Source organism: Meleagris gallopavo, chromosome 8 (assembly GCF_905368555.1).
Source record: "Meleagris gallopavo chromosome 8, MGAL_WU_HG_1.1, whole genome shotgun sequence".
Taxonomy (NCBI): domain Eukaryota; kingdom Metazoa; phylum Chordata; class Aves; order Galliformes; family Phasianidae; genus Meleagris; species Meleagris gallopavo.
In genome coordinates, this window is record NC_139411.1 from 19740607 (window position 1) to 20028964 (window position 288358).

The 288358-nt window shown below is 38.2% G+C and overlaps 7 protein-coding genes and 1 long non-coding RNA gene across 27 annotated transcripts; 2 read left to right on the forward strand and 6 right to left on the reverse strand.

Moving 5' to 3' along the window:
* The first annotated feature begins 230 nt into the window (after nucleotides 1-230).
* RBP4 (retinol binding protein 4) lies at nucleotides 231-7751 on the forward strand. 3 transcript variants are annotated; one of them, XM_085229470.1, is made up of 6 exons: nucleotides 231-364; nucleotides 2681-2807; nucleotides 3418-3554; nucleotides 3710-3816; nucleotides 5214-5426; nucleotides 7376-7751. In XM_085229470.1, the coding sequence occupies exons 1-6, from the start codon at nucleotides 360-362 to the stop codon at nucleotides 7387-7389; spliced, it is 603 nt and encodes a 200-aa protein (XP_085085596.1). In that variant the 5' UTR covers nucleotides 231-359; the 3' UTR covers nucleotides 7390-7751. The 3 variants fall into 3 exon arrangements, with proteins under 3 accessions (XP_085085596.1, XP_003208093.1, XP_010712852.1); XM_003208045.4 differs by lacking the exon at nucleotides 231-364 and adding an exon at nucleotides 2374-2512; XM_010714550.4 differs by lacking the exon at nucleotides 231-364 and adding an exon at nucleotides 2453-2563.
* Nucleotides 7752-7799: 48 nt separating this feature from the next.
* FFAR4 (free fatty acid receptor 4) lies at nucleotides 7800-16974 on the reverse strand. The gene is made up of 3 exons (XM_010714551.4): nucleotides 13248-16974; nucleotides 12699-12827; nucleotides 7800-8989 (listed from the first exon to the last, which is right to left on the reverse strand). The coding sequence occupies exons 1-3, from the start codon at nucleotides 13776-13778 to the stop codon at nucleotides 8585-8587; spliced, it is 1065 nt and encodes a 354-aa protein (XP_010712853.1). The 5' UTR covers nucleotides 13779-16974; the 3' UTR covers nucleotides 7800-8584.
* Nucleotides 16975-18793: 1819 nt separating this feature from the next.
* On the reverse strand, nucleotides 18794-34851 carry CEP55 (centrosomal protein 55). Its single transcript, XM_010714552.4, has 8 exons — nucleotides 34411-34851; nucleotides 32608-32892; nucleotides 29871-29936; nucleotides 29233-29374; nucleotides 26986-27299; nucleotides 25180-25251; nucleotides 24298-24423; nucleotides 18794-22240 (listed from the first exon to the last, which is right to left on the reverse strand). The coding sequence occupies exons 1-8, from the start codon at nucleotides 34591-34593 to the stop codon at nucleotides 22037-22039; spliced, it is 1392 nt and encodes a 463-aa protein (XP_010712854.1). The 5' UTR covers nucleotides 34594-34851; the 3' UTR covers nucleotides 18794-22036.
* Nucleotides 34852-36590: 1739 nt separating this feature from the next.
* MYOF (myoferlin) lies at nucleotides 36591-104019 on the forward strand. 8 transcript variants are annotated; one of them, XM_085228935.1, is made up of 55 exons: nucleotides 36597-37045; nucleotides 42578-42633; nucleotides 43379-43470; nucleotides 54611-54719; nucleotides 55905-55989; nucleotides 58076-58233; nucleotides 58752-58880; nucleotides 59953-60015; nucleotides 60101-60151; nucleotides 61630-61660; nucleotides 62097-62212; nucleotides 63491-63617; nucleotides 64371-64474; nucleotides 65377-65445; nucleotides 65566-65609; nucleotides 66470-66552; nucleotides 68844-68882; nucleotides 70051-70175; nucleotides 70627-70743; nucleotides 72197-72374; nucleotides 73172-73296; nucleotides 73770-73876; nucleotides 75893-76085; nucleotides 77113-77268; nucleotides 77657-77788; nucleotides 79138-79301; nucleotides 80736-80850; nucleotides 80979-81084; nucleotides 83338-83480; nucleotides 83618-83791; nucleotides 84816-84927; nucleotides 86416-86493; nucleotides 88258-88439; nucleotides 88545-88703; nucleotides 88865-88963; nucleotides 89280-89441; nucleotides 89957-90122; nucleotides 90716-90792; nucleotides 92215-92271; nucleotides 94483-94494; nucleotides 95730-95828; nucleotides 96420-96545; nucleotides 96985-97140; nucleotides 97252-97343; nucleotides 98013-98183; nucleotides 98715-98863; nucleotides 99035-99174; nucleotides 99705-99793; nucleotides 99874-99969; nucleotides 100558-100699; nucleotides 100926-101025; nucleotides 101471-101664; nucleotides 102324-102433; nucleotides 102774-102921; nucleotides 103350-104019. In XM_085228935.1, the coding sequence occupies exons 1-55, from the start codon at nucleotides 36958-36960 to the stop codon at nucleotides 103383-103385; spliced, it is 6231 nt and encodes a 2076-aa protein (XP_085085061.1). In that variant the 5' UTR covers nucleotides 36597-36957; the 3' UTR covers nucleotides 103386-104019. The 8 variants fall into 8 exon arrangements, 7 of the variants coding, with proteins under 7 accessions (XP_019473214.1, XP_085085061.1, XP_019473211.1 ...); XM_019617666.3 differs by lacking the exon at nucleotides 92215-92271; XM_010714553.4 differs by lacking the exon at nucleotides 92215-92271 and having other exon boundaries at nucleotides 36598-37045; nucleotides 58073-58233.
* LOC109368827 (uncharacterized) lies at nucleotides 89880-141708 on the reverse strand. The gene is made up of 3 exons (XR_014884586.1): nucleotides 141279-141708; nucleotides 92908-98235; nucleotides 89880-90248 (listed from the first exon to the last, which is right to left on the reverse strand). It is a non-coding gene; the product is annotated as an uncharacterized LOC109368827 (long non-coding RNA).
* A 27043-nt stretch (nucleotides 141709-168751) lies between these two features.
* Nucleotides 168752-172544, reverse strand: CYP26A1 (cytochrome P450 family 26 subfamily A member 1). Of its 5 annotated transcripts, XM_010714556.4 has the most exons (8): nucleotides 171607-172509; nucleotides 171185-171409; nucleotides 171015-171077; nucleotides 170793-170903; nucleotides 170512-170661; nucleotides 170054-170188; nucleotides 169720-169872; nucleotides 168752-169542 (listed from the first exon to the last, which is right to left on the reverse strand). In XM_010714556.4, the coding sequence occupies exons 1-8, from the start codon at nucleotides 171793-171795 to the stop codon at nucleotides 169201-169203; spliced, it is 1368 nt and encodes a 455-aa protein (XP_010712858.1). In that variant the 5' UTR covers nucleotides 171796-172509; the 3' UTR covers nucleotides 168752-169200. The 5 variants fall into 5 exon arrangements, with proteins under 5 accessions (XP_010712858.1, XP_019473217.1, XP_010712857.1 ...); XM_019617672.3 differs by lacking the exon at nucleotides 170793-170903 and having other exon boundaries at nucleotides 171607-172512; XM_010714555.4 differs by having other exon boundaries at nucleotides 170793-171077; nucleotides 171607-172508.
* Nucleotides 172545-173214: 670 nt separating this feature from the next.
* CYP26C1 (cytochrome P450 family 26 subfamily C member 1) lies at nucleotides 173215-180411 on the reverse strand. Its single transcript, XM_085229016.1, has 6 exons — nucleotides 180025-180411; nucleotides 179725-179949; nucleotides 179336-179611; nucleotides 177874-178029; nucleotides 175252-175734; nucleotides 173215-175164 (listed from the first exon to the last, which is right to left on the reverse strand). The coding sequence occupies exons 1-6, from the start codon at nucleotides 180214-180216 to the stop codon at nucleotides 174805-174807; spliced, it is 1692 nt and encodes a 563-aa protein (XP_085085142.1). The 5' UTR covers nucleotides 180217-180411; the 3' UTR covers nucleotides 173215-174804.
* Nucleotides 180412-180833: 422 nt separating this feature from the next.
* On the reverse strand, nucleotides 180834-268773 carry EXOC6 (exocyst complex component 6). Of its 7 annotated transcripts, none has more exons than XM_085229009.1 (25): nucleotides 268544-268773; nucleotides 247616-247787; nucleotides 246267-246314; nucleotides 246075-246165; nucleotides 245127-245172; nucleotides 237597-237801; nucleotides 236628-236783; nucleotides 235646-235714; nucleotides 234822-234905; nucleotides 234682-234728; nucleotides 234206-234326; nucleotides 232815-232886; nucleotides 232066-232163; nucleotides 230851-230956; nucleotides 229754-229863; nucleotides 228622-228733; nucleotides 226829-226963; nucleotides 222642-222821; nucleotides 219590-219619; nucleotides 212520-212661; nucleotides 204346-204419; nucleotides 182723-182835; nucleotides 182410-182421; nucleotides 181786-181956; nucleotides 180834-181108 (listed from the first exon to the last, which is right to left on the reverse strand). In XM_085229009.1, the coding sequence occupies exons 1-24, from the start codon at nucleotides 268663-268665 to the stop codon at nucleotides 181824-181826; spliced, it is 2478 nt and encodes an 825-aa protein (XP_085085135.1). In that variant the 5' UTR covers nucleotides 268666-268773; the 3' UTR covers nucleotides 180834-181108; nucleotides 181786-181823. The 7 variants fall into 7 exon arrangements, with proteins under 7 accessions (XP_085085135.1, XP_085085141.1, XP_085085134.1 ...); XM_085229015.1 differs by adding an exon at nucleotides 253550-253636 and having other exon boundaries at nucleotides 180834-181956; nucleotides 268544-268648; XM_085229008.1 differs by having other exon boundaries at nucleotides 180834-181956; nucleotides 268544-268772.
* Between the last annotated feature and the right edge of the window lie 19585 nt (nucleotides 268774-288358).

Here is a 288358-nt window from a genome sequence, read left to right on the forward strand (position 1 = left end):
TTGCCTAAAACTCTTGTCTAGTTGAACCTACTAAGTGCTTTAGTTGTAGCTGCTTCGTTAATGTAAACAGTGTCTCAACTGGGCAGAGATGGAAGTATAGCTAAGTTATAATTACAATTACAAGATGAACTGCCAAATACTACAGAGGTCATTGAAGGTACACAGATAAAAAAAAAATGCTGTGCGATGCCTAACACAAAACACTACTCTTCTGATTTACTTTTGTTGAAGACCTCAGACTAATTTAAGAGACTGTGATGTCTCTCACACACATTAACTGATCTTACTAAAAATTACTGGCAGAAGTTAATTTTTATTTTGGTGAAATTTGGGTTGGTGTCCTGTCTGTTGCCAACAACATGCAGTAAGTATCATAAGACTAGTGATCTAGATTTTTCAGAGGCAGCCAAATTTCTTCCAATTTTAATTCTTTTGGATATGGGACAATAGAGTCCTTTGAAAACATTTACCATAAATTTTTCATGACTAATTGTGTTACTGAAAAAGCTTTTTGGGTATAGATATGATCCTGAAGGAACCTTTTTGGGAATATAAAGCTGTATACAGATTTTTGAAGAGAACAAAATTAAGAGAAATAAGAACATTTCCCAAATTGGCAGAGAATTAAGAAAAATTTTTTTCTTTGGTTTGAAAGAAAATTTAAATGTGATCCATTTTTTTTTTTACTATCAGTTATGTGACACTGAAAGAAGAAAATCTATATTGATTTTGATCTTGTAAATAGGATTGATGCATGTATAAAACTACTGTATGTTTTGTGAAAGCTTTGTTAAAATCTCTCTATATAAATGACATTGCCATTGCTAGATGCTGGGGTGAGGTTTTGGAAGCTGCATTCAAGCTGTAGGTTTCTGTTGCTCCTCAGTCTGTGTGGAAAGTAGCAAACTTGAAATCTCAGTTTAAAAATGGAAATGTTGGCTTTTTGAAAGACTACTCTTGAAAGTTTTAAGACAATATCAATTGACTTTTCCATGTTTCCTGTGTTAAATCCAAAAAGAAGTTTAATATTGTATACAGTAAAGAGTCTGTTGATATTTAGGGAATCAAAGGCTTCAAAGTACTTCTGGAGCAGCCGAAGACATTTGATATTTGAGGAAGTGAACAGAAATACATTGCTATCTGTGCAACAAGATTCCAATACAAAGCAGAAAAGAAAGAATAACAGATAAACCAAGCAGTCTGTGTCACTGTTTTCATTACATATGAAAAAAATTGTAAAGGGCAGTTACAGTAAAAAGTTTGATATTTTTTGAATGTGCAAGACAAATAGAAGCTTAAGGAGCATTTTTGGGAAATATCATGCTGAATAAACTGCTTTATTTCTATGTAGATGCTACTATTGAAATATTTGTATGCTTAATTGATGTCTCCATATTTGAATTATATTTTTGCTTAATTCTTAAAATAATGAACACAGACCCTCACCTAGTAGAATTCTGCCTTTATTCTTTCAAAATTGGAGGTGAAATAAGTAGGTAATGAGTTCTCTTGGTAACGATAATTCCTCTCCTGCTCTGGTTACATATCTAGAAAATAATTAACAGGTTTTCTCTAATGCTTCCTAAAGATGTTGAAACTATAGTACAAATATTGACTGAAAGGCAGCAAAATTTGCTTGGACTGGAGAAAAAAAATAATGGTTTATATAACCAAGTTTGCCAAAAACAAAATAGAAATTCTGGAAGCTCTGATTTACAGTTGTTGTCAAGGGGGCCAAATGTGGTGTGTAAATGCATTCAAATATTTGCAGAACACATAAATCCCATCACCTTCAAGGCTCCACATAAAAGTGTTCTGGTTTCCAGACATTTTGCAGGGCCCCAGTTCCTGTCCCGAAGAGCTGAGCATGAGGTGGCTCTGGGTTGTCCTTTGAGTTACATGAGGGAACCCATCGTGGGGATCTCAAGTGATTCAGGAATGAGCAGGATTTCAAAGATGTTAGCAGAAACTTGCAAGTATGATGTTTTCCTATGTTTATCAGTGAAAGAGAGGAAAGGAATTTGGGGAGGAGGTAGAGGAAACAAGCCTGCACCTTGTGACTGGGTTGAGCATATTGGGTAAGAAGGACTTTGGACAGCAGTGTGTACAATAGCAGAGAAGGTGGAGGCAACTGGCTCTCCCACTGTGAGAAGATGGGTTGGTTCTCCTTCCCTTTGTCCTCGCCACATATGTGCACACCCCTACCCCCACAATGAGAGCTCTGCCTTTTGAGTTAGGTCAAACCAGAGCCGCTTTTGATCCTAGAGGTGCTTGGCTAAAGATAAGGGTCAAAGACCACTGGAGCCCATGGATGTTATGCAAGGGGCTATTGTGAATGGGGCCCAGACTGCAGCCTTCATCAACCTGCCTCCCTGCTCCCCCTCCAATGCTGGCTTTGTCCCTCAGGCAGTTGCGAAAGCCTCAGGACTACATAAAGCATTCCCTGTCTGAACGTCCCGGCCGCTGCCACCAAGACAGAGCTCTCCTGAAGCTGCAGGGAGGGGTGCTGTCTGTAAGGGATCTGCTGGAGTGGGCTGGGGGCAATTGGGCACCTTTCCTGCAGGTGCATCAGGAAAACTGCACAATGCCCTGGGGACTTGTTGGGGCAGCTCTCGTCCTTTCCCTGAGGGTCTGACGGAAGCCATTTCTGATGTTGTTTGTCTCTTTGCTGTTGCTGCAGGGACAGAATGGCCTACACAAGGAGATCTCTGCTGCTTCTGGCACTGGCCTTTCTGGGCAGCAGCATGGCAGAGAGGGACTGCCGTGTGAGCAACTTCAAAGTCAAGGAGAACTTCGACAAGAACAGGGTAAATCTTTCTCTTCAGAATCTTTGATATCTTGCCTAGTAGTCCTTCCTGGGCTACAGAATCTGGCATCATGTGTTTATGTTTTCACTCTGACTGCAATCTTTAAAAGAGTGGAAGTGCATATTGATGCCTGTACCTCACAGTACTGGATCCTGATACAACTGATACAGGAATACTGCAAAAACTGAGGTTAGCAGACTGCTCTCAACTTTTATGGTTTAAATAGAAAAGGAGTGTAGTGACTCAGTTTTTTTCCTGCAAAAAATGCATGATGTTTTCAGAATAACTATAAAGGAAGACATATTTATACGTAGATGTGTCAAGATCTGCCAGTAGCTATCCTCCTTCCACCAATTTTTTTCTCAGTACAAGAAAACTGCAAACAGAAAAAAGATGCCAGAAAAGCAGTCCGTTCTTCTGTTTGCCCTAGGACATACTGGTGGTCTTACACTGTTGGTACAACCAGATTTATTTTATAGATAAACTTCAAGGCACGGTGTCAAAGATCTATGTTTCACTCCTTCTGATATCCTACCCCAGTTTGCAGTGTCTGTTTCTAGTATTTTCCATACTTCTAGGTCTAACTGTAGGCTTTTTCTTTTCCTTGCAGTACAGTGGCACCTGGTACGCCATGGCAAAAAAAGATCCTGAGGGGCTGTTTCTGCAGGACAATGTGGTTGCCCAGTTCACTGTAGATGAGAATGGACAGATGAGTGCCACTGCAAAGGGCAGAGTCAGACTTTTCAAGTAAGCTGTTTGCAATCATCCTCTTGTTCTATTTCACTACCCTTCTGCTTTGCTTGATCTTAATCAAATCCAGCCTGCTATCCTTGTGCTAGTCACAGTCTCACCAAGTCTGCTGTCAGGTTTGAACATGATATTTTATTTCTCCCTGGCTGCAGTAACTGGGATGTCTGTGCTGATATGATTGGCTCTTTCACTGACACAGAGGATCCTGCCAAGTTCAAGATGAAGTACTGGGGTGTTGCCTCTTTTCTGCAGAAAGGAAGTGAGTAATTAACTCTAGAAGATATAGAGCTAATTGGGAGCCTGATTATGCTGAATGTTGATGCTGGGGAAGAGTGCAGCGTTGGATTTCTTGACCACTTAAACTGTGCAAAAACTATAATATAGCAAAGTCTTAATGTGAACAAGGTGATCACTATTTTTTGATGAGACATCTGGCTAGTTCTCTTTAAGCAAGAGAAGACCAGGCCTTTGTATATCTTCATATTTATTTTGATTGCTACCCTATCATATAATCTAACGTGACTATTCAGAAGAAATAAAAGGTAAATGTAGTATTTTTGTAGTATTTTATGCCTTATTTTATTTCAGAATTCATTTGCTGCTCTCTATGAAAAGCCTAATGTCAGACTTGGTCTAGTAGAGAAGAGGATTTTATTACTATTCTTTTGCATAATCTAATATCTGCAAATGCAGAGATTTATCTCTTTTTACAAATATCATACAGTAAATATATATTCATATTTTCCTTTCATCTTTCACACTCTATGCAAAATTAGTTTCTTGATGAAGTAGACGTTCAGTTACTTGTAGCTCAGGACATTTCTATGGATTGTTTCCAAGAGCAGCAGATGGAATTTGGAAGTGATTGAAGCTCCATTCTCTCCAAAAATTCAGTTAAAAAGAATGCTTTTGTTGCCAATTGCTCTTGAATTGTTGCTGAATTACCTCAAAGCATGCTGATGAATCATGTTTTCATGGATACTTCAGATTGCTGACTGACCTCGGGCTCTATCTTCTTAAAAACTGTGGTCACCACCCACAGGAGAAATGGGGAAAAGAACTGCATTCAAATGGCAAATTGTATTAATCTTTCACCTTAAATATATAACTTAAGTTATATTCCTGGGAGGGAATATTTATGACTATTTTGAAGCACAACTAGCATAACAAAGAGTACTTTTTTCTTTTTTTTAATTAACTATTTTTATCATGCCTTTTTTTTGGGGGGGGGGAGAGGGAGTTAAAATAACTTTAATATTCATGGTAGTTTATATATGGTTCTGTTTTTGTGTTTTGTGCCTCATTTTATAATAATTTTCAGACATAGATTCACAGGATGTTTACTACCTTTTTGTCATGCCGCTCTTATTCTGTGCCAATGTTAGAGGAGAAGCAGTAGTGCCAATCCTTCCTTCTTCTCTTCATCATAGCCCCTAACACGTATGCTTATTTTTAAGATAAACAAACAAACTTTCCCTCAGAACATAGAACCAAATAATGGACGTAGATATAAACTAACAGCTAATTTGCTATCATTCATACCAATATTCATTGTAATTTCTTTTGTTATTGTATTAAAGTTATGGAATTATGACGGTGATCTACATTTTATTTGTGTCTCTGTAACTCCCATGCTTTGCTATGATTTTTTTCCAGATGATGACCACTGGGTAGTGGACACAGATTACGATACATATGCTCTTCATTATTCCTGCCGTGAGCTAAATGAAGATGGCACTTGTGCTGATAGCTATTCCTTTGTGTTCTCCCGGGACCCCAAGGGATTGCCTCCAGAGGCACAGAAAATTGTTAGACAAAGGCAGATAGATCTCTGCTTGGACAGAAAATACAGAGTTATCGTTCATAATGGTAAGAATTATTTTTTTTTTAATTAATTTTAGTTCAGGACTTAGTATTGGGAGTCTCTTTAAATAGCAAATGCATTAAGTTTTATACTTAGTGGCTTTAATATTGTCATTTGAAAACTGGAGCTGGTAATAAGTGCATTTCTGCTTTTACTTCCCTTATCTGAAGGAGAGCCAAGGTGTATAGCTTTTTATGTGGCATGTCATATCAGCTGAAGCAATAATTAAAGGAAGCTGTAAAACAATTAAATCAGTGTGGTATGATTAAACATAGTAACTTCTTAGTTGCTGTAAAGACAAATTTTCTCTCTTTAATCAGAATTCCTACCTTCCTTTAAAGTAGTTGATGAAGGAAATACAATAGTGAAGAATGAAGAAAATAGATCAGAGTATTTAGGTCAAAGAAAATAGCATTGTTCCTCTATTCCTACCTTAGCATTTCTGGAAGACAGGGTATCTGCAGAAGATTTACTGTTGAGTCAGCTGGATTCCCAACATAGTGCTATGGACAAAAGAGTTAATGGGATTCTTGAATGCATAAGTCATGGATGTTTACAGAGTCATATGAGGCATAGGTGCTTGGCATAGGTCTGCTTGATATGCCATGTTTAATGATATTGATAACTAGGAAGGGTATGAGAATGAATGAGAAATTTCAAAGAAGAGCAAAGAAAGTGATTGGAAGTTTGTTAAATGTGTCCAGCAGTGAGTGTTTGAAAGAGTTTCATCTTTTTCTCAGAAAGAGTTTAAAGACTGACCTAAGCAGCTGTGCTTACCCACACAAGCAATGAGAACTGATTAATAAAGGACTTGCAAGCACAGGAATAATAAAATAAAATGGATGGAACTTTAAACTGGATACATTCAGAGCAGAAATAAATAGCCATTTGTTTAACTCCAAAGTTCATTAACCTTTGGAACTGTTTACCAAGAGCCATTGTATGGTCATCATCACTGAAATCTAAAAATCAAGATAAAAGGCTTGTCTAAATAATGTGTTAGAATAAACTGAGATTGACTGAAGGAACTTTCGTGTGTTAGAAAGAAAGTCAGAACAGGTGAACACAGTCAGGTCTTGTATCTATTACCTGCTCATCTGATCTACAAACAGTAATATATTGCCATGTAGTAAAGTGTCCTGATGATAAGATGCATGAAAGATCTACTGAGCTTGGTGGTGTTCGGTATCCTCATTAGTGATCCAGAAAAATCATAGAACAGTTTGGGTTGGAAGGGACCTAAAAAATTATGTAGTTCCAATCCCTCTGCTATAGCAGGGACAAGGACACCTCCCACCAGAAAAGTGCCTGACAACAATAAAAATGAAATTTTTGTCTTGATGAGAATTTAAACTATTTAAGACTGCCAAATTTAAGAGAAATCAAAGAGGCAGATTAAACAAGATTTTGATACCTACTTGATAATGAAGCTTCACAGGAAAAATATAACCACTCAGATGCTCTTGAATGAACCTGTATGTTCAGGGAAGACATCTGTATGATGCATCAGACAACATAATAAAAATGCTGCTGCATTTGCTGCAGCAGTCAGAAAGTTAATGATGTGTTTTATTGCATAAAGTGTAGGATACTTTCTTGTTTTTTCTCTGCCCTTCAAATGACACGTGTCAAGAGTTAAAATTTCTGAAGATTAAAAAAAAAACAAACACAAAATAATGAGATTCCTAGGGGTGTTAAGGAGGTTTTTGTATTAAATCAAAGATAAAGTATAGCTATTCAGCTGCTATGCTGTGACTTTGAGAGATGTGTGTTACAGAGGCTCCTTGCATTTTTGTCAAACTCAAAAGAGTACTACTCCACTGTAAAGTCAGTATGTTAGGCTAGTCTGAGTACTGGTCTGGTTCAGGATTGTTTGGTGGAAATTTGTGTTTTGCCTAATATGGATGAAAAACAATTCATTTTATTTTATTTATTTTTTTTGTGTGTGTTTCAGGATTTTGCTCTTAAGGATATCCATAAGTATGGAAGGAAACCATGTAATAGCACCATGGATGTAGAGTTAATACATTGATCAGGTGCTCTTTTAAAAAGATTTTTGATGGCTTCATTTAGATTTAAAATATATTTATCTTAACTGCATAGCTCATTTTGTTAATAAACCAATAAAACATTTTAATAAACTTGGATTACAGGGGATGAAAATTGTCTGTATGCATATCTGTACATATGTAGGCATTGGTTTTAATAATAAATTGTTGCTATAATGCACTATTTTAAATTGCTGACAGTTGACAACAATTAAGAACTTATTCTTTTTTGTTACTGGGTTCAATTTCTGACTGTTTTAATTAAAAATCAAAATATTTGTATCTGCTTCTAAAACTTCTATTTTCTTTTCAAGTACAATGTCTTTTTTTTTTTTTTTCCCCCAGGAAATACTGAAAATCTTTTCCAATTGCATTTTAGAAATGCAAAAAGAATTCCAATAACAGTATATAGCACTGCTTGCTTTTATGACTACAGAAGTCATAAGAAATGCATCTTTTAAAAATAACTGTTTTTCACATGACAAGTAAACATTTATTTATTCTTTATTTATAAATTAGTAGGCATTATATCCATTTATTTAATTTAAGGTGGAACTAAAACAACAATTCACATGTTGATAATAAAGCTTTATAATCTCACTTGCGAAAACCCTTGTGTACGTAGACAGTTATCTAACTGTAAAAACAGGTGCTTTTTTTTTCTGGTAGTCTACAAGAGCAGAAAACTTCTGAAGATGTACATTTTCACTGTAAAGTTGATCTCAGTAAAAATAAAGAGTAAAGACAGAACAGATCTGCTCTTGATATAGATTCAGTATGACTTCATTAAAATTAATAGCATTTCTGCCAACTGGAAATATACTCCCATAGTATTTAATTCTACTAAGTACTTACTTTGACTATTTTACATTCACCAAGTTCACTGCCATATTTCATTTTCTTCCAGTACAAGCGGAGAGTTCAATCCATTGGATTAAATTGTGCAGATCTTACTGAGGCAAAGCAGTGAAGTCAAGAGGATTTTACTTTCTGGAATGCTTTTTTTTTTTCTTTTTGCCTCCTCTAGCATATAATACTATAGCATGATAACCTAGTCAAACTGGGATAGTATAGACACTGACATCCAAAATAGTCACTGTTCAGACTTGAAATAATTATCTGGTAATGACAGATAAATGAGGTTTTTCACGTTTACTTCTTGTAGAGGTTTCCGAACCAGCCCCAGTCCTTACAGGGTTCCCTGTACAACAGAGGAAAATTTCCTGACATTTACGTCTAAAATGGGCAACATTATATAAAACTGGGTTGACAGCAGAGTTGGAAAATGTGAATAGCACTATCCAGAAGAAAACTGATGGCAAAATATTTAAATCTTGTTTGTAGTTCTGGACTAAAATTAAAAAAATAATTATGATAATTGGGCTCCACATGATGAAGAAGGAGATCATCAACACAATGAGGGCTCGAAATAGTTTGTAGTCTTGCTGAGAAACACGAATCTGATGGTTTTCTGAGTAGGCCAATCCAGCATTTAAACTTCTTCTTGATGCTTTTGTAATCTGCAGTAAAAGAGAAGAAAGTAACTTTCACTGAAACCTATAGAAAAATTCTTAATACATTTTTACAGGTGCCAAAATAGATCTTAGTACATGATGTTTCTATTTTTAAAAGTGACTACAAAAAAGACATTTCAGAATTCCATGTTCACTTTTTGTTAATGGTTCCATTTCAACATTTTTACTTTACTAGCAAGGTTTTTTTTTCCTCCTCTCAGCTGTGAATTCACATCAGCATTATTGAAGCCGGGAGTTCTCTGCATGGCTCTTCACAAGCCATAAAATTTCAGCATAAAATAGAGCCTTAATTACTCATGAAATCCCATTAACTTCAATTTATGACTTCATTTGCTCTATCTAAATAAACCCATTGATCTTTCCATAAATGCAAACTGGAACATAGCTAGCAATCCTGTTGATGCACAAGAACGAACAAAATCTAATTGTATGATTGCTATGCTGGTATTATAAGGTAGGTATTAGAAGGAGGATGAATCATAAATCATAGTATATTTTAAATTTGAATGGGATTTTAAGTTTTGTCAAAACTCTTAGTTTTTCAGTCATGAATCAGAATTGCATTCTATGAATCACTTTGAATTCCTGCAGCTGCTTTCATCACTATGAAAGTCTCTCTGTGTCTTGTAAACTTACTGGCTGATGTAATAGACCAGAGTATGGCTAGTTTGAGGAATATACTATTCATGGCTGCATCTCATCTGTCATTAGATAGAATGTTGAATCTTGAGGGCTTGCAGAAAACTTTAAATCTAAAATTCTGATCTCAGTGTCTTCACTGATGTTTGCACGGCAGATTTAAAGTCTGGTATATTTGTGTATCTGTTGCAAACTAAATAAAATTGAAATATTTAGAAAAATATGCTAAATAACTGAGGTGCCCTTCTATACTCCGCATGGGTAAAGAAGGGGTGTTTTCAAAAAGTTGGATTAATTTGGTGTTTAGGTAGGAATTCAAGAGCATGGGAACCTTCTTTCTGCTTGTACATGTGATGTATCCCTTTACCAATAACTTAAATGCTAACACTAACACTTAATAGTTTCCTTGTTTAGTTAAAGATGATAATGGTTATAGACTTTGAGAAAATTGTTAGTCTTTCTGCAGTTTTCTGACATTCTCACAGAGATTGATGGCCTAGAATAAGTATTCTTTAAGAGTCTAGACTTCTGGCAAAGTTATCAACAGAATGTAGGTGTGTAGATCAAAACCTGTGATAGAACAATGGGCTTCTCAGTACTTGTTAAGCCTGAGAAGGAGACAGTCTCATGAGCTGCTTCTGTAGGCAGAGGATTCTGATGTTTCAAATATGTAAAACTATTGCAGCTTGATCATATCCTATAGTATTGAAATCCAGAAATCAGGCTAACTCTGAAGGATTCAGTACAAGAGTTATTCCCTGAGCAAACACTATCTGCCTTAGTAAGGACATGCTTTGTGTAAAATGCAAACAACTGATACTTTGACTATAAGAGTGCAGACTTTTAAACATTTATCCAGAAAGTGGACAGAAACAAGTAGAATGCCCTCCTTGGCTAACAGTTTTCAAAACAACTAAAGAATGTCTTCAACCAACAAGCCTTGTATCTTTCCTATGAAAGTATCCCTCATATTTCCTGATGGAGCTGCACAGGCTAGAACTAAGAATGCAAGAATCACTAGGACTGCATTTTAATGAAATGTTCAGTTGAAATGGGGTAATAATGAGAAGTTGTGGATCCCTTTCTGGTGTGCCCAGCATAATGAATCTTGATAACTACAGTGGACACCTGGACCATATCTGAAGACCAGAAACTTAAAGGTCATGTATATACAAATAATATCCTCCCAACATTAATTTCTTTACTGGTTCTTGCCTATTGTCTAAATCCATATGGGTTGAATCTTGCCTGAGAGAGGGAACACTGCAAAAACAATTCAGTTAACAAATCGCCTTCTAATCTGTCATTTCTGGAAGTATTGCAAAAAATTAATACTCAGATTCTGATTAAATTTAGGTACCTTTGGAGAGTACATTTCTCATCAAATTAGAGGTCTTATCTTTGTAGTGAATCATCATCATTGGTGCTGTCTTATCTGATTACAATAATGCTTTGAAGTGCTTCCAGTAACTCAGCTTCGTACTGGCTGTAGTTATCATAGAGTGTTCTCACAAAGTTAGAGTGAATCTGTTCTTGGGAATGACTCAGGGATTAAAATATTCTCCAGCTGAGTTCTGGTTGCTTCCTGAATAGCTATGTGAGAGAGAAGATCCAATTATAACATATGGGAACCTGCTATAGGCCTCATTCCTTTTTCAGCGCAGGAGTAATGATAACACAATTTAGCATCTGTGTTATCAAGTTGGAAAAGAAATGCAAGCATAGCAGCATGGGACTGATTTGTAATCCAGTATCCTGAATACATTTTTGGGCTTCTAGGTCCCTATATACCACTGTGTTTTCTAAATCTACCAGCTGTAATCTGAATTCTGTAAGAACAAGCAGAACACCGTTCTTGTCCTGGTCTCTGACCTGGGACTGTGGCATTTCTTGGTTTGCAGGTTTTTTTTGCAATTCTTTCAACAGGCTCAGAATCCCACTGAGTTACTGTATGCTCTTCACCTACAGCTAGTACGAGGTTGCACAAGGCAAGTACTTTTCTTCATTAGAATATGTTTATCTGATGCATTTACCTCAAGATTGTTATGAGGTTAGAGCATAGGGAAACAAAGATATTATGATTTTGACTATGAGCCTGATCAATAGCAATACATGCAGAGCCTGGAGCGTAGGTCATAGGTTCATGGTAACATCTACATCTAGCTCTGCCTCATTTACTCACAGCCCCTGGTGCTCACCATTTCACCAATTAATTCCTTGCTCAATAATCTGTGTATTTTACAGTTTCTTTCAAAAGCCTAAAATGTTCCTTATAAATAATACGAGTTTAGTTGCATAATGGAGGAACCAATAATGTTGTTGTTACTAAAAAAAAAAAAAAAAAAAAAAACAGGCATTCCAGCACTTAGTTTCAAGTTTTCTAATTCCTTTCCTACCTAGCTTTTTGAAGAGTAAGGGATATGAAAAAAGGTTTTTTTAGAATATACACTGTGATGCCTGGTGTCTTGGTCTTATATTTCAACATCTACTCAGAAAGAGCATGGATGCCGAGTACTTAGTTTACAGTCTTTGTCTGCAAAGTCAGAAGCTGTAGAGAAGTAAGAGTACTCTAGTAAAACCTGTGAGCTACAAACATATGCAGAAAGCAGAAAATCAGTAGATCTAAAATGGGAAGAATTTTTGTTTCTAGTCCTGCCTTTCTTTGCTTTCCAACTCTCTTGTGAGTCCCTATGGTTTAAGCTTAAGGAATGCAAGATCCAGTTTTATATTATTTCTGATACTAAAGTCTTTAAGCATTTAAAAGTTTGACAGTCTTTAAATATGAATAACACATAAATGGATACAAGTATTAAATACTATATATAAATGAAGGACAAATTTTATATTGGTCTTCTGGTAATGTGATGTTCAAGTATGTCCCCAGTTGAAAAGTACAGACTGTTATTTACAGGTTGAAATGCTTTATTTTTATCACATGCTCTTCTACCTGAGCAAATAATGCACATACTCTTTAGGTGTACTTATATACAAAGATGATACATTGATGCCTAATGAATTACTGTTTATTTGTTCTATAGCAAAATTTTAAAAATACCTGTAAGATTTTGGAATAACTGATGACAATGATTAATCCTGGTATTAAAAAGACAACAATAGCATAGGTCACATCCCAGACTATTTCTCCTGCATGGCTGGGCCAATCCAAGGTACAAATATGAATCTCCTGTTTACAAAGGAAAAAGAAGAAAATGAACATTCTACAGTTATTTTTCCTATTATGTTCTATTTATCTCTCTGTGTGCCGAAGGAAAAACTGACTGCAGCCTAAACTGAATCTGTGAAAACTTCCCATTCAAGCAAAGCCGTCGATTACTGTATTACTTTATATTTTTAAAAGCCCACATATCTACAAATAGATAAGTTAGATGAATTGTTCACAATCTACCTACCGCCGTAAATTCCATATCATACGCTAACAGCAACTTTGAGATAGGAACATATACAGACTTAATAGTGTATTTGAGTGTCATGTTGGATATACTTTTGCATGCATTTCAAAATACCAGAATGAAAAACCTATGCATGGCCACTTTGTACACAGGCAAGTACACGTGCTGGGTGGCAGTCCAGCTTTTACCCTTACCTCACCAGTAACACTGGGCAGCTGCACCACAGTGAAGAAGCAGCAGAGCGGCAAGGTGACAATAGCGGCAAAGCCCCAGATGAAGAGGACAGCAGCCAGCAGCTTGCGGCGCCGAAAGGCAGTGTGATGCAGCCGAGCGATGCTGATGACCCTCTCCAGGCTGACGGCTGAGAGAGAGACAATGACAACAGTGCCACTGAGGGTCATCACATAGAAGAGCATGTGGCAGATGACGTCGCCCAACACCCAGGTCTCAGTCCAGCGCACGATGCCAATGAACGGGATGGCGGTGATGAAGAGCAGGTCGGCACAGAAGAGGTTGAGGACGAGGTAGTTGGCAGCACACAGCCGTTGCTGCCGCCACACCAGCAGGCAGATGCCCCAGATGTTGCCCACTAAGGCCAGCAGGAAGACGGAGCCCAGCGCAGTCAACTCACCAACACGCAGGGCCGTCACGTTGCCATCCCTGAAGTCTGAGAAGAATGGGAAGTAAGTCTTGTTCTCCCCTGGTGTGCACTCAGCCCCGACCATGAGGGTGGCTGGTGAGCATCAGAGTGCTGCTGCAGGCAGCGGCACCATCCCTAGGGGAAGGGCTGCACTCCCAACCACCACGGTGGCACCTGGGGTGCTCTGACACAGGGCGGGGAGCTGGCTGCCATCCCCCTCCTCTTCTTCCTTCCGTCTGTGCCGCTGAAGGCTCAGCTGTGCCAGCCATACAGTTTATGGCCCTCATACTGCAGTGCAACAAGGAAGTGGGAGGGTAAACACAGCACAGCTCACACAAAGGTGAGGCCGCGTGCATGGGGAGGCAGCGACGGGCTGGGTGTGAGTGGGGCCTCCTGACACCTCCCCAGTGAGGGCGTGGGGCTGAGCGGTGGAACCTCCATGCCAAGGGGACCTGTGCCTGGCCACTTCCCTCATGACAGCCCTGCTTTCAGACAGGCTCTTTAGGTTCTGAGTGAGCTGGGGAGGCCTTGCAGGCTGCTCCAAGATGCTCCCTTCTGCTGAAAGCACAAACACAGGGTGAAACAGAAGCCCCAGAGGGGCTTTCAAGCAGGAATGGCTGTGCAAGCTTGTCTTGGGAGGCAGGAAAACAAGCTCTGTTATAAGGTAAAAGAAGAGGGATGTAATGATTTCCTCGTGTCTTGGCAGGGACCTTTGAAATGTGGTCGTGTACTGCTTGTATTAACTGTAGTCCTGTATGGAGGGGAGATGTCACAATACTGGTTTTTGGAATTCTTACACTAGGTTGAGCTAGAGTCCTACCTGTTCTGGCAAAGAAGCCTTGTTAATCTAGACATAAGTAGAAAATACCATCTTTTCTCAGGATGTTAACTTCTGAGAGCAGTTGCTCAAATGCTAGAGGTGGCCTTCCTGCTTACACTCCGGGCTGGGAGTGAAGCATATAAATGGTCAAAATCAAGCAGATAATGCCTCGTAAAAGAAGATAAAATGTTTTCAGGAACTGTGTAAACAGTTGTATAACTTCAGACAGCTCTAGGTGAGTGTTTTATTCAGTGCCAATGCAAGTGCTTAATGTTTCTGTTACAGGCTTTGGCATATGGAGCTACACCTCTAAGTGAATGTTGTTCCAAGCTGATGTATCAGCACAGCTTCTTAAGGAGACATTGCTTTTGCAGTGTTGTGGATGTGATCTCTGCAGTGAACCTGTTACTTAATGGCATTAGTGGGGATGCCAGAACCCTGGCCACAGTTTATATTGGTTCTGCCATGGGCTGATCCTGTAAAATACATAGTAAATCTTTAAAAACAGCAGATACCTTCCCCAACCTCATAGGCCTGGGACTTTATACAAGCTGACAAGCTAGTCCCAAAGTTGTGGGCAAATGGCAGTAGCAGTGATGTGACCAGTTCTGAATAAGGACTGGGATGTGGGAAAGAGCCATTGTTTAGAAGCTTGTGCCTGTGCAAAAACTTGTAAGGCATTAAAGGAATATGTAGTGAGCAGCAGACAAACAGTAGCACAGATTAATGAAAATCATGAGTAGAATCTTCAGCCCCTTTGGTATCAATGAAAAATTAAATCAGAACCTGATCCTATCAACTGAGGGTAAAGTGAACACACTTGAAACAGAATGGGGGAAATAAAATAGGGAGCAAAATATCCAAAGCAGCATTATTCAAGAAGTTAAGATGTGCTCCATCAGAAAGGAAAAGAATGCCATAAATGAACCAAATGTTTGAAAATGGATGATGCTGAGAATTATCAGGACATATTGTTGATATTTAGAAAGGGTTATCTTTAGCTTTTGTCCTTAGATGTGAACAAGAGCTCTCTTTGGTATAAACCAGTTGTTACTCAGGAGTAGCAAAGTAAAATGCTACTTTCAGAATGCCATCAGTGAATGAGTTGCACACTGCTATCTGCACAAAATACTGTCCAAGGTACAAGGGGACTACAGAGGTGTATAAAAAAATTAAGCATATTACAGTGGGGTGTTATCAAATGAATTGGAGTTCCTTGTACAAAAAAAAACAAAAAACAAAAAAACAAAAGAAAGACTGATTATTCATGGGTCTAATGGATCCATTTACCTAAAATAATACTTTTCCATCCATGAATTATAAAAGCTATATTTGCCATGGATAGCTACAATCATAGCAACCATCACAACGTGAAATCTGAGGAAGGGAGGAATCGTAACCTCAATATAGCTACTCTTGCATTACTGTAATAGGTGGGTGCTGTGTGCAGTATATAGTCCATGTATGCTTATGAACAGGAAGTGATTAGCAAAATGCTTGGAAACCTGTTACAATGTATCATTTTTTCAACCTACTTTACATTCAGAAGCAATGAAACACAGAGACAACTCCAATCTCACAGTTCTAGACTGAATGAAAGTAGTAGGGATCTCTGAGGAGCTAGTTAGCTAGCTTCAGGGGTTAAATGTCTTGTTTCTTTTTTTAAATTTATTTTTCTGGTCCTGATTAAGAGCTCTAGTCTTTCCTTCTCTGTGGCAAGTAAGTGCTATGTTACCTGATATCATAAACCAAGCTCGGTTTTTCAGATTGTTCCCCTGACAACGATGAACTGTCATGACAGATGGGGGTAGTTCAGCTTATTTCTTGTGCATAAGAAATACTCCCATAGAGAGGGACCTTCCGAGTTAGGTGATGCTGGAGATGGTCTTTTTTTTTTCCGTTTGGATGTAACTGTGGAACGCTTTTCGCCTTAATAATTTCTTAATAATCTCTTGCATGTAAATTGTTGTTTAGGTCTTTGGGCAGATTTCCATGCACCCATGTCACAAGTAAATAACATTCACTTTTGTAACGGGTGTGTTGTATATTTACTGTTTGCTGAGTGATATAAGTTCGTTGCGTTAGAATTATTGACTCTGTCTTCACAACAGAAGTTTCAAGCTGACAGGTGACTCAAGATATGTCTATATAATAAGAGTTTCAACGTTAAGTTTCAACACAGATTAGCTTTCTATTTTCATTTTTTTCTTTCAGGTCCTATACTTGCAGCTGTTCTGCTTCTAGACTTGCATTGTTCTGTTTCTGTGCTTGGAAGAAGCTATGCCACTCTAATATTTGTTTCAAATACAAACCTGCTTTTAGCTATTTTGCTTTTTAGGGAGTTTTCTAACTGCTCACCCCCAGTATGTTTTCACATCAGTAAGCTGAAGCATTTACATCAATGTCCAAGTGACTATTTTAAATTTGTAGTGCAAATATGAACACCTGTGTTTGTATTCATGTAGTAGAAAGCTCACCCACTCGAGTTCATGGGAAATAGCAGATGCTTTACGGATCTGTGTAATTGTGTCAAGTACTCACTCTTTAGTTTCTTCTGGGAAGCCTTATTTTCCTGTGGTCAGTCTCCCTCAGAAAAAGGGTGGGAGCTGGATCAGGTTTTTTGTCAACAGGACCACCAGAAATTTTTGTCAAGTTTTCTTATGGCATGTAGTAAAGGAGGCATTTCTCTGTAAGCTAAGTGCATATGTAAGTACAGAATCCACATAAGGGTGAGCTCTTCACACAGTTGTGATCTCTATTATGCTACACTCTAAGCAGAGCTTCACGAGGGTGACTCAGCTCCAGTTGGACTCTTCTGACTAAATGTAGTTTCCTGTAAGTTTAAGATACTGTATTACATTTACACATCTTGAATCTGGATTTCAGGAGTTTATCACTGAATATAGGGTATCGGAATGATTCGTTCTAATGTTGCAGGACACAGAAGAATGCCCTTACCAAGGAACTGAGACCTGAGCTAGATGTATATAGAGTATTGTAGTCTGATATTGAAGCACCACTGAACTTATAAGCACTGCTCCTCTCCTGCCAGCCCTGCCCCAGCTCTCTGATATTAATTTTCAGCTGTGCGTAGTTACATTCCTGCTGATGAGCTCTAATGCAGATCCACCAAAGAATAGACTATATTGTTCCTCTGAAGGATTTATAAACAAAAATTGTCATCAACCTGTCTTCTTCATGAGGTGTATTCGGACTTTCTCTGAATACATCTGTACACTGGGTTGCACACATTCAGAAATCATAAATATCATCATTTTCTCTCATATTCCACAGACAGTAGTTAGAGAATGCCCTTATTTACAGACTGGCTTGCTTTCTTTCCATTATATCTTAGAAGTGACTTGTTGAGATCAGCAGAGATTCTTCAGGTCAGAATTAGGATAAAAGCTTTGATTTTGAAAGTCAGGCATTTCTGAAGTAATTGGCTACAGAGTAACTCCCTGCAACCAAAAAGTGCTGTCCTTCTTGAAGAGGTTTGTGCTCAGCTAGCACAGAAGATGAGAAAAACAGAAAAGCCATTCTTGCAACACCAGTGAAAGTACAGATAACTCCTTTAAATTATGATGTAAAACCCTCTGACTTCCCGAGTGTAATGCTAAATCATATTAATTATTTCCCCCACTGCTCATGTTTTTTGTTATCTATGGCTGGTTAGGATCTGGTTACATGATAATTTGAAACAAGATAATTAAAGAGAAGCAACGTAGAGCTTCTCATAAGCCATGTCCAGACACATGTACACCTAAATTAGGCTGTATAGTTTTCCATCTAATTGAATGAGATAATACTGACCAGATCATACTTGTTACGTTAATAAAACTTGAGCTTTTGCTAATGCACTGTGCTTGCTCACTGCTTTGGAGAAGATCAGAGAAATTAAACCTGGCTGCACTTTTGTCAGGAGGCAAGCTGGTATTGACTTGATAAAGCCCAAGACTTCTTTATTTGAAGGATGTTCTGAGGCACGTTGTCTCGCTCTCTCATTTTGAGACTTCTCACTCAGCTTGAAGCACTTAGGCTGCCAGTTGGCTAGAATGGCAACAGAAATGAACTCGGGTCCTTGGAATGGATTAGAAAGTTTTATGTCACTGTCCCTGTGGAGATTTTACAGCCTCAGTGAGCAGTGTTTCACTGCTCATCTACCCCAACCAGCAGAATGATTTTCCTTATGTCAGAGTTTCTTGAAGCAGAGTACTTGAAATTAGATGTGGTATTGCAGCTAAAACACTCATCATTATCATGTAGAAATGCAAAAAATGTGCAAAACATAAAAGTATGTTTATTCATTATGTAAAACTGCTGTACAATCTTGCAAGTATGATAATGTGTCACACTCAGTTTCTGAAACTTTCCTGAGAATTTGATAAACTGTCATACTACCGATTTTGCTTTTAGGTAGTTGATTATTACAAGTATGAATAGTTACTCTATTCATCCTGTTTCAGCTCATTAGCCTTGAGAAACTGAAAATGATATCCTCTGAAGAGCTCCTAGTTCCTACCTTGGATTATCTCAGACTTCATGTATACAGTGTTGCAGCATCACGTGCCTCACCTTTGAAAATCTAAAGTAGTTTTGGAATCAAATAGATTAACCTGGGATTGCCTAATACATCCCTGACTTAACCATTTCATATTTTAACAGGAGTTAAAACGTCACTGTCCTTGTCTGGTAGATTCGTAACTGCTCAACCTTGGGTTGCATCTTGAAAATAGCCCAAACAGACCTCCCCCGTGACAATGGTTCTTTTTAATACCTGGAGACTTTCAACAAGATCATTCCTTACTGCAGGGAACAGATCCACTGGGCTAAAAAATTCTGTCGTGTTTTTCAAATTAGAGGAAAGAAAAGATTTAGAACTGCTACAAGTGTTGTACGCACTGTAGCTTGTATTTTAAGATAGTGTATCTTTCTTGTATGATATAATTTTTACCATCTTTACAATGAAACCAACTGCTACTGTAATCTTAACTGTTCAAGGACATACAAGATGTGGAAATTAATGGAAATTAATAGGTTGATTGGCAGTTTAAAATAGAACTGCCACATTTTCGTTACTTGTAATCTCTCACCTACATCTGCTTTGATACAGAGATATCACGAGGATGGCAATATTCCCCATAATCTTGTCTTGAGGACACCATACCATTCACGGTAACATTAGCTGCCAGAGGCATCCAGTTCTCTAAATATTTGTGTGGTTCAGCATGATTCTTTTATAGCGTAACATGCACTATGCCTTCCTGCCATAATAAATTTGCGTGGTTAAAGTGGTTTATAATATAGCTTGCCTAAACATCTGTAAAACAGCTGTTGGCACAGAGCAAATAACTGCACAAAAGATTACCAAAATCAGGAGCAAGAAATAAAGTTGTGCAAGCAAATAAGTGATGAACAGTTGATTGAATGGTTGATTGGGTACAACCTTACATTAAGTTGATGCGTAAGAGTTATCTTTCAGTTGCTGTTACTTCATTAGAAGTTGTCCTTCTTTTGTAAACAAAAAAACAAAAAAACAAACAAAAAAAAATTTGTTAGGCCCAGTATAGCTTTCATTCCAATCACACTCATCGCATCAAAAGCACTTGATTCATTTTCTATTTACAAAGAACCACATATGTGAAAGCCAGGACTTATGAATATCTGTATTAATCCATAAACTTTCCTAGACTGATATCTTTGTACGATGCAGACTTCAGAGTTTTTTCAATGTTGAAATACAGTTGTGTTAAAATTCAGTTACTTAAAATAGACATAAGAATACTGCTGAAACTGACAATGTAAAAAGCTCTTGAGATACCAGCATTTTTTTTTTTTTTAAATTCTTGCCTTAATTATTAAACTTACAGCTAAGTCCTAGCAGTAAGACAAGCATTAGGTATAAACCCACCTTCTGAAGACAAAAAGAGAGAAAAGCAGCAGAGCTTTTACAGGACCTGTTTACATTCAGGAAAAAAAAACTTCAGTCTAGAATCTTTCTTCACCTCTAGTGACCACAAAAGAGAGACAGTGATATGACCTGCATGCCTTATGAAAGAGCAAGAGTGCCCCTCTATAGTTGGTAGTAATAACAAATTTGTGATCATGCATTCAAAGTAGGACTTTTCACACTCAAGAATTTCATTTTGCTACTTTTCAAACATCAATGCTGTACAAATGTATCATTACATTCACATATGGTGCACTAACAAAAGTGCAACATAAGATAGGTTATTATATATAGGTCTAAGCATGTTAAATCCAGAGTAGGTGTTGGAATAAACAAAACACTTTAAAAGATATCAGTTTATCAACTTTATCTGAATCCCCACCATTTAATACTAAATAACTGAGCAGCTAATGAGCTGTAGTCTTTCAGTCCTCTTTGGTAGTACCAGCTTTAATAAGAAAGCATTTTAGGCTAATTTAAGAAAGTCTCAATTATTGCAGAGACGACCTGCAGCAGGCAAACTTATTTCATCTATAATACATAAAAGATCAGAATTTATTGCAGAAACCACACTGAATATACAGCTGGGAATAGAGAACTAGCTGATTAATATGTTGTTAAAAGACACTTAAACTTCTAAAAAAAGAAGTTCAGTAAGTGATTAAAGGTCATTAGGTTGAAATGAAAAGCATGGTTATCCTGAATTTAAAAGATGTGAAATGAAGGGAATTTCCATCATGACAAAAACTTTAGGATTCTGAAGCACAGTTTGCTTGCCAAATTGTCAGAGACAAAGATTAGCCTGACAATCAGTAAAATTGAGAAGTGGTGATATAATTGTTGTCTTTAAGTATTAGCTTTTAACAACAATATGATGCAATATTACAATAATAATTGGAAACAACTTGAAAATACCCCTATATTTAAAAATAATGTTTAACCATTCAAGAGTAGGGAGAACTTTATGGGTCAGATGCACAAAGTGACAGTGGCAAGCAATTCCAAATGGTACACCAGGGATAGTGTGTGTGCAGGTAGTTCGCTGGTCTCAGCAAACAATAGAATTGTAAGAGAAGTTAATTTTTTCTTAATGCTTGCCTTCCAAGTAGTCCTCAATTTAATCATTCTTACAATAACGACTTGTACTTCCTTACAGGTAAAATGAGGAAAATGCTCACAACAAACCCAGGTTTACAGCAGATTTTGAGAGAATTGTGCTGTGATCACAAAACAATAACACTCCATTTTGTCAGTTTCAGAACTGGATAGATCAAGTATGAGTCTGACACAATAGATGCATTTTTACTTTTCTCATTTTTAATAGTGCAAAAAAATCAGTAGTTTACTTTATGAAAATAACCTTAATTCTATAGATATTTGCATTTGCAAGCAAAAATGCAATGACCATTTCCACAAGAGCCAAGTGGAAAATTTGATGCCAAATAAATTACTGTTTTAATTGAACAGAAATAGAAAGTCCTTCATATAGCTTTAAAAGAAAACATTTACAAAAATATTTTGCCTTTTTAAACAGTATACTGGCAGTGCATAAAGAGCAAATATAAGTCTGAGCTTAAGCTGTACAGAAATCAATATGCGCTAGTAATTCTCTGTGCTGGCTTGTTGGATACTGCACTTTACATCTGGGACACTCAAGGAAACTTTCATCAAGGAGATTTGAATGTTTCTGGGAAGGACTACTATCATATGCTGCAATCTTCTCTTCAAATGCAGCTTGCAAATCTTCTTGTGGTTCCATATGTCCAGACTCCTGGAGCTTTTGGAAAAGGAGCAGCTTTAGTGAAGAACTGAGGCATGCTTGAATGAGGTTCTGATTATATAGATGTAGGAAGAAAAGATTTGATGGCACACAAACCATGTGTTACATACAGTGCTAAGGACAGAATTTTAAAGATGGCTAAATGCAGTTATGCTACTTGCATTAATAACAAGGGGCAATATGGGCCTGTTGAATAGTTTTCATACAGTATATGAATTAGATTGCAGGTAGCTTTTCTGCAGGCTACTTAACACAGGCTTACCAAAACATCTCAAGTATATGGTTAAGAGAGCACATCAATTACATTATAGCAGTATTTAATATATACTCTTCGTTTGAAGTAGCTTCTCTACTTCATGAGCCACTGAATGAGAACATAAGTCTTGTCACTTTAAACACTGTGCAGCAGCTATCAGAGTATTTCATAAGATATAAAAAAAACATGGAAGCTATGATAGCAAGCTTCAGACTCACACATTATCATTGCTAATCTGCAGCTACTTTGCCATCTTACAACTTTCATACACATTCTAATTAAAAGGCTATTAAAATTTCTGCACCCTAAACACTGAACAATGGAACATGACTTGCAGAAATGTTAGTACTGAATACAGATCTTAATGCATTTTTGTCTACATACATAGGGTTGTAAGGTTGTGTATTTTTGAGGGGGAAGAAGGAAAGAAGAAGGGAAGAATGAAGGAAATGAACACTGACTGAAGCTTTCTCACAGCAGGACCACAAGCCTCATGAGAATCAAACGTTGAATACTATATTTATTTTAGAAATTCCTTTGAAAGTTCTAAAAACATGCCGTATATGTACCAGGGAATTCAACATTATTTACAATTACACCTACACTTAGGAAATTTCTCCTTTTTGCAAGGAATCCTTATCCAACTATCTTTCTAGGCATTCATAAAGTACCCCCCCAATCAAATGCACCAATCCTCACTACAGAGGATGCTGCCTCTGCCTAATTTCCTTCCTAAACTCTGCCTTAATTTTCCCTTCTCCACCTGACACTGTGAACTACAGTCTCTACGCATGAAGGTTTCCCTTAATGGGCAACAGCACCCAATAGCTATCCATCCAACTTCTCCGCACAGGGAAACTGAACACTGCAGCCCTGCAGAAGTTTCAGCAGCTCCTGCAGCTGGATTTTCTAGAGGCATCTGCTGGCAGTAGCAGCAACTATGAGACAAGAATTCCCCTGCTCTGCAACTTGTTAGTGGCTTTAGGATTCATCTTTTCTGTAAGAAGCAAAGCAGCCTCAAACCTGATCTAATGAAGGATACAGGCACCTAATTTTTTTTTCTTCTGAACCTCATTTAAATAAGTCCAGAACTGCAGACTCAACAATTCTATTCAGCCATCACAGTTCCTTAATATAGGAACACCAACAGTCAAAATATATTTTTGCTGAAGACTGAAACACTCCTGGATACAACAGAGCAAACAGATTAGTGGATTGCTTGATGTTTAATCTTTCCTTTTGAATTTCTGTTGAAACCAGTGGTCAAATCTAGGTTGCTTTCTTTGGGATTATATAAGTAGCAAACAGACCATGTCCCTCACAAAATACTAACATCCCTTTTTAATCATAGGAGTTAAACAGATCTTTCTGAAAATGGATGAATATTAGTAATCCATCCATTCCATGTAACAGAGATATAGGATAGGGTCTGAGGAGAGGGATTCAGCTGTAAGGGTTGTGCCTTGTTGACCAACAGCAAGTTTAAGTAGAAGCATACTACACTACTGGTTCTGTACAACAGACAAAACTAGAAATACACTGTGACAAAACAATTATCTTTGCTATCAAGGAATCTGACTATTCTGCATCTCCTTCTGCAGTATCATTTCTCCAAAACAGAATTTGTATTTAACTAGCTAATGTAGGGTTCTGCATCATTGGACTGCATAGCTAACAGATGTGAGCAACTACAGTGAATACCTGATGACATGAAGAGAAGGCTCACTACACTCCTGGGTGAGAAGTTGTTCATTTATGCAAAATTCCTGAGTTAACCTGCAAGTTATTCAGTACGTACCAGAGGTTCAAGACGAGTTATTTGCTCCCTAGCCTTGAACAATTCCTTAAAGATTTTGTTTAATTGATGCTTCAAGTTCTGGCGGTCAAGCTTTTCATTCTCCAAGTCTGCAGTGCATATTTGGATCTTGCAACCCACAAAGGGAAAAGATGTAGAATTATCAAGAACATGGTGGAAGAAGGGTGATTTTTCTTCTTTACATATTTAAAGCAAGCTTTACTTATAATCATATCCTAAAATACATTAAAATCATTTGTTCCTTTCATTTCAGTAGAATTTGTATGCTCAATTAATAATTAGAGGTAGAGTTATAAGTTTTTTTGGTTGAAGGATATTTCATCTGTCTCATGCTCCTAAACTGAAGGTTTTCTGGAAAAGCATATAGTGGAAGTTTCCCCCCAGAAATGCCAGTTCCTACACCATTATCTTTGTTGGAGCAATTTGAAAGGAAACTATGGACAACGTTATACCACAGCTTAGCAAACATACAACATTTTCTCCCAAGGATTTAAATGAGATCTCTAAAAACTTCCTTGAAAAAACAGAGCAGATGGCAATGCAGTTATTTGCATGTTCCAAGTTTCAATGAGCTGATTAGTTTTAGGATGTTTCCCAGACCTACTTTGAGGCTGTACAGTATTTATTTGAACAAATGATTCTGCAGAAAGTAGCATTAGTTGCAGCCTCTTACAGATTTCCTCCAGAAAACAAGAATTTTTAGAAGCACAGAAGGATCACCCAGAATTGCCTATTAGTATCTATTATTACTTTAATACACCACTTACTCTTAAATTTGAAGTATAATATGCAAAGACTTTCTAGAACAATTTAAGTATCAAATTCTTGATAAATGAAGTCACATCTGAACATGTAACTGCATACCTGTTGTTCCAACAAAGCTATCCTAGCATGTTCCTCCTGCTGCTTGAGCAATGATTTACGAAGAATCTGTACCTACAAGACAGAAAAACCAAGCAATTTCAATGTATAGTAAGTTTAAGAAAAAATTCAAGGAGGAATGGAACTAAACCTCTGTATGCCTGTGCCAGCAGAAAACATGCTTATTTTACAGCAGCCAAACAGGATTCAAATACCTCTCCTTCCCTGGGGAAAACCCCAGGAAAATGTTATTACAATACAGAGTAAGGAAGAATGTAGATTAATGTTTTACTGAGTAAAAAAAAAAAAAAAAAAGGAATAAAACTGAACTTTCCCAGGTGATTGGCTGAACAGAAAAATACATGTATAAAAAAAGCCTACGTTTAACTAATATGACATGATGCTATTGTTTTTAATATGTAGTTTAGCTTACTTTAAATAGAACTGAAAAGTTAGAAAATACTCAACTATAAGGCATTAACTAAATGCATTTAAGATATCCATTTACAGGACATATCAAACTTTTAAAGTGAATGCTTTTGTTCTGTTGAAAAAATACAAAATAAGTTTATTATTAACCTGTGATAACACTAGCCTGTATCTAGAGAGCTAGTCTGATATTCTAGTTTTAGCCTAAATCAGTGTCTATTGAATTGTATCTTACTTGAAATTTCAGCTCTATTGACCACCAAGTACAAAGGGTATCTATCTTATTTGGATGACTTGAGTACAGTCCATAAAGAAGAACTTGCCAGGTTCTCTTCATCTAAGAGATGGCCATGATCTCACGTCCAGAAGAAGTTTTATTAGCACAATGCTGACAGGAATACTTTGTTTTAATTTACCACTGTAGTTGTCCACATATGACAATTCCAAACAAGCTGTAAGCACTAAATTATTTTTAACATTACAATACAGCATAAGCATGTTTTCCCAACTCTGCTCAGCCAGATAGGTAGTGAAAAGTAATTGGGCTCAAGAAAAAGGAAGAATCAAGAACTTCACATCATGACTTAGTTAAATAACATTGTTTGCAAGTTACTCTCTGGGAAACAGGCAAGCCCTGCAAACAGTTAGAAAGTGATAGAAAAGCAACAGGTGAGGCAACAGTGAAAGCCATGCATAACAAACAGCTTGCCTCACAGGCAACTTCCTGGGCTCTGTAATGAGTTACAGAACTCTTGTCATTGGCTTCTACTATAGTTGTCTCCAAGACAGTGATAGTTGAAGTTCCGTTGCATCCCTTATATACACATTGCTTTTCAGGAGTGAGATGCACTTGATAGTGTTTTATTCATGGCATAATAAAGAAATCCAAGAATGGGATCTGAGTGGGGGGGAAAAAAAAGGGAAAAAAAAATGGCATAGGGTGCAACATTCAGTTGGAGACACTATCCAGGGAGATGTGTCTGTTTATCCAGTAAATGTTAGACCACAGCTGATAGTAAACACCAGTGATATTCCACTTCGGATCACACAATAACATACATTAAACTTGACTTTTTACCTTTTCTGTTCTCATTCACCGATAATCTTGAGGATGAAGCCAGATTAAAATCTATGACGCATTCTCCTGCTCCATTTTATGCCCCACAGTACTACTGAAATAAGCAAGCTCATGTTTAAATGAGTAAGTTTCACAAAACCAGATCGCTAAACCAGCATTAAAGGATTCAGTTTTAACCACAAGGAGGATGTGAGTATAGGTGAACGCAAATAGTTATCAGACCAAGTGACTGTTCCGATGAAGTATGGCTTTCCAGCTCTCTTGATTCTTTGCTAATGATCTTCAGTTTTTCATCTGCTTACCTGAGATAATAGATCTTCAGACTTTTTCTTTTCCTCTCGTAGCTGTAGTTTAATACTTTCGTTTTCTTGTTTTAGTATCTGTATTTTCTCTCCTTTAATTCTGTTTTCATTTTCTTGATCCTTCATTTCAACAAAATGTTGCGACTGCAGTAAGGCATTTAAGCTCACTATTTCTTGTCGTCTTTGTTCATACTTCTTTTTGAACTCATTAAGTTCACATTTCAACTGGATTACAGTGCATCTTTCAGCTTCAAGATCACTCTTTGCATTTTCTAAAAGCTGATCATAATGTTTTTGCTTTTCTTGTAGATGACCTTAATGAGACAGATAAGGAGAGAACTACATAGAAAAACACTTCAGAAGCAGAGCACCAAACTTTTGATAGCATTTTGAAGCATACTGATGTAAATTGACATTTTAGTATGTTACACAGGCTAGATCATCACCAAACTAAATTAAAACAGCTTTATAAACGTCTAAAGCAGAAAAACCTTCTCCAAGGATAGTTACTGGAAAACAGCAACTTGACTTCCATGTAGTGTTACAGCCACTTCCTTCACTAACTGTTAAAGCAGTGTTACAGCATTTGTCCTGAGTACACGAGCTGCACGGTCCCACTAATAGTTCTCCTGCAGCCTCATGCATTATACTGCAACATTAAAACAGATCAAAAGACATTAGAATCTCATGTTTCAATCTAGGCTCCTTAGTCAAGGTTCCATCATTACTCTCTCCCTAGAGACACCCTGGGGGGCCTCGTAAGTTCTGCTTTATCACCACAGAAATGGAATATCTGTTGTCTTCAAATTGTACATGATCACTTCTACACAGCATTTAAAGGAAACTGAAGTAGGTCTTTTGATCAAGAATGCCTTTTTCTTGGCTAATGACCTTTGCTTAAATCGCTGTTCAAATAGTTTATGCTTGTTGACCCAAGAAAAGCTTAAAAACTAGGAAAGAGTGCTCCACAGAAATTTAGAATATAAAGTATACCCAGAATAAGGAATGCTATCATTCACAGTCCCTTGTGATTTCTGGTACTCAAGTTTTTGTCTTGTGTACTTCTCCTGTTGAAGGCTTCCCTCATGTTCTTCAAAGTGTAACTTACTAGGGAAAGTTTCTTCCTTGAATGTTCAACACTCCCCAGCTAAGGCTAAGCCTTAAATTCATTAGCAATACTCCTTTACAGGGCAATGAGCTCTTCAGAGAGATGTCAACATTTTCCTTGGAAAAAAATTCTCAATTTGTATAGCTAGCTTTTTTTTTTTAAAAGCTTTGATTTCTACTGCTGTCTATTTGCTTGAAGAGGAACACTCATCCCCTTTCTGTGTTTTTTGGCTGCTTTGATGACAAAGCTTTGACCATAGTAACTGATTACTTCATCTGGTGAGCTACTACAGGCTGCCCTCCCTCCAATACACTGTCTTAAAGAAAGATTTAAAAAAAAAAATAACATTTCACAGTTTTCTGTAAGGTTACCAGCAGCAACATAGAAACAAAGCCACTGCTCATTAATTACAAAGTGTAATTAACCATAGAACTATCCTCACCTGGAGTAATAACATGCCTGTTTCATAAGTTTACCTTGCAGATCTGCTGCAGTATGAAACTGATAATTTGACATGAAAAGGAAGCCAACTCCTTCTGGCTCTTCTGTTCAAGATTATTTTAATTTTATCCTACAAGCTGGTCAAGCATGACTCAAGTCAATCTGAATATGTGCTACAGAGAAGGTGCTTACTGAGGAACTGCACAACATGGAAGTAAGCTAGAGGTAACCAGATCCATTATTGCAAAACATTCTGGACAAGCGTCAAAATCTATCACAGATGCCAAATGATCTGTTTGGATGAATAAAGAACATGCCGGGCTTGAGTCATTTTTATAATATTTATTTTGAAAGAAACAGACTGATACACACCTAGCCAGTAAATTCTTAATGCTTCCTTTATGGAGGCTAACAGTGTACTTTGAAGGATGGGAGATATGCATGTATTTGCCTCTACACTTTCTGCAAACAGAAAGGTGGCCAATAAACTGTCAAAGCTTTTAAAAATTGTTTAGCAAAGTAGATAGGAACAAGAGGAATTGATCAAGTAATACAACTGAAAAAACAGGAAACAAAGAAATTCAAAAGTTTTACAAATAGAGCAAAGTATTATGAAGTCAGTCATGATTACTTCTATTATTTATAGGAAATTTTTACAGATAATTATGGTTTCAGTCATTCATGGAAAAAAAAAATACCTTCTGCATTAAATTCTTTGGGTTGTTGCTGACTAACAATTTCTGACCTCTGCTCAAGTTCCAAGATCCTTCCCAGCAGTCCCCTGACATATGCTTCACGTTGCTGGTCATACAGTAACCATTGTTGGTTTTTCTCAAGAGCCTTTGTGAAGAGAAAAAAAGAATAAAAAAAGCCTCTAGTACTTCACCAGATTTGAAACTATTATTCACCTTGTTTCTTAGTGAATGAGAAAAACTACGTATTTTATTTGTTTAAAGAAAAGCTACTTAGTTTCCCAGCAAACTGCATTAATCTTTTCTGCATAATCAATAAAACCCTTCTTGGTGTTATTGAGCATAAGTTAAAAAGCAGCAATATTAAATTCTGATTGGCTTATTTACTGGAAAAGGGAAATCACTGAAAAATTTGATGATTCATGCCTCAGATAATGAATTAACCTTTCATTTTGTCAAATACAGTGGACAAAGCTAACATTACAACTTACAGTCAAATGTCAGATATCTTCTTAGCAGCTTTATCTGATAATATCTTCTATCATACCCTCTGAGGTCCCATTCTAACCAAAAACATATATGGTGATAGTTTACATTCTTATACAATACATGATTTTACATGGACTGTTTCCAGGAGAACTTACATCTTTTAGCTGCTTTTCAACTTCACTAAGATTGGTTGAAGATCCAGGGCTGTTTATTACAGTTTCCTACAGACAAAGAGCAATCAGTTACATTCTTTAAAATAGAAGAGTATATCTAGTTCTGTTTAACTATTAATCTCAGGGTCAGCATAAGAGTAGTTTAAAATTTAAGATGCATTTATCTGACAGTTGAATTAAAAAAGAAAATCTATGTTCTATTTTTAGAACAAACTAAATTACATGGGAAAACATTACATAGATTTTTAAAAATCTTCTGGAAAATATAGGACATCTTAATTTAGTTCACTGAATAACTGTTACAATAAAACATCTCATAAGAACAACACTTTTGGTTGAACTTCTGTCTTGACAGACCTGAAGGGTAACAGGAAAGCTTCTGAAGAATTCAAGCATCTACAGTTTTTATTTAAAAGAAAATATAAATTAATTTTTTCTATTTTCATATCATTATACCAGTTTGACAATAAAACAGACCTATAGTAGTTGTTGGGGGAAGCCAGAGAACTTAAACTTCAAGATAACCATAGGATTATATTTTATATATATAATATATATTATAAACACTTGGAAAAGGATGCCTGTTCAGAACCGTAAGGACATACGAGTTTTCCAATGCCCAATCAACAGCAGAGCACTTAAAGTATGAGTTTCACAGTTCTTTAGCCCCACTTAGAACTGAAAATCTGTTAAACATTTAAACTTCGTTCATAATATGTTGTTTATTCACTGTACAACAGAAAGCTTTTCAAAGTTGTGTAGATAAGCCAGAAGGAACTTGTAAGGACACAAATGGAGGTTAGAAAAATGTAGTTGGATTTAGCTAAAGTATTCCTGTTTTTGCAGAATGATTTAGAACAAGTTTCATGACTGAAAAATACAAGAGATTTTAAAGTTGGACACAATTATTAAAGCTCAGTTCTAATAGGATTTCAATTCACCACAACTATTCAGATTCTCTTTAAAATTTCTGTAAATATTAGAACTTGTGCATCAGTGAAAACTGTACCACTTCAAGTTGTCATACAGCTGTTCTTTCCACTTCAGAGTATAGCTGCTGCTTGTGCATCACCTAGCAGTTTTAAGAAACACTGCTCAGTGTTCTCAAGTTTCCCAAAACATCCAGTAAGAAAGTCTAAAAATATTGTTGTCCTCTACTAATATATCAGTAAGAATTTAAACTAAAAAAAAATCTAGAAATCAGAATCCAATTTATTACAGTCCAGAATGCCTTCCCTCAGGCTTCTTTTATCACCAGTTGCAAACAAGTTTTTCTAAAATACGAGTGTAATTTCTAGCATTACCAAAAAAAAAAAACCTGAACACTTACTTCACTGTTGAGGTAAGTAGTAATTACTCTTTAATCCTTCTGTTCTGTACCTGAGATTGAAAGATACACTTCCTGCTTAAAACTCCTTAACTAAGAACTGAAGACTCAGTACAGAAAGGAAGTGGTGGTCATCATCCTTCAAAAACCGAGGATTCTGCAAGCTACAGGATTCTTTACTCTTTTTTTTTTTTTAAATGACCATTATCTTGGTATGCCACTAAACCTTTCTGCAGAGTCAGAATATTATGTATATTAGAATATTATGTGTTCTGCCACTGAACTGTAGCTTTGTGCTGCCTGTAGCATACTATGCTAGATGCAGTAAGGAAAGTCCACACAAAGCAACTTACTGTTCAGAACTGCAGTTCTGCTATTGCTGTGCTACAAATTCCTGTATAGTGATTACTAGACAAATAAATCCATTGACAGGGACAGCATAAAAACCACGCTGAATGAATGTAAGTTTAAAGTTTTCTCTAACACTCTTCAGTGCTTTGAAATTAGACAGAATACCACTAGATGTAATGTGTTTATTTCCCAAGATACATATTTGTATCCTACTGAATAGTGTAGTATTATAATTGAAAATGAACAGATTAAATAAACCACCAACCTAACATAGTTGATAAAAGCTGAGTTTCTAGAAATTGCTCAACTTCATTATATAGCTTGGAGAACCAGCACCACCTACGGGTTGTAAACTGAGACTTGAAAGGAGCTGCTTTCAAGTACTGAACCCCGTGTGCCCCCTACTGAGACAATACTGAATTTTCCATAGAGCATTATAACAGGTGAAAAAGCAACAGGAGCAAACAAAATGCATCTGTAAAAGTAACAGAGTGCCTGACACCACAGCTATAAAGTTTAAATGAAAAATTACTCTATCTTCTGTTACACTGAAGTATTTATAATGCATTATGCCATGTTAACCAAGGAATAAATGAAGACTTGCAAGAGTAGAGAGGAGAAAGGTATTCTCACCATTTACCCTTAGCTAAACAGGTGGGGAGTTCAGCATTCCTTTAAGGCCGCACTTCTATTACTGCTGCCTTCCCACTCTGCTTACTCACTGAGCATACAAATCCATGAAGGCTACACTGTCTGCTAAAGCAATAGCAGGTCAATCCATACCATACCACCAGTCACACCTGCCTGGGCAAGAGCAGGGAGAGAGGTCCTGGCAGTACATAATTCTTCCCAGTTGTGCTACTAGAAGTTGTACTTCCTGACTGTTTTAGTTTTCAGTCTGGATGCCACCTGCTGTGTTATATGCTGAAACCTTACGTGAAGACTTGTGAGATTAAAGATTGCATTTTATAACAGATAGAGGTGCTCAGTGGGTGAAAATCCCTAACCTGTAAATAATTACTATATTTCTTTAGTGCTTACCTGGGATGCCTGAGAACTACCAGTTCTGTTTTCAATCTCAGAACATTTTGCAGTAATAGTGGATAAGTCACATTTTAATTGGTTCATTTCTTCTGACAGAGAACTAAGTAATTGTTCTCTCCTTTCTGCTTCCTTCGTTTTTTCTTCTAGTTGACTGTGTAATAAGGAGACTTCACTGTTCTTGTTTTTGGACTTAAGCCTGTCTCTTAGGTTTTGGATTTCTTTGTCCTTCTCTCCAAGAAGATGGTTGTATTTTTCTTTTTCTTTTTCAAGACAAAGAATTTTCTGAATGAAACAAAGAATTGGCACAAACAAGTATATTAGTGAGTAAATTATGAGTAAATTATTATATTATAGTATATCTGTATATACAGCAATAACATTAGCAAATGCACAGTTTAAGATATTCACTTTGAAATGTTCTCTTTGCCTTTAGTTACCTGAGAATATTACTTTTTTAGTAAAACAGACAACACTACAGCAATCACCTGAAATATTTCAAATGATTGTAAGAACAGTCTACATCAGATGAAACAAGAAAATAATGCAGAGAACTACATTTCACAGACTTGGTAAGCAGCTTCTCTTATGAATACAAATCACTATGGTGTATGAGCCTTAGAGTATAAGTATTATAACTACTCTAGAGCATTTCCAGTTCAAAAAGAGAAGCTAATACTTCTCTTAGCATCAGTAAGATATTTAGCAGTTTTTGAGGAGCAACTGAACTTTTTGTGCAAGTTAAATGATAATTACTCAAGCTGCAAAAGAGTCTAATAGAGCTTTCAGGAGAAAAATCTTATTTTCTTCATAAATTATCTAGCATTTTAGTTTAAAGATCTAGCAAAGGACATTTAGCTTTTTCCCCCCCCTACATTGTCTTTTAGGTAGGCTTCCACAACAGTAAATTCTTGAATAGCATTAGAATTTTGAGATACCTCAGAGCTAAACTTCACAGAATCACAGAACTTGTTACAATAGCAAGTAATTCCCCACAAGAAATATCAAGTCTGAAATCCTACAAGTGGCTATCAAGTCATTAGAAGGTGGCAGAGAAACTTAAAGCATTCACATTTTATAAGACCTCAGTTAGGGAGTGGTTTATGACCACAATGACCACTCCCAACACTCACTGAAGCTAGAACATTGATGCCTAATGGTATATCTAAGCATGCCTGTAATTGTCCACGTGTAAACTAGTAGCCAGCTATTAAGTAACCAACATTCAGCAAACAGCATACTCCACCACACACAAGAAATACACAGTAGGAATTTACCATAGCAATAAGGCATAACTGGTACTTAGACTCGCATCAGAACTGACACTACAGCACAGACACAGCAAAACCATTATGAAGAAGTAGCCCAGAAATACTGTGCCTGGTCTGTTAAGTATATCCCTTGAGAGAGTCCACTTAGAGTTTCCTAGTGTTTTTGGAAAGCCTAACACATCACACATCAAGCATAATTTCTTTTTCTGCAGCCACAGGTTTACCTTTAATGGACTACAAGGCATAGAAGTTGCAATGTTTTAGTTTTTGCTCTGAAATGAGCATAGAATAATAACATGAGGAATTAGTTACAGTTTTATTTACATATGGATGAGAAGGTGCTCGGCAGCCTCGTTCATACAAAGGACCCAATGCATTCAGGTCAGCTGGACACACCAGGACAGGACCAAACAGACCCAGTAGTGCTCCGGCCTCGAGCCTTTGTATATAACAGTCTTACCAAGCGACTTTATCTGCTCAGTTATCACGGGGAAATAATTGAGGACAGAAGCGTCACAGCGCATCCCCTCACCTCCAGCAGCCGGCTCCGCTCCGGGTCCTCTGCTCGGCCCTTCCCTTTGGTGATTTCCTCCAGGGATTTCTTTAGGGCTGCGTTCTCCTGCTTGTACTTCTCGAGATCGCTCTCTAGCCTGGAACTACCAGACTTTAAGCCCCATTTGCCAATAATGACGCCCTTGGCCGTCTTAGAATTCATTTTCCAGCGCCTACGCAGGCAAACGCGCAGAAAAGCCTTTTCCCCTAGCAGGACGGGGCCTCTCCCACAGCTCTGAGGGAGCTCAGACGACGCAGGGCTCTCAGTTCCCGCAGCGCCCCGCACCCGGCAGCGTGCACCGTTCCCCTACGGCGGAACCAGGCGGCCCACAGACCCGGGCGGTACAGGGCAGCAGCCGCCCCACTCAGTCCCTGCTTCGCTTCCGGGAGTTTGAATGCCGCGGCTGCACCATCGTCACTTCCGCCCGCGCCGCCTCACAAGTGAAGCGAGAGCTATGGCGTCCCCCGAGGGTTAAAATAGAGCGGGGGCGGGGATTGACGAGCGCTTCTGCGGGGGCGGGGCGAGAGGGTGGGGCTGAGGCGCACGTGCTGCCCTGGGACAGGTGGCCGTTAACGGCCGGTGATGCTCTGCTGGGGGCTTGAGAGGAGGCTCCCCATTGGCTGCCGCGGCGGTGGCAGAGCTCCCTGGCCAATACGGCGGGGCCTTCCTTCTGTTCTCCTCTTTGTGTTGCCCCAGCCCTTGCGCTCACACCTGGCCACAATGAGGTGAGGCTTCGTTTGGCTGTACCAGCACACCTGGAGCTGAGCTGGGTAGGGTACGCTGCTGGTTGTTTCTCTTGTACACAGTCATAATTAATTTTTGCTTAAGGGGATTTTTTAGTTTGTAATTAGAAGGTGGCTTTACCATGTAGGCTGGTGATAGGTATGCACTCCGTGTGTTAAGCGTGGCTGTCCTGCCCTGTGTGAGGCATTCAGACAGGAAGGTAAGTGGTAGCCAGGAGGGCTAAAAGGCTTAGAGTAGTGCTTATCTGAGTTGTTTGAGTCCAGTCAGGGCTATAGCTGTTCTGTTCTCATCACCTTTCCTGAACATCCATGTTGGATGGCTTCTTTTCCCTTGGGTTCCTCTCTGCTACCTAAAATCCATCCGTTTTCTCTCTGTAACTGCCTGAAAAGAAGCTGTGGTGGACGCAGGGTGGGTTGGTGTCTTCTTCCAGGTAGTAGTGATAGGAGAGGAAGTAATGGCTTTAAATTGCACCAAGGGAGGTTCAGGTTGGATGTTAAATGTTTTTCCTCAGAAATGGTGGTGATGTACTGGAACATGCTGCTTAGGGAGGTGGTGGGTCACCGTCCATGGAGGTGTTCAAGAAACATAGGTGTGGCACTGATGGACGCAGTCAGTGGGGGGAGGGGGAAGGCTGATGGTTGGGCTTTGTTATCTTAGAGGTCTTTTCCAACCTTAGTGATGCTCTGATTCATCTGAAAAAGGAAGCAAGTTTCATATCAGCTTCAAAAACAGTAAGTTATGGGTAGTTCCTGTGGGTCCCCATGTAAAAACTTGGTTGACCTTTGTGGAGGACTTATTCTGTGCTGTTTTGTTGGCTGCTCTCATCTCCGCTTAAAACACAGATTTTGCAGAAGTAGTGTGAACCACTTCTTTTTTACCTTTGGTTCATAACTGAGGAGAACCGTGATAAAGCTGAGGATGGGGTAGCTTGGAGCAAAGAGTTCTTGCTCTTGCCATGCAATTTTTAGTAAGATTTTTTTAGTGAAGTTTACTGCATGCATTTGTGTTTAAAATATAGGTCTCCAATACACAGGGTCTCATTGTCTTGGTTGTTTATTGCACATATTTGCTTAATTCCTGTACAGTTTTACTTATGGCTTCTGGTCATGTCTTTTTGAGACATCTACTAAATACATCGCATTAAATGTAGCGAAGGCAGTAGTTCGGCACAGCCTTCTTGGCAAAGTTTAGGAATCGTCTGCACAACGCACGGTGTGATTTTGGGTGGCCATGTGTGGAGGCAGCAGGTGCGCTGCGCGCTGCTGGTGGGTCCCGTCCAAGCGCAGCTGTTGTGTGACCGACTCTCGTTCGGCGCGCGGAGGTCTCGCAGCTGGCAGCAGGGGGCGCGCGCCTGCGGGGCCGTGCGGTCGGACTGAGACGTTCTAGAATGGAACGGAGAAAAAGCTACCGTGAAATGCAGTGCCTTGGTGTTTAGAGAGACAGATGCGATGCATCCTGACTGCTGGAGTTGCCTTGAATATGTTGCTCATGCTTGCCTTGGTTACTGATGCGCACCGACAAATCTGCCTTTTCTGTCGCTGGATCTCGCCAGTTAGAGCTCCTTTCGTGCAAAAACGCGGCGCTTGGTGTCAATTTACAGCCACTGAATTTGTCATAGCCTTTGGGAGCAGTTCGTCATAGACCCACCCCGAGCTCCGGCCGTGCCGTGCCATTCCCTGCCGCCTCTTCCTGCTCGCGCTGCCGCCCCGAACTGCGCCTGGGAGCCCGTGGCTTCCTTACGTGGCTCTGCGGGCAGGCGGCGTTCAGTGGCGGCTCGGAGCGATGCTCCGGGTGATCGTAGAGTCTGCGTCCAATATCCCCAAAACCAAGTTTGGGAAGCCAGATCCGATCGTTTCTGTTGTTTTTAAAGGTAAGGAAAGCTATCATACGGAAACCTCGCTTCTGAACGTTTAAGGATAGTGTCCTGTATAAGAGTTAGAAAAATCTGTAAAAACACGTTTGCGTGAAATTACCTCTGATGTACTGTTAGGAAGAACTTTAATTAGAGAGCCTGAAGTTACCTGCATGGGGTTGGACTTGGATGGAGTTCGCTGCTTTTTCCTGCACTTCTGTCATGGGATGCAGATTACGGGCTTTCGCAGAAGATCATCCCAATGCTTTAAAACCCAGCCATATTGCAGAGATTGATTTTTAATTTTTGATATCTAAAAGTACCATCTAATCAATCACTCCTTTGTCTTGAGTATTTTGCACAGCTGTTGCCCTCTAACAATGCCACTGTTGCAGCACTGTATCTTTAGTTGTTGACTTATTTGTTGCCGTATTACCAGTATGTAAAAAAGCAGTACAATTACTGAAGATGCTAGGGTAATTTTTTTAACAAGATGATTTGCACTTAAAATGTTTCAATTTTGAGACTATTTAATTTAAAGATGAAGGATGGGTAACACATTTTGCATTTTTAATGACTAGATGCATCTGGGATAGGGAGAAAACTGGTATAATTAGTATTTACATGTAATATATAAAAACTATATGCTTTAGCTATTGCCATCACTTGTAATATGTAAACTTTACTGTGTTTTATTATATGTTTTGCCATGTGTTTTACCTATTGCTATTATTTCCTCTCTTATATAGACTAAAGGAACTTGATTGCAAATATTGATTTATCTTAAAGGTGTAGAAACCCGCAAACTATTTTGGATCTTTAGATGAAACTGTGGCAAAGTTATCTGGTTTTCTAACTGCCCTGAAATGAGAATGGTATTTCTTAAAGCATGAAGTCATTAATCATTGGAAGGGCTTACTGCCTTCAGAAACCAAGTATGAAATCATGACATTTTGCTGGAGGCTGGAAGAGGAAGAGACAGTGGGTACTCAGTATCTTAACTTCCAGAATAAAAAGTTTGCAGATTCTTTAAAAAGACATGATATCATTCCATTTCCTTTTTTTTGCTCCTCATTCTCAAGTTTGTCTTGGATTTTCTGTGTTAGGGCAAGTGGCTGAGTCCGTCAAAGGAGCTATTCATATTTTCAGCTTCTTTTTCTTTGCTTTGCTTTCTTGTCTCAATTTTGCCTTTCTGTGTTATTTCTGTTCCTCTGTAGTTCCATACTACAGAGCTACCTTGAGCCTTCTCTTCTTTTGTACCTCAAGTGTCTGCTTAAATCTTGCCAGCGATCTACTGTTCTTACTATGTTGTCCAATATAATTCAGTTGTACTTAGTAAATATAATTTTCAGAATTCACTTATTTATTTTGGTATTGATGTTAGTACCCTAACACAAGAATTTTATAATAAACACTAAAGGAATGAGTTTACACTTATACTTTATGTTCTGTAATTGGCGTTATTGATATTCAATAATGTGGTCAGTTATTGTCTTCAATTTAACCTCACAATTTTGGCATTTAATTTATCCTTATGGCTGTCACTTCTCTTTTATGTCATAGAGTTACCTAGCAGAGGTCAGCATTTTGGCTGAGTGGAGTTGTGTAAGGTGAGCAGTGTCAGGCTTGTGCGGGCTGTTGAGGATCTCTGCTTTAGTTTGCAGTTGAAGTAGCTGGTTGCTGAATGCGAAGAAGTAGGGATCGCATCTGAAATACCTTGAACCTCTGGCTCTTTATTGAGCTGTTTTATGCACAGCCAGTTCCCCCACACCAGTTTCAAGTTCATGTCATTGAAATGTTTTTTTCCTTAGCTTTTTCAGACTTAAGCTTTCCATAGCCACCATGCTGGTGTCAAGGTTCAATGATTTTAAGATGACTTCTCAGTATCTCTCAGGGTTAGATCTTTACAGCCATTATTGTGAAGAAAAGGCCATGGCCCTACAGCTACCACTATGGAAGTAACTGAGAACGCTCTGTGTTAACCTGCATACATTACTGTAGTTTTTATCTGTTATTCAATAGAGTTCATCAGTACTTGTGTATCTAAGCTAGTTATAGACTATCTAGTGCCAGCACAATTAATAAAGTGATGCCAAGTACATATACAGAGGAAATAAGCATCTGTTTTCATTGGACATTTTATTTACAACAGAGGCTTTTTGTGTAGGCATTTGACTTTTTTTTGCACATTTCTATTCAGTCCAGTGGGTTGGAACGTTTCATTTATTTACCTTAAGATCAGCTCATTGTTCAAAGAGAGCTACACCCTGAGAGTAAACCAGTACGGCCATCTGGAACTGGCTGCTGTTGCTGTGGAATTCTGAGTTTGTTGTCACTTTATGCAAGATAAATGATTTGCCAAATTAATGAGAAGTGTTGTTGTTTGCTGAAGTGGCAGGAAGTGATAATGATTATGCCAGTATCTTTTTTTTTTTTCTTGTTAAATATGCTGAATTGGAAAAAAATGTGTAAGATTTGTCTTTGGAAGCAAAAATTGATGTAATTGCTCATATGTGCAGTCAGGTCTAGGACATTTAATGCATCATTCCCTCCTTTTGACTGTCATTCAGCTTTATTAATTAAAAACCGACATGAAACAGTATTCAGTTTAACTGGGCCTGTCTGAATATATCATTTTCCACTTATGCTTAATCTAAGAGCTTTCCAGCAAACGTGCAGCCATTTATTGGTTTGTATTTCAGTGTGTGAAGAAAGTGTATTAGAATGTAGTATTCACAAAATATATACCTTCTGTTTTGCAGAGATTAAATAACTTTCATTTTGTGGCTTTTGGAGGTCTGTCTGCTTGACTGACTGTTTCTACTACTGTGCAATCTTAATTCTTCATTAACAACAGTTCTGTGGAAAATGCAGTGTAGTGGATTGTGATGCTCTTTTGAACCTCAGGATTAGGACTGTTTTAGCAGATAATGTTTGCTTCTGCTATTCCCCACGCGCTGAAATTGGTAAAAACACCAGTCGTTATAGGAGAGTAAATGCAAGATTTAAGCATTGGTTGTTTTGTAGTATTGTAATTGTCTTTCTAATGATGGAACAGTTGTTGATTAAACAGCTCATCTTTGAATGAATCTTTTGAATGCTGTCATTTCATTGACTATCACAAAGTTCTTTTTGCACTGAAATATTTTCAGTGAAGAATGAACAATCTGCAGTAGTATAATGCCTCTCATCAGATGAAGCAAAGAAAGATTTTTTTTTTCCTGTGGTATCAAGAATGGCATAGTTACTTTTTAAGAAAACAAACATGTGGAGTGTTACATTCATATCCATTATAATTTCTGACTCATTTCTTGATAGGACCAAACTAAAAATGATGACAGGCCCCATCTTAGAATGTCCTGTGCAAGAATGGCTGCTGCAAGTGGGTTTATTACCAGTAGAAGAGGACAGACTGAGAACTTAAAACTGGGCTGTCCATCCTGCTTGGCAATAACATGTTTAGCAAGGTAACTTTGGTGGGAAGAAGGTGTTTTTCTTACATTTTAAAGAGAGAGAGAGAGAGAGAGAAAAACAAACAAACAAAAAAAGCAGTACATTATAAGAATGGTAATAAATAGAAAGTTTGCAAAAAAAGAAGAAAGTGGAGAAAATATGTGACTGAGAAATATAAATTCTACACTCATACACTCAGACTGACTAAAATTACAGCAGAGCACCAATGTATGCACTGCTTCCCAGCGTTTTTCATCCAACTTTCATATAAATGCACAACACAAGATGTTTCTTCTTAGAACAGTCTAGGATATGCGTACAGCTAGTGGAGAATTGTAAATCTCACTTCCTTGTTTTTATGAAAAATGATAGTCCAGAGTGGGAATACTTTACTCCCTGTCAATAATTGTCTTGCCTGATGTTCGAGCCAAGGCATTCCTCACATTATAGAGTTGCATTTGAGCTTAGACAGGGATCATAGGACTATTATTTGTTAGTTCTCTAAGGATCTGTGATTCAGCATCTCCTTTGCAAACAGCTGCAACTGTTCTTTTTCCACTGGCACTCAGAATATCTTTTCCCTGACTCCTGGCTCCAATTTGTAGGAGGACTTTGAGTATCAATTCCAAGCCACAGGCATTTTAGGATATCCAGCTTTCAAAATGTTTTGTCTTCTATTAGATAACTTTTTTATATTAAGTGGATTTCCCTTATTAGCATGATATTTAGTTCCTTGTTCTGCAGAATGTCAGTCTAAAGCACAGTAGGTTATGAATGCACTTTCCTTTGTGGTGTGGTATGAGTCAATATCCTGTATAAATTGTGGATGATTCCTGTTGCATAAATGCAAGTCAGTTCTCGCAATGTACATTATGGGATGACTTTTTTTTTTTTTTTTTTTTTGGTACACTCATCCAACAGAAGCAGTCACTGCAGGTTTCTGCTTGAATAGTGTGTATACGAATCTGCCCATGTGGCATGTCTTTGCTCTTGCTTCCCAGACCTTTGCAGAATTTTCCTGGGAAAGTACAGACATAAGTTGCAAGTAGTAAGTGTTACCACCTTTACTGTACTCCTTTAACTCAAAAAGTCTGAAACGTAGGCTTCTTGAGATGGCTGAGCATCTGACAGATCAGCAGCTAGGATACTGACTTTGTTGAGATGCACACATTTGTTAACACTATTACATGGCATTTTTCTTTAGAGATCTGCTTGATTGCTGGTATCCTTCTGCACTCCCAAGTGCTATGTCAAGACATCTCTTCCATTATAGCTGTATGCCTGTTAAAACTTATTACTATTACTTGCTTTGAACCTTTTGTAACAGCAGAATTGTATTTCCTTTCTTAAGGGTGAGGGGGCCTGCAGAGGGGCTCTGCAGCGGTTAGTTGTAGTATTCCTTGCCAGAGAAGGAACTTGAAACACCACAGTCTAAGAAACTGACAATTCCTCTGTCATTTGTAGGTTAAACAACTGCAAATTTTACTATGAAGTATTTGTTAATAAAGTCATACGTGTAACCTCTGAAAACGCTTGATCTCTGGAAACCTTTTTTTTTTTTTCCTGGAAGGACTATTTCCTTTTAAATGCAAGTTTACTTCTGCTAATATTTGCTCATTTAAAGCAGAAAACACTTTAATACTTTAAGATTTTTTTTTTTTTCAAGTGATGCTATTTCAGAATTAGACTACTGTGTAATACAGATTTGGTATATATGCAATCTGTTGCCTTTACTAGTATAGTTCCCTCCCTTTGAGGTCATATCTCCAGGCTTTTTAGTCTGTATTATTCCATCAGTTCTGAACTTGTAGTCAAAGGTCACAAAAGATTGAAGTACCTAAACAATAATTTTGCTTTATGGGAATAGGTCTAGCCATGCTTAAACAAAACAAAATAAAAAGCCTCAGCAACCTCTAAAATTGCCTAGGAAAGCTTGTTTGTTTGTTTTTTAACTGAAAAATCTGCATACTGGGAGGGGGCAAAAAGAATTGGAAAGTTTGGTTTAATGCTCAAGTTTTTTGAGAAATGAAAGGAAAAATTTTGGTACCGATAATACTTTAGTGAAATCAAATGATCATTCTTTATTTGTCTTTGCAGATGAAAAAAAGAAAACAAAGAAAATTGACAATGAACTCAATCCTGTTTGGAATGAGGTAATTTTTATTTGAATTAATTCTTGATCTTTTATGATACAAAATGCTTATAAAATTTGAAAGTCAGTTTCTACAGTTGTGAATATTAGAGGCTGGATCTATTGAATGTATGTTCTTAAAAGGTGTTAATAAATACAAGTGAATGTGTTCATCCTGTGCCACATACTATAATCCAGTAAATAATGATTTTAGGTAAATGTCAATGAGTATCTGGTGAGTTTGTGGTATGTGGTTGGTATTCTTTTCCTTTTTATTTAGGACCAAATGATATTCCGCCCTTCAGTACTGTATATGAGTGTGTAATTGGATCCTTTATGATATATTAAGGAAAAAAAACACAGAATGAATTGTAAACTGAAGTTCCTTGTGGTTTACGCTATGGCTGCTATTTTGCAGCCATACTGACTTCCTCCAGATTTGGAGGGGAATTGTACCTGATCTTATGAGTAATAATAAACTACTCAGTATGGCAAAGTGGAACTGCAAAAGATAGTATCTAAATATTATACAATTGAGTTCTTTCTCTGTATTGTTAATAGAAAGCAGCAACTCAGTGTTCATGAGCATGTTCCAAGATTTCAAATTTTGCTTTTGCAAATGCCAGTTCATACTTGTATATCTCTAACTAAATGCAGAATTTATTTCTGACTAATTTTACTGTGTATACTGCTTTGCTGTTAATTACCTTGTATGTAAGTTGTAATATGATTTAGTTTTGTTACTACTTTTTTTTTTTCCCCCTCAGATTCTTGAATTTGACTTGAAAGGAATCCCTCTGGATAATTCATCTTCCCTGGCTGCTATTGTAAAGGATTTTGAAACAATTGGACAAAACAAGTATGTACTTTTTTGCAGCATTAAACACAACTTTTAACATAGAAGTCTAGGAAAAAAATTAAAACTGATAGTTGCTGCAGAGAAATGATTTGTGCAATTCAGTGTTTTCTGATGTAACAACTACCCTTAGCCTGTAAGGCAGCATGTTTCCCATCCCTCACCCATTGGATTGTTACTGTGAAGAAAGCCCCAGCTTAATTTTAGAAATTCTGAAGTCCAAGGTGTTTAAGGCAGAACTTTGTTAAAATTCAGACTCCTGTGGCTATTACTGCCACTTGAAAAGCACAGATACCATGATTCAGTCAGTACTTTCTTGTAGTTAAGGTTCTTGTGTAAGTAGACTTCTGTCACTTCAGATACCTGGAGCAGGTCGTTATCTTGCAGAAGTGTGCAGTGCAGTACCCAAAACTACTATACTTAATAAATTTCCAAAAATTAGCCCTGAAGAAATTGTAATGCTGTTAAAAGCTCTTATATTTAAAATCTCCATAAGATGCTGTATTTTACATCACTTATCAAAGTATTGTCTAGGAAAGGAAGCAGAAGTTGTTCAATTTCCTACCTTGTCTGAAGGGATTCATCTCCTGGGAGAGTAACTTAATCATCAGGATAAATATGTTGAATAAAATTGTCTTGGGAATGAAATCCAGGTTCCTTTTCCTTTGAGTATCCTAGTAAATGGAATCTATGAAAAGTCAGGTTCCTTACTCTTCCTGACTCAATGAATTTTAAACTCTCTGTGCAGTTAATAAAAGGCTTGAAAAGAAGAGTAACTTCCCCAAGGTCAACTTGTAAATTTCTTTTTAGTGGGAGGGTATATTCCCTTACACTGAGCAGAGGAACTAAATCTCAGCTTAGCCTGTTGGCTGAATGTTATAAACCTAAGGCTTGTGACATATATTGAAGATTGACAACACTGTTGCTACCTTCTCTTCTGGTTTTATTATAAAAATATTTTAAAAGCAGTGAGGATTTTTGTTTTGTTGGTGGCTTTGTTGTGTTTTGCGTTTTTTTTTTTTATTATTTTTAAGAAAATATTTAGTTTGATATTAAGAGAGTCTTCTGGGAAAAGTAAATCAAATAAATGGAAGGATATGCATATCTGACTTTCCATTTGTTAGGGGAACTAGGGTTATAAAAATGGGAAATGAGAATTACCTTTTCTGTTCTTCATTTATCTGAAAGGAAAGCAGAGATTCCTGCTATCAGTAAAGGATTTAGTGTGTAGGTCTTCCACACGCAGACATACCCATTTTCTTTATGTCGATCATGTGCAGGAATTTAAGGCTTTTTCTTTCCTGCTCCATTTCTCTTCTGGTTTGTACTGTTAGTATATGCAGGGAGGCCTGTGAATCCTGCTCTAAAAATCTGAACTTTCCTAATATAATATGTAGAGCGTCTATATAATTAACATCAGCCTAAGTATTTTTCAGGCATCTAAAAATCAAATATCATGGGATCTGAGGCTGCAGATTTTTTTTATTTTTTTTTTCCATTGTGAGAGGCTGAACGAGAGTTTCATTCATGCAGTTTTGTCAGGCTTTTGAGGAAGTCCTCACTGCTCAGACAAAAATTCTTCATGCAGTACTAAGTACTTAGTTTAAGTTTTGACTAAATCAGGCTTCATTATCAACTTTACAGAACTAAAGATAGACAAATAGATAAACAAACCATATCTACCCATGTCTGGAAGGATATAACATAAAATGTGAATGGATTTCCTTCAACTAAACAAAGAAAAATTTGTCCAGGCTTTCTAGACATGCTGTGATTACAGCAGAAAAGTGTTTTCTGTGATAAACAAGAACTTGCAAGCCACACTTATAAAAACCTCCATCAGCAGAGATGACCCACTGTAGCTGTTGCCACTGCTGAAATATACCACCCACTGCCTCACTGTGCTTACATTCTCTGTTTGGTCTCCAAAAACATTCAGCAAGCATTGATGAATGTGAGTGGTGCCATTTTTTCCACATGTAGAAATTCAGTTCCACATCTTTGGCTCGTACACATCCATGTCAGACACTATTTTGTCAGACTTCCTCTCAGCTGCCATCTGTGGCAACAACATGTAATGGAATACTGGTGGGAAGGTTGAACCTCCTCTGCCATACCACCAACATCTGCCTCTGCTGTGGGAAAACAGATTAATATGGGAGGCATTACTTTTGGAGCTGCCCTCATAAAATATTATATATAGATAATGTATAAGAGTAACAAAACATTTTAATTTTTAATGTTTTTTATTAAAACATAAAAAAGAGCAACAAAACCATAAAACTAGTGGAGTATGCGGCCTTGTTTTTGTGAATGTAATGCATCAGTGTTGTTTAGTGGCAGTGGTTGCCATTCCTAGTGAGCTCTCAAGGTATTTGTCAGAGATTTATGATGAAATTTTTCCCAGTTTTCATCCTTGAAAATAGTTGTTTGCAAATGTAAGTACTGCCAAAAAGTGAAGGCATGAATAAGGTGTGACTGTGAAGCGAGGGATATTTGTCTGTGTGACAGATTATAAAAGCCAACTAGAGAGAGACAATTGCATTTTTTTACTTGAATATCTGGTTGCAATGCTGTACAATTCATTTGAAAATTTGCAGGTCATGTATTTATGTTGACTGAAAATGGAGTCGCAAATATAGCAAAGAAAGTGATAATTTTTTTTGCAATCCTGAGACCTGTATAAAAATGATACAATGATCTAATGAGACAAAGTATCAAAATGCATTACATTATTTGCAATAACTTGAGTTACCACTCTGTGATGTTCATTTGGCACTGAGTGATGGGAATGCCTGGGGCTGGGCTGGGCCACTCAGTGGGGCAGAGCCACTGCCATGATGGTGCGGGGCAGGGGGCATTGCAAGCTATGCTGGGCCACATGTGGCCAGCGAGTTGGATGTGCCTGTTTTAGGCAATCCACAGCAGGGATAGAACGTATTATTTTGTGTCCAAACATGATTGCACTAAAAGCTCTGGCAAAGCCAGGGAGTTCTTTCTTAACACTCCTATCAAGATAAAGCTTTTAGTCTGTTTAAGCTCCTATAGTGGTTAGGATCTTCAGCTAATCTGCTTTTTGCTGAAAAAGTAAATAGGTATATTTCGCCAAGTATCCACTCTTGAAGTCAGAGAGGAATTTTTAAAATGCAAGCAGGAAAAAAAACAGCACAACCCTTGTCCAAAATGAGATGTCAGTTCCCTACTACTTTGTATGAAGTTCCAAGATTTTTAAAAGGATCAGTTCCTTTCCTGGTCAGCCCCTTTCTCTCCGTGAATGCCAAGTAGGGCTAATGCTGTTTTGAAAGGCAATGATGATGAATTTGCATATTTTATGGCACTATTTGCACCTATTGATAGCAGTCTACTTCCATTGTAGATTTTCTTTATGCTTTTCTACCTCCTCCCAACTGTTAAACTGCATTTCGTATTTTTATAGTGCTTCGTCAGGTCTGCCTTTAAAACTCGCTATGTGACCAGATGCCCTCAGATCCCTGAGATTTCTTTAAGTCAGTAAAGCAGTAAAGCATGCCTCTGACTTTAGGAAAATCCCAGAAACCACTTAATGGAGGAAAGCTTGCCAGGAATCCTAATGTTGTAATGGAATTTGTAGATTATTACCAAAAAAAGGAAGGTACTTAACTTGAGTCCTTAAAATACTTCATTCTGTACAGGGGTTCAAACTGTAGCAAGCATGTTTTTCAAACCCTTTTTGTAACTATCATCTGGGCTTGTGACTTGGGCTTGTAGAGCCTAACCACAGTTAATACAAATGCCATGGTTATGTAGTGTGTCCACTTATTCTGTGTACAAATTAAAAAAAAAAAAAAAATTGGAAAAAAAAAAGAAGTAAAATTCTTTGGGAAAGTGATTTTTCATGCCCAGAGCTGTGCAAGAATACATATAGTCCATACTGAAGATGGAGCAGTGCCTGCAAAGTTGTTATCTTTGAAAATAAATCCTGAAAACCCCCCACATATTTGCAGTATGTGATGTATTTGGCAAGGAAACAGGATAAGCAGAGTTAGAAATAGGAATAGATGAGTAGGCATCCTGACTCCAATGTGATAATAGGAAATGTCATCTCAAAATTTCTTTTAAAAACAGAAAGCACTGTAACAGCAGAAGAGGCTTTATGTTAATGAATTTCTAGTGACAGGAGTACATAAAAGAGGGAGAGAAAGTTCTGGAATGAGTTTCCCACATAATACTTGCATGCATGCTGAACCTTTATTTCTGTAGTTACTGATCCTATTTAGTATCATTGAGTTGGGGAAGGTTTTAGATCTTCCATGTTATTGTTTTGATATTGCTTACGCTCTTCAGAATAGTCTGATAGTTGTTTTTATCAAGGTGGTCTCAATAACAATTTGAGTCTCTAAAAGCTGCTGAGACTAAAACTTACTTAAATTAAGAATACTTTAAAATTTTTCTTCTTTTTAATACAAAAATCATGTCTTTAAAGACAAGACCTTCTAGTTAGCCAAACACAGTGGTATATTTATTGAATCGGTGCATAAATGTAATAGAAATTAAGCTTATTTCCAGGTTATCCTTGTTTATCTGTAATCATAGAATAGTTTGAGTTGGAAGGGACTTTTAGGGGTCATAGTCCAGCTCCCCTGCAGCTAGATAAAGAATGTAGGTTTTTAGTTCCTACAATAATTCAAATTTTGGTTCCCAAATGAAACCTTTTTCATGACATGTAGCTCAACTTCCGGTGAAATGAGCACTTTACATTTATAATTAGGGAACTATTGCAGTCCCTAAAAGGTTTGTGAAAGTCTTGTACTGCAAGGAGGTCAATTACACAATTCTGTTTTCTTTGTATATATATCTGAGAAGATTTTTGTTGAAAACCCCTTCAGTTAATTTTTCTATGAATTTGTTTCTCTGTGAGGTGGATAGCACACAGCTGCAGCAATGCACCGTTCTGAAAAGATGCTCAGAACAGTGTGCAAATAACACCGCTTTGCATTGTCTGCATTCTAGTTCAGGATCGGAAAGGTCAAGTTCAATATCTGCCTATGGTCCTTATTAATTTCATTATAAATGACAGTAATGTTAAACAAAGCAACAAACAAACATAAAGCGGGGCAGGAAAGTGAGTGCTGTAGTATATTGTATTAATTTTTAGATATAATATTGATGTTGCTAACTGAACTCAACCTTTTCAGACAAAGACTCATTATTTCAGAAAAAACAGTTTTTGTCATGGACTTTTGACACTATTTGTGAGCTTTGGAATTATGTCTTGTGCTTGATGTAATGGGATTTGACTCTAAATCATATAAATTGTTCATTGCTGTAATCTTTTCTGTAGTTTTTTTTTTTTAATGTTACTTTCCCTTGAATTCTAGATTGAACTGGGATTTAGCTTTTGATTGTAAAAGGTTTGTGTAGGGGACTGTTTGCTGAGAGAGCAATGAGAAGAAACTACACCATGTGTTCCGCCTTATTTTCTTTGTTCTAGAGGAATGTTCTTACAGTGGAGCAGGATGAGGAGCACTGTGGGTGACTCATTGCTTTGGCATGTTTCTGTAAAAACAAGCTTGAAAGAACACTTGAGTGTTTTCCCTTTCTCTTTTCCTGGAGATAGAATTTACTGTTCTATTTACAAGATCACTAAACTTTTGCAGATAGATTAAATGAGTACTGTTCATGGTAAAAAGACACAGTCGTTCAAAAAGATAAATGAAGCAAACCACACTTACATGTATGTGGACAGATCATCATAGGAATAAACCAGAAAGTACTCATGATCTGTGTTGAGCTAGATTTTCCAATGTAAAGTTGTCTGAAAAAAGAACACATCTGCTTTCTATTATGTCTAGAAATGTTAGTTGAAAGATTTCAAACTCTCCAAACAAATCCTTATGCAGTTAAAAAAAAAAACAAAAACCTTAAAATTGCATCAGTCATCCCTGAGAAGTTTAAAAGAAATACCATTAAGTTATAATCTTGTTTGAATGAAGTGATTTTAATTTGATTTGACAGGAAGAGCTGGGATTACATGTTTCTCTGAGTTCTTTGTGTAGTTAACAACATAGCAACGCAGAGGAGAAACAGATTGGGCACACCCTTACAGTGCAGCAAGTCATTTAATCATATTTAAGTATTTTCCATAGGTAAACAATTACTGGATTGTTTGAATCTTCCTGCAGTTGGATCCTGTAGTGTGAATTCTTTTCTTTTCACAGTCAGAGTGGCTGTGCATGAGTTGGCTTTTCTTTGCACACATTGCATGCAAGATCTAGGCTGGTTAAGATTCAGTTTGGGTGTTTTCTGCTTTGCACAAAATAATGTGTATTGTTTCTTAAAGTTTCTTTGTGAAACAACTATTATCTAATAACTAAAGGTGATAAAAGTAGTTGGTTTGCTCTTAATAAACATTTTCAAACACAAGATAATTAACAGAGGATGGGTATTGGGTCTTGTAACACAAAAGCTATAATGTAACATATATGCTGAAAGAGTGAGTGTAGAAATTATAACTCTTATGTTCAAGTTTGCTGATGAGAACAATCCGTATAAGCTCTGCCAAAGTAAACCCACAAAAATAAGGCAGAATTTAAAGGCTTGAATGTCAGCTGATATAAGGTCACTTGGAACTCAGTAGAAGTAGTATTTAAGCAGATGGAGTACTTGATATGCCAAAGAATTCAGTACAAGTTGTGACCTTCAAACAGGGATAGAGTAATAAAATGGTACTGTGAGTTAGCATTTCCTGATCCAGGAATGGGTGTGAAGTTTCACTTCTCTTGGGTATTTATTTGGGCAGCTAACGGGAAGTGCTAACCACAGCACTAACAGATTAATTAGTGTTAGCACAAATACAACACTATTTCTAATAGTTGGGCATCAGTAGCTTAGTGATTTCATGCTGATAAACTAAAGTATTTCCATTGATTATAGACAGGAAAGTATCACAGGCCGAGTATGGTAAATTATATTTCAGGTGGTTAAAAAATCTGCTTCTGAATGTGGAAGTTACATTTCTCTTTTGAGGTCTTATTCTGTGATATACCAAACTGCTTGTGGCAGGCCAGGTTCTTTTGTTTTTCTTCTGCAAAGCCAGAAAAGTTTGAGACCTGCCTGACAGGGCAGATTACGTTTACCAGTCTTGGGGATGACTGAATAGGTATGTATGCAGAGTTAAGAAGCAACGCTCAGTTGCTAAAAGATTCCCTGTCATCTTTGAAGTCATAAAGGTGAGACTTAGTGATGACCCTGAAGCAGCCCTCGTTACTTTTGAAAACAAGACTTCAGCCATTGAGTAGCCACATGACCAAAACCAGACTGGACTGGCAACCTGTTGTAGAGACTCTTATCCGGGGTTTGAACAGCTTTAAAGCAGTTTTGTCATCCTTATAGGGGAGCAATGAAACAACTGACATCCAATAAAACAACTGACATCCAATGAAAAGGAGCAGTTTGAGGAAGGCTTCCTGACTTCCTAAAGTTTCTCTAAAGCTTAGAATGAGTCTAAGATACTGTATCAGCTATTTATTAGATTTCTCAGTCTTGCTGGAGTGGAAAAAATAGGAGACTGTTGTCCAACCTGTTAGAGGAGTGTGAAATAAAGGACTTCAGAGGCCACTAGAAGCGGACAGGTGGTCTGTCTAACTGACTTAGTCTGCCTGAGGTGATCAGTATGTTAGAAAATATTACAACGTATTTAAATGTGTGCACTGTTTTTACTTGCTTAGGACAGAAGAGGATACAGAAGTGCAAACTTAGGCTGCAAAATTTCAGAAGCACTACCACTGATGAGCTATTCCTTCAGTTAATGTCACCAAATAAGAGGGTGTGGTTGCTGAACCAACCAGCCAGATGAAGCTCTTTTCAAAGTTAATATAAGTCACTCCAGCTCATATCAAAACAGAATAGCAAGCATGCAGATTTTTTTCTGCTTATGTACATGGGAAAAGATTTTATTTGCCTTTCTCTAGAAACAGGTAGGACTAGTTGGTTTTGAGTAGTCTTGGTTTTGTTTCTGTTTTTTTCCCTTTTGTGATATTTCAAGATATGTATATTTATGTCTGTTATTCTCAAATAAAAAAGCGTAGTCATAGCTGAAGGATTTTAGGAAAATTTGAAATAAAATTTTTTTATTAATTTTGCATTGAAGGAAGAATAGTGAAGAGAAATTGATTTCTTTCAGTATCTAGCTGCATAAAGCATTCAAGCATTTGTACCACTCATTTATAGGAGTTGTTTCCCATTTGTTCATATACTTGCTTTCAATGGTATTTACATTTTGGAAGCCTATGAGATAAAGGCATTAAGCTACACAGGATTTTCCTGGCTTAACCACTTTGAGCTTTGCAATCACATGGAATGAAGTTCTTTGACTTCTCTTTGACAGCTGAATAGTATAACTGCCTGCAGGTTGTTTGCCCTCAGTGTGGTAAAATTTCGTCAAATGCAGAGGAAGATGTCTCTGGTGTATAATGTCAGACTTATGTGACTTCTATGGAGCACCAATTTGGGGAATATTAAGACATGGGGGGGGAAAGCCTTTATCTGTTTGAGAAAGGCCATCTACTATTGTTTCTTGTGCTCAGTATATATTACTGCCTGGTAAGATATGCTGAATGAAATCATTGCTGAAGGCAATGTCAAATAATACTGCAGTTGGAGTTACAAATAGGAGAACTGTGGTAATGCATATCTGATGTTTGCAATTTAAGTTTTTCTTGTGAAGCGAATGCAATTATTACATAACAGGGGAAAATAATTCTTATGCTCCCTGAAGTTGAGAAATGCATGGAGTCAGAGCATCAGCTTGTACAGTCAACAAATATACAGTGTGATGTGGTTAGGCTGATATCTACAGATCATATAGCTAGAAAGATTATCACAGTAGAAAGGGATAATCGCAAATAAATGGGAATGCTCACCTGTGTCCTAGTATCACAGGAAAACTCCAAAGGGAGCAATCTCCAGGAAGAGATCCTGAGATCCTTCCTCAGTGGCAGCCAGCCCTTAAATGAGGTCTAAGAGAGGTGCAGCCAGGCTCCACCCCTTCTGGTCACACAGCTGAATTGCCTTCACCTGTGCTCCCAGGGCTGACTCGGTGCTTGTCTCAGGTGATCAATCAGAGGTTCAGCCCATGATTCAATAATTCCCATACACAACTAATGTTCAGCTCTGTACAACAGTTTGTAAAAATCAAAAATGTACTTAGGATTGATTAAATGCCCACTGAAAATAACCTGTATTTCTATGGCTTTTAAAGAATGCTGGATCGAGACTACACTACTGAATTGAGGTGTCTGTTTAATAAAGGGAAGAAAAGCAGGTATCAGAAATGGAATCAGAGTTTCAATTGTGATAAGTTTAAAGGTTAGAACAGCTTTACCTGTGCTGCATAGCCTGCGATTTAGCTGAGAAGACACTGTCTGAAACCTTTTAGTGAAGGAGAGGAGGCTGGACTGGAGAGGTTCTGAGATCTGAAGTAGAGTATCCCCCATCAAAAGTAACTGAAGTGTTCAGTGAAGTGGAGGATAAAACAAAATGGCAATAGTATGAATGCAGACAGAGCAGAATGTTTTGTGTTTTTTTTTTTTTTTTTTTTAAGGTGGGATAGAGAAGGAGAAAGACAGATTAAGACAAGAGAAGGAAAGGTAGATTGGGAAGCAGAGTGTCTAGAGGATTTCAATGAGAAATGTCAGCAGGGAACTGGAAACAAGTTCTGCATCTGGCATGCAGAGTTGTATAAATGGGAAGATGGAGAGACTGAACTGCACAGACCCAGCATAATCCTGAAAAATTATCAGAATTATTAATCCTGATATTAATCACGATTAATTTATCTCAATATATTTATCAGGAACAAAAATGGAGACAGGAGTGAAAGGTTAGAAGAATGAGTCAAACAAAAAGATAACTGGGATTGGAGGTGTGAAGTGAACTGGGAAAGCAGAGTTGCTTTACAAGGTGATTCAAATGGGTTATTTTAGCAGGAAGTGTAGGGTTTTGTGGACAGCTAAACAAAAGCTGTAGTATGTAATATCTGAAATCAGTATTTGCAGGAAAGTAGTGTTTTATACCTATCCTAATGTACTTAGTAACTTAGGCTCTTGTGACATAGCACCTGAGAATGGCTACGATAATGCTGTTGCTTCATGTCACAAATGCCTTTGGATCTTTACCCTCTGCGTGTAAAAGCACCATAATCTAAAAAGCAATGTAATCTACTCAAAGGGACTGCACTTAAATTTTTTTTTTCCCATGTCAGCAGCAAAATTGGTATCTTGTTTGAAAAAGTCCTCTTACAGTATTTACAGGATGAAATTATCGTAGGGGTTTCTCACTGGCAAAAATCTCACTTATTCCAATAATCCACTTTATAGGTGTTAACTGTTACTATATACTTTGATAACTAAATGCAGTGCCAGACACTGTGAGACTGATTCCGCACAGATAGAAACTCAGCTTAAAAGAAATTTTTCAGTTTAAAAATGAATGCAATTTTCACTTTTTAATGAAGATGAGGGTTAGAAAGGCAGTTTCAAGAAGGCAGAAGCAGCTCAAGAGAGTCTGACTTGTAACTCCTGGGCATCTTCTTTTGGTAGAGGCATATATAACCATTTAGAGAATCAAGAGGCAAGCATGATAAACCTATTTGAAAATGTAGAGTATGGTAAAAAAGATCATTCATGAACAATGTAGAAAGAACATTGCATTTGTTCTGTTTCATTGTTTTTATTACAGAGGTGTGTGTGTGTCTTTTGGTGTATGTTTTTGGGTGTTAAAGCTGTAACATCTGTATGCAGTACTTTTCATCTGAGAGTTTGCAAAATTATATAGGAAAAGATTAGATTGCCAGTGAGAACTGTGAGTGAAACAATTAACATGACTAATGATGGTTATACAGAATATAATAATCAGAAATGTATATATTATTTTAATTTACTTGTTTAAAAGTGTCTCTTCTGTGAAGAAAATCAGTACCTATACGCTCAATGAAAAAGAAAATATGAATTAGCACTACTCAGTCATTAGATGACATCTGCAATGATCTTTTAGGTTTTCAAGTTACAGCTGGAATTGTTTGGCTGACAGACACAAGCTATGGATGAAAAGGAACTTGTGCTAAACAAATACTTGTATTGTAATAATGATATTTACTTCATTTCAGGTTAATTGGCAGTGCATCCATAGCACTTAAGGATCTTGTTGGTAACCAAAGCAGATCATGCCCTTTCAAACTCATACCTCTGCTAAATGAAAGGGGACAAGAAACTGGAGTGAGTGGCTTACATTTCCTGCTTTTATTGTAGTCTTGATAAAAAATGTTCCAGCAGCAAGAAGCAAATATATTTTAAAGTTATTTTTACTGTATTGATTAAGTGCTTTGCAGTTTCGTAGTAAAAGCTTTAGACAAATATAATTTATAGCAAGATGTAATTATTCCTGTATAGTCAGCCTGATTGATATCAGAGAGATTCCTTTAAGTTAGTTAAACTATTTTCTGTGCATGTATTACGTATTTGTATATGTTCTGTAGATACAATGAGACACAGGATGTACTTAATACTAGGCTGATTTTCACATACATGTATTTTTTTCCTAAGAAACAAGTTGACTTCACTTTTGCTGTATTCTTTCTAATGTCCACCTGTGTCATAGCAGTGATTCTAGGAAGCACATAATCATGTGAATGTTTACTTCCAGCTGGTTCTGAAAATTACACAAGAACTTGCTTAACTTAGTTTAGCATGAGTTTAAATTTAACAGAGTGATTAACCAGTCTGATAAAAGTAATGTCTGGAACGAAACTTAATGTTTGTGCAGACTGGCTGCTAAGGCACTTTATATTACATTCCAGCTCACGTAATAAGAGGCCTTAAAGGGTAATTTCTGTATTTCATCAGCTACAGTTTAATATCATGGTTAGTTGGTTATGGAGTCTGTTTCTTTTTTTCCTGACTCCTCATGTTACTGTGGCAACTCGGAATAATAATGTTTTATTCAATCATCTAAAACCACAGTGAAGCACAAAAATGCAATTCTGCAATTAGAATGGAAAATGAGATGTGTTTTTACTTCCAGGATGGAAGCATGAACTGGCTTTAAAGGGCCAGATAGGAAATGCTGCTTTTTTTTCAGACTTACGTTGCTAGTCAGATAGTGCTATTTCTATTTTTGTTTTTTCACTTTTCAATGTAGGATGTCACCTAATCTTCATCAGTATCGTGAAACTAAATAAATTAAAATTTGTTGAATGTGTTATGTACTTGTATTGGAATTGATTTTTCTAAATATAAAAAATATACATCATTTTGTAAAATAAAATTTTAGAGCAATAGTCTGAAATTTTATTATAAACTTACCTGTGAACATATGTAGTTGTTCTAATACTGTACATGAATAATAACTCACTGCTTTAAATGAGTTGTTGTGAACATAGAAAACCATGTATTTTTCTGTAGGCAACAATAGATTTGGTAGTAGGATATGAGCCACCAGCCGGACCTGCAAATCCAAATGACCCAGGAGGGACCAATATACAAGAAGGTATTTCAATCTTTTTTTCAGAAAATTATTGTTTGCTCTCTTATGTGTCATTTTAACCAGACTTTTGCTGAGAATGTTTTTGAGATCCTCCATTTTTTCCAACTCATCAGAGAACTGTGAAGGAACAACTGTTTTCAGTTGACAGGTAAATAATTACACTAACAGTCAGACCATGCTTGTGCAGAAATAATTAAATGTAATAAATGTTTTATGCTTGAGAAGAAATAAATCAGTTTGACTATTATCTACTGATATTAAGTAACATAAGATAGGAAAGAAGATGAAGAGTCTCCCGAGGTGAAATTTTGATTCCACTGAGACATGTGCTTGGGAAGTGGAAGAATAGGTAATGCAGACACAAAAGTTGTGTGTTAAATTACTAAAACTCAGAATAATTATGTGGAAATGTGGACTTGAAGGCTAAAAATGTTAATTGACTTGTAGGAGATTAGTTTGATAGTTTTTAAAAGATATTCTATAATGGAATACAGATAAAAAGAGGTTTTTAGATAGTATCCAGCAACTGAAAATTTCAGTGCTAGCTAGCAAACAACTCTTAGTACATTATTGTAAATGCCTATTTCCTATTAAATGAAATGATTTATGATTGCTGCAGTTCTGAATCAGAAGTTAGAAATGAAGTGTTAAGTCAGGGTGTTTAATCAAGTTGCGTGTTTCAACCAGGGCAGATGGATTCTTAAAGTTGTTAGGGAGATGGAGACTTCCAGACACAAAATATATGTCAATCATGATTTTAGGCATCTATCTCTTACAAGGATCACTGAGGAATTCTTTATGCAAAGTGATCAACGTCTTGTGTTTGTAAACTAACTCATGAATTTAACAAGCATTCTGTTAATGCTAACTACCATACACAGCATGTTCTTGTACATTTTACCATATTCGTTGTCCTTCATTTAATAAAGGAAGCTAAAAACACAAGGGAATGACACTTCTGTGGTCTATATATTTATAGATCCTGTTTCATAATACTGGAATTTCACTGTATGATTCAGTACTGTAGTGTCATGGGGTCGTAGAATTGTGTTCCGCAAAGATACTGTGATTTCAGAACCCTCTTTAAAGAGGATTTTTAACAAACTTCCCCTTATTCTACAGATGTATGCTGTATAGGTGGATTCAACGTTTTATTTTAAATGGCAGTATTTCCCTTCACACACTCATAAATGGTTTCATATTTTCAAGATACTGAAGTAAAAACCAATGCTATGCAACAGTCTAGTCTTGCTGCTAGGAGAAATGCCATCCACCAGTTGAAGCTAAGCTCAACATGAGCCAGCATTCTGCATCTGTGGCCCAGAAAGCCAACTGTATCCTAGGCTGCATGAAAAGAAGTACAGTCAGCAGGGTGGGGGAGGTGATCCTGCCCCTCTGCTCTGTACTGGTGAGACCTCACAAGGAGTTACGCACATACATGTGGAGTCATCAGTACAGGAGCACATGGACCTGCTGGAGTGCATCCAGAGGAGGGCCACAAAAATGATTCAAATGATGGAACACCTCCTCTACAAGGACAGGCTGAAAGAATTGGTGCTGTTCAGCCTGGAGAAGAGAAGGCTTTGGGGAGACCTAAGAGTGGCCTTTCAGTGTCTAAAGGGAGACTAAAGACAGACTGTTTAGCGGGGTTTGTTGTGATAAGCAAGGGGAAATAGTTTCAAACTAATAGATTTAGATTGGATGTAAGGAAGTTGTTTTTTTTACACTAAAGGTGGTGAGACACTGGTGCAGGTTGCCTACGGAGGTGATAGATGCCTTGTCCCTGGAGACATTCAAGGTCAGGCTGAACAGGGCTCTGGGCAACCTGATCTAGTTGTCCCTGTTCATTGCAGGGGAGTTGGACTAGATGACTTTTAAGGGTCCTTTTCAACTCAAACGATTTTATAATTCTAATTGTCTTAAATAATCTGCACCTCAGATAAGGACAGATCTATGGTTAATTTGGCTAGGATATAAATGAGATAATACAATTTCAATACTATTCATGTGTGTCAGATTCTTATTACTGAAACTTCAACAAGAGTACATCAAGCTGTTTATCACCTGCACTGTTTTTTAACTGTAGCAGATGGAGAAGATGACGGAGATTGTGAAGATGCTGTGGATGGTGCTGCTGGCATCACACCAATAGTTCCAAGTGGCACAAGGGAATCGCAGCTAGCTAGGCGCATCACCAAAGGAAAGAAAACACGGAGAATCCTTTCTAACAAACCACAAGATTTTCAGGTAACCAATTTATTAAATACTGCTTGCTGCCTTTTTCTGACATCACTCCTTTCACATCATATTGAGTATTTTTAATGTCAGATCGTTCAAAGCTAATGCATGTGAAGAAAACTAACCTCTAAATTTAAAAACCTTTAAAAGCCTAAATTTAAATTCCAAAGAATTTTTCATATTGTTACGGAGTTGTCCAGCTTTGGAAGAGCTGACTGAAATATATGTGAATCTTATTTGCTATATAATTGGAAGATACCAAGTTACAGTATCAGCTTTAAAAATAAGTAGTGAAAGCAAGTAAAAAAAAAACCGTATTGAAAAGCTTATCTCCAATTTGTCCTGTAAAATTCAAGTAAAGTTATATTTGCTGTCATAATTTTGAAAAGTCTGTCCATATCTACCAGCTACTTGAGGTTTGATTAACTTTTTTTGATGGTGTATTCAGAAATTGCTGGACAATAGAAACCTTAGGGAATGAGCTAATACAAATGTTTGATTATTTATGTCTTTTCTTATTTATTCAGATTCGTATTAGAGTCATCGAAGGTCGTCAGTTACCTGGAAATAACATAAAACCAGTCGTCAAAGTTCATGTTTGTGGTCAGACACACCGAACAAGAATCAAAAGAGGAAACAACCCTTATTTTGATGAAGTAGGTGTTGTAAGAGTCATGTGGAACATTGCCCATGTGATATAACAAGGGCTTTGAATAGTTATGTGCAGGCTATAAAATCACCGAAAAAAAAACAGAAATTACTGTAGACCTCTATGGTGTCTGCAGCTGAGTTTTCAGTGCAGTGCTTTAGTTTACTAAGACTGCTGCACAGAATCTGGAAATGCCACTGCCTCACTATATATAATCTGTAAATGCACAGCTAGATTTCTCTCCAGATAGAGACTTGTACCTGAAGCATACGGAAATGGCAGAATAGAATTCATAGCAGCTTAAAGGGCACAAAAGTGATTGTGTATCTGGAACAGTAAATCTACAGATGTTTCACTCATACTGGCCAAAAAAAAAAAAAGAAGAAGAAAAAAGAGAAAAAAGAGAGTGAGAAAACAACTTGCACCTTAATTTAATCAATTTGACGTCAGTATGTAGAGGAGAGACCATATTTATGTACCCTTATTTTGTGTTGAATAGAGTATTAACTGAAGTATGACTGGATTCAAACACCAAACCTGGTAAAGCACATATTATAAATAGAGCAAGTAAGCTAGTAAGTAATATATTTATCTTCACATTGTGCAACTCTCAGATTTTTTACTGTAGCGTTGAAATTCAAAGATGCAAATCATTAAAATCTCTATCACCATAAAAACTACACAAAACCTTCTTGACAGCTATTGCAGAGGTGACTAAATCAGGATTGAATGTCCTGGAGAACAAAACTTTTACAATTGTGGAATATGTTTCCCTGAGGAGAACATGAAGTGCAGAGCAAAGGCAGTGCTCAAAGTTTCCAACACAACTATACCTACTACATTCTTTTCAGTGGAAGTCTTGACTGTCTTCTGTTTTGTACTAAGTTTATTTACCATGTTCAGTTTTTAATTCTGCAGTAAATAATTATATAATGTTTTCAATACAGAGGCAGACTGAAAATATGATGACAGGTTAGGCTTCATAAGCCTCCTAAGGTCATGTTTTCAGATTTTCTTCTCAAAGGATTATATGTTTGCCATTTTGAGACAGGTTTTTTTGTTTGTTTTTACCTTAACAGATATTCTTCTACAATGTCCACATGACTCCTTTAGAGTTGCTTGATGAAACAATTAGCATTCGGGTAAGAAAGGCAGTTACATATGGGATTCTCGGGCCGTTTCACTGTCATAATTAGGAGCATTCCTGATTCATGTCTGTCTTTATAGGTATATGATTCTTACTCCCTTCGAGCAGACTGTCTAATGGGTGAATTTAAGGTGGGTGTGAAACACCTTCAGTATCTTGACCAAATTAAAAAAAACAGGAGAAATTACTGAAGTCTCTGTTTTAAGCATTTAAATTTATAGTGCTTTAGCATGGGGCCAGAGAATTACCTAGTGATGCATTGGTTGTTATGCTAGAGACTATTTGCTCTAACCACTAGCAATTGATTTTCTTATTTGAGTAGATTATTGTTAAAAGAAAACTGTATCTGCTTTATATACCAAGTTCTCTCGCTTATAATCCAAGCAAAAAAATCTATTTTCCAAAAGGTAGTTGTTCTACTCAAAAACTAACAGGCTGATTATTTAGCATGACAGCATAAAGATGCAGGTTCTGAAATGGTGTGGAAAGGTGTTCATTTGATCAGAAGTTTAAGTAAAAGAGATTACAGAAAAGTCTCTTAAAGTAACTTCTCATGATAATAGTGTGATTGGTGTTATTGGTACAGTCAATATTGGGAAGTAAATATCTCCCCTATTGAAGGTATTCCTAAAGCAGTACAAACAAAGCGTTCACATGCTAATTACAATGTTTGCTCAAATTCTCTATTATAACATTTCCAATATCAGTGTTGATTGTCTTACATTTGCTTATTTTGTACTGAAAAGATTCAGTACATCTCTAGACCAGATACGTGTGGATGAACGCTCTTTATATAAAGCAGGTTATGCCACAAATCTGGTAGCTTTTGCTTCTTGCTGCTTAGTTTCTCTATAATTTCCGACAGTGAGTGAGAGACAGTGTTGCTCTGATTGTTCATTCACTAAGAAAAATAAGCAGATGACAGCTTGTACTTCAGATGCTTTCTGTTCCTGCACAAATTTCAGGAGGAACCCCTGCAGGAGAAATTCTCTCTAGAAAATGACTGTTTTCAGACCTGTGAGGAATACTGGCCCCAGTTGTCATGAGCAGACATACTTAACCTTCTTGAACATGTTTGAAATCTGATACAATTAATACAGTAGTGGTGTATGTGCAATCTTGTCCAGGTTTTGCCTAGTGGGAGAAATATTGCTTATCTCTTACAAAAGAAAAATGAAATGATTCATTAGAAAAATGAATTTAATTTCTGCAACTGAAGGATGAGATTTTCAGCAGGAGATAGGCTTTTCAGAACTGTTTTGTTGCATTATGAATGTAAAATTAAGGGAAAATAAGGAAATTCAAGAAAGCAGTAAGCTAGCTCCATCTTCTGTCTCTGATAAATGGAAAAACCAGAGATCCAAAGAAAGAGGGAAGTAACTACCTCTGTTAGACTGTATACATCACTTATGGTGTTATTTTCTTGGATGCTATATCAAAATTCCTCATTTATCAATGTAAGGCATTTTCTCTTTTTCTTCCCAAGAATATACTGTGTAAACTTTTATCCTGTTTGTCACAAACTTGTGGAAAAACTTCAGAGGAGTTTTCCCCGCTATTTTGCTTCTATCTGTTTCTTCAGATGTGAAGTTTTTGTTCTTTATTGCAGATTGACATTGGCTATATCTATGATGAACCTGGTAAGTAACAGCTACTTCATAACTTCTTTCCTAGTTTGAAACTTGGAATTGAAACATTTTCATTACAATTTCTTAAGTAAATTGAGACTTCTGCTTAAAGTATTTAAAAAAAAAAAAAAAAAAAAAAGAAAGAAAGAAAAGAAAAGAAAAACCAGTATGTAATTCCTTTCAGTGCTTTCAAGATGAAGAACAAGGACTAAAATTTGTATATTAGTTTTGGTATCAGACATTTTTTAAAAGTGCTTAAAGCACTGCAAAACTATTTGTTCATTGTGTCACTGTACTAGTATGCCATTTAATTTTTTAGCAGTACTAGATGTCTCATCTCAGTGTAGATATTGAGATCTAAGACAGGAGAATTTTTTAGCTTTGACATCATGAATTTTGCCTTTATGAAATTGTTATTATTAGGTGGGTTTTGCCTGTTTAATTTTAGGCCATGCAGTCATGAGAAAATGGCTTTTGCTGAGTGATCCTGAGGATACAAGTTCAGGAGCTAAAGGCTATATGAAAGTCAGCATGTTTGTCCTGGGAACTGGAGATGAGCCACCAGTAAGTTTGACTAACATGCTTTTTTGCTTTTCTTCTGCTCTCTCCACCTCATTCATGGATATCTATTCATGTTCCTCCTCACACTTCAGGGATTCTGCATAAGTCCTTCTGTGAGCAGTATGAAAAAGTAAGGAAATACTTAGGAATTGTTTCAAGGGCATCCAGTACTAAGTGACTCTCAAAGTGTTATCCTCTCTAATTAAGCCTTTGGGCAAACTTTGTCTATGCTGATCAACCATTTGTAGATATTTCTTTATGTCCTGGAAGAAGCAGAAATGTGCTATCCTGGTGTTGCATGTGAGCTAATATGTAATTCTACTTAACATTGGTAATCAGGCTGAGCAGGATATTGGTGTCAGTTGAAAGATTAACTCAGGAATGTCTCAGCTATTGCATAATGTAGATGAGCCTGCAGAGAAACCTGAGTACCAGAAAGCTCCAAATACTTAACTGGTAAAAATCAGGCCCATCAATAGTTTTAGGTTAGTTAATTTGATGTATAGGAAAGAATATGATTGTTTAAAGTAACTACTACTACTACTAAAAATTCAGTCCTTAACAGTCTGCTGTCTTGTCAGGGTAAAAATAGACCTGCTTCCCTGTGTCACTTTTTTTTTTTTTTTCCCCACCCTCGAATGTTTTCTATAGTTTCAATTCTGCTATTACCCCTGCCTGAGATTTTTACATGTTGCTCCTCCTCAATTAAAGGTAATGTGGTCCCTACAATCATGGAGTATCTCCTTGTTCCATGTTATAGAACCATGGAATAATTTGGGTTGAAAAGGACCTTTAAAGTTCATGCTGTCTTAATGATTCTTGATATAACAGTGATATTTGTAGTTTTTTATGGCGAAGTTTTTGATCTCTTTATTTTTAAAACAGTAATTTCTGGTAAATTATATCAGAATTGTACACGTTAGCTAGTTGTTATATGATGCCTTACCACAATATTAATCTCAAGATGAGTATGAAAATTGCATGAAGTTGGCATTTTGTGCGAGTATACTAATGATCATCAGATGATAATGGTTTTAAAAGTGTGATTGTGATAGGTTGGATAGAGGTGAAAATTAAATGAAATGGTTTAAGTGATTTTTTTAATTATTTTTTTTTTAAATTGATAATACCACAAAATTTCATTCTTTATAGTGGAACTGACAACAGTTTTCTTCCTGAAGTGGACTGCAGGCACCAGTTTAAATAATTGCCTTAAACCTGTATGTTAAACTCCATCTTTCTTAGATAATATCTGCTGTGTACCAACGTATCTCCCAACAGGTTGAAAAAAGGGAAAGAGATAATGAAAGCGATGATGTGGAGAGCAATCTGTTACTTCCAGCTGGAATTGCACTTCGATGGGTCACTTTCCTTCTCAAAATCTACAGAGCTGAGGACATTCCACAAAGTATGTAGATTCTAACTATGTGCCTATTGGTGTACTTGATTGCACATTAGAAAAATTAATACAATAGAAGTACCTACGCTAGCTGCTCAGACACAGCTAACTATGTTAACTGTACATGAACGTATAACATTGCTGCTTGAGCCAGTAATTCTGTGATGGCTTAAGTAGCCTATTTCAGCCCTTTGGTAGTACTCAGTATATCTTCTTAATTCTTACAATGGATAATTTAATGTTATCCACTAGATTAGTGATGTTCATATGTTGATGACTGCACTTCAAGAGGTGGTTCATTAGCCTTCATCCAATCACAGAAGTTATATGCACATAATTAACATTCAAGCACAGTTGGTCTGCAGGTATACTGAATGTTCTATGATTGGTTTTGAGTATGCTGTGCATGTGCCAATTTTATCCCTTTATAGCACAATTTCTCCCCTCTATCTGTGACAGATGGCCATGTATACAGGTACTTGAGCAAAACATTTCAAATATACAACTATGACTGTCAATTCAGGAGCACACAAGCACTCTTTATGGTGTTTCAGGAATTTATATTCTTGAAATTACATCAGAGCCTAAGTTCTCCCCTTTCACCAATAAATATCTGCTCTTCCTAACTTTGTTCATCGGATTAGACTTCACTCTACCTTGATCTATTAATTGGTTGATTTTAGTGTGAATGTTATGGCGAGTTTAAAATTGGAGAAAAACAAATATACAGACTTTAATTTCTGTTTTGAATATTCTCTTCAGTGGATGATGCTTTTGCACAGACTGTCAAGGAAATATTTGGAGGAGAAGCAGACAAGAAAAATCTGGTAGATCCCTTTGTGGAAGTTTCTTTTGCTGGAAAAAAGGTAATTAAACAAATATCTGAGTCATTGCATTTTAATCACGGTCGTGAGGGAGAATTTATATGCCAATATATGTTTTAAGCTTACCAAAATTATGGAAATGTAAGAGCATTGGTGCTAAACTTCACCTAATAAAACGAGGACAGTCTACAAGGTACAGAAGAATGGGTGTAAAGCTGATGACTAATAAAAAGAATGTATGACTAAAGGCTAAGAACTGATGCATGCCAGATTGCTTATCTATTAGTTCCTGATTGCTTTTTTGTAACTGGTTGTGCGGATTTTTCTCGACAGTTAACAGCATTTGTACGTTTTGTGAGTAATATGTTCCTCAGAATACCAAATTTGAGCTGAAATTCAATTGCACAGCCTACACTCATAGCTATCCAGTCTTAAAGAGAAAAAATGTCAGTCCTTGATTATGCTGTATAATGAAGTTACCACCCTCAGTAAGCCAGATCTCACAGGAGATTTTCAGTAGACATTATTAACAAATAATACAGGCTCCCCCATAAAGTATATTCTTCATCAAAATCTGCATAAACTAAGTTGAAATTAGGTCCTTCGTCTTGTTTCTTTGCAGTGGTTAGGGATCATTATTAGTTTGCAGGCACCTTCATTATAGCTAGTGGAAACAAGAAGCTTTTTTTTCCCCTTAGGGTAATTCCAGTCTCGGGTTTAAACACTATTTCAGAATTTACCCTCCAATAGTCATTAAGGTTGCCTATGCAGGTCAGTTTAGCAATGTTTATGAATTGAAAACAACTGGTTTATTGCAGCGTAAGAACCTCAGTATTCATCACTACCCCTTATCTCTCTGAGTAGAATACGACTGATCCAAAATCATAGCTAGAATATGCTTTTTTGGTCCATTTTATCTTTGTCCTTTTTTATGTTTTTTTCAGGTTTGCACAAACATAATTGAGAGAAATGCTAATCCAGAATGGAACCAAATTATTTATCTTCAAGTCAAGGTCAGGTTTTTTTTTTTCTTTTTTATTTGGAAAACAGACATTCTTTTGGTACCCAAAGTATTAAGATTAGAGAGTTGAAACAATTAATGGGTTATTTTATTATCATTGCTTTTTTTTCAGTTTCCCTCAATGTGTGAGAAAATAAAGCTTGCAGTTGTTGACTGGTGAGTTATGACTTAAAGCACTGGACAACATAAATTATATTATGTGAAGTCTGATTCTTTAGCTGTCAGATATTCTTAGTCTCAATCTATAAGCGTATTTAAGAAGATGTGTAGGTATCCTTAATAATACGGTTTCTTTACAAGAAGCCTAATTTGCATAGTGTTAGTTTTGTGCAGTGAGCAATAAACACTACTGTTACTTAGGTGATAGTGAAGAATAGTATTTGTAATATTTGTGTTTGTCTTTTTTCTTTCCTAGTTTTGTGCCCATTAACTAGTACATTCATATTTTTAAAAATGTTTGAATTCCATTGCATTTTCAGATAAAACTTGAATGACTTTACAATATCTGTAAATATTTGTCTTGCACATATTAATACTGTCTTCGCTATTAATCCATGGATTGTTGAATATTAAGCACACTTTGCATTTAGGTTTAGGTGGTTCAAATCTTTGTATGCTGGAGTTGCTGTTCTATCTGTATGCCTGTTTACTCTTACTAAGCATAGTTCTGGAGAGAAGGCAGAAAATCTCACAGGGATCTGGTTTGCAAATTTCTGACTACTACAAATTTCTGACTGTATCCTGAGCTATATAACTGATTATTTTCAGCAGGGCTTCTAAGTTGGTTACTAAATTCTACTATTTTTAAGGAGTTTTTCAGTTTTTCATGATTTCCTCATGATAAAAACCATTTTTGTAACTAGTCATTACCTTCTGCTAATGATAAAAAAAAAAAAAAAAAAAAAATTCCAGACGATACAAATGTGAGCACACTGTCTTGGAGTGCACATGTACTTGCTTCTGTGTAGGATGGCCAATATAAAGTTTAATTAAAAGCTTTCCATTTTCTTTTTTAGGGATCGTCTTACCAAAAATGATGTAGTAGGAACAACATATTTAAGTCTCTCAAAAATTGCTTCTTCTGGAGGGGAAGTTGAAGGTAAATAATTCAGCAGTATGTAACATACTTTCTTCTCTTTGGAGGAACAGTAAGCATCAGTGCTCTTACGAGCATACATTCATATAGCTCGTCAGTTCTGTGGCAGCTGGATTATCTGTTTCCAGAGATTTCAAAACACCACTCACAGAAAACATACAGTGGAACTTTTCAGGGTATTAATGTTTAAACCACATCACATCAAAATAGCAGTAACTCAAAATTCAGTGTTGTGTTTTAATAAATAATATTTAATAAATATAATGATAATGTGCATACAGTTAATGAGTCAATTAAATTTGTAATTTCTTTCCCAAATTCAGAAAACCACGTAATCTCACAGTGTACCATTAGTGAGATAAGTAAATTTGCTAAGATATTTAAGAACAATTCAGAATCAGTGTTTCATAATCATTACTTGATTGGGTACTAGCAGACAAGATTTCTTTTGCCACCTTATAAGTCAATCTCTTCACTTGTTGGGAAAAGAATGTAAAAACTGGAATATTCCTGAGTAGTTAGCCTGCAGGAATGATTTAGAACCACCATACAGCTTTCAGATGCTGAGAGGAATTTTGATCAGTCACTGCTTTAATCAGCAGCTTTATAGAAATCTGCAGTGTAACTCGTGGCTTAAGAGCTCCATGTGATTATTTAGCAACCTTCATATTAATAGTTTCACTAGGTACTATGATTGCGCATCATTAACTTGTGTGCCAGTCAGTTTACATTACTGGATTTATAACTTCATAAAAATTGAAAGGTAAAACTGACTGACTAACTGAAATCAAATTTTGTTAGGCAGGATATGAAGCTTGTAACATATTGTGGAACTGCCTGTGTTCCGGCTTGCACCCACTGCCTCTTGTCCTATTACCGGAATCACAGAATGTCAGGAATTGGAAGGGACCATAAAAGACCATCGAGTCCAATCCCCCTGCAAGAGCAAGAACACCTAGGTTAGGTCACGTAGGAACGCGTCCAGAAGGATTTTGAATGTCTCCAGTGGAGACCCCATGACCTCTCTGGGCAGGCTGTTCCAGTCTTCTGTTACCTTACAAGAAGTTTTTTCTCATATTTATGTGGAACCTCCTGTGTTCCAACTTATTGTCTCCATTAAACAATATATTTGCAATGGTATGATAAGTAGTTTTGTGCAGAGATTTTGGAGAATACTAAGTAATGCAGTTTCTGTTATCTTTCTGTTCCAATATAATACTGTGAATCTTTTACAAATAATATCTTTGTCATCTATATCTATAATCTCATCTTTTCCTAAGAGGTTTTCATACAATTGAGCCAGCTCCATGACAATAGTTCTGTATTATTTTGCCTGAAAAAATGTTTTGTCTTTTTCATGAACACAGTGTGGCATATTGGGTGTCCATATGTAATTTTAAAGCTCATGGTTAAACACGCTTGACATTTATTAATACGTTGTTCATTAACTTGTAGGATGCTGACTCAAAACCATTTCCACAATAAGAATGAATCTAAATTACTGATTTTTATTTCTTTTTCTCTTGTTCACAAAGCCTATGAGATGTGTACTTATTGTCAGAAAGCAGTCCAGTTTGTCTTTGAGCAAGTAACTATATCAGGAGTTTATAGACAAAATGCTTGGCTCCTACCCTGCAGCAGATACTGGAATATGAGATGGGATTGTATTGCCAGTCACATAACAAGCTTTAGGATGTGTTCCCCTTAAAAGTACTGCTTTTGAAAGTATAGCTTTACTTTCATATATCCCACATGCAACCAGAGCCAAAAGCAAAGGTTAGGAAGGCAATGAGAAACCCAAGTCAACCCGAAAAGCCCAAGGGCTGGGCTGTTCGGGGAATTTCAGCTCTGAAACAATCACTTGTACTACCAGCACAAGCATGTAACTTGAACTGCTGCTGAGTCAGAGCTCACTTATGAGCCAGGAGTGCGTCATTTAGGTGCTGGGTAACATGTTACTTGGATTCTCTTCTACTGAAGTACTGACACTGGAATAAACCATTTCTGTGTAAAATCTCAGATTATATTCCCAGGAGCTCAGTGCTGGGATTGAAGCCTGTTCCAGTTTCTAAATGACTGAGAAGCTCCTTTTCCTTTGGAATTCATATAAGAAAAGTAACACCTTTGTATTATAAGTGAAATTCTAGCCCGTATGAACTTTTGTTTTTTTTCCTCAGGCCTTCAACTATATTTTTAAAGCAGCTTGCCTTTTTTTTTTTTTTTTTTTTTTAATGCTATTGTCTCCTGTCTTGTAACATCTTCAACATCTTCTATCTTCTCTTTTTATAATATAGAACTTTCATCTTCGGGAACTGGGTCTTCATCATATGAAGGTTTATATCTTGGTCTGTTACTGATTTTACTCCATTGCCCAAACTGCCTAAGAAAACCCATCATCCTTAACGTATATACACATTTTAAAAGTTCTCTCAAAGACTTCACCATTGTAACTACAAATTATCAAACATAGCTTACTGTATAAAACAGTTTGGGCACTGGAACTGGTTGCTTCTGGTTGGCTGATGCTTCAAGCTGTGTTTTAAAGTTCAGCATGCACTCACTTCAATTATGAAGTGCTCTAACAATGGATCGCAATTTTTAACTTACTAATGAGGTCAAAACAAAAAGCAGTTTGCAGCTGCTTAGCCCTGCAGTAGTAAATAATTGCAAAAAACAATTAGCGCATGCTTTGCTTATAGTTAGCCACATGTATGAAGTTTGAAAAATGAAATCCGATTCTGTGACAACCTGGAGAGATGGCTCTTTCTTACCATTTTGAAAGATTTCATATAAATATTTATGTAATGAAAAATAAATATAGTTGGAGCGCAGTCGAAAGGTAACAAACACATTCCTGCACCCAAATACTTTTTACTATTTTTCTTAAAGTAATACTAAGTTAAAGGCCAAAATAGCTTTTTGGAATCATTTTCTGTAGTATGTGATCATCAGCCTTCTAAATGTTAGTCTTTGCTTTACCATGAAGTACAATCAGAGAGTTACACCACAGTTAAAACAGTGATATTAATTCTGCTAAATTCTAGATTTCTGTGGTATGGTGTGCATGTTTATTGTGGCTGTTCAGCTAGAGCAGTGATGACATCTGCATTTAAATGAATGCAGATGTTGTGTTTCATTTCTTTGTGGAAAAGATGTTTTTCTATTAACATGTGAGTGTATTCACATTAATGAAAATCTAGTATTTGGAGTGGGGCAAAAGTTCTGTTTATTCTGTGGTGTTTTTTTTTTACTGCACAAAGCAATATACAGTAAATATGTACAATGAAAGAGGAGGTTAGGAACAAATAGTCAACAGATAACAAATATAGTTACTTTAAATTCATATTATATACCCAGATAATAAAGTGTTCTTAATTTACTAATAACTAATACCTAACTAATATCTAACATTTGTTCTGTTGAGTTTGAAAGTAATGATGATTTTTTTTCTGTCTCTGAATGATAACTAACAAAGATATAATGGTTATGTTTTCTTGTTAGTCAACACTGGGGAAACAGAAGTTGGCTTTTTACCAACATTTGGGCCTTGTTACTTAAATTTCTACGGAAGTCCTAGAGAATACACAGGATTCCCAGATCCATATGATGAATTAAACTTTGGAAAGGTCAGTTTCTTTATTGATTTTTTTTTTTTTTTTAATAAAAGGATTAAACTTAATTAGATGAAATCAGTTTATTAACTCACTTTAAATTTTATTTTTTTCATATTATACTCCCTTTGTTTTTTCTTTCTGATGGTAGCTTCTTATATTTGTTTAAAAATCATATTTTTGAAGGAGCAACAGAGGTTGTTAGTGATTTTTCACTACCTGTATCTCTTCGTGCACTTGTATTTCTTACCTCTTTGTTTTCCTAAGTATGCATTTATTTTTCATTCCTATATTTACAATTAATTTCAACTGTTTTTTTTTTTTCATTTGTTCAAATATGTATATGCGTGCCTCTGCAGAATTTTTAAGAACACTTCAGTGATGCCATAAGCATGTACAGGCAAAGAAAGATTGTTACTTCAAGAGAAAAATGTAAAACTGGATTAAATCTGTCATTCTGTTCTAGGGAGAAGGAGTTGCTTATAGAGGAAGAATTCTGGTTGAACTATCTACAGTGCTCGAAAGCAAACCTGTTAATAAAAAGTTAGATATGATTCCTAATGATGACATACTGGTTGTTGAGGTAAGTTCTTGTTTTATTGTCACTGCTGGTAATGGAGGTCTACCTTGTATGCTTATTTCTGGAGTGTGATCTAACATACTAAAATTGAAACTGTTGAGTTGAATCTTAGAATCAAGAGATGCTTATTTATAACACAGCTTCAGAAATATGAGACCCAGGTGTATGCCCACCCTGCTATTGATGCTGAGTTGGGACCATTCATGAGGGGTCTGGAGCAGAGTCTCATCAGGGTTGGGGCCTTTGGCTGGAGCAGGGGATACTACACCCTGCCCTGCACTCCCAGCTGGAGGCTGACGCATCCAGCCCATGCCCTGCAGGCTTCTGGGCTGTCCTTACCAGGCACTTGGAGATCATTCTGTGTCCTGCTAGCCTGATGTCTGAGCTTCTCCCACCCCAGGAGCCTTGCAGATTGGTCAAGGGCTTCCTAAGCAGCCTGCGGGGCAACAAAAACTGGGAGCCTCACCATGGCAGGAGACACTGTCTGCCTCCTCAAGACAATCCTGGGAGCCATTCCAAACCCATTAAGGGAAGAGGCATCCAAGGCTTGCATCTTTCCTAGGCTGAAAGCAGAGGTGGGTGTGGGACAGAGAAGGAGGGCAGCTCTGCACTATCTTTAGTGGACAAGTGCATGGAGGAGATAAGAGCCCTTTGGATTCACGTCAGCAGTCCTTGCTCCTGCACCCAAGGGATGTCCCTGTCTGCCCCCAAATCACTAGGCCACTTTGAAGTCTGGATTTGTGCAAGGCCTTTAATGTGGTCCTGCACCACATCCTTACTCTAAATTGGAGAAATACGGATTTGAAGGCTGGACTATTCAATGGATAAAGAATTGGTTGGATGGCCGCAGCCCAGGGGTTGGGGCCAATAGCTCCATGCCCAGGTGGAGAACAGACACAAGTGGTATCTCCCACGTCTGCATCTTGGGACTAGTGCTCTTTAACACCTTACTGGTGACATAAATTATGGGATCAAGTGCACCGTCAGCAAGTTTGCTGATGACACCAAGCTAAGTGATACAATACAGTTGATACAATAGAAGGAAGGGTTGCCAATCTAATAGTGATAGAACAAGGGGGAGATGTTAGCTGGAAATTCTTTACTTAAAGAGTGGTGAGGCGCTGGAACATGTTGCTGAGAAAATCCATGGATGTGTCCCATCCCGGGAGGTGTTCATGGCCAGGTTGGATGGGGCGCTGGGTGGCAACCCTGTCCAGGGGCGTGGAGCGCAATAATCTTTATGGTCCCTTCCAACATTAGCCTTTCTATGATATTATATCATTTTTATACTCTCAAACACAGTAACTTATGACACACATATGTTGTTTTGGTACATCCCAGAAATAAGCAAAAAATATTAAAATTACTGTTTCCATTGAGCAAATAGTACTATTTTTTAAATTGTGGTTCATATCTTACAAGTATTTAAACAGAACTAAAAATGTTCTTGTTGTAGAAATACCAGCGCAGACGAAAGTTTTGCTTGGCTGCTGTGTTTCATTCTGCTACCATGCTGCAAGACACTGGTGAGCCTATCCAGTTTGAAGTTAGCATCGGTAACTATGGCAATAAGTTTGATTCCACCTGTAAACCTTTGGCATCAACAACTCAGTACAGTCGTGCTGTTTTTGATGGTAAGAGTACTGCTGGTATTGGGATAAAATCATGTGAAATTGTGAGTTGAGGGTGCAGGGTATTTATAGCTTTGGAATCACAGCTCTTACTCCCCTAAAAATCACTGGAAAATGAACAGAAAATAACGCATGGTTCTTCATGGTCTTTGAAGAGTAGACTGACAAGCCTGCAGAGGCTTTTAAAGAAATTTTTGTAGAATTCAGTTTCTCTGACTATATACTAGGAAAACTAGTAGGAAAAAAGTCACAGTGTTTTACAGGTATCTAAAAGCTAGGGATTGAGAAGAGAAAACACCATCAGAACATTCTGCTTTCAAAGGTAGCAGAAACTTTTTTTAACTGAGGGTCTGGCAGCCCGAAAGAAAACAAGGAACCAATTCCATAGAAAAATATGTTTTGGCTATAAACTTAGTTTATTAAATGCAAACAGTAGGAGTTATTTTCTCTGTGTATTAAAAGATCAGAGAAAGTGATTCTTTGAATATTTTATTTCAGAAAAATGCATTAATTCTCACAATGTTTTACATTATTAAATAATTGGTTAGAACAGTGAATGTTAATGGATTATTTATTGAAAAAAAAATCAATTTGATTATGATACAGTTTGAAGTCAAGTTTTACCATCCAACAGATGCTATAGACACTGAAAAATATAAATCCTTTCCTAAGTTGGGCTAGCTTTCACGTTCTTCCTAAATGATAAGTTTATAAGTGAAGTGAATAGAACAACTTGTACAGTGTACAGCATGCATCCCTGCCATGAGTTCTACATCTAACATACAGATCTCTCACACCAGGTAATTATTATTACTATCTGCCATGGGCAAACACAAAGCCAGTGGTAACACTGACTTCTTTTTGGGAGGACATAAGTCATAGATTAGACCCTGTGAATGTAATCCTGAATGTGGTTGAAAGACTGGTGAGTTACTTATGAACTTTCTTTCTTGCTGCTCTGTCTGTTTTCTTGGATGTGTAATGAAAATGACATTTTGAGCAAATGATAGAACATAATTTTTCTCCTTTCCTGTTCAAAGTTAAATGTAGAACAGTGTGAGAAATGGCATTGATAATCATACATATGTATTCTGGCAAGGCCTAATGCTGCTTGAATCTGCAGGGAATTCACACAGAATGGACGAGTCCTCTTCATTTGGGAGTGTGTTGAGTTTGTAGAACTGTATTTGCCTTAAAGTTAGGTGCAATGTGACGTAATAGATACAGTGTGAAAGAACATATAAAAAGTCAGGTTACATTGGAGTCAAGTTTGAATATCTTAGTCTTTTTTTGATTTGGGCTTTAAAATAAGATCAAAATAAAGTCTTGACAGTTATATTGACTATAATGCTGCAATTTAAGTTTCTAAGTGCAATCCTTTTCTTTTAAATTCCTCAGCAATCCAACTTATCCAACTTAAAATCAGGAATGCAGGCTAAAATTTCTGAAAATAGATTAGCTGAGATGTGGTTGAAGCTGATTGACGAACTTACAGACGATATAAGGTAAAATAACCTGTTTTTATCTCTTGCCTTATCTTTCTAGGTCTGCTTTTAATCTTCTTTGTTGCCTTTACTGAGTCAGAGAACAAATTCTAAAGACTATAAAACTCATTGCCTGTATGAACTGACTTGAAAAATGGAATTCCAGAAGTTTCTGAAAGTAGTAAAACATCACTGATATTGCTAGTGAAGTCAGCCATCTAGGTGTGTTATTCTCTGTTATCTTAGTCAATGGTAATGAAGAGCATCTCTGTGGGGGAGCGGAGGGAATCTAAGGCAGAGCTGCCTTGCAGATGTGAACATTGTGAATCTCTGATGTCTTTCTACCACTTTATCTTAAAGCTTTTTAAGCTGTTTAGAGCTTAGGGGCTGTAAAGATAAGATTTTTGAGTGATCCTTTAGCCAACATATCTGTAATGTGGTCAGAAAGCGCAATGGGAGTCATCACTTAAGGTTTAGAAGGAAAACAAATTCTAAATAGCAAGGAAAGAATCATATGAAGAAGAGGCATTAACAGAAGGGGATGAGGAAGGGGATGAAAAATGAGAGAATTATTCGTTAGAGTAAATAACAGAAAATATGCAATTATAGAAGGATTAATTCATCAAGCTCTAGAACTAAAGTAGAAGTGAACAGAGGAAAAAGCGAACACGGTGGAGATCATTTTACATTAGCAAATAATTGTATGGTAAACAACTTATCTCAAAAGATAAACCTACTATTGGTCAGAAGGAAGCAGAGAAAGAACTGATGTGCTTTAGGAAAGCGAAACATTAAGGGCAAGCTATTATCACATGGAGCCATCTGGAGAGTATAGAAACTTTAAGCTTTGTATTGGTGATCAACAATCCATCATCTGACACATCTGCACTGCTATTCGAACTTGTTTTATTAAATAACAGTAGCACCTAGACATACCAACCACATTAGCTTTCTGTTGTTTATAGGATACAGTGCTCTCTGAAGTTTATTTTCAGGAAACTCATAAAAACTTTGTCAAAGGCAAATAAATACCCTGGGTTGAATTCATAGAACAGTTTTATTTGCCATGGTAAAGTTTTAACGAATAGGAGTTTTCAGTGCACTATTTAAACCTAAAATGTGATGACTTTCTGGAAGTTTGGATATGGTACGTTTGGACCAAGTGTAAGTACTTGTACCCTAGACAGGCAGCATTTGCATTCAGATTAGTAGAACTAACTATAGTAATAGGTGCAATAGAGAGTGGTAAGGTTTTGCAGAGTCAAAGTCCTTAGAAATGCATGGCTTATTATTAAAACTAGGTCAGAGAAGGGCCAGTCTTTCCAAACTTTCCAAACTCTGGAATTTTCTTCAAGTCTAACATTAAAAAACTTCTAATGAAGGAATTTAATTGTGGATCTTTGAAAAGCTACCTTTTTTTTTTTTTTTTCCCAAACCCACTCCTCAGAAAAGCTATTTCTTTCCTGGGCTTTATTGCAGTGCTGAAGTATTGCTTACTTCCATTAAATAGTTACTCTGCCCTCTGGTGTCACAAAAGTTCTGTGTTACAAATTTCTTTTAGAGATTTTTCCATGTATTGTTGCCGGAGAGTTAGATAGCTCTCATAGTCATAGACACAAGCTGTATTTATATATTGAATTTCTGAGAATTTATGGCTTCAGTGAAGGAAGGGAACCTAAACTTGGTCTGAAGGTGCCAGTTTCATCTTTGAGGTATACATTCTGACACAATAATTTTCTGCATATTTTAGGGAATAGATTTTGCTTGATTTGGTAAGCAGCAATTACATGATAGCACGTGCCTCAGACTATTCTATATTGGTGCTTCTTACATAAGCACAGCATTTCTTCAACTTACTGTAAACACTTGGTCAGCTGGAAATGTCTGCAGAAATGGATGCTGTAGTACTACTCTGGTGGTTTTCAGTTACAGAAAGCAGCACTCAGTCTTTTGCCGCTGTATGCATGTACTCATTTAGTGTATGGCTAAATAAAATTCACTTAGGTTATTAACCATGATAAAAATTCTATTTTTCAGTAAACCATTTCCCCTCATAGAAGGCAAATCTAATATTACAGTCCTTGACACTCAGATAGAAAAGCTACGCTTAAGGTCTCTCAAACAGATTGGAGAAGCAGCAACAAGGATGAGGAATGAAGCTACTGATGTGAAAACCACTTTGACAGAAATTGAAGATTGGTTGGATAAATTAATGCAACTGAGTGAAGAGGTTAGTACCACACAATATCAACTATTCTGTAAATTTAAAAGTAGCCGTCTCACCCAAACTGGTATAATGGTCACTGTTCATCAAGCAATATCTGCTCTATTTAGAAGGGCAGTTTTAGATGCCATGAATGTAAAAATGCCTCTCTGTAATTAGGATTTACTTAAATATATTATTCTAGCTTGTTATCCAGTTATTCTGAAAATGTATATTGGGCCATAACTGTAGAATTACAACAGGCTCTTTACCTCATCAAAGTGGCTCTGTTTTTTTCTTTATTTTGTTCCAGATTTGCAAGTCACTCTGCAGGTTCAAGGACTACAGGGTGTATGTAGTACTTCTGCAGGTCATAAGCCATAGTAATTAAGTTCTCATGGAAATTTTTGACTTTTCAACAATGTCTTGAGTTTTCATCTGGATTATGCTCTTTCATAATTGGTTTTCATGACATTGTAGAAGTGTCTATTTTCTCTTTGTCACTTCTACTTTGAAATTTTTTAAAAAACATCACTTAATTTGGAAGACTTGCGGATAGTATACAGAAGTATGGACAAAGCTGCAAAAAAAAAAAAAAGTGGGAGGCTGTTTTTATCTTCTGCTAAGTCTTATGAGGATTTACTCTTAACATGCAAGCATCGCAAGCATTTCAGTGTGTACTTGTCAATCCAAAGCTATAGCAACTGGGATCTGTCACAGTACTGTAAACAAATTGGGATACAGCGCATTTCTAGATAAAATTGCAAAAGATATAGGAACAAAATCTTTTTAACAAAACATTGTTTTCCAGCAATCTTTATGGTATTTTTAATGATTATTCCACTACTATGTACTGCATTACTTTTAAGGTGAATCAATTTCTTCTCTTTAACATAAATTCAAGCTTATTATTGAGTCTTAGAACATAAACTAGATTTATGTTGCTGTTGCCTAAGTATTGGGTCAATTTGTTTCTTTTATCTAAGCATTAGACTCATTTAACCTTCTATTAATTACCAACTTTAACTTTCTTTGCCCTGCAAATAATCCACAGCCACAAAACAGTATGCCTGATGTAATCATATGGATGATCCGAGGGGAGAAAAGACTGGCTTATGCTCGTGTTCCTGCACACCAAGTGCTGTATTCCACCACAAGCCCTGAATCATCTGGTAAATACTGTGGAAAAACACAAACAATCTTCTTAAAGGTATTTTTTTCCTCAAAATCCTTAAACTTTAAATCCCTAAACTTTCTTATATGTGCATGATTCTCCTGACAAGAAATACTAACGTCCACATGAACTTTAAATTACTGTCATAATTAAGAACATATTACTGGATTAAACTTGAGAGAGGATATACAGGAGCAGGGATTATACAAATGTTTTCGGTGTTTGGTTTTTACATGCCTAGGGCAGGCACCATTTAAAGAATGTCTCCTTCCTGAACTATTTTATTAGCTCTTTTTGAGGAAATGCCATGCAGAAAGAGATAAATTATGTATTATTACTCATTTAACTATGTTATTGTTTAGTACTGAAAGCTAAAACACCTATATAACGTAACAAAGAATAACCTTATTTATGTGTGTGTCAGTACCCACAGGACAAGACGAAAGATGTCAAAATGCCTGTGGAGTTGCGAGTTAACATTTGGCTTGGACTCAGTGCAGTTGAAAAGAAGTTCAATAGCTTTGCAGAGGGAACGTTCAGTGTTTTTGCAGAAATGGTAAGTCCATCATAGTTTTCTTACATTAAACTTGGATATGAATCTTATGAATTCTATGCAATTTGAGCTCTTCTGTAATTGTTTTGCGCACCTGGCAGAAAGGGAGAGTATTATTTATTATACTGAAAAAAGGGTTGAAACAAGTAGACCACATTAAAGGCAATTAATAATCAAGTCCATTGTGCCTACCAGATGAACTTCAGCAAAACAGAATCTGAACTGGCTAATCAGATGAAAATCTGGATTATTCCAGTGATTTCAAGACACTTGTTTTAGATTTTTATCATTGTAATTAAGATTGAGTTCTAGAACATAATGTTTTGGTATACTAATATATATTTTAATTGACTTCTTTACAAATGATGCATGGATGCAAGCAGTTTTGCTTAATAATGGTTCTTTTGTAGGAGCAGAAAAATTGCCAAAAATTAACTGCTACAGGAAAAACTGGCCAAAACCAGTAGATTTCACTGACAAAGGACTATATTGTAACATGTGAATGGTAAATGCAAAAAAAATTTGAAAGAAAAATACTTCTGGTAGTCCCACAGCATATAATAGAGATTCTGTATGATAATGATAAGCTGTAAGCATCTTCTCTCTGCCTAATTTACATGCCTAAAGCTGCGTGTGATCCACTATATCAGTTGAGGAAATGGCATTTTTACAGAGGCTAGTGTCATCATTGCACCTATGCCTAAAATACTAAATGTAGTGCTATATTAAGTAGCTTAAAATAGGCAGTGGATTTTTCAGAGCTAATATTTGTTTAGTGTAGAGGTTTATGAGGATATGGAATATCTGTTGCTCTTCGTACAGCAATCCAACAATTTTATAGCAGTAAGAACAGAACATTATAAACTAGGATAATCCCATTAACAGAAAGGGAAATACAGTATATAAACTGAGCTGACATCAGAATTGTTTCCTGATCAGCTTCCGTAAGACTAATCATTTTCAGTTTTATGTGTTACAAAATAAGAGTATAAATAGGAGATGGAAAATGGAAAAGAATGACAGCATTGTGCATTTAGGGAATGGAAAAAACTCTTGTTCAAATGATATAAAGGTATTTTATTTAACAAACCTTTAACTTGGTTGGAGCTTGACTGTAGAATAAAGTGTCAATTAGCAGCAGAATCATTGCTTACATTTTATAAGACAGCACAGGAAAAAGAGATTAATAGTGGTAGTGGAAGGCAACATGGGAAGGAGGCATTTAATTTCAAATAAAGTAAGTAGTAGAATGCTTCAATTACAACTATTAAATAAACTTTTTTTTTTTTTTTTTCCTCCTGAAATCTTTTCCTTGTTCCTGAAGTACTGTTTTATTCTTTCTTCTCAAACAGTATGAAAATCAGGCTCTTCTTTTTGGAAAGTGGGGTACCTCAGGACTTGTTGGTCGCCACAAGTTTTCTGATGTCACAGGAAAAATCAAACTGAAGAGAGAGTATTTTCTACCCCCAAAAGGCTGGGAGTGGGAAGGAGAATGGATGGTTGATCCTGAAAGAAGGTAAGATACTTCTAATTTTATTCAAGCAGGAATAAAGTAATTAACTTCCAAGTGTGGAGGAAGATATCCCCTCTCTGTTTTCTTTGCTGAGAATAGTCAGAGCTTTTTAATAACTCTAAAAATACTATTACCTTTTGTTGTTCACATACACTGGATTATTATTTTTTGTTTATTTTGCTGTATGTTGAGAAGGTCCATGACCCTCATTAAACAACTGTCACAGGTTATTTGTCAGAGTGATTCAAGGCATTATTATTTTCAGAGGCTAGGACTGTGCTATCATATGATTCTTCCTCCCTTGACAGCTCCAGTTCATGAGGTCTCCATCCTTCCCCAGCTCCATGAGGTTCAGTCTTGTCTGTCAGAAGCTGTCAATTCCTAAGTTGTCACAGCTCAGCCATTTACACTGTCACACTTAAAGTGGGACTGGGTAAATGAGCTGTTCAAAAAACAAAAACCAGCATAGAAATAAAAAGGTGCGGGGTGTGTGTGTGTGCGTGTGCGCACGTTTTATGGTGTGTTGTTTTTATTGTGTATTTTTTGTTGTTGTTATTTGTTTGTTTGTTTTATGAAAGGTTCACTCAATTTTTAATTATTTTGTTCTTGTGGTGAGAAATGCACAGGACTGTTCCTATAGAAGCACTGTGCAGGATACTATGTGCTATTTAATCCATTTTGAAGTCATGCATATTTGTAGGTATAAATGGATGGATTTATTTCCATATTACTTCAATGAATAGTTTGAGATGAAGAAAAGCAATAACACGGAGATGCTTTCTCAGATAACAGGGGAGAAATTTCCCGTTAAAATGCACATTTGTTCATGTCTCATACCTGATCTTACTGGAAAATGGTCTTTGTGGCTCTATTTGACCAGCAGATGGCACTTAAGAACATATTTCAGTGCTTTCTGACTCACAATAACAGATGGAAATTGAAGCTATTTTCTCTAATTTAATGTTCTTTTATTTATTTTGCTTTCAAGTTAGAAACTTATCAAATGGTTATTCAGTTTGTAAATAACAGAACAGGGATAAAATTAACAACATTCTCAAATTGTAATGCCTAGCTAGTTATATAAAAGTTAGAAATGCATACAGCTACCATTTGGTCTGTTTTTCTCTGTTTAAATGTATGATGTGGCTTTTTTTCCAAGAGAAGTTCTCAAAGCAGCTGAATAATAATGGCAGTTGAAACAACTCCTGCTAGTCACTCATGAGTAATTTAGCACTTAGTTCTACTTCTAGAGGAGGTGCTGCAATGTTAGGAAGATGTTCTAGGAAAATAAAGTTCTTGTACTTGAGAGCTGTGTTATAAATTGAACTTCACAAAGACGGACAGTCCAGAACTACAACATGTATATTGTTTCTATGTATTCTCTGGGGCCTACTTAAGTAATTTTGGCTTAATACTGTGTTTGCTTTGGATTTGCAGTTTGTTGACTGAAGCTGATGCTGGTCATACCGAGTTTACTGATGAAGTGTATGAGAATGAGAGCCGCTATCCTGGGGGAGAATGGAAAGCTGCTGAAGAGAGTTTCACAGATGTGGTGAGATGTATTAATCAGTACTTTTCGCTGTAAAAAGAAGAGAGTTTAAGAGAAAAAGTTCCAAGATTTGCTACACTGTGTATTTTATCTACTAATACACGAACTGCTGTGTTTTCCCTATATAAAAGAATGGAGAAAAAGCTCCACCACCACGTGAGTTCACGTGCCCTGTTGGATGGATGTGGGAAGATGATGCTTGGAAGTCAGACTTAAATCGAGCAGTGGATGAGCATGGTAAGATTTACTGTTTGCATGCTATCTAATAAATGTATCTGTAATTGTCTACCAGAGAACAAATCATAGAATCCAAGAAGCTGTATGTTGGTCTTGAGCGCAGTTGCAGCAGGTATTTTTGAGCCAAAAGCTTTAAAAAATTAAGAAAATAGAGTCATGTGAACAATAATCTGCTAACATGAGAAGTTCCACATTATAAAGCTGGGTTTTATGAACAGCGTGTTTAAAAATAGAACCTGTACTTATTTGAAATACATCTCCAAAACTTTTTTTCGTACATCCAGTGTTAGTGAAGTCCAATGATTAGGATTTGGCCTGTAAGATGTAGATCAGTACTGTCAATTGTTTTAAAGAAGATGGAAGCTTAGGTTGAGACATCAAGCACCTATAATTCTACCTTAGAGTATGTGGCAAAGCCAGGGTTGAGTCTATCTGGTATTTTAGGTGGAAGCCTTCAGCCAGGGAAAGAGTCAACAAGCAAAACTCAAAAAACTCAACATGAACCGACAATGTACACTTGCAGTCAAGAAGGCCAACTATATCCTCGGCTGCATCAAGAAAAGCTTCACCAGCAGATTGAGGCAGAATCTCTGCTCTTATGAGACCTTACCTGAAGTACTGTGTCCAGTTCTGGAGCCCCCCCATACAAGAAAGACATCGAGCTGTCAGACTGGGTCTAGAGAAGGGGCACAAAGATTATCAGAGGGCTGGGGCACCTCCTCTGCAAGGACAGGCTGAGAGAGTTGGGGCTCTTCAGCACAGAGGAGAGAAGGCTCTGGGGTACCTTATAGCAGCCTTCCAGTACCTGAAGGGGGCCTATAGGAACTCTGGGGAGGGACTTTTTGGAAGGGCAGTGACAGGACAAGGGGAAATGGCTTTAAATTGAAAGAGAGTAGATTTAGACTAGCTATACGGAAGAAATTATTTACTGTGAAGGTGATGAGGCACTGGAACAGGTTGCCCAGAGAGGTTATGGATGCCCTCACTGGTGTTCAAGGCCAGGCTGGATGGGGCTTTGAGCAACCTTGTTTAGGGAGAGGTGTCCCTTCCTATAGCAGGGGATTGGAACTAGATGATCTTAAAGGTCCCTTCCAACTGCTCTGTGATCTCTCTGAAGGCTAAGAGATGAATCAGGAGGTCTAGGAATCAAGCAAAGGAAAGAGCCTGTTTGTCCTAGTCAGAGATGACACAAGGGTGTGAAGAATTCCTATACTGTTGAAAACAAAATGATTGCTTTCATATTCATATGAATATGTGCAGGAGGTGTGCCATGCAAAACTGATCAGAATGTAAACACTATGAAACAAATTAGTTATTAGCCAGTTCTGAAATGAAGATGACTTCAGGGTCTTTCTGTGACGAGTGTAACACTGCTAGACAGAATGTTTTCAAGTTAAATGTACTACAAATCAGGAAAATCCTAACTAAGCAGAGCCATTGTTTAGAGTTGCTACAACTCTAATATGCTTGTTACTTTTACAAAATAAAAACTACTACCATCTTGGAACTTGTGATGAAAACAAGTGCATAATCCATTAAATTGGATTCTACAGCAATAGAAAAACCAATCAGTCCTTCATAGCAAAATATTTAAGGGGTATTTAATAATATGGAAACCAAATAGATAATAAAAGCAAAAGGGAAGCCTGTAGAAGACTGTGAAGTCAAGAAGATTTGCTAAGTGGTCATGAATTTTAATTCATTTTAAAACAGTTACTTTAAACATAAGTTAAATAAATAGCTATTTCAACAGGAAAAAGGAGATTTTATTTACTGTAGAATATCCATAAGTGTCTTAACTGGAACCTCTGCTAGGATTCTTCCGTAACATCTTATTACGAGTTCAATTTAGGTAAAAGACAGAGTCCTAAATACCTGACAACTGAATTCTAACATGTAGATCCAAAATGCAGGAACTTCTTCCTCAGCACCTTGTAGTAATGAATTTCTTCCTAATGTCTAATATAAGCCTACCTCCTTTTAGTTGAAAATCATTACCCCTTATCCTACCACTGCATTCCCTGATAGCTGCCCTTCAAGTAATGGAAGGCCACTTTAAAGTCTCTCTGCAGCCTCCTCTAGGCTGAACAACTTCAGCTCTCTCATCCTATCTTCATAGGACATATCAAATAGTTTCATGTGACTAAATCTTCATTCTTTGTAGTCACAATAAAAAAATAAATTCTCATGTTGTTCTTATTTGTGTCTTGCACGTGTTTCTAGAAATATACCAACTATTCAATTCTGTTTTAGGATGGGAATATGGAATTACTATTCCTCCAGATACTAAACCAAAGTCATGGGTTGCTGCAGAGAAAATGTATCATACACATCGACGAAGAAGACTGGTGCGAAAGCGTAGGAGGGATTCAGCTCAGGCAGTAACACCAGGAAGGGTAAGCAGAACAGAGATGTAATTAGACACTGTATTTCTTGCACATTGCAACAGTGCCTTCCAAAGCAATTGCGGATGTTTTTTTTTTTCCATGACATTTATACAATATTGTGGGTAACAGAGATTTATATCTCCTAGGGAATATCATCGTATGAAGATCAAGAAGGATGGGAATATGCTTCCTTGATTGGTTGGAAATTTCACTGGAAACAACGCAGTTCTGACACTTTCCGTCGAAGACGATGGAGACGAAAAATGGCTCCCTCAGAGACGCATGGTGCTGCAGCTATCTTTAAACTTGAAGGTGCTTTGGTAAGGAACACGGTATCAAAAAAAAGTCCTTAGGAAGTGAATATTAATTTTTAGTCTCTGAATCATTAAACTGATGTGTAACTGAGGAACTAGTACAGTTTATACTGTTAAGTCTGAAGGAGACCGTTGAAGTAAGTACTTAAGTTCTTAAATAACACACTTGTTGATTTTTCAAATTATTAATGTATAATGAGATCTAGATCAAAAGGCAAAATTACTAGATAAGCCTTCTGTAAGTAAAGTGAAAAGATGACTTACAAAAGATTTTCATGCACATAATTTAGATGTGTCAACATCAGTACAAGAAGCAAAAGAAATTAAATAGCTACCCTTGATGTATGTTTGCAAGTATAAATAACCAAGCACAAAAAAAAAAAAAAAGCTAAGTATCTGGAAGGTCAGAATATTGTAGGTCACAGTTTATAAAAATTTAATTATTTGTCAAGTTTTCCGGTTAACACAGCTTCATAGGTAAGCTCTGTTTATCAAGATACAAATTTGAGCCCATAATAGTAAAGCACAATCTTGAAAGGAAGCTATTTTGTTTTTCTAAGCTGATTATTCAGAGTATAGCATTAATGTTTCCTTTTTTTTTTTTCCCCACCAAATATCAATCCATGATTCACTACTTAGTTTGGTGCCACAGAGTTGAAAACTTTATTTCTCATTTGACTGTACTTCCTGCACTATTGCTAAAATAAATCCTTAGAGCATTTCTCTGCAACAGGGGAGTGCAAAAGAATCTGCTGCACTAAGAGCTGAGGTAGCTAATGAATCAGTAGCAGTAAGACATTGTGGCGATGAAATGAAATGACTGGATTGATTTCTTCACAGCTTCAATGGCAAGATGACATGAGCTTTGTATGACTAAACATCTTTTACTGTACGTTTACTTAGGAAATAAAGTTATACTTTGTCCTGGAAATGAGGCTGAAACCTTACATTCCTGTATATGATATACTTTTATCAGATTGTTTCTGCATTTGTAAGCATGCAGTGATGTTTTTTCTTCATAAAATTTTAGGGAGCAGACACTAGTACCGATGATGGAGAAGGGAAGGGTTCAGACAAAACCAAGGAGTCAGCCACAAAGGTGTTTGGTGCCAATACACCACTTGTTTCCTGCTACTTTGACAGTAGGTTCCTAGCAATTCCTTTCTTACAAATTGTCTGTTTCTCTTTGGTAGCAAACAGAATTGTAATTCTTTGTGTTTTACATCTAGACTTACAAACCTCCTGCGATAATTATCCATCTGATTCTTGATTGAAGCCTATTTATCCTACTAAGTAAAAAAATAAGTTGGTCATTTCAATAGCATAGTCTACAGTTCATATTAGTTTATATTCTAATATTTAAAAAATAATGAAGTAATTTAATATGGATAAAGTAATCTCATTTTGTTTGATATCAGACATTTGTAAAACGAACAAAATTCCCAAGCTACTTATTACAAAAGCAGAACTTTAGGCTTTATTGAAAGACATCTTTAGCATTAAGGTCCATTCATGAGAATGCAGGAAACTAAACCAGCAGAGATTATGTATGTACAGTTAATTTTCGGCTGGTTTGGTTCACTTAACCAACTTGCTGCTAGGTCAGATAGATGCCTGACCCAGTATAAACAGTAAGACCATGCAGGTGAGTTGGCAGGGTGAACAGAACTGTAACTTTGCCAGCCTGGACTGAATTAAAATGCCTTGGAGTTGTTATAGTGGGATTCACAAAGGTGGGAACACTGAGGTGGGAGCCACCAGTGTTAAACAGAATACAGCCCAATTCAGTGCCACTCCTAAGACTCAGCATCCTTTTTGAAGATCTGTGACTGGAAAATTTGCCTTTATTTGGAACCTACAGAACTCTATCTCCCTTCTGGGAATAAGTGCCCAAATCTTTCAAAAGCTGAGGAAGTAATCTTGCTGTTTCTTTCAAGTAATGACCACAATAGGATGAAAATAGCTCCTTTTCCTGCCAGAGTTCAGAGGTTTCAACTCATTGTGGTTATGAGTAGCTCTTTTTTTTTTAAAAAAAAAAAAAAAAAAACAAGGTCTGGAAGTGATAGAGCTGACATCTTCAAAGAAAATGTGTAGTAACTTAGCCATATGTTGCCCTGGGTCAGGGTCTCCATCACATCCTACTTTTCAGCTACTCCATCATGTTTGCACAGATTCATTTTGTTGGTTTTTTTTAAATATTTTAGCCACAGAAATGAGGATGCAATTGGAATTATTATGTAGAGGTACTTGAAAGGTCTCTCCTAGGTCTTTACAAGTTCTATAGTGAATAATTTAAGTTTGAGAATACCCAGTTTTTGATTCTGTTTGGAAGAGCTAGATTATCACAGTTTTTAAAAAAGAATTATTGAATAGGATTTTTAGATGATGCACTGAAAAAGTCCAAATAGAATTAGCATTCTTTTTTATTTTTGTTTCTGCTTTAAGTTAAGTTGTCCTTGTGTTGGAACAAATTTTTGCAGGTTCTACTGCAAGCATGCAGAAAAGTTAATATAGTGCTTGTGCTTTTTCAAGAAAATGTTTTAAGCATCTGTATAGATTGAAAATAACTTCATTGTAGGAAAGATGTTTGTGCAATGCATTTGAACTTTTTTTTTCCCCTTTTGATACAGGGGTATATACTTACCACCTTCGCTGTTACATATACCAGGCAAGAAATCTCATGGCTTTAGACAAAGACAGCTTTTCAGGTATGGAAAAATCCTACTTGTGGTGTAGAAAAGTAGACTGACTTACAATGAACTAGGAATTTGAATTACCTATAGAGGATCTTAAATCTGAAAGTTCTGTGTATAGGTCCCAGTTACTGAAACTATGCCAGGAAGGAAGTTTTGGCTTCATTATATATGATCCAAATTTTGTTAGTATAGCCGAAAAGTAAGTGCTCTGAACAAGCAGCACTTTCTCCTGTCACTGGAATTCTCAGTGAGGAATGGGAATTGGTCTGGTGAGGTCACTTTCCTATGACCAGTCATTTCCCTATGCCTTAGCTTCTCTTAACCATACATGCATACTAATAATAATAACAATACATGCAGTTCCTAAGCTGTCTTACAGAAAGCTTGCATAAAAGTGGGGATGAGGAAAGCTGGATGGTTGTTATGTCAGCAACTTCCTGTCAGTGTTCAATATTTTATATTAATTAATTTCTGGGATATGAACTTGTAGAAAGCTACACTGAATTTTACTAAGAGGCAGAGATTTTGTTTACTTTTACAAGAATAGCTTCTGCACTGTTATTTCCAGCTCTTATGACATATTCCACCTGTGCTGTATCTAGTTAGCATTTGTAGTCAGATTAATTCAATGTTCAGGTTATTAAGTATTTAGTTGTTCACTACAATGAAAATTCCACTGACAAGTCAGAGAGTAAACTGAAATTGGATTCTATAAGAATGACTTTACGCTTTATGTAAATTCAAAGAAAGATGAAATGGGCAGCTTAGAATACGTTTTTATCAGAACTATCATTCATTGGTATTCTTTTCTCTCCTTTTTAGTTGAGTCAGTTGCACCTCTTACGTTGTTAGATAAGATATACAGCTATAGATATTTTACTGCAGTTTCTTGAGAGGAGGTTGTTGGGCTTTTTTTGTACAGCTCCCTATTTAGTGTTTCATCTTAAATCAATATGTAGCATTTAAAAACAATATTAAGAGACAATAATAAATACTTCTGATTTACGTATGTAGAATTCAAGGGGGTACCTCAGATGCAGTCACACATAAACCAAAACACCTATGTTTTATTTTCCTCTGAAACTAGTTTGTAGTTATCCAAATGTTGTACAGTTTTGATCAGGTACTAAAAGCTGTTGAAACTGACCTAAAGATAACCTTTAAAACAGCCTCAAGTCTTTAGCAACTGTAATTTGTGCAGGAAATGTTAATGACCATCATCAGATACCTTCTGTAGAGCTCTTGATTTAAAGACCTGCCAAACAGAGGGCTGCTTTAATCATACAGTTGTTTCACAAGAAGAGGTTGTTATAAATAAGATGTCTGAAATCGAAGCTTCAACTGAATAATATAGCCTGTGAAAACTTATTTGGCACAAGCTAGTTAGAATGAACTCCTTTCTATTATTTATGGATCCATATAGTTATGTATCGAGGGAGATGGTGAAAAAAGCTTCTACAGATCATATTTAAGAGGAGTGTAGTATAGCCAATGTTTTATTTTAGTTTTCAAGTTTAGTTTGTGATTTTCAAGATACTGTAATCATTTTCATTTATTACTGTGTTATTAAAGAGTGGTATAAAGAAAGCTATTTAGTAATCAAGAGGAATTTGCTCTATTAAATGTTAATGATATGTATGGTGGGTTTTTTTTCATGTAAAACAGCTTGTAGAAATGGTAATGACAGAAAAGAAGAATAATGTACTGTTTGATAAAAATTGTGCTTGCGTGCCTTACTGTTTCAGAAGGTTTTTCAATCTTTGCATAATATTTCAGATCCGTACGCTCATGTTTCTTTCCTCCATCAAAGCAAAACAACTGAGATCATTCATTCAACTCTAAATCCTACATGGGACCAAACTCTAATATTTAATGAAATTGAGATCTATGGGGATCCACAGACTGTAGCCCAAAATCCACCTAATGTTGTTATTGAACTGTTTGACAGTGACCAAGTGGTATGTGAAAGCTTTTTACCTTGATTCTTGTTTTATCATTATTTTTTTCTATTATTGTTATTTGACGATAACATTAATGACTATGATTTTCATTTTTTATTACAGGGGAAAGATGAATTCCTTGGAAGAAGTGTTTGTTCCCCCATGGTCAAGTTAATCCCAGAAGACGACATCACACCAAAACTGCTCTGGTATCCTGTAACAAATAATGGCAAAGCTAGTGGAGACATTCTTTTTGCTGCAGAACTTATTTTAAGGGACAAGGCATGTATTTATTATATTGTGTCTGCGTGTTTGTGTGTGTGTGTCATATCATGTATATTCTTTCATAGAAAGTCACAATGTAAAGGATTATTTTAATACTTGCAAAGTATTTCATTTAAGGAAGAGGAGATAAACCAGTACTTGTGTGTGTGTCTTAACAGAGTGGCTCCAACCTTCCAATTCTTCCATCACAAAGAGCGCCAAAGCTTTACATGGTACCTCAAGGAATCAGACCAGTAGTTCAACTCACTGCTGTTGAGGTACTGTTTATTTTTAAGCTAACTGAAAACAAATGCAGCAATCTCATCTTCCAGCTAGCAAGATTGTTTATTTGCTTTGAGGAAAAAAAAAATAGTGAGACACAGCTGGGACTTTTAGTAAGCATTTTTGGATTTATTTTTTCCCTCATCATTCAAATAACCTTAATGTTTTGCCAGTCATGTTGCAGATTTTTTTTTTTTTTTTTTCCAACTGAAAAGACTTTGTTTCTTCTTTCTTTCTTTTTGAGTATCATGCTAAGCATATTGATCCTCTACCTTTCTCTGTCTCTTGCTTCTGTTGGATTTTATTTTACAGATTCTGGCTTGGGGGTTGCGGAACATGAAAAACTACCAACTGGCACCTGTTACATCACCGAGTCTCATAGTGGAATGTGGGGGTGAAATGGTGGAATCTGTGGTGATCAAAAACCTCAAAAAAACGCCAAATTTTCCATCTTCTGTTCTCTTCATGAAAGTTGTACGTTGCTAAAAACTATATACTATATAAGCTATCAGTAGCAAACATACTTTTTTATCAGTTGCCACATACTTTTTAAGATTTGTTATGTAAGAATGGAAAGAAAGCATACGCATCCTTTTTTGACTTAACATAAGCAAGTTACTGAGTGTGAAAATTCTACTGAAGAGCATGTAATCGTGTCTGTATATACATTGAAAAATTGTAGTCTGATATGCTCCAGTACAGTGTATAGATGTATGTATTTGAAAAAACATCAACTTACATATAGAAGTGTAATTACTTTACTATTGCTAGGATGGGGACTGCGTAAGATTCAAAAATAGTGAAGATTTGGGGCAATTAATGACTGCTGTTGAATCATTCATGTGGTCAGAAATTTCATTCACCAGATACTCATAAAATGCAGTAAATTAATACTAAATCAAGTAACAGCTCTAATTTAGGGGAGAAATCTTTATTATTCATTTTCCTTTTGCCTGCATTATAATCAAACTCAAACATTTTGCTTTTAGCTTTTGCCAAAAGAGGAGCTGTACGCTCCATCTCTTGTTATTAAAGTAGTAGACCACAGACCATTTGGACGGAAGCCCATTGTGGGACAGTGTACTGTTGATTTACTGGAAAGTTTTCGCTGTGACCCCTACGCTACTAAAGAAGACATTGCTCCACAACTGAAAGGTAAAAAGCTGGAAAAAGACAAGTAATGCTTTCCTGTGAGATGCTAGAATAACCAACCTTTGTTTACTGTGCATGCGGTACTGATGAACAGCCTTCTTGTGTTGCATACTTAATTGGAGATATGATCTGAAAGAAAAAAAATTAAACAGTGCAGTATTTTGTGGGGTATTAAAAGTGCAAAGGGAAGGCTACTGTTAGAGTGGGCATGCTGCTTCCCTGAAGTTCTTTTTTAGTATTAGCTTGCATTTTAACTACCTACATGTTACCACTGTTCTCATTAACAAAGATACAATACAGTATTGTAGCAAAAAAAATGGTCTGACTGTAAAGCTGATACTTTCACCTGTATTTTTTTCATTTTTTTTCTTTTTGATCCTGTTTTTTTTGAGAAATATTTGTGTATACTGAACAGAAACATGATGTATTTCTATTCTTAGCAAAGCATGGCGAATTGCTTTCTTTGGAGGATCAAGCTTACAGTCAATTAATTAATTTACATCTTCTGTAACTGTTTGGATTTCAAATCCCATGGAAAGGTTTAGTACGGTATTTTTCCAATATAGTATTGTCTTATTAAAATCTTTGGCTTACAGTTAGTCTACTCTCTGCTGCGCCCCACCGGGATACGGTAATAGAAATGGAGGACACGCAACCACTGCTAGCAGCTCAGGTAGTGTTTGAAATTTGATGCTTGACTTTCTTCTTCTTCAGAGCTGTGATTTCTGATTATCTAAGCAGCAAAATTGTTAGTAATGTAGCCGTCTGGAAAGTCAGATGGAGCAAACTTCCTTTGATACAGGAAAGCAAAGGATATATGGTAAATATTTTATCCTCTGTTTTCATATAGTAAACATCAAACTGTATCTTTTTATGCAGGGTAAAGTTTACTCAGTAGCTTAGGAATTCATTCATTCATTCAATGGAAAGAATATGATAGTATGATAGAACGTTACCCAGTCATCTACTGGTAATTTTAGAGCGTCCTGATGTCACACAGCAGTTTTAAATAAAGCAATCAGATGGTATATGCTTTGGTGATGACAGAATCAAAACTGTTGCAATACAGACCTACAGCTTTTTTTTTTTTTTTTTTCTCCATAGATATGGCTTTGCCTTTCTTACTATATAGTCATTCAAAACTGATAAAATTGAAACATTTTCTATGCTAACACCTCTTTTCTTTCCTGTTCTCTTGTGCCTTCTGACTCTCCCTACACTACTGCTCTGATTCTTTCAGGACTCCTACAGTGCAGTCTTACTTTACAGGTAAAAATAATTTAGTTTGCAGAATTTTATTCCTGGCTTGGAACCTGAGAGAAGGCAAATTCCAAACAATATCTTTTCAGGGAAAAACTGTCAGTAATTTTAGAACTTAACCTAGAAGATATTTTCACAATAGAACTTTCTTGACAAGAATAGGCTAAGTATGCTTTTAATTTTGTAGGCTTTTAACCTGTAACTTTGATTTTTCAAAAATACATAGTTTTTTCATTGTTACAGAGGTCCCAAAGAAAATACTATTTGCTATTTTAATGTCACTGACTGTATTATTCTTCCTTTATTTCTTCTTGAAACTCTGTCATGAAACTTTACAACTGAGTTGTTTCATAGAACATTTTCTTATACTTATTTCCTTCGTACAAGTAAAGTGTCCTAAATATTTAATTTATAACAGTAAAAAATGTCTATTTTTTATCTGAATTAAGCCTTGTTGTGTTCTAATGTTTTCTAGGTGGCATAGATAAATTTCTTAAAGGAAGTAAAAATTTAGAAAAAAGACTTTTTTTTTTTTAAAGATCTGAACCCACTGGCAAAACTAATGTGAATAGTTTTAACTGATTTTGTTTATGATAGGAAGTATTTTAAATGCTAGATAAGGTGAAACAATTTCTTTTGAAGTTTGACATCACCCAAACAAAACATAGTACAAACCTGTATACGGTTATAGCATTCAAATGAGAGAAGGAATTATATTCAAAGCAATTCTGGCTGAAACAATGAAGTACAACTGTGGAAGGCATAAGGGATATGCAGGCAATATTGTAAAGGACACAGAAGGCAGAAATTTCATCAATTACATTCCAATTTCCAGTGTTTAAGCAGTATGTCAACAGCACTCAGCAAAATGGCTTCTCCAACCACAGTGCATGTATGTATGTATGGAAATACTGCATGGAGATGACCAGAATGGTAGCAGAATATTAATGGGATGTGGTTTTATGGCTGAGCTTATGTTAGCAATAGTTTCATACAGAGATCTTGGAGGAAATGATTCTTATAAGTAAGTCTAATAAGATTAATTACAAATATTAAGGCAACTTTCTTTGGAGACTTATAAATATATCCCACTATGTCTGTATTAATTACTGTTATAATATTTAAATATTACTACATCATTACTTATTATTTAAAATCTTTGTACTAAAAGCAGCAAAATTAACAAGAATGATTCAACCGCACTATTGGTGTATAAAATTTGTTCAAAAGTCTGTTTTCCAGACACTAAAATAAATGTGCAGTAAATAAAATTCTAACCCTAACTTTTGGTAGGGATCCATTCTCTTTTTTCCCATAATTTTTAAGATATTCAAAAGTAAATAGCTAAGTGCAAATATACTTTATGTATAACAATCCATAGTGAAATCAATGGATAGATTTAAAAACAAAAAAAGGCAGTAACTGCTAAATAGTCTTTACCAAGAGAATATTTCGCTCCAAAATCTCAAATTTATCATATGGCATTTTACCCTGTTTTCTTGGCATTCTATGAGCACATCCTGCTTACCACTTTTAGCAATAGTTGTGGATTTGGATTTACTCTTTTTCCATAACCATTTCTTCACAAAGCAAAGAAGTACATTACTTGAAGGGACACCTGAATGTATATTAAAAAAAAAAAAAAAAAAAAATCAGTATTATGCTTTAAGTTTTGTGAATAGTCTCCAAATTTGGAGTTTCAGCAATTGCTACACAGTTGTAAGCTACCATTCATGTTGTAAACCAGTGTTTAAACAAAGTCAACTTCAAATATTAGCAATTTATTCAATTTTGACTATAAATTTTGTGAATTAGTAATATGGTTTCTAAGAAAAAATAACTTGAATTACCTTTAAAGCGGAAATAGACAATATTTTGCACATTTATGGGGCACTTTTATACAGTTAGACAAGACTACTAAAACATAGCAGGCCTGCAAATCCCTGAAAGATAATTATTTTCAAAATACAAATAGAGTCAAAAGAATATGATATATCAGAATGACACCCTGACCTATTGATGCATTTGACTTGTACTCATAAAATGCTTTGCACATTTCTTTTGCTTTGCACCAAAATGTATGGATTATGCCTTTAAATTAAGCCACAATAGACACAACATGAACAAATTGCGCTAGATAATCCTGGCTTCCAAATGGAATGCATGATGCTTGCTCTTAATGGAACATCTGATCTTGTTTGCAGTATCTCTTATTCAACAGGTGAAGCATTTTGGATTGTGCAGATTGTTATTGGGCAGATAAATCTGTAGGCACATATCCTGATTGTTACTGCATTTTATAATCCACGGGGTTTTTTTAGGTTTCTGAAATTCTATAGCCTGTAAACAAATGAAAAAATGGTAGTAGAAAGGGAAAACGCTGCTGAGTTTTAGTAAATTGTTTTATAAAGAAGTCAATATCCAAAATGTGCAAAAAAAAAAAAAAAAAACCTTCAATTTTATACCTGGTGTAGGGAACCTGCTTTGGCAGGGGGGTTGGTCTCGATGATCTCTAGAGGATCTCTCTTCCAACCCCTACAATTCTGTGATTCTGTGATATATGCAAAATTTGTTTGGGAAAGAATCTCTTGAATAAATTCACTTGTGCAAGTGCTCTTATTTCAGATAAAATGTATTTAAATCAGATCCAGTGTACTCTCCAAGTGCAAGTGGAAAGGCAGTGAATGCTCCAACTACTGTGGAAATGAATAAATAGAAGCCAGGGTTGAATGCTGCAATGATAAAAGTTTTGCTTTTTTACATGAAGAAGGACAGGAAGCACAGGACTGTAGTGTCTCACAGCCCTTTAAACGTGCAGCTTGGGAATTTTTTTGACAGTTTGTTTTTCATTTACATATATTTTCAATCAAGTTTAACATCAAGATCATACTGACAGCAGCAAAAGTTATATGCATGCAGTCTGAATACTGAATTACAAGTTTTAAGGTATTGGTATTAGTTACTTTATATGGAAAACTATACAAAAAATACAAGAAAACAAAGCTCTAAAAGCTTACTTAAGTCTATTAAATTCTACAAAGTGTATCCTCATAATTGTTTCTATTTTGTTTTGTTTTTTTAATGAATTGATCCTCCTGAGCAGCTTACAGAGAAGGTAAGGTATATTATTCTTCAAAATCTATACGTTGCTTTCTCACAAATGAAATCTCCCATTGAAAGTCAGTATATCAGTACTGCTCTCTAAGTTTTCAGAGTACAGATGAGAAGAGTAACCTCTAACAGTGCGTGTTATAAAACATACCATCAACTTGTACAATGGTAAATTCAGGAAAAATATTCAATACAGATGTAATAACCACAGGATATTCAAAACACCTCAATTTAATGATCTGTATAATACTTAAGGAATCTCTTTACATCCAAATACAGAAAATATACAGTGGAAAAGTGCATTTTCTGATAGAGTATGTTTTCAGGAGAAAGTAGTTATATTATGTTAATCCCTGGGGGAAAATATGGAAAAATAGTACTCTGCTGGGGGGGAGGGACAAGGGGGAAGTCTGTTATCAGTTCTAACAAAATTACAGTTAATTGAATGTACAGACTGTTAGCATGTAGCAGTTGCATGAGAGTTGCTGAAGTATTATGTTTAAGAGTTCATTGATTTTTTTTTTTTTTTTTTAACTGCATTTGAAACCTACAGGATTCTGACACAGTGGTACAGATGATTTCCACTGCTTTTAATGGAGTGATGTGTGTTTAGATTTGCAGATCTGTCTTGATGTAATTATGCAGCAACAATTTGAAAAGAAACAGGAATGCCAAAAGCAAATTAGCACATTTTCCCCTCAGGATAAATACATTAAAGAATTACATAACAGGTTTGCTATAGTTTTTAGAGGAATGCAATTCCTGCAATGGACCCCACGTATGATAGTGTTTTTTCTTCAGTCTAAGTAACTGACTGCTCCATCTAAGCGTACATTCACTTCCTCTGACTTAAGCAGTCTAGGACATAGGAAGCTAGCTAGGTTGTGCTGCACTGCTGGAAGATGGAGGAGAGAAATCCAGAAATCAGACCTTTAAAATGGTTATCTAGACACAGCTAATTAATAATTGTTTTTTTGGACATGGCTCTCTGACTACTAATATAGTTGCATTATAGGCAAGATGTCTAACCCTGGGTAAGAGAAATTCCATCTTTTTCAGCCTTAATTATATTCTAATTCTGTCTCTCATATGAACTTTTCTTATCTTTTTTTTAACTGCTAACAAGTTTTGGAGAATGCGTTCTGTTAATATGCTTAACTGTTTTTCTGCTGCACAGCATGGAATGAGAGGCTCTACCTCTCTGTAAATAAGTCTTGTCTTTTTTTTTTTTTTTTAAAGGAGGAAGAAATTGTTGATTGGTGGAGCAAATTTTATGCTTCAGTAGGAGAACATGAGAAATGTGGACAGTATATTACAAAAGGATATGATACATTAAAGGTATTGCTCTAGAAAAAAAAAAAGAATATTTGCCAACTTTAAAGGCCCCAAACCTGGTCAAAACTGTACCCTTTGTTTTTCAAAACGTCAAAATTTAGCTGTACATGATTTCATGTAAAGGTCTGTTATTAATTCTAGTGGTGAAAATTTAAGAAGTCTGCTTCTTCTTTATTATATAACTCCGCTTACTAAGAGACGTAATACGAGTTTAGTCTAACACTAAAACAGAATTTTATTCCTAAACATCCAGACTGAGAAAGTATGGACAGAGGGCAGTATCATTTAGTATTTCTTCATTAGAAGTTGAAACCATACCACTTTCACACTTTATCTAAATACATTTAATGAAGAAGGTAAAGATAAGGTGGTGAAATGCTATTTACTGTTTTTAACAAGGCTTAAATGAAGCCCGATAGCACCTTCCTCAAAATTCCATTGCTTCCACTTAGATGTAAAAATTAAAAATAGCTCTAAATTCTTTAGTTCTGTAAGATATTCTAACCAACGTACAATATGCTTGGCAGTGCCAACTGTTGTAGCTGGTATATACAATTTCTGAACTGTGCTTTTATCCTTTCTTCTTTCTTTAAGGTGTATGACTGTGAATTGGAAAAGGTACCTGAATTTAATAATCTAACAGATTTCTGTGATACGTTTAAGCTGTACAGAGGCAAAGCTGAGGACAATGATGATCCATCAGTTGTTGGGGAATTTAAGGTAAATTTCAGGTAATGGGCAAAAAACAAAGTGCAAGAGACTGCATCCAACATTTAAATGTTTATCACTTATGTAAATCTAAATGCAAACATTTCAGCAGTTAAATACAGAGGCATGTCTTAGTAGGGGCAACAGATGCTCTTAATTGCTTAGGTATGATCCTTTTTATTTTTCACAGAAGGAACAGCTGCACATGGCTTACACTGTATGTGATAATTGTTAATTCGAAAGAACTAATTAATATTCATGCATTCTTCCCTGTGGAACAGAACCTTCCCAGAATTTTACCTTTATGGTCTTACCCGAGTCAAATGACTTCTGAGTTACAATTTTTAAGTTGTGATTTTCCTGTTTCTACGTAAAATTGTCTATATGCATAGGATAAATAGGACTGACTTTTCTACATTTATCTTGACTGATTCTTTGTGTTACTTTTTAGGGATCCTTTAAAATCTACGCATTACCTGATGATCCCACTACTCCAGCTCCTCCCCGCCAGTTCCGTGAGCTACCAGACAGTGGGCCTCAGGAGTGTATCGTGCGAATTTATATCGTTAGAGCTTTGCAGCTTCAACCCCAGGATAATAATGGACTGGTGAGACTTGCTGGCTTTGGAATGTCTGTGATGTAACCCTGCTGTACTAGAGATTAAATACAGTTAAGCTTATAATAATTTCTTAACGGTATTTCTTCTTATTTTGAATAGTGTGATCCTTATATAAAAATATCCCTAAGCAAAAAAGTAATTGAAGACAGAGATAATTATGTGCCTAATACTCTCAACCCCATTTTTGGCAGGTAACAAACTTCTTTGTATTTTTAATCTTCTGTATTTTAGAATGTTTTCATACTTTCTGATCATGTCATACAATTAACTGTTATTATAAAGATCCAGTGTAGTATTCACAGTTATAGATGGATAATTGCAATTTAAGCTCCAAAAGGCATTTCGCTTTGAAATCAAAGGGCAGCGAAGGTGTTTGGCTAGTCTATAAATGTTCTGAATTACATGGGTAAACAGCACAAACACAATGTGCATCTTAAAATTGCCCCGTCTAATGCCAGAATAAAGAAATGCAAAAAAAAAAAAAAAAAGGGAAAATTAAATTTGAGAAATTTGAAAACATTTGAAACATTTATAGAACTCTAGCTGTATTTGTATTGTGATTTAAAAAAAAAAATTAAGCTCTAATCATACAAAAGCTATGAAATAAACAAGCATTTTTTTATACTGTGGCTAATAAAGTCACACTATCATTATAAATCACATTGTGCAAATAGGAATGTTGCAATATCCGTAAGACTACAAAACAATTATTAATGAGTACAAATACCAAAGAGTGTATCAGTGGTAACTGCTGCTAGAATTATCAACACCAAAAGCATCTGTTTAATAATCTTATAAAGGTTATTTCTCAAAAATAAACTTTTTGAGCACTAGTGTTAACTGGACATTTTTATATTTAGAATGTATGAACTCAGCTGCTTCTTACCTCAAGAAAAAGACTTGAAAATTTCTGTTTATGACTATGACACATTGACTCGTGATGAAAAAGTAGGTGAAACCATAATTGATCTTGAGAACAGATTTCTGTCCCGTTACGGATCTCACTGTGGCATCCCACAGCAGTACTGCACGTAAGTCATACTGTCTATTCAAAAGTTGTATCTGGTCGGTCTAGTCCTCACACTGTAACAAATAAAACAAACTGGTACTTTAAAAATATATAATTAAGATGAAGAAAAAGAAGAGTATGGCTTCTGTTGCTTGGTTTTTAAGCTCACTGTATCATCTGTTAAGTAAAGCTGCAAAGTCTTCAGAAGAGCCTTAACTGGAAAAAAAAAAAAAAAAAAAGTCAAACAGTTAAGTATTCTTTTCCTGTGGCAAAATGTATGTTTTCTATGCAAAGAACACACAACACAGTTTTCTGACTTATTCATGGGAATTAATATGAAAGTACTGTTGAAACGTTGTTTTGAATGCATTTTTCTTTGCATATCTTTCTCAAAAAGTAATTATGTCATTATCAAAATCAGTCAGCTGGTCCAGGCAGCTGCAATTCTGCCCTTTCTGGATGGGTTTAAAGCTTGTAAATACATTTTACGTAATTTGCAAATACCTTGGAATGGTGAATAATTTTAGGACACATTTTGTTGCTTTCTTAAAAGTTCAGGTGTGAATACCTGGCGTGATCAGCTGAAACCAACCCAGTTATTGCAAAACATAGCCAGATTTAAAGGCTATGCTCCTCCTATCTTCTCTGAAAATGGTAGCAGGATTACCTACGGGGGACGAGATTATACTCTGGAGGAAATTGGTAAGCTTGTTTATCTATTCTATATTTCTCTCAAATTCACATTGATACAAATATAAAACTTCTCCACTATTTATGGAAGATTTGTGCTAAATTCTACTTTTTTTTTTTTTTAAGTTTCAAATGCAAATTCTGGATCATAAGCCCTTATTCTATTTCTTTATTGTATTTCAGAAGCCAATGCAGTACTACATCAGCACCTAGGTCCAGGTGAAGAGCGGCTTGCCCTTCATATTCTCAGAACCCAGGGTTTGGTACCTGAGCACGTGGAGACGAGGACCTTATATAGCACCTTTCAGCCCAACATCCCTCAGGTATTGTGAAATGGTTTTATTTCAGTTTCTTGAATGCAGAAATGTTGCATTCCTGTAGCAATCAGAGAAGTTGAAGTTAAATAAATAAGTGAGCCTATATTTCAAATAGAGTACAAGATCTGCAGTGGTTGCCTTACTTAAGTCTAGTAGAGGACAGCTCCTATACAGCAGGAAGGCCACCAGCCACAAATAATCAGACACAAATGACGCTGCACTTAATAACATCTGGGAGAACAGAAAATTGTAACTACAGAATGAGAACTACTTAGGCACCCAACTGCACTGAATTCCCTAGGAGTTCATGTCCCTACCACCTTCTGAATTTTTGGCATTGGTTATTTGAGGAAGCATAACATGAGGAATTGTGCTTACCCCTACCTGAAACCTGTAGAAGTTCTGACAATCTTAACATCAACGAGTCTGCTCTGTGGCTAGAAGATACTACTAAGCAAGTCAGTAGGCATTTCCAGGGAATTACCATGACCAACGTGTACATAGCTCTCCCTCATTCATCTTCTCTACCGCTGCAGGGAAAGCTACAGATGTGGGTTGATGTTTTTCCCAAAAGCTTAGGACCTCCAGGCCCTCCATTCAACATCACTCCCCGAAAAGCCAAGAAGTAAGTATCTGTATTTGCACACCATCTGTCAGCCCTGACAAAGCTAACTCAATTATCTTTTTCTGAACATCTTCTCTTAGGTATGTCTTACGAGTGATTGTCTGGAACACCAAAGATGTCCTTCTGGATGAAAAAAGCATCACAGGGGAAGAAATGAGCGACATTTATGTGAAGGGGTAGGAGCATCCTATTCTGTAACAATTGCAGATGAATGATGTTCAGGATATCCTGGCCTAGAAAATGAATTCCAAAAGTGATCTGGTTCAGCCAAATCAGTGTACCCTGTACTCTCTGAAACAGTGCTCAGCTCAGAAGTACTATAAGATACAGCATGACCAGTTACTACGTTATAAAATATCCCGGAAGTGCAGCCTTACAAAAAATAAAACCTAGAGAAGAGAAGTAGCAGACAAGTAGGGAGTTAGCTTTGGTGCTACATATCCTGAAATTGTTACATTTCCTAGTCTTAATGTAAAAAATTCAACAGAAATCGAAAGACTATAGAGTATTTATCTAACAACAACTCCTAAAAAAAAAAAAAGTAACAAACCAATTCAAAACAGAGAGCAATAGTCTTAGCATATCAAAAGCTTGTTTCAAGTGTTCACATTTGCAGTACCAAATTGAAAGAGTCCGAAAGTGCCTCTGTGAGCAGCTTCTCTGGTTTGTTTGCAGCCACTGAGTAACATGGCTGTAGTACAAGCTACTGGTGTTTGTACTGGTGTTCCACTGCAGACACCAAAGATGTCCATCTGTACTTCCAGATGGATGCCTGGTAATGAGGAAAATAAGCAGAAAACAGATGTTCATTACCGATCACTGGATGGAGAAGGAAACTTCAACTGGAGATTTGTTTTTCCTTTTGACTATCTCCCAGCAGAGCAACTCTGCATAGTTTCCAAAAAGGTAGGTATTTTTGAAGATTTCTGTACTTAAAACCTTTAAATATAGGTTTCAACTAGCTCTGATAATTTTGTTTGCTGTATACACAGAGGCAGCTTGGTGCAATTTAAATTTAAACAGTAAATTAAATTCTTCCTTTTAGCCAGGAACAACATGTTGGCCACAAATGGCAGGCTCCTTTTTTTCTCTTCCCTTTTTTTTTTTTTTTTCTTTGTTTCTTAAATATTAGGAACATTTTTGGAGTCTTGACAAGACAGAATTCAGAATCCCACCCAAACTGATCATCCAGATATGGGATAATGACAAGTTCTCCCTGGATGACTATCTTGGTAAGAAAGCAAAACAATTTCAAATTATTATATAAGGGCTGTCTGTTGAAAGTCAGCTACTGTTTGCTAAATAATACATTTAACTATCACAAATTACTTGAGCATTATATTTCTGTACTTTGTTATATTCTTTTTAAGTACCTAGGGGGAAAAGATCAAGTTATCTTTCATTAAAAAAAAAAAAAAGAAAGGGTTGATACTGCAGCTTGCTAAATACATTTTATCAATACTAATGCATTCAGCACCAAAAAGATAAATGTAAACACAGCCTACTGTGTCAAACTTGCCTGCCTCACAACATCCTTAAACAAACAAGTAACATGTATGTTGATCACTTTTTTTTTTTCCTAGAACATGTTTGGATATGGGAAAGGTTTATGTTCAACCACTTTGCTTTTTCTTGGTTGCATTATGCAGTGTCTGTTTTACTCTGTTTGTCTGCTAGGTTTTGTGGAACTTGATTTACATAAAACAATAATTCCAGCAAAAGTCCCAGAGAAGTGCAATATAGACATGATTCCAGAATACAAAGCAGACAGTTCTCAGAAGGCTCCCATGACTGCCTCTCTCTTTGAACAGAAATCCATGAAGGGGTGGTGGCCATGTTGTGTTGAAAAGGATGGCTCTCGTATTTTAGCGGTATGATTATTACTTCACTTGTCTTCAAAATTACTTACTTTTAATTGCAAAGGATCTAACTGGGAAAAAATTCAAATTAAGCACTGCTATATTTGAACTCTCACAATTAAAGATATTCAAGCATATGTTTAGACCTTGGACTCAAAATGTATAAAGAATTAAACAAAATGCATATTTATCATTCGCTAGAGTGTTAAGCCTTTTCAGTATATGCGCTATTTCCTTCCAGTGCTTTTGCTTTTAAAACTTGATAGTGCAACTCAATAAACAAAGGGGAAAAAAAATCCAAAACATCTGTCAGCAACAGCAATAAAAAAAACAAGATGCTTAATCATTAGGGAAAGATGCAGTCATTGAATTTTTCTTGAAAGAAAAGCAGAATTGTCTTTGTTTTAATAAATTGGAAAAAGCGATACAGAGCTTAAAATGCAACTACTAATTAATCAGCAAAAACATGTGCTGTTTTTGTTGATCTCTTTTCCTATTTATCATTCTCAGACACCATCATAGTACAGAAACTTTCAGATGGAAATGGAACACCACCACTTCCCCAGACACACACAAAATGAGCTTGTCCATGACTACTGTGTTTAGGTACCAAACAAGTACTCTTCTTGCTCTTTCAGTAAGATACTATGTTTGTCATATGTTTTCTGAAGGGTAAAGTTGAAATGACATTGGAAGTTGTCAATGAAAAAGAAGCTGAGGAGAGGCCAGCTGGTAAAGGAAGAGATGAACCCAACATGAACCCGAAACTAGATCTACCAAAGTAAGATACCTTTCTCTTACTAGCTTGAGGAACATATTTCTAGCTACTATGATGTTCTTGACAAAATCTGCATTAAAAATGAGCTATTATAGATGAACTATATCTGTCCTTTGACGAACTGCTTCTAAAAGCCATCTGTGTTTCTTTCCACAAGTATAAGGATAAAATGCAAGGTTGTTTCAGTGTAATGGCACAATATTTGAGTCATGCTGATTTAAAAAAAAAAAAACCTCCTTTCTTCAGCTCTAAACTCAGACTTTTTAAATAATTTATACTATCACACTTAAGTATTTTCTGCTTTTAAACTATGATTAATATTTGTTTGTTTTTCAAAATACAGCCGACCTGATACTTCCTTCCTTTGGTTTACAAACCCCTGCAAGACAATGAAATTTATTGTGTGGCGCAGGTTTAAATGGCTCTTCATAGGCCTTATCATCCTGTTGATCATACTCTTGTTTGTAGCAGTACTCCTCTATTCATTGCCGGTAAGAACTTAAGTGTTACTGTTGTTCAGTCGTAGGTGAGGCTAGCGTTTATATGAGTCCTGAACAGTGTACTCTCTTTACTTCAGATAAGAGTTTCTATCATCTCAATTCTAGCAGGGACACAAGGATTATGAAAGTAAACAGCTATAAATAGTTTACAAATGACTTTTAATGAGAAATAATTAAGTATATTAAAACTAGAGCTGAAGCAAATGACTGCTTTAGAAGTGTTAATAACCCACGCAATTAAAACTTTGCATCTGGATTTCATTCTACTTTACTCTGAAATATTTTATGTTCTTTAACTGAAATTAGCATGTCCTGAATGCATTCTGACACAGCTAGAATCTTAACATCTCTTTGAAAACTACACTTAAGTATTTCATATACATCATTTCATCTCGTTTCTTCCTTTCTCACTTCCACAGAACTACTTGTCAATGAAGATGGTGAAACCAATTTAAAGAAGAGTTTTCTTCCACCTTATCTTTTTAAATAGCAGTGAGGTTTTGCCTCAGACCGCGGACCAAATTGAGCAAGGTTTTCCGTGCATTTTGTTGGCTACTATTTTGAACTGGAAAATAGGTGACAAAAATTTAACCAAGATTATCCAAGACTCAAGGGGTCATGACCGGTATTTCAGAAAGCAAGCAAACAAAAGACCCACGTGTATATTTCTTGAATACAGTAATATCAACCCCGATAAGGTTCTGACTTCCCTCGCTTTTATAGCAACTAGATTTTTCATGAAAATAATTCAGGAAACTGCCAGTTCTTGCTATTTCTATTTTTCAACAGATACATCTTTTGATAATTCCTCTCTATTGCTACACTTTGAAACTCTGCATTCTAAATTAATGAAAAACTACACCACTATTAGCACATGTACCAAAGAAATTTTACAGTGTAATTAAAGATAGGTCAGATGATTTTATAAAATTAAGCAGAATGATGCTGAATCAAATACAATGTTATCAAATCCACATTGCAATAACTATGTATGTATCAGAACTGCATATATGTAGAAACAACTATATTAATATACTGTTTACTTATTGTAACTTAAAAATGGTTAAATAAACTTATCCACAAGTAAAATGCAAGTTTCCAGATTCATCCATTGCAAAACTCCAATTGCACTAAAATCAAGTTTGTAGTCTGAGATTCACTTTCATTTTATGGAGGGTCAAAGCAGTAGTCTCTCTATGAACATTTTCTAGTTCTTAAAACACAGGGAGTCTGCAGTAGGATCTGCACTTTGTGTGATAGTGACGTATGTAACTGCATTGAGACTCCTTACGCCTTAAAGAAGGATGGCAGTAATAACTGCAAGAATTAAAAAGTCTGTGTAGTTAGCAGCACACAGATTTATTTTTTTTTAAACAGTACTGTGAAAACCGTGCACATTTCAGGCAAAATAAATGCTACTGCTTTAATTCTGTTGAGCAAGCTAGAGTAAAGGCATCACATAACTGTGATGCCCTGTTGGTTAAAGTGGAGGCACAAGCAACAGTCATCCTGTCAAAAAGATACATCCTTATTTTTTGGTGAAAAAACTCAAGCATCTTGATCTGTGAATGAGAGCTCAGAGCTGGAACTAATTGCTACCCAGATGGATTGTCCCTACAGTAATAATGAAATACATTTCAGACATAACTGATGGTAGCATCAGCTAGTGTTTGCTCATCCACCAATAAAACCTATTTCAGTCAATGCCATAGGTATGACAGAGAAAAAAAAAAGAAAAAAAATCACAGCAGCTTGCTTTTCAGTATAGTTCAAAAAAGCCTGGTGCTTGAATGGCTGTCATAAGACAAACATTTAGCTTTAAGGAGGTATTTAGGAACAGCATTCCTCAGAACACAGGTATAAAATGGAGCAGAGATCCAAACAAGACTCCTCCCGTAGCATCGCAAGAACTTGGTACTCTCTTCCAGCAGCCTCTGTGCAAATAAGCCTAGGTTTATGGTTTTGCTATATTTACGCAAATGTTACATTTTTAAGTAACTAAAGAGTTGGAAAATCCATCCTGGCTCCCAGCTGACTCCGGAAACAAAGAAAGCACGTGTTTACAAGCAAGTAAATGTGAGCATTATAATTTACATACAATACTAGTCTCACCTGTAATCCTTGACAGAACTGTTAGGCTTGACTCCAAAATACAGTACCTTAAAAAAGGCTGTAGCAAAGATTTAGCTCTGTCTGGGTAACAACATTATGCTGTTTCTTGCCATGCCAGCCAAGACAGCTCTGTATTGCTTTGCTTGACAGCAACTGAGGGTAACAGCCTTTACATCCACAGAGAGGAAAAAAAAAAAGAAAAAAAAAAAAAAGCAGTCCTTGTGATAGGAAACAGGAAATGAATTAACCCCGGAAATTCCTCATGGGAGGAGGAATTTCTGCAAGTTTGCTTTGCCTCAAGTAGTAACTTATCAAATACACACAGACATGACTTTAACTACTCTATAAACAAGATTTTTATGTCTGTCTTCTGTACTGCAACTAGGCATACTTCTATAGTTGATCTATGTTTTGGCACATGAGAGTCACAGGTTGCACACTTTCCTAATGAAGTTTTCCTTCAAGGCCTGGAACAGATCTGTGTCACATTTTCCACAAGCTGCACACTTCAAGTTTGCAATTTGTTAATCCAGCTTGGGAAGTACGTCCACCCAATCAAAAAATAAATCCAGCCTTCAACAAGGAAGTAAAGATCAGATCACTGCAGATGCACAGTACATTGTTCTTCTGCATATTACTGAAGAATTAAATAGAAATAAACTCGCTCTTTCACTTCAGCAATTACACATCCAAAATACTGTAGTGACATATTCAGTTCAGGGGCACTCCTGTCACAAGTCCTTAGTACACACACAGACTCTTTGTTCCAAAGAAATGATTACCTGGGTCCAAAATAACTTCTCTGTTTTGGAAAAATGAATTCTATTTGATGAGGCTACCTTCACTGCACCTGAGTGTCCTTAAGACATGAGATAAAAGCTAGCTGAAAGCCTGGGAAAGGCTAAAGCTGGACAGAGAGCACTTCTAACAAAAAAGGCTACATAAGAAAAAAAAAACAACACGGTAGATCATGCCTTGCCATCAGTACACCAAAATCCTAGCTCTGAAGCCACATATATTCTAAAAGCAGCAGCTGCAGTGATGCACTCAGCCTTCCAAGAAGTGTACAATTTCCTATCGGATCCCCTTCAAATGGTGGTAAATGCACTCTATAGTTTCCCAAGACCAGACTACTGGCTGTGAGAAAATTAACAGCTCCTGTGATTTACTTTACAACTCGATGGATAATATGAGGAGAAAAAAAAAAAAAAAAAAAAATTATGATGTAGCTCAAGAAGAAATGTTTGCTCCCAAACCAGCTCAGGGTAAAATAAAGGAGTGAACTCAGCAACAGCCACATGCTGTTCATGCATTTCTTCAGACAACCACAAGATGACATCCCAAGTCTCATTTGTTTGCAAAGTCCAGTGCTTGTGCTTCATCCCTACCCTAAACACAGTTCACATATTTACAATAACACATTATTTAATAGTTCGGGGAAAATGCAGTCCCACCGAAGCCCATTCCTTCACAAAGTGTATTTGGTAAGCACAACTGTCAACACCTTTGGAACATACCTAGTCTACAAATACATACAGAGATTCAGTGACAGCCTGCTTCATACTGACTCTAATACTGCAGTTGTGTTTCCATTCCATGCCAAAGTGATGCTTAAGTGTCTACTGACAACTTGAAAGCAGTACCAGATAGCAAAAACACAGCATTCAGTGCTCAATCTAACTTAGTTATCTTAGCTAGTAAATAACAGGTGTTTTACACAACTGCTCTCTGTTAGGTATGAAGAAACTGTCATACACTGTATTAGAAAGTAATTCTCTAAAAAAGGAAAATTGAAAAATTCTGTAAAAATACACATGACCAAAAAAAAAAAAAAAAAAAGACTGCTGAGTCCAGAAGTGCTCTAACCACAAAGCTACTCCTCAGAAAAGTTTTTGTTACATTTACTGTGACTGACAGATGGATTCCATTGACAAATATAGGATGAAGAATTCCGCAGGGAAAATGCTTTTTTCCTTGAAGCCACCAAAAAGCTCTGAATACACTATAATTGCTTATGAAAGACTCCAAGGCAGTTCTGTTCCTCTCCAAGCCCTAACAGTTGCCAAGACTAGCAGCAAAAAGCACCAAAGCACCAGGGCATTCAGAACACCGCAGGAGGTGAACAGACCTGAACAGCAGTGGGACATCAGCCACCTCAAAGGGATGCACAAGTGGCAGCACAGAGGAGCGAGGCATTCACTGACTTCCTTTAGGGAAGCTACTTGTCACCAGGATGGGACAAGGATCCTCTAGCATCATACACTTTACAGCTGAGGGCTGCAGCAAGTTGCCAGCAACTATTTGGGATCAACAGGCCAAACCTTTTTTCTCCATCCTTTTCCTGCAGTAGTGCCGCTACCACAGTAGCAGTGCTGGAGGAAGTTCCCACCAACACCACATCTGTAAGGGCACACACAGTGAGGTAGCAAATTTGGGTTGAATCTTTTCAAACAGAGAAATGAACGGAAGATGCACAGACCTCCTCTCAGACCTTCAGAAACACTGAATTTTTGGCCACAACAAAGCTGAGGTGCCAAGCTGTAAGAAGACACAGACACCCCTATAAATGAAGAGATGCAGAAGTAGCAGAGAGTTGGGAATTCATATAAACCTTAAGTGCAACTGGTGCTAGGCAGTAATTGAACTGTTAATTTGCACCCTAGCATCTGAACTCCCACTGAACAGCTATGTCCTCTATGGGACAGCTCTGTGTGAAACAGCAATTAAGAAAAAAAAAAAATTGCAGCCATCATCCAATGGGGCACAGTGAATAAACCAATGTCACAATGTTCTATCAATCATAATCAGCTTATGTTCAAACCTGTTTGATTTTGACATAGGTCTCAAAAGAGGCTTATAATAAATGAATAAAGATTCAAATGTGAACAATGAAAGCAATCAGTAAGGCTTCCTGTAGAAGAAAACATGAAGAGATCAGCACTAGCTTGAGAAGAGACAGAGTAACAATATTACATGTAATGGAAGCCACAGGGAAGTAGAGATCATATAAATTAGATGCTTCTCTTCAGGGAGAATATTAAAACCACCCATATGCACACATGAAGACTTACTCTACCCCTCAGAATCTTGAGCATAAAAAAAAAAAAGCAAAAAACATACTAAATGTTAACAGAGACATTTTTGTTCGTATTTTAGCTTACTTTTGAAACACCAGAGAATATAACTCCATAGGAACAAAGCATTCACACATTAGGAAAACACTGCAAAACAAACAAGCTCCCATATTTCACTGCATCCCATGCCCGGAACCCCTAACTAATACTCACAGCTGAGACACACTCTTTGTTGCACAGTTGCCAAGCTTTCTTGACCTGCATCCTTACTACTCAGGTTATCAGATCAAATACCATGAAGAAGAAATTAAACTCTCCTAAGACCATGAATCAGCCCCTGCTCCACTGAGGCCACAGCCCCACAATACAGTGGCAATGATGCTATTAATAGCTTTAGATATTTATTCCTGTCCACTGCCCCATCCTCAGCCAACAAAATCAGACTTAGAACAAAAAGAAGCAACACCAATTTCTTACTACACAGTTTTTTTTTTTGTTTTTTTTTTTTTTTTCCCCTCCAGTGTGAAACTATTATTTGCTTTAAACCATAGTACTACAGTGTGCTTACATAAATCACAAAGGATATATCCTACAGGGTAATCTCTTAAGACACCAAAGAAAATATTCTGAAGTCAAGCCCTCTGTTAGGAAGCCCCGGTGCCCCAAAGCCCATTTTCAGGACAGTTGCCAGACTCAAAGGATGAGATCATATCAACTGCATAAGAAGGATCTTCAGAACATTCTCCTCTCCCCCTCCTCCCCAGGAATAAATACCGTAAGAGGGAAAAAAAAAAGAAAAAAAAAAAAAAGAAAAAAAAAAACAACCACATAACCACTAAGGTAAAAGCGATCGACTCTGAGAAAAGATTTAATTGATTTACTTCAACTGCAGAAGTATACGTGCTGCGTGTGTATTTAATTAGAAATCAGATGCCTCCACTCATCCAGCTCCGATCCATGCTGTGCCAACTTAAACCCTGCCAATGAATCTGAATAGTCAAACAAACCTCTGTCCCTCCTCAAACATCCACCATTCACATTAAATAAAGCACATAACAATAGAAGGAAAATAGACCTGAAAAGAGCTTATTTCCAAATGTAAAGGTCTAACCTGAAGTTAGCTATTTTCATGTAAATCTGAATTCTTCTTGTCCATATACATAGACCAATAATTATCTGTTCACTTAACACTCTAAGCTTCTCTTATGCGATTAAAAGGGAGGAGCAAATTAAAGGAAAATGGAATGGAAATCCCCCAAAGCAATAAAAAGAGAAATGTACCTCCCCTGCTCACAAACTAGCAAAAGGGCCCGAAAGCAAACTTCTGCATTCAGGGCAACGAGAAGAAATAAATGCGTTGAAACCCCAAATTCATTTTGCGCAACAAAAGCCAGGACAGCCTGGCAAAGCCTGCGAGGGTTCTGTACTTAGCATCAGTTTTGACTACTTATCTGCTCTTGTCTGTTTTGGAACAGATGGGGAAACGTCTCCAATTCAGCCAGCCTTAACTTTGCAAAGATCACATGGTAGAGATGCTGACTCAGAGTCTATGTGAGAAAGTCATGTCTAAAATACCTTCCCAAAGCAATTGTTCAGCACCTGGATGTGTGCTCCATAAAATCTCAGCTATCTTGTATACATCCACTGCTGCACGTCACTACTCCTCAAAAACTGAAACATCCAAACTTCACCTCTGACATATTTTGATGTGAATATAAAGAAAATACATTAACTGCTGAGAAAATTTGGTGTGAAAACTGAAAAAGAAGAAAGAAAAGAAATTGATTGCTGATCTGTGAAAATAACATACACATCAGTTTTATCATGAATACAAGTTTCAATTTCAATTAAAACCTGCAAAAAGTTACCAATATTGCTTCCAGTATGTAGCGTTGGAACTACACAAGCTCTTAGGATCACAGGCCAGGCTGTAGTAGTAACTTGCCCACTATCTGCAAAAGATCAGCACACTCACACTATCTCAACTGAAAGTTAAAGTTTGGTGAACATGTTTTATTAGTCATAATCCTTCTAAAATGAAGTAACTACTTTGACTCTGCCTAGATTCAGAAGTGGTCTCTCTACTGTTGGCTTCAACCAAGTAAGCTACTTCCAGTTTTGGACAAAGTAGAAACTCCTATTAATCCATATAGGCAAGGCCTGATCATGACAACCTATCAACGTAAGTGCTAGTCCTATTATTATTATTTTTTTTTTTAACCAGTTCATGATCATGTCCAGGATAATGGCAGTACAAATTTTCAAGAGTATGGATATAAAAAAAAAATCCAAACCACGCTATCACATACCACATATAATCTAGAAGGATTTAAATAGCTACTGTAATTTTTAGCAGGGAAAAATAATAATAATAATCACCAGAACCTTAGGAGAATGAGTTGAAATACTGGCCAGAGTACTCTGAACTTGTCGACCCCAACACTTGCCGTCCTACTCCAGCCGTAAGAGAAAACTGAAAGAACTTATGGATTAGCTGGCAGAAACAACAGAATGAACTCTGATGTGGAAGCCAAATGCTAACATGAAGACATCAGCTCCAGAGATCCTGGTGAACTGTAGTCTGAAAAATGCAACCCCAGTAAGATGACCCATTTGTAAATTTCTTTGTCTCCATTAAACAAGGAAGAGAATGAGTACTACGGACAAAATCAAAAGAAGACACAAATCAGCAATGAACTGAATTATGCCATAAAAGCTATTGCCTTGTAAAAATGTGGATGGATGCTTTACAGAATTTTCATAATTTATGATGCTACTAAGAAAGTATATGAGGAAAAAGGCCAATGAGTTACATTCCTCGGAGGAAAAAAAAAAAACACTAGAAAATAGTGATCTGGTAAGAACAACATTTATCAGGAAACAAGACTACTTCTGTGAGTTGCTATCTCCTTTTCCAAAACTCTGCACCACTCACCTATGACTGTAAAACAAGACAGATCACAACATGCCAAGTTTCTCATGAAACTACCACCACTCCAGCAGGGTTGCAACCAAGAAGTAACCTGTCTGCTCTTTGCATGCAGCGCATTTCTCATTGCAAAGCAGGCTTGCCTGCACAGATGTCAATGCATCTTCTCGGTTATTGCTTTTGTAGTGGATAATCAGCTATTAACAATTCTCAACAGTCAGAAATCAATCCCCAAACCTGAAGTTTCACTTATGTTACTTAGTTCTTTAAGGTAAGTACATCTCTCTGGAAGATTTGCGTGACTTAAGTATTTTTGACAAATTTCAGAGCAAAATGGTATGTCTCAAAGGAAACTTAATTCTGAGCTCATTTTTACTCACATCTACAGAGTGACTGTCCCAGTGTCAAGCATTCAAGTATCTCCTATCCAAACATTTTAACTCTTTGTTCCAAGGGCTCCACTCAGGAACACACAGTAAATCTCCACTGAGCTCAGCTTGCATATAGTAAAGAAAGTCTGAACTCTAGCCCAGAAAGCAGCGTGATACTTACTACTATTTATTATGGCACTTAAGCAAGTATTTCTCTCAGGATATAGATCACTCAGGCTGCAAATTCATAAGTTCCTACCTCCACTCAAGTAACTTGGCTGCACTCTCAGCCCTTGAACATGTCACCTAGATTGCATACCTTGCTAAGCTTGGAGGAACATGGGAAACCCCTATGAACATTTGTCTACAGCAAGCAATGGCTGATCTGCTAATTTTGTTCTTTCAACACAAATGTTATCTATGATTTCTGTTATACACACAGTATCCTTCCTGCACTACTCCAGATATTAGACAGCTAAAGCAAAAGCTAAAGCATTTTGCCATGAGCAGAAGGAAGCATCATTATTAGACTGTGTGCTCTGTTGTAAGATAGCAGTAGGCTTGATCTAGCTGTCAGTGGAAATGGCTAAGATGCTCCTAGACAGCACTGATGAATGCTTCAATGTGTGTTTTTAAATAGTATATCCAGTCTATAAAAATAGATTATCAAATGAAACAAATCCTGCTTAAAACTTCCATTATATGCATTTCAAGAGCAAGAAACTTCAATACAGTAAATATACTCCTATTTCTGAGGTACAAACATTTTGTTCCTGGTTCTTTCAGCAACTGCAAACAAATAATTAGCCCTTCTGAACTCAGGAGTCTTGTAGCCTGTAGTTAATGTGATGTTACTAATGCATTTATAAACACCAGGCTCCAAAGCCAACACTGAGATATTCCATCACTATTTAGATCTCTCATTAACTTCACCACCCCGACCAACATGCTGTCACTGGCAGAGTGTTTGACAGTTTACATTACCTGCAGACATGCGTTCGTGTCAATTCAATTAAGAAAGATTAATTCCAGAACTGACAATGCATAAATATTTTTAAATTACACCTGGCCTCTTTGGCAGTGCTTATTCCAAAGACTGACTTCAGAAGAGAGAACATGTCCTTAGCCTCCTGGGTAGAAAGACGAACTAGGAAGAAGGTAAAAGAAAGAATTTATTATGAGTTTAGTACTCCATTATTGAGTCCAAGTCTAGCCTTGTTTTAATCCTTTCCCTCACCACCAAAATAATTAAACAAGCTTATCTCGGTCTGTTACAGAAATAAGGGAAACAGCATAGATTCAATCCACACAGACACTGCCAGAAAATTGTCAGAGGCATCTTTACGACCATCTTTTGCTAACTGGTTTAGCTATAAATTTGTGAGCATTATCACTTTGGACGCACTCAGGTACTGTGACGATAAACAATATATGAGAATTTGGATTGATAACATTTGACATTTATCTTCATGAACAAAGACCTGGGTAACTCCCCACCAATCACACATGTGATGAGTAAAGATAAATGTCGCATCAGACTAAAACAGCTCATATTGTAGAGAAGCACTCTTGCTCCTGGCTCTGGCATGTAATAGTGATATCTCGCTTCAGTGCATATGAACATGCTTTATTAGCTAAGTATTGAGCTTTGCCCACTGTCATCAACAGGTCAGGAACCAGAGGAGTCAGTTTTCTAAAATTCTGGTCCAAGGTTTAATCCACCAGAACAAACCTCCATGGTTTCAGTGTAACAATTATAGAGTCATTGCCTAAAAAGAGCATTAAAAATAGTAATATCAATAATAATACCTCTCATCTGCTATAGCCAAAATCAGTGCCATACCCAAATAATCAAATTCTCCAAGGAAAAAGTGCAGCCCCACAGTAGTATCAGTAATATCCTGCTTTTGGGACCTGAGCCATATCTTTGTGCCAAATTATGCTGAACTATGTGGATGCATCAACTTCAATGATCCTAACCTTGGCTGATGCTAAATGAGGCTGACATATCCTCCACGCAATAGGAGTGGGAATCTCTACTAAGACATAACTGGGAATACAAGAGGGAGCAAGCATTCAGGCAGCAGTGGCAAAGGCAGGGGAGACAACACATTCCCAACATTTTTAAGATGGTGGCTGGTCCCATGAACTATTTCCTCCATCCTTCTGAGTGAGTGAGTTTGGTATTATGGTTAGATTTGAAAAAAGGAATTGTGGAATCCATAATCTCCTGCTAGAAACATTCAAGATTATGATGTTCAGACAAAGCTTTTCTTATTTTCATGCACTCATTAGTAGAAAAGATTGATTGATATCTTAATGATTACCTTAATGATACCTTAAAGTCATTGAAGGTGAGTACTTCTGTTACTTAAGCTAGTCAATACAAGGCAGCATGAAAGAAAGAAAGAAAAAAAAAAAAAAAAAAAACACAACATGCTCTGTAAGGGTTAGCTTTCTCTCCACATGCCTGAATCCTCCCCTGTGTGGACATGGCCCTGAAAGACCGTTACTCATTTTATCTAATTATTATCTTTTGTAAAGATGGCAGTCTCTGAATTTGTCTGTTTTTAACTATTATTTTATTTTTAAATCCTGGATTATACTTGCAAAAGTCTTAACTGTTCATCACTACCATTATCATAAGGTATCTGAAAAATATTTCCAGATTCTCTTAACAGCTTTCAGTTCTGGTTGGAAGTATTTTTTTTAAAGGCTGATTATTTGTAAGGCATGCTAGGAAAAACAAAATGTTTCAAAGACTGAAGATATTTCAAAGTCACACTGGGATTTAAGTCCAAAAGGATGCACCAAAAACAAACAAACAAAACAAAAACCCACCACGTGTAAACCTTTCCACATATTCAGGAACTCCCTCATTTCATTCCCCAAAACAACAAACGCTGGAGAGGGAAAAAAAACCAACATATATATAAAAATAAATAAAACACTGGTCCACATGGGACTGGAACCACAGAAGTTGGCCTTTGACTAAGCCCAAGATGCTTAGCATGTCTTTGAAAACTATTTACTGGCATATCACAGCTCTCTCAATCCCTGAACCAGCCTTTACCATAACATATCACATCTGATCTAATCACCCCAAATGTCAATGCTATTTTCACCAAACTCTGTTATCCTGCCTGAAAATGGCACCCACTTGTGGGCTTACTGCTCACGATGAACACAAACTTGACCTCGTGAAAACCAAACTTCATTAATCTAAATTCAGCAAAGTGGACAGAACTTCTGCCAAAAAAAAAAAAAATTATTTTGAGGTTCTTCATTTGAACATCTATAGTCTTAATCCCATAAATGTACTAAAAAAAAAAAAAAAACAAAAAACTGGATTTCCTGAAATTTTATGAAGCACTTACACCAATAAATAATGCTAAGTCATTAGAAATATGAGGATATATTAGAGAAGGAAATCCAAATTAGAAATACCCATGGAAAAGACATTTATATGTACAGTGGGAAAAGATAGCACCAAACTGCACTGAAGCCATACAGGGTAACACTCCAGCTGCACAAATGTTACTAATCCAGGGATGCACAGGACAAGAAAGCAGGAGACCTTTCTCTGAAAAATGTTTCAGTTCAATCACTTGTTACAGAAGTTTGCATTCTTTCATTTAATCTTCTGGTTGAAAAGAATGATTACATTAAAATTAAATATCACTTAGTGCTGGATGTAAATGTCTCTAACCAATTTGCAAACTAGCCAACACTGTTCTCTCCTGTCTCAGATCTGAAGAGGCATTTCAGATGAAATCAATTTTAAAGACATCCACTGATTAAATCTTTTTGCTTAATTTTTAGTTTTCTTTAATATAGGACTTTTTGTTACGCCAAGTTTTCCTCAAGCCAATTTCTTCTGGTGGGGACATAGTAAGCTTGAGGTACAATGGGAAACAAATGGCAATTATTAGAGAGAAGTCAGAATAAATCAATGTAAAAACCTGTACCAAAGTAACTCTTATTTTTATATGAAAAAAACATTCTCTATTTTCACTCTTTCTTCCTTGCTAGTTCAACTACTTTCAGACAGTTAACCGGCTTAGCTATACTACCTTCCTCTGGAACAGTGCCTTTGCTGGAAGAAAGCCAGCATTCTTTAAGTCTCAGGAGGGTGAGGGAAACTTGGACTACAATTTCTGTCAAGGATCAACAACAAAGTCAAAACTTGCAACTTCAGGTAGCTTTGGGACACAAGTCCTCACTCACACCAAATTTGTCCTACTGCTGTGAAGTAGAATAACTGACAAATTTCTTCTTTGATTTAAAAGCTTAACAACTACTTTTTAAGGACTTCGAAGACCCAAACCTTTTCCCACACAATTTCCATTCGCTCCCCACACTACACAGCCTACTTTTCACACAGAAAGTAAGTGGTTATAGGGAGGGGGGGAAAAAAAAAAAAAAAAAAAAGCAGTGTAACTGCAGCATAAAACCACGGCAAAGTTTGGATTTAAGATTTCAACTGATCTCAAATTTAGACCTGAAATATGGCTTTGCGAACCAAGCTCTTTCGTTCATTTACTAATTGTTCTGGAGCATTAATGTTCATTTCATTAACAGTTTGACAGTTTACAGAGTAGTGTGATTTTCTTGCAGTGAGGACAGCAAAGAGAAAATGAAAGACAAATCAATACAGTTATGAGACAAGCCAGGAGTAACACTAAAGAAACACTACAGAGGTTGTAAGTTTGGGGTCTAGCTATCAGCATCTCTTGATAGATTGTCTTGTTTTGAAAAATCAGATTAGAGACAAACAGTAACAGAAACAAAATGATAATATCCATCTAATCTGCAAATAATCTGCCTCATAAGATATCTGAACTGCAAAATTAAGTGCCTGCATTCTTCTCTAGCTTTTCTATAACCACAGAGAATATCAAAGGCCATTGTTCTTTTATGCGTATGGACACAAACACCCCCAAAATGGGATGAATCGCCTGTTTGGCAATTGTATGCAGATCACAGTTAACATTCTTGCAAGCAAGTAAAAGATGTTCCAGGCTGCAACATCTGGGGACTAGCAAGCACAGAGTAGATCATAAGCGGTAAGCACAGTGCAGATTTCGTTTCTGCAGTAGGTATATCTTTTATGGCCACGATGGAGATACGCAGTGGCTCTGGCATAGTAAGATGATTGGCAGGCTAATAAGAACTTTTAACAAAAACCAACATGTTAGGAGCAATTCCCAAAAAGGTTTGGGACATCCAACCAGTTTGAAGCAGAACATTACATTTTTACAGCTGAAATAAATGCTTTATACAAGTTTGAAAATTGAAGAAATCTAAGATGAAACAGAAAAACTCATAAGAGTTGTACAATAGATGAAGAAAGGGTTACAGAAGACAAGGCACATATGTGCAATTAAATACCCAGTAACAGAAAGCTCCGAGCAAACAGAGTAGCTATGTAAAGCAGCAGATGGGGAAAACAAAACAATAGCAAAGGCAAGTAGACATAAATAGAAGTGTCCATTCTCCCTTTACATCCCATTTACTTAGCTTGTAAGTCTTTAGTCATGCTGTTACCTTCTTAAATGTTTCCAACACGTATGAAAGCAAAAACTTTCAGACATGCAAAATAAATACTTCAAGAGAATTGCAGGTGGTGCAGTATCAGAACAAAGAAGGCACTGGAAAGTTAATACATTTCAGGTACCGAATATTTTGGTTCTAGTCATGGAGGGATTGTCTTGTTCTGACTCTTCTTGAAAATGAGTACAACCTACATCACTACAAGAGCAGCCTCTGCACCAGGCACCAGAAGTCCTCTCTGAGATGTTTAGACCCCTCTACATTTTCCTGACTGAATCCAAGATGAAAACAGGGAAAACTAGCTTCCCTAAAACAGGGACCATGAATGACATCAAACAGTACAGCCTGTGTAGGTTTTATCCTAATATCAGTTTTGATACAGGCATTAATCTGTTTTGTTCTTACAAAGAATGAATAGCAGTAGATATCTTTTCTCTGTTTACCAGTTTTTAAAGCCTCAAATAATTAAGAAGTCTCTTAAATGAAAACCATCCCTCACATTTTAAACCATTTTCTCATCTGCATGGGCTGCACCTATGCAACATCTTACAAGCACGTATGGCCTTCGTCATTTTTTATGTCTGCTCTAGGTTGCTTTAGGATAACCAGTTTTTGTTTCTCTCTAGCTATATGCAGAAAAATAAGTCTACTACTTTGCTCTTTATGCTCTTCAATTTTGCAATGCATCATTTGCTTTTTGAATTGCAGATATTTTGCATGTTTCTAAAACATGCCTAAGCAAGAGTCACTTGTCAACAGCTGCATTAAAATATCACACTGATTAAAACAAGCAAAAAGACCTGGGTTAAAATGAAATAGACAGGAAATTAAAAATTACATCTGACACTTCACTTTTTACTCAAACCACTGCAAAGGAGAAGAAAGGTTAAAACTACAAATATTCTTATCTATAAAATTCATCAGAGATTGAAGAGGGAGGCAGAAAGTGGTAGCGTCTGCAATTCGTACCCATCACACTGCCATCTAAATAGTTTACCATCAGCCTGGTAAAGCCTGGGCAGACAAGAAGAGACACAAGACAATTCAGAATGCTCTCAGCAGCAGAAACAGCGGTTCAGTAGGTGACACTATTGCTACCAGGCACGGAGAACATGCTCCTTTGGCTTTAGTACAGAACCAGGCCCTTAGAGTAACTGCTACAATAGGTGCAAAAATATTCCTGATCACTTAGATCTTTAATTTTTTCAGGCCATCTTTAGGGGTGAGCATATTGATTTATCTGGACAGTCCTGTTCATTCTTCTAGAGCACACATCCTCTGTTCCCTTTCTTGGAAGTGACATGGTTACATTTTAGGAGTGGGTGAAACAACTTGGATTAGGACAGAGCTTCTCAAATTACTCAATCTCTTCAGTAATCTCTCAGTCTGATATATTTGATGTACCTGTTGAAAAGTACCTTCAAAATCTGTTGCAGAGTTTCAACTGTTCTTAGAAAATACAAGAGTAGCTGACCTAAGATTTGCTCAAAATGTCCTGATCTTAGCTGAAGCTCACTAAAACACCACAAAGTTGTTTTAGAGATAAAGCAGGTCACTATGACCAATAGCCTGCACCCTTCAAATATCAAAAAGGTCAGTACCAAGGCGGATGCTCGCTTATCAAAAGAATGTAGTTGGAGTCCCAGACTTAACAGTAATACTGCTTTAATTCCTCTAGCACGACAAATGCCTATAGAGGAAACTATAGGACATGGAAAACAGGATACATGCAGCCTGTGAAAGGGATTCATTCCTGGAATCTGGATGGAGAGAAAGGCAGCTAGCCTCCCTTCCCCCTTTCCTTTATCTTCTCCACTTAGACTATGGCAGAGTTTGCACCAACAGGGCAAAAACTTAAGAGGAAAAAGCCCAGACATATCTAGTTTATTCTCTCCCACTTGTGGCTTCAAGCAAAACTCCTCAATACTCTAACAAGAAGACATGAGTAACCCAATGGAGTCTGAAGGTGCTGGGATCAAACCAAACAGTGCTTTAGTAAGACTGTTGTGACAGTTAGCTGGTATCCTTCTGGCTTATTTACAGAAATGGGAGGACAGACATGGGCAAAGATGATGTGGAATTCTACAGAGTAAGGAAAATGGCACTGCATGCAGAGCAAAGAAAATCCAACAAACTTAAGAAAACATTTCAGAGAAATCTAAAATTTGATCTCTTCAGTGATCTTCTCCTTTACTGAGGTGTCGTTTTGAGCGATGACAGTTTTGTTTTCCCAAGATTAAAAGTCTAGACAATTTAAATCCCATCTATGGGGAAGGGAAAAAAAAAAAAAAAAAAAAAAAAAAAAGCAGCACCATCTTTAATAATCTGTGGGTAAAGGAAATCAACAATTCTTTGCATTATTAATAACGAGAGCCCCAAACCACATGAACTTCAGGGGGAGAATAAGGCTTAATGAAAACTATCTACCAATGGGAGATAGTATCAGCTTTTTTGTACAGATTTTCTCAGAATCTGAATCATTACGAATCCCCAACAATTCCCAGCCAGCAGAACAGTTTCCCCTCTAGGTTTTTACTTCTGACATTTCTTAAGATATTTCCACAACACATTTTTAAAATCCAGAGACGTATTCCCATTGCAGAGTTTTTAAAATCCCCACACTTACAATTAGGCCAGATCCCAAAAGGGTGATCTGAACAGTTATACTACAAGGAAGAATTCCAAAGTACCGAACAAGTATCATTAATATTGCTATTACTTGATGCATCCTGTACTTTACTGACTCAAACTTATTACCCCAAATCTATGTAATTAAATGTATCATGGCAAACACATATTCAGAAAGAAATCCTATGGAACTCTAGTTAATACTAAAGGATCATATCTCCAAGTCTCGTTATATGGGTCATGAATAATATTAGAAAGGATTGCTGTGTCTCAAAACAAACAACAAACAAGGGAGCTACAGAAAAGGGATAACAAACACAATAGACCAAAAGAGAGAAACATACATCCAAGGCACTATGTCACTGCCCTACTTCATTTATAAAAGAGAGCTGGCTAGTAATGAGCATTAATTTAGTTTACTTTTTGTAATGGTATGACATTATTCTAGATGTACATCTTCGGTCAAAATAGTAGTGTCACAGGAGCTTACTTTCATAGTTTTACACCCGATGTAACTACAAAACTATCTAAAAGTAAAATCATTCATTTAGGAAAGAAATTCAAATAGGACATAATTCACCCAAAAAATAAGTGCAAAATGAATATAAACAGGCCCATTTACATATTGACTCTCTCTAAATGTTTAAAGTGAAAAAATGTGATAATTAACGTTTCTATACTCTTATGCTTAAGGAGTCATCACAATCAGCCTTTGTTTGCTACAGAGTTGGCAGCATGGACCTGCTGCATTTGAGAAGGGAATGTTTTAGGGTCATTTAACATTATATCACTCTCCCTGATCCAAGAGCTGCTATAATTCTGCCAAAGAGTATAGAGGGTTTCCCAGTCAAGTTTCATCCTGATTTTGATTATTGTTTATCTCTAGTGCATGTCTGAATAGTTGTAGTAAAATGGAGGAAGTTTTACTCCTGAATTTGAGGTCAGCTTGTAATGAACCATGGTTTCAACCGCATGAACAGCTGCTTCTTTTATAAGCAAAAAGGGTTCACTTACAGTTCAGGGTAACACAGTAATAATTTAAGGAACAAGGAAGCTTCTATTCATTTCTTTATTTTTTATATGTTTTTGAAACATTTTGACATCTGAGTGCCTATAGTGGACTTGCTGAATAGAATGCAATATCGACACTATTCTTCTTTGCAAAAAAATTTTGGAAAAAAATGAACAAAGTTAATTTTAAAACCAGAAATAGAGTAGACCTATCAATCGCCATATAAAAGCCTTTTTCACTGAGAACTTCATTTTTCATAGCAAGAAAAACAATTATTGAACTTCTAAAACTTTGTAACTAAAGCTAAAAGGGATATAGTAAGTCAGGTATGCTGCTTGAAAATAGGACCAAAGAATATCTGGACATGACAACAAACCCGAAGGGGAAAATATGGGGTGGGGGGGGGGAAAAAAATCAACACCCCCCCCCTCCCCGCCCCCACACACACACACAAAAAAAAAGAAAAAAAAACAAACACAACAGAACATTTCTAACAATTAACTAAGACCTCAACAGAAGAAAAGTCTGAGTTATTTTTATCTTGCTATTCTGGATAAGTGAGAGTCCTTTTATATGAATTACAGGATTAACTAAATAAAATAAGATTAACTAGAAATATTATATTTCCTGACTTTTGCTCATTTGTCTAACCAAGATTTATTAGTGTACTTCTAATTCAAATGCATGTAAGAGATGGACTAAGCAGCTTTTTGGCATTTGCCATCTCAAACATATTATGGCTTCCTATTTCTTGCCAGAATTGATGTTGATGCTTTTTCATTAATCACTGTTTGCTTTTGGCAGTGGATAAGTCACTGGATCAGAAGCCAAGAGATCCAGGCTCTATTCCTGGCACAGCCATTAACTTGTTATATGATCCTAGGTAAACCTCTGTGGACAAAATTTGCTTGTAGGAATTCTTAATCACCAAAGAAGTTCCCATGGCAGCTCACAGAAGCTCACTCTTAATTTCATATTTTAGCCTCTGCTCTCTTGTATTAAGGGCTCCTCAGTAAGTCTGAGAACTTTGCTAAGCTCAGTTTCACTCTTTGGGAACAAAGAGAATCCTCTTTTCACAAATTTATTTAAGATAAGACTGTCATCTTTTTCCTTCATGTTATAATAAAAACCTTACACACTTTGGTGGATGTACCATGGTTTCTCCTTTCAGCAGGAGACAAACTGATTGGTTTTTCATGATCATGGGCTAAGCATGAACCTGCAGGTATTTACCTTTCTTCCCCAGGAATAAATGGATATCCCCAGTTCCCACTGCATTTTCCTTAGAGGTGGCAGGAAAGTATTCCAGATATTCAGTAACTGGACTATAGTGGTAACTCGCTCTTAAGTCTAAAATATAAACTGATTTCTGAACTCTTTCTTTAATGTCTTTTCCTTCAAATACCAAACTGCTTCCCCAAAAAAAACAAACAGAAAAACCCACCTTTGATTATGTACGTAATACAACTTAGGAACATTTAGCTAATGTTTGGAGTGCAGGGGCAAGTGACTTCTCTATCTCACTGGACACACTTGACTGTTCACAGGATGAGTTGATAGAGACAGACTCCCAGAAGGAAAAGAATGAGAACACTAAGTGTATGAAAGGGCACCTACCAGGTTGTGCCTTTAGTCTGCTCCTCTGGTGAACTGCTAGTTGTCTGATAAACAGGCTCTTGGCTCTTTTCTGAAGTGGCTAAGGTAGGGATGAGCTAATTCAGCACTGTATGTGATCTAATTCAGAAAATATGCAGCTATTCCACTAAACTATACACTGTTCTCAAAAGTTATTCTACTAATGCCTATACATTTCTACCACTTTTGGAACACTAGGAAATTTGTATTTCTAAGACCTGTTGCTCTCTGAAAGTCCTTCTTTCCCTCTAACATTTGCCGTAATTAATATTCTTGCCAGATGAAAACATAACTCACTGGTTACAGTACACTAAACTCTTTCTTGTTGATTGGCCATATTTAAAGTGTCAGAGAAGACTGGCAGGACACCCATCCTGCCATACATTCAATGATGCAACGCACTAGAAAGAATAGACAGCATGATGGAAGTGATCTCTCCTGTCTCCTCTCCTACCCTAATAGTAATTATTGCAATTCAAAGAGCATACACTTGGGGCACTGAATTACTGCAAGTTCCTTATTTGAAACATTCTTTCACTTTCAATGAAGAAAAAAATTCTATGGAATCTTAATGTTTTTAACACACATCCGTGCTTATTTTTGTGCTCAGTTAGTTTCTAATCTCACTTTTTCTATTATTTGATGCTTCCTAAAGTAAGGATGACTTCCTGAAGCAGGGATATGATCCAGCAAAGCAATGCTGCTCACAATGACCCTTCATTTTTGCACTATGCATTACAGTCTTTCCTTTTCGCTATACTAAACCAAGATACTTCGGTGAGGCAGACACTCCATCCCATAGTATATGTGTTTTTACTTAAAATTTAGCTTTGGGATTCTTATTTTGAGCACAAGAAATGGTAGTTATGCCTATATTAATAACCTTCTGTGTCAATCCAGAGATTGTAACACTCCTGCTACAACAGTCAGATGAAAACCTTCCAAGGAAATGCACTTTGCACTTCTGGAGCTGTAAGGTTCCAGCAGGAAGGTTGCTCGAGCCCTTCTGAAACGAGAAGCTAGCTGTAATTTCATTTTCCAAAAAGAGGGCTTTCTGATGTTCTGGGCAGACATCACTAGGGTATCAAGGAATGAACTTCTGGAAAGTAACATCTATTTTTGCTGTTTTCTGGAAGAACTACAGAGCCAGTGGTTACAGGTCTGCATGATGAGAAACAGTTCTCTGCCAAGCACAGGCTTTTGGAAGTACCATGAAAGAGTTCCTAATGAAATTGCATCATAAACACATGCATTTGAATTTAAAGATAGGCTAGTCTTTCACAATGCTTGTGTGGCTTTTAGTGCAACCCCTCTTTGACTGCTATAATGTCATTGTGCTTCTGTAATACTTGCCATTACAGAATTCTTTCATCTTCCCTCACTATATCTCATGACTGTTGGAGTCTGGGTTTTCTTACGAGTTATCTATCTGCTAGATTCAGAAAGCACAGGCCAAAAACTGAAGTTTTTACACTACAATCTCAGTGTCAAGATGAAAGAAGGGAGAAGAACAGCCTTTGCATCACTAAGCTGCTTTCCCCAGTGAACTCAGACAGACCTGTGAAAGGCTGACAGTACACCCCCTCCACAGAGACTGGCAGATTAACAAGGCCTTTCATCCCCCTCTCCTTGCTTCAATTGCCCATTGCAGGAGCAAGAAGATGGTGAAAAAACCAAATCTTTGCAGGATAACATTCAGAAAAGCTACGCTCATTTAAATCAGGTATTTAACATAGAACTCAGCCTAAAGAAAACTAATATTGTGCTATTCTAGGACCACACAACTAAATAAAAATCTTAGATGTGGCTTCATGTTTGAGCTTCAGCCAGTTCAAACATGGTTATCCCAGATGCTGATTTATTACTTAGAAACCAAGTAAGGAAATGGCTCACAAAAATGACATCTTCATGAAAGTTCACTAATGACTATAGAGAATTGTAGAATCATTTGAGTAGAAGGGACCCTTAAAGGTTGAGTTCAACTCCCCTGCAATGAACAGAGACATCTACAGCTAGAATAGATATATAAATGGTAGCTGTCTGTGCACAAAAGCTGTAGTGTTTCACTGCTAAATTTTAGTGGTATATATACAGTAGGTTTTCAAAAATGGTAGCAGATCAGCTCCTCTTGATATGGCTTAGGAATTTGCAGAGAGAGATGCCTCCATAGATCTCCATGCAAGTTCAGCAGTCTACAGAGATGAACTAATTCCCCTTTCACATGTTACTGACAATCCTACTCTTGCTTTGAACTGCTGCTGAGTTATAGGAGAAACACTCCTAAACCACATGGAAATGGAAAAAAAGAAACAATGTATGAACTAAAAGGGTGAATATTTCCTCAGATTTAACGGTAAGATCACTGCTGAGATACCAAAGAATTGGAAGAAACATAGTAATAATAATAATAAGAATGTGTGGATCACAATAAATAAATAAATAAAAATTCTCATAGGGCGCACAAGAATAAAACTCTTAGTTCTTCATTGCTAGGGTATGTGAAAACAGAAGATGACAAAAGAGTTGCTAAAACAGCAGCAGAGGCTGATCAAAGTTCATCATTGATAATGATAATCAAATTCATGAATCAACTCGAACAGCTACTTAATTTCATTTGTTTTACAAGACTCATCTATATGACAAGTGAAAAAAACATGGTAGGGTAAGCTCTTCAAGTGCTAAAAATATATCTTCTTGAAACAGAAGAGCTGATATTTTGCTGCTCTAATTCATTTTCAAGAAGTGACACTCCTAAAACTGTATAGTTTATCTGTAATTTTCTGCTAGAATTTTTATGCCTGTTAACTGGATTAAGCAAGTTGAGAAAGCTAAGAAGCGTTCTCAAGTTCACATGTAGTTTGTGAATTCAACAGAGGAGTAAAGAGCATGCACCAGTAACATCACTGCAAGACTGTAACCTTTATTTAATAGCCACCCATCCTGTGTTGCCTGTGTGTTGGCTAATTTAGACATACAAAACGACTGGCAAATAAGTACAACTAAATCTAAGTCAACAAAGGACACACTGCTTCTTGTTGTAAGGGTAGCAAAAGGGTATGAGACAGTCACAGGTGTTCTTAAATAGAGGAGCAACTGTCAGATATGGGAACAACACACTGCAAAGGGAACCATACAGCTTAAGAGAGAGTTAAGGTTTAGCTAGGAAATAAGGATACAGAACACAAATCTGTAAGAAAACAAATTACTCCTATCACTGACAAATTAATTTGTTCACTGTGGTCAAGGATATCTCAAATCACAGAAATAAGAATGTTTCTTGTACCTGTTATTCATTAACCTCCAGCAGAAAAGGGGAGTAACAATTTACCTTACTCCCGAAAAGCAATGCAACTCCAGCAGTAAAACTTAAACTCATAAAACCAGTGCCACAGTCAAACAGTCTGAATTTGGATAACACAGCAGCACTGTGGATTTTCATAATGAATGGTAAACAAGACGAAATAACTTGCTAGCATACTATTGCCATGCTCAGACTACGGGACATACAAATAATCTTTAAGTGCAAGCAGTGATTTATGTAACAGAGGTTTTCAGTCTATTGCTTTATCTGCAAAAGAATTTACAAATTAGCGAAGGCTGTACTTTAGCAGCCTTAAACCACACAAATTGTTAGTATCTCAAACTTAAAGCAGAGAGTAAAATAAAGTAACTACTGCTGAGAGTTTACTTCCTTCTGCTTCATAATGCTACAAGTTCCTATTCCAGTGACTTACAAGCAAATGAAACAACTTTTTGCATTAAACCACTGAAACAGCAGCTCACCAGATTTCCAAGTTGAAATCCACATCAGATTTAACAGCATTTATTCCAATCTAGATTCTAGTCTCAGAGATTAGTACCACTAAAAACAAACTTTAAAAAGCACAACAAAACAATAATGACGCGTAATGCCAGCAACACAAGACACAGCCAGTAAAATTTCCCAAGTGTTACAGCAATTAGCTTTCTTACTGGATTAGAGAGGAGTATAAACATCCACTCCCGGTCCAGTATAGAAATCCAGCAGCCAGATGATGCTTCATTTATATGCATCTACTCAAGAGCAGTTTCCTTTACACACCTAACACCACAGCATGTGCATGTATATATGAGCACACATGCACAATAGAATGTATCTCCAGACCATGGAGATCCCATCAGGATTATGAATGAAATCTAGAAGCCACACAGAAGGCCATCCATGATAAGCATTTTAAGCCTTGTTGGGTTTTTTTTTCCAGTCTATAAGAAGGTGGAATCTGTAGCTAAAGACACACTAAAGTTAAACAGACATCTTGAACTACATGCTTGATAGAACAATTTTGAAATCTGCTCGATAGAACTATTCTCTACAAACTGCACAAAGATCTGATTTGAAAAATCAAATCAGTTCTAGCTACAGCAGCAATTGCCATCAATCCATTATGCCCCTTTTTCCATTATGCATCTATTACAGTTAAATTAAAAGTATACCAGAAGCACAGGTATTCCTATACTTTGCTTTCCCATTCTGCCTAATCTTATAAAACTGTAGACTATAAGCAAAAGATGACATTCTTGACTTCTGTGGATACACACACTCAGGTTATCCAGGTTTCTGCCAACATATTTCAGAAACTATTGTGTAAATTCAAGTATTGTCCCATCTCACTCTGATCTGTTTTAGAAATACAAAATTACTAAACCAGGACTCAGCTATGACTTTCTTTAGGGTAGTCAAGTTACATAAGGAAGAATTGAGACACTTGATGTAACTAAATAGTAGCTGGCATAAATGGCAAACTTTTGTTTAAGTGGGACAAATCTCATGGTCAACATTCAGAAAAATTTAAGAGTGAGCTTAATGGGACTCCTCCGTGAACAACTGTAACTAATTGCTCTCAAACTGCCCTCCATGATAATGAAAATAAATTAATTCTGTAATTTCAGAGATTTGAAGCAGATCAGAAGCACCACAATATTTTTATCTTTTTATCTTATGCATTGCAATGTGTTTAGAGGATGGCTGTTTCTTCAAGGCTGTCTCTCAAAGTTATGGCAAAACATGACAACATTCATCACTGCTACAATCACTAGTCACGCTACTTTACTCTGCATTATTTATTGGATCACAATGATCATATCCTTCTTTTGACCCCAAACCTTGAAAAATACTGCAGACTGTTAAAATACTTACAGTAAAAGCATCCATCTAATCTTTCTACTCGAGCAAAACAGAATGCTCTATCAGGAATGAAAAACTGGTTTCAGTGAGGCTACTTGACATAGGAATGAACCCACTGAGTATGGAAAGTAAAGACAAAGGGTGTTAAAATAGGAGTGAAATGTTGCAAGGAGCGTTTCCCTTAATGAATTACTGGGAGATTTGTAGCAGGCCAGCCAGGGTAAGTCTTTCAGCATGTGTATCCAGAAGTGTCATGGACTTGCTGCACTATATCGTTGCTGCCCTTTCCATGAACTGGGCAGTTTCCTTTCACCAGTTTATTTTCACTTCTATTCTGGCAGCTGTCTACAGCAGTAGACATTTATCTTAAATAATTTGCTACTTGTTGAAGAATTCATTGGGGGAGGAAGGAGAGAAATAGCCATTCTTGGTGCACCATGTCATAACTGATTCAAAAGAAAATTCAATAAAGATAAAACAAATTTCCCACAGATTTTTTTCCCATTTCAGATATCTCATACAAATAGTCACCTTCCTCCCTCCCCTCAAACAACAGAATATCAAAACTTGCTTCATTTAACTTCCCATTTACTGTAGGTAGCGAAATTTATGAAGTCATTTGTTTTTACTTAAACCTTCTCCAAAGGATATACTTTGCAGGTGAAAAAAAAAAAAAAAGCAAAGCAAAAAAAAAAGCAAAAAAAAAAAAGCAAAAGCAAAAAAAAGCAAAAAAAAAAAAAAGCAAAAGCAAAAAAAAGCAAAAAAAAAAGCAAAAGCAAAAAAAAGCAAAAAAAAAAGCAAAAGCAAAAAAAAGCAAAAAAAAAGCAAAAGCAAAAAAAAAGCAAAAAAAAAGCAAAAGCAAAAAAAAAAGCAAAAGCAAAAAAAAAAGCAAAAGCAAAAAAAGCAAAAAAAAAGCAAAAAAAAAAAAAGCAAAAAAAAAAAGCAAAAAAAAAAAAAGCAAAAAAAAAAAAAGCAAAAAAAAAAAAGCAAAAAAAAAAAAGCAAAAAAAAAAAAAGCAAAAAAAAAAAGCAAAAAAAAAAAAAAGCAAAAAAAAAAAGCAAAAAAAAAAAAGCAAAAAAAAAAGCAAAAAAAAAAGCAAAAAAAAAGCAAAAAAAAAGCAAAAAAAAAAGCAAAAAAAAAAGCAAAAAAAAAAAGCAAAAAAAAAAAGCAAAAAAAAAAGCAAAAAAAAAAAGCAAAAAAAAAAAGCAAAAAAAAAAAGCAAAAAAAAAAAAGCAAAAAAAAAAAGCAAAAAAAAAAAACCATCAACCCAAAACCAAAATTCAGTGATGACCATAATAAAAGTTATACCTACTAATTAAAGGAACTGTAATATGGGTCAGAGCTTTTCCTTCCTTTCTAACACCACTAACTTATTGCAACTATAAGGCAAGCCCCGATGCAAACTACCTGTTCCTGTGTTCAGCATCTAACATCAGTAGCGAGGTTTTTTGAACAAATAGATGGGACTGTGGAGATTCAAAGAGCTAAGAGCAGCATCTAATGCATAGCTTTATTTTCTGTTCATATAAAAAATTATTTGCTCAGTTTGTAAGGTACTGTGGAGGAAGGAAAAAATGTCAATGTTAAGTGTTAATGACAATAAAGGGGCTGTAAAATGCAGAAAGAAGGAGAAAGGAGAAGAGAAACAGAAAGAAAACACAACAAAATAAAAATAAAAGCAGTGAAACATTTTTACTCTCCTTACCAGCTACAATTGTAGGAGGCTGGCAATGTATGTTGAACAGCAGATCTTACAAAGCGTTCAGTAAATTTTTATTAAATAGAAGAAAAAGCAATACATGAAACAGCAAAAGTAAAACTTTGCTTTTGTGTTGCACATAAAAAACTCAAGGGAGCAACTAGTATTCTATGCACTACTTGTTACAAATGATTTGATGAAGGACCAGTAGCTGTTAAACTTTAATGCTTTTCCAGGCTTTATACAAATTCTGTGAAGTCAGAAGTTCATAGCAGCAGGTGAAAAACCAGGCAAGCCTCCCTCCTTCTCATTTTCTCTCATTTGAATGCAACAGTTTATGCTGCAAGTTCGCATACTGTGGTCCCACAGTAAAGTAAGCGGAACCGTATGTTGCTACTTAGCTCAGCTTTCCAGACAGATCGAGCACTAAAACTATTCATTTCACAGTTACAGAGCTAAAAAAAAAATCCAGTGCTTACATAACACATTCACTATATTTACAAAGTATGTACTGTTCCTGTTCCACTACTTCAGAAAAGTTTCAAATGCAGGAAAAACAATAGACAGCATCGGAAGATAAAATATTTTCTTTTCACCATAAAGACTGAGCAATAACAAACTGGTATTTTCTAAATTGAGATTAAGCATTGAACCAGACATTCCCCATTTCGTAAGTACTTATGCCTAAAAAAAAAAAAAAAAGAAAGAAATCCAAGAGAGATACACTTTGGAAACTTTTTACCTCCTGAGCTCAAATTTAAGTTTAAGCAGAATAAGTCCAAACAGAACCAACACCCCAACACTCTCCCTTCCCAAATCCCCACAACATACAATGCTTCCTCACCCTATGTTTATATTCCACAACAGGTGTCAGCTGGTAAACAAAATTAGTTTAAGAAAGAAAAAAGTTATGTGTACACATGATTATGGAAAGCTTGTTAGACAGGAGCTATAGTCAGAACCTCAACTACGTATTTCTGCCTCAGCCTAATACTTCAGCAGACTAAAGGATTTCAGATATGAAACCCAGTATTCTTGAAGTTGCCCAATACTGAACCAATTGCTCTGACTACAGTTAGAAATCAACACTAGACAGATCTGCTCTAGTTCTAGTCTGCTAGTTGGTTGAAAAATTCATGAGAATATGAATTTCCATGAGTTTCAAAGAGCAGACATCTTACAAGAATTGCTAAACTTGAATTATTTCCCTTGGAATCTTACAGTATGTAAATGCCATCTCTTACGTGCCCATTTTTTTTCAAGTCAAAATTAAATGACACTAGACCTCTTTAATGATTGCTTCTAGAGATGTACTAGTTGGAGTACTAACTGTACTCCCCTCTGTCAGAGACTTACAAAATAAATTTAAATTTAAAATTTAAAGTTAAAATATAGTGGATAATTTGTGTATATGGTGAAAGGGTCTTAGATCTTCTACTGAGCAGAGCTCCTAAAGAAAGATAAACACCAGTTCAGAATCAATTCTGAGCATCAAAAACATTTTACATAAGAACTAGATAACAGAAGTGATCTTAGTTGACCAAAAGCAGTATGACGATCACATGTAGGTATTTTCAAAACCAGATGAGCTCCTGTAGTTTAAAGATCTTACAAAAGACTATATAATGCATTATCAGGAGTGCTGTTATCAATGGCTTATAGTAATACAGAAATGAAAATCAAAGTGTTGATGAGAGATTTATTTTAGACTAAAAGCAAATTTAGCCCTAATCATATGAGGTAATAAAGCAGAGGGAAGTAGCCAGGGGTCTGCATGTTATTCAAAAGAAAACAAGATATACAGTGGCAAAGCCAGGTACCTGCAAAATCTAACTGTCTGTTAGCCAAGTTCTGATGTTTTCCTTTAGAGCTCAGCCCCATAGCCATACTAACAACATAACGGTGGGTCTTGCAGAGCCAACTCACCATTGGCAGCTTCACTCTATTCATGGCTGATTCCAAATAAGCTAAGGATATACAATATTTCACATCACATTATCAACTGCCTCTAATTTTGCAGATCCTCAGCTGATTAATCTGAATGCTCCCATTCCTCTTAACTGCCCCAGGACAAACTCTCGGACAGTTTCAGTGCAATTGTACCATTGCTGCCTGAAATAAGATTAGGAAAAGAGGAATAACTTTGCCCCATCAAGACATGCAGATGACAATGCCTGGCACTATCACACTCAAGAACAAAGACTTAAGACTTGATGGGAAACCGTTATTTTGCACATCTACAAGCTCAGACTGGAAACCACGATGAAGAGCCAGAGGATGCGGAGAGGAAAATAAAGAAACACAACAATAAAGCAGAAAAAGACTTCATGGGACATCAGCAAAAGGATTTATGTCTGCAAATTACTTTTTTACTGAGTGGCACTTATAGTGCTGTCAGCATAAAAACTCTGCCACAAGTCTCCATGGGATGAATTCTTTGAAATTCTATCTTGTGGAATTACAATGATGTTGTGAACAAGTCATTCTTGTATTCAGTTTCCTTTAAAACAAAAACAAAAAACAAACAACCAGGCAACAATAACTAAAAGTCCTTTAAAGCATAAGCAACATAATTTTATCCTTCCTCATAACTCAAGTCTAAAATCTTTAGATAGGAGACCCAATTTAGCAGATACTCTTGCACCAACCTCTCTTCACCTTTATCGTACTTCATTTAAATTGAGGAGCACTCTGTCACCTTGTGGAGCTGCCCAGAAAGCAAAGTGTTTTAACCATGGTCTCTGAAGCCTAAGCATTCCAGAAGGCACCTCTGAAAAAACACGGTGTATATCACAGATAAAGAAGAGGGTTTGACCTTCAGACTTTCAACAGTAGTATGCTCAAATTAAGTTACCCAATTACAATTGCATGCAGCTACAGGAGTCAGACTGCCCAAAATACATTAAATCATGATGACAGGCCAAATACTTATAGATTTCTGTCCCTTCATGCTTATTCTGCTGTATTAGTTGGTGATAAAAAACATTTTATCAGTACTGTGGACTTAAGTCAGCACAAAAGAGACAAATTCAAAACCTAAAAAAGCCGTAACATGGTTTATTTACTTACAAAAACATGTTTTCATTGTAATTTGAGTAAGGCTCAATGGCTACATTCTGGGAATTAATGATTCAAACTCTGTGTTCCTAATTTCTTTTCTTCTATAAAACCAAGCCTTTCAGAGATGCTGCATGGTCTAGCGATGGTCAGAGGAGAAGACAGAGCTATTAGGATACTGGGTTTAGTCCAAAATCACAGCACTGACTCAGTCTGGGACGAGTCACTTGACCTCCTATGCCTCAAACAGTCCAGCTGGAAAATACAGAAAGAAAAGCAGCAACCCTGAATGAGAAACAGTTATGACTAAGATCAGCTCCTGGATAAAACAAGCATCAAATAAAATGTGTTTTCCATATGGAAGTTGCTTTCCTAAAGTGGAATAAAATGTAAATGCCAGTCAATTATAATTATCTGAGACGCAAGTAGTGAGAAAAGCAGCTCTGTAACAGACCAACAGGAAAGGCTCGGCTAGCAGTGAAGGACAGTTTTTGAGGTGTAAAGAAATGGAAGATGGAAGGTAGTCAAGCATCTGGCAGCAACAAAGGTGAAACCACGATTTGAAGAGGTCAGAGACAACAATGTATCTGAGTCAGAAAAGGTCACTTATTCAATATTCCAGCTGTAAGATGAAAGAATGCAAGAGATTTTTCAGAACAGAGATCACAGATGCAAGAACATCTAAAAGGTAGATTGTTATTTGAAAGTGCCATTAACACGTGATGAATACATCCTCCCATGCCAAATAATTTCTCATCAACTCTTGATTTTACCTTTTCCTTCTGCCCTCTTCTCTAAGCAGTCAGGCCTGATTTCCAAGGTTTTCATATTGCTCAGGAATCCAGTCTTTTCACTGCATTACAATCCTAACTTTAATAACACAGCATGGTTCTAAATAATAAACCATCTGAAAAATCCTGGTCTTCTATGGTTCTTCTAAAACCCACACATCACAGACACATCAGTACAAGGAGATCAAATATTCCCAAGGAAACAGTGAGTACATTGCAGGTCCTGTACTTGTACACTCTTTGACAGGTAAAAGTGCTTTTCTTCCAAAAATGATTATTGCTACTCTGCTGCCATAACAACATCCTTACAGAAATCTGAGATTGAAAAGAAAAAAAAAAAAAACCCACAGAATTTTCTATATAGAAGATGAGTCTCAAGGCTATCATATACTGCATTTATCCTAGACCACACACTAACCCACCAGCAGTAATACAAGATTGCTCAGAGCACACTTGTGTCAGAAGCTAACCAGATCCCAATGTGAGGTAGCATAAAAATGAGATTTCCTCTGTTCTGTCTCTCCTCAGCTGTGCTTTCTGTGTGTTTTTATAACAGAAAGCCATTCCACTAAAATAGTATTTTTAAAAGAATTATATTTCCTATATTCATGGAACAGCTGAAGTAGCAGTGGTATTTAGGAGGCTAATATGAAAGTGAATAGATAAGACTGCAGGTAAAAGAGATTCTTTTTAAAGAAAAATTAGTGCTTTCTAGATGCACACAGAATACAAACAAGGGAAATAAGTACAGCATCACTTGAACTTAGAACAGATCCTGATTCTCTAGCATGACCACAAAGTTTCAGATTTACCAGCCACAACTTTATACTTTTAGAGAACACAAGAACGTCAAAAAGGTCAGATGTCTGCACAGTTATATATAGGCTGAGGAGATCATCAGTGTCAGCCATGAATTGTGAACTACGTGAAACAGCCATCTACATATTGTGCAGTGAATCATTTAAATAAAATTATTTCCTTGGACTGGATTTGGGATTTAAAACAAACTGTGAAAGTACTGCATGAAAAACACTGTCTTAAGTTGGAAACATATTAGCGGTCTTCCTGATGTTATAACTAACCAAAGCAGCAACTCCTATGAAGATTGATAAGTTTATTCAGAACATTAAAAAGCAAACACTTGCAGAACCCGAGTTTACAGAATTTACAGCACAGGGATTTTAGCAAATGACACACAGGTGTTCCTTTGTTTCGGAAACGAATACTATCTTTCACAATACATTTGACCTATATAATAAACAATATTTAAAGTCAAAAGATACTCACTCCACATAGATTAATAAGGTGTCACTGCATAATCTTTCATTTCTGGTTGGAAGATGAAAGTGGGCATTTAACACTGCTCACTATCAATCCAAGAAAAAGCTTCAGAAGACAAGCATAAAGACAGGTAAGGACAGGATTTGTATACAAAAGTTGACAGTGGAAGAAAAGCTATTCATTAAAATATTTGTTCCCAAACATATATATGTATATATATGAAGTTGTTTCAACAATATTTGTATATAAGATGTAAAACCTTAGTATGTTAGTAGAATCAAAGTTCTTTTCTGAATATAATGGATTTATCCAAAGAGAGGTTGTATATATGATGAATTTATTTTGAAACTAAGTAGCTGCTTCTCTTCTTCCTATTCCCACCACACTTCTCTGCAAGAAGTTCTTAGCAATGTCACATATCACTGACTACACTGGAAAAATGCAACTATTTAAAGGGCTCTCACAGTTATTTTATCCCCTTCTGAAATTTCAAGGCCCATTCACATAACAGAACACTCAGTTCTAAAACAGCATCTCAGCTAAACCTCGGGGATGGCTGAGCCTACTCTAAACACACCAGTAAGCAAGTACCTGCAGGCAGCTTAGCATACTTACCAGACATGACTGCAAGTAGGGACAATTCTCACAAAATCCTGAGAATCTCAAGCCTCTGACTTGGAGAAGGATTCAAGGGATCTGATTATCACAAACGATTTCAGAGCAGGACCTCTGCCAGAGACAAAGGTCTACCCAAATGAACACTGCTTTGAGTCTCTTAAGCTATCCTTTAGAGACCTTAATAAATGAACTGCCTATATAAAGTGGCAGTGAAATGCACAAAGACACCTGAGGCAGTGGATCTATATTAAGTTTTTTCCACAGCTGCAATAAAGCCTGGAAATAAACTTTCTTTTTAGGCAAACAAAATGTGTCAGTCTGCACACGTAGGATTGCTGCCACTTGTACAGATATACCTATTGATTCAGTGATCAAGGCTGGCCATATCAGAAACCTGCAGCGGTGGATGACCTGACAAGGCTCTAGCATTCTCAATACAGCAAAACAGGTAAGCCTCCGCAGTTTGTGCTGGAGTGGGATAGCCTCCCAGGGCACACGACAGGCCAGCAGCATTCATGGCCTACCAAGATGGAAACATACAGCAATGAGTGTCACTTTACTGCGTGAGCTCAGACAGCTGCACAGGAGCAGCCTCCTACAACAGTACAACTTCCCCCCAAAAAACGTGGTGAAAACTAGCAATAGCACAGATTCGTTTACGGGCTGTGAAGCCAGTACTGACAGTTCCTCATTTTCATCTAGCCATGAGAAAATGGAGATAAAAATAATGTTTTTAGCAGTGGAATTATGTTTCAAAAAGAACAGGGAAACAGAGGGTATAAGTTGAGTAAGTGGCTGAAGGACAGGAGTGCTGAAGGCCAAGGCAATGGAGCTTTGCAGCCAGCAAACAATCCAAAGAAGTAGACTCGCTAACCACAATTTGGTGAGTTATCTGATCTGAGAAGGAGGAGGAGATGAAAGATGGAACTATGTAAATTCATGGCTAACCTGCTGGGAGGGGCTCTCATTTAGCAGGAAAATGGCAACTGTTTTGTAAGGTCAAAGCAAAGACCTCTCCTGACAGTATCCCTAACAGGATGTCAGAGAGCACACTGGAGAATACAGAAGACAGACAAAAACAAGACAAACTCCTTGCTGCAACTATTACAATGTATATTATCATTCTGCTCTTTCCACTGTTTCGATTATGTTGTTCCTTGCCATTCACAGGGAAACTGCTGTGTATGTAAACACTTCCATTAAAGGCAAACACTTCCACAAGTCACTAGAAGAAACATTTCCACGCACCTGCACACCAACAGCAGCTGTCTTTGCCCATACAAGGTTTGACTACAAACATATACATTGGAACTGCAATTTGCCACTTGCCTGTTCCCTCTTGGGAGGGCACCAATACTACTGCATTATTCTCAGACTTCTAAGTGCATCTTTTGGTGAGCTTTCTATTAACACAGTAACCAAGTGCACCACTGCCTTCTCTGTGGTCTCACTGCCAACCTCAGCTTCTCTACTGTTCAGCACTTACTTTAAGTCAAACCCTAAAAGACTAGTTGATCTAGTGACACTTAAAGGACACTGTTTCAAAAAGAAGCTTAAAACTTCTACTGTATTATATAGGTAATACTGCACTGAGTTAGTGATGGTTCAACCACTTTGGAAAAAAAAAAATGTACAATTTTTCCACCACGGTCATCCAAAAATATTTTAAATGCTTTTACACAAAGTCCAAACAGAATGTTTCTGAAATAACCCTAATGATTTTTCAATCTTACTTACTTTGCAAGCAGAGCCAAAAGGCCAAAACACCACTGAAAACTCTTTTCACCAAATATGCCTAAACAGACAGTAAGAGGTTAATTTCAGAAACTTCCAAGCTTTTGAAAGTTTCAAGCTTTCTGTCCAACAATTCAAGTCCAAAGAAGCTTGAGAAGACGGGACAGTATTTTAGGTGCCTAAACTGACAAACCAGAACTTCAGTATTTCTTGAAACAGGAATCATGCTTTCTTTTTATGTTGATACACTGCCTGTACATCAAAATTTAAAAAAGATTCATAAAATTACAATTAACATATCACATCTGTTGCATTTGTTAAATAATAAATGTAGTAAATAATTAGAAAAGTTCTAGTAATCCAAGCATTCACAAGGAATACAGTCCCAGGTCAGTCACTTTCTCTAACTCTAGAATTATTTCAATTCACCAAATAATTTGATGACTCCAGTTAACAACAACCTGAAAGAAAAGACTGATTGTATTTGCCACGAATAATATTTCAGTCAAAAGAATACAAGAAATTACCATAGTCTAATTTGTGGATTCGTACTAGATGAATTTCACCTTTTTCATGTAGGTTTAATAAGGAATCTTGTGTCTATCATTTTTTATTTGTCTTACAGAGGACCAAGGTACCTATAGAAAGAAATTTCTAACAAAAAAGTGAGTTTTTTCAGTTTTCTAACTGTAACTCCATAATACATTAAATGCATTCCTGAAACATTTAGGAGAAGTGATAATAAAAACAGGAGACCTATTAAGAAGTTTTCACCTGTTAGGATCTACCACAGTGAATTAGACCTTGAACATCTGTTTACGCAAGAGATATCTGCAAGTAGAAAAATACTGCTCTCACTAAATTTCATTGCCTATTTTAATCAAATTTAAAATCCTTAATTGCATAAACATTGTTAGTTCTGCAGCCTGGTTCAGCAGAATGTTCTTCAGATAAAACACAGCTTCCTAAATAGAAGGTGATGTTTAAAACCACTGGCCAGGTTCAGAATAGGAGAAAAATAACTTTCCCTTCCTATGTCTTCACCTGTACCAATGTCAGTGACTAGATGGAAAGAACAGCTGTCTCAGCATTAGCTAACTACCTTCATTCAGACATTTATACAGGACTTTGTTTTGCAATGCATAGTTTTGCAATACAACAGAAATTATCTCCAGCTCAAGTTATACAGCACTTCAGGGACACTGTACATATATTGTATCCCTATGCAGACGCACAGAGAGCTTTCAGAATGCCCAACTGGATTAAAGCTGTCTCTGAGATTTCTCTGATGCTAGGGTGTCTCACAGTTTTTAGGGTCACTCGCTAACCAAATCATGGTAGCAACATAGCCCACAGCCCTTATGTGCAATAACTCTGCTACAGCCCAATCCATCTGCACAAGTGCTGGAAAAGAGAACAGAAGTCACAGCCTTACCTACACCCGAAATTCTTAAGGCTTTTATTACCACTGTGATTTTTACCCAGCACAAAGAACTGAGGAGTCTTACACACATATGCATGAATTAGGTTGGTTACAATTAGACAAGTATGTGGTATATAATACTTCTCACTAGCCCTAATAAGAAGCTATTGCCAGTGAGACGCACGTTCTGGAAAAATCAGCTTTTCCTTCGTTAGCTTAATCCCACAACATCCTGGAAGCAGGAGGAAAGCTCACACTGCAGCAGAGCTAGCCCCATAAGATAAGCACTACCAACTCCTGGAATAGGTGCATGCCATTAAGATACTGCAGCCTTTTCTAATGAAACAGAACTGCCCAAGATAACGAATGCTTTCTTACAACAAATACTTTTTTCCACTTAACAGAATCAAGAGGCAGGAGGTAGAGTTGTGATCTTAGCAACAATCACAACTCACATCACCAGCTCGATCACAATCTCAACTACCACTATTGGTTTAGCACCATAAATTTTGAACTACTGCAGATGTCCGCCAAATGTGACATTTCCTCATTCTTCCATCTTTGTTTTTCACAAAGGACGACTTAATTTCTTCCTTATGTTTGTCTGTTCTTTGCTGAGTTACACAATAGAGATCAATTATTTTGAACAATCAAACGATTCCTTCTGCAAAGAACATGTGCCTCATACAGTGACCAAATGTAGCAAATTTAACAAAACAAACAAAAATCTATAGTTAGTTGATATTTTCCTTAGATGAGGGTTTCCAAGAGCGTGTAATTATAAGACAAGCCCTCAAAACAAGGTCCCAGTTCTTTACACAGCATAAAGAGAACTTCAAAAATTTGAGCTTTTTCCTAATGTAGAAGTCACAAAATACGTGTGATAATAAAAAAGCATAGTTCAGATGTCATGGATTAATTATTTATTTAAAACAGACATAGCAATTCTCTGAATCACAATTTCTTAACAGTCGAGGATGACAGATTTAAAGCAGTAGTTTTTAATGTCAGATTTAAGTCTGAAATAAAACGCTGCTTATTCCTGATAGATTGAGTCTCCAGACCTACTAGATACAAGGAGAGTAGGCATAAAGAATTCCTTTTCGTGGAAAAGAGGCTGAATTTATTACAGGCTCCTCGGTCAGCTAAGTTTCCACATTTAAGAAGCAGCTCTGCACAAACTGTTTTTGCCGACCTGTTTTTATCTAATAAATAGGTGAAAACTGCATTGACTGCTTTTTCATTCCTAATGGTCTTCTACTTCACACACACTTGTAAAACCTGCTCAACTCAAGACCATATCATGAGATGACATAGATTCAAGCCTTAAACAAATATGTGAAGCCATGACCCATTTGTTTTGATATTCCACAGTGTTCCAGTCGGGGAGAAAAGCCATCACTGAAACCATGAGACATACAAGACTTCACAATTTATTAAGAAGATTAGCTGGATTTAGTTTGTGCAGTAATGATTAGACACTGAATGTGTGTTGGTTTGAAAGCCTAAAAGGTCAGGGATCAAGGAATTATTTGGCTTGTGTTTAGTTTTTTTTTCCTTCTTTTAAAGAGTTAAAAATTTCTTTAAATCAGACAGAACTTTGCAAACACAGAACTCCAAGCATGTTCCATACGCAACAACAAATGCACCCTAAATATTCTGAGTTTTTTCACTTTCAGGTTGTATTTGTAGAACTGCCTGCTGTGAAATGACAAAGTTCATGGTTCATGTGAACTTTTGAACTCAAGTGAGTATTTGACACAGCAAAACAATCTAAATGAACCTAACACAAAGTTTTCATAGTTTAAACCTAGCTTTCAGGCCTTTGTCTGGGGCAATTGGGTAGGAAAGTTCTTTATTGATGTTGTAAAAACTACCAGTTTAATAACAGCCAGAGAGAGTGGAGAGATCAGTGGAAAGAGCACCTTAGCATTTCTGAAATAGCGCTGGTTTGGTGGTTCATTGAACTTTACCTGACCCCATTACGAAGGCTTCCCCAGGACAAGTTGTAGCTGCATTTGTGACAAGACTGAAGCTTCCTATCTTATTTCAAATAGGCTCCAGGGCTGGGAGTTCACAGATAAAGTTAGTTAAAATGCATATACTCTGCACACATGAATTCACTTGGCTGCCTGCATTGCAATTTCATTTTTATGTTCATGCTGAATTCTCTTTATTATGGAGATGCTGAAATCTTTTTTCCCCTCAAAAGGAAGAAGGTTGTCACAGTCATTCCTGACTTATCTCACACTTATATCCTTAAGAAAAATAAAAATGGCGGGGGGAGGAACCAGGAAGAGAACACAGAGCATTTAAGGTTCTTAGTGATGCTCCTTACAGACCCTAAATTTCAGCCTGCTTGCACACAACTGCTATGATCTCTTCTTAAGAGTTACTAAAAATTCTAGAACAGTCTCAATTCGTGCTTTATCAACTTCAGACCTATTAGCTGACACAACTTGGAAAGTGTTTTGAGGTTTTAAAAATTATTTTGAAAACCCTGCAAGATGTCCCATACTTCAAGTTCAGTTTCATAACTCACCAGCACATACAGATGACAAAGATTTCTGACCACCTTAAGCCATAACTGCATACTATGTAGGATTCAAACAAGCCTTGCAGCATCATATCATTAGATGAGTGATAAAGCCCTGCAACTGCTCAGCTTTTTGTAAGTTGCCTGTGAAAATTACAATACTGCACAAGGATCTGTAGGACTACAGCCACTCAGTACTTCTTTCCGTTGAAAAGAGTGAAAAAAGCAACCCAGATTTTACTTACTGTAATTATTCACTTACTGCAGCTGTAACAATCACCAACACTACATTTCGTGTTACCTCTGCAACAAAGCTTAATAACGATGTTACCCATCTTTCCACTCAGCTGAACAATGACAGAATAACAAATTCGAGTACCAGAAAGCTCCTAAAGCTTAAAGACATTTGATAGTACTTTATTTTCCAGAATTTAGCACCAAAGCCTAAATGGCATAGCTGTGCTTCCAAGCCATCCACTTCATCCTCAGGCAGGTCTGACCCCGCAGCCGCGCGGGCGGCCCCAGCTCCGCCGCTCGGCCGCACAGGTGCGATGCAGGCACCGCTCGGCACCAACGAGCGGCTGCACCCTCCGGGGCCGCACCCTGGGAGTTGCCGAGCTCCAGATCAAGCAATTAACGGGTTATGCAGATGCAAATAACGATAAGCAACCGGCGCCCAGAGCCAACCGCAGAGCCGCTTAACTACAAACAGACCCGCGAGCGTCTCGTACCTGGGTTAGCAGTTCCACCGTCTTCTTACGTCACTTCCCAAGGAGACCAAAACCGCGCAAACTGCGCTTGCGAAGAGGAGGCAGTCGCTTATTTAGAGCCAGAGCCTGGCGACGCCTGCAGCAGAGGAAGCCCTCCCGTCGGCACGGCCCCAAGCCCGGTGGCAGAGGTGACGGTGCATCGCTGTCCGCCCGCACCTGCTGCGAGCACCTGCGCACGGCCCGCCCGCCACGCGCTGCCCTCATTTACGTCACTAACGGCCGCACTCCCACCAGAACCTCCCGCCGCGAGCAGGGACGGTGCGGCGCGTGGGCGTGTGTTCTGCAAAAGGACATCGCACCTGGCAGTGGAATCCAGCTGGAATCCGGCCCTCTCGTTAGCCAGGGAGCCCCATCAGTGATGGCAGCTGCTTTTTCTTAGTATTTTTTTTGGTTTTGGGACCCACCCGTGTGCCACGGTGTCCTAAAGTACACGAAGACACAGACAGTGAGGCACTGGGTCACTGTTCCAAGGCCAACAACCCGGTGAGATTCCATGTAGGAGGTCTGACCTACAGCAAGAACATTCTGTATGCTCCCATAGTCATTGTATTTTGAAAATAAATAAATAAACCAGTTGAATTGTTCATTGTTTCTATGTACCCCCCATGCAGCAGAGAATTCACAACCTGCTGAATTTTACAAGGGATGAAGTTACCCTTCTCCACCAGCTGACATTCACAGAATCATTGAGCAGCTTGGGTTGGAAGGGACCTTTAAGACCATCTTGTCCCAACCCCCTGCTGTAGGCAGAGATACCTCCCTCTAGACCAGGTTGCTTACAGCCCTATCCATCCTGACTTTGAATGCTTCCAGGGAGAGGACATTCACACCTCTTTGGGCAATCTGTTCCAGTGTCTCCCCAACTCACAGTAAAGAATTTCTTCCTTATAAATAGTCTAAGCCTACCCTCTTCCAGTTTAAAACCATTTTCCCTCATCCTGTCACTACATGCCCTTATAAAAAGTCCCTCTCCAGCTTTTCTGTAGGCCTCCTTCAGGTACTGGAAGGCTGCTTTAAAGTTTCCTTAGAGCCTTCTCTTCTCCATGCTGAACAGCCCCAGTTCTTTCAGCCTGTCCTTGCAGGGAGATGCTCCAGTCCTCTGCACATCTTCGTGGCCCTCCTCTGGACCTGCTCCAACAACTCCATGTCCTTTTTTGGGGGTTCCAGAACTGCATGCAATACTCCAGGCGGGGCCTGTCCCTGCAGAACACCCTGACATAGCCCCCATAGCCCAGCCCCTCTGTGAGGTTCATCCAGGCTGATGGTGGAGAGGAAGGCACTGTTGGCACCTAAGCAGGGAGAGTTACTCTGGAACAATAATGCACAGGAAATATTTTGCTGCCAGCCCCCTGAGGCTGCTGTTACCTTTGCAACGATGACCAATATGTGTTTAATCCTTCATATTCCCTTGTCTTCCTTCTGGGAAGTTCAGAACAGTATATCAAACCCACTTCCCAACTGAAACATTGAACCCTCTGTGAGACTTAGGAAGTTGACCCTTGCTCTGTAGATCCTGTGTGTGCTGCTGCTTTCCCATTTCTTTCTAATTTGTTGTAGGACTTGTACTGGCAACCTATTACAGAAACATCAATCAAATCAGCCCCTAAAATGGCTTGTTAGACTGCTGTGTTGATGCATGCATTTTTAAGAGATTAGGAGGGAGAAAGTTTAGAAGGAAGCAGTGCCACTGAAATTTAGGATTTAGCAGAGGCCAAATACATGGGAACATGCAGAGTATGGTGTTTGGAGCAATGCTATAGGCTTTTTTAAAGTCCATTTTCAGACATGATGTGTGTAATCACACACAGACTCTCTGCTTGGTACTAAAGAAAGATCAGTATTTCACGATAGCTAGCTGATCGTGTTAAGTCTTCCACTTACTGGTTGTAACTCCCTGGCTTCTGGGAGTCATACTTTTTAATGCTGTTTTATTAATTAATTATCTGTTGGCATCTGTTATCTGTTGGTCCTAATAATGTTGCATAAACACAGAAGAAACCCCCTGCCCCGAAGAGCTTTACTGTTACATAAAAGGGAACAAATTACAGAGAGAGCTTTTCAACAGAACACCAGAGCAATACTCATCAGTTTGAGGAGCAGGCGTCTCAGGACCCCAAGTGGTCTGTTGATGGCAATTTTTGTGTAGGCATTGTATCTGAAGATAAATAGATTGCACTTCTAAAGAAGTTCTTAATGATGCTTCTGCCAAATATATGGATGAAAGCACTATGGTGCTCTTTTGAAAATGTAACAAGTGGAAAATAGATACTGGCATTATTAATGGGTTAAAAATAGGAGTCGACCTTTAGATGCTGAATGAGAAGCTCAGATAAAGCTACGAAACTCCTTCACAGACAAATCATTTACGCTGACTTACACTACAGAGAGAATGACTCTGAGAGAGAGATGAGTGAAATAACAGGGTAGGAAAATAAAGGTTTTAGCTGTCTTTCTGAATGGAAATGAACATGGAAAAACTGAATTGTGAAAACCAGACAGAAAGGTACCCTAGAACTGAGATATGAGAGGCTGTGAGTTTTATAAAAAAGGTTTTAGCTGTGCAGGTATCTGGAAGCTGTGGATCAGAAAAAATCTGTAAGATAAATGTAGTGCCATGTTCAACACTGGTACCAACTCAAGTACGTGGTATGCAGACAAACGAGTGAGGGTTTGTTACATGGGATTCAGCTGATGCACATGATCAGTGGGCCAGTTCCTTCAACGTGGATCCAGCTGTGATCATCTCCTCTTTGGCAGCTAATTGTAATGATTTGTTCCTCAAGTTGGCTGTTGGGATCTGTTTTTTTTCTACCAGTTTTCAATAATTTCAGACAGTAGTAGAGGTTAAAGCGTTAACACAGATAGAAATATAGACTTGGCACTCAGTTCTAAGCTATAAACTCAGGGCTAAGACTATTATTATGTTTCATAACCGTGACAATGGTGGGTTTTTTTATGTCTGGGATTTGAAAGTATGCATGTTAGGTCTGTACTCAGATTTGACTGAAAAATAAAATGCCCAAAAACATCATATAGGACCTAATTATTTGGTTCCTCACACTGATCTCACTGCACTTCCCTAATCATCAATTGCACCTTTTATTTAGTTAGGTTCAATGTAACAGAATCATTCTCTAAACACATTATTCAAAACACAGAATTGGTACATTAAAATAAATGTAAAGCAATGCTCTAGACCATCCACAGTTGTCACTGTAACTACAAAGAAGTATTTTTCATATATTTAAGCCAAAGGACATTTTCTATCTTCTGTTTCTGGTATTTCCTGTACTGCTTTTATGTAATCAGTACCAGCTGTATTGTTAATACAGCTCCCAGCAATGTAGATTTCCAGCTCAAATAATTGACAGCTTTCTCCACTGACCTCATCCTCTATTGATGCATTGTCTCCAAAACACTTTCCACAGGCACACTCATACTGTTTGCATACTCTTAACTCCTGCCTCTAGTTACTGTATTGACACATCAGGTTTGGGTCTCTGTCCATCCACAATTCTGAAGTTTCTGGAAATTGATGTGTTGATCTTTCTAAAATATTTTGAAATGTACGTATCTTGGCCATCCTGTCATCTATTTTAAGACCATGGGTTCTTGTAGAGCATCCTTTGTATGAAATGTTTGCGCTTGTGTCACTAACTGTCCTTCCTCCATCAGCACTTAATACTTTTCTTGTATTTCAAGCTTAACAAAAACTCAGGGATTGATACAGATTACTAAGTTTTGTTTTTGGGGTTGTTTTTTTGTGTGTGTTTTTATTTTTTGACAGATACCCTTTCATTTTAATGAATTTGTGGTCTCCTCTGTTGATTTTGTTATGTTTGCTGCTCTCTCAATTCTACTAGGAGTATGGATACTCATTTAAGGATGTACTCTGCTGACCAAGGTCCATACCCCAAATTAATTTCAAAAAGAAAAGGTGATACTGCAGTCTCTTCAAGCCCTCTTCTTTGTGGATGGCATCAACACTGCCCTTGCCCTAACATGCTCTCTGATAAAATCCTTAAGACTAATTGAAATAGACTCAGTATTACCTCTACCTGGTCTTTTAGTGAATGTTTCCCACAAGGTGTTCTTAAAACTTTATCAGTAGTAGTGCAACTGCCTACCCTTGTTCGCAGCAGCACCTCTTCATTTAAGGCGTATATATTTTATCTGTTTCACATCTTTCCATCTGATTATGATTGTTTTCAAATCTGTGTGCAGGCTTTAGAAGTACTGTGTCATTAAAAACATCTAGTACCAATCACTGTTAACTGCTGCCTCCTTTTGCAATGAGGCATGCTGTGCTGCTTCTGGAGCTATTGCCCCAATAAATATCACATCTGTGACCTCAGTGCATTCTGTTCTGTGTACTCTGTGCTTCTCTCTTGGGAACCACATTTTTGCAGAGAGGCTTTCTTCACCCTTTGAACACAGTTTTGCCATAGATTACCATGTGCTGGCAGTTTTGTTTTTAATGGGATGAGTGGTACTCCATTATATGTATTCCTGTCCACTTCCAATCCCTCTCGGCTCCATGTGCATTTTCTACCAGAGGCTGCACTTCTCCTATAGTCAAATTCATGTATGGGATATCATTTTGCACAATCACCACCTGGCCTTTCTACCAGCTATAATCCAAACTCCAATTCCATTAAAAGACCCTTTTTGATATAAGCAGTCTGCATTGGACTTTTCAGTATTTAACCTGGTCAAGTTCGGTTGTTACTTGCAGAGTAGCTGATGACCTAGAGTTCTCAACTTATTTTTATCCATTTACAGCAAAAATAAACTGTATTTCAAAAGAAGTCTGTTTCAAAAGACATCTGCTGATATTGCAATCACAAAATCAAACTTTATCCAACACTGCATAAAAAGGCAAAACCAAACAGAAAAGACACCGAATCCCTCTGTGAGCTGACCTATAAAAAGCTATAGCAAGTATATGTATCATTCCTTGTCACATAACAGAATGCACTTTGATCCATGAGCCCTAGACTGTTTTGGGACATCTGAAGCACGACTTCATTGCGAAGCCTTGGGCCTGTAATACAGATAACACACAGGATGAACATTTTACTTTACAACCTATGTAGTGCAGTTAAAGATAGCAAGAGTGCATGATGGCATTTTTTAGGCACTGTCTTTCCATCTTACAAACTTCCAGTGAGGTAAGTGAAATTATTCACGTGAGTAAGGTAAACAGTTCATTCTAAAATAAATGCTTTCAACAGATCTTTATGTAGACTCTTTTCAGCAAATGTCCATCATTGTCTTGTCTGCTGTTGGATTTTCTGCTTCATTTTAAATTTTCTGTTTAGTATTTCAACATTTTTAATCTACCCAAAATGTAAACAAAGGAAGAGGTGAAGGTGTTTAAGGTGTTTTGCAGACGCAATTGCCTCAGGGAACTGTCAAATGTAAAATTCAGTGGAAAGCTTCAGCATGTCTCTAGTTTAACTGAGTTGAGGAATGCTGCAAAAACAGGTGTTGTCTGACACAAGCAATAATTACCTTTCACCTTGATGGATGTTAGTTTAATCTGTTTTTTACATGGTAGCTAGGTCTCAGCTGGGTTAATGCCAGAGAGCAGATGAGATGTTTTGCGTACTTTGTATATGACAATGCCCCAGACAGTTTTTACTCCCCTTTTTTATTTATTACATGGAACAATTTTAATAGTCACTTTAAATTTAACTCTAGACTCATTTTATGTTACACTATCAATATACATACACTTCCATTAACGGATGTTAAGTGAGCTCACATTTAAAGTGTTGGCTTTTAAGGACTTTACCACAAGAAAAGAGATTAATGAAGAGAACAAGGTTCTAAAATATGCAATATTCACGAAGAATAATCGCTTACAGTACAAGGTTAGAAGAAGAAAGTTTTTTTGAAAAAGTTGTCTTTCCTCTGCATATGTTTCAACTAGAGAAAAAAATGTAAGTCCTATCTTTAATTTAAAATGCTTTGTTACTCTTCAGTATTCAGTAATTACATTACATTCCTTATCATATTAATCCATTCCAAAATATGCTACACCCTTCCTATGCCCTTGGGCAGGCTTTCTAGTCCTATGGGCTCTGGAATGGTCTATAACCCACACTAACATTAACCTTGGCACAATTTCAGGGATTCTCTTTGCATAAACAGTTTTTTAACAGTTTCTTCAAAGTGTTAGGCAATAAATACAGCATGTTCAACATAAGGAACACAGAGCCTTCTGGTTTGGCAGTGTTCTCTACAGAGCTTAACTTAACAGATGTATGAAATACCAGCTCTGATGTAAGATATGTTGGAATGATTTCATAATAGCACTCCATTGGCTAGTGACAAGTACATGCTAATTTCTGCTAGATTATGTTTTCCTGATCAAGTATCCTTTGTCTCTTAAAAACTACTGATAAATAAATTTTCCTAACAACTTTGTGAATCAGCCACCTTCAGGAGTGAGTATAGGTCAACACTCAATTGTGCTGCACTGCTTCTCTAATTCCATCTTTTAGTAGCTCTCATAATACAGAATTTCAGCACAACAGTAGACTTATGCACTGAAAATTGTAGTTTAATGTTAGCAGCATTGGTTGCCACTGAATACATATCGTACTTGGTTCTGTGATTCTACTTCTGCCACTGTACAGAAGAGTCAATGGTCTAAATATACTTCTTGTATTACAGACTGTTTCCTTGCAGGTAATAGCTATGTAGCTTGTTTTGTCGACATTAAAAATGTACTTCTATTTGTCTTTCAGCTTCATAAATCTTTGTCTTAGGGAGAATTATGTTGGAAGTTTAAAAAATTTTTATATACAACATCAGCTTATCTCCATAGTCTGAATATCCTAAGATCTTCACTCATTTTACCTTCTTAAGACAGCTAGCATTACTTTACCAGTGTTTGCTATTAGGCTAAAACAATATGAAGGCCCTGTTCCAAAGGACAGCATAGAGCAGGAAGAGAGGACATATCTGTCTCCAAACCTGTGCTGAAAAAAAGACTGTGATCTGCACAGTTCACTGACATAGGGAAAAATTGTCCAAAAGTCATATTTCTTAAAGAGACTATAAAAACTATTTCTAAGTTGTCAAGTAAATTCTCCCAAGAAAGCAAAGTGCTGAAGGAAAACAGAGAACTGTCTATAAAAAGTGCTCAATGAATTTGAATACTCAAGCTGCTGGTAATTTTCGTAGCTGTGCAGTTTCCCTTAGAGAAAATTAAAGATGGGTAACACAGGTGAAAAGCACACAAAATACAAAAAAAGCGTCATAATAAAGATTTAAGCAGCAGGCAGAAGCCTACCTGTTTGTCACAGAACAAAAAAAAAAACCAGAAAAATAACAGAACAACCTTCACGGTGAAGGAATTTGATTTCAGATTGAGACATTAAAGTGAAGAATATGCAAGTGTAGTTATTTAAAAATCCTTTTCAGTACATGTTTTCATTCTTTAATTGTATTGTTTTTAGTGCTTTTTCCCTCATATACTCAGGTTTCAGCAGGAAATAACAGGACTACAGTTGATGCAGATTGAAACAAAATAAAACAAAAGTGCCTGCATTTGAAGGAGGCATTGTATGCACTGGATATACAAGCACAGCTTCAGAATTGTACATCATTTTTTTCATGTTAGGTTCCCCACTTCAACCTGACCCTCAAGCCACACGTTTTGCACAGATTACAATGCCTGGCAGATTATTTTACACAGGAAAGAAACCAAAGACAAAAAGAGATGGCCACTTGTGCTTAGGTATTTAATAAAAATACTTATGGATATCTTTTAATTAAAAGTGAAGAGTCTTATAACAGGTGCCCAGGAATTTCTGCAAAAGACATTCATGTGAAACATTGGCCAGCGTTCAATATGGAATCTGGTTCTATTTTGTCAATGTTTTTAAGATGGCATTATGATTTATTTAACAGCAGCTGGAGATATCATTACTAACATATGTGCCCCTCCCAGGCTGTGTCAAAAACACTCAGCAGGCATCTCAGATACAATATTAATGTTTTTGAATGTTGCTTCAATAGACACAGAAAGTCCATATATGTAAGACAAGAGAAAAAAAAAAAAAAAAAAAAAAACCCAGCACACATATAGATATAAAATAAAACAAAGTAGAAGGACTCAAACTCATACGAATTTTGTGCAACGATTTCTAACCACACTTCGTCTAAAAACTTGAGAATTTTGGGCTGTATGAATGCCTGTTTTAAAAAATGATCTTTTTAAAGTTAAGATAGAAACTGTACAGGCAGAACAGTAACCGAAGACTTCAGCAGTGAGGATGTAAGTTGAAGAAATGAATATCTGTGTTGACATGTGTCATCCACCAAAAGAATGGGCTGATTATAAACTGAAGCATGAAGAGCTGTATGTGAAATGGGAATAACACTTACTTTCTTATTATTAAGGAAAATGCAAGAAAAAATCACTGGGACTGCAGTACTTGGGTTTTATATTCATAGTGACCACACACAGAACAGACAAATTTTAAGATATATCTCAGGTGGAGCTGTTCAGGAAGCCTTCCAATAGTTTGGGAATGAAAGTTCAAGCAGAATGACTGAGCTCAAGGTTGTCATGGCACAGAAGCATAGCCAAGTATGCTGAGTTAGTACATCCTCTTCAGGTAGAGATTGCAAGTGTGGAAGAGTGGTAAACCTCTCAAGAGCATATAAATATTTTTTAGACATTAAAAAAAAAAAAAAATCATTCAAGCCTTGGAAAACTGCCATCCTTTGCCCCTAAATGATTTGAATAAAAGAGTTAACAGAATCAGTTAACTCTGAGTAAAATGCTTTAAAGAATAAGGAATACCTCTAGATAACAAATACAGGAAAATGTGGCACCAGTTCTTAAATGTTTTTAAATAAAAGTTAAAGATTCAAGGAAGAAGGAAAATGAAATACCACTCAGAAATTTACATATATCCTTATAGGATATATGGTAGAAATAAGCAGTCATTAAAGTTAATGAAGAGTAGAAGAAAAGATCTATGTGAAACAGATAATCTGTCATGTATTTGAAAACACAAAGCAGAAGAGCATATTGTCAAACTGATAATACTCTACACATTATTTAAGAGAAAACTAAAGGCATCCTTTACTCAAAAGTAGCAAAAAAAAAAAAAAAAAAAAAAGTCTAAGCAACACAAGCATTGACTGACTGACATTTATAAAAATTAACATTTGTGAAAAAAGCTAAAGTAGAATTGCAAATAAGAAATATTTTTCTTTCTCTCTTTCATTTCCTCAGTAAAGCCAAAAGAAGACAGAGAGAATGGAGATTTCTGTAAGGAAATGGAGACAAGAAACAGCTTCCTAGGGCAGGAGAAGTAGAGGGAGAAGCAATGTAACCAATCCTGATGGCTACAGAGTGCTTGGATATATGTTCCTTGAGGAAAGTTTAATACAGATCACTGTTCACACCTTAATTTGACTGTTGATACAGATCACTGTTCACACCTTAATTTGACTGTTGAATAGCATCTGCTGAATGCATAAACTCAGAGCTTCAGAGGCAACTACTACTAAACACTGAGAAATTCCAGATAAGATGTTGATTTCCTCCTCCAGTACACCTAGATTTACCTGAATGTACTGTTAACAGAACTTTAGGCTCAAATGGGTTAATAAATCTATTGATACTAAGCTGACCAGTTCAAACAATTCTGTAGGGAGTATAAGTTGTTTCCTCTGTCTTTTTCCTTCTCCTCCTTTTCTATAATTTTATTAGATTTTATTACAAATTGGGCTTCATGGTTTTCAACAGTCCTTTTACATTTCACTTGTGAACAACATATTTATTATTGGAAATGGATGAGAAACAGGAAATTTTTCTGCTATGCTGCTCAGACATTCAGTACACCACTGATCACTGTAGTCATTAATAAGCATTGTATCACCAACATGCCTAAGATGAACAACAGAAAAGAGAACAATTAAAACTGAACATTGATCTGTTTAGATTTGGCTGGCTTAAAAGTGATAACATAGCTTTTTTATTTTTAAGTTATTATGTCCTCCCAAAGGCACATACTGGAACATGCAAAAAATAATTAGTAGAAGTTTTGATAGTAGGCAGATGCTATATTCAGTTTTTAACCCACTGGATCTGTGAACTTGGCACAGTGTCTCTCTTTTAAGAAGACAGTATCTCCCTGCCTGTGCACTTGGTCTGCAATTCAGATTTTCATAGACTTTCTAATATGATATTACAGCTGATGAAGACTACTGTCTTGTTTTTTATTCCCATCATTTAGAGATGTACAGTAGTGAAGAAATCTATTTCAGCTAAAGAACCTTGTCTTAGCACTGTTTCAAAGCATCAGTCCTTAAAATATAGCTGAAATATAATTATTTACAGCATTTGCTCCTTACTATAGGTTTCATTATGAGTTATAGATCACTCTGTGATACAAAGAATATTTCTTCTAAGCATAATATATCCTTACAACTTTTTATTTTAAATAAATACATTTTAATATTTCAGATTGATTCTACCTAAACAGCACTTTTTTTACCAGAAACAAACATTTTGCTCATGTGATCACAATATTTATCTAGTTAATGTCACTGGCATTTTACTGCTGAACAAAGCAGAAAATATAAAAGGGGAAAGATTTTTCACTTAAATGCAAAACTCCAGGTGGAAATATACTTTCTGTTGTTTTAAAGAAGGACTGCAGCATTACAAAAGCAACACAAATGTGTGAACCTTTTTCTCTCCTTGTCTTGCAGCTGATCTATTTAGACGGGTCACTTTGGCATCCCTATGAAAGGTATGAAACTCCTGCATCAAGGAAATTGCCTATGATTAAGGGATAATACGAAAGGATGTTTAATCTTTTTTTCTAGTCCACCTAACACATGTTAATGACCATCAAGAGTTTTTACCCTTTCTTGCTAATGAAAGGCCAGACTTGTTACTTTTTTTTTCTGAAAAATAAATGACCTTATCCATTGCTTCTTGTACATTTGTCTTGAAACACAATATGCAAACACTGAAACAAAATATGAAGTCTGTCTGTTCATGCGATGTGACCTTACTAACTATCCAGAATTTATTCATTTACCAACAGTTTGTATTTTACTGAAATAACAACATATGTGCAAAATCAAAGAAATTATTTTGCATTTAACTATTTTTTAATTTCTGATTTGGACTGAAAAATTTTTATATAAAATGAATGGAATCTGCTGATTTACTAAGGGAGCTACAAAACAAGATCAGCCCTTTTAAAAAAAAAAAAATGTTTTGCACAGATCCTCTCTTTTTCCCACAGTTTTACTTATTTTCAATTCATCCCATTACAGAGCAAGTATATATAAGCTTACTTATTATTTTCTTACTGACATAATACATATACACAGGAGTTTAAATAATCTAAGGTTGTGTCCATGATTTAGTTTTATATACCTGTCAAATCTGATCACTTTGCATTTTTAAATGATCTCACAGTGAGATTTCAAGAGCTAAGAGGACAGTAGCTCAGACTGAAGGTATGGAAATCACTTAAAATCTATTTCCTTAACAAATTCTGATTGAAGGTGCGTGCATTCTAAATGACTTACAAGACACATACAGCAACAAACAAGAAAAGATCAATTTTCGCTTTAACAAATGCTGAAGAAGAAAGCTGAGTGCTTGGATGCTCTGGAAATGGATTAAGTAGTTAATCTTTCAAAGATCATAGAAAAGGAGAGACATACATGCACCATAGGAATACAGATATTAAAGATAAATGACAAACAATACATTGTTATGGAGATTTTATCAAGTCAAATATTTAGCAGTTCTATTACAGCACTGACTTTATGATTTCTTCTCCATTTTTTTTTAGAGCAGACAATTGTGTCACACAAAAGTATTTTAAAACATGTCCCAAACCCCTCTGTTGTGTTTTTGAATCATTTATATTCAGGCTGGCTATGCTGTCAATTGTACTGCCTTCTGGAATAAGTGTAGCTGGCTAAGCAAGTATAAAATATAAAGATTGCTATTTCACACCCTTGGTCTCAAATATCTCTGAGTGTTAGAAGCAGACCATTTTAAAGAGAACCACTCGTTCAACTCCATACTGAAGGCGTAAGACTAATATTTTGAAAACCTCTAATTCAAAGACCTGTTATCTTTACTTGACCTTATTTCCTGTCATTGGCAAGAAGTGAGTTGCTTCTATTCACTCTAATAGCCATATAGTATAACCCTTGCTGTGAACAACTGCTATTTATGCATCCCTTTGTAGAAAGCTCCAATCTTGGGAAGTCATATGTCTGCCTCAGAAGGGTCATTTACAAACAGCCTCTTGTTTGACCTAAGGGATACATCACATCACCTCACTCTGTACTTTTTACCTTGTATACTGTACTTCCTTCCTCTCTTGTTTAACACTGCACAGGTGGTTTTATGTTTCAAAACCAGGTGTCTAAGTCTGAAGTCTGAATGCTTACCTTCCTATTATTTTTAGCTGGATTTCAGAACTTACAAAAATACAGATTATTTTCTTTGAGAAAAAAAAAATGTATCTTTCATAGCTTCTTTCCATTTTGTAGAGAAAAGATTTTGTTGACTTATCACATAAATTGTCTGACCAAATATGAGCCCAAACCACATAGTTACTCCCTTTTTCAAATAACAATTAATGACAAAATTAATATATATATATAAGAAAGAACTATAAGGTTGCATCTAAATAATTAAAAACCTTTTCCACAATTAAGAAATGGCTACTATATAAATTATAGAAGATATTTTACAAGAGAGCCCAAGAAAGAAACTTTTTGAAGTCTTTCTAATTTTTTAATAGTATACAGATAGCTTTGTATAGATAATTACACTTGCTTGAAGTCAGCCAAAGCAGAAAAGTAGGAAATTCCCTTTCACTTTTCTCAATTCAGTTGTACGTCATGATGATCTGTATTCAGATGAATACAATATCATAAAACAATATGGAAATGAAGGCATTATTTTATATCAACTCCATGTAATTTGGGAAACGTTCATTTTTCTTGAAGCAGATCACCAGTGCCAGGCTGTTATTATCAAGACTTAACAAGTAAAAAAAATAAAGATATTTTGCACAACCGAAGTTACAGAATACCCCAAGTTGCAAGGGACCTGTAATGATCTCAGTGAGAATGTGGAGTCTAACTCCTGACTCCACACAGAACCACTCAAAATCATGAGAATTTTTTCATCAGTTTTGAAAGAATTTCATCACGCTGAATCTGGGTGGATAAATCAACAGACAAACATGAAAGTCAGATGAACATTTCAAAACAAATTATCCTGCTATTGCATTTTATCCCCTCTGCAAAGGGAGAAATAGGCTGTCCAGTGTTTCCCAGCGTATCACAAAGCTGTTAACAATACTACCACCAATATTTGAAATGCATACAATTGCAGATCTCAAATAACATTCCCTAGAATATCCTTTCAGTGATGTCTTTGCCTTAGCAGGAACCATGATAAGGTTCCAAACTTAAAAACATTGATGAAGTTGAATACACATAACTTGCTTTGCCAGAGAACAATCTCTTTTCTTCCTGCTTACTCCATGATGTTGGATCAATTCTTGCATGATTTTCATAGGACTGTTTTGTAGAAGATTCTACAGAACTAATGTGAAGCTCAGCTTTACTTTGAGAATTTATCATAAATATGGATAATAACATTTTATTATGGCTTGTTTTGGGAAAATAACAGAATTTCTAGGCACAGGCAAAGCCTGTGGTGGAGCATTTGATGCTGTATTCATAAGTAGTTGTTAGCTAAGGTAGAGAAAGCAGGAGCTGAGAGAGTTGTGAGGTGGATGAAAAGTTTGCTAGGGGCAAAGTGCTGAAAGAAGGAGTATTTGTTGGAGGTGGTTTACTACTTAAGTTTGCAATGATCAGTTTTGTGACTAACCTTGTTTCATAAAATGACAGAAAGCTTGTGGAGGAGATTGTGTGCAAAAAAATGATTAGAATAGCACATGAGAGAAACAGATGCTCTTGAAAGTTAGAATAGTAGAAACTGGAAGAAAAGTACAACTTCAAGTAGAAGTATATATTTAACAACTAATAATGACAATTTAAATTAAGTTAAGGGGCTCATCCACTGAAAATATCAAAGGGGAAAAAAAAGATCAGGAGGTATTACCTGTTTTTGGAAAGACTGTAATGCCAACATGATATGACCATGAAAAGCCAGAAATGATCCTGGAATATATGAGGCAAGGCATTTCCAGTGGAAATATTCAAAGACTCATAACACTGGAGAAGGTGTTTTCAAGCCTCATCTGGATTACTGTTCACATTTTCCCATATTATAAACTATTTTTTCTTTCAAAATTGAATGACTGGAGAGATTTTTTTCACCAACAGCATCACAGAGATGAGAATGAAAAGATTTAAGTGGTGCAACAGAGAGAAGACTGCTAAGATGGCTCCCTATAAGTACATGAAAAAAAAGATTACTCAAGATGGAAAAAAAAACAATGAAATTTAAACCAAATTAGTGCAAGAGGAAGTAGATATAATCTAGCTCAGCATTTTTTTTCTGGATTTCAAAGATTTGAACTATTATTAAAGTGACAGTCAAGAGGAGCTTTCCATTAAATGTAGTAGTACCAAAAATTTTTACTGATGTTAAGACTGAGTCTGATACATTTTGAGAATGGATTCTGTGACCAGATAGTAGTTACCTACAATGGCAGTATCAAAGCAGATTTCTTCTAGTCTGATATATTGCTTGTGATAAAACACGCTAGTTCATATAAAAATTACCACACTGTTGCCAAGATAAAGTTATCTGTAAAATAACACCTGCAGAGTATTGACATATTCATATGGTGTCCCACAAAATTGAGTTCTAGAAACAACAGTTCTTTCTCTCCTCACTTCCTTCCGTCACTTGCTCCATCAGATACTAAATTTGACAAGAACCATTTCAGAAAGCAATAGCAACGATAGGATATATTAACAATATATTATGCAAAATGTTGACCTGGTTATATTGAAAGTTCAGTATATCATTACTTCCAAAAGAAAACATACCTTAGGATGTGGTGAAGTGTAGAAAGATACTATTACAGTCAGTGTGAATATTTTAGTTTCTACTTTTTGTGGCACATAATATTATTATTCTAGGGAGTTATTCATCTGTAGTGTGTGACTTACTGCTCAGTCCTGTCCTATTTAACTTAGACCTATAACAACTACTTTTCAGGTAATACGATTCTTTTATATTAATTATGCTTTCAAGTAAGGAATGCAAAACTGAATCTCCATTTACTACATTGAAATAAAATTAACAAACTAAATAGGATAGAAGATAACAAGGAATTTATATTTTGCATTGATTCTGTCCACAACATGGCTGTTTTCCAGATTTAACCCTCATTTTCCAAATTCTCCTACTACTTGATAAATCGCTCTTAAAAGTTTAGGTCTATCTTGTACACAATTCCTCTTTCCAGGAAGAGATATAAAGTGGACAATATTCATATTCAAGCACTGAAACACTGATAGACCATTAGGAAATCTGAGAAGGATGTCTACAGTAATCTAGTTTTGCAGCTTTTTGCCTCAGTTGTCAGTTTTAACTATTATACTCATGACCACAATGTTCAATTATGCTACCCAGTGCAATGGTCTGCACTACCATTATAGGAAACAATTGAACTAAGTCATTGAAGGGTTAGGCTTGAACCCTTGGAAGCAGAGTCTCCTGGAAGCCTAACTTTCATTCTCAAAAAAATATTCTGCTCTCAAAAATTAAAATCACTCATCATAGTAAATTTTGGTTGTTTGTTTTCCAGTGCCAAGGTATTAGATGGCAGCGTAAAAAACAGACAGGTTAACACACACCAGCTTCACACTCATCTATCCCTCTCACCACCATAGTAGTCACAAGGACAACACAAAACTCATCTTTAGACTAATGACACTTTCTTCAAAAGACACAAAAGACATTCTACTTTACAAAAGGTGGAGCAAAGCCCCCTTACTTTCAGATGAGCACCCCAACTCCTATGTTGGAATCCTACCTCCGGGTCAGATCAGTATATCCTTATGATCTTCTGGAATTAATGGATCAAGTAAAATCAGTTTTCTCCCCTGGAATTGAGCACTCTACTACTCTTCCATAGTCCACTGTATACTATGTATATCATACACAACAGTTATCTGTTCATCTTTTTGGTAATTCAGTTAGTACCTGAATAAACCATAAACTAGTGTTCTTTCCATTTGTTTTGCCAACATTTCTATATGGGTAGTTTGGGTAAGGCACTGTGATTTTAAGGTGTCACATATTAGATGATACAAACACAGTATTTGTCATTGCCTTCACCTGAATGCCACTTTTGAAATGATGTAATTACCTCCTCTGCTTCAATTTATTCTGCCAAGGCCTTCAGCATGGTGGAGACATTGTTCAACATGCCATTGACTTAATTTCTGTGCCTGATGGAATGAAAAAAATGCTTGAATCCAAGGCAGGTGCTAGTGACATTATTCAGTACACTTCTGGAAGATGCTGAAAGTGATTAAAAAAAAAAAAAAGAGAGAACTCACCTAGACTATATTAGATGAAAATCTAGGACAGAACACAAATGGACCTCTGGACTAAGGCACCCACCATGAAAGAGCTGTTGGTAAAGGTTTGTTCTCAACAGCATTTTGGGAAGTGGCTTGGCCTTTATCACCAGTGCAACAGGCAAATTCTTCTTCCTAAGGCCACAACATTCTAACAACAACCATGAGCAGAGGCTTAACAGTAAAGGGAATCTGAACAATATTTAAGACTTTGTTTTAGTTCCATTACTGTGCTGTACACCAATTACAATAACGCCCACCATCCAGTTACGTTTCCATAGCTGTCACACTTTTAAAGGAGATAAAGGCTTTCTGAACAGGGAGAGAGGTGAAAAGATGTCCTGAAAGGGACAAGTAAGGAATCAGCAATCCCAGGAAGGGAACTCAAACCCCAGCTGAATAGTCTGAGATCTACTCATAATATGTGGAAAACGCTTTCTCTGTGGCAAGGAATGGTGAAAAGGGCACACATAATTGTCAATAGCTACTGCTGCACTCCATCTCAAAGTGGTGCTATAATTGGCATCCAGCAGCCCCTGCATAAGGCCACATGGTTGGAAGAAATTGCTAAATTATTTGACTTGTAAACCCAGTTTGAAATGCTAACTGCAGAATATTTGTCTGAGTGATAAACTCTTTAAGGAGAAACCTTTGATCTCCAGTCAAGTAAAGACCCTTAAAAGTCCTGAAGTCTGGGATAGCCAGCCCTAAAGACCTTTGTTTGCAGCCATCGCTGAAAGGGGGGGAGGGAGAAAGCATTTTGCACAGTGATTGCCCAGAAGTTTGGCTTTGTTTGTAAAGCTGGAGGGTGAAAGGCTGTGTAGCTCCCTTCCCTTTCCCCAGCAAAATAGGGTTATCCAGCTTTATGGTACAAGACAATTCCTAACTAATGGTTTGGGCTTACCAACCAAGATTTCAATCTGTTAAAAAAAAAAAAAAAAATTATAGACAGTGAATTTTCTTGTTCATGAAAAAACACTTTTTATATAAAATTAGAAGTGGGTTATCATATCCCTTAAGTGCAGCACATTGTGTTACCTTTTTAGTTCCTTGCAGTGAAATGGAAAATAGTTCAATCTGCATGCCAGTTCCAGTAGAAGCATTTATTTACTTTATCACTGAGTTTGGATCAGCAGGGCCAAAGCCTGCACATGTGCTGTCATTTTTCACCATCGCTTGAACTAAAAGCAGCAGTGCTGTGCTGCCAGTAGAGTCCTCTGGGCAGAGGACAGTTGAACCACAGGTGACCTCTCTCCTGCCACCACACAAGCAGCTTCCAGAGAGACAGCAGGGTTACTAACGTTTTCTGCCTCCTGAGATTATCTGTGAATATTATTAATTTCCAAAATATCCTGTGACAGAAAGAAGTCGAGTTAAAAAAAAAAAATCTACCAGAAATTGGGCAGACCCAAATTTCACTCCTTCTTCCTTCTGTGTCCTTTCACCACTATCACCCCGGACAAAAGTTCACAGCTGACTAGCAATGTCTGTAAATTGCAGATTTTCAACTGCTAGTTTTAGCCTCTGTTGAGCTCCCAAATGGGATGGTGTTGCTTGATGGGGTCATCTATTTACTTAAAACAGGACTGGGATCAAAAGTTCATTTTCATTGACCATTAAAGGGCAATGATATATTAACAACTTCAGCCACTTCTGGGCTGGATGTGACTCGTAGGTGACTGACACCATATGCCAGCCACCCTATTTCTTACAAGATTTATTTCAAGCCCCTTCCCTACACCTCTCAGAGAATATGGAAACAGCCATCTTCTGTATCAATCTAGAAGGTGTACCTGTAGGCAATCTTAGACACATTATCTTCCCCTTAGAGGTCACTGGTGATTTATTACAGCATATTTACTTCCCACCAGCCACTTGGATTTGCTTCAATGAATCAGTAACACTCAATTTCTGACTAACAAAGTCTTACTCATATTCCAAATTGCTGGCCACAAGAAAAACACTGTTAGCCTCTCAGGTAGGCTTACTGCTTATGAAGAATTAAATACTGAAGCCAGCTTTTGTGAGATAGACAGAGAAGGAATGAGAGAAAAAAAATAGGAAAGGATGAAAATGTAAGCTCTTTCCAAGTCTTCAGACAGCAAAACTGAAGATGAGAGCTACAGCAATTCAGATTGCTACCAAAAGATAGCCCCCTGGAAAGTGGAAGAAATGCAACAGTGAATGATTTCTGGTGTAAAAACCCGAGTTAAATTATAATTTATTCTTTCAAATTATTTGTCTGTATTCAATACAGATTTAAAGCAAATTTGTGCAGAAGCACAAAGACTGAATCAAATAAGCACACTTGGAGTACACAGCTGACACACACCTGCTGAAAGCTCCGTGTCTACCTATGAAAAATGGAACATGTTTTTTTTTTTTTCATGGCATATTTAAACACTCAAGAAAGTGAGGGCCCAAGCCCTCTCTCCACACAGCCAACAAGTGCCCAGCTTGCTCCAAGAAGACGTGCTTGAGCCCTGACTGCTCTGTCCTTCCCAAGCAGAGTAGCTCCTGCCCTCTCCAAAGCCAGGCCCTTTGGTCACTGATGGCACACTGTAAGGCCTTGTCTCAAGGTGTTGTGACTACCCCATCCAATCCATTAAGAAATGCCAAGGACTGGTACCAGATCCCTCCTCAGCTGGGAAAAAAAACAAAACAAAACAAAACTATCAGAAATCTGGGAGGGGAGATGTGCACCAGCACGGCTTAAGGGACTTCTGCCACGGTCTGTAGATCACACAAGTGTATGGTGGCACCCATTAACTGCTTTCAGTGTAACAATGGCTCTTTCTCATCTCTGCCCATCCTCCCTGTCCCAGTTAAATGAGCTGTTTCCCAGACAAATAAGGGCTGGAGAGGCTGCCTTCAGCAGGGGTAGAAGGCTGGGGATTCGGATGGGAGCCTTCGGGCACTGCTGGGCCACCCATGGGCGACCAGGGGACAGGAAAGCCTGCTACAGGAAATAGAGAAGCAGGGAGCACGAGACAGTGTGAAACCACATTCACTCTCTGCCCAGGGGTCTGTGGGAGCAGGGGGAAACCACTGGCAGCACAGTGCAGAGCCAGCCCAGAGGGAAAAGAGGACAGAAAAGAGGCCCGGAAGCCAACATGAGTGGGCCCTCACACCATCCCAGATCTGCTTCAGGAGGCACAAAGTCTGCAAGTGCCAGGTTTCTGCTGTCCTCACTTGCTATTTCCTCAGTTTACCTGTCTAAAGGCACTGAGCAGGCAAGAGGGCAGCCGCACGGCCCATGCTGGCATCCTGACCCCACTCCTGCACCTTCTTTGCTCTGGCTGCAAGGGCAGCACATCTGAGCAGGAAGCTTCTTCTGAAGTCTCGGTGTCTTCTCCAGCCTTTGGGGAAAACAAGTCTCCCTCTCAGCCAGAGGGCTCGCTGGGATCATAGCATGAACCCTACAGCAATGGCACTATTCCCTCACCTCAGGGTAGAGCTGTAGGAAGCGTGGTGGCAGTCTGACTTGAGGATAGTGAGGCAAACTGCCCAGCTCTGTGGAGATGAGATGCAATTATACATCCTGCCCAGAACCATGGCACCAATCCTTTCCTTCCTCTCCTAAGCTCACTACTGCCCCAGTGCAGAGCCCAGCTACACAGTGGGATCTTTTGGAGTGAAAGATAGCATCACACTAACAGTGTGGCCTCACACAACACTGCAACGAAAATTCTGTTTTAACAGGAATAGCTCATATACTGGAACTAGAAAATAGATGTACTGATGTATTGTTGCAACCTACAGAGGGCAGAGAGCCTCAAGAAAATATATTTTGAAACATCTCAAGCGTAGACCTCCTCAGATGTAATTCTCTGCTGAAAGGATGAAGCTGAGAACATTACTGGCAGGCACCAAATCAGCCTTGCACAGCTATCTCCTCTCCTGGTGCAGCTGCCAGTTACCTCACCACTACATATATACACTGATGCTGCTGTGCACTGAGATGAGACCAGCTTGCTCATAGACTTAGCTCTGCTGGCAGGCTGTGGTAACACAGAAGCTAGCTGGAACAGGGCGTGCTCAAGATAACCTTTGCAGGAGAGTTTGCAGCATTTCTCTTCAAAGTGCTCTATCTCTTCTATATGTCCCTTCCCTATGACTTTTGCCTTCCTAATAAATTTTGATGAGAGAAAAACAGGTGCAGCCCATGGCATTTAGGGGAACCAAGTAGATGCTTTCAAGTTATTGTAGGTCAGCTGCTTCCAGAATGAGTACATATACATTTACGCAGTCAATTAAAGGAAGGACTTGCCTTGAATGCACAACTGCATTTTCTCTTTTAGATATTCCAGACACTTTTGGTCTTATGCTGAAGTTAACATTACTTCCTTATATAATTCATACAGTAGACACAGGCAGAGAAAAAAAAAAAGTTAATTTCTTAACTGTAGCTTTCCTCTTTTTATGTTTGCAATTTCAATTAACTGTTCTAAATAACTGACAACATGGAATATAAAACATTCCTGCAACAATGTAGGTCTAACAGCAATTACGTTGATTTACTCTGGACCATGTTAAGTTCAGGGAGTAAGATAAAGAGACAAGAGTTTAAAACTTCTTTCACACTGATGTAATAAATTCAGTACATTGCTTTAAAGTTAGGGCAAAATAGCTGGTAACTGAGAGTCAAAAAAACCCTTGTTTTGTTTTCCACTGTGATGGAAAACAATAGATTATGGGAAAGTTCTTCAGAAGGTGATCAGAGGAAAAGTTCACCAGCATCTATCATGGGCTGTGTCTCTGTGGCCTGCTGGGATAGGAGGGAGGGACATAAAGGTGTCAGCAGTTGAGCTGATACGGTAAATCACACTAGTGCTAGTAAAGTGCAGTGGCAGTCTAGTGTAAATGCCTTTAGACTTCTATTTCTTTTTCCGAGGTTGTGCCCAGGACACGTCCCCACTTTGTGACCTTATCTGCGGGGCAGTGGGTTGTGCAGTAGTTTCTCCACTTTATGTTACAAGGACTAATCCATTTGCAGGTTAATAAAAGGTGAAAAGAACAATCACCATGGAGTCACCAAAATAAACACATAGTACCTCTGACTGAGTAAGGATTCTCATTTTTCCACACCCAGCATGCTCTGCCCATGTTCTCTCTCCCCTTCTGAATGCTCTGATAGTAAGTGCATACAAAAACTATTAAAAAAAAAAAAAAAAGGCACTATGAAAAACAGGAGAACGATCATTCCATAAAATGTGGATAGTTCCACTTTGTGGGCATGTAACTTGACTCTGTGAAATGTACTTCTTTTTGTCCAGTCCTGTGGTTGGAATTTGTAATTATTTCTTGAGATGCTGACTAATAATTAGTGTCCTTAAGTGGTCAGCGCTCTCCTAGTCCCAGGTACAGGAAAGATTCCCTCAGAAATTACACAAACCTGAGCTGTTCCATTTCATAAATGAGCAGAAAGGTCACAACTTGATGTTACAATCTGTTGATAAGACTAATGAACTTTTTAACTGTGGGATTTATAATGCATGCAGCAGCTTGCTACAGCGCTGTATACGGCATCAGTACCATTAATAGTGTATATTTACTGTAACAACAACCAAAAATGCAAGAAGTCAGGACAAGAAGGATGACACCAGAGTAGAAATCACCTGTGCACTTGCAGCCAGGGCAATGGAGCGGGGCAGTACACTGGGGCCACTTTCATCCCTGTGTGCAGGGTGTCTTTCCCTTTGTTCCCATCCTGTCTCCTTCCATTCCTCTGGAAGTTCAGACTAATTCACAAAGAGGAGGCTATTGCCAGGGTCTGAGACTGGTTTCCAATTACTCTGCAGTCCCCAGGCTTCCAAGGAAAGCATATGAGGGAAGCGTGGTAGTTTACAAGTAGGTGGACGAAGCAGACTTGTAAGCAATAGGAAACAAAACAATTCCATTCAGTAGACTGGCTCTGATACAGTGGCAGGGCATGCTCATCCCCTCCTTCCTCTCTCCTGGGATACAGACAGGTTAATACAGGGAGGCCTTGGTATGAGATAAAGGCTATTAGAGCAAAGCATGCCACAGCCTTTTGCTTCTTTCAGTCAATGAAGTCAGTCAGCCAAGATCTACCATCATCTCTCTGCAAATTCAAATCTGATCCTGAAAAGATGCTTTTTCTGCTGACATTTTACTGTAAAAGCAGCATATTTCTGAGATCGAGACACATTAACCTAATGTTGACCTTATACATCAAATTAAAAAGCAGAAAATAAAGCCACGTTTGTGCTTATCCCTCAAAATAATGTTTCCTGGAGAAAGCTATTTTATTTGAAGCAGCATTAATGAAGAGCACAACCTTGGTACAAGTGTCACATCTCCACACATCTTCCTGAACTGTCTCAGCTCTAGACTGTGGGCAGAACCCAACCATTGCAAACAGGGCCTGCCCTGCCTCCCGCCCCAATGTTGCAATGTGACTGCCTTTTAGTTACTTTTATCTCTTCAGAGATCCCGTGAGGGGCCCTCAGCTCTGGAATTTATTCTCCACTTTGCTCAAAAACAACCTCTCATAATCTTTGACCTTCTGCGTAAGCTGTGAGGCCCAAATCCAAGGACTTGTTTTGGGAAAGGCATATGAAAGGTTGGCATTTGTGGGTGTGGTAGGAAAGCATGCTGTCAACAGCTGATTTAGCCCTTGGTTTATAATTTCCTCACATTGCAGCAGTTCTGCAGTATGGCAGTGCAAACTTAACCTGTAGAGACTTGAGCTTTCTTAAATGGTCATAAATTGAAAAACAAAAATGCATTGAAACCAACCGGTGTGTGAATGATTGTGCGTTTGTGAACAAAGTGACCTTGCAAACAAGTACATCATAAGTCACTTTTGCTAAATGGATCCTTCTAGCCTTGCAAATCATGCAAGTTGTGCATGTATTCTTAGGGTACCATCAACATACACAAGCTAAACGGAGTCCTTGGGACTGCTGATAAAGGAGTGAATAGCGCTCTAATTAGCTGAAAGTACTTAAAATACAGCCTCAGCTGTGATGCAATTGAAAGGCTGGCAGCAAAAATCTATTAAAGTAGCACTACTATGCCATACTACTGAAGTTCTCATCTATCACCTTTAAATATTTTAATCTGGGATTCATTAAAAGCTGTCTCTGCTGCTCTTACTCTTTGGATATAAACAGATTTGTTAATATTTTATTTCAAACCCACCCACGAAGTTACATTCATTTACATAACTTAATGAAAGCTGCATTATTCATTGAACTTCTCATATAACATTTTTCATAAGACATTATTAAACAAGTGAAGCAAGCTGGTCTAGTAATGAGCCTTCTCTAAACTTGCTGCCAGTTATGTTTCCTTTCTCCTAATCTATCACTCTAATGGTTGCAACTAATAAATTTTTCGAATCTTTGCTGCTAATCTGTATATGTTTTGCATTGCATGCTGGATGTATAACTTGACAGAGAATTTACAATACAAACCACCTGGCAAACAAAACTATCTGCATTAACAACGGCTATCCAAACCTAGCCACTCTTTTTTGTTATAATAGAGAAGACAACTACATGTGACTTAGTACATTTAAGCCATAAATAACATAACCCATTTGGGGCTGGAGCATATCCTACAGAGTAGTATGTCCCCAACACAGGATTTGTGACTACCTTTTATATTGCAGAAGCGTTACCAAAAATCAATAGAAGCATTACCAAGAATCAATAGATTGAACTTTAACTTATGCGAATGTACAGCAGAGACATAGTATTGCATAGAAGAGACTGTTCCAACAAAGATCTATGTAACAATTACAAGGTAAAAAACTTTAGGAATGGGTGGCTTGCTTAATTTGGGACCAATCCAGAAGTAGCTGGATTTTCAAGAATTCTCAGCAGTGCAGCTTTTTGAGATACACAGCATTATTTGAGTATTTGTAATTCACGAAATCAACTCTAATTTAAAAAAAAAAAAAAAAAAGAACATTGAAGTGTGGACTTAGGGGTCCATTTTCATGCACATTAATTTTTAACTATACTGGGCCATACTCTTTCATCAGCACCCACACTGAAAACTAATGCCAACGTGCAGAATTAACACAGCACAGCAGCATTCTGTTTTCTAAGCTAACTAGATACAGATCTATAAAACCGATTTAATAAACTTCCTATGTCCCTTAGGTAGGCAAGTGCTTCTTGAAAGCCAAGGTTGGCATATTTTACATATTATGAAGCATTTTTCTTGATATCCTTCTAAAGGTCATTCTAAATCACTGACCAGATGAAAACAAGAAAACACACAAACAATTAAATGGGGTAGAAAGAAAGGCAATATTTCTGTCAGTCTCATTTTGCAAGATCCAGAAAAAGACTCCTGTAGAAAAGACAAAGCAAACAAAAAATAAAAAACATTAGAAAAGTGCAAAACCTTAAAAATCATACTGTCCCTTCAATGGGTGTTTTACTGAACCAGAACAGAAAGAAATCCGTTTTTATCTTGTCTGCTGGAAGTAATATGACTGTTTTTAAATTCCACTAGGACAAAATGAAATAAATTTGATTAAACAATTAAAAATCAAGCAATACTATTTTATTTCCACTGAAACTACAGTGTTTGTTTGCAATTTTTTTCCTTGTTCATATAACCATTTTCAAGTCAGCATTACCTGTCCTAGCCTGATCTGGAAATACTACTGCCTTTTAACCAGGAACCGATTTACCCAGTAGCATTCCTCAATGTCAGTTCACACCAAAGTCATTCTTTGATGTCATTTTATCCAAGGATAGCTATAACTACATGCTGTTAACAAGAACCACGCATCAAGCACTCCATGGAGGCTTCAGAAACTCTTAAGTGCTTGGCTGCTGCAGCCTTAGCCCGTAGCTGCCCAGCACTGCTGGGTGGGTAGAGCCATGTAACCATGGCAGAGCTCACCTGGGGCTGGGCTGCACACCCACACTGCCACATACAGCTGCTCGGGGAGATTAACAGGGCTGTAAAACCTGCTCAAGAAGTAGGGCAAATATTTTAGCAATTAGCCCATACCGAGCTCTATTACTGCAGCTACACTGCTACCAGTTTTGGAAGTTGCTTGTTGAAAACTAGCTCCTGGATGCCTAAATTACACAGCAGTGACAGACCATTGAACTCCAAGGATGAATTATATGGAGGCAGTCCCAAACATGGGTTATGCTGTCATGATTTACAACAGCCGAGGATGTGCCCCCAGATGTTCAGACAAAATCAAATTAAGTGTACGATCCTTTTTTTCTCCAAACATAAAATCCTTGCAATGCTGAATGAAAAATATAAAATGAAACAGGGAAATGTATGGAAGATCATAGTCTTACGCCATTAAATAGGCACGTATTCTCCAGACACCACTAGATTCCTATTCTTTAAAAAAATATAGTGTAAACTAAAATAATGAAAGACCATTCAAGACATTCCCACATATGAAGAACTCTAGTTAAGAATAATAAAGCATTTCTAGGATATTAGCTCCTATCAGGATCTGCAGGATGTTGTCATGTTAACAAGGACAACGTTAAAGAAAACCAAAGCGAGAGATTTGCTGTTCTCTAGACTTCTGGATCATCTCCAAATTGGGATCAGGATTTGCAATTTTCTACCACTACATTGGTGATAAATGGGTCTTAAATTGAGATCATTGATCAAATGCCTGAAGAGCACAATTATACAGGAACACTGGCACAGTGAAAATTATTTAAGATTCTAAATACTGCCAAGAAGACCTAGGCACAATCTAAAATGCATGTCTCTTTCATTTTAAGACTACAGCAGCTATGCTCATCTTTAAATGGAAGTCATAAATAAGGTCTTGTATGAGAAGTTTGTGTTTGAAGCTAGCATTTTAGAAACATATCAAATGTATCATAGAAACATCTCCTAAAATAAACCCAAACCTCATAGGTGCTATCAAACAGCTGCAGTGATTTTGATCAGCTTAACACCATCCATAATTTTAACCTTGGGAGACCATAATGAAAAAGTGAGCTCCAGAAGCAAAAGAAAAAAAATTATATGTTTCTAGAAGTGATCACGACACCAAATTACATGAGTTTACTATGTAGATGTTTATAGAGCTACCCAATGTTGTTTGACTTTTGAAGGAAGACTAATCGATGTAGTAATGGGGCGGGGGGGGGGGGGGGGGGGAGAGGGAAGGCAGGAAAAACCTTATGGTTAAGGCAAAACAGGGGTCATGCCCAGGGCATTTTATCTGCCCTGCTTACACAGCCCTAGGGAATTGCATCTCAACAGTTGATTCCCTGTTAATCAATTCACATTAGTGCCTGCCTTTTAGTTTTCACTTTGCTGAATTCCAGGAAAGAAGTTCTTAAACCAAATGCACACTCTATCTCTGACCTACGCAGAACTGTTGCATTTCAACAAGAAATCACAGCGGATTTTATTTGCTCTAACAGCTGATAAGAGACACCTTTGTAAGTAAAGGCTCATGGACTGCAGACTCAACACAGAACAAGAGCCAGTGCTCTGTTTATACAGGTCAGCAGTAACACAGGAGGAGAGAACCTTCATGGAGTTTTTTTCTCCCTACCTGTTTTCTCCAGTTCCAGATAAACACTCATGTTACATGCTATTCTTCTGCTTCCCTTTACTTCCTTATTTACTATGTCTCAATGCTATGATAAAGAGACCCATAGCACTCACCGTCATACCATGGTGCTGAGACAGTTTACTGTACAAGTGAGAAGCACATGGGGGGCAGGAGGGTAGGGGAGAGGTGTGAGCATAAAAAACAGCAAACAACATATCCACAAAAGCAAGTCTAATTGATATTCGAACCCTTTAGACCCATTTTATCTGGCTAAGCTACCCTCGAGTATGCAGGCAGATCTTCATGCAGAGGATCTTCAAAAATAAACTTTATTATCAAACTTAAAATTCACACGTTAAACATAAGGTCTAGACACAAATAATACTGAAAACCTCAAACCATAATGATTTAGATAATTTGGATGATAGCTAGTTGCCATTGTTTCAAATGCCTTTGAGAATATTTCTGAATGCATACACCATGGTGAAATGTCTTGTCAAACATGTACCTGGCCAGCTTGCAGTAAGACTTTTAAATAGGGGAAAACTTATTTCTATAGAAATAAAATTATCTAATTATGAATCAGCGACCCATAATTGTAGTGCTTGGGGAAAAATGTCACAGCCTTTTGAAATACTTAGACATAAATAACTACTGTACATTTACAAGTTTAAATATTTAAAGGCCTTTGTTACAATAAAAAGTTACTATGTACATATGAGATGTTATACAGAAATCCAGCCGGAGGGAAGCGTTGAGCACTCAGATTTGGCCGCTGAAACCTATGAATTTGGCAGGCAGATTGTCCACAGGGTACACTATGGGGCCCGTTTTCATTGTAGGAGGTCCATTTAGCAGCTGCCAGTCACAGCTCCGTGCCAGCTCCACCGTAAATATTTTTAGAAGGACTTTTGCAAACTCTTTGCCTACGCAGCTCCTCAAGCCCCCACCAAAAGGAATGAAACTGAACCTAGAGGAGTCCTCTGGAGACGGAGACATGAAGCGGTCCGGGTTGAACTCGTCCTTGTCAGTAAAGAGATCAGCCACATCGTGTGTATCACAGATACTGTAAATAACGTTCCAGCCTTTGGGGATCTGGTATCCCTACCAAAAGAAGAGAGAGGAGACATGAAGCACATTGTTTTGTTAAGGAAGCTGAAGTGTCAGCATATAACATGAAGTGCACCCTCTGGTTCCCCCCCCGCTCACTAAGGCAGGTACCTACAGAACCACATTCATACTTGGCAGTGCTATGAGGAGCTGAGCCCCAGCCCTACTTACATTCAGCTCAAGGGTCTTGAGTGCTATTCGGAATCCTCCAGGAACGGGAGGGCTCAGCCTGAGAGTCTCCTTGATAACACAGCCTGTGTACTTCAGCTGCTCCAAGACCTCCATGTCCAATTGCTTCTCTTGGTTGGGACCAGACAGTAACCCCTAGGTAGGAAGATGCTGCCATGACATTTATAGAACAGGCTCCAGGCACTGCAAGACAGCTGTCCCTGCCACCCTATAAGTAGGGAAACTCCTGTGTCAAGGGGAACCCATCCTGGGATACCTCTCTGAGGAACCTTCCTACTGCCTGCTCGTGGGAAGTAGCTGTGGAAAAGACACACACCTTTACTTGCAGCTCCTTCCTCACTTTCTGCAGAACATCATGGTGGAGCCCCAGGAAGGCAATCAGTGATGTGGCAGCACTGGCAGTGGTTTCATGGCCCCCAAACAGCAACTCTGTGGCAGATTCCTTCAGCTCCTTACACACAGGACACGAGAGAGAAAATATGCCTTGAGTGTGGTATCCCCACTGGGCCCACTCCACCACCAGTGCTGCTTGGTGATCTCAGGCTGGAGCCAGGGTGAGTGGTGGTCCCCACAGGCACAACCTACACCCCTCATCCAGCAGCCTGGCTGCATCCTCTGTTCCCAGAATTCTCATGCACTACACAGGCTGCCTTATGACCTGGCAAAGGGACAGTAACTCCTGCTCTCCATTTTTAGTCCCAAAGATAAACATGCTACTGACTGAAGGAGAGAAGCAGGGTGGGAAGAGATGGATCTGGATGGGGGGAACCTCACCTGCATATTGAGCTGCTCTCCATTACCCTGTGTGTGCTCCATCAGCAGCTGCAGTGCGTCCTTGTAACCACTCTCGGGCTCCTTGCGGGCCATCTTGGCACGGATGTTCTCCTCAATCTTGGCATGGATGATGTTGCGTGCCCTCAAGCCCTGCACAAGCAGGGGGAGAGTAAGCTGGGACTTGTACCACACCAGCAACTTACACCATGCTGCCAACTTACATCACACCACCATCCCTCCCTGCTGCCTTGGGAGCATCCCCAGCTGGCCTGGAGCCTCACCCGGTAGAGCCCACTGAAAGGCACATCAATGGGGAGGGAGAAGAGGTTGCGGATCATCTCCTCGAAGGCCTCCACCAGCTGCTGCTCGCTGTCGGGGCCGGCCTGGCGGGGCTGGAAGCCCAGCAGGATGCGCATGGCGATGCGGAACATGAGGCGCTTCACTTCAGGGTACACCAGCAGGCAGGGTCCGGCACCCAGCCACTGTACCAGGCAGGCACTCACCTCTTCTTGGATGACGGGCACGTAGTGCTGCAGGGCGTCCCGGGAGAAGGCCCGCATGATCACCTGCCCAGGGGACAAAGAAGAGAAGGAGGAGTAGAGAAAGGGGATATGGGCTCAGCCACCACATGCAGGGCAGCTGCCCTGCTCCCAGCCCACCGTCAGGGCCATACCTTTTTGCGGTGTTTGTGCTGCCCATTGTGGAGGTTGGAGAGGCAGCCCGAGCCCAGGATGGTGCGCACCGAGGCGGGCCACTGCACAGAGACCAAGCGGTGCTCACCCAGCAGGATGTGCCGCACATTCTCGGCGCCCATCACCCGCACCGTGGGCCGCCCAAAGAGATGAGTCTTGTAGATGAAACCATATTTCCTGCGCTTCATCTGCAGGAATTTCCGCCGCTGGACAGGGAAGGGAAGTAAGTAAATTGAAAATAAATAAATAAGTTTTAAATAAATAAATGGGGAGGGGGAGACAAAAAAAAAAAAAAAAAAAAAAAAAGGAGAAGAATGAGCTCATCCACACCTGGGCTCAGAAGCCCGGCACAGCCCTGCTCAGCCTCGTCCCTTGCGGGGAGAGGGGGAGCTGCCCGCCTTACCTGCAGCACCATCTGCAGCGTCTCCCCGAAGAAGGGGAGCCCCATGGTACCCGGGGGCAACGGTAGCGGGCAGCTGGGGTCGCGGCCGCTGGCGCAGTACAGGTCCCAGAGCCGGACGGCGGCCAGGAACAGCAGCAGGGGCAGCAGGAAGGTGCACAGGGCGCTGGCGACCAGGGCGGAGAAGCCCATGGCGGGGCAATGAGTCCAGTCCGGTCCGGCCCCCCGGGAGCTCCGAGTGCGCGGGCCGGGCTCTCCGCGGGCCGCCTTTTATATCCTTCCCAGGTTGCTGCCCACCCTACCTTACCATCCGATAAATTAGTTCACCCAAAGTTCATCTTTAATTGCGGATTGCGGCCTGGCTCCTCCCCCCGAAATCTTTAACCGTTTGCTTTGCGCGGCGCATCACGCCCGCTGCAGACGGCCGCCGGGCAGACGGACGGGGTGCTGCGGGACCCACCGCCCCCTCGGATTTACCGCCGCGCTCCTCAGGGACCGGCAGCACCGAGGAGGAGACGTGCCCCGTCGCGGCGGCACGGAGCCGGCCGCCGGGAGGCACGCACCCGCGGGGCGCTCCCAGCCGCCGCGGGGCTCCGTCGCTGGCCCTCTCGTCGCCGATCGGGACCCCTTGGTAGCCGGGCTGAGTGCGCTGCCCCTGACCGGGGGCATCCTGTGGCTCCCTGGGCAGAGCCGCGTCGGCGGAGGTGGCTCCGCCGTCCCCTGGCTCACCTCGGAAGGCCCGGCTCGTGTTTCTGCCCGGTCGCGGAAGAAGGAGCGACGGGCAGCGCTCAATCTCGGCCTTCCGATGCAGGTTCAACCGCAGGTCACCGACGGAAAGGGAGGTGAGCGTGGAAAGGGAACACCCTGCCCGCTGCGCTCGGCTCCGATCTCCCTGCCCGCCCTCGCCCGGGGCTCGCCGGGGCTGCCGCGGCCGGGGAGAGGCGCTCGGCACGGCCTTACCCGCCGAGCGGACTGTGCTCCCCTCCGGGGCAGCCTCGGGGTTCGACGTGCGGGAGGAGTGCGGTCCCGGGGCTGCGGGAGCTGCGCTCGATGGGCTCCGCTGGGGCCCGCTCAGAATAAGCTCCGAGGGACGCGGCCGCCGGGCACTGCAGGGATGCGGAGGGAAGGATGGGGCTGCGATTCTCTCCGCTGCTACCAATCTCTCCGCTGCTACCAATAAACTATCGCGATCGCTTCCCTTTTATCTCTCCATTTTCCTATCCTTTTTATTTTTGCTTTCTTACTCTATCACGACCTCAATAAACGCTGGAAGTTGCGTGTGTGTGTGTGTGTCTACAGGGGTGGTGGCGCTGGCGAGGCGTCATTTTAAATTAGTACTTTTCTGACGCTCGGCGCGCCGGACGGGACCTTCCCTCCCTCCTCATGTGGCCGCCCGCCCCCCGCAGCCCCTGCCCGGGCGGACCCTCGGGGCAGCCCTGCGGCGCTCGGCCCGGAGCGGCGGCCGCGCCCTGACCCGGCGCTCTCCCCTCGCCGGGCGCTGACCCGCTCGTGACCTACAACACGGACCGTGACATCTGCGTGAACCCGGCCGGCAACCGCGCCAAGTTCACTGTCTGTCAAAATAACGAGATACGGTGGCCTGAGCACCGATAATTGCCGTAGGAAGGCTTTATTATCTCCCCAGCTGTGTATTCCGCAGCCATCAGCTCGAAAAGAATCAAATGGTAAAGAGTGAAAGGGATAATTAAAAACATCTTGGAAGGAGGTCAAGAAATTAACAGCCTAATATGAACAAACTTTGATTACAAGTAACAATTATTACACTTCATTTGTAAATGCTCATGTTTATCTGAAAACAAAATCAGTTTCGAGGCTTTTTTTTTTAACTAGATCTACGTTACACGTTTCAGAGGGCGGCTGCAGGGCTCGTTAGCGCGCGGGGTAATTTTTAAGTGCGCTGCTGGAGGAGCCCCAGTGCTCCTGTGGCTGGAGCCCACACGTCCCTCATGTCCCCCAGGTCACTGCCGTACCGGTGGCCCCTGCAGCGGTCACCCAGTGCCACCTGCAGCCACCGCTTTCCTTCCGATAGCTGGGGAGCTGCACTTCTCAGGACAAGGTCAGGAGGGGCAGAGGCTCTGGTTCACAATGGGGTCGAGCTGCCAACAGCACTTAACTCAGTCCCGCGGTTCAACCTCTTCCAGATCTGACTCGCCACATTTGGGAGCCACATTTTTGCCCCAGGCAGCGCTGCACCCGCTGCGTGCCCCAGCATAGATGTGTGATGGGGACCAGCCCAGGCAGGGTGGCTTTCAGCCTGGCACTGACACTAGACAGTCTGAGCACAAGCAGCAGGACTCACATCACTGTGTGCAGGAGAGACTCATACCCCAGTGAAGAACTCAAAAGCCACCTGAAAATGTGTCCCCAGCTCCTGGGCTCAGCCCCAGGCACCACTGCAGTGCCCCAGAGCCACCAGCCAGTGCTTACACATAGGGCAGGGCTGGGGCAGGGTCACGGCTGCCCTGTGACAGCCATCATAGCCCCATGCAGATGTCCTTCCACCATGTGCTAGCACCAACAGGAACATAGGATGTGCCCTCACAAAGCAGGCCTGTTAAGAAACAAACGTTTCCCAAACATTTATTCACCACAGGTCTGTGTTCCATGTCAGGCTGCTCTCTGCATCCTGCAGGGACTCGGGATGACTACGTGTCAGGCCCAAGCAGCAGTATGGCACTCAGGCACTGCACGCATAGCCACTGAGTCAACAAATGTCTCATTTGTGCTGGCTCTAATAGGAAGTGCAGGAAAGAGATGAAATATTTACAATAGAAACCTCTTGACACAGTTATCCTATCTACGCTGATACAGTGAATTGGGCAGACCTAGCGTGTGTTTCCCTGCAGAGCCTTCATCTTCCCTCTTTTCCACCTCTAGAAAGCTGTGGTGTGCAGGACGGGGTGTGCAGGATGGGTGTGCAGAATGCTGTTGCCTTTCCTTCACACACTCATGGGAGAAAGCCCTGTGGCAGGAATGGGCCTTTGCTCTGAAGAACGTGTGTGGGGCTGGGCTGGTGGGCCCCCCCAGGAGGGTGAGGCTCCCCTTGGTGCTCAGGGCTCTGTGGGACCATTCCTAATGCACTGAGCATCAGAAAGGAGAAAAACAACAAGGCCTTTGGGGCTTTGCTCTGTAGTGGCCCAGCCATGTGCACCTCCACCGGGCTGAGCTCAGCAGCCTGGCTCAGGCCTCGCTGCCACGACTGGGCCGCAGGGGGTGGAAGTAGAGCTGCAGCCCGTCGACGGGGTGCACGATGGGCACGGTCTGCATGGCGGGAAAAGTGGGGGTGGCCAGTTCCCAGCGGGCTGTGGTGACCAGCTCGATGGCCAGCAGCTTCAGGATGGCCTGTGCCAGCTCCTTGCCAATGCAGCTCCGTGCCCCGCCGCCAAAAGGGATGTAGTGGAAGCGTCCAGCAGCCTCTGGCTGGGTGACATTGAAGCGGTCAGGATCAAAGCCACCTGGGGGGCTCTGGTAGATGGCAGCCGTCTCATGCGTGTCACGGATGCTGTACATCACGCTCCAGCCCTTGGGGATCTGGTAACCCTGTGAGAGAAATAAGAGGGGAGAGTTAGAGCCCAGCGGAAGGCATCTGGGGGCAGTACCCCTCCTCCCTTTTCTGCAGGCACTTACATCCAGCTCGAAGGTCTGCAGTGCAGTCCTGTACCCCCCAGAGATGGGCGGCAGTACCCGCAGCACCTCCTTGACCACGCAGTCCAGGTAGCGCAGGCGGCTCAGCTGCTCCAGGCTGATGTCCGGGGGGCAGCGGCAGCCCTGGGAATGCGGGCTGCTCAGGGAGTGTGTGGGTTCCAGCGGGGCTGGGAGATGGGGGGAGCAGCCACCCCCCAGCTCTGTCTCCTCTATGGGGCCAGGGGGCTGGTTCTGGTCCTCATGAGCATCACTGGCTGTGCTAAGGAGTTGCTGCTCACTGTCCCTGCCTGCTGCTGGGCAGGGTGCCACAGGGCAGTTCTGGTGCTGTGGGTACAGCTCATGGGATGCCAGCTCCTGACGGATTTTTTCGATTGCTGAGGGGTGCTTCAGCAGCAGGAGGATGAGGGAGGTGCTGGCACTGGCCGTGGTGAAAAAAGCAGCAAATATGAGCTCGATGGCTGACTCCTGGCAGGGAAGGAAAGTGACAGGTTTGAATGCCACTTTGAGCTTGTTGTGATAGGATTTTCAGACTGCTTTCACAGGTTTTGTTCCTGTGCAGAGGGCCCTACCTCTGCCTCCACTCTCTACAGCCTGGATCCCCCAGTGCTGGCAGGGATCTGCATGTGACATATCCATGCTCATCCACCTCCACACAAAGCAGACATCCACCTGCCTAGGAACTGATGCCAAAACAACTAAGCACACATCTCTTCCATTCTGGCCCTTCTCAGCTTCCTGCCCAAAATCTACAAGCCTTAACAAGAATTTCAGCATGCATTTTATCATAAAGAGTGAAGTTCACTTTAAGCGTTGTGTTTTTACCTTCATCAGCACTTTCCCCTGCCTCCCCTGCAGCTTCTGCCTCTCTGGCCAGCCAGGAGGTTGCATGTTTATGTATAGATCACAGATGCACTAGCAGCTAAAATGGGCTCCATTCAATCCATCTTGTTGTAATCGACCATTTGCTTGTGTGGGAGGGGACTCAGACCAATGCTCAGAAGCAGAAAGTTAAGAGTTACTGGAGCTAGGTCTGGAGGGTGAAGCCAGAAACAAAGGGAAGGACACCTGATGTCTTAAGGCTCCTGGAGCCAAGTCTGGTAAGGTCAAGAGTAGTGCAGCAAAGATTTGCAACCATCACCAGCAACATATACTGTCTGGACTGCAAGCTTTTGCCAAAATGCAGCTCTCAAGGGCATCTTTCAGTTGAAATAAAGCCTCAGAACTAACAGGTCCCAGCTGACCCCTGCACACCTCCTGCAGGCAGCAGCAGGAACTTTTATACCCACAAGACAGCAGACACAGATGAAAATAAATCTGTGAGTTCCACAGCTTGCAATTAAAAGCCAGGACATTACAATACAGCACAAGAAAATTAGAGCAGGCTCTGTATTTTGAAATAATAGCCCTTATGACTGCCTGCATCAGCCTCTGACAGTGCTGCCATGTAAGCTGTGACACCGAGTTTACTTTCTCTCCCTGCTTTTCCAGTGCCAACACAACCAGTGACAGGGAGGCTGCGTCCTCCCACAGCTGCCTTGGTGTGTCCCAGTGTTGCAGCTCAGTTGGGAGCAGGACCACTGAGCTGGGGACAGCCAGCCCCGGGTCACTGCCATGTCACCCCACACTGTGTTCAATATCTGTGTATTCCTGCTGTTATCATCTCACCTGTGATCAGAGCCAGGGACACGATGAGAGGTCATGTAGTTATTCTTGTGCAATACACACATGAATACTCACAAAGTTCAACCCAGACTAACTGATCACATTTTGAGTCTGGGAATTAGTTTTAGTTATCTTGAAATACACCAGTTCTACTTGCATCTAAGAACCTCTGTAATGTCTCCCAAACACTTCAGAATTTAGAGATTACACTTCTACAAAATACATACAAAACATTTAGCATTGGATCACTATCCTTAAATATCTAAATAAACAGTAAAGCCATGTGTCCTACGTGTTTAAACTGTACCCATGCAAAACTACTTCGAAACTTGCCACATGCAGTGTCATGTCCCTGCCTCACCCGGAATGACCTGGAGGTATGAATGATGCAGCACTAATGACAATTTTTTTTCCCAAGACCTTTGGCAAAGTGCTCTTCACCACGTTTTGTCCCAGCAAGGACTGCTGGGTTCATCCCTAAGTCACAGCGATGAATCATATTGCATCACAAAGTCCTCAAGCTCCCCAGTGTAATTAATAACGAGGTGATAGGGAATGTCCCAGAATCCATCATTCCAGCCCAGGGCCTGTTTTGATGAGTTCTCTGGGCTCCCAGCCCTGAGGAATGGGGTGACATGATTTACAAGCATACTGCCCCGGTTGCAGTTCTATGTATTTCCAGGACAGCATCCTGGAGGTTATCGAGTGCACACTGATGTACAGAATCTGAGTACAGCCACGTAAGTCTAAATGCATCCTAAGCCAGGTTGAGGCCAGATGCCTGTGAAGAGGACAGGCAGAGAGGCAGTTGTTCCCATTTTAGGCTCCAGCTCTTGTAAGGCAGAGCCCCACCAGCAGTCCTGCACAGCCCTCTCCTGCCACCCCTCCGCCCCACGCTCACAGCCACCGGCTCAGGAGGGAGCTGCGCGGGGCTGCGGTTACCTTCAGCTCTTGCATAGTGAACTCTTTGCCGTGCTCCTTGGCACTGTTTATTATGAAATCCAGAGCATCACTGTGTTCTTCTGACATGGCTTGCTGCAGTTTCTCCTGTATGGCCCTCTCCATGAACTCATGCAGCATGTCCCGTGCTTTGATGCCCTGTGGGAGGCAGACATGGGTCAGGGGAGCCTTGGGCACCGTCCCCCTCTCTGGAGAGGCTGGGGGACTCCCATTGTCATCATCTTTAATTCCAGGATCTGCAACAGCAAAACGGAGTTAGCCCGCTGCCAGGCCCCGGGGCCTTGCAGTAAGCAGCAGGTGGTGAGAACTGCTGAGGATTCATTGGCTTCCTGCTGTGAGTCAGTACAAGCCCTAGGAAAGGCTTTGGGAGGAGTTGATAGCAGCAAACTCGTGGGACTGAATCCAGAGAGGTCTGCACCAGACAACTCCTGGCCTGGCCAGGTCCAATAGGAGCCTGTCCCGTGGAGAGGGTGAGGTCATTTAATAAAGACGAGCCCTGGAAGCAAGGCACTGACAATGACAAATGAGGGGCTTTTCCAGAATGGGAACGTGTTAATCACACCCGGCAAATCTCTGGCTGTGCAGCAAAACCAACTGAGGAGCAATGTCCTCGCAGACAGGAATGGATGGAGGCAGGAGGCCTCCAGCAAGGCTAGAAGGACTGGGTGGTTAGGGGCAGAAATGGCCACAGCCAGCAGCTGGGAAGTAATTACAAAGGAGAACCCAGACTGGAAGGACTTGAGTAAAGGAAAAGTGAGCAGGAGGAGGTGAAGAGATTGTTCTGGGGTCAGACAGGCCATGGCTGAGCTGAGGAGGCAGGAAGGGACAGGTGGGTGGTAGAAGCTCACGATGGTGACAGCTGGGGGTGGTGGGGAAGGTGACAGCAAGCAGAGTTCACAGTGGAAACAAGGTTGAGCAAGGCCTTGATGGAAAAGGCAAGCCATTTGGGCTGTGGAACCCAAAGCCAGATGAGGAAGAGCAGATTGAAATGGGACAGGTGGCAAGAATGGGCAGGGCAGCAGAGAATGAACGGGGGCTGAGAGGCAGAGTGGGCTGTCCCACTGCCATGTTCCCCTCCAGCACTGCACCAGGCACCAGAAAGGGGTCTCCAACACTCAGCCTGCCTAAGGTGCACAGGGAGGTCCCTCTGTGCCTGCTGCTCTCTGCTCACACACACCTCTGCCACAAGTGGGCTTGAACCCAGGAGGAATGCAGTGGCACAGCAGCAGGCATTGGGTAAGTATAGCTGAGGAAAAGGCTCCAGCAATGCATGTGGCAGCTCCATGCTGTACCAGGGTCTATGCAGGCAGGTGCTGGAGGCACCCAGCAGCGGGGTGGGCAGTGCCCTGGGCTCATTGGGGTGTCCCTTGTCGGGCCTGAGGATGAGGTCTGTGCAGCCACAGCCTGGCCCAGCCCCAGGCAAGAGCAGGGCAGGCAGCAGTACCTTGCGCAGCCCACTGAAGGGCACATTGAGGGGCAGGGAGAAGAGGTTCTCCACCAGCTGTTCAAAGGTTTTGGCCAGGTCCTTGAACTGCTTTTCCTCCAGACGGAGTCCCAGCAGAATCTGAGCTGCAATGCGGAAAGTTAAGGTTTTAGCAGAGGAATAAACGGCGATGGAGCCCGGCTGCATGCACCAGCCCCGCAGCTCCCAGCTCACAACCTTCTGGATCCGTGGCAGGTAGCTTTCCAGGGCAGCGCGGCAGAACACTCTGGCCAGGATCTAGAAGCAGAAGGGGGGAAACAGAGGCAGGTGGTCAAAGCACGGGTCCTCCACATGGTGCTGAGAGCCGAGCGTGGGCAGGAGTTGCCCGGCCACGCACCCATGGGGCTCACCTTGCGGCGCTGGCGGTGCAGGTCGCCCGTAGAGCCGAGCAGGGTGTGGGAGCCCAGAAGGATCTGGGTGCTCTGGGGCCACTGTGCGCTGACCAGTGTGTGCTCGCCCAGCAGGATCTTGCGGACGTTCTCGGCGCCCGTCACCCGCACCACCGGGCGGCCCAGCAGGTGGGTCTTGAACACGTTGCCGTAGCGCTCCCGCCGGGAGCTGTGGAAGCGGGAGCCCTGGGGACGCGCCGCGGTCAGCTCGGGGCTCCCGCCGGCCCCCGTTCGTCCCGTCCCCGTCACCCCGCGCCTCACCTGCAGCAGCCAATGCAGGGTCTCCCCGAAGAAGGGCCAGCCCATGGAGCCCTTGGGCAGCGGCAGGGCGTTGGTACGGTCTCGGCTGAGGCTCCAGCGCAGCGCCCACAGGTGCCGACACAGGGCGAGCAGCAGCACCAGGAACAGCAGCGCCAGGGCGGCCGCCGCGGGCCAGCAGAGCCCGGCCGGCATCCTCCCTCCTGCGGCGCACCGCGGCTCCCGCTCCCTGCCCCGCGCCGGGAGGGCGGGGAGCGGCGGCGGTTCCCGCCCCGGCGGCTGCCACGCGCGGGGCCGAGAAGGAGACGGCGAGCGGAAAGGCCCTCCCGGCTGCGGCTGCGGCCCGCCCGGCCCCGCTCGCCTCCTGCACCGGCTTCTCCCTTCGGCCACATTTATATAGATATTGGCCACTTAACGCCCGATCCACCTTCGCAGATGACGTCTGCCCTGCATATTTAAGCAGCGCAGCTAAGTGCGGTGATTGGAGCCGGAGAGCCGGGATTGATGTAAGGGGCGCGGGGTGATCGGGGCGGCAGCGGCTACTCCCTGCGGGCTGGCCCCTCGGGGCTCTCCCCCCACAGCCCGACCCGGCCCGGCCCAGCTTTCCCGTCTCAACCAGAACCGGGACGGTTCCCCGCTGCGCCCCGCCACCGCACGGCATCGCGCCCCGACCCCATAACGCCCCGACCCCATAACGCCCCGCTCCCATTCCGCAGGCGCGGCCCCGAGGTGAATCACCGGGAGCCGAGCGGCTCCCACTGAAGCGCAGGGCCGAGTGCGTGTTAATACATGAAATCAAAGGCAAACACGGGTAAGGTTTATATTACTGTATTTAGACGGTCAATAACTTAAAAATACAGCGAAATGTACATTATTTTTACATTTGGTTTATATCTGTTAGACATTCTCCTCATGTCTAAAATTGCCAGGAGGTGACAGTGCACAGCGCCTGGCCTGGGGCACTCCTTGCTGGGATGGGGCGTTCGGACCAAAAGAGGCAGCACAGAACCAACAGTGGCAAATCTTTTCCTCACCGTGCCCTGGGGAGAGCCCAGGATCTTAAAAAGTACGGTTAGAAATGGTCACCCTGAGGAACAGAACCCAGAAAGTCACATTATAAAGAACTCAAATGGTTATTTACAGTCAGAAACTCAAGATTAAACTCTTTCAGAGAACAAAGCCTAGAAGTCCTAATGCTAAATAAATACCAAGCCTAGTGCTTGGGGAGTTCTTAAAGGTACCAAAAATCAGAAGATTTTCTCATACCTCCAGACTACAAAATTCGGTATACAAAATGATGTCCAATCACCTTAAGGCTACTATACATTTAATGCAGGAAAGTGACAGGCGGTATCTGAATGCGGGGATCTCAGCACTTAAAAAAAAAAAGAAAACAGAAAGCAAAACAAAAAAAATCAACACATTAAATTAGGATTCATCCTGAAACCAGCAATAAAGGGATCATTTCTCAGATAATTGCTGCCCAGAGCAACACTGCAAACATCTTGTCTGCAGACACTTAAATAATGTATTTACAGTTCAGCTGCCCATGTTCAATGTGATAGAGCTGGTTTTATTGTACAGTCTCATTTTTCACCATTTGTTTACAATATAGAAAATAGTTTTCGATCCGTTAAAAATTCGTACAAAGAACATTTGCTGAGGGCCCCATATCTCTGCCATGGGCTGCGCTTTTCTTTTACCCAGTCAAACAAATGTCCCAACTGAGAGCACTGCTGGGCAGAACGAGTGGCTCTGAAATACCTCTTGGCGTGGTAAGGCTCAGTTCTGTAGCAGCGGGCCTATGTGTGCTGGGACATGCCATTCACCAGGCTCCTGAGTTGCTTCACCACTGTCTCAATCAACTTCTGCTTGTCGCGATCGTTCTTCCTGAACTGAGCAAAAATGTTGTTCTTTTTGCTAGAGTCTCTCATTCTGGAGGAAAAAAAAGAGGGGAGGGCGGGGGGAGGGGGGAGAAATGGTACTGACATGTTAGAAACACCATCTGAAAAGGGAAAACCTGATTACTTCAATAGATTTCCTTTCGTTCCTCTTCTGATTTCTGTACTATAACAAACTGAAAGGTTACAAACCCATTGTCTGCATGTTCTTAAATTAAACCTTCAGCACTCAGAGCTCGCACTAACAAATATTACTTTCCAAATCATATTAGGCAAATCCCACTTCAGTGGTGCTGCCCCTACAGCTGTGAAAGGAGGGAGGAAAACAAAGATCCGAGTGGAACGGTGGCTCTGGGCCGAGCTCAGGCTGCACGAACCGCCCCAGGGCTCTACTATTGAGCTTCGCTATTGAAGGATTTTAAAACGAAATTCGGAAAACGTAATAAATTGAAGAAAAAATATTCGGTAAGAGATAAGCGGTACGTACCCTCTGTGCACTCTGCAAAGCGCGGATCGTCACAGGGAGGAGAGAAAAGAGAACACCGTTAGAAAAGCCCTTCGAGCCCGCGCACGCCCCGCTTCAGCAGCAGCGGCACCGCCACGCTCCCGTCCCACCGCCGCTTCCCCGCGTGTCTCCCGCGCGGCGGCAGCTCCGGCTCCGCAGCGGCTCCGCAGCGGCTCCGCGGCTCCCGGCCCCGGGCAGCGCCGCAGCCGCCGGGAGGGCGGCCCCGTTCCCGGCCCCGCAGCCGCCCCGTCGGGGCCGGGCTCAGCCCCGCGGCCGGCACAGCGCCCGCACTTACTTCTCCAGGAGCGTGAGGGCCGTGCTGGGGTTGACCCGCAGGTACTTGGAGGTGGCCTGCCCGTAGTCGGCCAGGTAGGTGGACCAGTCCCACACCATGAAGAGGTCCAGGAGCTGCGGGAGAAGAAGCGGTAAGCGGGCGGCAGCCGCCGGCCGCTCTCTCCCCGGGACCCCCTCCTCGCCCTCCGCACGGCGGGAGGCGGCGGCTCGGGGCCGGGCCCAGCGGGGGATGCCGGCGGCCCGCGCCCGGGTGCTTCACCGCGGGGAGGGAGAAGGGGATCGCGGCGCCCGGTGGTGCTCCCGGCCACCTGAAGGAGAGGCTCAGGTAGTCTCAATTAAGTGAATTAAAGAACCCCCGCGGGACTCTCAACGGTGATCGATCCCTACGCCTCTGTCCCGAGCGCACTTTTGGATCGAAAAACTCTCAACTGCGGTGTCAACGGTGAAAGAAGAAAAACCCTCCAAGCAGAGATACGCACGCAGGCCGGGCTTTTCGCTCGCAGCCCCGGAACCGCCGCACCGCCCGACCGCCCGATGCCGGCCCGCAGCATCCGCGTTCCCCCGCAGCCGACACCCGGCCTCCTCGTCCCGCGGCTGGAGGCTGCTCCGGGCCGCCCTGCGCCACAGCAGCACCGTTTTGCTGTTGGAACGAACACCCCTCCCGTGCAGCATTTGCTTCTGCTGCCTGTAAGCCAGAGCAGGGCCGCTGCAGTAAGGACCCAAGCACCAAGCACCGCACTTTCAAACTCACACGCTTCCATTCTCCTCTCCTTTCTGAACCCTCAATTTATTTGCAAATAAAGTGTCTAATTTAATTATTTTCTAATTAATATATGTAATAAAATGTTTTCTGAACCCAGAGTAACACTTCCTACAGCACAGGTACTGCTAAGTCCTTTCAAAGTTCTACAAAAACATAACAGACCTCAGCGACATCCAGATTTTACATCTGAACACCTCACTTGGGTGAAAGGCATATAAAAAGCAAGGAGGCTGTTCCATTCTCTGCTAACTACACATCTACCATAGCTGACAAGGTCGAATACAAGCAGTTCCTTCTCATAACGTACTTTCTCAGTATGGTCACCATCAATTTTCCTATTGATCTGTGGAGAATATGCTGTCAGTCACTAAGCAAACAGAGCTGGTCTGAGCTATCAGGCTCTGATAACCCAGCAATTAGCGGTATTTGTGAAGCCCCTGCCCTCACTGCTGTGCGTTACCTATCCCTTACTACCTGTGCTGAGACAGTCAGCAGTGCCCAGTCCTCACAGAGGCTGTGCAGTAAACTCCAAACCATGATCAAAAGTGGGACAGTCGGACAGACAACATGAGGGGAAGATAAAGCTGACAGCCACAGGCACACAGGCTACGTAAACTGGAGACTTCATGTTTCCTCTTTCTCACAAAGAAGCAAACAGAACGCATGAATCAATTACCACCAACTACAGAGCCACTTGTCGTGGGATCCAGATGGAGAAGGCCCTTATAAAAGGACCACACCAATGTTCTTGTAGCAGCTGTGTTCAGCAAACCAAATTTGTAGGAAATATCCCCATTGCAGCACTGACACTGCGGTCTTCCTACCACCAGTGTTTGAGTCACTCAATGACAGTGGGAGTGGGAGATCAGACCTACCGACCAAACACAGTCTGGCACACAGGGCTCCAACGGGGCTGCAGACACTGCAGAAGGTCGCAGACTGCTGCTGTGCACAATTAGGTACAGTGCTTCAGTCCCCGACAGCCGCAGTGCCGAACTGTGGCACACTGCTGCTGTAACGGGCTCTGACAGAGGGTACCGTAATGCAGGTAGGCAGGAACTGCTTGCTTCTCTCAGATCTGTGTTCCCCTCCATCTGACGTGATGCTCGGCAGCATACAGCCCAGGAGGGCAAAAAGGCCTCTCTTAAGGTGGGACCATCTTGAGCACACACACATGAGCTGGAAGACAGCCCGTCCATCCAAAGATGCTGACAAGTGTTTGGACTACTTCACGTAATTCCAGCTGGCCTACCTAATCCTGTGGTAGTTAGTAGAGGGTAAAGATACCTCGATCTTTATGTACAAGACTCTTGAAACATAACAGAAGAGCACGAAGGTGCAAAAAATCCATTTTTTACCTCATGCAAACTGAAAGCTGCATGGAATTTATCACGAAAATTAACACCTGGCCATCTTCCTCAACAGAAGGGAAAAAACACCAAATTCTTCCCTGTATTTATGCTGTAATTTAATTTACAATAGACTTACACTGAAATGAACTTACGATGTGACAGGGACTGGGTGCGGGCAAAACCACAGGGAGAGGGAACAGCCTTTGGTGGTATTACAGCATACAAGGTGAAGATATAATGGAAAGATTTTGTGGATTTGTCTCTATGTATTGACATACTCTTATTGCAGAGATGTAACATACGGCAGACGTTAAATTCCACTGAAAAAAGAAGGCTGTAAATCTCTGATGTTTTAAAAACTGTGATTATTACTAATGTGGAAAAAAAAAAAGTATTCAGGGCAAGTCTAACTGTAAAGGTATTAATTTTGTCAACATGTACCAGCTACAATAACATAAAACAATTTGGGGATAAAAGGTGAGGTGAGCTTGTCCCAAGGCCTCTCCATTGGTCCTGTGATAGTTCTTATTGTGGCAACCAAAATCAAGCTATTAGAGGCCAAATCAAAGCAAAAATTCCCTATTGCTATTTTATCCACTAAAACTGCTACTACTGCAACAATAACCGAAAACAGGATGTGCTGTCCAGCAAGCAGTATTCCATAATGGCATGCACTGTAGTAAGAGCATCGGCAATAAATACATTTCTGCCTTAAAATAAATCAAAATCCATGCTGTAGCACAGCACACTCGCACTGCTGGCTGCTACTTCCTTGAGGTTAGAATGTGCACTGTTTGCACTTAAATTACAGTAAGAAAACCATTTTATTTTGTACATGCATCTCTCCACACTTAACATGTACAGGAAATCCTTCAAACAGGACAGAACCAAACCTTTCCCTCTGCTCGCAGAGGCAGGGCAGACCATGGGCTGTTAGCCAACCACCTGCTCACACCCAAGGATCCACCCATGTCAGAACCAACTTACACAGCTAAGACACGGTGAAGCACCTATTAAGGCAGATATAGGTGCTCTGCTACACAAGAACAATGGTGCTTTTGTACTCTCTTTATCCCATAATAACCATAGAAAATAAGAATAAGCTAAGACAGGCAATGCTATAGCTGAGAATTTTATAATGAAGCAGAATATGTTTCCCTAGGAGCATGGGAACAGTTCTTAAAGCCTTTCTGACTGCGAGCAACTAACTAGAATTTGCAGGTAATTGTGAATCATTACCAAGAAAGAAACACAGGAAAAGCTCTACCCACACTCAAATGCAGTGTCAATAGACTGTCCCCTGGCTAACATTTACAAATACACAGGCTGTACGCCTATTCTAAAAGCGAGACAGAAGGAGAACTTTCACCCAGCATCTTGGGAACATCAGAGCTGATGATCCAAAAGACAACATGTTCTTTTCACTGCATATTAAAGTGCTGCCCTCTCCACCACATTATTAGCCATGTATATACAGATCAATACACCTCAACTTGAGGCCTCTCGTTGCCATGCTACACTTGAGTGATGCCCTACAAGCCTTGGATTTTCTAACTTTCTGTACTTGCCTAAGTACTTCCTAAATACCTTTTTACAAGTCTAACATAAGCTTTCTCTGTTGTAAATTAACAGCACCTTGAAAAAAAAGGTGCTTATTCACACTTTTGCTTACATAAAAGTAATACTACATAATTTCTTATAATTCTACGTAATTACATAATTTGTTTTACAACAGACAATATTGCTTTTTTTCTATAAAAATTTTGTTTTAAACACAATGATTTTGTTGTAAAGGACACTAAATTACTTTTCAGTCAAAAGAGGTCTTACTTCAAGACTTTGATAGCTACTGGCTTTGGTTAATACAACACAACACAACGCAACGCAATACAATACAATATTGATGCCATGTGGGAAAAAATGTCTTAAGATTTAAGGGGCAGAATTCAGGTTTCAAATGGATTGCATCTATAATTCAAGTTCAGAACTCTTTCTTCCCCCAAGGTTTCTCCAAGGCAATATGGTCATGTTAGGGTAGAAATTAATGATAATCATTAGTTAGTAAAGTTTTGTTCTGTATTACCCGTACCCAAAGCCCTCAGTAGCTCACCCTTATTCCTGTATTTAGGCCATCTTGTAATTACATGAGAATTTAAGCACTTGGTAACGGCTAGACTCACCCATCCGGCCCTTTCAGTCCTGTTTGAGCCTCTGTCACATCCTCAGATATCATACAGATGCCTTTTCCTTTTTACTTTGGGGCAACTGTCAGGAATAATCTTGGGAGATAATGCAACTTTGGGAGCCAGCTGTCCACAGAGCCAACACTGCAGCGGAGATGGGAGATGACGATGAGGGCTTTGCAGGAGGAAATGGGGTCAGTGTCCATTCAAATTTTTCTAGACAACACTGTTGGTGTTGTCTAATTTAAAATTCTCAAGGTAGCTTAATATGAGATGGAGTGGTGCCGTTACCTCTTCTGAAGTATCACGAGTGTCAGCACATAGCTCTGGTTGGGCAGCAAAGCACCCACGGATCAGGAGGTGGAGATAAAAATGAGAAGTTGTGCATCTAACATCCAGCTCACCTTCCTGTAAATCCTAATATTCCACCAAAAGAAAAGTAATTCTGAATTCAAAAAAATAATTCTGAACCACATCATTGTTGGTTATGTCCTTCAGGCCTCCTTTCCACACTCATAAGCGGCATATTTTGCACGCTGAGCAGCTTATTAACCCCTAATCACCCAGTGACTTCTGGACTCCACTGCATGTGTAATTAGCTTTTCTCAGGTACAATTTGCCTGACAAACATGTCAGAACACTTGCAGCTTAGTTTGTTGAAACTGACAAATGCTGTCTTTCCACAGGCCAGGGGTATAATGAACAGGAAAAAAAGGCAGATATGGAAACATACAGAAGTGGATTCATGCCAGTGGAGCTCCCGGCGTGGGCCACATCGCAGCCCTCTGCGTGAGAGTGTGCACTCGGCCTGCTGGGATGGGGCAGTCACAAACCTGCCACCCACAGCAAGATTGCACGTGAATTTCAAATTAAGAGTGGGATTAGATCCACCTGGGAAAAAAGTATCCCCCCAAAACGAGCGAGAAATGAAAAAAGCAATGCAGTGGAGGCTGATGCTGTTAAAGGCCATCATACATGCTGAAGTAGAAGCAATGCTACTAAGACTCTCTGGGAAAGGGGGGGGGGAAATCAAAAGCAGATCCAGACAAAATTCAGGAAAAGCAAAAAGGGCAGGATTGTTTTTTTATAACAGCTTTGCGGTATCCGTGGGCTCAGTTGCTCCTGATTTCTGCCCTATGGCGTTTTCAGGTTATGCACCCGCACACTATGGGGAGTGCGAAAAAAGAAATCCTTACCTGACCTCTGGATAACCCAAACAGGAGATTAGCCCATTTCCAAGCAAAGCAGGTTGTCACACTGTTAGGCCAATTGCTTCTATTGACACTTTGCATAAACATCTTACACAGGGTGATCAGAAAGGACTGTTATGCCATTAACGCTCTTTTTATTTTTTTATACCTAAGCCTTACAGAATAAAGGCCTTTCTGAGTAAGGGATAACAAAAGGGTCAAAAGGTCACAAACATTCTTTTAAGTAGGTAAAAATCTGGGAGGTTTGGATTCGTTGAAAAGTGCAAATTAGAACTTTTCTGCATCCTGCGGCATTCCAGCACCGTCAGCTTTTTCTGATTTTACTTCTATCAAATTCGTTAATCTTCTTAATTGCGCATTTCTACTTTTACTTTTAAATAAGCAAATGCTAAAAACTTAACTTCAGGAAATAGCAAGCTGTCTAATCTTCTCAGCTAATCGGTGATCTGAACAGATTTAGACAGTGCTGTTAAAATCCACACGGGGATCGGTGTGAAAATATAGAGAGTTTTTGCTGAAGTGGTACAATGGTACAACTGAGCAGTCTCCTATGTACGGTTTGCACCTATAATTTACACCGCGTGTGGTTTGCACTGTGTACAGCAAAATATTCTATATTTTCCTTTGTTTTGTTTTCGCTTTGATCAGAGATGGAAACAATCTCCCTTTAATAGTATAAAAGCCACCTGCTGGGCATTGCAGACTACAACTAATTGGTAAATTCTTTGAAATTTAGATATAATGGATTTTGACCTCTTTAATTAAAAAAATCCCAAAGGCTCGAACCCTGGTGAGCTCTGCTGGGAAAGCAGTGGTGCCAAGCATATGCAGCTGCAGGCTATGGCAAACCTTTTTAAGAGAGAAGACTGAAATAACATCACACCTTTTTCCTAGAGGATGCACAGCTTTTGACCTAGAAAAAAAAAGCCTCGTGACCGTTGGCTACATAAATCACTGAGATGAAATAATAGCAAGTATATTAATAATACTGTTAGTAGTGCTGGAATTGGGAGACGAAAGGGACTTTTTTTTTTTAAACTCGCAGAAGCCGTTCACAACCATCCCACTCTTCAAAATCCCTGCCCAGGAGCTCACAGTGTACCTACAGACAGCTTCTGTTCAGAAGAGCAAATGAGTTTGCTGACCGAAGAGAAAGCATGTCAATCAGACTCCTTGTTTCATAATTTCTGACATAATGCTAACCTTTCAGTGGAGCTATAATCTCATCAACTCGTGAACTCTGAGGCAATACTGTCTTCCTTTTGTTAAAACCCTTACTTATACTCTGCCCAGCAGAACGGGGCCATGGGCTACGGCTGGAACTCACTGCAGTAACATCACTATGAAACAAAGTCGCTTTCTTTTTAGAAAGACAAGCACACGTGAACATACTTTCCACAGGTATACACTTATTTCCAACGAATTAACAAAACCCCTGCAGGAACAGTAAGATAACATGCCCACTAGTCCACAACGCGCCATCTCCGTTTATTAAAGCATGCGGCCCATGAAAACACTAGATTGGAACTAAAACGCCAAGGACCAAAGTCAGAACGGCACAAAGACAAGCCTTGTTCGTGCTAAACATTCCCCGTTTGCAAAGGAACAACGGAAGTATTTAAGATACAGGTATCTAAATCTGGCTAACAAGGAGAAAAGGCAGCGCCTGCGAACGGTGGGCTAACAGCACACCAACCGAACGCAATTAGCACTCCATCAGTCGGTGCTCCTCACTGCTGACAAATACCTTGTTAGTCTGGTTAGCAAGTCTGCCTGCCACTTGCCAAAATATTTGGTTTTATTTACTCCTGGTGACTTATTTTGTGAACGTGGTGAATTTTAAAATCCCCCCTACCGATCACATAACTGGAATAACACACTCGAGTCTTGTATTTCAAAGTGTAAATTGATCTCTTGATCTGCGAATGTCTCCCTATAGTTCATGCTGCCCTTTTTCTGGATTGGTAGAACAAATGCATTTTCAAAGCGATGGTATGGGGACTTAACTATGCAATTCCCATTAGTGTCAATGGGGGTCGCAGGCTAAATTCCTACGCGATGCTTTGAAAACTGAGCCCTGGATTTTCAAAGGAAGGATAGTTTGTGTTAGAAAAGCGGTGTCTTTCAGTTTTTAAGCCCACCGCGTTTAAACGTGCTTTCTTTCTCTCTTTCTTTCTTTTTCTAAGCACTAAGCACTCGGAAATTGTGCCTAAACTGGGTACACTTAAACATTCACAAGAATGAAGCGGTTTTATATCTAAACGCTTACATCTGTTTCAAATTTGGAAGTGAAAATTGTATCTGTTGGGGTACAATCTTTGACACGTTTGTAAGTGTGAAACAAGTAAACGCCGGGGCTATGACAGCCGGACCTCTGGGAATTGTTGTTATGCTAAGAAAAAAGAGAAGTTTCCTGTTTTTGAATATATCCTTTATAGCCTAAATTCCCCCTAAGGGCAGAACACTTCCCTAAAACCTGGACCTTCAGGCACACTCTGAGATGCGTGGTCTTGTCATGTATGTAAGCCAAATGCATTTTGGACTTTTTGGCGCTGAAAGGAATGTAGGCCTGCCTGCGTATACTGCTGAAGCCATGTAAGCAAGCTTGTTGCTGTTATAACAAAACAAAAACAAAAACAACAACAACAAAAAAACCACTCCTGTTGTATAGCTTTAACAAATCTCATTAAGACATCAAGGAGCCAAAGATGTAACTTAGAAAGAAAGTCACTGAAGTAGTCATTGAGGCAAATAACCAAGCCCTATGCAACATACAATATCACAAAAAGTAATAAATACTCGAAGAACATTTGCTTGATTACAGTGCAAATGTTTTTTGTAAAGCACGTTCCTCTTCATCGTTAATGAGTAAGCTGGCCAGTAGCAAAAGAGCAAAACAGGCCAGGGTTTGAAAAGCAGAAGCCTGGCAGGCAGTCAGGCTCCAGAGGGCACAGCTCTGGCCAAATTGCTCCTGAACGTCCCATCAGCCTGTACACACAGTCCCTTCAGACAAAGCATAAACTATGTCAGTGGCAGAATGTGCGTGGATTAAACACTGTGCATTATGCAATGTTTGGGTTGGTCAACAGTTTTTTTTATTTTTGAGCTCCTGACACAGAGGCACACTCTGGCAAATGGCATGCAGGGAGTCACAAGCGCAGCCCCAAACACAGAGCTTCTGCTCTGATCTATTGAAAATATCATTTTAGCTGTAAGAATCAAGAAGTCCTTAATATATCACAGTTACTTTTACAGCTGTCATTTTCATTTTGCTCCTGTTTTTTTCTTCCTTTTTTAAAATACAGGTGTGTAAGTAACACTTAAACACTGAAACTTACCAGGAACACTATTAACTTGAAGTAATTTTTACAGCACAGTTTAAAAAACATAAATCCTTTATAAGCAGTTTTTTCCCAATAGCATGAGACTTATAACAGTCTTATTTTCAACCATGTGCTTGTCTAGAATCACAAACCTTTGTGTAACTGCAATAAAATTTAAATACAGGACACCTTCCATGGTGTGTTCTGGAATTGAACCCTCTTGTCCCATCTGCCATATTTCCAGTGCAGCAGTATCCACATGAGTAACTCTTCACCAAAGCTCAGTACATATGAGCTATGCTATGAGAAGTCATTACTTGACAAGTGCTGTTTAGAACTATTCTAAACTGTCCTTGTGTACATGCACATTTAATCTGTACTATCAAGCTGCTGTACTCTGGGACTAAACATCTACAGCGGTCTGTTCAAGTATAATTGCAGCTCCAAATTTAAATGTCAATCTGACTACTTTTAGGTTTGAAGGAAGGAGTTTCTACAGCCTGTGAATGCAAACGGATATCCACAGGAAGACAAGTAAGTATGACACAGCTCCATAGCATCAGACCTGCAAAGATGAACAACTTCAGATCTTTGTATGAAACTGGAGTTCACAAAACAGACCCAGGAAGCAGCCAGTCTAGTTACTCAGAGCTAGCTATTGACTGGTAGGACTGAATGTTTCCTTTTCCCAGCTTTCAAGTCATTCCTTGTCATGGACCAAAACACCAGATCAAATAGCATTTCAGGAAAATACTGAAATTACACTGTTGAAAATACGGAGGCTTTCAAGCTAACAGGTGGCTATGTACATCAGGTTATATAGTTTATGAGTATCTCTTGACTGCACAGCACTTGGTTTCCACAGAGTTCAGTCATCTCTAGTGGGCACTGACAGAGAACACCTCCGCCATTGCAGAGTTGATACAATGTTCCAGTGTGGCTGTATTTGCTCTACCCTTGGTCTCCCTTCAAAGGCTGTGCTTCAGAAAATGATCACAACATCCATGTTACATAGGGTCTACATCTCAATACTAAAGAAGATGTAGCACACCAATGGTAGTTACAACTGTAAAAACACGTACCAGCAGTAACACAAGTAGAAGTTTTAACCACAACTGAAATCTAAGACACTAGAGACCAGAAAACAGCAACTTTTTTTCTTTGTTTGTTTGCATCAAAAAGAAAAAAAAAATCCAATGCAATCTGCAAGGCACAGACACTTATAGATGTGCTCACTATGAGTTTACTGTAAACAGATAATTATTTCTTCCAAAGTAGTGCATTCAGGATACGCCTGCACACCCACCCTTCATAGCAGATGAAGTTACATCCCTGAGGGAAAGCTATACTAGACCTGGGAACCACTGGACAAGGAATTTCACAATCAGTAACTCAGGAATGTAAATATAGACAAGTTAAGAGCAAAGCCCAAAACACTGAAGTTTCCTATTCTTTCATGGACAACCTTCACTTTCTTTTTCAGCTACTACAAGTTTACCTCCACATTTATATCTGTCAAATGGCTCTCAAGGCATTTTAGCAAACACTGCACTCCATATAAAATCACAGTATTTGTTGGGTTTTTTTGTTTGTTTTGTTTTGCTTTTCTTGCCTAGATAATTTGGTTTAGCAAAGGTCTCTAAGCCTAGTAAGCTGCAGTAACAAGAAACCCGGATAACCCAGACTTTGTTTTTGTAGGCTATTTGTGAAAGATCTTGCTTTTCCTGATGCTATGTTTGCAAATGTCTTAGGAAAAATCCTTCCTGCTCAATGTCAATATTCCAATACTACTACTTTTCTAAGAAACATGCCTTCAAGAAATTATTTTTCCTAGAAGTTGATCTTTCTCCTTAGAATATGTTGTTTCTCATCACTTTTCAGGTGACAATATTTCCTTAAAATGTCTCATCTGAAAAATTATTTTTACAATTGCTCTGGAAGAGAGAAAAAAAAATCCAATGTAATACGTAATTCTTAGCAATTACTCTTCATACCTTAGCTCCAATAGATCCTAATAGACACATAACCTTGTTGGGTAGGTATGGCACAATTCAGCCTCAAATGTCTCCTGCAATTTGAAAAGCTCTTCCCTTGATTTTATTTGCCACTTTGAAATGTTATCCCTTTCTGGTGAGTAATCCTGTGCTAGATTCTTTTCCTTCTTAAATGAACATTATTCTCACCCTTTATTGACTGACCACATCTATTATCACATGTAAGCAGTGTTAATCCTCCAGTAATTAACACCCTTATTAAAGTAATTTTAACTCAAAGAAGTTTAAATCACATTATTGGTTTTATTTAATTAAGCTACAGAGATTGCTTTACATTGTCATTTGAGGTTCCAACCTGTGTCTTTTCAATCTACCAGATAGGCAGCCTTCCCCCATTACCTACATATTTCCATCTAGGAACTAGTCAAGGTTACTCTTTTCACAATTCACTTTTGAAGCCATACTCTATGTCAACAGATGCAAGACTTAGGCACTACACTGAACTCAAGACTCCCTTCTCTAAACTACCATTTGGATGTGTATTCCAATGACACTATCAAATTGAGGATGAAATCTATATTTTCACAGGACTCAATATCCTGTTAGTGCTTAAAATGAATGAGCAGCTTTTACTGTCTCCAGAGACACAAAACAAGAGCAAAGCTTTTTTATTTAAAATTTAGGCTGGCAAAAAGAAAGGAGAATCTGAATGCCCTGAGTGCACAATCTACTTGCAAAGGTTTGGCACTTTTCCTGTTGCTTAGAAAATAAGTCAGTTTTTAATCCAGAATTTTTTTTGTGTGTCTACTGCGGTTCCTCTCTATGGGAAAGTATCTGGTAGCCTATGTGCTCTTACAGAGCTCAGGTAAGCTGCTCAATTGACGTGTTTGACACAAGGTCAAAAGATGAAAACTGTCTTCTGGTTTAACTGCATCATGTTACACTGTGCCCTCTGGAGGAGTGTGGGCTAATTGTGTGCACTCCTGGAACAATTCCTGGAGGCACGCTGTTGAAACCAAGAAAGCTTGCATTCTCCAGGTAATAAGACAACCTCATGGCTATGTGGACTCTATACATCATTAACTGTGCACTTTTTTTCCTCGAGTAAAAACACCTCTTCAAACTTCTGCTGTTTAAAAAAATGTCTGTTCTTAATGGGTCTCAGCATAAAGCATAGAAAATGATAAACACAGAAAGAAAAAAGGATAAGAAAAATAAAGTGCCTTTATAGAGGCACAGCATTTTTTCTCTCTCTTTTTTATGTCCTTCATGCTATATCTTCATATTTTTTTCATCTCTTCATCTTCCAAAATCCATTCTTTCCTTTTTCCCACTTCTTTGCATTTTTCTTCTTATTCATTCATGTTTGTTTGTTTGTTTGTTGTTTGTTGTTTTTTTGTTTTTTCCCCTATCTTCACTCTATTATTGTGGAGTTCTCTAAGTTGTGCTGTCCTTTTGCCAATAATACGTGGGGGGAAAATCCTCTCCAAGAGTTTTTATATTTATTATTGAGGTGAAATTTATATTATATTGCATGGTGTATTATATTGTATGCATATTATATTGTACAAGCACTTTTGAAGATACAGTTATTTGTTCTAAGACACTATGGTCCAAAAGAATATATAGTCATTTCTGAATGTATAGAAATGTACATTCCAAATGAACACTCTAATCTATGTAAAGGTTTGTAAGCCTTGAGTTGTGAAGGCATATAAAACAAAGAAACAGAAAAACACCCTCCCTGCTTCCTTTCATTCATTACTATTGTTCTGAAGCTGAGAATTCCTTGGCTTCCTGGATTCCTTGTTATATAAATTCTTGATTTTACAGAATTTTCAATTATCCCTATAATGACTCTCAAAGAATAGATGGATTATCTTCCTCATTTTACAGAAGAATCTGTTGCAAAATGAGAAACAAAAAAAGAGGAGGGCGGGAGCGGGCGAAGGGCTGGATATTCTGCCTGTTGCCTGTGCTTGACAGGGAATTTACAGAAGGGTTGGAATCTAAACATATTGATTGAAGCAACTGAAAACTGAGGGTAAACTTGTAGGGTTAAGCAGCTATTAGTGTAGCACAGCATATACTACTTATAATGAGGGATATTTCCTGCTTAGCTAAGGCTGGAGTATGTAAGCAATTTTGAGGCAGAAATTACTGACTACACTGAAGCAGCTAGCAGCCCCATGGCTCCTTGATGGGTGACTAGGGCTCATAGATACTAAGAACACAAATAACAAGTAACCTGAAAAGCAACAATTTTCTCTTCTTGTGTTGTTCATTTAACAACGCTCATTCACTAGTCATAGGAACCACATACCACCCACAGGATTCAGAGGAAGTCCTGTGGAGCTGGGGGCTCCCACACTGAACTCCATCCATCAGCTCAGAGCCACAGAAGGGCCCAGACACAATGGCAGAGCTCCTGCAGCAACTGGCTGTCAGCAGAAAGACAACAGCTTGATATAATGTATTCCCAAACTCTAGGAAAGTCAGGCATTCAAATCTTGCTACAAGTAAAGCCTTCAGTTTGCATTTATGGCATTTCTGGTGGGACAAAGATAAAGGCAAGCATCAGCTGGTGAGCAAAGCTGCCAGGAAAAAACTGTCAGAGAAATGCTTCATTCCATTAAATAGCTTCCACTGCATGGAATCTACATCAGTGACTCAAATAAAGGGTAAGCAAGAGTTAATAAATTTAATAGACAAATGGATCATTTTTTTATATTTCAAGTAAAAGATTGAAAAATTATCTGAAAGTGAGCCCAGTGGCAACTTTCTACTAATAGGTACTTTTGCAAAAGAATGGAAAAACTTCTAATGGAAATCTTTTTTTTATCTTTTTTCCAATGGAAAACCTTTTCCGTATAAGGCTCATTTTTTTGCTTTCTCTCATAACATCCTTGGAGATGCTGCAGACTAAAACATGACTGCTTCATAAGTAGTTTCCCAGAGACATAGCATGAAAGTTATTGAAGAAATCTAATATTTCATTTGAGAAAACCGAGACTTTTTGGTTCTGGTATTACAGATAAGGCATAACTGGCATACGCACTTCAACTTCCGAGGATACAGCTATAGTGCAGTTCACATCATAATCTTGCAGAGAATTCATCTGCAACTGAGGGATGAACTTTCTTGAACCAAAAGCTCTCCAGAGATACAGAGTATCATCATAATGACAGCTCTGTAGGTTTTGAATGAATTGATTCCTTCTAAACATGGTCTTGTGAAAGTACTATTGATTCTGAAAGATGATTAGTTCTGACAGCTGGTACTTATCAGACAGAAACTTAGATATATCCATCTAAAGAGTCTTGACAGGAACTTTTGATATCTGCCTTGATTAACCTCTCCAGTGAAGTTTTTATTGATTTATGTGATGGCAGTATTTACAAGCTGGAACTCTGCTGCACTGTTTATGAAAAATCAAGCGTTCCACCTGCGTGTGGCAAAGAGATCAACAAAACCCTTTGCTTTCTCAGCTCTAAAAACTGAAAGTTCATCTAACAACAGCAACCTTAAGCCTTGCTTAAGCAAGGCTAGTGCTCCTATGCAAACACACTATCTGCTGGTCTCAATATCAAGCTTCATGAATTCTAACATTTTCTAAATGATTTCTTGGCAGCTCATCTAATTTGTGCGTATGTCTGGTTTCGTAAGTGGACAACTGTGTTCCTGAACTGTGTTCCTTAAATGAACTAGCTCAAAGGAACAAGAAGGAATATTTTTTATTTTTGATAACTTACACAGTTACAGGTACCTAGAGCATTCTTTACTGTCAGTTAGGAGATGCCATTTATTTTGAGTATTGCAGACTTCAGTACATAGTCTTTTGTGCATATTCTTTTGCACTTTTTTCTGGAGAAATTCTTTGCTTTTTGCCAGAGATGGAGTAGTGTATCTTGTAGCTAAACATTGTTTTAATTAGGTAAGCTATTGATAGGGCTCCTGAAGGGAAGTAGTAGAATTCGCACATTGAGATTTTAAAATCTATTTTTCAGGTATGCCCCTCATGCCAGTAAGCCAGGATGTAGCATGAAAACCTGGTGCAGTATCAGTGTGTTATTTGCACTCCTCTGATGAAAAAGGGGCATTCAAAAGCTGACCTGGATACAGACCATTTTGCAATGGATTTGATGAATGATTTTATGTCCGAAAGAACACAGATCTAATAACTGGCACGTGTGCCTTTAGCTCCTGACAACAATGGGACAGGAATACCTACTGCCAGGAAATGACTGACTTGCCATCCTGCTTTGATTATCCAAATCCTTATCAAGATAATGTATCTAAAGCTGTGCTTGGTGTTGACCCTCCCCACTGCTAATTTCTGTGCATTTGTTTCCAAAGCTTCCTAATTCTTACCAGCTGGCAAGTATAAATCCCATCCCAGTAATGAGCTGCCTTTTGTGTACAGAGCACTGATTGAGATCTTCCTCAAAGATATCTACACACACAATTTGCCCTACTGTGATTACCTACAGGCTTTGCAGAGCCTAGGCAAAAAGTCAAAAGCAGGAGTTTCCTTTGGGAAACGTAAGTGCATACAAATTCTTATGTTTGTCAGAAGAATTCTCATTTATTTGTAAGACTACAGAACTCAGAAAATGCACTGTGTATTCTCTCGCATGCTGGATAACATATTTATCACACAGTCATATTCGTAACTGTGTTATTTGGAATACAAGTATGTATATGCATGTTACCCAAGTATGACACAAATAGATGAGAAATTGAGCCTTGCAGTGTCTCTGCACTGTTCAATGTGTGGACTAAAATCCTCTTTCTTGCTTTAGTAGGGATCCAGTTTATGGAGAAGGCGGCCAAGAAGAGTTGCTTCCTTCTCCAGCAAAGTGAGGGTCTGTGACCTGAAATCCAGAGAAGTGTAGCTCCTGTTTTGTTGCTGTCTGAAACTCGAGCTCCTTTCTTTAGCTGAATAAGCAGCATTGCACTGAAAACTAGAGAAGTGCAAATCCCATTACATAGCACCCTGAGGCTGGGCTTCATGTTACAGATGTAACATGCTCCTCTGCTTGTTCAGAGAAGCTGGGGAGTGAAGGTGGGGGGAGAAAGGGATCAGTATGCATTGTGAAAGAGCCTCTGTGAAGATGAAAGTCTCAACAACAATTTCCCTCAGGAAGGGGAAGATGAAATATTCAATACTACCTGATAATTAAAAATTCAAACCACAGTCTTATGAAAGAGAGGCTTACTTCTATCTTTAAACCGTGAGGATTTTAAAGTCTTATTCCTGAACATACAGTTAGTGACTTCTCCCTCCTGGAAAAACCTAATGGTTTCTCTGGTTAAGACTTGTGGAGCAGGGCCCAGGGATAGCTAACTCATTTCAAAGCCAAGGCAATCTTCAGGCACAGGATACCTGTAGAACCCATGCCCTACAAGAATAATGGTAGACTGTTCTGGCAACAACCTGCAACTTATTCTCTGATATCTACTGAAGGGCAGACAACCCAGTGGCTGAGATTGAAGTCCAGCAATCTGCTCCACATTATCTACTCATGAGTCACTACTGAGTTTATCTGGACAGCTCTCACTGATGAATGAGAAGCAAATTTGGGTCACAGAAGAAAAGAAAGGTTATTCATAAGAATTTTCAGTTTGAAATAAATTTATGTCTGTTGCATGCAGCTCTACTGTTCAGAAGTTTAGCAGTATTTCTCGCACACCAAAAAATGCATTACAAAATAAGTGGACAAGTAGCCCAAGAAACTGTTAATCCAGTTTCCATTATGCTTTGCAAACATAAGAAAATGCTCTATACTGTTAAATATAAGATATAAATTTTTAGAAGAAAAATGTACTGTGCATTGAAAATTACTTATACTTATGGAAACGCGTGCTTATTTACACACATATACAGAAGTCTGAGAAAAATGTATCTGCTAATGTTTCCATGGTACATTCTTCTGCATATTAACTGCATTGATCGCATTACAATTTTACATCTAATGTGTGTCTAATGTTATCAGAATGTTAACATATACGGCTGAAAAATACTTCCCTCATCACCTCTGAGAAATTTATGGACCCTGTCATTCACCATTGGTCTCACAGACTGTAAACTACATTACCGCATGGGTGGAGACTCCTGTGGTGGTTCCTTAACTTGGAACTTGCTAACCTGGTGGCTACCTACAACACCTGATTCTGCTTCATTTCAGATGGCTATTCCTGTTGCAGGAACAGCACTGAGAGCAACTGGGGAATATTAATTTTACCTCCTCCATTGCCAAGAGAAAACATGGTTATCTTCACACCCCTTCTGAAACAAGAAAACTCCACAGTCATCAAACTAGCCTAGTACTTGTCTGACATGAGTCAGTAGAGGAAGACCTGTCTGAAACTGAAGTAATGGTCGTGTTGGAGAGAAGCACGAGAAATCACCTGTGAAGTCTAAGGTGAAAAAAAATGTAATGAAATCGGCAGCTTAGGCTATAACTATGCAGGCAATGATTTTATTTCAAGAATAGGCATTTATTTCCTCTCAGTTAGTTAAGAAGTATGAAATTTGTCCTGGGAAATTACAGCTACTGATACAACATACAACCGGATCTCTAAGGTTACTACTAGGTTACCATTATTGTCCACTACACACTGCACGGGTTCTCCAAAGAAGAGCACACACATTCTAATATTCAGGCCTTTTCCTCATAGCGTTTAAATGTGCAGGACATCCAAGAAGCAGCTGCCTCACATTCCAGAACAGTAACACTAATTTTTGGACACTAAAGAACAGATCATAACCAGGACAAAACTAATTCATGGAGAAGGTAGAGCTTTCTCAGAGACCAATTCAGGTAGGATGAACTAAGACTTGTTTACTTTCAAAGGTTAATTCCAATTGACCTAGGATCTGAAATGGTAGTAAAATCCCCAAAGTTCATTCCACCTCATTTTGGGCCAGTGCACTATTTACCCAGGCTCCCTATATAGTCAGTAGCAAGAGATTATCTTCTGAGAGCAATGCAGGTCACAGGTGAGCTGGGTCATCTTCATGAGATGCCAAAGACCATTCTCTTTAAAGAGTCACATGCCACTTTGATAATCGCCTTGATGAGCTGGCTTGCTCCTCAGTGCTTTAAGTAAGGGAGGTGAAATGGTGCACCCAGGTATGACCTCAAACCTCAATACAAACAGCATATGACACAATTACAGCAGCTGTACAGAGATGTGTAAATGTGTACAGAAATGTTTGTGTATATAAATTTTCTTAACAGCTGCTTTCTGCTTTAGTAGCTGCTAAATTAGCTGGAGCTTCAAGTTTTTAGAAGATCACGGTCATCGGATTCTTAATTAGTAGAGGGGATTTTATATTAGTATTCTCTCTGCAGTAAACTTTAGATAGCTCTCTAAGAAGTTTCTGTATGTTATTCTATGGTTCTATAGCCACTGCCCATGTCAACAGGTCTGAAGTACAATACCTTCTTATCAGCGCAGGGACGACACTACATAGTTACATTTATCCTTTGGAGGATAGTTCATAGGCGTCATACAATGACTTACAGTGATGCAAAAGCCAAGGATGTTTTTGGCTACACTTGTGATATATCCATCCACGCAAAGCAAACATAATGGACTCTTCCATTTTAAGTCAATCACTTGCACAAAGCAGATTGCCTGAATGTGAAACTATCCCGGATTAATTTTTCTAGATTACATCATGTGACATGTAAGTTCTTAAGTTCTTCAGAAATTGTGCCCTGCCCCAAAAAGTTTCTGTTTTGTCTGCCAAAAATAAATAGCAGAATACAACCAAAACATTTAAATTAGAAAGAAGTCTATGCACACAAAAGTCTTCCTCCAGGCAGAAGAAAATAGAATGGAGAACAAATGCACCTTGTGTGATTAGCCAACTGCATGGGATAAGTCATCTCTGTAAGATGCTGAGATACTGAAGTTACGGGAACAGAACAAAAATCTTTATTGACCAGGGTTTCTCCAGATTACTAAGCTTCTTTAAGGAATACATTAAGTATTTACAAAAGTGTAAGAGGAGACAGTATAAGAAGAAATAGCTGCTCAAAGAGGACTCTGGGAAGTGCCTGCCCCATTGCCACTCTCAGCTTCTTGCAGCTTTCTGCAAATACTGGTGTTTTTTGTTTTTTTTTTTGTTTTTTTTTTCAGAAGCAACTCTCATGTCAACTTTCTGTTTGCTCTTTTGCATTTGTGGGAAGAAGGAAAGAAGTCTTGCAGGGAACAACGTACTGTTCATACATTGCCTTCAGGAACTGTTAGGATGAAAATTCTAATGGCAATTCTTTTTAAATCTGCTTCTCTCCCCGCGGTAATCATTCAAGTGTAGCTCTTCCCTCTCTTTTTTCCAAGCTTGTTCCTCGTAAGTCGCTTTACCTCTTTAGGAAAATGTGCTACAATATCCTACTGCCCAATCCTCATTAATCTTACACATTGTCCTAGTACAACACAGAGAGAGTAAGCTGTTGTTGAGATAACTGGCTTCCATTAGCAAGCATGTGATTGGCAGGACGATAAAGTCTTTTCCCTTGCAGGTCAGCTGCTTTTTAAGAAGAGGGCAATCCTGCTGATCCATCTTTAAGTTACAGTCTCTCACTGAGTCCCAAATCTCTTGCCTTTTAGCTTTGATACGGTTCAAGCTTTCCCCCTTGTATCAGCCCCTACCTGTCATCAGCTCCTCTGTACCAAACAGCCAATATCAGGAGTTTGACCTCAGGGCACAATCCGGGTGGGCAGGTAAAACCTGACCACTGGACCTACTTCCTTATCTTTCATATCCTGCAATTCATGAAGAAGTATCAAATTCAAACTAAAAAACAGAAGCATGACCTTTTATAAGAACTTTCTGAAAAAGGCTCTGTTGCTTTTCTAAGTATTCTTGAAAAGAACTGTCATCCACCCTATTAAGATAGAAATGGATCACAAATAAGGAAGAGATGGAAAACACTGCAAATGCTTATGAAATGCTAAGTGTTATTTTTAATGTGCTCTTGCAGTACCTAACCACTTTTGGCAAAACATGCAATGATATGGTAAAAACAAAACAAAACAAATATACCAGACCTGTTTATATGTACATGCTTAGATTGCAACCTACACTTTTGCTGTTTATAAAGCTTTCAAAATCAATTAGACTTCCATGGGATACAGAGTGTTCTCTACAAAATGTTATTTGCACCAAGAGAATTCTAAATGTAAATTGCTAACATAAACTGACTGCTATCACAGGCAACATAATCCTTATTTACATGATATGCTCAACAGCTGGTACTTAATACATACAAAATATTATTTATTTCCCATAGCAAGTATGTGCATGCCCTGCATAGCTGCATATGCTTCTGCATAGCTGGAAATCACATTTTCCTTTGAAACAAGCATAGGCTCCACAGAGATTTATAATGCTCAGGCAGATGAAAGAAATGTTGCCAAAAATCTCTCAACATCCTCTCCCTTTAAGTAAATTGTCTTTGTACAAACTGGAAGATGTTTAGTCAGTTCTAACACTGATAATAAAAGGAGAATAAAAGAGAAACCAAAAGAGGAAGGCTGTTAGTCAAGGCAAGATTTGTACTTTGCCAGACTTAAACTATCAAATATGTTGAAGTCTGGTGCTCCTAATATTTAGGTATCTCATTAATGAATCTTACGGCCATGATCCTACATTCTTCTCAGACAGACCAGACTTACCCCATTGTAGATATTGTTCATTATGTTATGTTCCGCTAAGAATATAACGGGCAAATCTAGCTTTAAACTTTCTCATTTAAAAATACGCTTTGTCCTTTCTAATTATCAGGAGAAACCGGAACACTGTTGCCAAGGGAATTTTCCCTTCTGAAATGCCTTTCTATTATCTTAATGTGAAAAAGAAACTACCAAACTATTAAAAGAAAACATGTTCTTACTACATAGATAATTTTGCATTTCTACTCTTTTCTGATGACTTTGACAGACACATAATGGTGCTGAAAAATCTACCAGCATTTGCAGAAAGCTAAAGAGCCTCCTTGTGCAGCTAATGTTCCATTTCACTATTTAAATGACACTTTGTACTTGAAATTTTGTGAAACAAATTCTTCTTTAAAATTTACTTCAAGTAGGAAAGGTTTATGAAAATGAATTGCTGTGGTTGGATATATTATCAGAATTTAGAGAGCAGGGAATAGAAATGACTACATGAAATTAAGATAAGTTAACTTTAGTCTGGAAAACAACCTTCCTTTTGACAAGAACTGAGAAAAAGTGTTTCCAATAGTAAGGCACTTTAACTTAATTTTGGCATAGAATAAAGATCAGCTGGCTGGAATCAAGTGACTTTCTAACTTTTTAAAAAGTTAGAAAGACTTTCTAACTTTTTTAAAAAGTTTAAAAGAATATGTACTAAGTTAAGTAAAGGAAATGTTAAATAATACTATGCTTGATTCTACTCTCCAGGGAGTCATTCCCTAGAAAGGAACAATCGCCCAGAATGAAACAACAGTAACAGCACACCAGGGTAATGTGTATTCTTTCAGAAAAAAAAAGCATTGCAGGACCTTTACAAAACAGTCAGGACCAAAATTCAATGTTATATCCATGTAATAATACCAGTAGCACGGTGCCCCTTAACACCACCTTGAAAAAATAATTTTATAGTAAATAATAGGGAGTAGTGCCACTAGTAACACTCAAGTAACTGCTTTTCAAAACCAATTACATGGGAATGCTAAAACATGAAAGGTTCTCGAATTTAATAACTCCAGCATTGGTCAAAAGGGGAAATAAGTAGGATAAAAAACAACAACTAGTGTCTTACTTGTCTGAGGTCGATGAAAGCTAACTGCAGGGTGTCTCCCTGGAATCCTGGCACAGGCTCAGAACTAGCAAACACTGCAAGAAAAAAAATAAAATTATGGATGTCGATTTTTTTATAATCTAACATAAAAATTAGCTGTATGCATTATAAATGATAGTTAACATTAAAATGAAATCAGTTTGATGCAAATACATTACAACTATTTAACCCACCCTAATTAAAAACAAAACAACACACAAACAACTTTCCAAGAACAGTACCTTTAGGAGGACATTTAGCTTACAATTCTAAACCAGCTATAATCTTACAAACATTAAAGCCAACAACTTTACATTTTCAGCCTGAGGTGAGTGATTACTGAGGTATTTTGAAATAACACCAATTCCATGCCTGTCAACATATTTTCAAACATCTGCTTTTGTTACAGCATCTGCTCTATAAAACCCCACCTCTATCCAAACAGCAATAAAAGACAGTAAGGCGGAAGCTTGTTCAATGTGTGAACAACAGGTGGAAAACTCTAAGTGCCACAGTCAGAACAGAACTGAAATATCTGTTCATGATAATGAACTTCTGCTGTTCTTGAACCCAAAAACAGACTGACAAAATTGGAAGGTAAAGGTATCACCTAAGTACAAAAAACGGTAACACATATGAATTAAACAAACTAGCTATTTATTTAGGTTAGGAAACCTCAAAGATTTTCAATCTTAAAAATTAACAAATTTATTATTTTAATTTCATATGCAATTTGAAGGCAATCAAAGAAAAGTCAATAATCTATAAAAGAAGGGTAATGTCACAGATTTCTGTTATAATTAAGTAAAAACAGTAAAATTAAAAATTCATTAAAACTACAAATCCCCAAAACAGTACATCATAGTTAAACTAATAATGAAGAAATACCAGAAAGCATTAATGCACTGTAAAGAAGGTCAATGGAAAGAGAAAACAACAAAGCTTTGCATCAGCCTCCTCCTTTGTTCATATCACAGAGAGCTACCAAACTAAGACTTCAGCAGTTTCCCACTTCCTTCTACAAAAATCACACAAACAGAAGCTCAGCAAAATGTCGTGACATTTCAGATGGCTTCAGGATGTACTCAAAAGAAGCACTGATGGGATGGAATTTTATAGCCCACATGTTGAAAACTATCCACATTCAGGCACTGCCTTTTCTTAAATGTAAAGAAGAAAGTAAAAGCTGTATGATGATAACATTTAAAAAGTTGGAGATCAGACACAACGAGGCATATGCTATGTAATTAGTAGTCTTATATATGATCAGAAGGCCTGCTCATGAACTCAATCCAGCCCTTCGGACAGCAGAACTTCAGTAGCCTAATAACCAAAGTCAAGGAAGTCATTAACTGTGTGCAAAAAGATGAAAAAGAAACTATCACTGATTTACTGCTTAACACAAGAAATAAAAGACAGTGAAATAAATGGAAAGAATTTTACAAATCAGAATACTTTTTCATAAAACACAGTACAATTATGAGTCTCATTCTTAATACAGGTTGTGCATAACAGAAATACAAATGAGGAACAAGTATAAATGTAAAAAATGTTTATTTGTAATACAGGCCCTTCAACAACGATTAAACAGAATAGTCTGAATACACTGTTCATTAAATCCCTATGTATTGCTGGAAGATAGATCTGCAATGGGAGGTGCCACTCAATAAACAGCTGGTGTTTTATGATCTTCTCTAAATACTGTCACTGATCACTGCTGGGGACAGGATGCTTGGTTAAAGGGAGCCTTAGCCTCACTCAGTTGGTAGTTCTCATGTTCTTATCCCAGTCACACACTCATAAGGGACATTTACAGAAAACACCCACTTTCTCATACATCCACTCAGGTAAGACATTCTATTTCAAAAGAGTTGAAGAGAATTTTTCTTATGCTTGTTGTCTTGAGCAGTCAACAAACTAGATATTGCTCATGCGGCTAATATAGTTGGGAATTTACCCTAACATTAAATAATGCAATATTTGTTTCACTAGAAAGTACCTACCACTCAGGTAGCTACAGAGCAAGCATGCAAGGCCTCAAACTAAATTACTGTATATGCTCCATTCTCTTCAATTACAATTTTCTGTTGTAAATTTATTTATGCACTGGGGGCATTCATGACAACAAAAATATTTATTCTTATACTTGGGACATTTTTGACAGGTAACTACAGCAGAATTTTCTTCATTATTAAAATTTTGTAAGTTCAAAGAGCAAAAAGATAATCTACTTATGGTAACAGTAAGACAGTCCCACTCCCTCAGCTCAGGGCTTTTAAGTTTTGCTAACAGTTTTACAAAGCTAATTAAATATTTTCTACTGCACAGCATTTTAGGAAGATATTTTAAGAACTGGATTAACATTCTTAAGGTCTTTGTCCTAAGGGTCCTTTTCCAGATAATAATGAAACATTGTCATATATAGATCTTTAAAAATATTTACCACCTACATTCATGTTAATCTTAAAGAGGATTTGGAGGGGTAGGGGGTTACTTGTTTGTTTACTTTAGCACGCATAAGGACATTCAGGAATTTTACAATATCTGAGAGTGAAAATGCAAAGATCACCATCAAGACTATTGAATACAAGGGCAAACAACTAACTGCTGGCAGTTTGAATTAGAAACTTCAATGCTTTCAGAAAAATAAGCTGAATATATGCATTAGATGAATCCACTCTTCACAAAGATATTATTAACCATTTTCCTTGCACTTTGTTAACACCATGTTGTCCTTTTCTAAGTATATAAGGCTGGATCTTTGGTAGAATGTGTGGTCACAGCACACCCAAGCTCCTCACTGTTAAGCACAGAAATACAGTTCATGTAACAGCCAGTTTGGAATTTACAGTAGGCAGAATCCAGTAGAAAAAGAAAAAAAAAAGATTTAACAATACAAAATGGGCTATGAGTTAACAGGTACACAAGAATGGTAAACATAAATGTTGCAAAGATGGCTTTACTCTATTTTAAGCATTACATTTGCTCTTCTCATTACATTTTGTATACAGGATATATGTGAACTGATATATATATATACACCTGATAGATATCTTACTTGAAAGTTTGTGTCTGCTAAAATAGAATTGAAGACATCTGTGAGTAGTAATGAATTTCTGTGCACTTCTGGATTTATTAACAGGTCCCTTCATTGTATTCTCTCAAAACACAATCCTTTGACTATCATTCATGTATGCTCTGCTGGCCTGGGAATTCAAGTACTTATCTTATTTTCTGACAGTTTGCAGCTCAATTACAAAAATTAAAATCAGGACCAGATTTTGGATCAAAAGCTGAACCAGGGCAGCTTTCCTCAGCGTCATATTATCAATTTTCAAGTCAAAGGCAGAGCTGCAACTGTATTTTTAAATGAAGAGCAGAGAATGGGTGAATATTGGAGCAGCCTTTGGCCACTTTGCAGCCCTGCTGGATGCTCCAGCTGTTCAAACAGGCTGGGGAGAGCCACACTGAGAGGGCCACCAACTGCCAGGCTCCAGCCCTCCCCCAGCACTGCCAGGCATCACTGCTTCTCCTGCTCCTCTGCTGCCATATGTGGCCAGCAGATGAAGGATGGTCTCAAGTGAGCCCAGTTGACCTGGCCTTGTAGATGGAAGACAGGCAGGTAAAGTGAGGGGCCTCTGGAGAAGAGAACTATGTTTTTTCAAGAGAAAACCAGATTTGAGATCCTCAACTTCTGGTATCTCACCTGGAGATCACCTCTGCGCATGCTCAACAGAGAGCGCATGGGTCAAGAATCCCACTTGCTCTTGGACACTGCAGCTCTCAATACAGTGCACTGGTTGGAAGGTATATTGCAATCTGCCTTGCACTAACTATCTGCTAATTGATGCTGTCCCAGAATTTCTTTCATCCTCACTGACAGTCAGAGTTAAAAACCTTCCCATCATTGCACAGACTCATGACTGGATGAAAAAGGAAGCTTACTCAATTGCCCCTCCTGCTACTTGATCCTTTCTCACACTTCAACTATATTAAAACACACACAAGTATTACAAAAGCTACTGATAAATTTTCCAACAATTAGAATTTCTGACCAGTCCTACTTAATAAAACACTGATTCAAGGTATCTAGATCTGGATTGCATTGTAAATTAAAGCATTATGTTCACTTAAATTGCAGTGCGAACTTTAAAGCAAAAGGAAGTTACCTACACTCGTATTTATAGAATCATAGAATCAGAATTGCTCAGGTTGGAAAAGACATCAAAGATCATCAAGTCCAACTCCAACCTAACCATACTACCCTGACAACCCCCCGGTAAATCATGTCCCTGAGCACGTACCAACTGGATCAAAAAAAATATATCTATTTCTGTGAAAGCAGAAAACACAGTGTAAAAACTATTTGTGTGGAGAAGAAGCCAACACATATTTGGATCTCTTCAGCAAAATGACTGGGTAATAATACAGCTGTGAAGCATTTTGTCCAAGTCAGAGAAATACATACAATCACTATGTAAAACAACATTCTACATAAAATTTTCATATTTTAAAATCTATATTAAATTGCATATAATATTTTATCAACATATTTTTAGACAATCAAAAAGATACTTCTGTATCTCCGCATTTCACAAATATCACTGTTCAAAGGCTTGTTGGATTGTTGTAGATTTTTGATTCCTTAACACAAACAGCACACATTCCCAAAGTCATCTCTGTGTCTAGAAATCTCTTGTGCTATTATTTACACCTTGCTTCTCATAAAGTGAGATACACATCTGAATTCCAAAGAAATGGCAAATGCCTCTCCTTCCCAACCCATTTTCTTCCTTTGCACACTGAAATGCAATGCATAGGCAAAGGCCATTCACTGGGTTATCTTCAATGGAAACAAATACATACACATATTTTTCTGAACACCGTTGTAAGAAATCAATTATCCTAATGGAAGATCATCATTAAGAAAGAATGACATAAAAAACAAAAGTAAAACACTGTTCTAGTTCATAAATATGTAGAGAGCGTGGAAAGTACTTCAATTAAAACAAGACATTCTGCAATCAAACTTATAGCTTTTGTAATGTTTGGAAGGAATATGCAAAACTGAAGAACAGAGCAGAACGCTCAATACTATTTTTAAATCAACCAAGAAGATCATTTGATACTACTGTTAAGCAAAAGCATCATGAAGATATACTTTCAGATTTTCTGCTCTGCCTCTTAAATTCAGGTACTTTTCATGGAAATGAAGTACAGGATAATGAATTTCCAGTGATCACCACAAGATAACCTCCTTCCCTTCCACCTTAATTTCCTGGAAGTCCAATTATCATTTTACCTGGCTACTACAATTCTTATAAATTTTAACATTTACTGACTTAACAGCTTATTAATAGACTGTTGGGTTAGTTATCAGACTGCTGATTGCCTTTTCTGACTACTAATCACATTTTCCTGCATTTATCTAGATCTCTCCCATTTCATACTAGAAATAATGAAAATGCAATGTTAAAAATCAAAACAAGTATCTAGAACATTGCCAAGAATGTATTAAAAATGCATCTTCAAATATTCAGAACTTTCTATATTTCACATGAATTTTTAGTTCAGAATGCATCTCAGTATACTCTGCCTTGCCTATAAGTAAAATGTCAAATCCATGTATACAATACAGTAGAAAACTACCTGATATTTGTGAATTATTCGCACACACTAAGCACTAATTGAAATGTCTCTGTTGTACCTATTAATCTCGAAGTGTCAAAGAATAAAGCTGGGAGAGAGTGATGAACAAGAACATAAATCACAAGCATCACAGTGAGGCCTGGAATGTGCCTGTGATGGACCTTATGAATGAAACTGCAATAGCAAAGCAGTCTCTGAACAACACCCAGTGCCAATCCCTTATTCCACAGAATCATAGAATCAGAAGGTAAGACATCATTTACTGCAGAGTATTATTTGGTCAAGCTGCCATAGTTATCTTTAAGCATCCCAAAGGGTTTCTGTGTAAAACCATTTTCTTTTTCTACTATGCTTTAAAAGCACTGTAAAAAGAAATAATTGAAGTTTAATCTATTTGCAGTAGTACATATTTCAGACATTAGAAACAGAACAACAAGGCAGAGGGCAAGCGCTCTCTGCTATTAAGCTGTTTGTTCAGAAGGCAAATGATTGTGTAGTGGATGAACCAGTTCAGCTTGTCTTGGTGAACAATTCAGTATCAGCACTATGAATATTATGCAATTTGCTTTAACAGCCACGATCTTTTCTTAAAATTGGGAAAGCAGATGAATGCACATGCGCATATCCCTACCCATCTACTAGAAAAGAACACTTACATTTGCATTATCAAATGCACTAAGTATCAAACATCGAAACATCATCTGTGGCCAACTTGTGCAATCACATCCTAAGACAAATCTTAACACTATGATCACAAATATTATCGGTTGTTCCGAAAGTAATGCCTCTTATTTAGAAACTACAACAGATACAAAGAGTCCAAAATGGGTAAAAACTCTGCTACGAAACACTGTTTTTCAACATAGTTACCATCATTAGTTATGCATTTTCACCAGCCGTGAACAAGAGCCTGCATGCCATGCTTGTAAACATCTGCATGGCCATCCAGAGCATGGCTTGCATTTCACACTGTTGTTGCCTCTGCTGAAATGCACCACCCCCACCTCACTCACATCCACTGTTTGGTCTCCATAAGCATTCAGCAAGCATTGACTAATGTCAGTGGGTGCCATTTTTTCTGCATGGAGGAATTCAGTTTCACACTTCTGCTTCAAATGTACTTCCATGTCAGATGCCATCGTATCCGAGTGCCCCTCTGCTGCCATCTGTCACAAGGCAACAACGCTTAAAGGAATACTGGTGGGAAAGTTTAATCTCTATTGCCATACCACCAACATTCACTCTGATGTTGTGGGCCAACAGAATAAAATTTGATGTGTTACTTTTGGAGTAGCCCTTGTATATTTTTTTCCAAACAGATCCTGATAATCCTGTCAGTTCACCTCATGCACTGAAAAGCCTTAAAGATGCAATACAAAGGGCCTGTCAGAAAGGTGCCTTCATCTCTTGCTGCAGAGTTTTAAATGGAATGTAACAAATAGAGCAGGAAGTGGAAAGACATGCATGTGGCCATCAAAAATTTCCATTAACTTTGCCCCTGGAATCCCACAAGAATCCTTTGTGATGCTAACTAAATTGCTTGAAAACAAATTTCCAATTTCCCATAGCTGGCTGTTAATTGAGCAGACATCAGGTTTCTTTTTCATGTGTGCAAGCTAAACGCATGAGGATACACAGAACTGCCATGTTCTAGAGAGGTCGCTAAAATCACTGAGATCTGTGCCTCAAACATATAAGGGGAAAGATAATTTGGAGAAAAAAATACAAAACAACAACAAACAGAGCATGAGAAACTAAAGATATACATTAAAGAAGTCCTAGCGAGCCTTTTTAGTGAACCTCAGCCATCAACTGCAAAAATAGGCATAAAATCTACTCACATAACAACGTTATGAAATTACTTCCTTAATACAGAGTAAAAGCTTACCTTACAGTGGTGAATTCCATGTAAAACATGGGGAAATTAATCCTGTCATCAGTGCTAGATTCAACCAGTTTTATTACTATAAAACTATATGCTATAATTTTGAATAGTGAGTTGATGTCTATTAAATGAGCACTACCACTCTGCACAGTAAGTAAGCATTGGTTCTAGGAAGGAGAAAACTACTCTTTGTAACAGCACAATTAAAATCTGTATTGTAATAAATCATCTCAAGTGGAAAAATTAAAATTTCACAGACATTTTACTTTTTTTTGTGCTTAACTTTACTTTTTATGTAGTATTTCTGGTCAATTTTGTGCTAAGCTATAGTCTTTTTACTGGATGTAGTGATTATGATTCCATTAGGAGTAGCAACAGCTGTATACTTCAATCAGATACTAATGTTTAAAAAAAACCTCTTAATTTTTTCCCAAAATTGTTAGCCTACTTACTTGTAAGTACTTTTAAAGGAAATTGTAATTTAATCATATTAAAAACAGCAACAAAAAAATGGCAAAGCCTTAGTAGATTATAGAAAAAGATGGCTATATGGTCAACATTAAATACTTTCTTTTGTAATTTTAAGACAGACATAGGAAAGAATATCAGATCATCTACTTACATTCACACTGTATCACATCTAAATTAAACTGCTGAATTGCTCCCATGCTTATTTGTTTTAATTCAGTGTCCAGTAGCATCTGCATTAGAGATGTTGAAAGATGCTGGCAGGCTGACATGCAAGCTGTCTGGGCCACTTTTCCCTAGTAGAAAGAGCAACACATTTTTAGATAGAAACAAATGATATATTACTAAGGAACAGCTTATCTGATTTGATCTTATTATATGCTCAAAGTCTTAATGATGCAGGACTTAGATTAGAAGAAGAATGATCACACTTTTTGCTGTTTCTCTGGCCTGTTAGCTTTGTTTCTATTAAATCAATTAGGAAACTAAATTAAATGGATGTCAAACAATTATTCATACTTCTTCCAGAAATCCAACAGCCTTCAAGAATACAAAGACATTTCCACATAAAAAAGAGCATAATAACAATATAAGCTGTGGATGCATGGGTATAAATTTTTTATTTTTTTCACTCAGAATAAAAGCAAAAAACTGTATCAACCTGCTACATATTTTTAACAATTGTCATTTAAAAAAAAAGAGATATTAACCAAAACCACTGATTTCAATTGGGGCATTTCTCATAGCAGCTTACGCTAATCATGGACATCTTAGTTGCCTGAACTCCATCTCAAAGATTGTTGATAAATTATTGAAAATATTCATGATATTCATCATCTTTTTGGGTGCTTAATAAATCAGTGCTGTCAGTAATCAACCATATACAAAATGAAACACAGCCCTCTGCTGTACAGAATAGAAATAATTTTTCAATCACAGTCTAGTTAGTAACATTTCTCTTTACAAAGCATAAGTAATTGAGACTTTTTCCAGACCAGAGAACAATAAAACAAATCACAAAAATCAGAAGTTAATTTTGCAAATTATTAACATTTTAGTATATAAAATTATAAAAAATATGGAAATTCTGCTATAAAAGAAAAACCAATTAAGAGCAGATACTCAATCAGATTCCAACATTCTATTCATAGCACTGCAACCTTCAAAAGCACACAGATCTTGGTTTGCAAATGGAATTATAATAAACTGTGGTTTTATGTGCTTATACCATGCTTTTCAATTAATGCAAAAGTTTACAATGTATACTGAAACAAAGGTAACTATTTACATGCTTATATGAAAGAAATCATAAATATGTAATCCACCTACTGGGACATAAACCACTGCCATTTTACTACTACCCAACAGTAAAGCGATGACAACTATTCTCTAAAGCAATGGTTCCCCAACTGCTTTGTGCAAGATCAGGATGATCAATTCACTGTTGACTCACAGAAACACATATAAGCCATGAGAAGTGCTGAGGACTGACAGCAGTTCACTGTTCGAAAAGGTTTGTGAAGTTCTGCTCTAGCATCTGAAAATCTTGTCCTTAACAGGACAACTTGTACATATTATTGAATTTTCATGCACATATTAAATGGCTTTTGCTAATACCTCTTAAGCTTTAAAGTACCTCGAACTGCTAGGAGCTTTATATCTAAAATGAGATGTCAGTTTCTTAATTGAACACCTCAGAAAAGCAAATAACATTTTTGACCAAAACAGATGAACTGACAACAAGGAATGTAAGAAACAATGCAAGAACAGCATGCTTAAAAGTCTCCCAAATCCAATGGTAATTACACTGGGAGACATGCAGCTCTGTTCCCCAAGCAGAACAATATCAATATGAATGGGGGAAAAAAAAAAAAGACAAGAAAAAAACAGAAAATGAAGAAAAAAAGAGATGAGGAGGGCAATCAATGGGCCACAGTTCATTTAATTACTGTATAGTAGGTTTCAAATACTTAATGGAAATGTCATTTTGATTTAATGGAACATCTAGTGCATCTCTGTTTAATGTACTGCTCCATCAAATCAGCTCCATGTCCTATTTATGCTGCCTCAATACTGTAATAAAAGTTCAATCAGATTGTCAGAAAAAAAATAACATTTAATTTATTTAAATGCATACAATGTGTATTCCTCCTATTATTATTAGTCAAAAACAGAATTTTATCTTTCTGATAAGCATCTGTAGTTAATTGTTGCAATCTGGCAAATATCAATAGTACTGGAGCACAAGACAATGGTTACAATACAAAAATGACATGATAAAGTCACTTGGACTTTAAAGAAATATCAATACATGTACATTTAATGTTTCTTGTAAGATTTTGTAAGATGAAAACATCCTAACATTTCAACTACTTCCAACTATGCAACTTGAACTACAGGCTTATTGTTCACAGGCAGGTAATAGAAGATCACCACACATAGTTTATGCTTAACACAATTACTCAATTTTTTGCAATCTGGAGAAAGCTAAACACATCAATCTAAATGCTGAATTTTACCTCAGATAAATATGAACTTTATTGTTATCCTCCTCAAAATTCAGTACATTTCTGAATGTACAACATTCAGAAAAGAATGAAATCCAAATTTGTGCTCAACAAACAAGTTCCAGTTAAAATCCCTCTGCAAATTTCCATCATCCACCAATTAATCAATTACTTTTTTTTCATAATGCATTTTAAAGAGAAAATTTGAGGATTTGTGAACATAAAAAATCACATATTTCTTTTCCACAATGAAATAAATTTCATTTAGTTTTAAAACATTTTTTTTCTTTCTTTTGAGAGTGGGTGGCTGTGCCAACTGTATCAAACAATTAAATATCTATATTCAATAGCATGCGGAGATTCAGCAGACTTCTCACATTTGTTCCAGTATTGCCTCCTATTATCTCCACTCTGCCTATGTTAATTGCTGCTATCTACAAAACCTATTCTTCTACTCAACCAATGTAAAGTTTAGGAAACAAGGAGCCTATTCTATAAGCAAAAACACCTGCTAACAGTGTTAAAGGCAACCGTTTTTGTTGTTTTTTTTTTTTGACCCAGCCTTCACATTTTGCTGAAATACAATTTTGTAAAAAAAGAAAACCCTTAGACAAACTTCTTATATTTCAAAGGAGCTTATAAAGAGAATCTGCTGACATATTAAATCCTTTTTATGGGACCCAAAGCTTTTCTCCTAAGAACAATTGCAGTGAAGAGACATTTGGCTCCTAGGAAATTCCCAAAGGGTCAGCCATATGCATCCTTGCATGGCACCTCCGCGGCACTGCTTTCTAAGACCCACACAGTGTCTCAAAAGCAGCTTTCATCATTCACTATGGTGTCAGTCAATATGATTTATGGACTGCATTCAACAAAGTCAAAGCATACAGAAAGAGAAATATGACTACAATGTTCTAATTTGTTTTGTATTGAGCCACTTAGGAGTCAAAGACCTGATGTCAGGCTGAGACCAGCAACACAATTAACTGACCAGTGACAGATTCATCCATCCTCCCTGCCAGGCTGTGCCAATCAAAGACAGCATGAAGCAGCATTTGGAGAAATCAGTAAGAAAACCCATTCTCTAAGTAGCCTATGAAGGCTTTTGATTGACAGTTTTTGAATATAGCTGCAGAAAACCACCACCCCGTTACCCTTACTGCAAGCTGTGAAATTAGCCTTCTGCTGTCAATCACAGAAACAATAAAAAAACCACAAATCACCATCCTCAGCACAAAAGGAATTAGCAAAACTTATCTGTTAAATCTAAGAAGATTAAGAATTAATTTAACATTATGACATGTCCAGCAAAAGAAAAAAAAAATCTGAAATTAACAAAAAAAAAAAAAAGAGAAGCAACAACCTCACCTATAAACATATGGATTTCATCTGTTACAAAAACTAAAGCAGGACTAACATCCAACTTTTGAATTATCAACAAAGAAACAGGCATATTAAAAACCTAATAGAACTTTAGGACTCAATTTTACTTCAAGTATCCGCACCAAATTCTACTGAAAATAGCAACTAATTGAGAATAATTTGTAACTTTTTACTAGCTACTCTTTCCTAAAGGGATGTCCAGTACTAACTTAGTATTGACAAAGCACATAAACTGTTAAAACCTTTATATACACATCCTCTATATCTTCAAATAAATTAATCTAAAAACAAAAGGCTTGATTACTCTTAAGCTGTTCAAAATATGAACTTAAAAAATGCAGGTCCTCAACAATAAGCTTTATCATTCAATTGTCTTTATGAAGTTAACAGCCGTATGGTGAAATTGGATTTTCTTTTTGATTAAAAGTATCTAATGACAGCATACATTGCAGCATGAATCTAAAACAGGCTGTTTATGTAAAAGAAACTGAAAATCACAATAATCTCAAAAAAATAAATTCTTGTGACTTCAGAAATCAGAATCCTTAAAAGCTGCATGACTTAGAGGTTATAAGCTTTCAAAAGCAATGTATCCTCTGTGCCATTCACCCCTGGAATTCTAGTAGCACTCAGTCATGATACAACCAGCATACTGATGCCTACCCAACAGTAACGGAATATTTCTAAATAAAACAGTCAATATTCCCAGGGCTCATGTCACCTTGATAGTTCATCATGAGTATTCAATTAACAGAAATTTTCACTGGAATACACAACTAATGTTATTCAGTCCAAACTCCCATTTCATGGACTACTTCCTACTCTAGTTCAGGTCCATTGGCTTTTTACTTGATTGATCTAGAACAAGTTTTGAAGTAGAAAGCTTTGTCCTCTTTATTCCTCTTCTCAAAAGGCCTCTGCCTACAGATTGGAACTATATGTGATCTAACACAGTGCAGTGTAACACTGTAGTGATGGGGAGGCAATTGGAAATTCCCATAATCTGCTAAAGCAGCTGGGTAAAGTTAGGAAAAAAAATCACTCTGTTCACTGAACAGAGTATCTCTCTTTTCATTAGTGAAGCATATGTGTAGAAGAATATCTTTCAATGAAACAGCCAAACTTTTCCCACCTGGAAAGGTGGTGTGGGAACTATTTTTAAAGGAGTTCTTGTATGGAACTGATATCCTCTCGGTTATCTGGAGAGAGAAGCTCTCCAGACTGTGAAAGGATGAGATGAAGATCTAAGTACATGAACACCATTCATACAATATATTGGGCTACAGCTTGATACATCCTCACTAGATAAAGAGGAGGGAAAGGGGGAGCAGCGGCTGCTCCCGACTCCTCACACATCCTCAGCCCCAAGCAATGGGGAACTGGGTCTGGGTTTGCCCCAACAGTGTTCAGAATAAAACCACAGCTGGAAGTCACTCTTACAGGGGGAACACTGAGACTGCTTCAAAAACAAAACTCTTCCAGGTGACTCCCAGCTGCAGAACATCAGCTCCCCTGCCATGTCCTATGACATGGCATGCCCTTCCTGGAGCTGGTGCCAACTTCTTAACAAGATCACCAATCTCAAGTCCAATGGAAGTAGAGAAGAACTGAGAACATCAATGAGGATTTTACACGTTGGAAACATATCCTTTATTTCCAGTACCTTTCTTTAACGTACACTCTTCTGCCGACTCTTTAGATGAGATGTTTTATTTAGATGTGTCCATATAGGTTAAGTCACGAATTAACTTTAGTTTTATCTTTTGTCAAATTTCGGGTAAATTTAGGTTGCAAACTAAAAATCCTAAAAAAAAAAATAATAATAAAAAACACACAAAAAAAAACCCCAAAAACCAACAACCAAAAAAAAAAAAAAAAAAAACCCAAACATTTAAACCATCTCATATTAAAACAAAATAGAACAAACCTAACATAATTTAATATACGTCCAATGTATTTTCTTGGCAGTCAGGAGTAGAATTAACTATTTAAAGGATGCTATTCAGGTTTACAGACACTCTGCACATTTAAACACAAACTACTTCAGATCCACTTTCAGCTTCCCTGATAATCAAGACATTGAGATTCCCCCAATTATTTTTGGCATCTAATCCTAAGAGTGGTGCCGTGTAACAAAACTGTCTAGATGTCTGGCTGCCCTTGATACAAAATTCTAATCTACACTACAAATATAACAACTGAAGTTTTTTGATATTACTATTGAAAATTACTAAAAAATAGAGTAAGGAATCTTAGATAACAACACTGATTCTATTATTTTTTTCCCTTTTAACTGATACATTTTATTTTAATTCCAAATTGTTATGGTTACTACTGACAGTTGTTTCAACACAAACTAAAGGCTTCAACTAATAGAATAAAATGCCTTTTTCATATTTGTCCACCTCTTGCACATGTATTTGAAGTTTATGCTTTACTGAATACAAGAATACATCTGTGGAGTGGTTAGATACTGAGTATTAAAGCTTTTGCTCTGGTCACTAACATCAAACTATATATAATTATCATTATTAAACTCTAATTATTCTTTTCCCTGATAAGATCATTTTAACTGTAAATTTTACATCTTTCATAGCATAAATCCCCACACTATGTACAGTAAGTGCATTATATGCTTGTTCACTTACACAGTGAATGGCACAGTGTACATTTGTTCAATTAAGCAGCATACAGTAATAAGATTCAATTACATTAGAGATGATAAACCAAAATTATATGTTCACATAAAATTAGTGAAGTATAATAATAATAATTTCAACATTTTTATTATAATAGAAATGTTATGCTAAATCAAAATAAACTGCTTGTACAAAAATTGATGATCCGAAAATAATCAGAACTTGGAAGAGTTCCTAAATGCAATCCATCATCTTCTAAAAATATATATATTTGGACAAATACATTCCCTAGACCCCAGACAGATGTAGCAGAGAAAAGATGGATCTTTTATTAATACTTTATTCTGTTACATCACTCCACCTCACTTCTGTATGCATGCCTCATCGCTGCATTTTGATACCTGACCTCACTCTTGAAAGGCTTCAGAGCCTCCTCTAAACAATCTCATTTGGGATGCAATGCACACCCACCTGCTTTCTGCAAGGCTTTTAGGGCTCCTGCCATCGCAGTGTACGAAAGCCCTGCGTTAGTCATTAACCTGATTCCTGCATGCAATCACACAAGGTACACAGCAAGTCATCAGCAAAACAGAAATATCTTTTTATTAAATGATTAAAAATTGAAGCAATAAGCCTGCAGGCAGTTCATAGTTTTTTCAGTTCACATGCTTTTTCTTCATTTTGCATCTACTTACCGACATAGCTGCATGGTCATTGTTGTTATTCTGAGAAGGAAACCAGTAAGGCAATCAAATCAAAACAAAAAATTAAGATGTACTGTCAACATTGAAAAAAAAAAAAAAAAGAATAAAAAATTGGTAGCAATAAAAGATAAGGAAAATGTTTCCAAAAATAACAATTATATTCATATAATTGCTTAAAAAAAAAAACAACAACCCACACCTTTGAAATTATATAGCATTTTGCCAATGTACAACAAAGAGATTATAATTGAAATAATACTGGTTCAGCAATAAAATTTTTTTCTGTAATAAAGAATTGTATGCCAAAATATCAAAGCAGTAAACTTCAGATTGGGAAACATCTGTTCTTACGCCTTTCCAAAAAGTTTTCTATATAACAAATAATACATTCCAAAATACTTATGCCACGTTTACTGTCTTGGCCTATGAAGGCTATCTGTATGATACTAACATACTTAGGCAAAATTTAGAATGGCTTAGGACAGTAATAATTGAAATGTCACACAGTCCTTAAATACCTGTTAATGTAAAGGTAATGGTGCTATAACTGGAAGATGGAACGAGTATATTTTCTTTTCCAAAACTGATGCTTTAGCATAGTACATATATACAGAGGAGAAAACTAAGATGTAAAACTTAACTGAAAAAAAAAACATTCAGAGACATAAGATGTTTCCAGTGATTCCATGGGTCTAGCAGACTCCAGCAAGCTTGTGCCATGAAGTGTGCAAGTTCAAAAACATTGAGATCATGGTCTGATTTAGATCTCTTATGTTCCAATTAAAATAATACAAATTTCACAAAACATTTAACAGAGGAAGTATGTTTTTAAAACTTATGTCTACAGTGTTACAGAAATAATTCAATATAGCCTCAGGTGAGAGCATAAAAGGACACTTCCAGGTATGTTTCCACAGCTTACACATATATCTGAGACAAGACAGGGCTTTAATGACAGGAATCCAACAATCACCAAAAAGCAAACAGATCATAACACCTCTCCTGGAAAACCAGAGTGTGAAGCAATATTAGATATAATATTAACGACCCTTGAACCAGACTATGGAGGATGAACAGAGCAAACTGATGCCCAAGCTCCAGCAAAAACCCCTTCAATACCATAGGATATACCACGACAGGAAACAATTCCTCTACTTGTCCTGTTGGTTTTTTTTGTTCCAAAATTGCAACCACTGCTCAGGATTTTTTTGATTTCCAGTTACAGACATGGTTCTGATAAACCATTTTGGGCAGTAGGATTGTTTCTGCCAGCAATACAAACTGTTACAGAATTGACACTGTGACAGTCTTATTCTGCTAATGGAAATACACACTAAAATTCTTCCCAGTTTTAACTGTGGCATAAGGTAATCCAGTTTTGCTTAGGACTCCATAGTACTTGTATTTTACTGAGTTATGGAATCTAATCCTGAGCTTGCCATTGAAAATATTTACTATAGGTTTTCTCTTGATAAAATAAGTTACTACTACATGTCTAACAAGAACCATCACAATTACACTGTACACACATTTTCATACAGTCTCTACAGCTCATACACAACATTTACAGGACTGCATGTTTCCACAATCTGCCAAGCCAAAGTGATATGGAGGGAAATCCAAAAGCAACAAAAAACCTCCTGCCAGACCAGACTGCTCAGCCATACAGCTCCAGCTTGTTAACCGGTCAGAGTTTAAATTACAAAATAAACAGTTCATAGGAACAACCTTCCTCCAAAGGTTGGCTCACATCCTCAAGCACTTATTTCTATTCCTTTAATGTTTTTCAAGTCTCTTAATGCCATAGCTGCTACTTTCCAACCCTCCTAACAAATTATCTCATTCAAGAAACCTACAACTTTCTTTCCGCTGATCATAGGACATTTAAATTTCTGTCTGTACTCCATTTTAGAAGATCTATATCACAAGCTGTACATCATTGTTCACAGCTGCTATACACAAATAGCCATTGGGAACCAGTGCCATTTGTTCAATGAGTAACAAAAAGGTTACAGTGAATTTAAGCAACAAGCATGTAATCCTCTATTAAAAAAAATCGCTCAGTTGACTTGGTGTGCAAACATGTGCCTCACACTTCCTATTCACATCAACACTGAATGGGCCATGTCTTTGAGTAATTAAAAAAAAAAAAGACGAAAGAATCACAGCCACTTAACATAATTTGGAAGACCTGATAAGCCCACTATGTCAGCAACTTCAGCACCTTGCTGTGAATGTAAATAAATTATCTACCAGTCTGGAGCCTCGAAACATTTATGCATTGAGAACTGATTCCTGACAGGCATTGCATGTGGGTAAAGCAATCAGACATCAGCATGACAGCAGCAACAAAGGACAAACCGACGAAAAGTAGATGCATCTTGTAAGACTTGCTGGAGTTACTCCACATTTACAAAGGTATAAACTATTATGACCATAGCTCGAACTAGAAAGTCTTGTTTTTTTGTCTTAAAGGAAGGGGAAAGTGGACAATGGAATGTAACAAGAAGTACATCAAACGTTATTAGTGCCCTTTCAAGTAGGACAAAGTAAAGGATATATTTGAATAAGAACGGGGAGTTGTTTCAATGATGCTTAACTAACAAAAATTAAATGATTATTTTTTTTTTAATCAGAGTTACTTAACTGAAAACAACCAAATCCAAGGCCTCCAGAATCTGCAAAAATAGAGGACTTGAACCAATTCAGTGCCTTTTGAATCAATGAATGTGTACACAGAACTGTACAATGAAGGACATCTGCTCTAGACTTGCCTGCTCTAGAAAACTACCTAACTTCTTAGACTATTTGTAAATCAGCTGTTGTTTGCATTACTTCTAGAGCACACAAAAGCATTTTCTAAGTATTATCATAGGTAAGCATCATCAACATACTGAAACATCTGAAACACATCTGTACTGAAAATACTGAAATATTCATTGCTAGCATGCATTCAATTAAAAAATCGCATATTTTTTCAAAATCTTATAAAATAAAATAATGCTCCAATGGATTGAAATTACACTTAATTTTGAAAACTTACAGGTAAATGAGTAAAAACTTGAAATGTGCTTCTTAAGAAATTAATGAGGTCCATTAAGTATCCACTGGCTCTTCCATCTGATTCAGACATTGTCCAGTCATAGTCAGCAATCTGAATAAATTCATCTATTTTTTGGTTTAGTTTTGTATATATTTCTCCTTCTGCAGCATGCCTTGCATCCTGAGGGGAAAAAAAAAAAATTGCACAATTACCAGAATTCTAAAATATTACTAGAACATAGATTAAATATTTTTTAATGAAATCAATGAAACTGAAGTCTTACAGGTTTTTCTTTTAGGGTTAAAAAAAAGTTTGTTAGCTGTGTCTTGAAGCAATAAGTCTGAAGTTAGTTTTTAAAAATTCCTATGATGTATACAATAAGTATACATAAGTATACTTAAGAGAATAATCTAGATTCTCAGAAATCAAGGAAATACATTTGAATTTGGAAACAAAACAATTGCTTTACTCTCTTCCACAACAATCATGTTTCAGCTTTACAAATTTATTAACCCTGATATAAGATTTATTTAATCTCTTTTACAAAGTGAATAACAGAAGTACCCAATTATTTTATGTGTTATGGCAGGAGGTCCAGTAATCATTGCACACGTACATAATGCACATTTGAAATAGCACTTTTACTGTAGAACTAGTTTGTAAATGCTTCCACTAAACAGCTCTCCTCCAATGCATAAGAATCTGACAATTTCTTAACATGTCAAATAAAAGAACATGCTGACAATCGCAGTTTTGTAGATGTCAATAACAGTTTAAATAAAGTTGAGCCTTTGTTTAAAGTTTCTAATTAATGATGAGACCTCAGTTTCAACAATCTTTAGTGAAAAGACTTGGAAATATATTTGCTCAAGTTTCATGTTATCACTTAGTCTACAAAACAAAGAAACCCAAATCATTTATGGAGTGGCTGTATCATCTTCATCAGCTAACTGTTCCTACTAAATGGCAATGACAAGATCAGCCCATTGGTTTTTGGCTACCATTTATTCTGCTTTAGTTATTGGGTTACAACAGAAGTAGCGTGCTGCCAACACTTTAGGAAAGGAGTGTACACTAAGGAAAGTGTGAGCAGACTAGAAAATGGACTTCAAATCCAGAGGGTACTTCTGAGAAACAGCATTGTGAATCCCATGCACAAGTGAAGAAAATGCAAATCAGCAGTATTCAGATATGGGATGACTTCTAGAGGCAGAGGAAATGCTCCATCTTTAATCTCGGTGACATAATCACATCAAAAAACTTTTGAAAATTCACCAGACTTTCCCCCATTAAAAATACAACCAAGGCAAATGGGGCAGTTTTGTTAAATGGCATTTTCTAATAGGAAAATTAGGTTTAGAAACAAACTTGTTTCCTTTGTGGACGAAGGATTCAGTGGTGTGTATCTGGCTCTTGAACAGCCATTACATAGCCTAATCCTGAGACTCTTAGTTCAAGGAATTCTACCAACTAGATCTCCAAATTTATCTATTTTTGTTTAGAGTGGCTGCTGATTTAAAGAGGCGAGGGAATACAACAGTATCCACAACTGCACTCAGCCATCCAAAGCTGGAAAGTATGTTGTAAATACTGGAAGCCATGCAGTTTTTTAATATGATAAAATGAAAAAAGGTGGTGTTGTTTTGAGGGCAGAGAGGTTGTTTATTTGTTTTTAATTTGTACTTGCCTTTACTTTTACATTGTTACAAAAGAATGCTAGGACAGTTTGAATGGTATTTTAAAGTGGCACCTTACATCCAATAATAAAAGGGGAAAAGCAGCCCTCAGATACAGCAGCAATGAAACAGATCTAAGGGGTTGTATTTAAAAAAGAAAAAAAGAAAGAAAGAGAAACAAGAAAAACAACAATATAGGTGTATTTTTGAGATCATCTCATGGAATGCAAACACTGCTAATAAAGGAGATTTTTGATCACTCAGATAAAATGGGAGTGACATGATTTGCCACTAGGAGATGAATTTAATAACTGTAGAACATACCAAACCCTATGAGGGCCCAGCTGGGGAACTACATGCAGTTTTTCATTAAATATAAATTTTAAAAAAAGGATTAATGAGAAAAGAATTTTCTACTATAGGTAGAGAATGTTGTGCTAGCAGGTTCTCCAGGGAAGAAGATAGGAGAGAAAACAGAACATTTTCCTTATATGTTTGTTACTGTTCACTCTGTACTTTGCTGAATGGCTTAGGTACTAAGCTCAGCTCTAATACACAGCTATAATATTCTGCAATTATCTCCAATGAAACTTATATAGTTTATATAGTAGTTAAACATAAATTAAAACAAAAGCCATTAGCACAAAATGTAATGTAAACTCTAAGCTGTCATTTATTAGATGAAATTCAAGGACAAAGAACATTTTACCTCTTAATGAAATCAGACTATGGCTGCATTGACTGTTTTGTTAGGAATGTTAGAAAAAGCATGAATTGTCCTTACAAGAAAATTGTCCTTACACATACTACACATGCTACTACTGTTATACTACTGTATAACAAACAACATAGCCTAGATCTATACAATAGGTCAAAATTTAGTAAGAATGCACTGACAGGACAATGTTAATCTCACTACAGCTGCTGTGCCTTTTCTGCCTTGTCTTAGTCAAGAAATTCTTAGCCAACAACAACAACAACAAGTAGGAAAATCACTGGCAATCAATTGGAAATACAAAGTGTATTGCAAGGATGATGATGTCTTATTCCACCTCGACAATCTTTTAACGTATGCCAGAGGGGATATCAATATAGAATAAGCCGCATATTACACCAAGGGGAAAAAAATAGGGTGCAGAAAACAGAACTTATCCACCTTATCCTATCTGTCGTTGTTCCACTGTATACTACAAAAAAACCCACATACCTAAAGTTCTTTGCAATCTTTTGTGACTTTTTTGGATGTTTTGTTTCTTTTCCAAAAATCTCTACTTAGGAGTCCCAAGTAACTGGGAAGGCAACACACTTGCTGAATTTACTGGATAAAATGACCCATACAGGATTGTTCTTCTATAGGAATGTTTTCTTCATAAAGAAAACCCTTTCCTCCTTACAAGGCACACAGATTTGCTTCTGTTCTAACCCCCCCAAAAAAGCTACTTGGCTAGACTTTGTTGATGAAGTAATTTAAATCTTATTTTACACATATGAATTCCAAAACTTGCTTTTGCAATATCACCTGGTTGCATTCATTGCCTGTGGAGAGTTTCTATTATTAGTAATTTATGGCACTTTTAAAATTATTTTACAACAAGTCATTTGAGTTCTTGCTTATAAACAGAGAGATAGTGAGAAATGCAGAGGTTAGGTGACAGATTTCTGATCTCTTAGCCAGCAGCAAACCTTGACAGAGAACAATGCTCCTTTAAGTGCCATCCCAATGCCCTCCCACAGAATACCGTATTTCTCATGAGAATGCTTTGAAACCTTTTATGTGAATACCTGTGATTCCACACAGTATACTGGTTTGCCTTCTGAATGAACAGTGTTGAAGATTATAATCTCAACCATTCAGTCATGGAGATAAAAGTGATAAAAATAATAAAAGGTGGAAAAATCCTCTGAGGATACTTATTATTTAAAAATAAAAAATAAAGCTTTTTTGTAGATAATTATATGCCAGTATCATTGTTCATATCTAGCATTTTTTAACAAGCATTACTGTGCAAATAAATGTAAAGGATATTAAATAAAAATATGAATTCTAAATACAATTGAATAATCTATGCTTTGTAACATGCACTAAATACTGCTTTTATATTATCATTACACAGTCTGAGAATATACCACAAACATAAAACATATCAGATTACAGTAGCTGTTTTGCTTGATTCCATTCAGAAATGCAAAGATGTCACACTGCTTGGAGTTTAATCCATTGAAAGCTTCTGATGCAGTCAAACTTTGTTTGTCATTCTTATAAAACTTATAAAAGAGGCATCTGTAAGAATGTGGATGCTTCTTGTATACTGAATTCCCAGTCCAATAACAAAAAAAAACAGTGTTTATCTGCTGTGTTAAAATTTAATTCCTAACAGATTTTTTTTAGAGTCAAAATGAGAAAATACACAGCGTTCCACTCACTCCCCTTTTGTTTTTAAATACATTAAAATCAGTGCAAATTAATTAACTTTTCATATGTGATTGCATAACAGATGATATATACCATACCTTAAATGTAGAAAGTCCATACAGCCTTGCAGTGTGAACAGTCACTTGCGAAATGTTTGTGATGTTAGAGATAAAATCCTCAAGATATTTACAGGCTAATTCCAGGTGCGTTGTGTTTATGATGATTTGAACAAGCTACAAGAAACAAATAATTATGAAATGCCTTTTTCTATTATCCACTGACATTTGATTTTTGTAAATAGGGACTTCTTTCAGAAACTGTTGCTGGAAGTTTATTGCAGTATTACAGGTTATCAGCTATTAACTGACAACTTTCAAGTTAGCTTTCAAATACCAGTAAGGAGTAACACCAGAGTTTACATACAAATGCCATTTAAAAAATGAAGATTGCAGACACTTACTCAGTGAAATTAATTCAGTTGTTACTTTAGAATTAAAAAAAGGGAAAAGAAAGGACAACATATTGCCAAAATTAAATCACTAATTTGTACTACAGAAACAAGGAAACAAGAAAGCAAACATCACTGCTGCAATTAAAGCAAATAAATACCTAATAAATACATAAATACATAAAAGCAATGCATAAAGTAGTTAGAAAATTTCAAAAATGCGATTGCATTCCCCCCTAAGTGGTAACATACTGCTCTAGGTATAAATATACACGATAAAGATACAATTTATAATATACTTCTTAAAGGCAGGACCTTCGTTCACATTCAGTTCATAAATTAGACAACACAGATAATGCATAATAACTGAAACAATGGTGTATGATTTCTGATATCCTCACTATTTGCAGTCTGGCTCCAATACCTTTTAGTGATCACTGATGTAATGTTTGGAAAAGTAACAACTTTACCTTTTAAACTTTTTTATGATAACATACCGTCCTGCTATTTAAATACCTAGAAATATTAGTGATTTTTTTCATATCCTGTACCAACTTGAAGAATGTAGAAAACTTTCTCAGAAAAAATTTTATGGCTTCACATACAAATGTGGCAATATATGAATTAGAGCTTTTCCCTCCTCATGATCATCTTTTTATTTCATCTACACAAGAGATTCTTGCAATTTTTAAAGAAAAATTAAATATGAAAATGGCACTGCACTAATGGCAGCAGTCTAACTCCTTTCCAGAAGCATCATGTATCATCTTTCAGTTATTACTCCTGACCTCGTACGTACCTGCAGTGAATGTTCACAGCATGATTTGCTATTTCTCCCTATTGTATTTCGCACAATAAATACATCAGTTACGAAAAAGAAACAATATGCATAAACCTACCAAAATATTTTACTAACAATTAATATAAAAAATAATTCATGTCTGAACTTCAGATTTTGGATATGCTCATCTGACAGGTTTACTCAGCAACTTCACTCACATAGCTCACATGAGAAACATTTTTTTATTATAATTCTATTTTAAGGAGGAAAAAGAAACTCAGCAATGTCTTGCTAATTGCTGGACAGAAATAGCCCACATGAACTGTGCGTTGCATGCAAGCAGAGTTGCAAGGGTAGTTTCTCACAACTCCCTGTTTATTGTACAGAAGGCAGAACTTGTTCATTGCCATCTATCTGTCAGTAAGCATCCTTCCAACTAGATCCACATTGTTTCTGATTGTTTGGTTGTTTTTTTGTTTGTGTCACAGCCACCGACACATTTTTATACATTTATCATCTCTTTAAAATTTCAATTTTAAAGTAAACACTGCTTACTTTTCTTAAATAATCTCTATACTAAATTATATCCACATTTACAGGAATCATTTTAGCACTAATTTCCTTAGAAGAATGCCGTTTTTAGAGCTTATTTTAAAACTTACCTCTGTTAAACCTATATGAGGTTTCTTAATTAGGTTCTGTAAACAACTACTGAGAGTTCTTGTTAGCAGCAAATTTGTCGATTTTCTAAGCATGTCATCTATTTCTGTTGAGCTGAAATAAAAGTGCATTTTTAAAACGTGACAATACTTGACAGCAAAATTTCTTCATTACAAAGAGAACTTTTAGTGTTCAGAATTATCCATGTGCATTGAATTTCTGGTTGCTTCAAATCATCTGTGATCTAACTACAAAACACCTCTTTCATTTACAAAATTATCCATTAACTACATTTCAACATTGAAGCAAAACCTGTTATTTTTAGATTTTGGACGTGTTTATTGACACAGCAGTTAGGAAAGAGTAATTTGTGTTTTGTAATGAGTTACCACGGAGGTCAACACACACCAATTAGTACGTGTAAATTATAAACAGTAACAATTAAGAACGTGTGAAAGCGATTCATTTACATCCTTAACAGAGCAGAAGTGGGTGAGCAGCCACAAATAACTCCCAGATTTCAGACCTGCCACGTTATTTAACATAATTACAGCTAAGTTTTAGAGGTTCACAAGAAAACAGGAGATGTCAGAAATGTTATGTTTTCCTTCAGAAAAAGGTGGGAAAGAAGAGGGAATTAGCATGCAGGCAGCACATTCTATTGCAGGAAAAATAATTACTAAAGAACCTCAAAGCACTAAAAATAGTAAGGTGTTTAAAGAAATCAGATATGCTACACAATTATTTCTGAAATGATCATCATTAAATTATATAATCATATATATTTTTGAAATCATACAGGCTTTGTTAAAGAAAAAAATCTCCAGATTATCCAAATCAGACAATACTGTTAAAAAAGCTCTAGCACTGCTTTGGTGAGTTCATTACACCAAGCTAAATTCATCTACACATACCTGCATTCCATACTTACATGTATATATATGTACATGAAATATATATTATAGTACTGGGAATCACAGATAAAATATAAAGAATTACACGTGTAACTTATGAAACAAACATAGGAAGTAAGCACCCAGGAAAACGTATTTCCAAGTTAATATAAATTGTTAGTTCACCTGGAAGTTATAGGATAGTTTATACTCATTCACATTCACAATACTTATAGATTACCTGCGGTGAAGTGATTCTGAAAACTTAAGGCTTGCATAAATGAATTCCTTAACCTGGATATATATCTGAGGCACTGACTGAGACATTGGGAGCTTCTTTGGAAAGGATTGCTGTAAAAATAAAGATAATCCTCTGATTCTAAGGAGAGATTGGTATTAAACACTGGAAAATCCCTTGACACTACCAGTATTTTCATCTAGCATAAGTTTTTCCATTTTTAACCAAATATATTCAGTGGTGTATATTGAGCTGACTTCTGTATCTGTTTAAACATCTTATAAACAAAATGTACCATAACCACTTATTTAAATTACAATAAAGTTTGGAATGTTTATTGTTCTCTATCAGCCATATTCCTGCTGAATCACAAAATTAGAGTCCATTTTCAGGACAGCAGTGGATCTTGAATAAACCAGTTTCCCTTTACATCAGTTACTCCCACTGTGCTTTAATTTCCTTATGTAAATTCTACCATAGGTTTGATATTACTTGATCAGTTCCATCAAAATCGCTTTCAGAAGGCAGAACATATTAATCACCCTTTTATGAAAGCAAATTTTAGAGAGAACGGCTGACACAATGAAAGAATATCCCACTGGGATGCCAGTACAGCAGAATTATTTACAGTCCTTTCGTATCTACTATGCCCCACATATTCAGATAATAAATAACTAATTTACCAAGTGAAATAATGAAGTTGCTATCTCTAATATATCCCTGATGATCATTACCCATATTTCTGCAAAACTACAGCATATAACATACAATGGGTTACAAAACCCAATGTGTGGCAACAAAATCTAAGTTAACTCATTAAATAAAGCCTGTATTAATTAAAATGAATTATTAATTTGTTTACAAAACACTAGATCTCATTATTCACTCAAACATCAGAGCAAGTGATTAGAGCTTTAATTTTCATATTTATTTACGAATACATAATTACACTTTTAATCTACCTAGCTTTTCTATTTTTAATTACTTTCTAATTACAAATATAATTTGTATTTAATAATGTAATAATTTGTATTTAATAATGTTCTAATCATTCCAAATTGGATTTTGGCAAATCTTAATAACATAAAACTTTTCCTTACCTTGTCAAGTTCTGAATCTTGAAAAGGAAATTTGCTTATAACTATTTTGTATTCCTCTTCATTTGCTACAGGAATAGGGCTGTAGTTATCTGCTTCAAAAATATCCCTGGTAAATTAGTTAATAAAGTGAAAACAATAAGGATATGTAATCTATTAACGGTACTTTACAATAACAAAACATGTTAATGAACATACATTTTACTACTACATTTATATGTGCAATGTCAAAATATTATGAACTGGAATCATTCTAATTTCAGAAGTCTGAACTGTGTTTAAATGAATTTGAAAGTAATTATTATATGGTAACTCTTTAAGCTATGTCCAATCACACAGTAAAAAAAAGCTGAAAACATTTACTATGCATGTCCAAAAGCACAACACAGTAAATGAACTTCAGGACAACAAGGCTATTCCAGAAAAAAAATGTAAGGAGATGTTTACCTACACTTTGCCTACACTAAAGCTAGACACTCAGAGTATCCAGCTTCAGTATCATAGCTGTGTGTGCTAATGGAGATGATTCAGAGAACTTAAATAGGCAAATGTGCACAGCTTTACTGAAGTACCCTCTGGACTTCTCTACTAGTCCATTGACTTGGAGTCTAGAGAGTGTGAGAACACTAAGTGGTCAATTTAATTTTTAGATTTTCAATAATATGATTAAACATATTTTATGGTAAACAATGTCTGCACATTTAGACATCATACTCTATATTTATAAACAGGCTCTGGAGCTCTACTCCTGGGTTAACTATTTGTTCAAAAAATGATTCCAAAGAACATGTGAAAACCCACTTGCATTGAAAGAACATAAAGATATATTGGCAACATCAGAAGCGTGTCAGTAATATACACGTAATGTCTTTAAACATTAAGACAGCCTAAATTAGGAACAGATTGGCAACAACCTATTGCAGTTGCCTAGGCTGATTAAGTTACTAATGAAGAAAAACAGGTGTCCTTCTCTTGGTATTTCTCCAGCAAAGTCCCTAAGAGGGAAGGTTTCTTCTCCTCATTAATTACAGAAGCAGTCCTCGATGGTTCTTCTCCTAAATATTAGTTACACGCAATGAATACATTAGTTCTACCAAATCCAAACTTCATATGCAATACTGACTCAGTCAATTCTTCCAGAATTACAACTGCAACAAAATTTAAAGACAAAAAGAAATAAATGCAATATGAAAGGCACAATTATTTTGAAATACTAACCTGAACAATCCAGACCACTTTTTAAGAAGTGTTTCATTATACTGGTCTCTTATCTCAAATAAAAGATCAAAGAGTCGATTCACAGGAAAACCATAACCCTAAGGTATAAAAATGAAAAGGATGGATAATTCAAGAACTAACTTGTTCATTCTTATTACATCTTCAAGACTCTGAAGTGAGACTGATCAATCTCATCAATTCTACAAATTAGATTATACTACTTCAAATACACAACTACAAGATTATTACATTCTTACAAAATATTTTTACCATGCTTTCAGCTGTCAAGCAAAAATCTCTCCCATTTATCTGTAACATTTTAACTTGATATTTACGCAGACAAATAATCTTTGTTATCAGTCTGGTAAATGTTAGAAGAATATTTGCCAATGATACTCATTTGGTCATCTCCCTAGACAGTTAATGATAACTGGACTGTTAATTCATGTTTAAGTTCAGAAGTAAAGCATTTACAAAAGACAAAAATGTTCACAAGGTACAAAGCTAACAGTAGCATAGATATGAATATTCTGATGCTAACTGGATCACCCAAAATACGTACATTCAGTTAGTAATGCTGAAAAGGGGCTAAAGGGCATAAAGTACAGACATCTTTATTATTTAAAACATTATTCTGTAATTTTACTCTTGTCATATATATGACACTGGGGGGATCCAAAACACTGTACTCAGCTAGAGTTCAAATTTGGCTCTATGAATTTCAGTTAAATTGCTAATATAATACCTACCTGTAAAGTATCAGCAAATACCACAATGAGATTCTTCAGCTCCAGAACAAGGTCAGGATCATTGCAATATGACTGAAAGTCAGAAATTCCGGTTTTGTTAAAATGATTCAAAATACTGGACATATGTTTTCAAAGAACGTTAGAACAGAAGGAAGGTTGAACTCTCCAGCCTTACCCATGTCCCTGACTGACTGCCTTGGTTAAAACAACTTAGACTCACTTACCTTCATGCAGTGCAGTTACACTAAAGTATTTGTTTAATTTCTTATATGAACTATCACTAACATAAAAGCTCAGAAAAAAAGTAAACTAAAACATGAGATAGAATAAACGTTAGTGTTGTACTGAGATTAAAAACTAGCAAATAACATTTATTTTAATGGTATTTAAGCACACATAAAAATGCTCTGCTAAACCAACATCACAGATTTCGACAGGACATTCTTTTGAACACCAAGCCTGGGTCTAACTAGAATTGAAAAGCATTAGTACATCTGACGTAACATTGATCTGTAAAGTTCCTGTGATAAAATTATAGTTGCAATTTGAATTCTTCCCCATTCTTTTCTATATATACATGAGTTGTAAAATATTATATGTTAAATATGTAACTGCTACTAGCAAACATCAAAAAGAGAAAGGTAAAATTCTTCAACATTTTCTGATAGCAAAAATTATGCTCAACCGGCCTGGTAAGCTCTGAAGCAAGTTGCTAGCAGGCAATCTCAGCAAACAGCGATATTCCACTGGTTGCCACAGAGGAATAAGAAATATCAGGCAGCACCATTTGAGCTAGAGTTGTAATGTAAAAAAGATGCACTTGGAATAAACTGAAATACTCACATGATAGAGAATTACATTCTAACATCATGAAATTTTTTCTAATATCTTTACTAGAACATAAACATACTACTACCATAGCATTGAAGAGATAGCTAGGAGGGTTTTGCTGGTAGAGTTTATTTTGGAAACACAGCATTTGGAATGATAATTAGGAACTATTTCCTGGTGGTGCTTTCAGTGCTGAACTATTCAATCTGATCTAATGAAGAGGTCAGTTGAGACTAATGAGGAAGGATTGCAATAATAACAGCAGATTAACTCTGCATATTCTAAACTGCTGGACTAAGAGAAGGTTTGGAAGACCCAGTGAGTTGTAAATCAGTGGAGGATTATGCAAATAGCCCATGGCTGTGGATCACAGCCTGATACTGTCAGGAACAACAAAAGCTTGGCAGGCTCCCTCCCAAATCTGAGCAATTTTTAATCACAAGGAAAAGAAAACACCAGAGAGGTTTAATTTTTCACTTTATCATCATCTCAGTTTTAAATACTCAGAGCTCTTAAGTAAAAGGATTTAAACTGAAGTACTGATAAATTTTCTCACTTACCGAATGTGTTCTAAGAACAGCAATGATCTTTGAAAGGGCCATGTTCCAGAGTTCATCAGTATAAGTTCTAGTTACCAGTCCTTGGGTTACATGTAAAATATGGTCTTCTACTACAAAGAAACTAAAACAAAGCAATCCTTCAATTAAGTTTTCAGTGAAAGAGTAGAATTTGCTCTAATATTAAGAGACAAGTATAGTCAAGCCCTTTCCTATTGGAGCAGTGACACTTCGGTAGATTTGGTGTTCAGCTCCCCCCAGCATGAAGTCAAAACTTGCTTCATGCCAGCTGGAGCCCAGGTTACTAGAGGGTCTTTTTGGGGTACTATAATGGTAGGATGTGAATGCTCAGATACAGCTAACAACACCCACATCATTTATGCAGAAACTGAAGAAAGTTTTTGGACAGTGGGAGAATAAAGGATGAATTAAGAATCAGTGCAGTAAAACTGAAGTAAATCTACATTTAGGAAACTTACCCTACAATTTGACTGAAGTATCTTCTATAGCCTTCTACTGTTTCATGCTTGCAGTGAAAAAGAAAATAAGTTTAGGAATAAAAATACCACTAAGTATTAGGTACAATCTAAGTCAATGTAGAAAGTAAAGTATTGGTTACCATGCTTGATTGTGGCTGCAGAACTAGTCTCGCTTGTTTCCTTCTTTGCTTTCTATAGTAATTTTCAAATATTTCTCCATCACCCTAAAAGGAAGGCAAAAGTAGTTAAAACAAGGTCATTCTCTCAGTATTAAAAATCACTTATTAATCTAAGTGTAGAATAATCTGTTTTAAATTAAGACACATATTATGCATTTGTCTCACACAGACTTCTTGCTGACATTAATGAAGTTTAAAATGCATGAAATATACAGATTACATATATATATTTAAAAGCAGAAAAATATATATAGAAAAATGTTGCTCACGTCTACATATTGTCATACAATATTATGCATTTGAATAAATATTTATGTTCATGCATAAGGCATATTATCTATTGTTCTACAGCTGAAACTCATTGTGTCTTAAAATGCATCTTCAGGTTAGTCAAGAAACTGATTGCACCTCAAAGCAACAATAGCATTTCTGTGTTTACCTGATACACTTGAACAATGCATACAAGAGCTTCACTGGAGAAAAATAAACAATTTATTTAATATTCACTTCTTCCCTTTAGAATTGTTAAATACAAAGACTAATGATTTGGATTTTTCTCCTATCACAACACCCTTCTATGCCTAATGATTACATTGTGAGGAATTCAAGTGACATCCTAGCCATCTCATTAGGATGACCATTCAGTAGAAACCATCTGTCCACTCGAAATCGGTGCTACACTGACTTATCTACCTGGCACTTGTTCTGTATGTATTGGAGAAATAAAATAAAATAAAGGACATTCAACTCAGAAAAGGTCTTTTTAAAGCCACCTTAATACATACCAAAACTGAGTAGATGTGCAAACATCTATAGACTGGAGAAAAATCCACAAGATCTTGAGCAGTTAAAACCTGTGGAAAGGAAAAAGTTATAAAGCTTAAAACGCGTATAATCTCCTGCTATATTACCAACAGAACTTGCCCACTTAATAAGAACTTGATAAATTATCTTACTTTAATGGAATTGCCTTCGTGTCATCAACTTTAGAACTGCACGATTTGTTTAATAGACTGATAAATTTAAGATTAAAATGAATAAGGAAATACATTGGGATTGAAGACAAAAGCAATACCAAATTAAGGTCAGCAAAATTAACTATGTTGACATTTTATGGCTATAAAAACTGCTATTTTGATAGAAAGTGGAAGGAGCTTGCATTAATGACTTAAAAAGCAACTGCATCAGTTCCTTTGCCAGTAGCTTTAGGAAAAACTGTTCTATCGGAGAAGCTCCCTCCTCTCTATGCCTTACAGTATTAGATTGGATTTCTATTGCAAAAGCATTCTATTCACTGTGTTTTCAGAGCACCAAATACAAATATCTAAATATTTGCTAGTTTATTCAATCTATGGATAGTGAATATTCAGTAGCTGAAAGACTGCTAACAAAAGCTAGGGTTCACAACAAAGAAACGCCCACTTTAGCAACAGAGGAGTATTCCAGGGCACCACATACAGTTTGCGGTGGACAGGTAGTGTATTATGTAACTTGCAACTGAATTCCCGAATAATTACAAATTGAATTCAGTTGAATAATTACATGTTCTATTCAACTGAATGGCCCCAAACTTAACACTCTATTTAGCATTAATGAAATTAATATTTTGCACTTTGTTTTCCTCCTAAAATGATGTTCTGGGCATTGTCCATTAAAGATGTTCTCTTCATATTCCATCTATATTATTCCATCTATACACAGCACACTGCAAGCTTTGTTCAATAAAACTGCAAAATTCAGTTTAAATAAGATTTAGTAAAAGGCTACCTCTTCATCATGATCATCATCTTCTTCAAACGTTCGCTTCAATGTCATTTCATTCTTAGAGTCCAAAATTCTGCTTCTACCTAAATGCATATTCCGACCGTAGTTTACATTATTATGCTTCTGAAGAGTAGTACTAAAGGTTTTCTGCTGTTGTGCCTGTTTTGAAAGTAGCACCAATTGGGAGAGATATAATTCAAATTTCATTATTTATAAATATATGCTATGTCATGAAAAACAGGTGGTCATATAGAACGCAAATCAGTGTAATTGCAAGCCGTTTGCTCTCAGCCTACTCTGATGGTTTTGCCCTCAATTGATTTGGGATGACAAATGAATTTAACAGCTTCTTTTTGCATAATTCTTCCCTCCTCCCCAAAATGCAACAGAAAAAAATGTAAAAGTTATCTGTAATTTTCCCAATAATAAACTGCAAGCACATAATCTATACTCAAGTACAGTTATCACAACAGAGTTTGCCAGCTATTTGTTTTCTGTCTTCAATTAAGCCCCAGCGAACAGATAGCTGCAGAAGTCAAATGCACTCAAATGCACTGTATTGTCCATATTGCTGAAAGAAATGCACCAAGTTAGCATAGTATTATTTTGTGATTGGGATGCACAGGACTGTCATGGGACAATACAACATCCAGTAATCTTGTTGAGAGACACACTTAAGTTTCATTTATACTCATCAGCTCTGCATTTTACAAGAATTTTGTTTCTGAAAGAGAAAACAAAATTCTAAAAACTTAGAAGAAAATGAGGCAATCCAACATAACCACCCAACAGAAAAGTCAAATTTTACTTGCTGCAGCAAGAAAGCTGCAGCATTCATTAGTAATACTCAACCTAGTAATAAAGAAGTATCATAAACTATGTTAATTAACCAAGTTCTTGAAGAATATTTGAAGCTGTAAGTTAGTTTTCTGTAGGTAATGGGGCTGAAATCATCCTGGTGTGTAGGCTTACCTGCTTCATTGCAGTTTCCCCAATTCTGTCAGAATGCTTTCGAATACTCTCTAAGAAATCCTTCAGATCTGACATAGAAATTTCTTTTATTTCTTCACGTAGTTTTGGAAGATTTTCTATCATTATTTGGCAAAATCGGTATTGGCTAACTCTGGGAAGATAAAGGTTTTCTAGTTGTTCCATTGTCTTCAAAGCAGAGTAATATCTACAAAGAGATTAAATCAAATTATATAGCTTTCTTACCAAATTTAAATAAAATACATTCTTTGTTATATATATCAATATAATACAAGCAATCAATAGGCATCTAATGAAATTACTGAAATTAATTTTAGTCAAATGAACAATGTGAAACAAAAGGTCATCAGTACAATGTTTTAGTTTGGGAAAATAAAAAAAGTGAGCTGTCAGAGTGACTCAGTCAAGTCAAGATTTTAAGTAGGCTTCTATGGTATTAGCTGTTCTGATCAGCAGATTCCTAATGCCACATGCAGTAGCTTGTGGAATGGAGGCAGTAAAATCGTAACAATAATCTCTGTTTCTAGATCAGTCTCATTGTTGCTGTTTAAATTAGTTTCATCTTTGAAATGCAAATTACCAGTCACTCAGTGTTGGAGTATATGCTCCAAACAACGAAAACAATCTTGGAAATGTGTGCCTGTACATATCTGGCTTCTTTAGATCTATGCTTACACACATTCATACTCTGCTTTCACCACCCGTAGCTGGAAAAGACATGTATAAACTTATCTCCAGTCTACTGTAAATGATGCATCTAATCTGCTGTTCTGACAAAACAGAGTATGCCTCACCAACAAAATGATTACACTGAACAAGCTTTAAGTCAGGGGGGTTTCCAAACAAACAAAGAAAAAAAACAACAAAGATCAGATTATTTTCACTGTTTTTCAGTTAACTGTTAGACAATAGACTGTATGTATCAGAAACATGGAAGAAACAGCCTGAGAGAGTCAGTGAACAAAATACAAACAAGTATTTCCTCTTATGTCCATAAGATGATGTACCATACATTAAAAGCTATTTTGTGAAAATGTACATAAGAGACAATGAGTCTAAAAAAATACTCCAGTTAAAAGTAAGTACAAAATATGATTCCATTCTAATTTCAGAGTATTTCAAGTATTATGAAAACAGCAGAGGTTGGTAAATGTAGGGGAACAAGCAAAACAAGCCATATCATGGGCCATTTCAGGAAAAATGAGTAAGATTTGTTTCCATCAAATAAAACAAAGTGTGATATTGAAAATGCTATACAATCAACAAGATCTGAGCTCTCAGTACATTATTACAAAACATTTTGAATTAATATTATAGAAATTTTTTTTTTACAGAAACTACAAATAATAAGCAATAATTTAACTCAAGTTCTGATGAAAAAGCGTTACAAATGACTTTTGTCATATTAACAAAAGTATCACAAACTCAAAATCAGAGGATGAAAAATCTAGTAAAATATCTCAGGTTCTTGTTCTGATTTCTAAATCATTGCTGCAAAAACATCTGGGAGATGTACTGCTATTACAAAAATGCAACATAGAAGATGACCAAATGAAAAAATCCTTTCCAAAAAATGTTAAACTAAAGGAACAATCAGATATACATCTATATCATACATAGCACAGCACTCTTTGAATCAGAAACCTGTCATCTTATTTCTTCAATAAGAATACTAAATAAATGCAATTTTGAGAACAGAGATCTTCCAAATACTGACATCAACCCTATTTTTTACTACAGTTCCTTTCTGGTCTTCAGTTTCAGTTCTCTTATAGATTACAAGTGTTTCTGGGCCAATACTTATTAGAACTATTTATTGACTTTAGGCCTGTAGGACATAAGTAAAGTTATGGTGATTCCAACTGATTTCGGGGAAAATTTATAGATGTAAATTGGTTCTCCTATGCTTCCTCTTAAAGTGGAGAGATGAGCACCACAAGGAGCTCTGAATCATGCCCATTCATGGAATCAATAGCTCTGTCTATATCATTTTCAAATGTCACATCAGCTTCTGATTGTGAAAATTTATTGAAAAAAATTAAGCAAAATAGAAGTGTACTAATTTTGAAATAGACAACTAATAGAAACTGAGATGAGACTGTCGACTTGCTGTTCAGTTCCAAATCTTTCCACAAATACAGGCAATATCCTTAGCCCATTTTCAGCTTTTCATATTACAGCCTTGGCTCTCTTTCTTGAATTCCTACACAATCAGAAATGCAAAATTAGTGAATTACTTTGAAATTTTGAAAATGGAAAACAGAGCATGTGCGAAGTCCCTTGAAAATGTTCAAGAAAAACTGGAAAAGTATCCTTTTCAGTTCTGATGCTTCTTACTATTACTTTGTAGGTATAGTAGGCAAACATGTTCCAACTGAAATAAAATTCAAGCTGATGGTTCTCTTCTGTCAACAAGAAATAGCAAATTGTTAATAACTCAGTTGCAATTTAATATTCTATTCTGAAATAAACGCATTTCTTAATTTTTTATTTTTTATTTTTTAAGATTTTTTCAATAAAGGTATTTCTAAGCTAAGCTAGCAATTCAGCATAGCCAGAGTATGGGAAAACCTTCTCTTTTATTTCAGAACACAACTGCTTTCAGAAGACTGCAAAAAAAGAGAGTTTTCAAGTGTAAATTAGCAGCTTCTGTTTATTATATACTTGGTTTATATAAAATATACATAAGGCAATTGGAATGTTGCAGATAAGAAAGGATCTGGGGGTTTATGTGTGTGGTTTTGTCTTGCTTTTTTTTTTGTTTTTTTGACTAGCAAATGACCAAAGGGCCCACATGGTGAGACTTCTGGGAAATAAAACCGTAATAGCATCAAAACTGTATAAAAGGTTTGTATTTAAATTATACAGATCAGCTTATCAGAACACTATTGATTCATCTGGAAGGTTTTTGACTGCTGTTTCTAAGATGAGAATTAACATAATCCATTTAAAATCCATTCTAGAGTCCCTTACTAATTATATATATACACGGAGCTCAGGACCTTGCCCTTTTAACATCTGTTCTGATAAAGCACTGAAATCTTATTAATTTGAAGGTCACCTGTAAGTCAGGATTTAAACAAAAAAAAATTGGCATATAAAGCAATGATGTATTTGTATATTTTGCTTTAAAAACATTCTACAGACTTAATTAAATGTTTTGAATTAAGTTTAGACAGTAATATTATTGTATCATAAATTATCTATCATATGAATGTGAAGATTGTCTATTTAAATATAAACGATTTAAGGAAGCATCTTCAGTGTCATTTCTGTCATACAAATATACTAGTCCCTCGTCCATTCTTCGGGCCTAATCTTTTAAGAAAACATTCTCCAACATAGATTTTATATAATAAGGTCAGAAACTGAAAATAGAAATCTGAAACACCAATAGAGTTCATAAGATAAAATTGTACAGAACGGACCCATCTTGTCATCAAGACCAGAACACTGTAAGATAGATTGATCTATAGTAACATCTTCTCTATAAAAGAGGAAACTTCTAAAGCCAGCATGAAACAAGGCAGGAAAAAATAAGCAAACAAAATCAGAAGATTAATATTAGTGTTTTGTATGATCCAAAGAAAAAGAAAACAATTTTAACTTTGAATTATTACCAGCGCATATAAAGCAAGTTATATTTTAAATGACAGAGAACTTCTAAGATCTATCAATTGAATTTCATTTGAAGGCAGTTAAAAGAAATACTGTAACTTACTTAAAAAAGCTCCAGGTTAAACTAGAGAAGTAAAGCTGTACAGGATAGGAGCAACTCAAATGCCATGAATTTTATTAAGCAGAAAGCATTTACATGCACATGTGAATGTAAAAAAATGTATATTTATGTACTAAAATTCCCTGCTAGATTAAAAAACAAACAAACAAAAAAACCCCTTGAAATTATCATTTAAATTTTATTAAGGAAAGAAATTTAATTTACAAAGAAAAAAAATGTTTTCTGACTTCTGTGCTTCCCTCTGAGACAAATACCATATATCCCTGCTTATTACATTTCATTGAGTAAATATTAAACATTTTCTGTTCCCTATCAAAACAAGACAAATTTGAGGGAGTTCAACTAGAAATTTTCAATATTACCGTGAAAGAGTCAAATTCACAGATGCTGAAGAGAAATTTCAACTGAAAACAAGTCACCGCACAAACAACTTTTTTATTTACAGTTGCCTTTACAATTCAACAGCTTCTCTATGTTTTGTTTGTTTTTTTGTGTGAAAGATCTGCAAAGCCACCAACTTCAACAATTCCCAATTAGATTGTTGATCTACAATCTTCTGAAGAAGCTGGGAAATTTCTCCAGATACATATAACCAAACCCAAACACAGTAGCCCTGCCAAGAGAACTGCATGAAGCATGGTGATCTTATCTCTGACCTAAAACTAAAGTTGGAGAAAGTACTAACAAAATACATAATAATCCCAACAGGTCTTTAGGAGAGCAGTGGAGAAACTAGGCCTCTCCCTTGTGCTTCCTCATCTAAGACTCTAAACCCTTCATAAATCTTTCCAGCCAATTGTGTCTGTTTAGAGCAGATTCCTCAATTATTTTCTCTCACAACTATAGTTCTTGTCAACTTGTGTTATGCATGGCTCAGGAAACAGATAAATAGGATACGGAGCCTTTCACCTCTAGGTCATCAGTTCAAACATAACCCATGTTGGCAGAGACCAAAAGTTGCTACCAATCGATAGCTTTTTGGACTCCTCAGTAGATCTTCTTTCTGTCTCCATAAAAAAGAATATATTCCAAATGCCAAACCCCACATTATCTTATTAAGCTGGCAGTCCTGGAGAAAACAGAATTCTAATCTTTACCATAAAATAACTACCCCCAAAAGTGTAGAGCATCCATGCTTCCTTCTTCCCTTTCTTAAGCATAAGAAATGTTAGTTTTATTCACAGTGAAAGATATAAAGACAATGGAATAATGAAGTTATTACTAAGAGGCTGCAAAACAAAACAAACTCAAACAAAAAGATATTTATTTATTTATTTATTAATAAATACAAATGAAAGCTTAGCTGCATCAACAAACCTCACTGAAGGTTTCTGAGAAAAATGATCTTTGTGCAAAATAAATGCTCCCACCATTTTGTTTGGACAGGTGTTATGAATGCTCATATCCCCAGTTCTTCCAAGAAAGCATCACAGCAAAGATTAAGAAGGTCAGTTTTTAAATTCTTTGTACTTGCATATATCAGCTATGAGGGGTTTTCTGGATGTCCTTGCCAGTGCAGAATCACTTAATGATAAAAACCAAAATGCATTCATCCTTTGGACTTGTTGCTCGGTAAGCCACAAGTAAATTACCACTTGAACTAATCACAAGTGCCGTGAAATATCCATCTCTAGCTAGTATTATAGGAATTGTAAGTCACAGGCAAGTAGTAAGTGTGTAACTAATGAAAGAGATACCTGAGCTGTAGCAGTAGCCTGCAGCAGAACCTAAACCTTCTGTACTTTGTGTGACTTCAAGGTATGGTACATCAAAGCTATGGCATCTCCTCTTTCCCTTAGATCTTTTTATGGTATGACAATGACACGTCTAAACCCTTCAATTCAGTATACTATCACTTGACTTGTAACATTTAAGATTTCCTGTCTGGCAAGCAACTCCTTCCATGGGAAAATTATCAGATCTATATCTCCTAAATAATGGAAATTTAGATTGATACTGCTAACTTTTTCAAAAGTCCCATCCACCAACAGTAGACTACAAACCTATTAGTAAATATGGAGTCAAAGCACTAAGAGTCATCTGCTATTTTATCTCACCTAGGTGATCTTTTATGATGATGTTAGGAACTATAACATCTCTTACAAGCCAGAATGTTATTTGCTTTGCCTGACAGAAGAAGGGAATGGCAGAATGTAGACCCTGATCCCAGCATTTCCACATCAACAACATGCAAAATGTAGCAGATTCTGAAGACCAGGAAGAAAGTGGGAAGTGGTGCAGCTCAGACAGCATACTCTGCACTACAATCTCTGAGCAGCTGGGACACTGGACTGTTTACGTATTTCTTCTCAGGTGCTCCAAGAACACTGCTACAGCACACTGCCAGCTACTTTAAACTACAGTCGTGTCAGTGTCCTGTTCAGAAGAAGCAGTGTAGAGCAGTCAAGATGATGAGATCTACCAAACCGGTTCCCATCCAGCAAGTTTTGATTGTAATGCAAAAGCACAGTTTCAATATTTCTGCAAAAGCCTCCCAGATAGCACATGTACGCAAGTACCATGTAGCACACCCATAGTGCGGGAGATGCAACACATTTGCTGCAGCTCTGCTTGATCAGCAGTGTATGGTATACCTGATATGTTTTGGACGTGTCTGCACCCAGGCTTTAGAGCTGATTTGCTCTTGCATAGCAGCTGTTTAGGATTTTCAGACGTCCAGCTTTATGGCAAGAGGTGTTGGATATTCATATAATAGAAATCCAGACAAAAGAAATCCAGACATAAAGTCAAAAAACAATTTTAGATTGTTGTCTAGAATGTACATCTCTGACTATGCACAGACAGTTCCAAATGAAGATAGTCGGGTCCAGACAGACTTGTTAGTGGGAGCTTCCTGCAGTGGTGCCAGGCACACAGATACACGATGACAACGATCGCAAGTACAGCAGGGAAGAAAAAGAGCAATCGGCATCGGAGGCTGCGTGAAAAGCAGCAGCGGGTAAGGTGGACATGATCTTGTATAAAGCAGGAAGAAGAAAGTGGTGCTGCTGGGGTGGGTGTGCGTAAGGTACAATGCAGCAGCAGCCCCTGGGGGACAGGGACAGCAGAGCAGCCACAGAGAGAACTGGGAACGCTAGGGCTGCAGGAGCAGTGAGTGGCTCCCTCAGAAGACGGAAAGTGAAGAAACAACAGAGGAAGGAAGTACCTATTAAAAAACATTATTCTAGAACTTTATTTTTCACTATGTCTGTTGTGTTTTTTTTACCCTTAAGACTGTGAAAAGACACAACACTTTTTCTCCAAGTCCTTCCCATAGTCTCTCATACACAAAAGATCAGTGTAAAGATATCAGACAAGTCTGAAGAAACATATATGGAGTGAAATGTCCTTTTCCCTTGGTTTATAAATTTGATTCAAATATATTATGACAGACTAAGCAGATATTAATGTATTATTTGAAGATCTCTATTCCCTAGGGGCCTTGTTATCACATCTTAAATTGTCTCAATTTCTTTTTTTTTAAAAGCAAACCTAAAATCCATTTTACTTCACATTCACTTCATATTGTCACTGCATTTAATGCTATTTAACTAAACATTATTTTCCATACCAATCATTAAGCTTTTAGAAGTCCTTATATTTAGTACAATATTTGCTCACTTGTAATGGCATTCTTGAAACAGACCAGGTATTATGAAGAATGTAAGTCCGTATGACAGGACTTTTATATTTATTTGTCTATACCAGTTTTTGCTAATCTATCAGTTTATTTACAGAAGGTGTATTTTGCTAATAAAAATAAATTCACTCACCTTTTCACTTTCATCTGTTCTTTTAGTTTGCTGTACATTTCCAGCACTGCATAAAAACAAGCAGATTAACCCATGCATCTTATTGTGGTTTTAGTTAATAAAAAAGGAAATATAACTGAAAAGAACAAAATAAACAATGAAAAAGGATATGCTAAATTTGTCTAATTCAATTCCTTCTACAATGGTAATGTGATAAAACTAGGAAGAAAAAGATTCTAGAATGAAGATAAGAGAAAGGAACTGATCTTATAACAGCTTTTAAAAGAAAAAATAACTAAGATTAAACAGAACAGTAGACAATATTTCAAGCATACATTTACTTACCACTACTTTATCTATTTTACAAGTCTACGATCTGTTACCACTAAATGACAACAGTACCCTCTACTGTAATCAGAGTAAGTCAGCAAGACTTTACAAAAGAAATTCTCAAATCCGTAGTACTATATCCTCAAATCCTACAAGCAGGAAGTCCTTATAGAGCTGTGTGCAATCCCACAATATCACTTTTTTGAAATGTTATTTGGAGCCTTTATGTTTTATTATAAAAGACTGCAATGTCACCGAACTGAAACAAAGTACAATTTTCAAACAGAAAAATTTGTAATTTTTGAAGAATTCAAATAGTTAAAAAAAATAAGGAACAACTTTACTGTTTAGCAAATTAAAAGTATGAGTACAATTAAAAGTACATGTAGATACTTCATTTGCACTATTTATATCTTTCACAATGTTTTCTCAAAAAGTGGCAAAATTGCCCTATGTCAAATACTATAAAGTCAGAGAATCTATATGTGGACATCTTTCTAAAACACCATGAACCTTTTGCCAAACTGGATTTTACAGGGCCACTACTTAGAAAATAAAATTCTTATGTATTTTAGGCACTATGACTTACTTTTTCTTACTATTATTATTTGCAACCATCTTTAGCCATCCGTCACTCACCTGGAAGACATAACTGTAGCTTTTCTACAACGGTTGTAATATTCCTTTGCTGAACTCTACATCGGATGATTTCCTCTGTTTGGGCTATCACCTTGGAGGTTTTTTAACAGAAAATTACAATTAAATTATGCAAACACATTTGATTTGCTACAAATATTTATAATGCCCATATAGGAAGAACCATTTTCTCACCTCTTTCCCAGCATCCTGAAGCCTTCGGTTGGTATCAGTAACTTGGACCTTAAAAATAATTTCACCTTTGTTAGACAAATATGCATATATTGCCCTGATGTGACTGCTCACCCTTGTAATCAGATCATGCTTCATGAGAAACTTGGAACAAAGAAATGCAAATTCAAATTAACTCTACAGCTTGAACTTGAACTTTTGATCGCAAAGGGCTTTCGTTAACTTCAATTACTTATGACAGTTCTTTCTAACAGATTCTGTGGCAAACTTCTCAAATTTACTTGGGATTTTTGAACTTTCCTTGTTTCTGCAGGTCTGTCAAACAATTCAAATCATTGACCCAATTGACCACTGGTCCCTTTTTGATAACCTCAATGAGCTCTATGGGCCATTCATTGTCTGTAAGAAATGGTGATTGCATTTTATGGTAATTAAACATTCATACTTTGCTGAATGCAAACACTGGGTGGTTGATTAACATCAAACGTGGAAATCTCCAAACCACAGCAACATTTTAATGCTGCAGGTGCAGGCAAAGCTCGACCTCAGATTTTCCCACATAGTAAGTGACTCATTAGGTCATCATAATAAGGAAGCACATTCTAGTTTATTAAAAATCTCATTAATTTCTGAACAAAGATGCTCAATGACCTCATTGACGCTGTATTTGGTCTCTTGTTATCTGAATATCCTTTATATAATGCTCTTCTAATCATAACCTCTGATGAACTATACTCTTTCTGTCTGGTGTGCATATTTTGCTCTCAAAAGTGTAAAGAGAGCTAAAAGGGACAGATCTCATAATTCACTATAATGCATTCTGATTTGTGAGTAAATCTTATTTGTCGTTTCTAAAGAAAACTACTAACTCCACCTACTCTCCTACTCATTTACAGTGTAAATAGAACATATTTTTCAGGGATAATTGCAGTCTTCTTACTATTCTAATCAAGATTTCAAACTTTCTAAGGTCTGACATGTAAACACATGATTAGAAAAAGCAGACCTACATAAGAAATCATGGTTTTGCCATTACTTTGCTATTTGTTACCATGTGAGAAAGCCTCTAGGAATCACAAAATTGTTTTGCTAGCATTTTCTGAACGTGTATATGAGAAAATCAGAATTAGACCTAATAAAATATTTAACTTTATAAATGCATTACTGCCTCAGGCAAAACAGTATTCATCACAAATCCTACAAATTCCACTTTTAAAAAAAGTTTCAAATAACAGAATGTATGTGATAGGTCATGAAAATTCTATTCTTCAGTAGAAAAGTCAAGTCCCTCCCTTTTTTTTTTTTTTAATTCAAAGGCAATAATATAAAACCCTGACAAACTAGCTCCTTACCTTTAATTTTTCTGCATCAGCTCTAACTTTAAGAAGTTCTGTGATAGCATCCACAAAGCCCTGATGGTGAAAATTGCACATCTTTTCTATCTCCCTGTCATGGTTACGTATGCAGGTATCTAGTTTTTCCATAAACCTCTGATGTGCATTTGGTTGGTCATCGTATACAGACCTGTTAAATACAAATAAGAAAATCAAAGTTTACTTCCTCTCCATCACTTAAATGCAGTATGCAAGAATCTTTATTGAAATCTCTCTTAGAAAAAAAAGTAAAAGCATGCAATCTTGATGTTATGGTACCATTATTTGTGATGCACTCCACCAAAATCAGCATTAAAACAAAGAGGTAGTACAAAACTGAGAACTGAACCCAGCCCTTACGGCATTAATCCAGGTGCTTAACCAGTTACATCATGGTTGACCTGAGCCTCACTGGTCTGTTGTTTATGCCCTAATGCTCAAACACGGATACAAAAGATTCTGTTTCTCTGACCACCTCAAATGGCATGGATCGCTTTTCTATCAAATTTCACTCTTCCCTAAATATAAGAAAGTGCAAACGTACAATCTAACATTCCTAAGAGCAGAGTTATCCAACTGCATCAGTGTTAGATGCCCCCAGCCAAAATGACCAGAGCAGCTGCCAGAGACAGGCCTGTCCGCTCCCAGAGCAGCCTCTGTACTACTCTCCTCCAGAACCCCAAACATGTCCTAGGGCAAAATCATCGCATGCACATGCCTAAGGCTGCTACCAAAGTGAGACCAAGCTATCAGGAATGGCTTTAATCAGCTCTTTTGGTTTATTTTATTAACTGTTTGAATACTAAAATTAGAAACCTCAAGTAGGAAAAATGACTGCAGAAGTTACCAGAGTAAGTTTTGAGCTGTTTCAGAATGGAGAGCTGCATGGAAAAACACTCTGGCATGACAGTGAGCAAAGGAGCCAGAAGGCAATTTAAAGTAGAAGAAGCAAAAAAAAAAAAAAAGAGAGAAAGAGAGAGAGAGAGAGAACTGCATGGGAAATCAAAGGTACAGAGTCTCCCAAGACAGGGAGAATTCAATAATAAAATAAAAAACATGAGTGTGAAAATCTTGAAATTGCATTTTTTTAGCCTCTAATGTCCCTCCATTATTACAAAGATTTCTCCATAAATCTGCAAGGCAAAGCTGTTTAAAATAAATAAATCAGTAGCAATCTGAAGACGGGAAAAGAAGGTTGAAGTTCCAATGGAGTCGATGCTGTCTGTAGCAGACTTCGGTCTGAAGTTCAAGAGCCAGATAACAGTGAGCCAAAGCCTCCACAACTGAGCAGAGGGAAAGACATCCTGGCCTGGAGCCCCAAGTATGGAAAGGCTACAGAGCTGTTGGAGCAGGTCCAGAAGAGGGCCACAAAGATGGCCAGAAGGCTGGAGCACCTCTCCTATGAAGAAAGGTTGAGGGAGTTGGGCTTGTTTAGCTTGGAGAAGGGAGAGCTTGGAGGGCTTCTTGTAGCCTTCCAGTACTTGAGGGGAGTTTACAGACAGGAGAGACTGACTTATTACACAGTCTGATGGTGATAAGACAAGGGGAATGGCTATAAAGTAAAAGAGGAGAGGTTTAGGTTAGACATTAGAAAGAAATTTTTTACTCAGAGGGTGGTGAGGTGCTGGCACAGGCTGCCCAGAGAAGTTGTGGACACCCCATCGCTGGAGACACACAACCTGGGTTGGATCAGGTGCTGGGCAGTTTGATCTGGAGAGTGGCACCCAACCCATGGCACAGGGGTTGGAACTGTGTGGTCCTTAAGGTCCCCTCCAACCTAAGCCATTCTGTGATTCTATGATCTACAATTCTATGAAAGCACTTTCCTCTTTACCTTCTCACAGAAGTTTGACTTCCCACAGTCTTTAAGATCCTCTGTTCTAAACAGACAGCTGAGTTCTGCCAGTCTGGGTCATCACTGCCTGCTCAACAACACTATGGCCGAGTGCCTGGTAAGAACCTGACCTTTCACAGAAGATTAAAACGCTCCTAACTAGATTCTTGATGCTTTTTTAGTTCCTTTTGACCTTGGGCAATATAACGAGAGAAGGAATTGAATCTGGAGAAATAAGGAAGGCAATAAGCTGTCCCCCATAGCAAAGAAAGAAAGCCAGTTCCTGAGAGCCTGCTTGCTTACAAATATTCTCTTAGAGTAAAATCCACACAGTAAAATATTCCTGTTTGCCTGATGAATCAACCCTTGAAAGCCATGAGGATTATCCTCCTTTGCTTATGATAGGAAAATAAGGGTAACGTGCTGAAAGGCTGGCTCCTTCCTCCTAAGTGCACCAGAGGAAAATCCACAGCTGCTGACCTGTGAAATGGTTCACAAAGGGGAAAATGCCCCTCACCCTTTCCGCCGCTGCAGTGTGATAACGCAGCTGGAAGGAGCACAGTGTGACAAGCAGGCAATCTCCTCCTGTGGTGCCTGGCAGGCTGCCTGCAAGAGACACCTCGCGCTGCCCAGAGCGGCTGGGCCATGAGGTCTGTGGTTGGAGATGAGGAGTAACCCCAGCTGCCAGCAGGAACACTCACACCAAGGGCAAGCACTGGTCAGAGTGGGAAGCAGAACTGGCTATGGTGATGAAAGGTGCCAGATGCATTCCTATTACGTCAGCTCACTGGGGAAGTTGTTGGCATCTGAGGAAATGAGGGGAGACGTGTAGGCTGTATCACTTATATCTTTAGAAGAACAGAGAAGGGATGAGAGAAAGTTGTGACAGCTGATGTTATGTGCTCTGAAACACCACAAGCTGGTTGTATGAGCATTGCTACAAGAAAATGTCAGAGGTGCTGAAACCCGCAGGGTGGGCACAGGGGAACACCCGCCTGCCCCACAGTGCCATTTCTGGAGCACAAATAAAGAGTAAGAGGACTACAGGCACCCGACTGAGCCTTCAAAGATACTGTGCATGCACGATTCCTCCCTGCATGGACCACACACAATGTCTGTGCTGAATGCAAAACCAAAATGAGAAAAAAGCTTTATTTGTTGCTGCTTCCCTCCAAGTTTAGGTCTCCCTACGCTGTTCTCAAAGAAAAGTGGAAAAGGAGTATCACTATCAGAAAAGTAGAATTGTATCACTGTGTATTCACACTCTTCAACATACTCATAAGTGAAAACAGTAGTAAAACACCACAGACCAAATATATCTAAAATGAGAACAAGACAGTAAAAAGATGCTGCTAGGGGAACTCCACCACTGGGTTTGTACTGCCTGAGTGTCTGCTTGTGGTCATAGCAATGCCTTTGGATTTAGCTGCTCCCTGGTGTTCTGGGGCTTTCCAGTAGCTACAGTTCACCACTCCTGATACTTCTGCATCACATTCAAATCTACCATCACTGGCAGACATGTTTATGAAACACTGAGTGACATAATTAGTTTGCTGTCAGATTTCTTGTGCATGTAAAACGTTATCAAATAACTCCAGACAACACGACAAGATTCTGGAACTGCACACAGTGTAGCATAGGCTGTGCAGTATTCACCATTATAAGAATCAGTATTTGTTATTTTTTCTTAGTATTAAAATGACTTATATCTCAGGGTAATGAAAATAAAAATGTATTGGTTGTTAATTCACAGGAGTATTATCATAATACTTAATTCAAACCCATAAGTGCTTAAAATTACAAAATAATAATAGTATTATAATATTCAATTAATAATCAATGCACTGCCTTCACTAAGAGATTATCCTACTGTATTAAAACAATAGTTGCTATTTTATGTTCTGCATAATACTGCTTTCTGGAAGGATGCGAACTAAAGAAGACCTAATTGATGATCTACGATCTGAACTTGGATTTCGACAGAGCTCCTTGAGATTCACCAATGGTACATATTTCACGTTAATTACATATGTCAAGAGCTCCACCTGGTGGGAACAGTAACACATCACCCTCCCGCAGCGTGCTATGGAAAAAAAAATCCTGAGATAGAACTGCTTATCTTTGAAGGGAAAAAAATCACCACTGTTACTAGGAAAAATAAATACATAAATAATCACACTTTGAGTCACAAACCTCTGAGACTCACGAGAAGAAAGAAAAGGAATTAAGAAGTTCACCAACTTTCTGTGCTTTGTACTCTTAGTACGCCATACAGATTTCATCTGCCTGCAATTTCTGAGGCTTCAGAAATAAGTCTGACCAAAAGCACTGCTCTTTTTAAAGTATAAACCTACTTGAGAGAGCCATCCCATTTCTGTCCATGGACAGAAATTATACATCTTCTTACAACTGTAAACAGAACTGAGTAACGTGTGCCTGATTCACCCATCAGGCAATGTTACACACGCTACACTGTGGTTTGTTTTCTATTATGCAGCTTATTTTCCCCCACACACATTTCAAAAATGACCTAGATTTAGCTAAATGAAGTCATTACTAACTGATAGCTATTGATCTGAAGATTACAGCACTGCAAACAACCCTGATAAAAATTCTTTGTGTTTCCAGTTAAACAGTCCTGCAGATAGATGGCCGCACTGCAATAAACCAGAGAGAAATAGAGTTCTGCAAAAAGAAGTGCCTGCAATTCTACTTGCCATTATGCCTGCCCTAGAAACAGATTGATTTATGTTGCTTCACATATTTCAGGCTGAAGTACATTAAAAAGGGCGTAAGCACATCTAGGCTACCAAGCATATTTTACATGTGTAACGTCTAGTTCTTTCAATCTTTGTCTACATTTACACACTTCTGCTGGGGAGAACAGGGCATCCATGAAGAGCACAAGCAGAAGTGGAGAATGTCTTTCTGTTAATGAGCGTAGTAGGTTATTTCTTCCCAGAATTCAGTATGTAGATGGTTCTCTGACTCATCTCAACAACTGGACAATATGAGTCACATGTGTGTTGTTAGTGGCATGTACAAGATAATGCAGAAAGTACTCAGAAGAAGAAAAAAAAAAAGAAAGAAAAATAAATCAGGGAAAGTCAATTCTGGAGGCAGCTTAACCTAATTTGCTTTCAAGTATCATTCCTAGGTACAGATTAGTATACTGCAGTATTGCAGGTTACTTTAATAGTCCAGTGATCACAATGATTAAAGAAATATACAAGAAAGGAGAAAGATATCTCCATCTCTTACTCAACATTACTGCAGTAGAGATATTTTTGCCTAGGTCTTTTCTTACCAGCTGGACTGAAGGGACAAAGGTGACACATACAGGAATTCAGTTATTAATAAACAAATGATGGAGAATTTTCAGATATACAACCATCTACCATTGAAGACAAGTTTACTGGACACCCTACTAATAACCACAAAGAAATTCTTAGCAATTTTATTTTCGGAACTGAAGCACACAATGAAAAACGTAATTCAGTGCATCCTATTTTGACACTATGTGCGTTCACCTGCAAAAATCGATTGTAACACCAGAGGGCACATTCAACACACACGCAAAAAAACCCTGACATCTATTGAGCAAAAACGGTCATCTTCAGAGAGCTAAAACTCAGCCAAGACTCATAAAGCCTAATCTGCCATGAATCTCACCTGACTCTTTATAATAAACAAATAAATAAGTAATTCTCATATTATCTGATCTATTATAATGCCAATTTCCATACCGACTCATTGTCACTCGAAGATGCTATTAAGAACCTCTTCACAAATGGTTACAGTATAGTTTCAAAAATACGTTTCTGCTACAGATGTATGCAGATCAATTCCTGTAGATGCAACCAGGATGCAATCTATTAAATGCCCAACCGCAAACCGGATTAAAAGAATAACAGCATCGGGTTTTGTTTTGTTTTTTAAAGTTACAGTTCAAAGAATAGAAATAGGTTAATTTAATACACTGACAGGACTGCTGGGCTTATAAGTATAAAAGGAGAGGAGACAAACAATACTTCTGAGAATTCAGCAAACACCCCAAATTTCCTTTTCACAACACATACCTGGTTTTCACGTCTACACCAGCTTACAACCACAAAGTGAGGATAATCACCACAGCTTCCACTGCAATCTATCTGGTGGGAGTTTAGCTTGAAAGAGTGAATTACAAGAGTAATCAGAAGAAGAAATGAAGCAATTTTTTCCTTATATTTATGGCAATATAATGGTAGTGAGAACTGCCCATGTACTCAGTTTTCAGGCAAAAATGAACTTGAAAAGGGAAAACAAACAAACAAACAAAAAAAACCATAAAACAAGCAACAACAAAACACCACAAGCATTATTTCTTGAAGTTATGTGGTCTTTTTTGCTTGTTTGTTTTTTAAACAGGTAATGATTTGACTTTAGATCACTACACATTCAGGATAAATATCTCTGAGCTTATGCAGCACTACCTTTTTTTTTGAGTGAACAATTCTCTTCTTAGTAATGAAATCATTTATAGTAATGTGCTCTCACAGCATTAAAGAGGAGATAGACTATTTAAAAAATAGCAAAAATTGATGTCAGTAAAGAGAGAAAATCCCACCTATCTACAAGGGGTAGACCATGGAAATGCAGGGTAGAGTTTGATGGCAGCATGGCTCGGGCAGAGCTCTGGAGTAAACCAAAGGCCTTAAAGTGTGAGTCTCTGTTACAAATGTTCAGGTATGAAACACACCAGGGGTCTCAAATACTTTCAATTCTTATTTTGAGTAAGGACCACCCCTCAGGCCACAAGCACAATGTTCTCCCTCACTTCTGTTTGGCGCTGAGCTGAAATACCCACACCAACACATAACTATCAGAAAACTACAATCCTAATTCTCCACACACCAAACTTTCTGCTCCTAATTTCTGTCCCATTCAGGTTTAAAGCGGTTAGAAAGCCAACAGATACTGCTGATGAAAGAATTCATAAAGCTGGGTCAAGTATGAGGAGCACAGCTGAAGTTGAAGCTCAGCTGTTGGGACAGCAGTGCAGGCCGTGCTGCAGCTCATCACCAACCAATGTCTGCTGCTGCCGTGTTCACCCCCCGCCCAGCCCGTCCTGTCCCATTTCTAGGAGGAATTGCACATTCCCCACCCATTCCTGCATTGCCACAGTCTTTCATTTCCTGATTGCACAAGACATATGAAGCAATTAAAACTGTATACACGTGTTCCTGTCAGTATACTTATAACCATTCAGTAGGTGTTACATCTCCATGAGTGCTGCTACAATAATGGGAATCACACCTGCACAATAGTTGTACAAGTCTGACTTAAGCTGTGCAACTTCTAGAATTGCAAAGGATGCAACAGAAACATTCATTTGTAGAACTTCAGATTTAGAAACATGGGGGATAAATAATTTTAATTGATCAAATTGAGCAGTTAAACCAAGTCACACACGCACAAAAAAAAAGAAATTCAGGCACACAATTTGTATTTCATTTTTCAAAGCAATATATAACACACACAAAGAATCCTCAATCTAACAGATACAAATAAACCAATCCTCACGTGAAGAAGTAGTGCTTGTGGAAAACCATGTTTTTAGAACTAATAGCCTGCTGCCAAAGCTAATTTTGTATGGAGATCAGAGATGCTCCCAACTAACTCCTATAAACACACTGCACGAAGTGGCCAAGTAGATGAGAGAGAGGGAATACAGCTGTAAAATAGTATTAACAATTCAAATTTGAATAAAGAGTTCAGTGGGATCCATGCAAGCACACACACACACACAAAAAAACTGATCATGCAAATTAAGACTTTAAAACAGAACTGTCATTTTGACTACAGCCATGGCATCCCTAAGCACGACCCTACAACACATGTTCAGTTTAAGCTGCAATTTCACAGGAAACACTGCAGAAATTTCCTTTGTCTGGCAATATTCAAAGATATTTTGTGTTTACACAAACTACAAACTTTGTATGGGTTTTTCCATGGAGTAATTTCATATAGGTTGCTGTGTACACCCTTAAAAAGCTTTATAAAATAATGTCCAGGTGTTTCCTGTAATTCAACTTGAGTTATGGCAATAAGCACATTTCTTAAAACCTAAGCAGACTTTCTTTGCCAGACACTACCTAGGGTCCAGTTCTACCATCCTTATTTATAATCACCTCTCACTGCACTATTTAAAAGATCTTGTTACATGCCAGAACAATGCAGAATCCAAGCCCTCGCCTAATCAGAGAAAAGATTTTATTAATCTTAGCTTAGCTGGTATGCTTCACTTGCCTGGTTTTCCTGTATGTGCAATTTCTGTGAATTGTTCTCACTAATAGTATCCTGTTTCTATGAGCAGGAAAAGGCTGAGTACAGTTTGTTAGTTAACATTACTTCCTATAACCAGGGTCCATATTCTGTAGCAGCAACACTACAGCAGTCATTGTTCACCCTGGATAAGCAATGGAGCACACCGATGGCTGTTAATGGACATCCTCTGCAGCAAAACAGGAGCTGATAATCAGCAAACCCAGATTTGCAATAGACTTCCTCCTTCCTGTTTTTACACTGCTGACCAAGGAGATGCCTCTTCCTGCTGAGCCTTTGTGCTACTTACTGATGTATGAAGCAAGAAACTGAAAAACAAGTGCTGTGCTACTTTTTTTTTTTCTTTCAAATTTGAGTTTAAATGGTAGATTAAAAAAAAAAAAAAAAGACAAGGCTGCTGACACGCAGCAAAATGCCATGTCTGGCCATCTGCTTCACATATCCAAACTAATACAGTGAACGTAGCTGGAACCAATGTTATCACATGGAAAATATAACCAGAAACAAGTCCATATATATCAATATTCTTATTTGCCCTTTTTATTTCCACAGATCAAAACATTAATTGTTCAATCTGAAGAGAAATGGGGAATTCACCTAGAAATGAAAAATTGAACTTCTGGGATGTTTTTAAAGGTTTGATCAGACTTCTACTGTGCATGCTCCAGAAACTATTAGCCATCTCCTACAGCCTATAGCTCACGTGTCATCTGTATCTGGGATGCTTTATACGTAACCTTCAAGATAACTACATACCAATTGTTTTGTACAGCCTTCATGACACATACAAAGATTGAACAGAGCATTTAAAAGTAACAAAGGCCCACTGACATAACTAAGATGCCTAAGTAACTTGTTTCAATTCATTTTGAATACCAACACCACACAGATGTGAGTATTTTTAGAAATAAGTTCCAAATATCCAATAATGTAACTTTTACAAACCATTTAATTAAGAATGTGTTTTATTCAATATAAAAAGAACAGATGATAACTCTTAAATGTATCACATTAAATGTATAATCAAAGCATACATTTTCCAATAATTTTATATTATTTGTGTTAACTTTATGAGCTCACATAGCCTATATGTAGGACAGAAAATTTTGATTTTTCTCACACAAATCCACAAGCTATGCTACAATTCTGTTACATGCACATCTCCCAGGATCACTGAAGAAAATGGAAGATGACTTTTGAGAAGCCTGTGTAATTCCAAAGCCCATCCTTCTGTTGGGAAATATTTTGTATACATATGTGTATGTGTTACCTGACTTTACTAATATTTGATAAGTTCCTCCAATACTTTATCTGCTTGACAAACAGACTACGTAGCAGAAAAACTTGTTCAAGTCTTTAGGAAAGCTAACACTGGCAACCCCACATAAATACTATTTTTAAGGGAAGATAGTGCATTTTGGTCACCTGGTCATAATTCCTTCAGTTTAAAAAGCAACATAGCACAAAACAATAAGAATTACATTAACTTCATACTGAAATTAACCTAAAAACAAAGCTCAAAAGAAAATGCTGTCTCACTGATATCAGTGGGACAGGGATAGCCCACAAGCACCCCAGGCATAAGGAAGTTGGCAAACTGAAAACCCCCGTGACAGCTGCTACCAACAGAAAAACCCAACGCTCTGTGACAGAAGGAGAGCAGAGGGTATCAGCACCAACCACATGATACTTGGACGTTTGAACACTTCTGTTTGAAGCTGAAATGCCTCAGGAGCCCCCTTAGATATATGTACTACAGCATAGACATCATTAATTCTGTACTACTCTGATTAATGGAAAATTGCAAGACTTGTACTCAATGCAGTTTTGCAAGTAAGTTTATTTTCTCTGAGACAGTGAAAATATCACTCAGTATTGGAGGTTGGAACACCTTCCTTAAAAGCTAATGCAATTAATATTTATTAAAAAAAAAAAAGACAAAGAAGAAAGTCCTTGCTCTCTTCAGGTCACCTGAACCAAACACGTAAGTCCTTCCGTCAGGGCTGATGCACTCTAATACAGACCTGCCCCTCTCCTTCTTCACCCCTCCTCCAGCCATGAGGCTCCCGACTGGGCTGTGTTACTGGCAGGACAGTTCCATGGCAGCTTCTGCACAGGACCCAGTCAGTCAGGCACACAAATAACTCCTCAGCACAGACAGACAAGATGAGGAAAAGGCACGTTGCTGAACAGACTTCAAGGTGAACATCAAACCGACCATGATGTCATTGTTTTATCAAGGTCTGTGGTGACAGGGATAAGGTTTGGGCATTTCATTCACTGTCAGATAGTAGCCAGAGAGACTGGCAGCACCTGGATGGTATAGCTAGCCATAGCAAGTCCTTAAGTAAGATAAGATCTAATTTGACTATTTGATACTGGTGCAAAACTAGTTTGATGTTTTTGAACAAGTTAGAACTGAATATTTTACTACAGCACATTGAAATATTTTCCTATTTGCACATCCATTTCTGGCATTATTTAAAGAAGATCAGTCCTCATAGATTTCCACATTATTTCTGAAGTATAATCCATGATATAGAATGTGAAAAAAACCGCTGAACTGCATGTAGCTGCTATAGCTGCAGCCTTATATGTGCAAATACTCTAGAACTTACAGGTCAAAAAGAAGCTTATGTTTAATTGTCAGGTAGACAGCTGCACTGAGAAAACTGCAAAGTCACAGGGCAATGGTTCAGAAATGCACACAGAAGGCTAGAGAGCAGTGCACGTCATTGGCTTTCAAAAAAAAGAAGAAAAAAAAAACAACAGATGAACCACAAATATTGCAGGAAAGTGCCTGCATGACTGATATTTGTGTAAGATGTAAAATTAATGAACTTCCTATGCATATTGCAGGTCCAAAAATCTGGGTCAACAGACACTACATAAAATCAGCTTGAGGAATAACTCAGTAAAGAAACTACTTAAATAACAGATGAATTTACTGAATTTAACAGTGTAACAGTGAATAGGCTATGCATACCATGGTCAGTCAGGTTAAACCGAGATGAGACATGATGTTACAGACCACAACAGTCACTTATTAAGTACACCCCTGCAGATCTCTCAGCTGATTATGTCTTTCTTTTAAAAACTTTCAGGTATTTTGAAACATGTTTCCTGAACATAGGAACAATTTCAAACTCTTTGGTAATGCTCATGGAATTACAGAGAACTCTTTCAGAAGCATTCTTCTCACAGGTTAGGGGTTAGGTCGAAGCCTCACTCAGCAGTTCCAATTTGGAAAACACTGCAAGGACTGAGTCAGGAGCTGATGCATAAACACTTACAAAGATTGAGATAGCCTGATTTGCAGACACATATTTCATGACAGACTTAATCAGCATGGAACATAAAGATTTTTGTACAACCAGAAATGCGATGCGTTGATTATCCACCAGTTTCAGGCTTTGTAAAAGCAAAGCACTGTGCTGAAACTTGCAGCAATTGAAGTGAATCCTCACTTTCTAAGATCTTACATCCTACCGGTGGCAAATCTGAAGAGTTTCTGAAATATCAGGCTAGCCTACAGAATAAAGAAAAAACTGCAGTTCTACCACTGAATATATAAATGAGAAATAGTTAGCCCATAGCATACAATATTATTATGCTGTTCTCATGCTATATAATGGGCTAGTGATAAAAATATATATTGTTTCCAAAAAATATATATTGTGACAGACTTGTTCACACAGACGGTTGCTTTATCCAACTCTTCCCTTTCCACTTGAATACTCTGAATATTATCAAATCCTGCTCCAAGTGCAAAGCCTGCAGCAAACACAACACAGGCAAGCCGCTGGTTTATCACCATGCCTCCAACTCAATAAGGAGGCAGCTCTCTGCAGCTGGGTCTGTAAAGTGAAAAGTACAAAGTAGCTATTATAACAAAGATAAACTGATACATACATATATGTCAAAGCTCTGCGACCTGATCCAGAAACCATCAGACCCTACACAGAAGGGATTTGGAGTTCCTCTGGGCTACTTTGTAACTTCAGTTTGAAGAGGAATGTAACACAGTAACTCAGGAACAAGCGCAGTTAGAGCATTCCTGAAGATAAAGACCAATTTTTGAACCAGAGAAATAGCTTGTAACACTGTGAAATACCCTATTTTTTGAAATTAAGATACATTATTAAACCAATTCAGTTTTGATTCAAAACGCTGGCTGACGACCTGGGAGTCTTTTTGCATTTGTTCTGCATTAAGAACAAGACTGAGTTACAGACAAGAAGAGAATTGCTGCCTCGTAACCCAAAACCAAAATATGAGAACACAGAAAAATGCCCTTAGATAACGATACCTGACAAACACAACCATGGGGCAAAAATGAGGGCAACCACATTTTGCCATTGGGTAACTACACCACAAATCCCAGCAGCCCAAAGGCAAGCGCTCAGAAAATGCATTTCCCAGTCTGAGAGCGCGAAATGCTGCTCTGCTTCCCATAGCCAGAGAAATCACTCACCCTGCCTATACTGCTGCTTACCAACTGTGCTGCTAGAGACAGAACCACACAGCCAAAGCGTGCCTACCAGTGATAGCACACACTCTCAATAAATCAGGTTACACTAAGGCTTCAGAGCATCCTGTCACACTGCAGAAAGCATTTCAGGCATTCAATTACTCGGTTTGGGACAGACCCCTCAGAGGATATAGGAATCTCTCCCCCCCCCATGATCACAGAGCATTGCAAACTCAGCAACACGAAAGTCATGAGACAAAGTGTTCAGAAAAGTCATCCCACATGCTTATGCTCGATGTTGTCAAGCTAGAACTTAAGAGTTCATTCATTTATTTTTTAGGAAAGACCTTTGAAATATAACATGTGGTAAACAAGCCAAAAAAGACTTTTAAATCTTCTTCATCAGGATACAGCTAAAACAGCATCTCTTGCTCTGCTGAGCTGCTCGACCTTTGTTGATCAACGTATCACTAACCAGAAGATAAGGTCAATCAGACTTTGGGCAGAATTTATCTTATTAATTACCCTGGTATGTCCAACAGGTATCTTATTAATTACCCTAGTATGTCCAATATTCAAGAATCATTAAGACACTTTAAAAAGTTGACCATTGAAATGCTGTTAGTATATATTTTATAAAGTTCAATGACAGCCTGAAAGGTTTTTTTTCCCTTTTTTTTTTTTTTTATGGGAATAAGGGAGTTGTCTCCTTCGTTGTCTTTTATCTTTTCTTTCTGACACCTCTTCCTGGTTTTGCAAACAGCTTGTATATGACATGAATTACAAGGTATTAACACATTATATAAAAAGGTGTGTGTGAGGAGCCTCTAACAGATGTTGTCAGTAATCGCTTTTAGTCGGCCATTAAAGCTAGACAGATGTTGATAAAGCAGTCTCACAGAGCCTGCAGGAAAAAAAAATAAAAAATAAAAAGTAAAAATCCTGGCCTGCTGTATGCACAGTGTATGCACTTATTGCAAGGCATGTTATGCAGTTCATTTAAGTTTCATTTATAGTGACTTAGTGCACATCACTAAGTTTAGACATGCAAGTCAAATACCAGCAGTTTTTTGCTTTCAAAATCATCCAGTTAACACTTATAATATTAATAATTATCAATATAATCAAATACAGTCTCTGCATATGATATCTATAAAGGTGCACAGCAATCTTCAGAATCTAACTTCCTATCCTAAATAAGCAATGCCACTCTACCTTCATTCCTCCTGTAAAGGACCTGGCTTTCCCACAGGGATGCATCTTAGTACTATAAATCCCACATAGGACCAATCCATGCACTGTTCCTTACCTGGCAATTATCACAAAACCATGACATATCAATACCCTACACATCGGCATGGCCCCTCCTCCACTGGAACAGACAACCTTGTGCCAGCAGAGAGAGGTACACCGAGCTGGCAACAAAATGCTGAGGGAAAATAAAAGCTACATAGAGCCCACATATTACCCTGCCCTCCTCCCCCTCCCCATCTCTCCCTTTCCTCCTCCCATCACAAAAAAAAAAAAAAAAACCTACTTGCTTGTAAAGCATTATGAAAATATTAAGATCTTGACAGGAACAATTGGGGATAAGTCAAATCTTGCATATCCTATGATCTCTGGCATTAACCATTACCTCACGCTTCCCATCCAAAGCACGTGCCTTAAGCCCCTTCCTTTGTTCTGCTGTTTGAATAGCAATATTATTGCTGCACCTCGTGTCATAGTGCTATAAATGTTCTCCAAGCACTGCAGATTAGTAAAATATTCCTGGACCTTATTCTCACCAACAGGGATGGACTTGTTAAGTAAGTAAAGGCTGGGGGCAGCTTGGGTTGTAGTGATTATGAGATGGTGGAGTTCAAGATCCTGAGTGGAAGAAGCAAAGCAATAAGTAGGATTGCTACCCTGGACTTTAGGAGAGCCAACTTCGATCCCTTCTGGGACCTACTTGGAGCTAACCCGTGGGCTCGGGTGTTAGAAGGTAAGGGGGCCTCTGAGAGCTGGTCAGCATTTAAACAGTTCTTCTTCCAAGCTCAGGATCGGTGCGTTCCTGTGAGCAAGAAATCGGGAAAAGGTGGCAGGAGACCTGTGTGGATGAGCAAGGAGCTCATGTGCAAGCTCAAAGAAAAGAAGAAGGTCCTTGAAATGTGGAAAAAGGGTCTGACCACTTGGGAAAAATATAGGAATGTTGTCAGGGCCTGCAGGGATGCAACGAGGAAGGCTAAAGCCCGTCTGGAATTGAATAGAATGGAATTGATCACCTAGCTAAAGTGATAAAGGATAATAAAAAAGGCTTCTTCAAGTACGTTAACAGCAAACGGAAAACTAGGGAGAATGTGGGCCCCTTACTAAGTGAGGGGGATGCTGAGAAGGCAAAGATACTGAATGCCTTCTTTACTTCCGACTTCAGTAAAAAGGCTCTCCCTCAGGTTTCCCACACCCTGGAGGTTAGTGAGAGGGTCTGGGGAATGGGAGACTTCCCTTTAGTCAGGAAAGAGGACGTGCGTGAGCGCCTAGGCAGTACTAAGGTCCACAAGTCCATGGGACCTGATGGGGTGCATCCACGTGTGCTGAGGGAGCTGGCGGAGGTCATTGCCGAACCGCTCTCCATCATTTTTGAGAGGTCTTGGATAACAGGGGAGGTCCCTGAAGACTGGAGGATAGCCAATGTCACTCCGGTCTTCAAAAAGGGCAAGAAGGAAGATCCGGGTAATTATAGGCCTGTCAGCCTCACCTCTGTCCCTGGAAAGGTGATGGAACAGTTTGTGCTGGATACCATCTCCAGACAACTGGGAGAAAATGAGGTTATCAGGAGTAGTCAGCATGGGTTCACCAAGGGGAGGTCGTGCTCGACCAACCTGACAGCCTTCTATGATGCTGTCACATGCTGGGTGGATGGGGGAAGAGTGGTAGATGTAGTCTACCTTGATTTTAGAAAGGCATTTGATATTGTCTCCCACGACATCCTTATAACAAAGCTGAGGAAGTGTGGGATAGACGAGTGGACAGTGAGGTGGGTTGGTTGAGAACTGGCTGACTGGCAGAGCGCAGAGGGTCGTCGTTGGTGGTGCAGAGTCTGGCTGGAGACCTGTAACCAGTGGTGTCCCCAAGGTCTGTGCTGGGTCCGGTCTTGTTCAACATCTTCATCAGTGACCTTGATGAGGGGATAGTGGCCACCCTCAGCAAGTTTGCTGATGATACGAAGTTGGGAGGATTGGCTGACACGCCTGAAGGCTGTGCTACCATTCAGCGAGACCTGGACAGGCTGGAGAGCTGGGCAGTAAGAAACCGGATGAGGTTCAACAAAAGCAAGTGTAGGGTCTTACACCTAGGGAGGAATAATTGCATGCACCAATACAGGCTGGGGGATGAGCTGCTGGAGAGGAGCTCTGCAGAGAGGGACCTGGGCGTCCTGGTGGACGACAGGTTGGCCATGAGCCAGCAGTGTGCCCTCGTGGCCAAAAAGGCCAATGGCATTCTGGGGTGCATTAAGAAGAGCGTGTCCAGCAGGTCGAGGGAGGTCATCCTCCCCCTCTACTCTGCCCTGGTAAGGCCTCATCTGGAGTACTGTGTCCAGTTCTGGGCACCCTAGTACAAAAAAAACAGGGATCTCTTGGAAAGAGTCCAGTGGAGGGCCACAAAGATGGTGAAGGGCCTGGAGCATCTCCCCTGTGAAGAAAGGTTAAGTGAACTGGGTCTATTTAGCCTTGAGAAAAGACGACTGAAAGGGGACTTGATCCAGGTTTATAAATATCTGAGGTGTGGCGGCCATAGTGGTGAGGCCAGTCCCTTTTCAGTGGTACGTGGAGACAGGACGAGGGGAAACGGACATAAGCTGCAGCACAGGAAGTTTCGCATGAATGTGCGTAAGAACTTCTTTATGGTGAGGGTGACGGAGCACTGGAACAGGCTGCCCAGGGGGGTTGTGGAGTCTCCTTCTCTGGAGATATTCAAGTCTCGCCTGGACGCCTACCTGTGCGACCTGGTGTAGGGAACCTGCTTTGGCAGGGGGGTTGGTCTCGATGATCTCTAGAGGTCCCTTCCAACCCCTACAATTCTGTGATTCTGTGATTCCATTTTATATAATGAAGTGAATGTAGTTTCAGTCATCACGTGAAACAACAATATCAGTAGTTTCCTCGACTTAGAATCAATGGACCACTTGATGTGGCGTGGCTTAGGCACTATACATAGAATTATCCAACTTATTTCTTTCATTTATATTGCTTAGCAAGTAAAAGCTGCATCTTGTGCAGATGATAACACTCCCTTTTATGTTCAAGCTTTTCTTTATCAAAATAGATCTTGAAATCAGAAGTGGGGTTTTAGGCTTTTCAGTCTCACAGCAACTTACCAATTTTAACAGGCTGCTGAGCAGACCTCTCAGTCTTGGTTTTAAACATTTCTAATTCTGTAAAACAGCCAAATATTTCTATGGTGTCAGCCAGGCTTCTTCCAAAGCACTCAGCCAGATATAAATGTTCTTCAGTCCAAGTTAGTGGTTTGTACATAAGCACTAGGTGCTACATCACACAAACCCACACTGCTTTTCTACCAATTCTGAGTCACCAATGCAAAACTCCCTCTCTGGCAAGTCAGTGAGACAACAAGAAATCCCTATATGCCCATTTAAACAAAAAGGACAGAACCATGTATAAAAATCATGACTCTAAATATATTTATTAAAACTTTGACATTTTAAATGTATAACACAGATAAGAGATTTACATTGTCCCTTCCATATTTTATGCCTTTCTACCATCCACACTTGTGTTTCCCAAACATATCTGCTTTCTCTGTTCAACCCTATTTTCTCTATATCCTTCACATAAGTTGCTCTGATAAAAACTCTATTTTGGAGATTGTAGCAAAGCTACAATTATATTTAATATTTTGTTGCTATGTTTTTTGGGTTCGCTGTACTTTTTGCGGACGTCAGCTTCATTGTGCCTGGGCTTGTCAGCTCAAAGATGGCTGAACTGCCTCCAGGGCCAACTCAAGCCTGAAAACACCTCAGCTGCTTCTCTCAGCCAGAACTCATGAACTCTCAAGTGAAACTCCCCATCACACTCAGCTTCAGCACCTGTGCATGCTTGTCTGGTACTGGCTGAGTTGCAGGAGCAGTAAGGGGAAATGGAAGCAGCCTCGCGCAGCTTGTTCTGAGCTGGCTAAGACCAAGGTGGTGCCTGGGCTGCTCTACCATCACTATGCTCCTGTTCAGGCTCTGCCAGGACTGATGAGCCCTGGTCCTGTTCAAGTTCCCATACCGCAAACACCCACGCACCGCTCAGCGCTGGAGGGCAGCAGCCATATACAGTCAACTGTAGCATCACTCACTGTGAAGTACAAAATGACCCATTTTGTGTCCAGCAAGCACTTCTTTTCCTTAAGCTCCAGATGTACAGCTCCTCAGCATCCCAATTGTTTGCCCTTTCCTACATGCCAGCACACGGCAGCCATCAAGGAACCCGGTGGTGCGCTCTCAGCCCTGCAAACCGCCTCTTCCAGCTTCCCGCACATCAGATCTCCACATCTTCCCGAAGAGATAACCACCAATGGGCTGCCGCCCATGCCTCCTCACTTCAAAGGTCTCTCACCCACTGGCAGTGGAGTTCAACGTAAGCCCTCTCCCCCTTACATCAACACCATACCCGACCCACTGTCCCGAGACCCTCCCTTCTCTGAGCAGACCGGGCTGAGGGCACCGCTGCGCCTCTCCCAGACAGCACAGATCAAGCAAAATCCTTTCTTTGACGCTTCAATTACGCCATTTGCCAGTACTTGAGATTAAAAAAGGAACAGCCACGGAGGGCACGGCATGAATGCTGTCAAAAGCTTAGGACGGGGAATACGAACACAGTGGTGAAATTCGGACGACCGTTTCCACTCACACTGAATTATCGGTCTATCAACTGTGCATCGACTGGCCATACACAAACCCCCACCCGAAAACAGTTTTCGCTCCGGCTCCCAGCGCAGACCACCACGAAGGATGTTCCCGGCGAGTGCCGGGAGTCCAGCCCGCCGCACAGCCCAAACCTAGCAGGTCCCGGCACCACGTCCCGGCCGGCGTCCCCAACCCCAGCGCCGGCCCCGCCGGAAGCCGTGCAGGGCGCCGCTCCCCCGCACACAATGACGAGGGGCGGGGGCACGGCCGCACCGCCACTCTGCCCTGCTGTCAGCGCTGCCTGCCCGGAGCCGCAGCCACCCGCGGCCGTTTTTTGTCGGGCGTCCCGCCGGGAGGCGGCGGCCGAGCCTCGGCGGGGCCGCGCGTCCCCCGGGCCCGAGGCTGTCGCTCCCGCCGGAGGCGCCGCGGGCGGCCCCGCGCTGTCTCCGGGGAGGAGCTGTCAGCCGGGTCGCGCCGGGCCCGGGCTCCACTGGGCGGGAGGGGAGAAACCTCGCCCGGCGGCGGCGCCTCGGTCCCGCCGCCCCTCACCTCAGGGTGGGCCCGACGCAGGCCGTGTCGGTGCTCTCGATCTCCTGCAGGATCCGATCATGCTCCGGGAGGCTCTCCGCCATCTTGGATGGGAGGAACCCGGCAGCCGCGCCGCTGCGGGAGGCGCCGGGGAGGGACCGAGGGCGGGGGCGGCCGCGGAGCCGGGTGGGGGTATCGGGAGGAACCGGGGGGTACCGGCGGCGGAGCCGTGCTGCCCGCGCCCCCCGGCAGGGCGAGGTCCCGCTGCCTGAGCCCCGCGCTGCTCCGGCGGCGCCACACGGCGAAGACCTCCGCCCCGCAGCACCTCACGGCGGACGCGGGCGACGGGCTCAAGAGCGGCCTTGATGGGGGAGTTCTGCTCTGCTTGTTAGGCCTCGGTTTGTTTGTTTACTCGCCGCTTTGGCTCTTTGTTTGTTTGTTTTTTTGAGCTTCCCAATGCCGAAAGCACTGCCTTGCTGTCTTTCAGGAGCTGATCCGGTGCGCTGCAAACGGGCATCGTGGTTCTGCATTCCTGCTGCTTGTGTGCTAGTGTCCTTGGGCACCGTTGTCATAAAACCTCCTTTCTCAGTCAAGTAGGAATAGCTCCTATCTAAATCGCATATATTGCGGTCTGTGGCCAAAGATGAGCTACTCCTTGTGTCTGCATGCTCAGGAGACAGGATACACCTGTGTTCTTGTCTGTGCATGGGTGGGAAGCCAGCTTAAAGCAACGGGCCTTACATGTAAAGCTCCAGCGTGACGCATGGCCGCTTTGGAGTGAGAAGCAGACAGCCGTGTGCAAGCTGTGAGCAGCTAAGCTCAGACATCAGCCAGCTACAGCAGTGCTAGCTATGCTTTCAAGCACTGTAGTCAAACTCATCCTCCTGCCCCAATGTGACTACACCCAAACGCTGGCTAATAAATGGCAGCTTGTCTGTGCACTGACTTAACTGAATGTGTTGATGACACCTACTGAAACAACAAGGAGTATTCTAAATGTAGACAACACGAAGTGTGTGCTGCAGAAAGAAAATTGGGCATAATCCTACAGGATATCACTGCAGTAGAATTTCCTTCAAGAAATACAGTATTTCCTTTAAAAAAAAAAATGCAGTAATGATCTTCCCACATTCCCCTGTCAACAAACTACTCAAATAATAGATTGACACATACATTTTTCAGGGTAAATGAAATTCTCTTTCTTTAGCTTGATAGTCATTGCAATCTGATGCCCACAGCCACAGGCGGGCTATTTTTAAAGCTCTTCTACAGCTACTGACAATATACTTAGGCACATAACATCATGATCTTTTACGTGTTACTTTTTTTTTGTAAGTGTGGATATGCAGAAGAATTTTTTCAGTTATACCCTCACCACTAAAGTGGTTCCATAAACTGCATGTGAAAAAAAATTATTTACATTTTCAGATATTTAGGGATATCAATAGTAAAATTTTAAGCACTGTTTTTAGTGATTAAAAGTAAAGTCACATGTATTACAAAATTAAGAATAAGAAGCAATTAATTCAATAAAAATATAGCTGTTAAGCTAAAGCCCTGCTACACAAAGAGTGATTCTTCCCTTATTTTCATGCTTAAGTGCAATATATTTATTTCTGGAGAACATGAAACCAGCCTACAGTCAAAGACAGCTTTCTCCCAGTAAAGAGTTGCACAGATGTCCTTGGTTTGTATTTTTCCAACCAGGCCCAATCACACCCAAATTAAATCCCACTACCCAGTAGATTTCAATGTCAGGATAACAAAGTTTGTGATACACTGGGCTAACTGAAGTCAGAACAGCTGAAGAGTGGAACAAATCAACCATGAACAGTATAGTTGTATCTAAATGATGCATACCTTAGGGTGGTTCCAAGAGGCAGCTCAAAGGACTCGATCTCAGCAAGGGCATTTTCATATATCTGATCTTTGTTTTCTTCTAGATACATTTCAGACATATTTGGCCTGCTCTTCCTAGCCATAGGTTGGCATAAAAACTGCACTAACTTCAGGATAGGACTTTTATTCTGATCATTATCGTTGACTAAGCGACTCTGCAGTCAGCAGAACCAGGCATGAAAAAACAGATCCTGCACTAACCTCGTGACTCCTGAGGACTTTGTGTCCAAGAATGGTGCACAGCTGCTGTTTTCCTGTCTCTGCTGGTAACATTTGCCTTGTGTGCAGTACTCAGGCCAGTACAGTCATTTTTCTCCATGTGTCTGATTTATCCTTATAGAAAATTTGTTGGCAAAAGTAATATATCTAGATCCTTGTAATAGTTCACCAGTAATAAGCATTAAGCCTGAAATTATGTTCAAGTTATTTCAGATAGTAAGTGTCAATGCTCAGTTTCTTTGTTAAGTATTATGAGATTAAAAATAAATAAGTAAATAGATAGATAGATAGATAAATAAATAAATAAAGTGTTCTCAAAAAGAGAGCAGGTTTATGGACCTTGAAAAGCAGACTGGAAAAGCAAAGAAACTCTCACATTCTCATCGTTTTCATTCTGTGCATTAGCAGATGCTGTTTTTAATATAAAAACATACTAAAAATGTTCTGGGACAACAGTAATTTTTATATGAGTGTATGCCCTTGTGCAACAAATAAAACTGTTACTACTCATTACCTGCTTGGTAACCTGCAGTTTCAGAGCAATACTAGGCTCACATCATTGTCATACTTTGTGCAAGTGCCACCAAGCATCTTAATGTCAGGCAGGTATTTCAGACATGAGACTGGTGTTCTACACCTTTCAATTTGAATAGCTTTTTGGAAACATAATTCTATACTGTGTGGCGTATCAGTCTTGTTATACTGGATTATTTTTGGTATTTCAAAAGTTTCAATCAAAATTATCCGAGTACTTCGCCAGACAAAATTAATACAAGTCTTGACACCGGTGGTGCAGTCAAGAATTCAATACAGGAAAACATAAATTACTCATTTCTGACAGGGGTGATGAGTTGTTCCAGCAGGAGCGCTGAGGAGGAGAGCTCACCCCAGAGGCAGGCACAGGGAATTCTAAGGGCTGCACTGTGTTACATGTGTACAAGTCCAAAAGGCACTCCCTTGAGCTTCTCTAATCATTTGTTTATTTATGAACTAAAATTAAGCAATTGCTCTGTTAGCATTAATAGTCAGTACTTTTATTTCTTCAGTGTTCCAAATGGTTTTTACACCTTTGATAAGAAATAGGTGCCTGTGATTGACCCATCCAGCCACTGGATGTCACACAAATGCAGATGAAATGATATTGTAGCTATTCAGCCTGATTTTACCAGACACTAGATTAAAAGATAATTTATCAAGTTTGGAGTGACCATGTGAAAATGAAATTACAAATAGCAAGAATTATTACATTTAACGAGTTCAGTATCTGCCTTGTAGCTTTATGTTCGGGTTTTGCCATTCATACTCCATTTCTGACTGAAAATTTAAAAGTTCTGAACTAAATCACAGTAATGTAACCTCCTCTGGGTTTTACCTCTTCCTACCAGTCACATCACTGCTGATAAATACTGGGTATTTTTAGGTGCCTCTTTATGATTATCCTTTCTCCACAGCCTAGAGCAGGTCATACCTGAAGGTAAGTTATTAATTACCAATGAATGGAATTCCTGTATATGATATAAGTGACATACATTTAAAATGAAAAATACCAGCCTGATACAATGGCCCCTTACCAGAGGCTGGGCCATAGACTTAGTATAGGCAGTTTAAGAGCCACCAGCCTTCTCCTGAACAGCACAGAGCAGAACTCAGCTCCCAGCACCTGATGTGTCTGACCCTGCTCTTCAAATTCTGCCCATAGTCAAAGGGGAAAGAAGGAGTCCTCCTGAGAGTGAGGTACATCTTGCAGATTGATCTCTGCCTTGATCTTGCACCACAGCAGCCTGACCACTTCACCTTTCTTCAGTCCAATCTTTGCAACACAAAGATGTGAAGGATTAAATTGTTTTCTCCAATTTGAGATGATCAGCTGTTGCCAACACATATTGCAAAGGTTGGTCAACTAAATAGATTAACTCACTCTTGGTCAGATGTCTTGGAAAGATGCAGAGCAGTTATTTGGTGAGGATATTTACCTACTGATGTCAAACTTATTTTGGGACAAAATTTCCAATGATTTCTTTGAATTTCAGTAACAGACTTCTAAGGATTTTATTATTCCCAAATAACATGGATATCAGTGCAGTATGTCTACCCACTTTCATCTGGATTAAGACTTTCCCCATTGCACTGGATCATGAAAACATGACATAGGATGGAAGAAAGGACATCTGCAGCCATGTGGCAGAGCACAACCAACCCAGGTAGATCAGCAACATATTAGATGTCCCTACCTCATGCCATTACACACCATGACATGCAAAAAAAAAAAAAAAAAAAAAAAAAAAAATAGGATTCAACAATGGCAGTATGATATGGAGTGCTTTTGTGAATGTTTTTGTGTGATTTTTAGTGAGTTTGATACTTTGATACAAAGATTTTGGATACAATTACTTCTCCTTTTTAAACATGCAGGAGCTTCCTTTAGATGTGAACCAACAAAAAATCTCAATCTGTTGCATAAATGTTGCTGTAGCTATCACAGCTGCCTATAAATATACATTTAACAACAATAAATCAAAATTGCCCCTGGCCCGGCTTCTTGGCTCTCTGGAGAAGTTTACACCCATATTGAAAATATGTTAGATCATGACATGTGAAGAAAGACCTAATAACTAGCCATGGATCTGTGGCCAGCTGCGTGTACAGGAGTCCATTAGTGTCAGTACGTGACAAAAGCCCATCCTGCTGTAGGCATTCCTGCCCCGTGCTGCTCTCCATCCTGCTCCCTTCTCTCCATTTCTGGACTTCATCCACCAAAGCTGCAAGGGAAAGTAGGAACTGCCTCTTCTACAGCATCACACTTGTACTAATTGGGCTTTAACCAGGCCAAGAACCTTGGGAAAGTGCTCCTGTGCTGGGAAAGCTCCTGTGGCTGAGAAACTGACTAGAAGTGAGCTGCTACTGTGTCTCTGCATAAAACATCCCTCCAGCAAGCATCTGATAAAATGTATTCCTTTAAGGCTGCGGATTTTCCTGATCGCTTGCTGCTGTATTCCATGCCAAGAGGGAAATGACTCTGTCTTTTCAGAACATTTAAGTGAATTATGCTTCCTGGATTACAGTAAAAATCTGTAAATACATTGCTTTGTTTTAATTACACTGGATTTCAAAATAAGACAGCATATACAAATACCAGATTATGGAGGTAATAACATTTGATGGAACACTTTTATCTGTTATTTCTATAGCAAATTGTTCGAAACATTACACATCTCTCCTGCTAGGAGGGAAGTTCATCACCAACTCCTTTTGACACTTTATTGACATCTTGCAAGTGCCTAAGTATATCAGGAGAGATTCTCACTGGCAAATGATGTTATCTCTGTAAAACTCAATAGAGTCACAGAAACTAATTGTTTGATGGAGGTACTCCTGACTGACAGCAAGAGGAGCACATTTCATTCTATGTGTTTATATAATGTTGGTGCCATCGAGAAACAAGCACTATGTTGTTTTCCCTGTCTTGTGGATCAGGCACTGGGTAAGACCCTGAGCCAGCAGCTGCCCAAGAGCATGGGGAAGCTTTGCTTCTTCCCTGAAAGGTGCTGTCTGTGTCAGTGGCACAGAGCAGGTTGGAAATGGAAATGACATTTGAGGTCAAGAGCCAGTGTTCAATGGACATGTCAAAGGAGGTGACCTCTGCCTGGCAAGGAGCTCTGTCACTGGTCTGCAGGAGTAGGCAGACACTGTTCCACCTGAGCCTGTCCTCACTGCAAAGCAATGCCCTGCAGAACCACCAGAACAACCTAATGGATCACTTTTTTCATGGCCTGTATTCTTTAAATAATTTAGGGAAAAGAAATCCCTTGTTTGAACATAAGCTTGAATTACTCTGGCTACCAATTAATTAAACTAAAAATCTCTATAGGCACTTTTCTTCTCCCAGGTTCTTATTTCAGCTTAGTTTAACTCCATCCAATTGATTTAAATCAAGTAACTGCCAGAAAAAGAAAAAGGAAACGGAAAAGAAAAAAGGAAAAAATGAAGAAAAAAAAAAGAGAAAAGAGAAAAAGGAAAAAGGAAAAAGAAATTATCAATGATCTGAAAGCTTCTTGCACCAGCTCTCTGTGGGTCAGGCTTCTGCAGCATTCTTCATGCTTGCTCCACTGAAATTTGCAAGAGGGGATCATTAACATTAGCAAACCACTCTGTGATGGTTATTTTAATCACCCTGTTAGTCAGCCCTGGCCAGAGGGAACCTTCAGGACTGCTGTTTACCAAAGAGCCTGGTTGTACCTGTGACTGCAACGTGGCTACTTAATGAGAAGTGCAAGAGGAAGTGTTTGAAATTAACAATATTTAGCTAATTTAGCTAATTTGTTTTGCATTCCTTTGAAAGGTCAGGAAAATAACAGAAGACTTATATAGGCAAAGTATTGTACTTCAAGATAAAACTTTCTCCCCCTTCCCCCCCCCCCCCCAGTAAATGGGAGCAGGAACCATTTCTCAACCCTATCTGACAATAGTAGCTGCGTACCGGTACTATCTCCCAGTTATATTCAATTAACACAGCAGGTTAAATCTTGTAAATCAACACCAATGGCTCTGAAAGGAACCACTTGTTTTATAAGAACATTCCAGCAGCCCACAAACACTTTTTTTTCCAGTGAAAACTGAACAATTACAGTAAGACTGTTTTGGTAAGAAAATAGGAAATGATGCTAAACAAAAGGGTATGTTTATTTAGAAATTCCAAGGCCATTAATTTATTTTAAGTAACAGTTTGTGCTCAGAGACTAATCAAAGGGTGATGTGAATCACTGATCACAAACGAACTTTATAGATAAGGACCAAGTGCAGTTCTGGATGATTGTATTATATATTAACAACTTTCAGGGGCAGCTTTTGCTGATTCATTTGGCAGGAAGTGAGTCGCCAAGAGAGATTTCTAGGGAAGGAACAATCAACAATATTTTCATATTAAATAACCCCCAGTTACTGTATTGTTCTCACAACATTTGATAATGAATGCTTTCCTGTTTAAAAAAATATATATATATATATCTGGTTACATGGCTAAAAATACACAGACAGCTTGGCAAAGTCAGGGGAGGGTCTGATCAATTCAGAAATTGGGAAGCTGGTAAAAGTTTCCTATGAAGCCATTGCACAGCTGGCAATTCATGATACAGTAACAGCTATTCTTTTTGGAAGGAAAAAATGTTATCCCGTTATCTACTTTCTCAGCAGAAAGCCCACAGCATGGTGGGGTTAGTTCTGGGAGCTAGCTTGCTTCCCATGAGCTCAGTGCCACACAGAGGATGGCAGCACACATTGTGCTATAAAGCACAAGGCAACTATGAGCTTCAAATATTGCACTGTAGTGCCACAAGGGTCACAGAGGTGCTAATTCCCAAGTCCTGTGCCATCGAGCCCAGGCCAAGGAGGTGTTGTCCACAATGCCAGCAGTGGTCATTCGACTTTCATAAATACTTTCATAGCTACCACTGATACAAACATTCATAGACATTCAAATAATAATAATAATAATAATATAAAGAGCTTGAATTACAGCTTGATCTGTGATGGACTGAGTCAGCTACAAATCTGTTCCCCCTAAAAAACAAGTGGTAGCAAATAGAGGAGTAAAAAGTACTGCAGTATCTAATTAGGTGGCTGGTCCCCTATGTCTCCTCTGCTTTCACAGGGAAATCTTTAAAGGGAAAACACATGCAGAAATCAAACCAGTCTACAGAGCAAATGCTGTGCATAAGTCACCAAACAGAGAAAGAAAGCAGAAGCCCTTATTGCCTTATTGTGGGTACTGCTCCTGCTGAACAGCACTTAGATTTTTTCATGACCAATTGTGTAGGTCTTTAACAACCTTCTTTCCTGCAAGGTTTTCTACAGTACTTGTCTTTTAGTGCACAGTAAGCTCAAGCAGCATATTTTGCAAGCAATCTTTATCAGAGTGACTTATAAAGATTTATGCAGTATAAGAAAGAAAGAAAATAAATCCAAATAAGTTTGATGCAATACTTTGAAATTTTTTGGTTCACTAACATTATTTTTTTCTATACAGTATGCCTAATTCTTCTCTGACTCAGGCAGTAATTATCAAGAAATATGAAAATAGAGTGTTGCAAAGGAGAAGCATAATGAAATAGAAAATTCCCCTAATTTTTACCAAAAAGGACCACCTGATAAAATACAGAACATCAAAATCCTGCCATTTGAACATTTAAAAAAAAAAAAAAAAAATCATATTACAGCATCTTGAATGTTGTGGTGAGTCAGCAAAATTCATTAACAGAACTGGAACCTGAAATCAAGATACTGCTTGCGCATTCAATATAAACAGAGACTGAACAGAACGATTTAAAACACCAGACAGGAATGCCAAATAAATACTTACTCTCTCACCTATGCCAGTTGATCTCATCATGGGAATTCAAGCAGCACAGCTCTCAGTAACAACACATTACAAGATTTTGGCTGTCCTGATAACACAGCTCATCTAAATGACAGCTTAAACAATGTGTAGCTACAGTCTGCCTGAACCAGAAAGACGAGCTTAATTAACTAATCATGGCAAAATGCAGACAGGGGCAGCCTGAGAATTTCCTGACTCAAGAATCAGTTGTTAAAATGTCTGAGTTTATTCACTGTAACATATAAAAAAAAAAAAAAGAGGATACTCATAAGGAAATAAAATACATAATTTTGCAGGGAAACAAGTTGCATTCAACAATGTGAAAAGATTGTGATATCTGAAAATCCCTGATTTTAAGTCCAAACAGTTATTTAAATCATATTTTCTCCTCTACATACAAAAATCTACATAAGCCATAGAGAGGCTTTGGAAAAGATCTCAGGAAGTACCTATTCAGTGGAATTAATTAATAATAAAGATGGAGATTTAACAGCCCCTTGTCTCCATTTACCCAGGAAAGCCAATAAAGATACATGGGCTGTGGTAAGAACAAAGCCAAAGCACTTGTCCTGCCAAGCATTGCGCTAAGCAATGGGAACACTTAAATACACTGATTCCTTTGCTCATTAGCTAGACGTACATTTATAAGACAGATCAATAAAAGAGACTTGCAAAATGTAACCCATGGAAAATATGGTGACACCAAATCTTTATCAATACTGGTCAGATTCAGATCAATGCTGAGCTCACCAACAGTAAACAAGTTAGAAAGCAAAAGCTATCTGATAGAATTGATAACGAATATTTATATTTTCATGCATTCTTATTATTAGTATAAGATACAGCCCCACAGCCAGAAAAAAAAACAATGAAGTTAAATAAAAGATGGTTTAATATGTTTTACATATTTACATACTGTAATGTATTTAATAATTTATCAAACTTTTTTTTTTTCTTTTTTGCTGTTGACAAGCACAAGAGAAACATTTAACCGTGGTGGGTGTCACTTTCTAAAACAAGACTCATACTTCATAATTTCAAGTAAAGGAGAAGGAGTCTTTCACAGTTAATCTCAGTGACTTGTAGTGCCTGGAGGTGCTGCCCCACCAGGAGGGAGAGGAAAAGAAGTTCAGACTTTTCATCAGCCATTGCCTGTCACCCTCTCCCCCACCTACATAAGCCTTACATTTACAGTTCCGTTTTTCTCCTAAAGGACACGTGTTTCATTCAGAGGTTATGAACCCAGTGGGGTAAATTCTGCCAGCTGGAACTTTGCCTGCAGAGTTTCCCCCCCCCCCCCCCCCCCCAGTCTCTTCTTAAAGACCTTAGGGCAAAATTTCCTCATTCAAACACGAAGTAAGACTTCATATGTGTATATATATATATATATATATATATATATATATATATATATACACATGTATCTTGAATTCTTTGACTACAAACTTGTTTTCAAAAGGCCCACAGGCTCACAGCCCACCACAGACAGCCCAGGAACCAGAGAAGGAAAACCACTCTGAAGCTGCAGCCTTCACTCGGAATTTCCCCAGGTCTGTGTATTTAACTCAGACGCTTAATGATTTTTTTAAATGTAGGTTTTGAGTCTGAATTGTACTTTAAGCACTAAACTGTCTCCTTAGTGTTTGGAGGGGATTAAGTTTAGAGTTCATTGTGTTGTCTGTCATTCTAAAAAGATTAGATAGTTCAGTTCGGCTCCTACCGGCAATGTAAAAGTCTCCGTATTTATTGACTGTCTGGAGTCATTATCAAAGCTTCTAAAACCAATCGACACCTTGTAAACAAAAATCCCATTATTTGAGTGATCTCGATAAGATTTACATGGTATCTGCACTTCTGTTATGATCGATCGAATCGTCAGAGAGATTCTTACTGTAATAATTACAAGACAAGTGATTACAAATTCAATTAGAAAATTAAGATTTACACCGTTTTGAAAACACAAATGAACATTACACTTTGTGGTCTGTCAGGCATGATTTGCAGCTTTAGGTTTGAAATGGGAAAGATCTGAGAGTATAAGGGTTTCAAATTTTCTTCCAGCAGAATGATCCTCTCAAATGGAGGAAATGATATTTACACCTGGAGATTTGTCCCCTGACTCTTTATACACTGATAAAGAGTATCATATGTGAATGTGAAGTACTAAAATATTACCTTGTGGATGTGGAGTAGGAAAGCTGTATGTCTTTGGACTATAGCCACATTACTTTTAAAATGTATGAACTATTTATTTTTCAAATAGTATTGAAATCAGGTTGAATTAGAAGCCTAGAAATTAAAGAGGCATTCCTGAGATATTACAGGAGATTTTTGACTGGTTTTAAGGCAGTACAGTGCCAGCGTCAGGGCTGGCAGCTGAACAGTCCACAGCTGTAACTATTACTGGGACGAGCAGTTCTGTTGACCATGCCCATGACTAGCATTTATAAGTCAGATACTATAAATGCAGCAATGTATTTCTGAAATAAGACATCTTATTTCATAATAAGTATTTAAAAGGTGATCCTTTGTAAAATTATAAAGCAGAACTGACAGGCTGAGTTCAATTTAATTTGAGAATTTTGGCCTCTTTTTTGCAATCATACCATCATGGCAATGTTATTTTTCACTGTGATTCAGACAGGAGATAAATTGAGGTACTTCAGAAGAGGTGAAACTTCTCTTACACTTAATGCTCTCATTGGTTTTTAAAAAAGAAGTTTTGGAATGCACAACTTGTGCTTAGCACATCAGAGAGATTTCTGATATAGGTAGCTATTAAGAAAAGCCTATTCCCATTGGATTCCAACTCTCAATGTGCAACAAGTCATTGTCCGCTGTGCTCCTTCTGACAGACTTCTGTTTGCTGACACTCACTAAATACTTGCTACTGCAGATGTTAATAAATCAAATCTGTTTGTTGAAACTTTGTATCTTGACAGTGCCAAGGTATCCTGTAATCTACAACAAAAGAATCAATAGAAGCACATGAAAACTTTACCACTGTGGGACAATATTGATTTTTGTCTTAGAAATACTTGGCTCCAAATCATTAAAATCAATGGAAGTCTCACACTGACTTCACTTAGTTTAGGATCAGGTTTCCAGACTGACAATTCTGCATGCAGTTATTGTTTCTTAAGTTTGCAGGTGTGGAATAGAATGGCACTTTCCAGACATACCTGTGATGCAAACAACAGTAAGACCTTTTCTTAGCAAAGTTAGGATAAATCCTTACCCTCACCACCATTCATTCAACTGCAACTATACCCCAAGGATGAGTTCAGTATATGTTTATCTTAATAACTGTTATTCCACTACATATTTTCTTGGGAAACACAAATTAGATTCTCTTCATGACAGGCAGCCTGCATGTCTTGGTTCTTCAAATTTAAATCCTCCCCTATTTTGTCACACTTAAACACAAAGCATTAAGCAGTGTCCTTTCCCATTAGAAAAGTTTCTCAAAGAATTTGTAACCTTCAAGACAGAGGTCTGCGTAATGGGATTATAACCATAACAACTACACAATAGCATCATTAAAAGCACTTCAGTTACATTTACTTTCCCGGTGCTTGAATTTATTGCTACACTGTAAAGTCTCTATTCAGGAAAAAAAAATACGTTTAGCTCAATTTATGGAGCTGACTTTGCTCAAGAGAGATTAGAACTAAAATGATTTGAGATAGAATCAAAGAATTCCATCTTTTTAATTAGTCTGTTAAAGGCAGGAGCATCTAATACAAATATTTAACTCTGTTGCTGAGCGCTACTGCCAAAGTCATCAAGAGGAAATTTATAGGGAGTTCTAAAGTCACTCGACAATGATTTTCTTGTGTTATGACTTCTCAAATTGCTGTTTATTGCCAATAGCACTACATTTCAGCATAAACAGGATTCATGGGATTACTGCACTGTCCTGGTAAAGACAGTTAAATCTTCACTTTGAATGAGCTATGGTAATTGAACTCCTTTCTTTTTGTGTAAGAAGTGCCTTTAAACAAGGTTAGCTATTTTTATACACACTAATGAATCACTAGCTAAAAAACCTTTTTGGTCAGATGCCAGGCTTGCCTTGTTACCTGCTGTTCTCAGTAAATATAATGCATAAGGTGAAGTGTGGGGTGGGGGAGGAAAGGAAATTACTACTTAATGTTCTAATAAGAAAGAAGACATTAAGCAATACTGATTACAATATTTCAGCATCAATGGGATTACACTTGTATAAGGGATAAAAATCTCTTGCCCTCCTCTAAGGTAGCTAATTCAAATCTGTCCAGTTTAGTGGTTCAAACATTGCATGAACATTTTTTATGAGTTTGATTAACTCTCTATATCTGTGATTGGACTGAAGCACAGAAAATCTTAGCAGACAGCCAGAGGCTGGAGTACCTCGCTGTTTCAAGAATAGTCCAATTCATCTGAAATTCTCTTTTCAAGAAGGGCTGAAGAATGTTCACTGATTGATATTGGGATTTGCTGTATCAGAGCTCAAATGATTCCTAAACTTCTGAAAAAATAAGGGACTCACATTCCCTGCCTGTTACTTCATCAGTCCATTCTGTTTCAAGATAACAAGTATTTTAAGTACAACACGTTGCTTCTAATGTTAGAGTCTCTTCAAGTCCCATACCACAGACAGACAGCATCTTCAGGATAGGTTTAGGAGCACATTTGGCTGAGCCATTCACTTCTCTTTCCTTGGCTACAGGGGTCATCGCAGCACCACTTGCAGGGCAGTTTCCCAGGAGGATGAGCACACCATGCCTGTCAGCACAAGCTTTCCTTTAGGGACGTATGCATTTTGAAAGAGGAGAAATTAAAATGACAGAATATGCCATTTTATCATGTGCTGTTTTACACTAATGAAATATGGAACCTTTTTTTTGTGTCTTACTTCACAGCCTTCACAGTACAGCAACTCCCATTTCAGCATGGTATCAGAGGCTACACCTAGGAAACTAATATACTAGGAAACTAATCAGGGCTGGCACCCATTCTATGACAGGGTCACCAAATGGCATACGTAGCACAGATCCAATCCACACAGTGAGACAGTCACTTGTCTTGGAATGGCCTCATCCTTCCTGACTGCTGGGAATGACCTGGACATGCCCAGGCACTGCAACAAGGACAGCTGGTTGTTAGGGGAAATGCCAGAAGAGAGATGACAAAATAAAGCAGACATCCCAGCCCTGACACTATTCCCTTTGTTCACCCGTATGGATGCAGCCAGACAGATGACCACAGATGCTGTGGCCTACATGGGGACCCAACTGCACCTGAGAGAGTATTACAACCACTATCCCTCACAAGTGTAAATTTTTCAAATTTTTCAAAGGGTCAGAAAGTCAGAGAAATCCCCTGACAGGCACTATTTCCCAAAGGCAAATGGGAGGAGGATTAGTTGAGGATGCACCCTCACAACACCTGGCCCTAAATATTCCACCAGATCAAGAGCTTCCTCAAGGTCCCAGCACAAAGTAAGAGGGCTCTCCTCATTGCAAAGTTATCCCAGGCAAAAAAGGAAAGTTTTGCCCAGGCTTATTTAAAACCCCCGCATGGCATCGAGAGAAGCCTGCGAGGGGGGCAGCAGGAAAGGGAGGTGGCAGCAACAGCCAGGCCCTGCTCTTTTGGTGGGGAAACCAGGCCTGCACAGCAGCCCCCAACTCACAGCCCCTAGGCCTGGCAGGGGCTGCCCTGGGTGAGGGTCCATGGATTGCTTGGTTTACACGGTCTCAAGGCTCTGACAACATAAACTTATTCTCCTTGCTGGGTTACTTCCTAGAGGTTCTCATTTTGCACATGAGGACAAATTTTTGTTTTTCATATTAGAAAGAAATGAGTTTTCGGTCACATTGGATTTTGTTCATGAAGAAAAATAATGTAGGGCGATATGATTTTGTGCAATCGCCAGGAAGCTGCCAAGCAACTTTTGGGTGCCTTTAGTAACCTTCCCTATAGTTAGCATGCAAGTTCATCAATGTAAGACCCTAGGCACAAATAAAAGCTTTCATCATCTCTTTCTTCTTTTGGGAAGTGATTTCATCTCTTTCTTCCTTATTTTAATTTACAGATTTTGAGACAGAGGAATTTACATTTATTGGCCAATGATTTCACTTATTTAATTCTCGTTAACTTAAATTCTTATGTTTCTTAGGAGAAAAACATGAAAGCACTTGATCAAATTTAGGAATGCCTGCTTAGCAAAGTAGAAACATCATATTTCTGATCTTCATTCTCTCTATGCTCCCTGTGACAATTCCACCTAAATTGGGCTGCAACTGAAATTTTCTCTGCCATGACATTGTAATGACTTTTTGAAAACTGGTGAATGATCATTAAAGTTCATCCAAAGAATTTCACAAGCACAGAAAAAATTTCAAGAGAAAACATTCAGATTACATTAATAATCTATTCAGTAGTCAATACTACTCTTCCCCTGTCTAAAATGTCTTTTTTTTTCTACATTACAATTCTCATAAAAATAAAAGCCTGTCTAGTTTTATGACAGCCAAATCAGTGACATTCTAGCAATAATTGATGAAACCACGAAGTCATGTCTACAGATCCCAGATTTTTCAGTATTCATTGAATGTTTGTTTTCGTATGTGAGTTTATATTATTTTTTCTCCTGTCTGAATACCACAGCATACAGAATCACAATTTTCAAACTCAGAAAGAGAACTTCATACATATTTTCAAATGCATTAAAGCATCTATCAGTAAGAAATAAACTGTTCTACTTTCAAAAGGTTAGGAATGAATTCTCACAGCCAGGCTACTGTGTATACATGGAGTAGACCTCTCTTAGATTAGAACAGAACAGTTCCACTATGCTATAGTTCATTACAGGTATTTAGTAGGCATATTTCCATTGAATGCTTTTAATGTCATACTTGATCACAGTTGTGCTAGGAGATACAGCTGGTGTCTCATATAAAGAGGGAAAATAGGAAGTCCTGCACCAGATATAATGAAGCATAACAAAAGACAATTGCATCATTGTGTCTGATGCAGTTTGTATCTACCTTTTACTACGGACATGGTAAAGCAGACTTGGTGAAATATTCCTCATTGAATTTGCTAGTTAATTTGAGAGCCAACCTAATCAATCATCCATTGACTAGTGCCAACTATTTAGAGATGGAGATCATGAGCTGTTTATAGCATTTATGCAGCTAACCAAGACTAACCTATACAACCAGCCACTTGTGGTTAAAGTTCTAAGAGGTAAGAGGTCACAAGACACTCCCAGTTTCTAAAGTTCTAGACAGGCAGTAAGGAAGGGAGTGTATAGCAGAGTCATGGCTTTTATAGTCAGGAGATTTCTACTTACAAGCTAGAAGTACCGAGATCTACCCTAAAGTGAGAAGAACCACAACCACCATTCATCCCCCCAAAAAATAACTGTCACCAAATCAGCTTTCCACTGCAGCCCCTTAGAACAGCTCTGAAAGATTTTGAAACAATGGTTGAGGTGAAGAACAATTGTGTGCCACCAACAGAAACTCCTTTAACATTAGAAAACAACAACAAAAATGTCATAGATCAGATTCTACATAACTATACAGAGTATGCATATTCTGTATATCAGTCCTTAAGAACAGAATTGACCCATCTAAATCAAATACATAGTTCATTATGTAAAGACTTAAGGAGGCTAATTTACTCAGATAATGGTTACCATCAAGGTCTCTAGAAGTGTGCAACTGAACTTGAATACTTTAAAATTGTACTATATTTGATATCAAATCCTCTCTTGGAAAGTTATCCATTATTTAATCCAATGCAGCTATTTTGAAAACTGTGCCTAGATAACACATCCTATCACACCCAAGAACAGCTTGCATATGTTTTTAAAAGCCTTGTGTCAATTATATATGTCAACATCACAGTAACCAGCAATCATGCCTGCCCTTGGCAAACATTCTTTTAAGAACTATAAATGTGCCAAGCACTGCAAGCTGCATCTTCTTCCTCCAACTCCTTTACTTACTCAGGTGCTGGATTTCTTAAAATTTCCAAAGCATCCAGTGCCAATTTTGGCTCCTAGTTTGTGTATATAAGTTATTAAGTCTTTTAGATTTCCAATCATCCTTAAGTTCAAAACAATTTTTTATTAATTCTTAGAACATACTGAAATGACAATGTCATTGAGTTCAACATCAGGTGTTCTTTTGGATTGTAGATGGATTTTGTGAGATCATTTAATGTAAAAACACAAGGTATCATGGAAAAAAAAATAAAAGTGGAATACTTTGCTATTGTATCATTATACTTTGCTGTTACTGTATCATCATAATATATTTATCTAAGTATGTAGTTATGATTAAGGAGACAGCTAACTCACTGTGTAATGATGAGAACAACATGTGCCTTTCAGTGCATATAAAGCTACTTAAAGAAGAGCTGCTATTTGCTTGAGAATAAATTTAAGAACCTAGATTCTTGTTAAGCAAAATGGAGAAGCAAATATGTAGATGAATTGCTACATAATTGATACTTGATGATGTTTTCACAGCATTTAATACTTGTCATTTTTTGGTCAGACGTCTGACAACTGCTCAGGAAGCTGTGATTAACTTTTTCTTGGGAATCCAATTACTTGTAAAGCTTTCATTTACAATGTATTTTGCAGAGTACTACCCTGTAAACAATCTTATATGATTTGCATTTCTAATCAATGGCAAGTATACCAAATTCAGGATTGATTTGTGTGTATGTGTGCGCGCTTATTTAGCTCCTTCAAAAATTTGACTTAAAAAATCTTGCAACATAATCAAAGAGCCCGATCATTAAAAGAGATACTGTATTATTAACTGTCTACACTTACTATCTATACTGATACAATAAGTTATATCATTGCCTTCTAATGTATTTTGACTGAAGCAGCATCATGGGATATGGTCTTAATGCAATAGCTGCAAGCTCTCATGACACTGAAGAGTCTGCAGCACCCAGCCGTGTGCTGCACTTATTCTGTTCATTTTTTTAATTTAAGGGTATAAAGAGGAAAACCCCTTTTATTAAGGGTTTATTTATTTATTTATTTATTAAGGTGAATTCAATTGCCATTTCCTAGTCAAACAGGCATAGTCTTCAGAACATTAACTGCAGTTGGTGGCTGCCTTCAGATGAAGTCAATCCTTCTCTTGAATACACTTTGCTCCTGTTCATCTGGGAATAAAGTTTTGTATGTGCAGAAGAATCAGAGAGAGTCACCAGGAACTGAACATGTGAAATGCTATGTTGATCCACTGGGCCAGGACCTAAGCTTAGACTGATCAAAGTCAAATCCTTCCTTCCTTTCTCAAATGCATCATCATATATACAGTACATACTTGCACTGCCCACTAAGTCACACTACTAAATAAAACATTACTCTGTTTATAGCAAAAGACTTGCTAACTTTCAGGTCTCAAAAAAAAAGAAAAAAAAAAGAAAAAAAAAGTTAAGAATGTCTTAGTGAGACTAGAAAGCCTTCAGGAATTCGCTGTAAAACACCACTGAGGATGATCTGTCTCACCCCTCAAGTTCCAGGTTAGCTGCTCAGGAGAAACACCATCACAGCAAGCATACCCAGAGCTGCTGGGAATGAGGTGGTGCATGTGTCAAGGAACAAACACAGCAGCTTGTTCTCCATCAGGTTAAAACAAGATAAAAATAATGATTTGGGAAACAAAAACAAATATGACATGACAGCAATTTATTGTTATTCTATTAGAGCCTGTATTCACAAATGGTCCCGATAGCATCTGAGAACCACAAATGAACATATTGCTGCCCTCTGAGGTAAGGAAATATAAGCTGTTTCACAGATGGGATATTGAAGCATAGACTTAATTCACTACATGACTTACAAGACAATTTTAAACTGAAAACAAGTGGCAAAGCAGAAAAATGAATCCAGGTTTTCTAAATCCCAGCTTGGAGTCTTCAACACAAGAACACCCATCCTCTGCAAAACTGGGTGCATATTTCTGGTACTTCCAGGTGGAAGTATTCCAACAAAAAAAAAAAAAAAAAGGGGAAGTGGAGAAGAGTATGAAAAGATGAAACAAAAGCAAGTGTTAACAAAGTTTGTGTGTGTGTTTTGGTTTTTTGTTTTGTTTTCACAGCCTCAAACTTGGTTTAAATTGAGGGTAAGTCTCTGTAATTTTTTTTCCAAAGCAAGGTTATGTCTACAGAAAAGCCTGAGTTGTGATCTGAATTTTACTTTTAAAGCAGTTTAATGACTATATCCAGAAATACAAAAGAGGGGAAAGCAATTTGGAAGTTAGACAGTTAGGATTCAATTTTATGGATGAACATAGTCTCACAGGAATTTATTGCCTAAAATGTGGGATCTCCTGCCCAGGACACAAGTTTCCCAATCCTTCCCTGAACTGAACCAGGAAATGAAAATGGAAGAAAATAAATCATTTCTCAGACATCTACTATCATGACTGTGCAAATGTTGTATTCTTCTGAACAGATAAAAATTCTGTGGGGCAGAGAAGCTCGTCTCTGACAGTCATTGAGTTCAGACCAGATCAAGCATAAAAACATGGTCACAAACATAGCTGATTGACCAAGATTTTCATCAGTTAAACAAATAAACAAACAAACAAGAAAAAAAATCTTGAAGAAAGACTGTGTGTAGTGCTTAGTGTCATGCAACCCTGCATTTCCCTAAAAACAGATTCAGCAACTATTGAAAACACAGCCAAAAGCTTAGCTTACACCATTTGTATAGAAGCTTGTTTGCATCCTATAGTGTAATTACTTCAGCTTCCAAAAGGCGACAAGTGGTCAAGGTAGGTGTTGTTTTTCAGTTTGGCACCAGGCTCCCAACAAGACGAAAACAACCTAACAAGACGAAAACAGCTTGTGGTAAATATAATAGCTGGCTGCCTGAACAATAGCAATTAGGACAACAGCCTAAAACCTGTGGTGTCTCTGGAAAATGCGTGAATGGTCTTGCTAGTCTGCTGATAAGGAGTTTAAATTAACATGCATTAGCATCCCTAGGAGTCCCAAAGCAGACCCAAAACGAGAAATTGTTCAACTAGTGGTTCTTATTAAAGCAGAACTTTAAAATTTTCATCGTTTTATGTGTGCTCTTGAGCGTGGCCTCAAGGGCACAGGTCCAAAATGGGCATTTAGGGGGTTGGAGGAAGGTCAGGAGCGTGTGGGAGAAGTAACAGGCAGAAGGAATTCTGTTTAAAAAGTCTTGCCCTAACTGGATAAGGGAATTTATTAATTCAATTGATTCAACTTTTCATGGTCATTAGAAACCATACACCATAGACTGTTAAGAGAGGTGGACCCTTCCAATGTCTCCAGTGGCACATAAAGTATCACCTACTTGAACATATAATATTTTGTACCATACATGTATGTTAATCAATACAGATATGAACATCTACATTTAAAATAGCAAAGAAAGATCAACCGTCTCTAAACAGTATCTGCAAACACCCCCCCTTTTCACCCACCAAATCCAAAAAAGCTTTTTGAGTGCACTTTTAGGGTGATGCGATATTCCGCAAAGCAGAACTACACAAAACTTCCAGTTTTCACACTGTAAATGTGTACGTGTGAAGTGCTGTATGACTGATTCGTATCTACAAACTTGGCTCAGAGCACTGATTATCCATATTGAGTAACTAAAGCCATTTTCCCTCCACTACCACAGTAAAAATTGAGGCATTCCTCATAAGGCAGCTTTCTTCAAAATATAGTTATTTTCAAAGTAGAGGAATTTTGGACTTGCATGACAGTTGAGATCGAATCCTGACTTTCATTTTTGCTGTATAATCAAATTGAAAGAGAAGGGGAAGAAAGTTTGGCTTTAGTTAAACAAACAAAACCTTCACTTTTGAGAAATGTCTTGTTTTCTGCCTGGTAGCAAGAGTTTGTTTGCAGCTTAAAGCTCTGACAAAACTCAAGATCAAACCCAGAGCAGTATGTCCTACATCTTTAGAAATTTTCCTTAGCTCCACCAAGTGACTGGTAGGGCCTATACAGCCCCTCCTATGGGAAATGCAGTCAGAGGAAGGAATTGACAACGAGAAGACAACAAAACACCTCTCAGGGTTTCCTAGGCATGACAAGGCAGGTTGGACAACGATGGAATAAGAAATGCATTATTTCAGTTCACTGAAGGACCTTCAGAAAAGGATCGTAGAATGGTCTGGGTTGAAAAGGATCTCAAACCTGCTCTAATCATCCCTACAGGTTCGACCTCTGTCTTCTGTGTCTAGGACATCTTCTCTCTGATCACAACACTGGCTCCTACAGCAGTTGTTTGATGTAGTTTGGAGTAATCTGTGGGCTGATGATCATTTAAAATGAGGAAGAAAAAAAAAAAAAAGGAAAAAGTTGTTTTTACCCATGTTATATTAACACATTATTTCACAAATAAGAAAGAGAGCAGACATCTTTTACTGCCAAATATATACATATTTAACAGATGTTAGTAAGCAGAAAGAGTGTTACATCATGGATCTGAGGGCAGATACCAACATAAAATTCACATTCTCAGTTTTGCATCACTTGTGTCATTAAAATGCACATCTGAAGCACATGGGAAGGGGCAGAAATGGGTACTGGGCTCCACAGCAAACAGACATTTATGAGCCAACATGAAAGCAGTCTGGGCTGAGTAAAAAGGCCAATACAAACAAGTCAGATACACAAGGGGTGTGGAAGAGGGTGGTATTGAAACCCAGAGTCAGCACAGAGGAGCTGTTGCTCAGAAGAGAAGTATTGCTACACAGTTTGAATAGGCTTCCTGTGGCTGCCCATGAAGACTAACATCTGGCAAGGCAGCCTGCTGTACTGAAGAGGGAACTCCTTTATCAGGGCTACAGAAAATAGAAACAGCTGCAAAGGTGGGAGAGCAGGTTCACAAGCCCTAGTCGAGCTTTTACTGTTGCTCTTACACTCTTGGACATACTATCTCAAGCTTTTTTGACACACAATTCTGCGGGTAGCCTCATATCATATCAGATTTTCTCAAGCTGACTAAAACATACAAATTCAAAACTCTAAAGGGTGTTCTTGCAGTGCAAGCAGGCATAGCACTAGTTTATACCAAACAAATCCCTGTTGGGTTTGGCTTATAGTGTACAATTTAAAAAAAACAAGTAATATTTTGGTTTTTCAACGTAGTTTACATAGTAAAAACAGACAAACCA

Excerpts from the sequence above, each read along its gene's own strand:
- EXOC6 (XM_085229009.1), bottom strand. The coding sequence starts at position 268,665 with ATGGCTAGGAAGAGCAGGCCAAATATGTCTGAAATGTATCTAGAAGAA. Across the intron at positions 245,173-246,074 it reads GCTACAGTTATGTCTTCCAG|TGCTGGAAATGTACAGCAAA; the intron begins GTGAGTGACGGA and ends GTTTTTATGCAG. Across the intron at positions 230,957-232,065 it reads AAGTGGTCTGGATTGTTCAG|GGATATTTTTGAAGCAGATA; the intron begins GTTAGTATTTCA and ends CTAATTTACCAG.
- RBP4 (XM_085229470.1), top strand. Across the intron at positions 2,808-3,417 it reads AGAACTTCGACAAGAACAGG|TACAGTGGCACCTGGTACGC; the intron begins GTAAATCTTTCT and ends TTTTCCTTGCAG. Across the intron at positions 3,555-3,709 it reads GGCAGAGTCAGACTTTTCAA|TAACTGGGATGTCTGTGCTG; the intron begins GTAAGCTGTTTG and ends CCCTGGCTGCAG.
- MYOF (XM_085228935.1), top strand. The coding sequence starts at position 36,958 with ATGCTCCGGGTGATCGTAGAGTCTGCGTCCAATATCCCCAAAACCAAG. Across the intron at positions 84,928-86,415 it reads TGTTTCCTGCTACTTTGACA|GGGTATATACTTACCACCTT; the intron begins GTAGGTTCCTAG and ends CTTTTGATACAG. Across the intron at positions 102,434-102,773 it reads CCGAAACTAGATCTACCAAA|CCGACCTGATACTTCCTTCC; the intron begins GTAAGATACCTT and ends TTCAAAATACAG.
- CYP26A1 (XM_010714555.4), bottom strand. The coding sequence starts at position 171,795 with ATGGGCTTCTCCGCCCTGGTCGCCAGCGCCCTGTGCACCTTCCTGCTG. Across the intron at positions 171,410-171,606 it reads CGCTGCAGATGGTGCTGCAG|CGGCGGAAATTCCTGCAGAT; the intron begins GTAAGGCGGGCA and ends TTCCCTGTCCAG. Across the intron at positions 170,189-170,511 it reads GAGAGCAGCTCAATATGCAG|GAGCTGAAGGAATCTGCCAC; the intron begins GTGAGGTTCCCC and ends CCTGTGTGTAAG.
- CYP26C1 (XM_085229016.1), bottom strand. The coding sequence starts at position 180,216 with ATGCCGGCCGGGCTCTGCTGGCCCGCGGCGGCCGCCCTGGCGCTGCTG. Across the intron at positions 179,950-180,024 it reads CCCTGCATTGGCTGCTGCAG|GGCTCCCGCTTCCACAGCTC; the intron begins GTGAGGCGCGGG and ends GCGCGTCCCCAG. Across the intron at positions 179,612-179,724 it reads TGCACCGCCAGCGCCGCAAG|ATCCTGGCCAGAGTGTTCTG; the intron begins GTGAGCCCCATG and ends TTCTGCTTCTAG.
- CEP55 (XM_010714552.4), bottom strand. The coding sequence starts at position 34,593 with ATGAATTCTAAGACGGCCAAGGGCGTCATTATTGGCAAATGGGGCTTA. Across the intron at positions 29,375-29,870 it reads TTGAAAAGCAGCTAAAAGAT|GCTCTTGAGAAAAACCAACA; the intron begins GTAAGTTCTCCT and ends CTCTTCACAAAG. Across the intron at positions 27,300-29,232 it reads CAAAGAATTTAATGCAGAAG|GTCATCTACAAGAAAAGCAA; the intron begins GTATTTTTTTTT and ends TGTCTCATTAAG.
- FFAR4 (XM_010714551.4), bottom strand. The coding sequence starts at position 13,778 with ATGGTCGGGGCTGAGTGCACACCAGGGGAGAACAAGACTTACTTCCCA. Across the intron at positions 12,828-13,247 it reads TGCCCAGTGTTACTGGTGAG|GAGATTCATATTTGTACCTT; the intron begins GTAAGGGTAAAA and ends CTTTGTAAACAG. Across the intron at positions 8,990-12,698 it reads GTTATTCCAAAATCTTACAG|ATTACAAAAGCATCAAGAAG; the intron begins GTATTTTTAAAA and ends CTTTTACTGCAG.